The sequence below is a fragment of the Molothrus ater genome, chromosome 30 (genome assembly GCF_012460135.2).
Source record: "Molothrus ater isolate BHLD 08-10-18 breed brown headed cowbird chromosome 30, BPBGC_Mater_1.1, whole genome shotgun sequence".
Taxonomy (NCBI): domain Eukaryota; kingdom Metazoa; phylum Chordata; class Aves; order Passeriformes; family Icteridae; genus Molothrus; species Molothrus ater.
The window spans coordinates 2,193,359-2,453,126 of NC_050507.2; the positions used below are offsets into that span (position 1 = coordinate 2,193,359).

General features: G+C 61.9%; 18 protein-coding genes and 1 long non-coding RNA gene across 27 annotated transcripts in view; 9 read left to right on the top strand and 10 right to left on the bottom strand.

The window, feature by feature from the left end:
* The window catches only part of AGAP2 (ArfGAP with GTPase domain, ankyrin repeat and PH domain 2), a 22,935-nt gene extending 14,264 nt beyond the window's left edge, over positions 1–8,671 (bottom strand). The window contains exon 1 of one of the 4 annotated variants that reach the window (XM_054517738.1): positions 8,501–8,671. In XM_054517738.1, coding sequence (XP_054373713.1) covers positions 8,501–8,666 — 166 coding nt within the window. In that variant the 5' untranslated portion in view covers positions 8,667–8,671. Of the gene's footprint in view, positions 1–2,625; positions 4,442–8,500 lie in introns of those variants that run through there. The other 3 variants (XM_036399922.2, XM_036399919.2, XM_054517737.1) reach the window with 3 other exon arrangements.
* A 3,341-nt stretch (positions 8,672–12,012) lies between these two features.
* LOC129046985 (uridylate-specific endoribonuclease A-like) lies at positions 12,013–17,403 on the bottom strand. Its single transcript, XM_054517685.1, has 6 exons — positions 17,171–17,403; positions 16,062–16,261; positions 15,031–15,147; positions 14,687–14,793; positions 13,110–13,252; positions 12,013–12,112 (listed from the first exon to the last, which is right to left on the bottom strand). Exons 1-6 carry the CDS (start codon positions 17,401–17,403, stop codon positions 12,013–12,015), a joined length of 900 nt encoding a protein of 299 aa, XP_054373660.1.
* Positions 17,404–18,676: 1,273 nt separating this feature from the next.
* Positions 18,677–23,677, top strand: TSPAN31 (tetraspanin 31). Its single transcript, XM_054517743.1, has 6 exons — positions 18,677–19,101; positions 20,075–20,242; positions 20,867–20,947; positions 21,722–21,871; positions 22,817–22,939; positions 23,028–23,677. The coding sequence occupies exons 1-6, from the start codon at positions 18,724–18,726 to the stop codon at positions 23,100–23,102; spliced, it is 975 nt and encodes a 324-aa protein (XP_054373718.1). The 5' UTR covers positions 18,677–18,723; the 3' UTR covers positions 23,103–23,677.
* Positions 23,678–26,471: 2,794 nt separating this feature from the next.
* On the bottom strand, positions 26,472–34,760 carry LOC118697234 (25-hydroxyvitamin D-1 alpha hydroxylase, mitochondrial). Its single transcript, XM_036399770.2, has 9 exons — positions 34,171–34,760; positions 32,787–32,977; positions 30,893–31,089; positions 29,856–30,068; positions 28,766–28,923; positions 28,488–28,696; positions 27,702–27,783; positions 27,350–27,613; positions 26,472–27,272 (listed from the first exon to the last, which is right to left on the bottom strand). Exons 1-9 carry the CDS (start codon positions 34,399–34,401, stop codon positions 27,159–27,161), a joined length of 1,659 nt encoding a protein of 552 aa, XP_036255663.1. The 5' UTR covers positions 34,402–34,760; the 3' UTR covers positions 26,472–27,158.
* A 917-nt stretch (positions 34,761–35,677) lies between these two features.
* METTL1 (methyltransferase 1, tRNA methylguanosine) lies at positions 35,678–41,160 on the bottom strand. 2 transcript variants are annotated; one of them, XM_036399800.1, is made up of 6 exons: positions 41,030–41,160; positions 40,602–40,732; positions 39,806–39,990; positions 38,178–38,291; positions 36,705–36,806; positions 35,678–35,847 (listed from the first exon to the last, which is right to left on the bottom strand). In XM_036399800.1, exons 1-6 carry the CDS (start codon positions 41,134–41,136, stop codon positions 35,722–35,724), a joined length of 765 nt encoding a protein of 254 aa, XP_036255693.1. In that variant the 5' UTR covers positions 41,137–41,160; the 3' UTR covers positions 35,678–35,721. The 2 variants fall into 2 exon arrangements, with proteins under 2 accessions (XP_036255693.1, XP_036255691.1); XM_036399798.2 differs by lacking the exons at positions 35,678–35,847; positions 36,705–36,806 and adding an exon at positions 36,821–37,479.
* A 3,152-nt stretch (positions 41,161–44,312) lies between these two features.
* On the top strand, positions 44,313–46,432 carry EEF1AKMT3 (EEF1A lysine methyltransferase 3). The gene is made up of 3 exons (XM_036399806.1): positions 44,313–44,633; positions 45,154–45,265; positions 45,981–46,432. Exons 1-3 carry the CDS (start codon positions 44,328–44,330, stop codon positions 46,412–46,414), a joined length of 852 nt encoding a protein of 283 aa, XP_036255699.1. The 5' UTR covers positions 44,313–44,327; the 3' UTR covers positions 46,415–46,432.
* Positions 46,433–47,225: 793 nt separating this feature from the next.
* On the top strand, positions 47,226–51,630 carry TSFM (Ts translation elongation factor, mitochondrial). The gene is made up of 6 exons (XM_036399804.2): positions 47,226–47,306; positions 47,775–47,906; positions 49,134–49,262; positions 49,341–49,448; positions 50,254–50,338; positions 51,067–51,630. The coding sequence occupies exons 1-6, from the start codon at positions 47,265–47,267 to the stop codon at positions 51,498–51,500; spliced, it is 930 nt and encodes a 309-aa protein (XP_036255697.1). The 5' UTR covers positions 47,226–47,264; the 3' UTR covers positions 51,501–51,630.
* A 5,499-nt stretch (positions 51,631–57,129) lies between these two features.
* Positions 57,130–106,844, bottom strand: LOC118697246 (natural resistance-associated macrophage protein 2-like). The gene is made up of 17 exons (XM_036399786.2): positions 106,762–106,844; positions 97,739–97,825; positions 93,690–93,838; positions 88,582–88,707; positions 87,004–87,123; positions 83,728–83,834; positions 80,575–80,645; positions 79,518–79,585; positions 78,850–79,005; positions 77,085–77,243; positions 73,674–73,760; positions 72,270–72,389; positions 70,948–71,097; positions 69,822–69,895; positions 68,658–68,811; positions 62,630–62,683; positions 57,130–57,307 (listed from the first exon to the last, which is right to left on the bottom strand). The coding sequence occupies exons 2-17, from the start codon at positions 97,773–97,775 to the stop codon at positions 57,230–57,232; spliced, it is 1,710 nt and encodes a 569-aa protein (XP_036255679.1). The 5' UTR covers positions 97,776–97,825; positions 106,762–106,844; the 3' UTR covers positions 57,130–57,229.
* Positions 106,845–112,572: 5,728 nt separating this feature from the next.
* CSRNP2 (cysteine and serine rich nuclear protein 2) lies at positions 112,573–128,657 on the top strand. The gene is made up of 5 exons (XM_036399793.2): positions 112,573–112,640; positions 117,356–117,575; positions 121,575–121,837; positions 125,137–125,433; positions 127,953–128,657. The coding sequence occupies exons 2-5, from the start codon at positions 117,410–117,412 to the stop codon at positions 128,655–128,657; spliced, it is 1,431 nt and encodes a 476-aa protein (XP_036255686.1). The 5' UTR covers positions 112,573–112,640; positions 117,356–117,409.
* A 1,215-nt stretch (positions 128,658–129,872) lies between these two features.
* On the top strand, positions 129,873–132,046 carry LOC118697252 (uncharacterized). Of its 2 annotated transcripts, none has more exons than XM_054517741.1 (4): positions 129,873–129,978; positions 130,235–130,500; positions 130,550–130,955; positions 131,024–132,046. In XM_054517741.1, exons 1-4 carry the CDS (start codon positions 129,873–129,875, stop codon positions 131,242–131,244), a joined length of 999 nt encoding a protein of 332 aa, XP_054373716.1. In that variant the 3' UTR covers positions 131,245–132,046. The 2 variants fall into 2 exon arrangements, with proteins under 2 accessions (XP_054373716.1, XP_054373717.1); XM_054517742.1 differs by having other exon boundaries at positions 130,235–130,393; positions 130,470–130,955; positions 131,006–132,046.
* A 1,141-nt stretch (positions 132,047–133,187) lies between these two features.
* On the bottom strand, positions 133,188–136,274 carry LOC118697272 (uncharacterized). Its single transcript, XR_004981741.2, has 2 exons — positions 135,414–136,274; positions 133,188–133,349 (listed from the first exon to the last, which is right to left on the bottom strand). It is a non-coding gene; the product is annotated as an uncharacterized LOC118697272 (long non-coding RNA).
* Positions 136,275–136,341: 67 nt separating this feature from the next.
* MARS1 (methionyl-tRNA synthetase 1) lies at positions 136,342–149,856 on the top strand. 2 transcript variants are annotated; one of them, XM_036399782.2, is made up of 21 exons: positions 136,342–136,468; positions 136,621–136,708; positions 137,108–137,186; positions 138,663–138,797; positions 139,609–139,684; positions 139,780–139,934; positions 140,004–140,119; positions 140,574–140,690; positions 142,487–142,690; positions 143,237–143,438; positions 144,087–144,161; positions 144,245–144,415; positions 144,492–144,587; positions 144,671–144,788; positions 145,758–145,971; positions 146,937–147,068; positions 147,160–147,264; positions 148,818–149,001; positions 149,122–149,193; positions 149,397–149,504; positions 149,597–149,856. In XM_036399782.2, exons 1-21 carry the CDS (start codon positions 136,366–136,368, stop codon positions 149,741–149,743), a joined length of 2,697 nt encoding a protein of 898 aa, XP_036255675.1. In that variant the 5' UTR covers positions 136,342–136,365; the 3' UTR covers positions 149,744–149,856. The 2 variants fall into 2 exon arrangements, with proteins under 2 accessions (XP_036255675.1, XP_036255677.1); XM_036399784.2 differs by having other exon boundaries at positions 140,007–140,119.
* Positions 149,817–150,938, bottom strand: DDIT3 (DNA damage inducible transcript 3). Its single transcript, XM_036399814.1, has 4 exons — positions 150,869–150,938; positions 150,689–150,736; positions 150,439–150,590; positions 149,817–150,351 (listed from the first exon to the last, which is right to left on the bottom strand). Exons 3-4 carry the CDS (start codon positions 150,565–150,567, stop codon positions 149,989–149,991), a joined length of 492 nt encoding a protein of 163 aa, XP_036255707.1. The 5' UTR covers positions 150,568–150,590; positions 150,689–150,736; positions 150,869–150,938; the 3' UTR covers positions 149,817–149,988.
* Positions 150,939–151,746: 808 nt separating this feature from the next.
* DCTN2 (dynactin subunit 2) lies at positions 151,747–161,361 on the bottom strand. The gene is made up of 14 exons (XM_036399797.2): positions 161,009–161,361; positions 158,984–159,052; positions 155,582–155,678; positions 155,397–155,458; positions 154,081–154,179; positions 153,779–153,939; positions 153,516–153,663; positions 153,359–153,424; positions 153,195–153,233; positions 153,023–153,100; positions 152,857–152,928; positions 152,672–152,774; positions 152,500–152,591; positions 151,747–152,060 (listed from the first exon to the last, which is right to left on the bottom strand). The coding sequence occupies exons 1-14, from the start codon at positions 161,042–161,044 to the stop codon at positions 151,974–151,976; spliced, it is 1,209 nt and encodes a 402-aa protein (XP_036255690.1). The 5' UTR covers positions 161,045–161,361; the 3' UTR covers positions 151,747–151,973.
* Positions 161,362–162,304: 943 nt separating this feature from the next.
* On the top strand, positions 162,305–196,331 carry KIF5A (kinesin family member 5A). The gene is given in 30 exon segments (XM_036399780.2): positions 162,305–163,073; positions 166,107–166,194; positions 166,841–166,914; positions 167,019–167,123; positions 167,868–167,916; positions 168,621–168,676; positions 168,768–168,855; positions 171,063–171,187; positions 173,569–173,673; positions 175,030–175,178; positions 177,632–177,780; positions 178,505–178,698; positions 179,749–179,817; positions 181,793–181,999; positions 183,644–183,790; positions 185,208–185,396; positions 186,958–187,075; positions 187,545–187,612; positions 188,257–188,366; positions 189,979–190,080; positions 190,747–190,807; positions 190,920–190,991; positions 191,441–191,545; positions 193,329–193,542; positions 194,432–194,540; positions 194,960–194,972; positions 194,974–195,031; positions 195,139–195,166; positions 195,238–195,333; positions 195,955–196,331. Coding segments are annotated over 29 exon segments (3,060 nt in total). The 5' UTR covers positions 162,305–162,944; the 3' UTR covers positions 195,317–195,333; positions 195,955–196,331.
* Positions 196,332–198,691: 2,360 nt separating this feature from the next.
* On the top strand, positions 198,692–208,858 carry PIP4K2C (phosphatidylinositol-5-phosphate 4-kinase type 2 gamma). Its single transcript, XM_036399812.2, has 10 exons — positions 198,692–198,855; positions 200,212–200,309; positions 200,389–200,485; positions 202,482–202,622; positions 204,022–204,168; positions 205,314–205,352; positions 205,546–205,659; positions 206,816–207,062; positions 207,161–207,264; positions 208,246–208,858. The coding sequence occupies exons 2-10, from the start codon at positions 200,245–200,247 to the stop codon at positions 208,324–208,326; spliced, it is 1,035 nt and encodes a 344-aa protein (XP_036255705.1). The 5' UTR covers positions 198,692–198,855; positions 200,212–200,244; the 3' UTR covers positions 208,327–208,858.
* Positions 208,859–209,107: 249 nt separating this feature from the next.
* Positions 209,108–217,817, top strand: DTX3 (deltex E3 ubiquitin ligase 3). Its single transcript, XM_036399801.2, has 5 exons — positions 209,108–209,179; positions 210,158–210,219; positions 213,864–214,510; positions 216,109–216,326; positions 216,987–217,817. Exons 2-5 carry the CDS (start codon positions 210,207–210,209, stop codon positions 217,060–217,062), a joined length of 954 nt encoding a protein of 317 aa, XP_036255694.1. The 5' UTR covers positions 209,108–209,179; positions 210,158–210,206; the 3' UTR covers positions 217,063–217,817.
* Positions 217,818–226,534: 8,717 nt separating this feature from the next.
* On the bottom strand, positions 226,535–243,454 carry TFCP2 (transcription factor CP2). 3 transcript variants are annotated; one of them, XR_004981738.2, is made up of 16 exons: positions 242,163–243,454; positions 238,837–238,988; positions 237,264–237,340; positions 236,955–237,060; positions 236,778–236,884; positions 235,934–236,086; positions 233,859–233,969; positions 232,846–232,934; positions 231,698–231,746; positions 230,897–230,990; positions 230,388–230,478; positions 229,601–229,707; positions 228,494–228,636; positions 227,769–227,820; positions 227,412–227,676; positions 226,535–227,347 (listed from the first exon to the last, which is right to left on the bottom strand). XR_004981738.2 is itself a non-coding variant. In XM_036399789.2 (15 exons), the coding sequence occupies exons 1-15, from the start codon at positions 242,282–242,284 to the stop codon at positions 227,639–227,641; spliced, it is 1,488 nt and encodes a 495-aa protein (XP_036255682.1). In that variant the 5' UTR covers positions 242,285–243,454; the 3' UTR covers positions 226,535–227,638. The 3 variants fall into 3 exon arrangements, 2 of the variants coding, with proteins under 2 accessions (XP_036255682.1, XP_036255681.1); XM_036399789.2 differs by having other exon boundaries at positions 226,535–227,676; positions 231,698–231,743; XM_036399788.2 differs by having other exon boundaries at positions 226,535–227,676.
* A 565-nt stretch (positions 243,455–244,019) lies between these two features.
* POU6F1 (POU class 6 homeobox 1) overlaps positions 244,020–259,768 on the bottom strand; it is a 33,404-nt gene continuing 17,655 nt past the window's right edge. Inside the window, 9 exon segments of the mRNA XM_054517686.1 lie at positions 244,020–246,235; positions 247,837–248,008; positions 250,089–250,218; positions 250,880–251,119; positions 251,272–251,346; positions 251,348–251,398; positions 253,380–253,552; positions 256,581–256,806; positions 257,405–257,499. Coding sequence (XP_054373661.1) covers positions 245,890–246,235; positions 247,837–248,008; positions 250,089–250,218; positions 250,880–251,119; positions 251,272–251,346; positions 251,348–251,398; positions 253,380–253,552; positions 256,581–256,806; positions 257,405–257,499 — 1,508 coding nt within the window. The 3' untranslated portion in view covers positions 244,020–245,889.

A 259,768-nucleotide genomic window follows, 5' to 3' on the forward strand; every position in this document is an offset into this window, starting at 1 on the left:
GAGGGCAGGGGGACGTGGTGGGCACGGGGATGGAGAGCACGGCGTGGCATGGGGACACGATGGGAGCCGCGACGGGCACCGGGTGGCACAAGGACGTGGTGTGGCGTGGGGACACAACGGGTTCCAGGATGTGACAGCTGTGAGGGCACGGTGTGGCATCAGGACGTGGTGTGGCATGGGGACACAACGGGTTCCAGGATGTGACAGCTGTGAGGGCACAGCGTGGCATCAGGACGTGGTGTGGCATGGGGACAGTGGGGGCCACCGGGCCGTGACAGGCACTGGGACACCGGGTGGCACAGGGATGTGGTGTGGCATGGGGACACAACAGACTCCAGGATGTGACAGCCTTGAGGGCACGGTGTGGCATCATGGTGTGGTGTGGCACGGGGACACAATGGGAGCCACCAGGCCGTGACAGGCACCGGGACACAGCGTGGCACAAGGATGTGGCATGAGGACACCACAGGCACCAAGACACAGCACGGCAGGGGGATGTGGGGTGGCACAAGGACAGCCTGGATCCCAGCACACGATGGGCACGGGGACACGATGGACACCAGGACACGGCGTGGCAGCGTGGCACTGGGATATGGTGTGGCATGAGGACAGGACATGGCATGGGGACACAGCGTGGCACTGGGATACGGTGTGGCACAAGGATGTGGCTTGAGGACACGATGGGCACCAGGACACAGCATGGCAGGGGGATGTGGGGTGGCACAAGGATTCCAGCACACGATGGGCATGGGGACACGATGCCAGCGGTGCACGACAGCCTCAGGCCCGAGGATGCAGCGTGGTGTGAGCACAAGGGACACGATGGATGCCAGGACACGGCGTGGCAGCGTGGCACAGGGACATGGCGTGGCACTGGGACACGGTGGCATGAGGACAGGACATGGCACGGCACGAGGACATTGTGTGGCACAAGGACACAGCGTGGCACTGAGACATGGTGTGGCACAAGAACATGGTGTGGCACTGGGACATGGCATGGCACGAGGACAGGACATGGCACGGGGACACAGCACGAGGCTGCGGTGGCACCAGAGCACAGCGTGCGTGGCACAAGGACACGGCGTGGCACAAGCACCTGGCGTGGCACTGGGACATGGTGTGGCATGAGGACAGGACACGGCACAAGGACAGGACATGGCACAAGGACACGGCGTGGCACAAGCACCTGGCGTGGCACAAGGACGTGCCCTGTGCCCCCCACATCTCCCACCTGGCATCCCCAGCCCCTCTGGGCAGCGGTGGCACCACCAAGGGGGAACTGAGGCAGGACACGGTCAGAGGTGCCCCCCCTCCCTTCTGTGCCTCAGTTTGTGCCCCCAGCGCGGAGCCGGGTCCGTGCCAGCCGGGAAAGGGTTAAGGCTGCCGCCTGTCACCCCTCGCATTGTCACCGAGTGCCACCCCCGGCCCTGCAGGTGCTGCCCACGCACCCCGCGGTGCCAAGGTGCGTGAGGCAGACAGGGGATGCCGGGGGGGGGGACAGAAGGACGCGGGGGGGCCGGACAGATGGGGGACAGGATGCACGGGTGTGACGCACGGATGGAGGCGAGGACAGACGGACGGATGGATGGCGGGACAGAACGACGGAGGTGGGGGTCGCGTCTGACCCCCGTGGAGTTCCCCCAGTGGGGAAACTGAGGCACGGGATCCCCACCATGGGGATCCCCCCACGGCCAACACCGGACACCGCCAAAGTGGGGAGGTCACATCAGCCCAGGGCACAAACACGGCACAGCCCGGGGGTCACAGCCCCCCTAAAACCCCACAGACCCCATCTCACAGCCCCCCTGAACCCCACAGCCCAGCCCGGGAGTCACAGCCCCCTATACCCCACAGACCCCCTAAAACCTCACAGCCCCTCTTGTACCTCATAGCCCCCCCTGTACTCCACAGCCCCCCCTGTACCCCACAGCTCCCCGAAAACCCCACAGCCCCCCCTGTACCCCACAGCCCCCCGAGCCCCGCAGCGCAGCCCGGGAGTCACAGCCCCCTATACCCCACAGACCCCCTAAAACCCCACAGCCCCCTCCCCACAGCCCCCCTGAACCCCACAGCCCAGCGCGGGGGTCACAGCCCCCTATACCCCACAGCCCCCCTAAAACCCCACAGACCCCTTCTCACAGACCCCCTGAACCCCACAGCCCAGTCCGGGAGTCACAGCCCCCTATACCCCACAGACCCCCTAAAACCTCACAGCCCCTCTTGAACCTCATAGCTCCCCCTGAACCCCACAGCCCCCCCTGTACCCCACAGCTCCCCTAAAACCCCACAGCCTCCCCTGTACCCCACAGCCCCCCGAGCCCCGCAGCGCAGCCCGGGGGTCACAGCTCCCCCTGAACCCCACAGCCCCCTCTCCACAGCCCCCCTCAACCCACAGCTCAGCCCGGGGGTCAGAGCCCCCTGAACCCCACACCCACCCGTACCCCACAGCCACAGACGGGTCCTGCCGCCCCCCACGGGCCCCGGGGGTCCGGGCGCTTCCTCCGCCCGCCAGGGAAACTGAGGCACAGCCCCGCGGCCTCAGCGGGCACCGCCACCCCTGCCCCGGCTCCCCGAGGGCCGCGGGGACACCGAGCACGGCCGGGGCTGCCCCGGGCCGGTACTCACTGTGCGGGGTGCCCCCGGCCGGCTCGGCGCCGGGGGGAGACCAGGGGGGCGCGGGGTGGGTGGGGGTCGCCGCAGGGCTCTTGGTGAAGATGCCGCTGATGAACTTGAGCATCTTTCGGTCGCGGGTGGAGGCGCGACCCCCCTCGCGTCCCCGCTTGAGCCCGGTCTCGGGGGTGGGGGCGGGCACCAGGACCCCCGGCTGGAGGTCGCTGTAGTCCAGGGTCTTGCTCTTGCCCTTGCTGGGGGACAGCCGGGCCCGGGGGGGCCCCTCGCTCTTGCCCCCCGCCTTGGGGCGCCCCTTCCCCTCTCCCTCGGGCCACGAGAGGCGGCTGCCGGCGCCTTTGCCGGGGGCTTTGCCCGCCCGGGGCTCGGGGGTCCCGCGGCTCCCCCCGCCGCCCGCCGCCGCTTTGGGGGGCTTGGGGCCGGCCAGGCGGAGGCGGCGAGCGCCGGCCGAGGGGTGCGGGGAGCCCGTGGGGGGGTCCAGGGGCGGCGGGGGGGCCCTGGCTCCCTCCGGGGGACCCTCGGGGCCCCCCCAGGTGGCCTGGCTGAGCAGGGGGCGCCGGGGGGTCCCGGCGGGCTGGGGGATGTCCAGGGCGGCCAGAGCGCGGTGCCCCGGCCCCTCCAAGGTGCCCTTGGCCCCCCGGGGGTCGGGTTTGGGGGGCACGGCCGGCAGAGGGGGGGGCAGCAGCGAAGGGTCGGGTTTGGGGGGCACGGCGGGGGGCGCGGGGGGCGGCAACAGCGCCGGGTCGGGTTTGGGGGGCACGGCCGGGGGCGCGGGGGGCGGCAACAGCGCCGGGTCGGGTTTGGGGGGCACGGCGGGGGGCGGGGGGGGCAGCATGGCCGAGTCGGGTTTGGGGGGCACGGCCGGGGGCGAGGCGGGCGAGCGGGGGCGGGGGGCGTCGGGGCCGGGGGGGCCGGGACCGGCCGTACTTATCCGGAGCGCGTCCTGCCGCTGGAAGAGCCGCTCGGGCCGCCGGGCTCGGCCGGGCTCGGGGGTGCGGGGGGCGGCCGCGGCCCCCCCGGGGCCAGGGGCTCCATCGCCACCCCCCCCCGCCTCCTCCGCCTCCCCCGCGGCGCCCACCGACTCGAGCTTGACCAGCGTGAGCGAGATGAGGTAGGTGGTCCTGCGCTGGAGGCCGGTGCTCCTGCTCATGGGTGCGGGCAGGGCCCCCCCGGGCCGCCCCCCCCGGCCCCCCTGGATCCCCGCGCGGCGCCGCGGCCGCCGGTGCCGCCGATGCTCCGGTCCCACCCCCGGCCCTGCCTCCCCGAAGCCTTCGCCGCTCGCCCGCCCCCGGAGGGGTTGGAACCGCCGCCGCCCCCCCCGCCGAGCACCGGCGCCCCCCCGGGATCGGGGCCACCCCCTCGCCGCGCCCCCCAGCCCGGGTCAGCGGCCGGGGGGCATCGCGGGGGAACCCCCCGGGCTGGGGACGGGCAGGGGAGGGCTCGGGGGCTTTTGGGGACGGGCAGGGGAGGGCTCGGGGGCTTTTGGGGGCGGGGGGGGGAGCGGACGGGAGTCAGGGCGGGGGGAGGGGGGTGTGGGGACCCGGGGGTCGGGGGGGGCAGGGAAGGGGGGGGTTACAGGTGCGGGGGGGGGGGATGGGAGGGGAGATGGGGCGTGAGGGACACGGGATGGGGGGGGCAAAGGGGCGGTGGTGGGGAGGGGGCGCGGGGGCTGCGGGGAAGGGGGAAGCGGAGGGAGGGGGGGTTACGGGCCGGGGGGGGTCATGCCCGGGCCCCCCCGGGAGCGGCGCTCACGGCAGCGCCCGACGGGCTCGTCCTTGGCGGCGGCGGCGGCGGCGGAGCGGGCGGGGGCCGGGGCCCGGCGGGGGGGGCCCTGAGCGGCCGGGGGGGGGCCGGGGCCCGGCGGGGGGGGCCCTGAGCGGCCGGGGGGGGCCGGGGCCGCCGCTCTCCGCCATGCGCCGCTCCCAGGGCCGGGCTGGGGCGGGGGCGGGCGGCGGCCCCGCCGCTACCGGGCAGGCGCGAGCGCTCCCGGGCGCCTCCCCCGAGCCCCCGGCACCGGCTCCGGCACCTGCTGGGATGCCGGGACCCCCCCCCGCCCCGACAGCCCCCTGCACCGCCGATCCATCCATCCATCCATCCATCCATCCATCCATCCATCCATCCATCCATCCATCCATCCATCCATCCATCCATCCATCCATCCGTCCGTCCGTCCGTCCACCCCTCCGTCCATCCCGCTCTCCCCGCGCTCCTAAATCCCCTCCTTGCCCTTCCCGGGGCACCAACGCTGGCACGGGAGGGGTCCCGCGGGCTGGGGGGGCGTGGGGGCGGCTTTGAGGTTTTTTGGGGGGTCTTGCGGGGCTCGGGGAAGGCTCATCCACCCCTTTTCTGGCATTTTTTAGCAGCGGCGCAGCATCCCTGCGCATCCCGTTACCACGGCAACGGCGGGGATGGCGCTGGGAGCAGCCGTGGACCCCCCCCAGTGTCACTCTCGTCACTCCCGTGTCCCCCTCGCGGAGCCGGGCCGGGGGTCGCGGCCATTGGGGTCCCCCAGGCCAGCGTGACCCCCCCGGCTCTGCGTGTCACAGCTTGGGGGGCGCACGGGGCTGGGGGCTCAGCGGGACCCCTCGGCGCCCTGTGCCCCCCGGAGGTCGGGCTGGGGTCCGGGCCCTGCTGGGCTCCGTGTGCCCTCCACGCGCGGGGTCCCCGCGACCTGGCACCGCTCCGGGCAGGGGGGGCACCCCCAGAGGTGTCCATGCTGCCACCCCGGGGCTGTGACCGTGGGGCTGGGGGATCTGCCCTCAGCACCCCATGGGGACAGCGCTGCCCCCTCCGGTGCCCCCCGGTGTCCCCAAGCAAGGGCCACCCCTCCCCATCGCTCAGATGTCCCACGCTGTGCGGGGGGGACGACGACACAGGGTCACGGCGGGTCCGACCCCAGCACCAGAGCAGCCCTGTCCCCATCCCTGTCCCTGTCCCTGTCCCTGTCCCCATCCCTGTCCTTATCCCATCCTTGTCCCCACCCCCATCCCTGTCCATGTCCCCATCCCTGTCCCATCCCTGTTCCTGTACCCTCCCTGTCCCCATCCCTGTCCCCATTCGTGTCCCCATCTCTATCCCTATCTTTGTCCCCATCCCTGTCCATGTCCCCATCCCTGTCCTTATCCCATCCTTGTCCCCACCCCCATCCCTGTCCCCATCACTGTCCCCAATCCCTGCCCCCATCTCCGTCCCTGTCCCGTCCCTGTTCCTGTCCCCATCCCTGTCCCCATCCGTGTCCCCATCCCTATCCCTATCTTTGTCCCCATCCCTGTCCGTGTCCCCATCCCTGTCCCCGTCCCTTTGGGGTCCCCAAAGCCGCTGCACCCCCATGGTGGGGCTGGGGGGGTTAAACGGGGGCGGGGCAGAGCCCTGGGCCCCCCCGGGGGTGGGAGGGGGCTCGGGGGGAGCTCTGTGCCCCCCCCGGCGCTCCGTGGGTACCACAGCGGGCGCTTGGCAACGCGGCATCCCCCGGCTTCCCGTTGCCATGGCAACCGCGCGGGAGATGTCAGAGTGGGGGGGGGGAGCACAGGGATGTGGGGGCTCGGAACGGGCAGGGGGCGGCAACGGAGCCCCGCCCCGAGTGACGTCACCGGACACCCCCGCGCGGGGGCGGGGCGATCGGGGGGAGGAGACCCCAAACCCCCGCAGCCCCCCCAGCCGGGGACCCCCCCCCCCCAGCCCAGCAACAAGTGCCCCCCCCGAGGCCCCCCCCAGCAGCACCAGAGCCCCTCCCACACAGCAGCTTCCCCCCTCCCCCAGCAGCCCCTCCGACCCTTCCAGCAGGGCCCCCCCAATTCCCCCAGAGCGCCCAATACCCCCAGAGCCCCCTCAATACCCCCAGAGCTCCCTCAATACCCCCAGAGCCCCCCCAGTCCCCCCAGAGCCCCCCCAATTCCCCCAGAGCCCCCTCAATCCCCCCAGAGCGCCCTCAATACCCCCAGAGCCCCCCCAATTCCCCCAGAGCCCCCAATACCCCCAGAGCCCTCCCAATCCCCCCAGAGTCTCCCAATCACCCCAGAGCCCCCCCAGTCCCCCCAGAGCCTCCTCAATCCCTCCAGGGCCCCCCCAATCCCCCCAGGGCCCCCCCAATCACCCCAGAGCCCCCCAGCCCCCCCAGTCCCCCCAGGGCCCCCCCGCCCCCCCCGGCAGACGCAGACAGGAGGAAGTGGCCCCATGGCCCCGTTCCCACAGCGCAGGGCCCGGAAACCGCCCCAGCACGGAAATGGGGGGGCCCCAACCCCCAGCCGGGCCTGCACCCCCCCCCCCCCGTGCCCCCCAGCTGGGTCCCCATGGGGGCTGGCACTGCCAAACCCCCCCTGCGGCACTGGGGGGGCACCGGAGCATGGAATGGGGGGGGCTCTGCTGGAAGGGGGGCAGGGACCCCCTGAGCTGGGACGGGACCAGAGACCAGCACAGTGTGGGGCTGGGGGACACCAGGGTCACATCTGTCCATGTGTCCATCTGTCCGTCCGTCCATCTGTCCATCCCCCTTCTGTCCATCCATCCATCCATCCATCCATCCATCCATCCATCCATCCATCCATCCATCCATCCGTCCGTCCGTCCGTCCGTCCGTCCATCCGTCCATCCGTCCATCCATCCCTGCATCCACCTGTCCATCTGTCCATCCTTCCACCTGTGTATCTGCATCCACCTGTTTGTCCATCCACCAGTCCACTCATTCATTGTCCATCCATCCCTTCCACCTGCCCTTCTGTCTGTCTGTCCATCCATGCCTCCAGCCAACTCTCTGTCTGTCTGTCCATCCATCCGTCCATCCATCCATCCATCCATCCATCCATCCATCCATCCATCCATCCATCCATCCATCCATCCATCCATCCATAGGATGCCCCTCCACCCCTCTCTCCTCTGTCCATCATCCATCTGTCTGTCCATGTGTCCGTCCCCTGCTACACCCTCCTATCTGTCAATGCCTTGAGCCACCACCTGTCCATCCATCCATCCATCCATCCACCTGTCCTGTGTCCGTCCATCCATCCATCCATCCATCCATCCATCCATCCATCCATCCATCCATCCATCCATCCATCCATCCATCCATCCATCCATCCCTTCCACCTGCCCTGCTGTCCATCTGTCCATCCATGCCTCCAGCCATCTCCCTGTCTGTCTGTCCATCCCTCCATCCCTCCCCCTGCTCCTCCACCCATCTGCCCACGCCTCATCCCTCCACCCACCCACTCCTCCACCCACGGCCTGTCCATCCACTCCACCCACTCTCCATCCACTGTCCATCCATCTGTCCATCCACTCCACCCACTCTCCATCCACTGTCCATCCATCTGTCCATCCACCTGTCCATCCACTCTCCATCCTCCTGTCCATCCATCTGTCCATCCACTCTCCATCCTTTCTCCATCCTGCTGTCCATCCATCTGTCCATCCACTCCACCCACTCTCCATCCTCCTGTCCATCCTCCTGTCCATCCACTCCACCCACTCTCCGTCCACTGTCCATCCACCTGTCCATCCACCCTCCATCCACGCTCCATCCTCCTGTCCATCCATCTGTGCATCCACCCTCCATCCACTCTCCATCCTTTCTCCATCCACTGTCCATCCATCTATCCATCCATCTGTCCATCCTCTCTCCATCCACCTGTCCATCCACTCTCCATCCACTCTCCATCCTCCTGTCCCCCTGCCTGCACCCCTCATGTCCCCTCGGTGTTCCCCCAGTGTCCCTCCATGTTCCCCCGGTGTCCCCAGCCCCGGTGTCCCCGGTACCTCGGAGGGCCCTGAGGGCGCTGCTGTCCCCCTGCCTGTGCCCCTCAGTGTCCCCTCAGTGTCCCCCTGGTGTCCCCCCGGTGTCCCCCCGGTGTCCCCAGCCCCGGTGTCCCCTCGGTACCTCGGAGGGCCCTGAGGGCGCTGCTCAGGCTGGCGCGCAGCCGGGGCTCGGGCACGCTCTCCACGAGCCGCACCAGCCGGTTCAGGTGGCCCTTGGCCCCCTCGTGCCGGGCCACCTCGGCCCGGATGGCGGCCAGAACCTCGCGCCGCTCTCGGGGGGCCCCCATGGCACCCCCGGGACCCCGCTCGGCCCCGGTTTGCGCTCCGTGCTCGCTTCCTGCCGGGGCCGCGGCGCCACCCGCGGGGACACGTCACGGGCACGGCCCGCGCGGGGCTGGCACGGCCCGGCCCCGGTGCACCGGGACAGCCGGGACACGCCGGGACACGCCGGGACACGGGCACGGCCCGGCACGCCCGACGCCACGCCAGGGGCACGGCAGCGACACGCGGGGACACACACACACACACGGGTGGGAGCTGGGGGGACACCCCGAGGACACCACGAGGACACCACGGCTGTGCGGGGACACCCTGGGGGCGAGGGGGACACCCACGGGTGGCTGTGTGCACACGCTGGGGACACACGGGCGCGCTGGGGACATGTGCAGTGACACATGAGCATGCTGGGACATGGGTGCGGTGACACGGACACAGCAGACAGGGACACATACAGCAGTGAAATGCTGGGGACACAGCACAGGGGACACGCGGGGACACACACACACACGGGTGGGAGACCAGGGACACCCCGAGGACACCACGGCTGTGCGGGGACACCCTGGGAGCGCAGGGGGACACCCACGGGGGGCTGTGTGCACACGCTGGGGACACACGGGCATGCTGGGACATACATGTGTGTGGTGACACGGACACAGCCATGACACGCTGGGGACACGTGCAGTGACACATGAGCATGCTGGGACATGGGTACGGTGACACAGACACAGCAGACAGGGACACAGCAGTGAAATGCTGGGGACACACGGGCATGATGGGGACACAGCACAGGGGACACGTGGGGGGACACACACACACACGGGTGGGAGACTGGGGACACCCCGAGGACACCACGGCTGTGCGGGGACACCCTGGGGGCGCAGGGGGACACCCACGGGTGGCTGTGTGCACACGCTGGGGACACACGGGCATGCTGGGACATACATGTGTGTGGTGACACGGATAAGGCCATGATATGCTGGGGACACATGGGTGCAATGGGGACACGTGCAGTGACACATGGGCGTGCTGGGACATGGGTGCAGTGACAGGGACACAGCAGTGACAGGGACACACACAGCAGTGAAATGCTGGGGACACACGGGCGCACTGGGGACATGTGCAGTGACACATGGGCATGCTGGGGGCACAGGTACAGTGACACGGACACAGCAGTGACACGCTGGGGACACATGGGCATGTGGGGACACATGTGACACGGACACAGCAGTGAGACGCTGGGGACACATGGGCATGTGGGGACACATGTGACAGGGACACAGCAGTGACACGCTGGGGACATGCATGGGTATATGGACAGGCTGGGGACGTGTGCAGTGACACACGGGCACACTGGGGACACATGTGCGGTAAGAGGGACACAGCAGTGACAAACTGGGGACATGTATGGGCACACGGACATGCTATGGACACGTGTGTGCTGATGTGGACACAGCGGTGACACGCTGGGGACATGTATGGGCACATGGACAGGCTGGGGACACGTCCAGTGACACACAGGCATGCTGGGGACACGTGTGGTGACAGGGACACAGCAGTGACACACTGGAGACATGTATGGGCACACAGACACACTATGGACACGTGTGCAGTGACACGGACACAGCGGTGACACGCTGGGGACACACGGACACACTGGGGACATGTATGGGCACATGGACAGGCTAAGGACACGTGCAGTGACACACGGACACACTGGAGACATGTGCAGTGACACACGGACACGCCAATGATGTGTGGAGTGACAGGGACATGCTGGGGACATGTGCAGTGACACACAGCACATTGGGGACGTGTATGGTGACACACAGACACATGCAGTGACACACAGACATGCCAACGACATGTGCAGTGACACATGGACACACTGGGGATGTGTGCAGTGACACACGGACACGCTAAGGACACGTGCAGTGACACACAGACATGTGCAGTGACACATGGACATGCTAAGGACACGTGTGCCATCGCATGCACACACAGCCCACCCCCACCCCCAGATGTCCCCCAGGTGTCCCCGTGTCACCCCAGGCACACCCAGGGCCCTTGGGGGTGTCCCCGTGTCCCCCCCCAGCCTTGGGCTCCTGCCTACCCCCCCCAGTGCCCACAGGGGGTCCCAGCACCTGGGAGGGGCTCCCAGTGCCCGGGGCAGTGCCACCACCTGTGGGGGTGACAGCGGCCACTGTGGGGTCCCAGGGGTCACTGTGGGGGTCCCAGGGGTCACTGTGGGTGACAGCAGTCACTGTGGGGGAGACAGTGGTCACTGGGGGACCCCAGTGGTCATTGTGGGGTCCCAGCAGTCCCTGTGGGACCCCAGTGGTCACTATGGGGGTCCCAGTGGTCACTGTGGGGGTCCCAGTGGTCATTGTGGGGTCCCAGGGGTCACTGGGGGATCCCAGTGGTCACTATGGGGGTCCCAGGGGTCACTGTGGGGGTCCCAGGGGTCACTGTGGGTGACAGCAATCACTATGGGGTGACAGCGGTTACTGTGGGGTCCCAGTGGTCACTGGGGGGTGACAACGGTCACTGGGGGGTCCCAGGGTTCATTGTGGGGTCCCAGGGGTCACTGGGGGATCCCAGTGGTCACTGTGGGGTGACAGCAGTCACTGGGGGTCCCAGGGGTCACTGGGGGATCCCAGTGGTCATTGTGGGGTCCCAGGGGTCACTGTGGGGTGACAGCAGTCACTGGGGGATCCCAGTGGTCATTGTGGGGTCCCAGCAGTCCCTGTGGGGTCCCAGTGGTCACTGTGGGCTCTCAGCACCCCCATGGGGACCCAACATCCCCTGGGGGGGTCCCAGCTCTCTTTGGGGGTCCCGGCACCCGGTGTCCCCATCCCCTGCACCCTCCAAGGCAGAGGCGGGAATGGGGGTCAGGGGGGTTTATTGGGGGTCAGGGGGGTTCATTGAGGGGTCAGGGGGGTTAGAGGGGTCAGGGGGGTCCTGGGGGCTTCACTGTGGGGTCAGGGGGGTCAGAGGGGTCAGGGGGGTTCATTGAGGCATCAGGGGGGTTAGGAGGGGATCATGGGGGGTTCATTGAGGGCTCGGGGGTCCTGGGGAGTCCTGTGGGGTTCACTGTGGGGTCAGGGGGGTTCTGTGGGGTTCACAGTGGGGTCAGGGGGGTTCTGTGGGGTTCACAGTGGGGTCGGGGGGGTCCTGGGGGGTTCATTGTGGGGTCGGGGGGGTCCTGGGGGGTTCACTGTGGGGTCAGGGGGGTTCACTGTGGGGTCAGGGGGGTCCTGTGGGGTTCACTGTGGGGTCAGGGGGTCAGGGGGGTTCACTGTGGGGTCGGGGGGGTCCTGGGGGGTTCACTGTGGGGTCAGGGGGGTCCTGGGGGGTTCACTGTGGGGTCAGGGGGTACGCTGAGGCCACCAGGCGCTGCTTGTCCCAGCTGTAGGTCTGGATGGTGGCAGCCTCGCCCCCCAGGCTGATGTGGCACCTGCAAGGACAGGTGAGGGTGAGCCCGGGGCTGGGACCCCCGGGTGGGCACCACAACCACCGGGTGGGTGCCGGGTGTCCCCTGGGGCGGTGCCAGCCCCTGGCCTCAGTGCCAGCCCCCTGGGGCAGTGCCAGCCCCTTCCCCTTGGTGCCAGCTCCCTGGGGCAGTGCCAGCCCCTGCCCTCGGTTCCAGCCCCCTGCCCACAATGCCAGCCCCTACCCACAGTGCCAGCCCCTACCCACAGTGCCAGCCCCTGCCCACAGTGCCAGCCCCCTGGGGCAGTGCCAGCCCCTGCCCACAGTGCCAGCCCCCTGGGGCAGTGCCAGCCCCTACCCACAGTGCCAGCCCCCTGCCCTCGGTGCCAGCCCCTTCCCCTTGGTGCCAGCCCCCCTGGGGCAGTGCCAGCCCCCTCCCCACAGTGCCAGCCCCTCGCCTCGGTGCCAGCCCCCTGGGGCAGTGCCAGCCCCCTGCCCACAGTGCCAGCCCCCTCTTCTCGGTTCCAGCCCCCTCCCCTCTGTGCCAGCCCCCTGGGGCAGTGCCAGCCCCCTACCCACAGTGCCAGCCCCCTGCCCTCGGTGCCAGCCCCTACCCACAGTGCCAGCCCCCTGCCCTCGGTGCCAGCCCCTTCCCCTTGGTGCCAGCCCCCCTGGGGCAGTGCCAGCCCCCTACCCATAGTGCCAGCCCCTGCCCACAGTGCCAGCCCCTCCCCTCCGTGCCAGCCCCCTCCCCTCAGTTCCAGCCCCCTCCCCTCGGTGCCAGCCCCTCCCCTCGGTTCCAGCCCCCTGCCCACGGTTCCAGTCCCCTGGGGCAGTGCCAGCCCCCTCCCCACAGTGCCAGCCCCCTCTCCTCGGTTCCAGCCCCCTCCTCTCTGTGCCAGCCCCCTGGGGCAGTGCCAGCCCCCTGCCCACGGTGCCAGCCCCTGCCCACGGTGCCAGCCCCTGCCCACATTGCCAGCCCCTCCCCTCGGTGCCAGCCCCTGCCCGGTGCCCGCACTCACTGGCGGTCGGGCCGTGCCAGGAAGCAGAGGGTGAACAGCGCCAGGTCGAACTCGGGGCTGGAGCCCACCAGGAGCGACCCCCGCGCTTTGAGGTGCCCGTCCCAGCGGAACCGCAGCGACAGCACGTCCGGGAAGGCCTCCCACTGCCGGGGACAGACAGACAGACACACAGACAGATACACAGACAGATACACAGACAGGGGGACACGGCGGGGACAGACAGACAGACAGACAGATACACAGATACACAGACAGTTACACAGACAGGGGGACACGGCAGGGACAGACAGACAGACAGACAGATACACAGATACACAGACAGTTACACAGACAGGGGGACACGGCAGGGACAGACAGACAGACAGATACACAGACAGATACACAGACAGATACACAGACAGTTACACAGACAGGGGGACACGGCAGGGACAGACAGACAGATACACAGACAGATACACAGACAGATACACAGACAGGGGGACACGGCAGGGACAGACAGACAGACAGACAGGGGAACATGGCAGGGACAGACAGACAGACACACAGACAGACACACAGACACGGCTCCGTGGGTGCCCATCCCGGCAGAGCCACAGCGACAGCACAGCCAGGGGGGTGCCCAGGCCATGGGGGACACAGGGAAGGGCAGGGGGGTGGGCAGGGGGGTGCCCAGGCCATGGGGGGCACAGGGAAGGGCACCGGGGTGCCAGGGGGGTGCCCAGGCCATGGGGGGCACAGGGACACGCAGGTACAGCCATGGGGAGACCGCAGGTGTGGCCTCAGGGGACAGGGACACCGGGGATGCTGCAGGGGACAATCAGTGGGGACAGCCAGTGGGACCCAGGGGACCGCGAGGTTCCGGGGAAATGGGGGGGGTGGGACCTCGGGGCATCGCGGGGGCACAGGAACAGGGACCCTGGGGACATCCCTGGGGACAGAGAGCTTGGCTGGGGACACTGCAGGGGATGGGGGCAGGAGGGAAGGCCAGGGTGCCCCCTCTGTGTCCCCATGTCCTGCTCAGAGGATCCCTCCCTGTGTCCCTTGTCCCCACCCACAGGCCCGTCCCAGGTGCAGCCCAGGTACTGCAGTCGCCCCCATGTCCCCCCATGTCCCCATGTCCCCACTCAGGGGCCTGTCCCAGGTGTAGCCCAGGTACTCCAGTCCATGTCCCTGTGTCCCCCATGTCCCCATGACCCATGTCCTTGTGTCCTTGTGTCCCCGTGTCCCCCCCTGTTCCTGTGCCCCCCATGTCCCTCATGTCCCCATGTCCCACCCCATCCCCTGTCCCACTCATGGGCCCATGCCAGGTGCAGCCCAGGTACTCCAGCTGTCCCCATGTCCCCCCATGTCCCCATATCCCCATGTCCCCATATTCCCATATCCCCATGTCCCTCCATGTCCCCATGTTCCCCATGTCCCCCTGTCCCCACTCACAGGCCCGTCCCAGGAGCAGCCCAGGTACTGCAGCTGTCACCATGTCTCCATGTCCCCATATTCCCGTATCCCCATGTCCCTCCATGTCCCTCCATGTCCCTTCATGTCCCCATGTCCCTCCATGTCCCCCTGTCCCCACTCACAGGCCCGTCCCAGGTGTAGCCCAGGTACTGCAGCCTCCCCGCGCTCTCCAGCGCCTGCAGCTGCACCCAGTTGTGGCACCCGGACACCGCGTCCTTCTTCACCTCCCCTGGGGACACGGGTGACACAGACAGCAGGTGACCACAGCTGCCCCCCAGGGACCCCCCCAAGCCCCAGCACTGCCCCCCAAACCTCCCCAGCTCCACCCCTTGGTGTCCCCCCCATCCCTTTGGTGTCCCCCTGTTCAATCCCTGTCCCCGCTCCCTCCCATCCCCACAGTATCCCCCCCTCCCCAGTGTCCCCCCATGTCCCCCCATGTCCCCCAGTGTCCCCAGTGTCCCCTCACCCACGAACACGTGCTCGAAGCCGCAGGAGTCCAGCACTTTCCCTCCGGAGCGCGAGTAGAGCCCGAACCACATGGAGTGGAGATCGGCCCGGAACGCCTCGGCCGAGGGGTACAGCCCTGGGGACAGCACGGGGACAGCGTGGGGACAGGGGGTACAGCTCTGGGGACAGTGTGGGGACAGCATGGGGACAGCGTGGGGACAGCGTGGGGACAGGGGTTACAGCCCTGGGGACAGTGTGGGGACAGGAGGGTCACTGTGGGGACATCGTGGGGACAGGGGGGACATCATGAGGACAGCGTGGGGACACTGCAGGGACAGGGGAAACACCATGGGGACACCATGGGGATAGGGGCAGCACCGTAGGGACACCATGGGGATAGGGGGAACACTGTGGTGACACCATGGGGACATCGTGGGGACACCATGGGGACACTGTGGGCATAGGGGAACAGCATGGGGACACCACGGGGACAGGGGGGTCACCGTGGGGATAGGGCGTCACCATGGGGACACTGTGGGGACAGGGGAAACACCGTGGGGACACTGTGGGGACACTGTAGGGACAGGGGAAACACTGGAGGGATGCAGTGGGGACAGGGGGAACACATGGGGACATCATGGGGACACCACAGGGACACCATGGGGACAAGGGGAACACTGTAGGGACCCCATGGGGACATTGTGGGACAGGGGGGACACTGGAGGGACACCATGGGGACAGGGGAAACACCATGGGGATGCCGTGGGCGCACTGTAGGACACCATGGGGACACTGTGGAGACAGGGGGGACATCGTGGGGACACCAGGGGGACAAGGGGTCACCATGGGGATAGGGGGGAACAACAGGGGACACCGTGGGGACACCACGGGGTCACCGTGGGGATAGGGGGAACACCATGGGGACATCGTGGGGACAGGGGGACACTGCAGGGACACCGTGGGGACGCGGTGGGGACAGAGGGGACACTGCAGGGACCGAGGGGACACTGCAGGGACCGAGGGGACACCGCAGGGACATCGCGTCCCCACCTTTGTGGAGCACGAAGCGCTCGAGCAGCGCCAGCACCGGCGTGGCCAGCGCGGCCTCCAGGAACCGCTGCTGCTCCCGCAGCTCCTCCGGCGGCTCCGCCTCCGCCCGGCCCGGGCGCTGCTCGTAATTGTCCAGCAGGGCCAGGAGCGCCGAGACCGTGGGGACGGCCAGGAGGGACGGGGACACCCGCGCAAACAGCCTGGGAAAGGGGACAGAGAGTGGGGTAAAACGGGATTAGCGATGGGATGGGATTGGGGTGGGATTGGGGTTGGGGTTGGGGTTGGGGTGGGATTGGGGTTGGGGTGATTGGGATTAGCGTTGGGATGGGATTGGGATTGGGGTCGGATTGGGGTTGGGGGGATTGGGATTAGCGTTGGGATGGGATTGGGATTGGGATGGGATTGCCATTGGGATTGGGTTCAGGATTGGGGTTGGGATGGGATAGAATTGGGGTTGGGATTGGATTGGGATTGGCATGAGGGTTGGGATGAGATTGGGATGGGATTGGGGTGGGGTGAGATGGGATTAGGATTGGGAGGTTTTGGGACTGGGATTAGGGCTGGGATGGGATTAGGGTGGGGTTGGGGTGGGATTGGGGTTGGGTTTGGAGTTGGGGTGGGATTGGATTGGAGTTGGGGTTGGAATGGGGATCAGGATTGGGTTTGGGATGGGGATTGGGGTGAGATTGGGGTGGGATTGGGATGGGATGGGATTGGGATTGGAGTGGGATTGGGATTGGATGGGGATCAGCATTGGGGGGATTTGGATGAAATTGGGATGGGATTGGGATGAAGATGAGGATGGGATTGGGACTGGGACTGGGGTAGGATTGGATTGCAGTTGGAATTGGATGAGATTAGGATTGGGGAGGGATTGGGATTGGGATGGGATGGGATGGGATTGGATTGAGATCGAGATTAGGGTCGGGATGGGATTGGGGTTGGATTGGAGTTGGGGTGGGGATTGGGATGGGATTGGGGTGGGATCAAGCAGGGGTGGGGACAGGTGGGATCAGGGGGTGAGGACAGAGGGGAGGGGGATGAGGGGGAACACGGAGGGCGCCGAGTGCCCCCCACCCTCCAACCCTGTCCTCCCCCCCCGTCCCCACCTGCCCGAGCCCTGCAGGTTCAGCTCCAGCTGGCCCGGCCCGGCCCGGTTCGAGTCCGCGGCGAGCAGCTGCTCCGAGAGCTCCCGGAGCTCCGCGTCCGACACCGCCCGGGGCTCCGGTACCTCCCGGGGTGATCCCGGTACCTCCCGGGGGGGCTCCGGTACCGCCCGGGGCTCAAGAGGGACCCCCCCGGTCCCGGTCACCAGCAGCAGCCACAGCAGCCACGGAGCCATCGCTGCCAGCCCCGGGCCCGCTGTCGCTTTTAGCCGCCCCTATCGCTCCTATCGCTGTCGCGATAACGCGCCAAGGTCGCGACGTGACCTCGCCAGACCCCGGGGGGGCCACCCCGACCCCCCCCCGGGCCGGCTGCACCCCCGGTTCCCCCCGTTGGTGACCCCGAGGGGAGGTTTGGGGACTCGACCCCCCCCCAAAATTTGGCCCCTCCCGGGGTGTGGGGACCCCCAAAGCGCCTCCCCCGCCCCCCCCAGGAGCTGATTAATGATTAATTAATTAATCATTGGGGCGTTAATAAGGGACCAAATGTGGCCCCTCAAGGACTTCCCAGGAGGGCGCGGCCTCGGGGGGGCACGGGGGGGTTTGGGGCACACGAGGCGGGGCAGGGGCTCCCCAGGATCCCCCACAAGGTCCCAGGACCCCCTCCCCATGGCCCCCCAGCCCCTTTATTCCCCCGGAGCTCCCCAGGATCCCCCCAGAGCCCCCCAGGATCCCTCCAGGGGCTTATGAGGGGGTTCCTGGGGGCTCTGGGGGTGTCATAGGGGTTCTGAGGGGGTCTTGGGGGGCTCTGGGGCGATCCTGAGGGGCTATAGGGGGATCCCGGGGGTCTCCAGAGGTTCCTGGGGGGGGGCCTTGGGGGCCGTGAGGGTACTTTGGGGGCCTCTAGGGGATCCTGGGGGTGTCGGGGGGACCCATGGAGGTTCCTGGGGTGCCATGAAGGGTTCCCGGGGGGCTATGGGGGATCCTGGGAGGCCATTGTGAGCTGTGGGGGGGGGGGTTCCTGGGGGCTTCTGGGGGATGCTGGGGACTACGGGGGATTCCGGGGGGGCTCTTGGGGATCCTGAGGGGCTCCAGGGGGTTCCTGGGGGCCATTGGGGGCCGTGGGGGGATCCTGGATGCCATAGGAGGTTCCTGGGGGGGGTCTGGGGGTGTCCTGGAGGGCCATAGAGGGATCCTGGGGTGCCATGGGGGGTTTCTGGGGTGTCCTGGGGGGCTCTGGGGGTGTCCTGGGGGCCGTGGGGGGTCCCTGGGGGGCCATGGTGGGTTCCTGGGGGGCTCTGGGGAGATCCTGGGATGCCGTGGGGGGTGCTGGGAGGCTCTGGGGGTTCCTGGGGGTTCAAGGGGGGATCTGGGGGTCCCTGGGGTGCAATGGGCGGGGGGTTTCCGGGGGGCTCTGGGGTTGGGTGGGGCCGGGAGTTGTGCGGCCAGGGGGGTTCGGGGGGATTCGGGGGAGGGGCGAGATTCTGGGGGCGGGGCAACCGCAAATCGCCCCCGCCCTCTCCCGGGGGGCGCCGCCCCACCTCGGCCGCGCCGTGCGCATGCGCAGTACGGAGAACGCGCGTTGTACTGTGGGCGTGGTCATACCCATATACGGTGTTCTGGGGCGTGGCCTAAACGCGACTAGTAGGCGGGGCCTAAGGGCGGGGCTATGGAGGCGCTGGGCGCGGTGGGCGGGGCGGGGACCCTGCGCAGGCGCAGTGCGGGCGGGCGCGCGGGGCGCGGGGCCGCGGTTTAAAGGGGCCGCGGCGCGGGGAGCCCGGAACTCCCCGGGACCCCCGGGAACCTCCGGGATCCCCGAACTCCCCGTGTCCCCCGGCGCCCCCCGGGACTCCCGGGAACCCCCCGAGCCCGCCATGGTCTGCGGAGGCTTCGCCTGTTCGCGCAACGCGCTCTGCGCCCTCAACGTGGTTTATGTGGTGAGCGGGGGGGCCGTGAGGGGAATGGGGATCCCTCGGGTCTGGGGGAGCCGTGAGGGGTTTGGGGACCCCTCAGCTCTGGGGGCCTATGAGGGGTTTGAGGACCCCTCTGCCCTGAGGGGGCCGTGAAGGGATTGGGGATCCCCTCAGATCTGGGGGGGCGTGAGGGGATTGGGGACCCCTCTGCTCTGTGAAGGGATTGGGGACCCCTCGGGTCTGGGGTGCACTGAGGGGATTGGGGTCCCCTCAGCTCTGTGGGGGGATTGGGGATCCCTCGGGTCTGGGGGGGCCGTGAGGGAATTGGGTACCCCTCTGCTCTGGGGGGGCTCTGACGGGGTTGGGGACCCCTCAGTTCTGGGGGGGCTCTGAGAGGACTGGGGGCCCCTCTGCCCTGGGGAGGTCTGCAGGAGGGGGGGGGCCCCCCTCCCAGTTTGGGGTTCTGGGGGGAAGTTGGGGATCCCCAAAGCTGGGGGGGGCTCCTGGGACCCCCGGCCTGGGGCGGCTCTGGGGCTGCCCCTGTAGGGGTGTCTGGGCAGGGCTGGGGGGCTCAGTCCCGGTTCGGGGGCTCAGTCCCGGTTTGGGGGCCACAGTCCCGGTTTGGGGGCCACAATCCCGGTTTGGAGGGGGCTCAGTCCCGGTTGGGGGGCTCAGTCCCGGTTTGGGGTCACAATCCCGGTTTGGAGGGGGCCCAGTCCCGGTTTGGGGGGGTTCTGGGGGTGCCGATGCCCCCTGACCCGTGCCCCCCCCGTGCCCCCTGACCCGGTGCCCCCCTCCCCGGTGCCCCCTCCCCGGTGCCCCCCGCCCGGTGCCCCCCGACCCGGTGCCCCTTCCCCGGTGCCCCCCTCCCCGGTGCCCCCTGACCCGGTGCCCCTTCCCCGGTGCCCCCTGACCCGTGCCCCCTCCCCGGTGCCCCCTGACCCGGTGCCCCTTCCCCGGTGCCCCCCTGACCCGTGCCCCCTCCCCGGTGCCCCAGCTGGTGGGGGTGCTGCTGGTGGCCGTGGCGGGCTGGGCGCGGGGCCTGGCCGGGGGCTCCAGCCCGCCCCTGCTCGGAGGAGCCTTCGCCGTCGGAGTCTTCCTCCTGCTGATCGCGGCGCTGGGGCTGCTCGGGGCCCTGCGGCACCACCAGGTCCTGCTCTTCTTCGTATCCTTTGGGTGGGGGGAACCTCCGGGGGACCCTCCTGGCACCCCCAGCCCCTCCTGGGGACCCTCCCGGCACCCCCAGCCCCGTGAGCCCCCCCACTCACCTGGGCACCGTGTCCTGCCCTGCTCTGTCCCCTTGGCCCAAAGTCCCCCTCAGTCCCCAGCACCCCCTGGGTGTCCCTGGCACCCCTGGCAGTGTCCCCAGTGCCCCCCTGGATGTCCCTAACCCTGTCCCAAACACCCCTGGATGTCCCTAACCCTGTCCCAAACACCCCTGGATGTCCCTGGCACCCCTGGCACTGTCCCCAACACCCCTGGACGTCCCTGGCACCCCTGGCACTGTCCCCAACACCCCTGGGTGTCCCTGGCACCCCTGGCACTGTCCCCAACACCCCTGGATGTCCCTGGCCCCCTCCCAGGCTGCCCCCCCCCTGTATCCCCAAGCCCCCCCCGATGTCCCCACCCCCCTCCCCTGTGGCACCCCCACCTCCTGCCCCCTTCAGACCCTTCAGGGGGGCTCCAACTGCACCTGGGGACCCCCAAACCTGCAGGGGGTCTGGCTGTGGGGGACCAGGGGGGATTTTGGGGGGTCCCTGTGTGTGTGTGCCCCCCTTGACCCCCCCAGTACGTGCTGATCCTGGGCCTGGTGTTCCTGTGCCAGCTGGGCGTGTCCTGCGCCTGCCTCGCCCTGGGCCCTGAGGCTCAGGTGGGTGCTGGGACCCCCGGGAGCCCCAAAACTCCCCCGGACCCCCCAAAATCCCCTGGGATCCCCAAAACCCCTTGGGATGCCCATCCCCGATTTTGGGGTGCACAAGGACCACCCCCCCGCCCCTCACCCCAAAACCCTTGGGGGGGCGGTGGGATCCTCCCTCCAGCCCTGGGAGAGGCACAGAGGGATTTGGGGGGGCCCTGGGCAGGGGGGGAGCTCCTGGGGGGCACTGATGGGTTTGGGGGGCCCTGTATCAGTGGAGGGGTCCCGTGGGTCTCTGACCATTTTTGGGGTGCCCTGTATCAGTGGGGGGTCCCGTGGGTCTCTGACCATTTTTGGGGTGCCCCATGGCAATGGGGGGCCCTGGGGGTCTCTGACCATTTTTGGGGTGCCCTGTATCAGTGGGGGGGCTCTGGGGGTTTCTGACCATTTTTGGGGTGCCTTCTATCAGTGGGGGGGTCCCGTGGGTCTCTGACCGTTTTCGGGGTGCCCCATGGCAGTGGGAGGGTCCCGGCTGTCTCTGACCATTTTCGGGGTGCCCTGTATCAGTGTGGGGGCCTCTGACCGTTTTCGGGGTGCCCCATGGCATTGGGGGGGTCTCTGACCATTTTCGGGGTGCCCCATGGCAATGGGGGGTCCCGGGTGTCTCTGACCGTTTTCGGGGTGCCCCATGGCGGTGCGGGGTCCCGGGGATCTCTGACCATTTTCGGGGTGCCCTGTATCGGTGTGGGGGTCTCTGACCGTTTTCGGGGTGCCCCCGTTGCCCCCCAGGAGCGGCTGCTGCGCTCGGCCTGGCCCCTGCTGAGCGCGGGGGCGCGGGGGCAGCTGCAGCTCAGGCTGGGCTGCTGCGGGCTGGGGGCGCCCCCCGGGACCCCCCCCCCGGCCCTGGAGCCCCCCTGGGAACCCCCAAACTGCCCCGCTGTGAGTCTGGGGGGGTTTGGGGGGGTTTGGGGGGGGGACTGGGGAGTCAGAGGGGTTTGGGGGGTTCAGGGGTGACAGGGGAGGTGGGGGAGGTTGGGGGGTTTGGGGGTGACTGGGGAGTCGGGAGGGTTTGGGGGGGCAGTTGTGGGGGTTTGGGGGTCACTGGGATGTGGGGGTGAGTGGGGATTCAGGCGGGTTTGGGGGTTTGGGGGTGACTGGGGAGTTGGGAGGGTTTGGGGGGACAGTTGGGGGGGTTTAGGGGTGACTGGGGAGTCAGGGGGGTTTGGGGGTGAGTGGGGAGTCAGCGGGGTTTGGGGGTACTTGGGGGTCACTGGGGGATCGGGGGGGTTTGAGGGGAGAAGTTGGGGGGGTTTGGGGGTGATTGGGGAGTTAGGGGGCATTTGGGGGGGTTTAGAGGTGGTTGGGGCAGTTGGGGGGGTTCAGGGGTGGTTGGGGGAGTTTGGGGGGCAGTTGGGGGGTTTAGGGGTCATTGGGGAGTGGTGGGGGGGGTTCAGGGGTTCAGGGGAGTCAGGGGGTTTGAGGGCCAGTTGGGGGGGTTCAGGGGTGACTGGGAGGTTGAGGGGGGTTTGGGGGGGTTTGGGAGTTGGGGGGATTTGGGGGGAGTTTGGGGGTGACTGGGGAGTTGTGGTTTGGGGGGGCAGTCAAGGGGGGTTCAGGGGCTTTGAGGAGGCTCAGGGGTCATTGGGGAGTTGGGGGGGTTTGGGGGGGCAGTCGGGGGGGTTTGGGGGTCACTGGGGAGTTGGGGGCGTTTGGGGGTGATTGGGGAGTCGGGGGTGTCTGGAGATTCCTCCTGGGGGTATCGGGGGGCTCAGGGCGCTTTGGGGACATCCCTGGGGGAGGTGACTGGGGCAGGGGGGTGTGGGGTTGGGTTTTTGGGGGGAAGCAGAGTTTGGGGACCCCCCTGAGGCTCCCGTGTGCCCCCAGAGGTGCCGGTTCCCCCCGGGGGGGGCGCCCCCGTGCCCCCCCTGCGCCCCCCAGCTGCTGCAGCACTCGGAGCAGGCGCTCAGGATCCTGGGGGGGGTCGGGCTGTTCTTCAGCTTCACCGAGGTACGGGGGGGGCCGGGGGGGGGTCCCAGGGGGTCTCAGGGCCCCGGGGGGGGGTCCAGCAGCCCCCCCCACCCCCCGTTTGTTGCAGGTTTTGGGGGTCTGGCTCGCCCTGCGCTTCCGGAACCAGCGCGACCCCCGCGCCAACCCCGGAGCCTTCCTATAGCGGGGGGGGGGCACAGCCCCTCTGGGGAGGGGTCCCAACCCTGGGGGGGGGGGTCCAGAACCCCCCAGTGCTGACCAGCTGGCCCCCCCCCCCCCCCCCCCCACAGCGGCTGCATGAAGCACTGGGGACAAGGACACCCCCAACCCCCCCCCAATCATGGGGTGACCCCCCCGGCGGGGCTGTGACCCCCCCAGCCCCCCCCAAATCCATCTCAGTCTGAGCTCTCCAAACTGGTTTGTACTGGTCATTCAGCCCCCCCCACCACTGCTGGGGGGGTCAGGGGCACCCCCACACTGGGGAGGGGCACACGGGGCAGGACCCCCCCAAAGCGACCCCCCCCCCCCCATTCCCCACACACTCCCCCCTTGGGGATGGGGGGGCTGAGGGGGGGTCACAACCTCCCTAAATCCAGCAGGGCCCCCCCATCCCAGCACCCCTAAACTGGTCTGGACTGGTTTACACTGGTGACCCCCCCCCAGACCCAATTTGGGGGGCAGGGGGACACCTCCCCCCCCTGCTGTCACCACGGGGGGGTCTCACCGTGTCCCCCCCCCCCAATAAACACACACCACCGACCTGGGCTCGGGCTCATTCTGGGGGACCCCCCCCAGTGACACAGGACATGGGGAGGGGGGGGCACTGCCCAAACCCCTCCATTGACAGGGAAATGGGGAACCCCAAAAAATGCCCCCCCACCTCCCCAAATAACCCCACCCCAAATCCAGTCCTGGTGTCCCTGGGGGGGTTCAGGGTGTCTGGGGGGGGGGGACACCCCTCAGACCCCCCCTACAAGTACCATTGGGGGTTTTTGGGGGGTGTCACCCCACAATTGCAGCACACGGCTCTGGGGGTCCTGGGGGATGGTCAGGGGGGGTATTTTGGGGGGGGGGTCACCCCTCACGCCCCCCTGCAGGTACCGGTGCCCCAGGGCGGGGCTGAGGGTCAGCAGGGACAGGGATAGGGGACAGGGGACAGGGATGGGGACAGGGGACAAGGACAGGGGAGAGGGGACAGGGACAGGGACAGGGATGGGGGACAGGGGACACGGACAGGGGCAGGGGACAGGGATGGGGGACAGGGAACATGGACAGGGACAGGGATGGGGACAGGGGACAGGGATAGGGACAGGTACAGGGGATGGGGGACACGGACGGGACAGGGACAGGGGACAAGGACAGGGAAGAGGGGACAGGGGACAGGGACAGGGGACAGGGGACAGGGACAGGGCAGGACACTCAGGGACACGGGGAGGGCACTGCTGTGACCCCTCCCCAGAGCTCGGGGGGGCCATGGGGAGGTGCCATCCTGTCCCCCCCTGGTGTCCCCGATGGTCACACTCAGAGCGTCCCTGTGCCCCCCAAGTGTCCCCTGGAATGTCCCCAGTGCCAGCCCGTGTGTTCCCATCCGTGTCCCCTCCACTGGTGCCCCCACATGTCCCCCAGTGTCCCCAGTGCCAACCTCTGGGTGCCCCCACCCGCGTCCCCTCGCCTGGTGACCCCATCCGTGCTCTGGCACCCCAAAACTGCCCTGGGACCCCATCCGTGCTCTGGCACCCCAAAACTGCCCTGGGACCCCATCTGTGCTTTGGGACCCCAAAACTGCCCTGGGACCCCCATTCCTGCCCTGGCACCTCATCCCTGTTTTGGGATCCCAAAACTGTTTCAGGACCCCCAGCCCTGACACCCCAAAACTGCTCTGGCACCGCCACCCCACCCCTGGCGCCCCCATCCCATCCCTGCCACCCCAGCCCTGCTCTAGGACCCCAAAACTGCTCTGGGACCCCAAAACTGCTCTGGCGCCCCCACCCCAGCCCTGGCACCCCATCCCCGGTGCCCCGGGGCAGTCCCGGCTCTCACCGGCCGATGTTGGGGTGCCCGAGGTGCCCGAGCAGAGCCGCCCCCCGCAGGTGCTGGGGGGCACCCCGACCCCTCCGTGGGCACCCCGAAACCCCCAGGTGGGCACCCCGAAACCCCCAGGTGGGCAGCACTCGTTCCCTGGTGGGCACCGCCCATTCCCCCGCGGGCACCGCCCGTTCCCCGGTGCCGCAGCGCCCGCGGAGCCGCTCCCGGGAGCCGCCTGTGCCCGGCTTGGCCCCAGGCTCGTCCTGCGCCACCCTGGGGGGGCACGGAGCCAGCGACACCCCCGAGACCCCCCCAACCCTGGCACCCCCCCCCAGCCCCACACCCCTGGTACGGCCCCACAGCGAGCGGCAGCACCCGGGGGACACCAACCCAGAACCCAGCGGGGAGAGCTGGCACCCCCCAGTGCCCCCTCCCCAGCTGCGGGCATCCCAGTGCCCCCCAGGGCATCCCAGTGACCCCCAGTGCCCCCCAGGGCATCCCAGTGCCCCCCCAGTGACCCCCAGTGCACCCCCAGACCCCCCCATGAGAGACCCCCCCCCCCGCAAATTCCCCCTCTCTCCTCTGTGCCCACCCCCGTGACCCCCCCCAAACCCCCCCCCCGTTCGGGTCCCTCTGCCACCCCCACCTGGCACAGGTGGCACTGGCCAGGATGGGCTCAGTGCCCCCGCGGGGTTTGGGGTGCCCAGGTGAGCTCAGGAATGCCCAGGTGACCTCGGGGGGGTGCCCAGGTGAGCTCAGCCCTGCCCAGGTGACCTCAGGGTGGTGCCCAGGTGAGCTCCGGAATGCCCAGGTGAGCTCAGCACTACCCAGGTGACCCCGGGGGGGTGCCCAGGTGAGCTCAGAAATGCCCAGGTGACCCCGGGGGGGTGCCCAGGTGAGCTCTGGAATGCCCAGGTGAGCTCAGCCCTGCCCAGGTGAGCTCAGGGTGGTGCCCAGGTGACCCCGGGGGGGTGCCCAGGTGAGCCCCGTGCCAATCTCCAGCCCAAGGGATCTCCCCCTCCCCCCCCCCGCTCACCTGGGGGAGGGGTGTCCCAGCCCGGGGGGGGCAGGGCAGGGCAGGGGGGGTCACCACGCACGGCTGCCCCAGGGTCCCCACGAGGGTCCAGAGTCCCCTGTGCTGACGTCAGCGCCTCCCCCACCTGCGACATTGCCCCCCCCCACCCCCCCACCGTGGGTGGCACCGACCGGGTTAAACCCCGGGGGGGTCCCGACACCCCCCACCCCCCATCCCTGACCCCCAACACCCCCCGGGGGGGGTCACCCATCCCCCCACCCCCCCATGGGCACTGTGACGTGTCCGGGGGTCCCGGGGGTCCCTCTGTGCCCCCCAAAACCTGCAGGGGGTGTGGCCGTGGGGGGTCCCAGGGGGGGATTTTGGGGGGGTCAGTGTGTGTGTGTGCCCCCCTCACCCCCAGGCACACCTGGGCAGGTCAGGGCACAGGGCGGGGGGGAGAGTGGAGCTGCAAAACCCCAAAATGCCAAAACACCAAAACCCCAAAATGCCAAAAGCCCAAAATCGCTTTATTGGCCAATAAATAAACCCCGACCCCCCTGGGGGGGCAGCACAGGGCTGGGACACCGTGGGGACAAGGCCACCACCAGGGAGTTACCCCCATGGGGTTGGGGACACCATGGGGACAAGGCCACCACCAGGGAGTCACCCCCATGGGGTTGGGGACACCGTGGAGACAAGGCCACCATCCAGGCTGAGGTTCCCACAGGGCTGGGGACACCGTGGGGACAAGGCCAGCACAGGGTGTGTGACGCTGCCAGAGCCAGCAGCGCCATGGGGTAGGGGCTGCTGCCACCATGGCCAATGTCACCGAGGGGTCAGGGCCACCTCTGGGCTGGGGTCACCCACAGGGACAGGGCTGGGATGACACTGGGGACACTGCGGGGTCAAGGCCACCATTGGGGTCGGTGCCATCACTGGTGGTGAAGTCACCGCTGGGGTCAAGGTCTCTGCACTGTCCCTGGTGTCCCCATGTCCCCAGTTGTCCCCATGTCCCCAGTGTCCCCATGTCCCCAGTTGTCCCCATGTATCACCAGAGCCTCTGGTGTCCCCAGTGTCCCTGGTGTCCCCATGTCTCCAGTGTCCCCAATGTCCCTGCTGTCTCCAGAGTCCCTAGTGTCCCCAGTGTCCCCACGTATCTCCAGAGTCCCTGGTGTCCCCGTTGTCCTCGTGTCCCCGTTGTCACCTCTCGAGGAAGCGCAGGCTGATGGGGGCTCCGGGGGCCAGCAGGGTTCGGGTCATGGGGCGCACGCGGCTCCCCCCGGGCTCCGGCCGCACCTCGAAGCGCAACAGGATCTGGGGGAGCAGGGACGGGTGAGTGACACCGTGGGGACACCATGGGGGCACCACGGGGACACCACGGGGACACCCACCTGTGCCAGCGCCATGTGCAGCTGCAGCTCGGCCAGGCGGCGCCCGACGCAGCTGCGCGGGCCGAGGCCGAAGGGCAGGGAGGCAAAGGGGTGCCTGGGGCCAGGGCTGTCCCCGGGGCTGTCCCCGGGGCTGTCCCCAGGGGTGTCCCCGCTGTCCCCAGCGGTGTCCCCGTGGCGCAGCCAGCGCTCCGGGCGGAAGGCGTCGGGCGCGGGGAAGTAGCGGCTGTCGCGGGACGTGGCGTAATGGCACAGGGTGATGAGGGTCTGCGGGGACACGGGGTCAGTGGGGACACCCTGGGGACACCCTGGGGACACCGGGAGCCCCGGGCTGCGGGGTGTCCCCCCGGCTCACCTGGCGTGGCACCAGGTAGTCACCGACGCGGATGTCACACTCGGGGACAACGCGGGCGTTGGCCGGGATGACGGGGTACAGCCTGAGGGGGGGGACAGCTGGGGTCACCTCCCTGTCCCTGTCCCCAGCTCTGACCCCCTGCTGTCCCCACCTTCATCCTCATCCTCGTCTTCATCCCTTCCTTGTCCCATCCTCATCCCTGCCATGTCCTGCTCTTCACCCCCATCCTCATCCTCCTCCTTGTCCCCATTTTGTCCCCAAACCCATCCTGTCCCATCCCCATCCCTATCCTGTCCCTGTCCCCATCTTTATCCACATCCCTGTCCCATTCTCATCCCTGTGTCCCTCACCCCTGGCCACGTCCCCACCCCCATGTCCCCATTTCTGTGTTCCCATCTCTGTGTCCCCATTTCTGTGTCCCCATCTCTGTGTCCCTCCATGTTCCTGTCCCCATATCCCAACCCCTCTCCCCATGTCCCCATTCCCATTGTCCCCATGTCCCTGTCTGTCCCCATTTCTGTGTCCTCATTCCTGCACCCCTCTGTGTTCCTGTCCCCATTTCCATTGCCCCTATTTCTGTGTCCCCATCCCTGTGTCCATGTTCCTGTCCCCACTCCCATTGTCCCCATGTCCCCATCTCCCTCTGTCCCCATCCCTGTGTCCCTCTGTGTTCCTGTCCCCATATCCCAATCCCTCTCCCCATGTCCCCATTCTCATTGTCCCCATGTCCCATCACTGTCCCCATGTCCCCCTGTCCCCATGTCCCCATCCCCATGTCCCTGTCACCTGAGGGTCTCCTTCACCACCGCCCGCAGCAGTGGCAGCCGTCCCAGCGCGGCGGCGGTGGCAGCAGCAGTGGCACGGTCGGCGGTGGCACTGTCACCGCCGGTGACACCGTTGGTGGCAGTGGCCGCGAGCAGCTGGCGGTGCAGGGCCGCCTGCGCCCCCGGGTTCCGGGCCAGCTCGTACAGGCTCCAGGCCAGCGTGCTGGCCACCTGGGGACACGCGGTGGCATCAGCGGGGCCCGCGGTGACAGCAGGGACACCGCGGTGTCACCCCCTCACCGTGTCCACCCCGGCCAGCAGCAGCTCGGTGACGTTCCCGTAGATGCTGCTGACGGGGACGCGCTCCCGGGCCAGCAGGTCGGTGACACACGTGTCCCCCTCGGCCAGCGGCCCCCGCGCTGCCACCTCGGCCACGCGCCGGTCCACGTGTCCCTTGGCTGGGGACAACAACGGCCGTCAGTGCCGTCAGTGCCACCGTGGCCACGCGTTGTCACCAAATCCCTGTCAGTGTCACCAGGGCCACGCTCCATCAGCGCGTCCCTTGGGACATGGCATGGGACTGTCACGGTCATGGGACATCCCTGGGACCCCACGGGGTGTCTCGGTGTCCCTTGGATGTCCCCATGTCCCCTCTGTCCCCTCACCACGGCCCTGGGATGATCCCCTGTGTCCCCCATGTCCCCTCAGCTGAAGGTGAGCAGGAGCGTCCCCATGGCTCTGGGACATCTCCATATCCCTCAGGGATGTCCCTGTGTCCCCACACGATGTCCTGGTGTCCCCATGGAATGGCCCCATGTCCCTGTGTCCCCACACGATGTCCTGGTGTCCCCATGTGATGTCCCTGTGTCCCCACGTGCCCCATGTCCCCTCAGCTGAAGGTGAGCAGGAGTGTCCCCACATCCCCATGGCTGTGGGACATCCCCAAATCCCTCTGGGATGGCCTCGTGTCCCCATACATTGTCCTGGTGTCCCCATGGGAGGTCACGTCAGTGTCCCCTGTGTCCCCGTGTCCCCCATGTCCCCATGGGATGTCCTGGTGTCCCCATGGGAGGTCACAACAGTGTCCCCCGTGTCCCTGTGGGATGGCCCCATGTCCCCATGGCTGTGGGACATCCCCATATCCCTCTGGGATGTCCCCGTGTCCCCATACATTGTCCTGGTGTCCCCATGGGAGGTCACAACAGTGTCCCCCGTGTCCCTGTGTCCCTGTGGGATGGCCCCATGTCCCAATGGCTGTGGGACATCCCCATATCCCTCTGGGATGTCCCAATGTCCCCATACGATTCCTGGTGTCCCCACGGGATGTCCTGGTGTCCCCATGGGAGGTCACCATGGTGTCCCGCTGTCCCCCTGTCCCCGTGTCCCTCACCGAAGGCGAAGAGCTGGTCCCAGGCGTGGCAGAAGGCGTCCCAGGGCGCGGGGATGAGGCGCAGGAGGGGACGTGGCAGTGCCATTGTCACCAGTGTCAGCGCCAGCACCGCCCCCACGCTCTGCAGCACGGCCTCGGTGTCACTGCTGTCCCCAGAGTCCCCAGGGTCCCCCAGGCAGCCCAGGCGGGAGGAGAACAGCACCCAGGAGATGGCTGTGGGACAGGGGGACATGGGGACACTGGGGACATGGGGACACTGTGAAAGGGGGACGTGGGGACACCAGGGACATTGGGACACGGGGGCATGGGACACCGGGACACCAGGGACATGGGACATGGGGATAGCAGGGACATGGGACATGGAGACATGGGGACACTGGGGACATTGGGACACTGGGGACACGGGATGGCCAGAGACACAGGGGATGGGGACATGGGACACTGGGGACACAGGGACACTGAGGACAAGGGGACACGAGACATGAGGGACCCTGGGGACATTGGGACATGGGACACTGGGACACTGGGGACATGGGAGGCCCATAGACACAGAGGATGGGGACATGGGGACCCTGGAGACACTGGGACATGAGGACATTGGGACATGGGGACACTGAGGGGGGATCCGAGAGTCCCTGGGGACACTGGGGGACAGAGGTGCCCTGGAGCCTTGTGGGACATGGGGGAGCCCCACTGGGGACCTGGGGAGCCCTGGGGGTAGGAGGAGACCTGGGGTGCCCATGGGGGGGTACAGGGGGTCTCTGTGGGAGTCACAGCCCTTTGGGGTTCCCCATCCCTGTTTGGGGCTCCCCATCCCCTTCTGGGGTTCCCCATCCCCTTTGGGGTTGCCTCATCCCTTTTGGGGTTCTCCATCCCTTTCAGGGTGCTCCATCCCCCTTTTAGGTTTCCCCATTCCCTTTTGCGGTTCCCCATCCCCTTTTGGGGTTCTCCATTCCCCTTTTGGGGTTCCCCATCCCCTTTTAGGTTTCCCCATCCCCTTTCGGGGTCCCCCATCCCCATTTCGGGGTCCCGCTCACCCTCGAGGCCGAAGCGGTTGAATTCGGTGCCGATGTCGCGCACGAGGCCCCGGGGGTGGCGCCGCCGCAGCCGCCGCAGCCGCGCCACGAGCTCGGCCACGGCCGCCGCCACCGGGGCCGCGAAGGCCTCGGCAGCGCCCGGGCGGAGCAGGGCCCGAGCCAGGACCCGCCGGGAGCCGCGCCACGCCTCGCCCTCCCTGGGGACAGGGACAGCGTCAGGGGGACAGCAGGGACAGAGGGGACAGGGACAGCGTCAGGGGGACAGCGGGGACAGGGACAGCGTCAGGGGGACAGCAGGGACAGAGGGGACAGGGACAGAGTCAGGGGGACAGCGGGGACAGGGACAGCGTCAGGGGGACAGGGAACAGGATGGGGATGTGGAGACAGGGGGACAAGGGGACAGGGGCAGAGTCATGGGGACGGGGGGACAGGATAGGGACAAGGGACACGGCACGGGAGGGGACATGAGGACATGGCACAGGATGAGGACGTGGGGGACAAGGGACATGGCACAGGTGACACCGGCACAGAGGGGACAGCGGGACGTAGGAACACGCGGGAAGAGGGGGACAGGGACATGGAGGATGTGGATGGGGACAAGGGACACAGATGGGGACAGGGGACACAGGACACAGGGGGGACGCAGGGAACACAGTCCCCCCCTGGGGGACCCCCAGGTGACATCAGGGCACGCAGGGACATGGGACACAGGTGACGGGGCATGTGGGGACAGGCAGGGACAGAGATGGGGACAAGGACACAGGGGGACATGGGGACAGGACATGTGTGGGGTCAGGGACACACAGAGGGTGAGGGACAGGGGGAGACTGGGGACTTGAGTGGGGACACAGGGACAAGGGCAGGGGATGGGGACCATGTCAGGGGACACAGGCAGGACACAAATGGGACACGGGGGACACAGGTGGGACACACGAGGGAGACGGGGGATATGAGGGACACAGGGGACACAGGTGGGACACAGGGGACACACGGGTGACACAGAGGACACACAGGTGACACAGGTGGGACACAGGGGACACACGGGGCAGTGCTGGGGCCCCCCGGGTGTGACCGGGGCACCTGTGAGAGCCCCCGGGTCCCGTGCCCGTGCTGGGGACAGCTGGGGGGGGTTGGGGGGGTTTGGGGTCCCTCCCCCGGCCCACGCGGGGCTGGGCCCCCCCCGGGCAGTTACTCACATCCGGGGGGGGGCAGGGGGAGGGGAGGGGGGGAGGGGGGGCTGAATCACGCCTGAGTCACCCCCGGGCCCCCCCCGCACCCCACGAGCCCTTCCCGGAACGGGCGTGGGGGGGGGAGCCCCGGTGGGGGGTACGGACACCCCCAGCCCACGGGGAGCGCGGGGGGCGCTGGGCAACCCCCCCCAAACCCCACAGGGAACCCCCGAACCCCCCAAAATCCCACAGAGAGCCCCCGACCCCCCAAAATCCCACAGGGAGGCCCCGACCCCCCCCAAATCCCACAGGCAGCCCCCGACCCCCCCAAAATCCCACAGAGAGCCCCCGACCCCCCAAAATCCCACAGGCAGCCCCCGACCCCCCCCAAATCCCACAGGCAGCCCCCGACCCCCCCAAAATCCCACAGAGAGCCCCCGACCCCCCAAAATCCCACAGGGAGCCCCCGACCCCCCAAAATCCCACAGGGAGGCCCCGACCCCCCCCAAATCCCACAGGGAACCCCCGACATCCCCAGGGCAGCCCCCGACCCCCAACCCAGCCCAAAGCCCCCCCCGGGCAGCTCCGCCCGAGCGCCCGCCGGGTACAGGGACAAATCCCCAAATCCCCGCTGAGTTTCCCCCAAATTGCTCCAAATTTTTCCCAAACCCACCGCAAATATCCCCCAATTTTCCCCCAAATTTGCCCCAAATCCCGGCACTCACAGGGTCAGGAGCCCCCCCGGTGCCCCCCGCAGCTCCCGGTGCTGCTTCCAGGGGCAGCTGAGGGCGCGCCGGGGCTCGGGGCCCTCCTGCCGCAGCACCTGGGCCACGAGCGCGGGCTCGGCCACGTGAACCGTGAGCACCGGGCCGAAGCGGGCCCGCCACACCGGGCCGAACCGGGCCCGGCCATGGACCTGCGGGGACACGGGGGGGTCACACCGGGCCGAACCGGGCCAGGGAATGAACCGGGTGGGGGACATGGAGGGGTCACACCGGGCCGAACCGGGACCGGCCATGGACCTGCGGGGACACGGGGGGGTCACACCGGGCCGAACCGGGCCCGGCCGTGGACCTGCGGGGACACGGGGGGGTCACACCGGGCCGGACCGGGCCCGGCCGTGGACCTGCGGGGACACGGGGGGGTCACACCGGGCCGGACCGGGCCCGGGAATGAACCGGGTGGGGGACATGGAGGGGTCACACCGGGCCGAACCGGGCCCGGCCATGGACCTGCGGGGACACGGTGGGGTCACACCGGGCCGGGAATGAACCGGGTGGGGGACATGGAGGGGTCACACCGGGCCGAAGCGGGCCCGCCACACCGAGCCGGAACCGGCACCGGGTATGGACCGGGCATAAACCGGGTGGGGGTTCACACTTCACACTGTCCCGAACCGGGACCAGGGCGTTCACAGCGGCCCGAACAGGACCGGGCTGTCACCGTGGGGGGGACACGGGGGGGTCACAGCAGCCCCGCACTGAGCGGGGACCGGCAGCCGGGCGGGGCTGAGGGGGCACCGGGGGCGCACCGGGAGCGGGACAGGAGCAGGGGGAGGTCCTGGCGTCCCTGCGCTCCCGGACCTGCTGTGACCGCCCCGGGGGTGGCCTGGCCTCGGTGCCACTGCCCAGCCGGGGGTGGCCCCGTCCCTGTCCCTCTGTGCCCAGCCGAGGGTGGCCCCGTCCCCGTCCCCGCTGCTCCCCCCCGCTCCCAGCGCCCCCCACCCAGGGCTGCTCTGGCCGTGCCCAGTTCGGGGGTCCCAGCGCCACCCCCGCAAATCCCGGGGGCAGCTCGGGGTGTCCCGACCCCACCCAGCCCCGGGGACAGAGATCCGTGTCCCCTGTCCCCCCGGGTGGGAGGACCGCCGTCCCTCCTGTCCCCTCCGGCACTCGCGGTGACGGCTCAGATGTCCCTCCAGCCAGGACGGTGACACCAGGCTGGTGTCCCCGGCTCCCGCTGGGTCCTCCCATCTCCTCCATACCCCAGGACAGGGGAGCGGGGCCCCCCCGGGCTCCGGAGCAGCGGCAATGGGCCCCCCCCTCCTCCTCCTCCTCCTCCTCCTCCTCCTCCTCCTGCCCCGGGGGTGGCGGAGCCCCCAGCCCCATTTACCTGCATCTCGTGCAGCCTCCGCACGCCCCCCCGGCACAGCAGCTCGAAGATGAAGGCGGCGGAGCTCGGCCCCGGCATCTCGGCCAGGCCCCGGGGCCGGGAGGGCTCCGGGGGGCCCCGGGGCAGCGGGGAGGAGGCGGAGGGGACCGAGGGAGCCCGGGGCAGCCCCGGCTCGGGCGGGGAGCGGGACAGGAGCGCGGCCCGGGCGGGCAGGCGGAGGCCGGGGGACATGGCGGGACACCGGGGCTCGGGGGGCACCGGGGGACACCGGGGAAGGGCAGCGGTGACACCGGGGGAGGCGGGAGGGCGCTGCGGGACCCGGCGGGGACACGGGGGGATTTGGGAGAACCCGGTGGGGACACGGGAGGGCTCGGGGAAACCCGGGGGGACCCAGTGGGGTTCGGGGGGGCCGCGGGGCCGAGCCTCGACTGCGGGGGGCACCCCGGGCCGGGGTTTTATAGCGCCCACGTGCAGCCGGGCAGGCCCCGCCCCCTCCGCGGAAGCCACGCCCACCTGGCATTAACCACGCCCCACGACGCCAAATTGGGATCCGCGCCCCGCCCCAAATGTCCAGGCCAAGCCCCCCAGCTGCTGATTTGCATAGAGGGGCCTTCGAGCCAATCAGCGCGCGGCGGGGGCGGCTCCGTGGCCCCGCCCCCAAGGCGCGCACACGCGAGGGCAGAACCGGGGGCGCGCATGGCCCCGAGACCCCAAACCCTCCCGGTAATCCCCGGCACCCCAAAATCCCCTGAGACACCCCCGGAACCCCAAACCCCAGCGGGTGACAACCCCAAAATCCTCCCGGTGACACCCCCCAGATTCCCCTGTGACACCCCCGGTGACACTCCCAGCCAACTCGGTGACACCCCCAAATCCCCCGGTGACACCCCCAGAACCCCAAATACGGCCGGTGACACCCCCAAAATGCCCCCGGTGGCACCCCCAGCAACCCCGGTGGCACCCTCAGAACCCCAAAACCTCCCCGGTGACACCCCCGGCACCCCAAACCCCCCAAGTGACCCCCCCCAGGGACATCCCTGGCACCCCAAAACCCCCCCGGTGACACCCCCAGCCATCCCGGTGAAACCCCCGGCACCCCAAATTCCCGGTGACACCCTCAGAACCCCAAACCCCCTCGGTAACACCCCCGGCACCCCCGGTGAAATCCCTGGCACCCCAAAACCCCCCCGGCCCCCCAGACCATTCCCCCCCTCCCCCGGGGGTGTTTCGGGGGGTTGGGGGTGCGGGAGGGCGAGGGGACCCCGCCCCCGTCTCTCCAGTGACCCCCGTTCGGTCCCGGGGGGCGCACACGGCTGCCCCCCCCTCCCCCCGGTCCCGGTTCCCGGGAATTCCCGCCCGGCAGCCCCGGGAAGCCCCGGGAAGGCCCCGGGACGCGGGGGGGGCGCGGCACCGCCACCCCCGGGGGTTTCTGCGATGGGGAAACTGAGGCAGGAACCGGCGCCAGGCCGGGCTTGGGGCACCGGGCCCCCCCCCGAGCAGCCTTGGGGACATTTTGTGACTTTATTACAAAAAGGGGGGGGGTCGGGGGGGTCACGGCGCCGCGGGGGGGTCGGGGCGGCGGCGGAACACGGCGGTGCTGGGGGGGCGCCCCGCCCGCCGCGCCCGCTGCCCCTCCTCGGTCACCGCCGGCAGCAGCGGCAGCAGCGGGTCCGCGGCCTGGGGACAGCCAGGGGACAACGGGGGGACAGCGGGACAGCGTCAGGGACACCGGGACAGCGAGGGGACACCGGGGACAACGGGAACAACGGGGGGACAGCGGGACAGCGAGGGGACAGCGAGGGGACAGCAGGACAGAGTCAGGGACACCGGGACAGCGGGGGGACAACGGGGACAACGGGGACAACAGGGGAACAGCGGGACAGCGAGGAGACACCGGGACAGCGTCAGGGACACCGGGGACAACGGGACACCGGGACAGCGAGGGGACAGCGAGGAGACAGTGGGGACAACGGGGGACAGCGGGACAGCATGAGGACAGCGTCAGGGACATTGGGACACCAGGACACCGGACAGCGAGGGGACAGCGGGACAGAGTCAGGGACACCGGGACAGTGGGGGGACAGCGAGGGGACAACGGGGACAACGGGACACCAGGACAGCGAGGAGACAGCGGGACAGCAAAGGGACACCGGGGGGACAGCGGGGACACCGGACGGCGAGGGGACAGCGAGGAGACAGTGGGACAGTGAGGGGACAGTGAGGGGACAGCAGGGGGACATCGTCAGGGCCAGCCCGGGACACCAGGCACATCCCCAGTGAGCCCCGCGCTGCCCCTGTGTGAGGGTCCCGCTGCGCCCCAGTGCCACCCCAAAACCCACGGTCACCCCATAACCCCACGGTCACCCCATAACCCCCAGTGCCCCCCAGTTCCCCCAGTTCCCCCCAGTTCAGTGCCCCCCAGTTCACTCCCCCCAGTTCTCCCAGTGCCTCCCCTGTTCCCCCTAATTCCCCCCACTGGCCCAAATTTCCCCCCATTCCCCCCAGTTCCCCCCAGTTTCCCCAGTTGCCCTCACCAGCTGGGCGGGGGGCAGGGGCTCGAACAGGGGGTGCTCCCCAAAATGCTGCAGCATCCACTGGTGCAGCTCGGGCACGTCCGTCACCGTGTACACCAGGCCCTGCACCCCAAAAACCAGAGTGTACCCCCAAAACCACTGTGATACCCCAAAAACACCGTGTACAACAGGCCCTGCACCCCAAAAATCACTGTGACACCCCAAAAACCACGGTGACACCCCAAAAACCACTGTGACACCCCAAAACCCAGAGTGTACCCCCAAAACCACTGTGATACCCCAAAAACACCGTGTACAACAGGACCTGCACCCCAAAAACCACTGTGACACCCCAAAACCACTGTGACACCCCAAAACCCAGAGTGTACCCCAAAAACACCGAGTACACCAGGCCCTGCACCCCAAAAACCAGAGTGTACCCCAAAAACCACTGTGATACCCCAAAACCAGAGTGTACCCCCAAAACATCCTGTGTACACCAGGCCCTGCACCCCAAAACCCCACAGTGTACCCCAAAAACCACGGTGACACCCCAAAAACCACTGTGACACCCCGAAAACCACGGTGACACCCCAAAAACCACTGTGATACCCCAAAAACCAGAGTGTACCCCCAAAAACACAGTGACACCCCCAAAACACCGGGTACACCAGGCCCTGGGTACCCCAAAACAGTGTACCCCAAAACCGAACACTGTGTACACCAGGCCCTGCACCCCAAAACTGAGTGTACCCCAAAACTGAGTGTACCCCAAAACCACCGTGTACACCAGGCCCTGCACCCCGAAAACAGTGTGTACCCCAAAACCAGAGTGTACCCCAAGCCCTGTGTACCCGAAAACCATAGGGACACCTCTGGGGGGGTTTTGGGGGGCTCAGGGGGACTCAGGAGGTTCTGGGGGGGTTTCAGGGGGGCTCAGGGTTTGGGGGGGCAAGGGGGACTCAGGGGCTTTGAGGGGCTCAGGGGGTTTGGGGCTCAGGAGGTTTCAGGGGGGCTCAGAAGGTTCTGGGGGGCTCAGGGGGTCTCAGGAGGTTTGGGGGGGTTTCAGGGGAGTTTCAGGGTTGGGGGCTCAGAGGGGCCCAGGGGTTTGGGGGGTTTCAGGGGGGTTTCAGGAGGTCTCAGGAGGTTTGGGGGGGGGCTCAGGGAGGTTTCAGGGGGGGCTCAGGGGGTCTCAGGAGGTTTGGGGGGGTTTCAAGGGAGTTTCAGGGTTGGGGGCTCAGGGGGGTCCAGGGGGTTTTGGGGGGTTCAGGGGCACTCAGGGTTGGGGGGGGTCAGGGGTTTCAGGGGGTTTTGGGGGGGGCTCAGGACGTTCGGGGGGGGTTCAGGGGGGTTTCAGGAGGGCTCAGGGTGTCTCAGGGGATTTAGGAGCTCAGGGGGGTTTCAGGGGGTCTCAGGAGGTTCAGGGGGGGGTCTCAGGGGGGTCTCAGGGAGTTTGGGGGGGTCTCAGGGGGTCTCAGGGGTCGGGGGTCTCACCCCAGGCCGCAGCACGAAGCCGTACTCGGCCAGCATGGCCGGGCTGATGATTCTCCACTTGTGCTTGGTGCGCTTGAAATGGGGGTCAGGGAACAGGAAAAACAGCTTGGAGAGCTGGGGGGGCACCAATGGGGGGGTCAGCACCAACGGGGGGCAGCACCCCCTGGCACTGCCCCCCAAAACCCCCAGACCCCCCAAAGCCCCCTGTGAGTGCAGCTCAGGCCAGGGGAATGGGGATGGGGGGGTCCTGTGGGATGGGCAGGGGGGTCCTAAGGGGGTCCAAGGGGTGTTGTGGGGGACCTGTGCCCCAGTGCCACCCCACAGCCCCCAGTGCCACCCCCAGTGCCACCCCACAGCCCCCAGTGCCACCCTGAAACCCTCCCAATGCCACCCCATAACTCCCAGTGCCACCCCAAACCCCCTCAGAAGGGTCCTGGGGGCTGAGGGGTGTCCCTGGAGGGGAGGGGCGTTCAGGGGGGGTTTGGAGGGGGTTCAGGGGGGTTCAGGGGGTCCCAGGGGAAGGAGGGGGGGGGGGCAGGTGTTCCACAGGGCCCCGAGGGTTTGGGGGCTCTCAGGGTGGGTTCAGAGCACACAAAAATCCCAGCACTGTTGGGTTTTTGGGGGCTCTCAGGGTGGGGTTCAGAGCACACAGAAGTCCCAGGGACTGTGGGGTTTTGGGGTGGGGCTCAGAGAACAGAAATTTGTGGGAGTGTTGGGGTTTGGGGCTCTCAGGGTGGGTCAGAGGACACAGAAATTCCCAGCAGTGTTAAGGGGGTTGCTGTGGGTTTGGGGGGGCTCTGAACCCAATTTCTGTGGGTTCAGAGCACACAGAAATTGCAGGAAGCTTTGGGGGGCTTGCTGTGGGTTTGGGGGGATTTCAGAAGACACAGGAATTCCCAGGAGTGTTAAGGGGGTTGCTGTGGATTTTGGGAGGTCTCAAAGGGCACAGAAATTCCCAGCACTGGGGGTTTGTGGCTCTCAGGGTGGGTTCAGAGCACACAGCAATCCCAGCACTGGGGGTTTGTGGTGGGTTCAGGGCACACAGCAATCCCAGCACTGTTGGGTTTGTGGTGGGTTCAGGGCACACAGCAATCCCAGCACTGGGGGTTTGTGGCTCTCAGGATGGTCAGAGCACACAGCAATCCCAGCACTGTTGGGTTTGTGGTGGGTTCAGGGCACACAGCAATCCCAGCACTGTTGGGTTTGTGGTGGGTTCAGGGCACACAGCAATCCCAGCACTGGGGGTTTGTGGTGGGTTCAGAGCACACAGCAATCCCAGCACTGTTGGGTTTGTGGCTCTCAGAGTGGGTTCAGGGCACACAGCAATCCCAGCACTGTTGGTTTGTGGTGGGTTCAGGGCACACAGCAATCCCAGCACTGGGGGTTTGTGGTGGGTTCAGAGCACACAGCAATCCCAGCACTGGGGGTTTGTGGTGGGTTCAGAGCACACAGCAATCCCAGCACTGGGGGTTTGTGGCTCTCAGGGTGGGTTCAGGGCACACAGCAATCCCAGCACTGGGGGTTTGTGGTGGGTTCAGGGCACACAGCAATCCCAGCAGCGCTGGTTTGTGGTGGGTTCAGGGCACACAGCAATCCCAGCAGCGCTGGTTTGTGCCCCCCAGCCCCACCTGGCCCCGCAGGAAGAAGTGGGGCAGGTGTTTCATGGCGTTGCCCCTCACGCAGGCCACGTTGCCGAAGCGGCCGGGCTGGGCCGCCCGCAGCGCCCGGATCCTGGCGCGGGTGAACGCGGCCACCTTCCCCCGCAGCTCCAAACCCAGCGCCAGAGAGCGGGGAAACAGCTCCGAGAGAGCCACTGGGGGCGGGAGAGAGAGGGGAAAACCCGGTGAGAGAGAGAGAGAGAGAGAGAGCCCGGGAACAGCTCGGACAGCGCCACTGCGGGCGGGAGAGAGAGAGGAGAGAGAGAGAGAGAGAAACCCGGTCAGAGAGAGAGAGAAACCGGGGAGAGAAAGAGCCCAGGTGAGAGAGAGACCCGGTCGGAGCCCCGGGAGAGAGTCCCGGTGAGAGAAAGAGAGACCGGGGGAGAGAGACAGAGAAAAACCCGGTCAGAGAGAGAGAGAGACCATGTGAGAGTCCCGGAGGGAGAGGGAGAGAGAGACCAGGTGGGAGACAGGCAGACAGACAGACAGACAGACAGACAAAGAGACAGAGAGAGCCCCGGCGGCACCGCCTGTCCCACCCTGACCCCGCCGTGCCCCCGGCTGTGCCCCCCGTGCCCCCTCAGCAGCCCCCGGTGCCCCCTCACCCACCCCCATGCTGACCCCCGGTACCCCCTCACCCGCAATCCCCGTGCCCACCCCCAGCCCCCCAGGCTCACCCAGCAGCCCCCAGTGCCCCCGTGACCATCCCCAGCCCCCCATGCCCACCCCCGGTGTGCACTCCGTGCCCCCCGGTGCCCGGGCTCACCGAGCAGCCCCCCGTAGCCGCACCCCACATCTGCGAACTCCACGCGGGCCGGGGGGGTCCCGGGGGGGGCTTCGGGCGGGAAAAAACTCGGGAACAGCGAGGCCCAGTCCATGTCCTGAGGGCGGGACGGGCTGCGGGCACCGGGGAACCGTGACTGCCCGGGAACCGGAGCGGGCACCGGGGCTGTCACTGCCCAGGAACCGGAGGGGGCATCGGGGGGGACACAAGGGCAGGGGGACCCAGCCCGGCTGTTCCTGGGGGCGGCCAGGTGATTGCGGTGCCACAGGGGCCATCACGGGGGTCCCGGGGCCCTCACGGCCTGGGGGTCCCGCCGCGGGCGCTGGGGCGGTCCCGGGACCCGGCGCGGGTGTTACCGGGGGAGGTTCCGGGGGGGTTCCGGGGCGGTTCCCGGGGGTCCCCGCACTCACTAGCACAGGGTGTGGTCGGCCAGCGGGTTCGAGTGCGCACGCTGTCGGTAGAAGCGTTTCTGTGGCGGCACCGCCGCCTCCTCCTCCTTCTCCTCGGCCGCTGCCATGCCGGCACCACGCGGCGCGTTACAGTGACGTCACTACGCGGCGCGGGATTGTGACGTCACGCGCGACATGTCAGGGGAGCGAGCCCCGCCTGGAAGTGACAGCGCCCCCTGGTGGCCCAGTACAACCAGTGCTCCCAGTACAACCAGTGCTCCCAGTGCCCCCCCAGTGTCCCCCAGTGCTGCCAGTGCCCCTCCCCAGCGCCCCCAGTGCCCTTCCCAGTGCTCCCAGTGCCCCCAATTCTCCCAGCGCTGCCAGTGCTCCCAGTGCTCCAAGACCCCCCAGTGCCCCTCCCCAGTGCTCCCAGTTCCTCCCAGTGGTCCCAGTGCCCCCTGATGCCCTCCAGTACCCCAAACCCCTCGAGTCCTCTCAAGTTCTTCCAGTGCCCCCTGGTGCCCCCCCCCTCCCCAGTCCCTCCAGTGCTCCCAGGACTCCCAGTCCTCCCAACGCTTCCAGTGTTCCCAGTGTCCCCAACGCTCCCAGTGTTCCTAATCCCCCCAGCGCCCCCAGGGATCCTAGTCCACCCAGTCCCCTCAGTGCTCCCAATTCCCCCCAGTCCCTCCAGTTCCCCCCAGTCCCCCCAGTGCCTCCAGTGCAGTCAGTCCCCAGTGCCCTCAGCCCCTCCCCAGTTCCCCCCAGTTCCCCCAGGGATTGCAGTCCCCCCAGTCCCTCCCCAGTCTCCCCAGTCCCCCCAGCGCTCCCAGTCCCCCCAGTCCCCCCCTCCGCGGGCTCTTCCCGCTCGGGGCCGTTTGGGGAATTCGGCTGCGGCCAGACCGGGGGCGAGTTCCGGGAACCCCCGGGGGTGTCGGGGGGGTTGAGCAATGTGGGGCCGGAGCTGCCCGTCCCTTCCCAGCCGGTCCCTTCCCGTCCATTCCCATCCCGTCCCTTCCCGGCCGGTCCCTTCCCGTCCTGGCCGGTCCCTCTGGGGCTGCCCGGAACGGCTCCGGGCGGGGGTCCCGGCCCGGGGCACGGGGGAACGCGGGGACCGACCCCTCCCCCAGCGCTGTGACCCCCCCGGTCCCTGTGACCCCCCCCCGGGTCGCTCTGACCCCCCCGGTCCCTGTGAGCCCCCCGGGTCGCTCTGACCCCCCCGGTCTCTGTGATCCCCCCGGGTCGCTCTGACCCCCCCGGTCCCTGTGACCCCCCCGGGTCGCTCTGACCCCCCCGGTCCCTGTGACCCCCCCGGGTCGCTCTGACCCCCCCGGTCCCTGTGATCCCCCGGGTCGCTCTGACCCCCCCGGTCCCCGTGACCCCCCCGGGTCGCTCTGCCCCAGCGCTGCCCCCCCGGTGTCCCCCGGGGCCACATTAACCCGGTGACGCAGGCGGTGACGCGGCTGCGCGGGGGGTCCCGGGGGGGACACGGAGGGGACACGGGGGGGACCGGGGGGGTCGGGGCGGGTTGTTCATTACCCCGGAGTCACCCCCTCAGCCCCGGTCACCGGGAGCCCGGAGAGCCCGGCTCGGGTGGCACCGGGGACAGGACTGTGACAACCGCGCTAGTGGCACCGGGGGCGGGTCCGGGACACCTCGCACAGTGGCACCGAGGACACGGCCGTCACACCCGTGCGGTGGCACCAGGGACATCAGGATGAGGGACATGGGGACAGGTACACGATGGGCAAGGCACCAGGGTTGGGGACATGGGGACAAAGGAATGGCAGGGGACAGGGACACCAGGGGAACAGGGACACGGGTGGGACAGGGACACCAGGGGAGCAGGGACACAGACAGCAGGGACATGGGTGTGACAGGGACACCAGGGGAACAGGGACACGGGTGGGACAGGGACACAGGGACAGGGACATGGACAGCAGGGACACGGGGACTGGGGACACAGGTGTGACAGGACACAGACAGCAGGGACATGGGTGTGACAGGGACACCAGGGGAACAGGGGCATGGGGACAGGGACACGGGTGGGACAGGGACACAGACAGCAGGGACACGGACAGCAGGGACATGGACAACAGGGACACGAGTATGACAGGGACACGGTGACTTGGGACATAGATGGGACAGGATCACGGACAGGAGGGACACGGGTGGGATAAGGACATGGACAGCAGGGACACCAGTGTGACAGGGACATGGGAATTGGGGACACAGGTGCGACAGGGACACAGATGTGACAGAGACACAGGGATTGGGGACAGAGATGTGACAGGGACACGGGTGTGACAGGGACATGGACAGTAGGGACACAGGTGGGACAGGGACATGGATGTGACAGGGACATGGGTGTGACAGGGACATGGACAGCAGGAACTGAGGACACTGGCATCAGGGACATCAGGGCCCCAGGGCTGTGGTGATACCAGTGGCACTGGTGGCACTGGGACAGGGACAGGTGGTGGCATTGGGAAGAACCCCTGGAGGGACTGCTGGGGTGACACTGGGGACAGGGATGGAGAGCCAGGGGACACCAGGGGTGGGGCAGGACAGGGGACATGGGGTGTCCAGGGATGGCCTGGGGATGGCAGCCACCAAGGGCAGGGGGGAAGGGGACAGTGGGATGGGACAAGGGACAGTGGGATGGGGCAGGGGACACTGGGGACACCACAGGACGTTGTGATGGAGAAGGGGACAGGGCGACATGGCAGGGGACACCAAGGGACGGGAGGGGACACCGGGATGGGGAAGGGACAGGTCAAGGGACAGCAGGGACCTAGCAGGGGACACGGGGATATGGGATGGGACACGGGGGTGAGGCGGGGGACAGCGGGGGATATCGGGGGACATTGAGGGACACTGAGGGACACCGGAGAACACTGGGGGACACCGGGGGACACCGGGGGACATTGGCGGACACTGGGATGGTGAAGGGGACACCGGGGGATATCGGGGGACATTGGGGGACATTGGGAGACACCGGGGAACACCGGGGGCTATCGGGGGGGACACCGGGGGACATTGGGAGACACCGGGGAAGACCGGGGGATATCGGGGGTCATTGAGGGACGCTGGGGAACACCCGGGGACACCGAGGGATATCGGGGGACATCCAGGGACATTGAGGGACACCGGGATGGGGAAGGGGACAGCGGGGAACACCGACCCCCCCCGCCCGCGGGACCGCGGGGGCCGGGACAGAGCGCGCGCCGTGGGCAGGGCCCCATCACCTACGGGGGGGCGTGGCTTAACTGGATTGACCAATCAGGTTCGGGGGGCTCGACCTGGCCCCGCCCCTTCCACGATGGCGGCGCCCGGGTGCCACGTGGGGACCGGGGGGGGGCGGGAGGAGAAGGAAGAGAACGGGGAAGAGGAAGAGGAAGAGGAAGAGGAAGAGGAAGAGGAAGAGGAAGAGGAAGAGGAAGAGGAAGAGGAAGAGGAGCAAGGAGAAGAAGCAGAAGCGGCGCTGCGGGCCGTGTTCCCCCGGGACCCCGAGCTCTTCTCCGAGTTCTTCCCGGAGCGGCGCCGGTTCCGGCTGTGCGGGCGCGTCCTGCACATCGCCGAGCACCACGGGCCGCGGCTCGGGCCCGCCGGGGCCGTCTGGGAGGCGGTGAGCGGCACCGGGGCCGCGGGGGAAATCCCGGGGCTGTGGGTGACTTCCCGGGGGACAGCGGGTGATGGGGAAGCCGGGGGATCTCGCGGGTACGGGGCTGTCGGGGACACCGGGAGCGGGGAGGTGACATCCCGGGCGTACCGGGAGTGATGGGGTGGCGGGAGATCCCGGGAGGGACACACGGGACATCCCGGGTGTGGCAGGAGGGATGGGCAATGGGGGACCCCGAGAGAACGGGGGTACCGGGGGGTGACACCACGGTGGGCAGCGGGAGCGATGCGTGATTGGGGTGGGGGCTACCGAGTCATGGGGGGAATGGGGAACACCGGAGGGGGCACCGGGAATGGGCACCCTGGGCATCCCGGGCCGTGGTGGCCGCTCGGGGGGCACCGCGGTGGCCGTGGGAGGACCGGGGGGACCCTGGGGGCACAAGAAGAAGCGGTGGGGGGGCTTTGGGATTCGGGGGGTCTCCCATGGGCTGGGTCCCCCCCCCAGTGTCCCCTCTGTGCCCCCCCAGGCCCTGTCCCTGTGCCGGTTCCTGGGCGAGCAGAACCTGGAGCTGGCGGGGCAGCGGGTGCTGGAGCTGGGGGCCGGTACCGGCATCGTGGGCATCTTCGCTGCCATGCTGGGTACGGGGGGCACGCGAGGGGTGGGGGGACACCTGGGGTGGGGGGACACCTGTGGGGGACACCCGTGGGTGGGGGGGATCCCCGTTCCCCCAGCCAGTACAGAACTGGAAACTGGTGTGAGCAGCCCTAGAGTTTATTGGGATCTGGGGGGTCCACGGGTGGTTACCCCCTGTCCCCCCACCTTTGGGTTCGGGGTTTATTGGGGTCGGGGAGGGATTGGGGAGATCCAGTGGGGGTGTTCTTCACTGTGGCTCAGGGTTTTATGGGATATGGGCGGGGGTTTACTGGGATTTTTGGATGGGGTTCCAAAGGGATGTTCCTCACTGTGGCTCAGGGGTTTTACTGTGGTTTTGGGATTGGGGGGTGCCAGGGGGTGTTTCTTACTCTGGCTCAGGGTTTTATGGGATGTGGGGGGATTTATTGGGATTTTGGGGTGGGGGCTCTGAGAGGGTGTTCCTCATTCTGGCTCAGGGTTTTACTGTGATTTTGGGGTGGGGGTCCCACGGGGTGTTCCTCACTCTGTCTCCAGGTTTTACGGGTTGTGGGGGGATTTACTGGGATTTTGGGGTGGGGCTGTTCCTCACTCTGGCTCAGGGTTTTACTGTGATTTTGGGGTGGGGGTCCCAGGGATGACCCACCCACTGACCCACCGTTAATTGTGTTCTGGGGGGGTTACCGGGGGGCTGTACCCTCTGACGGCCGCGCTGCCCTGCAGGGGCCGAGGTGACGCTCACGGACCGGCCGACGGCGCTGCCGCAGCTCCGGGAGAACGCTCGGCTCAACTTCCCGGGGAGCGCGGCGGGGCCGCGGGTGCGGGCGCTGCGCTGGGGCCGCGACCAGCGCCGCTTCCCGCCCAAATTCCACCTCATCCTGGGCTCCGACATCGTGTACGACCCCCGCTCCTTCGCTCCGCTGCTGGGCACCCTGCGGCACCTGCTGGTGCCGCCGGCCCAGGCGCTGCTCAGCGCCCGCCTGCGCGGCGGCGAGGCCGGGGCCGCCCGCTTCTTCCGGCAGCTGCTGCCGCCCTTCTTCGGGGTGCGGCTGCTGCGGCGGGAGCCCGAGCGGGACATCGAGATCTACGCGGTCACCCCAAGGGACGGAGCCCCGGAGCAGGGCAGGCCTGGGCTGGAGTCCCTTACCGGAGATTAAATGGTGCCGAGGGTCGCAGTTCAGGCTCTGTGTGTGATTTGGAGGGGGTTTGGGGAGGGGGACAGGCCGGGAGGACTGGATAGGGTGTGGGGGTCTGTGAGGATCGGGGGTCTGTGAGAGTCGGGGGTCTGTGAGGTTGGGGGTGTGTGTGAGGGGCTGGGGTCTGTGAGGTTGGGGGTTCTGTAAGGGCCAGGGGGGTCTGTGACTCAGGGCAGTCTGAGTGGGTGGGAGGGCGGGGTGTCTGTGAGGCTGGGGGGGTTTGTGAGGGTCTGGGGTCTGTGAGGGCCGGGGGCTTTGTGAGGGCCGGGGATCTGTGGGGGTCGGGGGATCTGTGAGGGCCAGGGGGGGTCGGGGGTCTCTGAGGCTGTGGGGAGTCTGTGAAGATCAGGGGGAGTCTGTGAGGGTCGGGGGGTGTCAGTGAGGGTCAGGGGGCTTTTTGAGGGTCGGGGGTCTTTGAGGCTGGGGCGGCTGTGAAGGTCAGGGGTGGTCTGTGGGGGTTCGTGAGGGTCTAGGGTTTATGAGGGCCGGGGGTCTCTGAGGGTCTGTGAGGGTCGGGGGGGGCGTTGTGAGGGTCTGGGGTCTGTGAGGGCTGGGGGTCTCTGAGGGTCTGGGGTCTGTGAGGGCTGGGGGTCTCTTGGGTGCGGGGGGTGGTTCGGGGGGGGGGGGGCATTTCCAGCCCCCCCCCAATTCCCCTCAGCCAATCCCGCGCCTCCGTGTCGCCTGTGTGACGTCACACACACGCGGCAGCCAATCGTGGCCCCGCGCCCTGACCCTTCCCGGCGCCCGTAGCGCGGAGCCGTCACTGCCCGGTGTGGCGTGACGTCACGCGGCGCGCCACGGGCAGGCCGGGATGCAGCGCGCGGCGCTGGGCGCGCTCGGGGGGGCGGCGCGGGTGAGACCGGGACCCCCGGGACCCCCAGAACCCCAGCCCCCCGGGATCACCGGGAACCCGGGGACCCCCAGCCCTGGGACCGCCGGGACCACCGGGACTCCCCAGCCCTGGGATCACCGGGAACCCCGAGACCCCTAGCACTGGGACCATCGGGACCTCCGGGACCCACGGGAACCCCCAGTCCCCGGACCCCTAGCCCCGAGACCCCTGGGAACCCCAGCCCTGGGACCCCCGGGAACCCCAGCCCCGGGACCCCATGTCCCGGCACCACCGGGAACGCCGGGACCCCCCCAGCCCCGGGACCCCCCAGCCCATCCCCGATCGGCCCCCGCCACCGCTCTGCTCTTCCCCACCCTCCCTCCGGTACCCCCCCCCACCCCCCGCCATACCGGGCCCTCCCCGTACCCATCCCACACCCCTCGGGCCTCCCCCCCCGAGGCCCGTCCGTGACCCCCCCGTGCCCCGCAGGCCCCCCCGGGCCGCTGGCTGAGCGCGGCCCCGCCGGCGCTGCGGGAGCTGCGGGAGCTGCGGGCGCGCACCGGGCAGCCCGTGATGCGCTGCCGGGAGGCGCTGGAGCGGGCGGGGGGCGACCTGCGGCAGGTGCGGCAACAGGGGACACGGGGGGACACCTGGGGGGACACGGGGCCAGGAGGGGGATGGGGAGCAGGGGGGACTCTGGGGGTCGCAGAGGGCCCTTGGGGAAGGGGGGCTATGGCCAGAGGGTCCCTGGGGCAGGGGCTGTTTGGGGCAGGGGGTGCCTGGGGTTCCTGGAGCAGGGGGTCCCCGGGGCAGGGGGTGCCTGGCACAGGGGGGTCTTTGGGGAAAAGGGTCCCTGGGGCAGGCGGTTTTTGGGGCAGGGGGTCCCTGGGGAAGGGGCTCTTTGGGACAGGGGGTCCCAGGGGCAGGGGGTCTTCGGGGAAGGGGTCCCAGGGGCAGAGGGTCCCTGTCACAGGGGGACCCTGGGGAAGGAGGTGCCTGGGACAGGAGATCTTTGGGGAAGGGGCTGTTTGGGGCAGGGGGTCCCCTGGAACAGGGGGTCTTTGGGGCAGGGGGATTTGGGATAAGGAGTCCCTGGGGCAGGGGGGTTTTGGGGCATGGGGGTTTGGGATAAGGAGTCCCTGGGGCAGGGGGGCTTTGGGGCATGGGGGTTTGGGATAAGGAGTCCCTGGGGCAGGGGGGCTTTGGGGCACCAGGACCAGAGGGTGGGAGGGCAGCAGGGTTGGGTCTGGTCTGTGCCCCTCCCTGTGTCCTACCCAGGCTGAGGGGTGGTGATGGGGACATTGGGGTGACCCTGTCAGTGCTGAGGTGGCCCTGTCAGTGCTGGCGTGACCCCTGTTAGTGCTGGGGACACTGGGGCTGACCTTGGCAGTACTGGGGTGACCCTGTCAATGCTGGGGGACACTGGGATGGCCCTGTCAGTGCTGGGGACACTGGGGCTGACCTTGGCAGTACTGGGGTGACCCTGTCAATGATTGTGACATTGGGGTGATCCTGTCAGTTCTGGGGACACTGGGATAACCCTGTTAGTGCTGGGGTGACCCTGTCACTACCAGGGGACATTGGGTGGCCCTGTCAGTGCTGGAGTGACCCTGTCACTACGGGGGGACATTGGGTGACCCTGTCAGTGCTGGGGGACATTGGGGTGACCCTGGCAGTGCTGGGGGACATTGGGTGACCCTGGCAGTGCTGGGGACACTGAGTTGACCCTGTCAGTGCTGCGGGACATTGGGTGTCCCTGTCAGTGCTGGGGTGGCCCTGGCAGTGCTGGGGTGGCCCTGGCAGTGCTGGGGACACTTGAGTTGGCCCTGTCCCCGCCATGTCCCCCAGGCTGAGGCCTGGCTCGAGGCCGAGTCGCGCCGCCGGGGCTGGGCCCGAGCCGCTGCCCCTGGGGCTGCCCGGGCCCGGGAGGGGCTCGTGGGGATCCTGAGCGAGGGCTCGGCCGCTGTCATGGTGGAGGTGAGTGAGGGGGGGTCTGGGGGTCCCTGTGTCCCCCCTGGGGGTCTCTGTGTCCCCAGGGTCACCGTGTCCCCCCAGGTGAACTGCGAGACGGATTTCGTGGCGCGGACCCCCGACTTCCAGCAGCTGGTGGAGATGGCGGCCAGGGGGGTCCTGGGGCACTGCCAGGGGGCCTCGGGCACCAAGGTGGGCAGCCAGGGGGGGCTTTGGGCAGCCAGGGCGTTTGGGGGTCTTGGGGGAGTTGGGGTGGCACAGATGGTGTTGGGTTGTTGGGGGAATATGGGGTGCCGGGTGTGTTAGGGGAAGTTTTGGGGGTGCCAAGGGTGTTGGAGCAGGGTTTGGGGGTTTTTGGGGCAGGGATTAGGGGTGCCAGATGTGTTAGGGGAGAGGTGCCAGGTGTGTTGGGGCAGGGTTTGAGGGTGCCAGGGGTTGGGGAGGTTTTGGGGGTGTTGGAGCAGGGTTTGGGAGTGTTGGGGTAGAATTTAGGGGCAAGGGTTTGGGGGTGTTGGGGTAGAATTTAGGGGCAAGGTTTGGGGGTGTTGGGCAGGGTTTGGGGGTGTTGGGGTAGAATTTAGGGGTGTTTGGGGGTGTTGGGGCAGGGTTTGGGGGTCCCAGGGGGGTTGGGGCAGAGTTTAGGGGTGTTGAGGTTTGTTTTGGGGATGATGGGGCAGGGTTTGGGGGTGCCAGGGCTGTTGGGGCAGGATTTGGGGGTGTTTGGGCAGTGTTTGGGGGTGCCAGGGGCAGGGTTTGGGGGTGCCAGGGCTGTTGGGGCAGGGTTTGGGGCTCTTGTGGCAGGGGTTGGGGGTGTTAGGGGTGATTTTGGGGGTGCAGGGCAGGGTTTGGGGGTGCCAGGGGCAGGGTTTGGGGGTGCCAGGGCTGTTTGGGCAGGGTTTGGGGGTGTTTGGGGTGGTTTTGGGGGTGTTTGGGGGTGCCAGGGGCAGGGTTTGGGGTGCCAGGGCTGTCGGGGTGCCCCTCTGACCCCTCTCCCCAGCTCCTGCTGCCAGAGGAGGAGCTGGCCCAGGTGCGGGCAGCGGACGGGGGGGACCTGCTGAGCGAGCACCTGGCACTGGCCATGGGTGAGTGCCCCCAGTACATCCCAGTTCCCTGCCCAGTACATCCCAGTGTGCCCAGTGCCCCTCCCAGTGTCCCCAATGCCCCTCCCAGTACATCCCAGTGCCCCCTGTGCCTCTCCCCAGTGTCCCCAGTGCCTGCCAGTCCCAGTGCTCCCAGTTCCCCCAGAACCTGATACTCCCAGTGCCCCTCCCAGTGCCCCCAGTGCCTCTCCCAGTACATCCCAGTGCCCCCAATGCCCCTCCCAGTACATCCCAGTGCCCCCTGTGCCTCTCTCCAGTGTCCCCAGTGCCTGCCAGTCCCAGTGCTCCCAGTTCCCCCAGAACCTGATACTCCCAGTGCCCCTCCCAGTGCCCCCAGTGCCTCTCCCAGTACATCCCAGTGCCCCCAATGCCCCCAGTTCCCCCAGAACCTGATACTCCCAGTGCCCCTCCCAGTGTCCCCAGTTTCCCCAGAGCCTGACAGTTCCAGTGCCCTCCCCAGTGTCCCCAGTGCCTCTCCCCAGTACTCCCAGTGCCCCTCCCAGTTTCCCCAGTGCTCCCAGTCCCTGTGCCAGGCCCTCCACCCTGGGCTGTTCCCTGGGGTCCCTGGGCTGGGCTCTGGCTGCTCCAGGACCCTTTTTGTGTGTGTGTGTGTGGGGGGAATCCCTCTCTCTGTGACCTCTCCACGACCTCCCTCCTCCCCATTTTTGGGGGTGCTGACGTTTCCCCCCCTCTGTCCCTGTCCCCCCCAGGCCGCCTGGGCGAGCGTTTGGCTCTGCGCCGGGCCGGGTGGCTCCGTGCCCCTCCCGGGGGCTTTGTGGCCACCTATGCCCACGGCTGGGTGCCCCCCGGGCCCGCCGTGGCCATGGGCACCTATGGGGCGCTGGTGGCTTGCGGGGGGCCGGGCCCGGGGCCCCCCCCGGCCGAGCTGCGCGAGCTGGGGCGCAGGGTGGCCCAGCACGTGGTGGGCATGGCCCCCACCGCCCTGGGGACCCCCGAGGACGAGCTGGGAGGTGACAGCGAGACGCGGCTGCTGGCCCAGGGGACCCTCCTGGAGCCGGGGGTGCCCCTGGGCCGGTACCTGCGGGAAAGGGGGGGGCTCCAGGTCTGGGATTTCCTGCGCTTCCAGTGCGGGGAGGAGCCCCCCCAGGAGCCCCCCCGGGAGGCCTCTGCCCCCCCAGGCTGAGGGATGTGGCTCGGGGGGGGTTCAGGCACTGGGGGGGACACACAGACCCCCCCATGCACCCCAGGCCAGGCTGGGGCAGCGAGAGCCCCCCCAGGTGTGGGGGGGAGGCTGAATAAAGGTGCAGAAGATCCAGGCTGGGTGTTTTGTGGGGGACCCCGAGATCCCCCACCCTGCCCCTCCCCCAGGGAATGCTCCCCAATCCCCCCTGCACCCCCAACCCCCCCCTGTACCCCCGACCTCCCCCAGGGACCCCCCCCTCGCAGGGTTTTAATGGGAAATCCACACAAAAAGGGCTCAGACCCCAAACAGCCCAACCCCAATGGGGGAGCAGCAATGGGGGGCACAGCTGGGGGGCACCCCCATCCCGTCCTGACATCCCCATCCAATCCTGACACCCCCATCCCATCCTGACACCCCCATCCTGACCCTGACACCCCCATCCCATCCTGACACCCCCACCCCACCCTGACACCCCATCCCATCCTGACACCCCCATCCCACCCTGACACCCCATCCCATCCTGACACCCCCACCCCACCCTGACACCCCCATCCTGACCCTGACACCCCCATCCTGACTCTGACACCCCCATCCCATCCTGACACCCCCGGGCTGGGTTTGGGGGGTCACAAGGGACAGGGGGTGTGACAGAAAGGGGAGAGGGACAGGGGACAGGTGGGAGGACATGGGGTGCCCCAGAGGGGGACAGGGGGATAGGTGGGGACATGAGGACACAGGTGGGACATGGGGCAGGTGGGGGGGGACAGGTGGGTGGACATGGGGTGCCCCGTGTGGGGACATGGGACAAGTGTGGATGGGGGACAGAAGGGACAGGGGAGCAGGTGGGGGCACAGGGGGCAGCTGGGGACATGGGGCACGGGGGAGATGGGGCAGGTGAGGACAGGGGAGCAGGTGGGGACATGGGGACAAGGGAACAGGTAGGGGGACAGGGCAGTTGGAGACGAGAACAGGTGGGGACAGGGGGAGGAACGGGGACAGGTGGGGATGTGGGGCAAGTGGGGACAGAGGGGGGGGGACAAGTGGGACATGGGGCAGGTGGGACATGGGGCAGGTGGATGTGGGACAGGGGGGGACAGGGGACAGGTGGGGACAGGTGTCTGGGGAGGATCAGAGGGGGTGGCGGCAGTTGGGGTGAGGAAGCCGAGCACCGACACCCCCCGAGAGACACCGAGGGCAGCTGCTCCGGTTCCCCCCGTCCGTGACGTCACCGGCCGCCTCCCGGGACAAGTAACCGGGAACAGGCCGGGCTGGAACAGCCTATCCTGGATTACTTGAACCGGGCCGCGGCCGCCGCACCCCCCCGGCACCGTCCCGGGCCGCTCCCGCTGACACCGCCGCGCTGTCCCCGTCCCCGCTCCGCTCCGTTCCCCGGCAGCGCATCCGGGAGCGGCGGGAGCGGCGGAGGCGTCCCGGGTGGGGGCGGGGGGGGCATCAACAGGAGGGTGACAGCGACCGGGGGACACGGGGGGGACACGGGGCTGACCCAACCCCCCCCACCTCCACCCCCCCGGTCCCGGGGGTCAGCCCCGCCCCTCCCCCCCCCCCCCCCCGGTACCTGCCGCTCCCGCCGCGTCCGGTGGGGGGGAGGGGCGGGGGGGGGCGGGGGCGCGCGCCCACCGGAGCGCGCGGGGCCGCGGCGGTTTCCAGGCGCCCCCGGGGCGGGGCCGCGGCCGCCGCTGAGGGACGGGCGCGGAGAGGGGCGGGGCGAGGGGGGACTTGAAACGGGCGGAGGGCGCGGATTGGATGGGCGGGGAAAGGGGCGGGGCGCGGTTGTGTTTACCTCGCGCGGGGCGTCTAAAGCCACGCCCCCTGCACGGAAATGGGCGTGGCTTTATCAAACCACGCTCGTGCGTCGTTAGGGGGCGTGGTCTGGGCGGGGCTTTGTTCAGCCGCTTTTCCGCGCTAAATATTGGGATATTAATTTTGTTCAATTAGAAAAAGAATCGCTTTTCCCCCGGGGTTTATGAGCGGGAACCACGAATTCCTCCTGTTGTTTCTTTTTTTATCCCATTTCACCTAATTCACCCCAAATTCCTGACCCAAATTCCTTTTTTTTCGTCGAATTTCCACCTAATTCAGCTCAATTTCCTAAGCCTAACCCCAATTCCTTCTTTTTAATCCCATTTCCACCTAATTCACCCCAAATTCCTGACCCTAACCCAAATTCCTTCTTTTTTCATCGAATTTCCACCTATTTCACCTCAAATTCCTAACTCTAATCCACCTAATTCACCTCAAATCCCTAACCCTAAATGCCTTCTTTTTCATCTCATTTCCTCTTAATTCACCTCAAATTCCTAACTCTAACCCCAATTCCTTCTTTTTTTATCCCATTTCCACCCAATTCACCTCAAATCCCACCCGCTTCATACAAATCCCTTTGGTTCCCCCAAAATTCCTATTTTCCCCCAAATAAATCCCGCCTAGTTCACCACAAAACTCCTCGTCTTTCACCCCAATTTCCTCTTTCTTCAGCCACATTCCTCTGGTTTTCCCTCAGTTTTCCACCGCGGAAATTTTTTTTTTCTTGGGTTTTGGGGTTATTTTAAAGGAAAATCTGTAGAAAAAAGAGAAATCCCCGCCCAGTTCTGGGGTGTTTTAAATTCATTTTCCATTACGGAACCAAACTGGTCCCGGGGCGGCGCCAGCTCCAGTTCCGGGGATAACTGGGACAAACTGGGACAAACTGGGACAAACTGGGAATTGGCCGCCGGGAGCGGCGGCGTCCAGGCGTTCCCTGGCGGAGCGGGCAGCGGGAAACTGGGGCGGACTGGGAGGGACTGGAATGCACTGGGAGCGGCCCGAGGGAAACTGGGGCGGACTGGGAGGGACTGGAATGGACTGGGAGCGGCCAGAGGGAAACTGGAAGGGACTGGAATGCACTGGGAGCGGCCAGCAGGAAACTGGGGCGGACTGGAACCAGACTGGGAGCGGACTGGGGGCGGACTGGAACTGGACAGAACTGCACTGGGAGCGGACTGGGGTAGGACTGGGAGTGCTGGGCTGGGAGAAAACTGGGAGCAGACTGGGACTGGACTGGGAGCGGAGAGGGACCGGACTGGGAGGGGTCCGGGGGCGGACTGGGACAGGGCAGGACTGGACTGGAGCCGTACTGGGACTGCAGTGGGATCGGGCCGAGGCCCCGCCCCCACCAACATCCGGGCACTTCGAGCCGCAGCCCCACCCACCCCCTCTCCATCACCATTGGCTGCTGGTATATGACGTCATTGGTGGGCGCGGTGAAGGCGGGAATGGGGCGGGGGGCGCAGCCCCTTCCAGGGAGTCCCAAAATCGGCCTCATCCCTCATCTGGGCCGCCCCGAGCGGATCCCGGCAGCGCCAGGGGCTGTCCCAGCGCGTCCGTGCTCGGGGGGACGCCGGGCCCAGACCCCAAACCCCCGGTGCTGTGACCCCAAACCCCCGCCATGTGTCGTGACCCCAAACCCCTCCGTGCTGCCACCCCAAATCCCCCCAGTGCCACCAGCCCAGACCCCCTTGTGCCATGACCCCAGCCCCGCCAGGCTGTGACCCCAAATCCACCAGACCCCTCACCCCAGCCCCCCCAGTGCCATGACCCCAAACCCTCCCAGTGGGGCCACCCCAAACCTCCCCAAACCCCTCCTGTGCTGTCCCCCAAACCCCCCAGTGCTGTGACCCCAAATCTACCAGACCCCACACCCCACCCCCCCCAGGGCCGGACCCCAAACCCCCCAGTCCGGCCACCCCAGAGCTCCCAGTGCTGGGGACTGGGACTACCAGACCCCACACCCCACACCCCCCCAAGCGCCGTAACCCCAAACCCCACAGTGCCACCAAACCCCCCCTGTGCTGCCCCCCCAGAGCTGCCACCCCAAACCCCACAGTGCCTCCCCCCAAATCCCCCTGAGCTGTGACCCCAAACACCCCAGACCCCCCACCCCAGGTCCCACAGTGCTGGACCCCAAACCCCCCAGTCCTGCCACCCCAGAGCTCCCAGTGCTGTGACCCCAAAGCCCTCCTGTGCTGCCCCCCAAACCCCCCAGTGCTGTGACCCCAAACCCCCCAGCCCCCCCACCCCACCCCCCCAGTACCGTGACCCCCTCCCGAATGGGGCACTTTTGGATCCCCCCCAAACTCAATCCCAGCAAACCCCAAACGGATCCGGCCCCACCCTGGAGCCGCCCCCGGTGTGTGTGGGATGGGAAACTGGGAATGATGGAATTCCTGGAAAAAGGGGAAATGCCTGGGCAGCCAAAGTTTTCTTTCTAAAACCATTTTTATTTCTCAATTTTTTATTTCTAAATCTGAAAGCCCCAGAGAGGGAAATTCCCGGCAGGAATTCCACTGGGTTTTCCGGGAGCTGCTGCCCTTGGAGCCCCCTGAGAGGCAATTTGGGGTTCTGGAAAACCCCAGAACTGCTGGAAATGCTGGGAACGCCTCTGTCCCCAAAGCCTGAGCCTGGCAGCAAACCCAGCTTTACTTGGGAATTAAACCTGGCTTTCATTTTATTGGGAAATCCCAACTGGAACATTCCCCAATTAGGGAAAAAACCCCAAGGAGCAAAGTCCTGGCTTTACTTGGGAATCAAACCTGGCTTTCATTTTATTGGGAAATCCCAACTGGAACATTCCCCAATTAGGGAAAAAACCCCGAGGAGCAAAGTCCTGCTGGGGTGACCTGAGTGAAAATCTGGGAAATCCCAATGGGATCATCCCGGAGCTGCCATGGGGGGAAATGGGGAAAACTCTGAGGGACCCTGAGCTGTCCCTGGCTGGGGGGGGGGGGGTGTGGGGGTGGCCCGGGTGTCCCCAAGGCTTTCCTGGGTGTCCCCAGAGTTGGTCTGGGTGCCCCTAAGGGTGTCCCAGGTGTCCCCAGGGCTGTCCCAGGTGTCCCCAGGAGTGTCCCAGGTGTCCCCAAGGCTGTCCCGCGTGTCCCCAGGGCTGTCCTGATGTCCCCAAGCCTGCCCCGATGTCCCCAGGGGTGTCCCAGCTGTCCCCAGGGGTGCCCCAGGTGTCCCCAAGGGTGTCCCGGGTGTCCCCAGAGCTGGTCTGGGTGTCCCCAGGAGTGTCACAGGTGTCCCCAAGGGTGTCCCGATGTCCCCAAGCCTGTCCCGATGTCCCCAGGGCTGTCCCGGGTATCTCCAGGGGTGTCCCAGGTGTCCCCAAGCCTGTCCCGGGTGTCCCCAGGGGTGTCCCAGGTGTCCCCAAGGCTGTCCCGATGTCCCCAGGGCTGTCCTGGGTGTCTCCAGGGGTGTCCCAGGTGTCCCCAAGCCTGTCCCGGGTGTCCCCAGAGCTGCTCTGGGTGTCCCCAGGAGTGTCACAGGTGTCCCCAAGGGTGTCCCAATGTCCCCAAGCCTGTCCCGATGTCCCCAGGGCTGTCCCGGGTGTCTCCAGGGGTGTCCCGGGTGTCCCCAAGCCTGTCCCGGCTGTCCCCGGGAGTGTCCCAGGTGTCCCCAAGGCTGTCCCGATGTCCCCAGGGCTGTCCTGGGTGTCTCCAGGGGTGTCCCAGGTGTCCCCAAGGCTGTCCCGGCTGTCCCCAGGAGTGTCCCAGGTGTCCCCAGGGCTGTCCCGGCTGTCCCCAGGGTCCGGCGGCTCCTCCCAGTCCCGCTGTCCCCGCTCCGCTCCCGCCGCTCGCCCGGGGCTCGGGGTCCTGGGGCACGGGGGGGGTCCCGGGGGTCCGTCCCCCACACCGGGGGGTCCTGGGGGTCCTGGGGGTCCGCGGGCTCCGGGGTCACCTGGGCACGGACGGGTCGGAACCGACGTGGCCGAGGAGGAAGAGCTCGGGGCGGGCGGCGAAGCCCAGGCGGCCCTGGGGGGGGAAGGCAACAATTAATGCCGGGGTTTAATTGGGGAAGGCAACAATTAATTAATGCCGGGGGGTTTAATTGAGCCTGGCTTAAGGAAGCCAAAGAGAGCTGAAAGGAGCCCGAGGTGGTTGAAGGAAGCCTGAGGTCAGCCCGGTTTAACAAAGCCCAAGTGAAGCCCAGGTAAGGAAGACGGAATGGAGTCCAGTTTAACAAAGCCACGATTTAATGAGGCCCGAACTGAGCCTGGTTTAACAAAGCCCAAGTTGAGACGAGTTTAATGAAGCTCCAAATGAGGACGGTTTAACAAAGCCTGAATTAAGCCTGGTTTAATGAAGCCGACGTTGAGCCCAATTAATGAGCCTGAACAGGGCAGGCTTTAAACGAAACCAGAGCTGATCCCGGCTTACGGAAGCCCCAGTTGGGCCCAGTTTAACCAAGCCCAGCTTAACCAGGCCCGGGCGGGAGCCGAGGCGGCCCCAGGGTCATTAATTAGCAGAGAGCAGCAGGAACGGCGTTAATTGGGAGCGGATCCCGCTGTTAATTGGGGCAGATCTCGGTCCAGCCCCGCCCAGGGCTCCGAGCGGCGCCTCCCTCTGCATTCCCAATTAACTGAGCGAGCTTAATTAACTTCGGGGCGTGGCTGAGCCTTAATTAGCAATAACTGCACAAGGAAGCCCTTGGGACGGTGCTGAACCGGACTGAGCCACAGGCGAGGCTCTGCGGGGGCAAAAGCAGGAAAAAAGAGGCAAAAGCAGGAAAAAAATCGGGAATTTGGGGTTTTTTGGTGGGTCTGGCCTGGGCAGGGTGGGATGAAGGTGCCGAGCCCCGATCCCACAGAAGGAATTCCCATGGGAAGGGGCGTGAGGGAGCCCTGAGCCAATTCCAGGGGACAGGGACGGGGCACAGCTCACCCTGATCCATTCTGAATTTTCCCTTTTTTCCCCTCTTTTCTGTGTTCCCTGTATTTTTTGCAGGTCTATTTGTGGCTCTGCGTTATGGGCCCATTGCATCCATAACTCATTTCCCCAGTGTTTTTCCATGGCCTTTCCCTGGGCAGAAACACAAAAATCCCAGAGCTCCAAGGCCCAGGAGCAGCTCCTGGAGATTTCATGGGCAGAGCCAAGGGAGGATTCCAAAGGAGAGAGAATTCCATCACTGCCTCTCCTCTAATTGCTGCTTTTGTGAATTATTTCATTTCCTAAACCCTATTAAAATGTCCTCACCCCGGTGGGGGTGGAGTTTTGTGGGCATCTTTCCATTACTGCCCCCGAAGGCCTTGAAGTAAAATCCACTTTTATTTGAAGTCAGAACTAAAACGACCTCGAGTTTCATTCCCAGGTTGGGAAAAAGGGAACAACCCCACAGGGGCTCTGTCCCAGCACCAGCCCCCAAAAAATGACCCAGGAAGCCGAGTTGGAAAAGTCTCCACGTTTTAATGGGGTTTGTACAACCAGGACCAAAGGGGAAAATCCCAAATGAGTGCAGCAGGGAGCAGAGGGGAGGCTGCACTCACAGTCAGTGCTCAGCTGAGCCCTCCCAAGCCACAATTCCCAATCCAGGGGGGTACAGCAGAATTCCAAAGCCCAAATCCACCTCTGGTCCAGCCCCTCGTGCCCCCAGGCCACAAATCCCAGAGCTCGTGGCTGCTGTGGAGTGGGAGTGGGAGTAAAACCCACAAAGGTTCATTCAAGGGTTAAATCCTGGGATAACAACGGGAAAAATGGGAATTGTTGTGTCAGGGGGGGCTGCAGGTTTGGGAAAGGGTGGGAAGGAGGATCTGATCCTGCCCCACATTCAGGGGGAGTTTTCCTGCTGGGCTCTGAGCGTTGGCACCTTCACCCCTGAGCACCAGGGAATGACCCAGAGCTGGTGGGGATGGATGAAACCCCAGCAGATCCCAAATCAGATCCCAAACACTCCCCAGAGCTGGTGGGGATGGATGAAACCCCAGCAGATCCCAAACCAGATCCTAAAGCAGATCCCAAACACTCCCCAGAGCTGGTGGGGATGGATGAAACCCCAGCAGATCCTAAAGCAGATCCCAAACCTTCCCCAGAGCTGGTGGGGATGGATGAAACCCCAGCAGATCCTAAAGCAGATCCTAAAGCAGATCCCAAAGCAGATCCCAAACCTTCCCCAGAGCTGGTGGGGATGGATGAAACCCCAGCAGATCCTAAAGCAGATCCCAAAGCAGATCCCAAACATTCCCCAGAGCTGGTGGGGATGGATGAAACCCCAGCAGATCCTAAAGCAGATCCTAAAGCAGATCCCAAACACTCCCCAGAGTGGTGGGGATGGATGAAACCCCAGCAGATCCCAAAGCAGATCCCAAACATTCCCCAGAGTGGTGGGGATGGATAAAACCCCAGCAGATCCTAAAGCAGATCCCAAATCAGATCCCAAACCTTCCCCAGAGCTGGTGGGGATGGATGAAACCCCAGCAGATCCTAAAGCAGATCCCAAACATTCCCCAGAGCTGGACACTGCAGGGATTTTTATTTCACAGAGAATTCCCTGCCTACAACTGGGAGAGCAGGGAAATGCCAGTGGGCAGTGAGGGATGGATCCATTTTATTATCCCAAATAAACCAGGGATGGAGCCAGGAGTCCCAAATAAACCAGGGATGGAGCCAGGAATCCCAAATAAACCAGAAATGGACTCAGGAATCCCAAATAAACCAGGGCTGGGTTTATTTGGGATTGGAACCCTCTGTGTTTATTTGGGATTGGAACCCTCTGTGTTTATTTGGGATAGGAACCCTCGGGGTTTATTTGGGATTGGAACCCTCGGGGTTTATTTGGGATTGGAACCCCCTGGGTTTATTTGGGATTGGAACCAGGCTGGATCCCCCTGGCTTGGCCCCAGGAGAGCTTTGGGGCCCCATCCTGCAGGTCCATGAAGCACTTTGGGATCTGAGCTCTGCCTCTGCTGCAGCTCCAGCTGCACTGAAAAAGGAATTTCCCCCTAAAGAACCCAAATCTGAGCTTTCCCCACCCAATTTCCATGATTCAGAGATCCAAATCCAGCCCAAGAGGGAGGATGGGACCCCAAAACACCCCTGGGAGATCCAAGGGATGCCCTGGTGCCCCCATCCCACCCCACTCAGGGCACACTCCTGGCCAAGCTCCTTCCCAAACCCATAAAAAGGGGATGAGAGGAGGGGATTCAGTCCAGGACAAGAGGGAGCAGCAAAGAAAGCCCTGGAAAAAGCCCTTGGAGCCTCCACAGCCTGATCTGGAGTTATTTTGGAGAGCTCCAAGAGCATTTCCATGGATCACAGAGAATCAAGTCATAAAATCATAAATAACCATTTGCTGACCCCAAAATCCCACATATGGGGCCACAAAAAGTCAGTAGTGATAATACCAGAATTAATTCATTAAATAATTAATGCTCAGTTTTGCCATGCTCACGGCAGTGGGAAGGGTTTCAAAAGTCAGTAGTGATAATAGAATTAATTAATAAAATAATTAATGCTCAGTTTTCCCATCCTCATGGCAATGGGAAGGGTTTTAAAAGCCAGTAGTGATACCAGAATTAATTAAATAATTTATTATTGAATTAATTAATTAGGTTTTGGTTTTTCCCATGCTCGTGGGAATGGGAAAAGTGTTTCAAAAGCCAGTAGTGATACCAGAATTAATTAATTAAAGAATTAATTAATTAATTAATTAGTTTCCAGTTTTCCCATGCTCGTGGGAATGGGAAGTGTTTTAAAAGCCAGTAGTGCTACCAGAATTAATTAATAAAATAATTAATTATTTAATTAATTAATTAGTTTTCAGTTTTCCCATCCTCGTGGCAACGGGAAGTGTTTTAAAAGCCAGAGGTGATACCAGAATTAATTAAATAATTGATTAATTAATTAATTAATTAGTTTTCAGTTTTTCCATGCTCATGGCAGTGGGAAGGGTTTCAAAAGCCAGTAGTGATACCAGAATTAATTAATTAAATAATTAATTATTTAATTAATTAATTAGTTTTTTGTTTTTCCCATGCTCATGGGAATGGGAAGTGTTTCAAAAGTCAGTAGTGATACCAGAATTAATTAATTAATTAATTAATTAATTAGTTTTCAGTTTTCCCATGCTCGTGGGAATGGGAAGAGTGTTTCAAAAGCCAGTAGTGATACCAGAATTAATTAATTATTAAATTAATTAATTAGTTTTCAGTTTTTCCCATGCTCATGGGAATGGGAAGTGTTTTAAAAGCCAGTAGTGATAATAGAATTAATTAATAAAATAATTAATGCTCAGTTTCCCCATCCTCATGGCAATGGGAAGGGTTTTAAACGCCAGTAGTGATACCAGGATTAATTAATAAAATAATTAATGCTGAGTTTTCCCAAGCTCATGGCAGTGGGAAGCATTTTCCAGTGGAAAGCACCAGATCTGCCATGCCCGGTGCCAGCAGCGTCCCCAAATGCCACCCACAAGGGGATTCAGGGATTTTTGAGCTTATTTAGTCCAGGCCAGTGCCAGAGCAGCGCTCCTGGAGTTCAGGGTTTGTGCTACAGGGGGGCAAAGGCTCTGGGATGAGGAATTTGGGGTTTCAATGGGAATGGGGGGGTCAGGCTGGTTGGGTCCCCCCCAGGTGTGACCCAGGCTGCTCCTGTGTCACCCCCAGGTGTGACCCAGGCTGCTCCTGTGTCACCCCAGGTGTGACCCAGGCTGCTCCTGTCCCCCCAGGTGTGACCCAGGCTGCTCCTGTGTCACCCCCAGGTGTGGCTCAGGCTGCTCCTGTCCCCCCAGGTGTGACCCAGGCTGCTCCTGTGTCACCCCAGGTGTGACCCAGGCTGCTCCTGTGTCACCCCCAGGTGTGACCCAGGCTGCTCCTGTCCCCCAGGTGTGGCTCAGGCTGCTCCTGTGTCACCCCCAGGTGTGACTCCCATCTGGGGGGGGCTCAGGCTGCTCCTGTGCCATCCAGGGGGGCTCAGGTTGCTCCTGTGTCCCCTTGCCCAGGTGTGTCCCCACCCCAGGTGTGACCCAGGCTGCTCCCGTGTCCCCTGCCAGGTGTGGCTCCAATCCAGGGGGGTCACAGTGCTCCTGTCCCCCCAGGTGTGTCCCCCAGGTGTGACTCAGGTTGCTCCTGTGTCCCCCCCCAGCCCAGGTGTGTCCCCCCAGGCGGGTTGGGGGCCCCAGCAGGGCCAGCACTGCCCCGAGGGCTCCGTGTCCTCCTGGCCGTGTCCCCGATGCCCCGAATGTCCCCAAGCGGCTCCGTCCGTGTCCCCAGGGTGGCTCTGGGGGTCCAGGCCCCCCCCCTTTGGCTACTTGGGGGGGTGGGAGGGCGACTGATCCAGGTGCAGGGTCCGGGTGACGCTTACCGTGCTGCCACAGGCCAGGAAGGAGGCGCCCAGGGCCACCAGGCACAGCCAGCTCTGCGGGGACAGGAGGGGACAGTCAGGGACAGCAGGGACAGCAGGGACAGGAGGGACAGGAGGGACTGGAGGGGACAGGAAGGGACAGGAGGGGACAGCAGGGACAGGAGGGGACAGCAGGGACAGCAGGGACAGCAGGGACAGGAGGGGACAGCAGGGACAGGAGGGACAGGAGGGAACAGGAGGGACAGGAGGGACAGGAGGGACAGGAGGGACAGGAGGGGACAGCAGGGACAGGAGGGGACAGGAGGGACAGGAGGGGACAGCAGGGACAGGAGGGACAGGAGGGACAGGAGGGACAGGAGGGACAGGAGGGGACAGCAGGGACAGCAGGGACAGTGAGGGACAGAAGGGGACAGAAGGGACAGCAGGGACAGGAGGGGACAGGAGGGGACAGCAGGGACAGCAGGGACAGGAGGGGACAGGAGGGACAGGAGGGGACAGTGAGGGACAGCAGGGACAGGAGGGGACAGCAGGGACAGGAGGGACAGGAGGGACAGCAGGGACAGGAGGGACAGGAGGGACAGGAGGGGACAGGAGGGGACAGGAGGGGACAGCAGGGACAGGAGGGGACAGCAGGGACAGTGAGGGACAGGAGGGACAGAAAGGGACAGGAGGGGACAGGAGGGACAGGACGGACAGGAGGGGACAGCAGGGACAGGAGGGGACAGCAGGGACAGGAGGGGACAGTGAGGGACAGGAGGGGACAGGCAGGGGAGGGCACTGACAGCAATGAGGGATTTGTGTTTCCAAACCAGCTCTGGCTCTGCTGGGAGATAAAACCAGCACTGGGAGATAAAAGAAACAATGGGAAGGATTCCACTGATGGATGAATGGGAAAAGAGATTTGATTTTATAAATAAACTTAAGGTTTGCTGGTAAATGAAATTAGACATTGAAAGATGAAAGAAACAATGGGGAAGAAAAACCCCTAAATTCCATAAGAATTAAAAATTAAAGGGCAGGGTTGTACATTAGAGGAGAATCTCTGGTATCAGGGGTTCTGGGGAGTCTGAACCTCTCAAACACTTCAGAAATGGGGGGAATCCCCTGAATTCCATAAGAATCCAAAATCAAAAGGGAGGGGTCTACATTAGAGGGACCAGCCCCGAGGTGCCACCCCAGGAGCTGAGGGCAAAGGCTCCGTGCCCAGGGCAGGGTGGGGAGGAGGAGGAGGAGGGGACAGTGCCAGGGGTGACACACAGGTGACACCAGAGCTGAGGGGACAGTGCCAGGGGTCACACACAGGTGACACCAGAGCTGAGGGGACAGTCCCAGGGGTCACACACAGGTGACACCAGAGCTGAGGGGACAGTGCCAGGGGTCACACACAGGTGACAGTGACATGGAACTGAGTGGGGAGGGGACACTCCCAAGGGTCTGGGTGACAAAGGACATTCCCAAGCGTCACACAGAGGTGACAAAGGACAGTCCCAAGGGTCACACACAGGGGACATGGAGATGAAAGGACAGCCCCAAGGGTCACACAGAGGTGACAAGGGACAGCCCCAAAGGTCACACACAGGTGACAGTGACATGGAGCTGAGTGGTGAGGGGACAGTCCCAAGGGTCTGGGTGACAAAGGACAGCCCCAAGGGTCACACACAGGTGACAAGGGACAGCCCCAAGGGTCACACAGAGGTGAGAAGGGACAGCCCCAAGGGTCACACACAGGTGACAACAGAGATGAGCAGGGAGGGGACAGTCCTGAGAATCACACAGAGGTGACAGAGCTGAGGGGACAGCCCCAAGGGTCACACACAGAGGTGACAAAGGACAGCCCCAAGGGTCACACACAGAGGTGACAAAGGACAGCCCCAAGGGTCACACAGAGATGACAAAGGACAGCCCCAAGGGTCACACACAGGTGAGAAGGGAAAGCCCCAAGGGTCACACACAGGTGACAAGGGACAGCCCCAAGGGTCACACACAGGTGACAAAGGACAGCCCCAAGGGTCACACACAGGTGACAAGGGACAGCCCCAAGGGTCACACAGAGGTGACAAAGGACAGTGCCAAGGGTCACACACAGGTGAGAAGGGACAGCCCCAAGGGTCACACAGAGGTAATAAGGGACAGCCCCAAGGGTCACACACAGGTGACAAAGGACAGCCCCAAGGGTCACACACAGGTAATAAGGGACAGCCCCAAGGGTCACACACAGGTGACAAAGGACATTCCCAAGTGTCACACAGAGATGACAAGGGACAGCCCCAAGGGTCACACACAGGTGACAAAGGAGAGCCCCAAGGGTCACACACAGGTGACAAGGGACATTCCCAAGGGTCACAGACAGGTGACAAGGGACATTCCCAAGGGCCAGCCCAGGCCGGGGCAGGTGAGGGGGTCCTGCCCGCTCAGGTGAGGCCGCACCAGGCACCAGCACAGGGCAGTGGAGCTGCAGGAGCTCCAGCCTGAGGGGAGGCCCTGGCAGTGCCCGTGCCAGGCCAGGCAGGGCTGGCACCACCTGGGCAGGTGGGAGCTGTCCCTGCCCGTGCCATTCACATCCTCTGGAAAAACCAAATCCCTTCAGCCAGGATTGTTCTCTGAGGAGCCTCAGAGAAAAGGAAAACAAACCTGATCTCATTCGCTTCTCCTGTGTTTTGCTCATGTGCAATGTGCTTGAACATTGTTTACCCACAGGGGATTGTTTCAGTGGATTCTGGTGTGAATTGTTTTGACTCTTTGGCCAATCAGGGCCAGTGTGGAAAGAGTCAGGAGTTTTCATTATTATCTTTCTAGCCTCCTGTAAGTATCCTTTCTGTATTTTCTATAGATATAAAAATACTATAATATACATAATATCACAATAATATATAAAATATAAAGTTTATAATATATAATATATAATATATTATATATTATATATTATATAATATATAATATATAATATATAAAATATAATATATAATATGTAATAATATTATATATAATATATACTACCATATACATAAAATTTATATATATATGTTAATATAGTATTCTTTAATATAATATTATAAAACAATAAATTAACCTGCTGAACATGGACTCAAATTCATCATTCCTGCCTTTCTTGGGACATTCCCAACAAATACAATAGATGTTACTATAGTATAGTATTTTTAATATATTATAAAATAATTAATTAGCCTGCTGAACATGGACTCAAATTCATCATTCCTGCCTTTCTTGGGACATTCCCAACAAATAAAATAGACAGTATAGTATAGTATAGTATAGTATGGTATTCTACAGTATTTTTTAATATAATATTATAAAATAATGAATTACCCTGCTGAACATGGGGTCAAATTCATCATTCCTGCCTTTCTTGGGACATTCCCAACAAATCCCAACACCTGCCCACACCAGAGGGGTTGGACAAAATTTCAATTCCCTCCTGGGGCTTTCAAAACCCCTCCCAGCCCAACCCATCCTGGGCATTCCCGTGGTCACCTCTGCGCACCCAGACAGCCCCAGAGGGGCCCTGTGCTGCTCCAAAGTCTGATCCCAGCTGAGTGTGGAACCCAGGGAACCACTGGGAATATTCCTCTGTCTGCTCTGGGCTGCCCTGACTTTGACCCTCACTCACGGAGAGTTTCCTAAACTTCAAGCTAGACTGGAACCCACAAAAATGTGAAATAAATTATAGAGAGCGGTGCAGGTGAGAAATTGAGGTTTGGGGATTTTTAGTGGGCAAGATGGAGGGCACAGGGTGGCATCCTGGGCTGCTTCTTCATGGGTTTGGGTGGGATTTTGTAATTGGGCAGAAAAATCTGCACTGGGGGCTCTTTGGGATCAGTTCTTGGGTTAAAAGGGAAAAAATCCAGGTGTCAGCTCTTAATTGGACAGTTTAGTCTTAAAAGAGCTTGTAACGAGAGATTGTTGGCCATTTTGTGCCTTCTAATGAGCTGATAATCACTAATGAGCTGATAATCACTAAGAGATGATAATCAGTAATGAGCTGATAATCACTAATAATAATCACTGATTGAACTTTAGAGCTGAGCTTGCTCAGAGTGCCTGAGGGGCCTGGACAGGCCGTGCTTAATTGAGCTGATAATCACTAATGAGCCGATATTCACTAATGAGCTGATAATCACTAAGAGCTGAAATCACTAATGAGCTGATAATCAATAAGAGCTGAAATCACTAAGAGATTATAATCACTAATGAGCTGAAATCACTAAAAGGGGAAATCACTAATGAGCTGAAATCACTAATGAGATTATAATCACTAATGAGCTGAAATCACTAATGAACTGATAATCACTAATGAGCTGATAATCACTAATGAACTGATAATCACTAATGAGCTGAAATCATTGAGCAGATAATCACTAATGACCTGGAATCACTAATAGGTGAAATCACTAATGAGCTGCAATTAGGAATGAGCTGAAATTGCTAATGAGCTGAAATCACTAATGAACTGATAGTCACAAATGAGCTGATAATCACTAATGAGCTGATAGTCACTAATGAGCTGAGGATCACCAATGAGTTGAAATCATTAATGAGCTGATAATCACTAATGAGCTGATAATCACTAATGAGCTGATAGTCACTAATGAGCTGATAATCACTAATGAGCTGAGGATCACCAATGAGCTGAAATCATTAATGAGCTGATAATCACAAATGAGCTGATAATCTCTAATGAGCTGATAATCACTAATGAGCTGAAGTCACTAATGAGCTGATAGTCACTAATGAGCTGATAGTCACTAATGAGCTGAGGATCACCAATGAGCTGAAATCACTAATGAGCTGATAATCACTAATGAGCTGATAATCACTAATGAGCTGAGGATCACCAATTAGCTGAAATCATTAATGAGCTGATCTCCCTCTAGAGCTGAGCTTGCTCACACTGCAGGAGGGGCCTGGCCAGGCCGTGCTTATCAACCCCTCCTGTTTGGGGCACCCACGGCACCGGGCCCAGGGACACCCCAAAACCACCGGGGTCACCTCCACACCCCCCCCCCACACACAGGTGGAGCCCAGGGAAGGAGAAAGGAGCACAGAACCAAGTAAGGAGTGAGGAAGAGCTGTGTAATCTCCCAAGGAGTGAGTAAAGAGTGAGGAAGAGCTGTGTAATCTCCTAGGGAGTGAGTAAGGAGTGAGGAAGAGCTGTGTAATCTCCTAGGGAGTGAGTAAAGAGTGAGGAAGAGCTGTGTAATCTCCCAAGGAGTGAGTAAGGAGTGAGGAAGAGCTGTGTAATCTCCCAAGGAGTGAGTAAGGAGTGAGGAAGAGCTGTGTAATCTCCCAAGGAGTGAGTAAAGAGTGAGGAAGAGCTGTGTAATCTCCCAAGGAGTGAGTAAGGAGTTGGCAGTGTGGAGTATGGAATAAGGACGACAGGGAGCATCCATATTCTGCCAGGGGGTGCCCAGGGGGTGCCCAGGTGGTGCCCAGGTGGTTCCCAGGGGTGCCCAAGCGGTGCCCGGGCAGTGCCCAGGAGGTGCTCAGGCAGTGCCCAGGGGGTGCCTGGTGGTTCCCAGGCGGTTCCCAGGTGGTGCCCAGGCAGTGCCCAGGGGTGCCCGGGCCGTGCCCAGGTGGTTCCCAGGGGTGCCCAGAAGTGCCCAGGTGGTGCCCAGGTGGTTCCCAGGAGGTGCTCAGGCAGTGCCCAGGTGGTGCCCAGGCGGTTCCCAGGGGTGGCCGGGGCGTGCCCAGGGGTGCCCAGGGGTGCCCAGGTGGTGCCCAAGGGTGCCCAGGTGGTTCCCAGGAGGTGCTCAGGCAGTGCCCAGGTGGTGCCCAGGTGGTTCCCAGGGGTGCCCAGGTGGTGCCCAGTGGTGCCCGGGCGGTGCCCAGGTGGTGCCCAGGCGGTTCCCAGGTGGTTCCCAGGGGTGCCCAGGTGGTGCCCAGTGGTGCCCAGGCGGTTCCCAGGGGTGCCCGGGGCATGCCCAGGGGTGCCCAGAGGTGCCCAGGTGGTTCCCAGATGGTTCCCAGGTGGTTCCCAGATGGTGCCCAGGGGTGCCAGGGGGTGACTCACCAGGTAGGCCACGAAGGCCAGGTAGAGGACGCTGAGCAGGGCGGCGCCGATGTAGAGCGCCAGGCTGTGCAGCGCCATCACGTAGGCCACCACGAAGTACATGTTGATGCTGCAGATGAGCAGGATCAGGAGCCCCCCGGCCACGCGCCAGAACCTGCCCAGGGGGGACACCGGGGTCACGGGGCTGCAGGTGAGGGCAGGGGTGCCCAGGGGTGCCCAGGTGAGGGCAGGGGTGCCCAGGTGTGCCCCAGCATGCCCAGGTGAGGGGAAGGCATGCCCAGGCATGCTCCAGTGAGGGGGCAGGCGTGCCCATGCGTGCCCAGGTGAACCCAGGTGTGCCCAGGTGAGGGGAAGGCATGCCCAGGTGTGCCCAGGCATGCCCAGGTGAGAGACAGGAATGCCCAGGCATGCCCAGGTGTGCCCAGCTGAGGGACAGGAAAGCCCAAGTGTGCCCAGGTGAGGGACAAGAATGCCCAGGTGTAGCCAGGCATGCTCAGGTGTGCCCAGGTGAAGGGGCAGGCATGCCCAGGTGTGCTCAGGCATGCCCAGGTGTGGGAGCAGGTGTGCCCCAGTGTGCCCAGGTGAGGGACAGGAATGCCCAGGTGTGCCCAGGTGTGCCCAGGTGTGGGACAGGAATGCCCAGGCGTGCCCAGGTGTGGGACAGGAATGCCCAGGTGTGCCCAGGCGTGCCCAGGTGAGGGACAAGAATGTCCATGTTTGCTCAGGCGTGCCCAGGTGAGGGACAGGAATGCCCAGGCGTGCCCAGGTGAGGGACAAGAATGTCCATGTTTGCTCAGATGTGCCCAGGTGAGGGACAGGAATGCCCAGGTGTGCCCAGGTGAGGGACAGGAATGCCCAGGCATGCCCAGGTGTGCCCAGGTGAGGGACAGGAATGCCCAGGCATGTCTAGGTGTGCCCAGGTGCCCCCAGGTGTGGGACAGGAATGCCCAGGTGTGCCCAGGCATGCCCAGGTGAGGGACAAGAATGTCCATGTTTGCTCAGGCATGCCCAGGTGAGGGACAGGAATGCCCAGGTGTGCCCAGGTGAGGGACAGGAATGCCCAGGCATGTCTAGGTGTGCCCAGGTGCCCCCAGGTGTGCCCAGGTGAGGGACAGGAATGCCCAGGTGTGCCCAGGCATGCCCAGGTGCCCCTCAGGTACTCACAGGCCGTTGGCGAAGTCGTGCATGACGCTGGGCAGGCTGGTGAAGGTGAGCACCGGGATCAGCGCGAACGGGAGCTGCAGGGCGGGGACAGGGGATGGAGGGGATGGACCTGACCCACCTGGGGCTGGGGCTGGGGCTGGGGCTGGGGCTGGGGGGAGGGACCCCAACAGCCCAGCACTCACCCCAACAGCCCAACACCCACCCCAGCACTCACCCCAACAGCCCAACACCCACCCCAGCACCCACCCCAGCCCACCCATGGGCTCTGCTCACCTGGAGGCTCCTGAAACCCGACCCCACTCACCTGGAGGTTCCTGAGGCTTCTGAACCCCAACCCTGCTCACCTGGAGCCCCTGAACCCCGTCCCTGCTCACCTGGAGGCTCATGAGGTTCGTGAACCCCAACCCCACTCACCTGGAGGGTCCTGAACCCTGACCCCGCTCACCTGGAGGCTCCTGAGGCTTCTGAACCCTGACTTTGCTCACCTGGCACCCCTGAACCCCGACTCTGCTCACCTGGAGGCTCCTGAGGACGTTGAGGAACCCTGACTTTGCTCACCTGGAGGCTCCTGAGGCTCAGGAACCCCTGACCACACTCACCTGGAGCCCCTGAGCCCTGATCCCGCTCACCTGGAGCCCCTGAACCCCAACCATCCCTGCTCACCTGGAGGCTCATGAGGACATTCAGGAACCCCGGCCCCGCTCACCTGGAGGCTCATGAGGACGTTGAGGAACCCCAACTTTGCTCACCTGGAGGCTCATGAGGTTCATGAACCCCTGACTTTGCTCACCTGGAGCCCCTGAACCCTGACCCTGCTCACCTGGGGCCTCCTGAGGCTCAAGAACCCCGATCCTGCTCACCTGGAACCCCTGAACCCCAACTTTGCTCACCTGGAGGCTCCTGAGGACGTTGAGGAACCCTGACCCTGCTCACCTGGAGGCTCATGAGGTTCATGAACCCCAACTTTGCTCACCTGGAGGCTCATGAGGTTCATGAACCCTGATCCCGCTCACCTGGAACCCCTGAACCCCAACTATGCTCACCTGGAGGCTCATGAGGACATTGAGGAACCCCAACTTTGCTCACCTGGAGGCTCATGAGGTTCATGAACCCCAACTTTGCTCACCTGGAGGCTCATGAGGACGTTGAGGAAGTCGTTCATGCCCGTCAGGTGCTCCACGTCCTGGAAGATGGCCACGAACAGCGTGGGGGTGATGGCGATGGAGCGCGTGAGCAGCACCCGCGCAAAGCGCGACCAGCGCAGGTTCAGGAACCCCTGCGGGGAGTAACCGGGGAGTAAGGAGTGAGTAGGGTGTCAGTAAGGTGTGAGTAATACAGGACCAGCACAGGTTCAGGAAGCCCTGCAGCAGAGCAAGGTGTGAGCAAGGTGTGAGTAAGGAGTAAGGTGTGAGTAAGGACTGAGTAGGACAGGACCAGCACAGGTTCAGGAACTCCTGCAGCGGAGTAGGCAGTGAGTAAGGTGTGAGTAAGGTGTGAGTAAGCAGTGAGTAAGGAGTGAGTAGTGCAGGACCAGTGCAGGGACAGTACAGAACCCAGAGTAAGGAGGGACTAAGGAGTGAGGAGGAGCTGCGTTATGTCCTAAGGAGTAAGGAATGAGGAGCATGGAGTACGGAATAAGAACAATAGGGAGCAAGGAGAACAGAACCCAGAGTAAGGAGGGAGTGAGGAGCGAGTAAGGAGTGAGTAGGAGCGCATGAGAAGCGCATGAGGAGTGAGTAGGAGCGTGTGAGGAGCGAGTGAGGAGCGTGTGAGGAGTGAGTGAAGAGTGAGTGAGGAGCGAGTAGGAGTGAGTAAGGAGCGAGTAAGGAGCGAGTAGGAGCGAGTGAGGAGCGAGTAGGAGCGAGTGAGGAGCGAGGAGGAGCGAGTGAGGAGCGAGTGAGGAGCGAGTAGGAGCGCGTGAGGAGCGAGTAAGGAGCGAGTAGGAGCGCGTAAGGAGCGCGTAAGGAGCGAGTAGGAGCGAGTAAGGAGCGAGTAGGGAGCGAGTAGGAGCGAGTGAGGAGCGAGTAGGAGCGAGTAAGGAGCGAGTAGGGAGCGAGTAGGAGCGAGTGAGGAGCGAGTGAGGAGCGAGGAGGAGCGAGTAGGAGCGCGTGAGGAGCGAGTGAGGAGCGAGTAAGGAGCGAGTAGGAGCGCGTAAGGAGCGCGTAAGGAGCGAGTAGGAGCGCGTAAGGAGCGAGTAGGAGCACGTAAGGAGCGCATAAGGAGCGAGTAGGAGCGCGTAAGGAGCGCGTAAGGAGGGAGTGAGGAGCACGTGAGGAGCAAGTAAGGAGCGCGTAAGGAGCGAGTAGGAGCGCGTGAGGAGCGAGTAAGGAGCGCGTAAGGAGCGAGTAAGGAGCGAGTAAGGAGCGCGTAAGGAGCGAGTAAGGAGCGCGTAAGGAGCGCGTAAGGAGCGCGTAAGGAGCGCGTAAGGAGCGAGTAGGAGCGCGTTACCTCCATGACGAACTGGCCCGAGTAGGTGCCCGTCATGGTGGAGCTCTGCCCGGCCGCCAGGATGCCGATGGCCCAGATGTAGAGCGCGGCGGGGCCGAAGTAGCAGCCCAGGACCACGCCCTGCGGGGGAGGAGCAGCTCCGTCAGCCCCGGGGGGGGCAGATACACCCAGGAGTAAAACTGGAGTAAAACTGGGGGAACCCTGGGGGCTCCTCACCCCCACCCTGCTCCTGGGGATCCATTGATGGCGCCGGTCCCAGTGCTCCCAGTTTGCCCAGGAGCCGCAGGGGACACCAGACAGGGGCACTGGGACACCCTGGGGACACCAGACAGGGGCACTGGGGACACCAGACAGGGGCACTGGGGACACCCTGGGGACACCAGACAGGGTCACTGGACTGTCCTGGACATGGTGTCACCCCCCAGGGACACTAGACAGGGTCACTGGGGACACCAGACAGGGGCACTGGGGACACTCTGGGGACACCAGACAGGGTCACTGGGGACACCAGACAGGGGCACTGGGGACACCAGACAGGGGCACTGGGACACCAGACAGGGGCACTGGGACACCAGGGGACCCCAGACAGGGACACTGGGGACACTCTGGGGACACCAGATAGGGTCAATGGGACACCCTGGGGACACCAGACAGGGGCACTGGGGACACCAGACAGGGTCAATGGGACACCCTGGGGACACCAGACAGGGGCACTGGGGACACCAGACAGGGTCACTGGGACACCAGGGGACCCCAGACAGGGTCACTGGGACACCCTGGGGACACCAGACAGGGTCACTGGGGGCACCAGGGGACACCAGACAGGGTCACTTGTGCCCTCTGGGGACTCCAAACAGGGTCACTGGCCTGTCCCCACCCTGGAGACACCAGACAGGGTCACTGTGCCACCCTGGGGACACCAGACAGGGTCACTGTGGCACCCTGGGGACACAAGACAGGGTCATTGGCCTGTCCCCACCCTGGAGACACCAGACAGGGTCACTGTGCCACCTTGAGGACACCAGACACGGTCACTGGACTGTCCTGGACATGGCTGTCACCCCATGGGGACACCAGCCAGGGTCCCGGGGCTGTCCCCAAGCTGTCCCCACAGGGACACCAGCCAGGGTCCCGGGGCTGTCCCCAAGCTGTCCCCACAGGGACACCAGCCAGGGTCCCAGGGCTGTCCCCAAGCTGTCCCCACAGGGACACCAGCCGGGGTCCCAGGGCTGTCCCCAAGCTGTCCCCACAGGGACACCAGCCAGGGTCCTGGGGCTGTCCCCAAGCTGTCACCCCATAGGGACACCAGCCAGGGTCCCGGGGCTGTCCCCAAGCTGTCACCCCATAGGGACACCAGCCAGGGTCCCGGGGCTGTCCCCAAGCTGTCCCCACAGGGACACTCACCCCCTTGTAGATGTCCACCTCCAGGGCGTCGCTGTTGTTGGGGAAGAGCGAGGAGTGGGGGCTGCTGGAGTTGGCACAGACCTGGCTCTGCAGGGGTGGGAATGAGGGACAGGGCTGGCGTGGAAAACCCTTGGAAAACCCTCGGGGACCTCTGGGTGATCTCAGCACGGCCAAGGCCACCACTGACCATGTCCCCAAGTGCCACCTCCACACAGTTGTTAAACCCCCCAAGGAATGGGGACCCACCCTCGGCCTCAGCAGCTTTTCCATGAAGGAATTTTGTTAAAATCCAACCTCAACCTGCCCTGGGAGACTTTTTGTCTCCTCCTGTCACTGGGGAGCAGAGCCTGACCCCACCTGGCTGTGTCCCCTCCTGTCAGGGACTTTGGGGACTCCACCCTTGGCCTGAGCAGCTTTTCCATGAGGGAAATGAAGGAATTTTCCCTAAAATCCATCCTAAATCTGCCCTGGGAGAATTTTTGTTTCATCCTCTCACCTGGGAGCAGAGCCTGACCCCATGTGGCTGCTTCCCCTCCTCTCAGGGACTTGTGGAGACTCCACCCCTGGCCTGAGCAGCTTTAACATGAAGGAAATCAGGGAATTCTCCATAAAATCCAAGCTAAATCTGCCCTGGGAGACTTTTTGTCCCCTCCTGTCACTGGGGAGCAGAGCCTGACCCCACCTGGCTGTGTCCCCTCCTCTCAGGGACTTGTGGAGACTCCACCCTTGGCCTGAGCAGCTTTTCCATGAAGGAAATGAAGGAATTCTCCCTAAAATCCAACCTCAACCTGCCCTGGATTTTTGTTTCCTCGTCTCACTTGGAAGCAGAGCCCAAACCTCACCTGGCTGTGTCCCCTCCTGTCAGGGACTTTGGGGACTCCACCCTGCACCTGAGCAGTTTTTCCATGAGGGAATTTTCCCTAAAATCCAACCTCAACCTGCCCTGGGTGCCTTTTTGTCTCTTCCCATCACCTGGGACAGAGCCTGACCCCACCTGGCTGTGTCCCCTCCTGTTGGGCAGGTGTGGGGAGTGAGAAGACCCCTCTGAGCCCCCTCAGCCTCTCCTGCTGCCCCAAACCTTCCCCACCCCACTCCCAGCTCTGGCCACGCTCCAGCCCCTCAAGGGGCCCAAAACCCACCCAGGATTGGGGTTTGACCTCAGCAGTGCCCAGCACAGTGGGACGGGCACTGCCCTCATCCCTCCACGCTGCTGCAGCTCCCAGTGCATCCCAGTGCATCCCACTGCAGCTCCCAGTGCATCCCAGTGCAGCTCCCAGTGCATCCCAGTGCATCCCAGTGCAGCTCCCAGTGCATCCCACTGCAGCTCCCAGTGCATCCCAGTACATCCCAGTGCAGCTCCCAGTGCAGCTCCCAGTGCATCCCAGTCCATCCCACTGCAGCTCCCAGTGCATCCCAGTCCATCCCAGTGCATCCCAGTCCATCCCACTGCAGCTCCCAGTTCATCCCAGTCCATCCCAGTGCATCCCAGTCCATCCCACTGCAGCTCCCAGTGCATCCCAGTCCATCCCAGTGCATCCCACTGCAGCTCCCAGTGCATCCCAGTCCATCCCACTGCAGCTCCCAGTTCATCCCAGTCCATCCCAGTCCATCCCACTGCAGCTCCCAGTCCCTGCCAGTCCATTCCAGTCCCTGCCAGTCCATTCCAGTTTGTCCCAGTCCGTGCCAGTCCATCTCAGTCCTTCCCAGTCCATGCCAGTTCATGCCAGTCCATCCCAGTTCATGCCAGCCCGTCCCAGTTCATGCCAGTTCATCCCAGTGGATTCCAATCCGTGCCAATCCATGCCAGTCTGTCCCAGTCCATTCCAGTCCCTGCCAGTCCATTCCAGTCTGTCCCAGTCCATTCCAGTCTGTCCCAGTCCGTCCCAGCCAATCCCAGTCCATCCCAGTCCATACCACTGCAGCTCCCAGTCCATCCCAGTCCATGCCTGTCCATCCCAGTCCGTCCCAGTCCATGTCAATCCATGCCAGCCCGTCCCAGTCCATCCCAGTCCATGCCAGTCCATCCTAGTGTTGTCAGTCCGTGCCAGTTCATGCCAGTCCATCCCAGTGGATTCCAGTCAATGCCAGTCCATGCCAGTCCATCCCAGTCCCTGCCAGTCCATACCACTGGATTCCAGTCCATGCCAATCCATACCAGTCTATCCCAGTCCATCTCAATCCATCCCAGTCCATCCCAATGGTCCATCCCAATGGTCCATCCCAGTCCATCTCAGACCCTCCCAGTCCATCCCAGTCCCTGCCAGTCCATCCCAGTGGATTCCAGTCCATGCCAGTCCATCCCAATGGTCCGTCCCAGTCCATCCCAGTCCCTGCCAGTCTATTCCAGGGGATTCCAGTCCATACCAGTCTATCCCAGTCCATCTCAATCCATCCCAGTCTATCCCAGTCCATCCCAATGGTCCATCCCAATGGTCCATCCCAGTCCATCTCAGACCGTCACAGTCCATCCCAGTCCCTGCCAGTCCATCCCAGTGGATTCCAGTCCATGCCAGTCCATCCCAATGGTCTGTCCCAGTCCATCCCAATGGTCCGTCCCAGTCCATCCCAGTCTATCCCAGTCCATCTCAATCCATCCCAGTCCATCCCAGTCCGTCCCAGTCCATCCCAGTCCCTGCCAGTCCATTCCAGGGGATTCCGGTCCATGCCAGTCTATCCCAGTCCATCTCAATCCATCCCAGTCCATCCCAGTCCATCCCAATGGTCTGTCCCAGTCCATCTCAATCCATCCCAGTCCATCCCAGTCCATCCCAGTCCATCCCAATGGTCTGTCCCAGTCCATCTCAATCCATCCCAGTCCATCCCAGTCCATCCCAATGGTCCGTCCCAGTCCATCTCAATCCATCCCAATGGTCCATCCCAGTCCATCCCAGTCCCTCCCAGTCCATCCCAATGGTCTGTCTCAGTCCATCTCAATCCATCCCAGTTCATCCCAGTCCATCCCAATGATCCATCCCGGTCCATCCCAGTCCGTCCCAGTCCATCCCAGTCCATCCCAATGGTCTGTCCCAGTCCGTCCCAGTCCCTCCCAGTCCATCCCAATGGTCCATCCCAGTCCGTCCCAGTCCGTCCCAGTCCATCCCAATGGTCTGTCTCAGTCCATCTCAATCCATCCCAGTCCGTCCCAGTCCATCCCAATGGTCTGTCTCAGTCCATATCAATCCATCCCAGTCCATCCCAATGGTCTGTCCCAGTCCATCCCAGTGGATTCCAGTCCATCCCAGTCCATCCCAATGGTCTGTCCCAGTCCATCTCAATCCATCCCAGTCCATCCCAGTCCCTCCCAGTCCATCCCAATGGTCTGTCCCAGTCCATCTCAATCCATCCCAGTCCATCCCAATGGTCCATCCCGGTCCATCCCAGTCCCTCCCAGTGCCTCCCAGTGCCACCCACCACGTCGGCGTTGCTCTTGTTGAAGAAGGCCTCTGCGAAGACGGTCACCACGAAGATGTTGATGATGAAGGAGACGAAGAGCGCGATGCAGGACTCGATGAAGAAATACTTGTTGGCCTCTCTGACCTCCCTCTTGTCTGCACGGTTCACCTGCCGGGACTGGGGGCACAGGCACGTTTTAGGAAAAATCATTGGGCCAGGATTTTCCTCCTGAGAAGCTGAGAGGCCTCAGAAATGAAATGTAAATAATAATTATCTGTGGCTGTGGGATGCACCAGGGGCATCTGGGATTGGTCTCATGTGGTTGTTTTTAATTAATGGCCAATCACAGCCCGGCTGTTTTGGACTCTCTGGTCAGTCACAGGATTTTATTGTCATTCTTTTCTATTCCTTGCAAGCCTTCTGATGAAATCCTTTCTTCCATTCTTTTAGTGTAGTTTTAATAGATCATTTTCATATCATATATATCATAAAATAATAAATCAGCCTTCTGAACCATGGGGTCAAGATTCTCATCTCTTCCCTCATCCTGGGACCCCTGTGAACACCACCACACTGAGAGCCCCTTAATTTCAAACTGATAACAATTCAGAGAGAGGGGGTTTGGGTTTCCATTTTCCATTTCAGGGAAGGCTCCTGCCTTCTTTAGCAGACACCTGGCTTTCCAAACCAAGACAAACTGTTATTCCTGCTCCCATATTTTTGCCTGAGACCTCCTTAATTTCAAATTAATAATAATTCAGAGGGAGAGGGTTCCCATTTTCAATTTCATGGGAGGCTCCTGCCTTTTTTAGCACACACCTGATTTTCCAAACCAAGACAAACTCTTATTCCTGCTCCTATATTTTTGCCTGAGATCTCCTTAATTTCAGATTTATAATAATTTGGAAGGAGGGGGTTTCATTTTCCATTTCATGGGAGGTTCCTGCCTTCCTCAGCACACACCTGGTTTTCCAAACCAAGACAAACTCTTATTCCTGCTCCTATATTTTTACCTGTGATCTCCTTAATTTCAGATTTATAATAATTTGGAAGGAGGGGGTTTCATTTTCCATTTCATGGGAGGTTCCTGCCTTCCTCAGCACACACCTGGCTTTCCAAACCAAGACAAACTCTTATTCCTGCTCCCATATTTTTGCCTAAGAGCCCCATAATTTCAGATTTATAATAATTTGGAAGGAGGGGTTTCCATTTTCCATTTCATGGGAGGCTCCTGCCTTTTTTAGCACACACCTGATTTTCCAAACCAAGACAAACTGTAATTCCTGCTCCCATATTTTTACCTGAGAGCCCCATAATTTCAGATTTATAATAATTTGGAGGGAGAGGGTTTCCATTTTGAATTTCATGGGAGGTTCCTGCCTTCTTTAGCACACACCTGGCTTTCCAAACCAAGACAAACTCTTATTCCTGCTCCCATATTTTTGCCTGAGACCTCCTTAATTTCAAATTAATAATAATTCAGAGGGAGAGGGTTCCCATTTTCAATTTCATGGGAGGCTCCTGCCTTCTTCAGTAAACACCTGATTTTCCAAACCAAGACAAACTCTTATTCCTGCTCCCATATTTTTGCCTGAGACCTCCTTAATTTCAGATTTATAATAATTCAGAGGGAGGGGGTTCCCATTTTCCATTTCAGGACAGGCTCCTGCCTTCCTCAGCACACACCTGGCTTTTCACACCGAGCCAACACCCCAAGAGTCCCAGGTGTCCCCAGGCCCCTCTGGGGGTGCCTCCTGCCCCCAGGTGGCCCTGGCACGCTCACCTTGACCAGGGCAGAGTGCAGGTACATGTTGTGGGGCATGATGACGGCGCCCACGATGCCCACGGCCTGCTCCAGCTGTGGGGTGCCACAGTCCTGGCAGTAGGGGATGAACAAACCCTGCAGCAGCTTCTCTTGGTTGGGCTTCACCGTGATGTACTGAGACAGGGAAACGGAGTTTTGGGGTCAGGAATGGGGAAACGGGGAGTTTTGGGGTCAGGGAAACAGAAACAGGGAGTTTTGGGGTCAGGAATGGGGAAAAAGGGAGTTTTGGGGTCAGGGAAAAAGGGAGTTTGGGGGTCAGGGATAGGGAAACAGGGAGTTTTGGGGTCAGGAAAACAGAAACAGGGAGTTTTGGGGTCAGGGACAGTGAATTTTGGGATCAGGGAAACAGGGAGTTTTGGGGTCAGGGACAGGGAAATGGAGTTTTGGGGTCAGGGATGGGGAAACAGGCAGCTTTGGGGTCAGGGAATCAGGGAGTTTTGGGGTCAGACTCAGGGAGTTTTGAGGTCACAGACAGTGAATTTTGGGGTCAGGGACGGGGAAATGGGGAGTTTTGGGGTCAGGGACAGGGAAACAGGCAGTTTTAGGGTTAGGGACAGGGAAACAGGCAGTTTTAGGGTTAGGGACAGGGAAACAGGCAGTTTTGGGGTGCTCCAGAGAGGGGGTACCTCATATCCAAAGGTCAGGGCCATGATGGTGATGAGCAGCCCAAAAAATGCCTCGAGCTTCCTCAGGCCTGCAAGGAGGAGAAGTCCCTTTGTCACCAAGGTGAGAAGAGCCCAATCCCAAATCCAATCCCAATCCCAAACCCAATCACCCAATCCAACCCTAATCCCAATTCCGTCCTGATCCCATCTCAATCCCAAACCCAACCCCAATCCCAATCCGGACCCCAACCCCAAACCCATCCCGATCCCAAACCCATCCAGATCTCAATCCCAATCCCATCCCAATCCCACCCCAAACCCATCCCGATCCCAAACCCAATCTCAAACCCAATCCCATCCCCAATCCCAACTCCAATCCCAATCCCAATCCCATCCCAATCCCAAACTCACCCCAATCCCAACCCCAAACCCAGTCTCATCCCCAAACCCAACCCCAATCCCGAACCCAATTCAAGTCCCAAACCCAATCTCAAACCTATCCCAATCTAATCCCATCCCAACCCCAATCCCATTCCCATCCCAATCCCAATTCAAGTTCCAAACCCATCCCAATCCCAAACCAAATCCCACCCCAAACCCACCCCAATCCCATCCCAATCCCACCACAATCCCATCCCCATCCCATTCCCATCCCCATCCCAATCCCACCCCAAACCCATCCCCACCCCACCCCAATCCCACCCCAATCCCATCCCAATCCCCATCCCCATCCCAATCCCCATCCCCACCCCACCCCAATCCCACCCCAATCCCAATCCCCATCCCATCCCAATCCCACCCCAATTCCACCCCAATCCCCATCCCAATCCCCATCCCACCCCAATCCCATCCCATTCCCATCCCAATCCCACCCCCAATCACATCCCCATCCCACCCCAATCCCACCCCAATCCCATCCCCATCCCCATCCCACCCCAATCCCACCCCAATCCCACCCCAATCCCCATCCCACCCCAATTCCACCCCAATCCCCCATCCCCATCCCCATCCCCATCCCACCCCAATCCCATCCCAATCCCAAACCCCAATCCCAATCCCATCCCCCTGCAGAATTCACCGTATTTGTCGAGGAAGAGGAAGACGAAGGTGTCGGCGATGGTGATGAGCACCCCCCCCCAGAGAGGGATCCTGTGGGGTGAGAGCAGGGTCAGAGCCCACCCAGACCCCAAATCCCTTCTCTTTAGGGCCTTTTTGGGGTGCAGCTGCAGGGCTGGGGGTTCCTCCTGGCCTGGGGACCACAGGGAGCTGATGTCAGCTCCCAGCCCTGGCCAGGGATTCCTGTGGGATCTGTCCCTGGGTGTCTCAATAAAACACTGAATTTCTGCTGAATTTCCACACCAAAAGATCCTGGGAGGTTTTAATGAGGCTCTTGGGATTTGTATTTTTTGCCCAAAAATGTTTTGCCCAAAGGAGGAAAGGAAATGAGAGCGAGAATGAAGGTCAGTGATGAAGGGACAGATCAACATTCTGCTCTAAGAAAACAAAATATTCAGAACTGGATTAGACATGCTGGCCAAACTACTGAGCTACTTGTTAATCAGGCTGTTAATCAGGCTGTAAAATATGGCACCAGATTTAAAATATTGCAGCAGATTTAAAATATTGCAGCAAATTTAAAATATTGCAGCAAATGTAAAGCATTGCAGCAGATTTAAAATATTGCAGCAGATTTAAAGCATTGCAGCAGATTTTAAATATTGCATCAAATTTAAATGATTGCACCAAATTTAAATCATTGCACCAAATTTAAATGATTGCACCAAATTTGAAACATTGCACCAGATTTAAAATATTGCATCAAATTTAAATGATTGCACCAAATTTAAATCATTGCACCAAATTTGAAACATTCCACTAAATTTGAAACATTGCACCAAATTTAAATGATTGCACCAAATTTAAATGATTGCACCAAATTTAAATCATTGCATCAAATTTAAATCATTGCACCAAATTTGAAACATTGCACCAAATTTAAATGATTGCACCAAATTTAAATCATTGCACCAGATTTGAAACATTGCACCAAATTTGAAACATTGCACCAAATTTAAATGATTGCACCAAATTTGAAACATTGCACCAAATTTAAATCATTGCACCAAATTTGAAACATTGCAGCAGATTTAAAATATTGCATCAAATTTAAATCATTGCACCAAATTTAAATCATTGCACCAAATTTGAAACATTGCACCAAATTTAAATGATTGCACCAAATTTAAATGATTGCACCAAATTTAAATCATTGCACCAAATTTAAATCATTGCATCAAATTTAAATCATTGCACCAAATTTGAAACATTCCACTAAATTTGAAACATTGCACCAAATTTGAAACATTGCACTAAATTTGAAACATTGCACCAAATTTAAATCATTGCACCAAATTTAAATCATTGCACCAAATTTGAAACATTGCACCAAATTTAAATCATTGCATCAAATTTAAATCATTGCACCAAATTTGAAACATTGCACCAAATTTAAATCATTGCACCAAATTTAAATCATTGCACCAAATTTAAATCATTGCACCAAATTTAAATGATTGCACCAAATTTAAATGATTGCACCAAATTTAAATCATTGCATCAAATTTAAATCATTGCACCAAATTTGAAACATTCCACTAAATTTGAAACATTGCACCAAATTTGAAACATTGCACTAAATTTGAAACATTGCACCAAATTTAAATCATTGCACCAAATTTAAATGATTGCACCAAATTTAAATGATTGCACCAAATTTGAAACATTGCACCAAATTTAAATCATTGCACCAAATTTGAAACATTGCACCAAATTTGAAACATTGCACCAAATTTAAATCATTGCACCAAATTTGAAACATTGCACCAGATTTAAGGTAAAAAAGGTAAAACAAATCAAATCAAAGGTACAATGGTAAAACAAATGAAATCAAAGGTATTATCAAAGGTAAAGCATCAAAACCAAATGGAATCAAAGATACAATCAAAGGTAAAACAAATCAAGTTAAAGGTAAAAGAAATTAAATCAAAGGTATAAACAAAGGTAAAAGAAATAAAATCAAAGATACAACGTTAAAACAAATGAAATCAAATCAAAGACACAAAGAAAGGTAAAAGAAATCAAATCAAAGGTACAAAAAAGGTAAAAGAAATGAAATCAAAGACACAATCAAAGGTCAAACAAACGAAATCAAAGGTACAATGGTAAAACAAATGAAATCAAAGGTAAAATCAAAGCTAAAACAAATGGAATCAAAGATAAAAAGGTCAAACAAATGGAATCAAAGATAAAAAGGTCAAACAAATGGAATCAAAGGTACAAAGAAAGGTAAATCAAATCAAAGGTAAAAGAAATCAAGCCAAAGGTATAAACAAAGGTAAAGAAATCAAATCAGAGACACAATCAAAGACAAAAGATATCAAATCAAAGGTACTATCAAAAGGTAAAAGAAATGAAATCAAAGGCACAAACAAAGGGAAACCAAATGAAATCAAAGGTATAATGGTAAAAGAAATGAAATCAAAGGCACAAACAAAGGGAAACCAAATGAAATCAAAGGTATAATGGTAAAAGAAATGAAATCAAAGGCACAAACAAAGGGAAACCAAATGAAATCAAAGGTATAATGGTAAAAGAAATCAAATCAAAGGTACAAACAAAAGTAAAAGAAATCAAATCAGGGGTACTATCAAAGGTAAACCAAATGAAATCAATGGTAAAACAAAGGAAACCAAAGGTACAACCAAAGGTAAACCAAATCCAATCAAGGGTAAAACAAACAAAATCCAAGTTACAGAGGGAAAAGCAAGGGCAGCCCCGAGGGTGTCCCCAGTGCCCAGAGCTCAGCCAGGGGCTGCTTTGGGGGAATTTCCCAGGAAATGGGGGAAAATGGGGGAAAATGGGGGAAAATGGGGGAAAATGGGGGGAAAATGGGGGGAAAATGGGGGGAAAATGGGGGGAAAATGGGGGAAAATGGGGGGAAAATGGGGGGAAAATGGGGGAAAATGGGGGGAAATGGGGGGAAATGGGGGGAAATGGGGGGAAATGGGGGAAATGGGGGAAATGGGGGAAAATGGGGGAAAATGGGGGAAAATGGGGGAAAATGGGGGAAAATGGGGGGAAATGGGGGGAAATGGGGGGAAATGGGAGGAAATGGGGGGAAATGGGGGGAAATGGGGCCAGGGCTGCCCCTGCCCCCCTGGCCCACACCCACCTGCCCACCGAGAGCAGGTTGATGGCGATGGCAGAGCCGATCACCTCCTGCATGTCCGAGCCAATGATGGCCAACTCCACCATGAGCCACAGCAGGATCCGGGGCACCTGGGGACACACAGGGACATGGAAATAATGGGGAAAATAAATGGGGAAAATGGGGAAAATAAATGGGGAAAAATGGGGAAAATAAATGGGGAAAAATGGGGAAAATAAATGGCGAAAATGGGGAAACACAGGGGGAAAAATGGGGAAAATAAATGGAGAAAAATGGGGAAAATAAATGGGGAAAAATGGGGAAAATAAATGGGGAAAAATGGGGGAAATAAATGGGGGAAAATGGGGGAAATAAATGGGGAAAAATGGGGGAAATAAATGGGGAAAATGGGGAAACACAGGGGGAAAAATGGGGAAAATAAATGGGGAAAAATGGGGAAAATAAATGGGGAAAAATGGGGAAAATAAATGGGGAAAAATGGGGGAAATAAATGGGGAAAAATGGGGAAAAGCCAATGATGGCAGCTCCACCATGAGCCACAGCAGGATCCGGGGCACCTGAGGAACAAACAGGGACATGGAAATAATGGGGGAAATAAATGGGGAAAAATGGGGAAAATGGGGGAAAATAAATGGGGAAAAATGGGGGAAATAAATGGGGAAAAATGGGGAAAATAAATGGGGAAAAATGGGGAAAATAAATGGGGAAAAATGGGGAAAATAAATGGGGAAAAATGGGGAAAATAAATGGGGGAAAATGGGGAAAATAAATGGGGAAGAATGGGGAAAATAAATGGGGAAAATGGGGAAACACGGGGAAAAATGGGGAAAATAAATGGAGAAAAATGGGGAAAAGCCAATGATGGCAGCTCCGCCATGAGCCACAGCAGGATCCGGGGCACCTGGGGACACACAGGGACATGGAAATAATGGGGGAAAATGGGGAAAAATGGGGGAAAATGGGGGAAAAAAACGAGGAAAAAAACCCAGGGAAAAACTGGAAAAAACTGGAAAAAAACCGGGGGAAAGAACTGGGGGAAAACACAGGAAAAAAACAGAAAAGCACGGGGAAAAAAGAGGAAAAAAAGAGGGAAAAAAGAGGGAAAAAAAGAGGGAAAAAAGAGGGGAAAAAAGAGGGGAAAAAAGAGGGGAAAAAAAGGAGGAAAAAAGGAGGAAAAAAAGGAGGAAAAAAAGGGGGGGAAAGGGGGAAAAAGGGGGAAAAATAGGGGGGAAAATCGGGGAAAAAACACAGGGAAAAAGCAGGGAAAAGCAGGGGAAAACGTGGGGGGGGAAGAGGGAAAAAAGAGGAAAAAAATAAGGAAAAAACAGGGAAAACAAGGAAAAAAAAAGGAAAAAAACAGGGAAAAAAACAGGGGAAACCAGGGAAAAACAAGGGGGAAAAAAAGGAAAAAACAGGAAAACAACCAGGGACAAACCAGGGACAAACCAGGGACAAACCAGGGACAAACATCATCCCATGGTGACCCCGCGTGCAGGAACGGGGTCACCGCCCTGCCCTGGGGTGGGAGCACCCAGAGCTGCTCTGGAGGCAAAACCCCAACTCCTGTGGCAATGCCAGGAGGATCCAGGGCCTGCCCAGCTCCTGTGGCAATGCCAGGAGGATCCAGGGCCTGCCCAGCTCCTGTGGCAATGCCAGGGAGGATCCAGGGCCTGCCCAGGGCCTGCCCAGCTCCTGTGGCAATGCCAGGGAGGATCCAGGGCACCCGGGCCTGCCCAGCTGGGAGAGGGAAATGTGGGAGCTGCAGCTGTGGGGAAACCGGGAGTGAGCGTGGGGAGACATTCCAGGGCAGGGCAGGGCCACCTGCCAGGGTGGGAACACCCAAGGGCACAGGGGTGGGACACCCAATGTCCCCAGACACAGGGATGGCATCAAAAATGTCCCCACAGCCACAGGGATGGGACACCCAAACGTACCCAGAGCCACAGGGATGGGAGACCCCGAATGTCCCCACAGTGCACAAGGATGGGAGACCCCAAATGTCCCCAAAGAGACAGGGATGGCATCCCAAATGTCCCCACAGGGATGGGACATCCCCAATGTCCCCAGACACAGGGATGGCTTCCAAAATGTCCTCAGACACAGGGGTGGGAGATCTCCAGTGTCCCCACAGCCAGAGGGATGGGAGACCCCAAATGTCCCCACAGTGCACAAGGATGGGACATGCCAAATGTCCCCAAAGAGACAGGGATGGCATCCCAAATGTCCCCACAGGGATGGGTCATCCCCAATGTCCCCACATCATCATCATCAGATCTTCCTCATGCAAACCCAAGGAATTCCCAAGCAGGGCAGGGAACAAGCAGGAAATGACCCAAAGCAGGGTTTGGCCTGCAGAACTGTGTCCTCACAATTCCTTGGGATTTTCCAGCATTGCTGAGCTGAAATCCCAGGTTTTATTCCTGACTGGGAAATGCCAACATTGGGAAATGCCAACATCCCCCTGCTCCCTCCTCGTGCTGCCCAAGCCAGGGGGGCACCAGGAGAGCCTGAAACCCCCCAGGAGCAGCCAGGAATTCAGGGGTCCCCTGGCACCACCACTGGGGGGGGTCACCTGCCTTCTGCCCCCCACCCCCCAGGACTGCCCCCAGCCCCCCCTGGCACCCTGGGGCAGTGTCACCCACCCACCCTGAGCACCCTGGGCAGTGTCACCCACCCACCCCAGGCCCCCCAAGGACTCAGGGTAATGTCACCCACCCCTCTGAAGAGCTGGGGGAATGTCACCAACCCACCCTGAGGATTCAGGGCAGTGTCACACCCCCATCCCAGCCCCCTCAAGGACCTGGGGCAGTGTCACCCACCCCCCTGAGCACCCTGGGCAGTGTCACCCACCCATCCCAGCCCCCTAAAGACCTGGGGCAGTGTCACCCACCCCCCTGAGGATTGGGGGAGTGTCCCCCACCCACCCCAGCCCTCCTTGGCACCCCTGATGACCTTGGGCAGTGTCACCCACCTCCCCTAAAGACCTGGGGCAGTGTCACCCACCCACCCTGAGCACCTTGGGGCAGTGTCACCCACCCATCCCAGCCCCCTAAAGACCTGGGGCAGTGTCACCCACCCACCCCACACCCCCTTGAGAACCTGGGGGAGTAACACTCACCCTCTCTGAGCACCTGGGGCAGTGTCACCCACCCAGGCCAGCTCCCCTGAGAACCCAGGGCAGTGTCACCCACCCCTCCTGAGGATTGGGGGCATTGTCACCCACCCAGGCCAGCTCCCCTGAGCGCCCAGGGCAGTGTCCCCCATGCCCCTGGCACCCACCTTGTGGTACTGGCGGTGGCACACCTCGGCCAGGTGCAGCCCTGTGACCACGCCCAGCCTCGCCGCCAGCCGCTGCAGCAGCAGCCCGATGATGGTGGCCAGCAGGAGCACCCACAGCAGCTGGGGACACACACGGGGACACAGGGGACATCAGCGGGTGGGGGACACAGGGACACACACAGGGGACATCAGCGGGCGGGGGACACAGGGACACACACGGGGACACACACAGGGGACATCAGTGGGTGGGGGGACACACACAGGGACACACACAGGGACACACACAGGGGACATCAGCGGGTGGGGGACACAGGGACACACACAGGGACACAGGGACAGGGGACATCAGCGGATGGGGGACACACACAGGGACACACACACAGGGACATACACAGGGACACACACAGGGACACAGGGGACATCAGCAGGTGGGGGACACAGGGACACACACAGGGACACACACAGGGGACATCAGCGGGCGGGGGACACAGGGACACACACAGGGACACACACACAGGGGACATCAGCGGGTGGGGGACACACGGGGACACACACAGGGGACATCAGTGGGTGTGGGGACACAGGGGACATCAGTGGGTGGGATGCCATCCCAAATGTCCCCACAGCCATAGGGACGGGACATCCCAAATGTCCCCACAAAGATGGCATCCCAAATGTCCCCAAAGGGATAGAACATCCCAAATGTCCCCACAGCCCTTCCCAGTGCACAGGGATGGGACATTCCCAATGTCCCCACAGGGATGGCACATCCCAAATGTCCCCCCAGCCCCAGGGATGGGACATCCCAAATGGGACATCCCAAATGTCCCCATAGCCACAGGGATGGGACATTTCCAAATGTCCCCACAGACTCAGGGAGGGGAGATCCCAAATGCGAGATCCCAACTGTCCCCACAGGGATGGGAGATCCCCAATGTCCCTACAACTACACGGATGGGAGATCCCCAATGGGACATCCCAAATGGGACATCCCAAATGTCCCCATAGGGATGGGACATCCCAAATGGGACATCCCAAATGGGACATCCCAAATGTCCCCATAGGGATGGGACATTGCCAAATGTCCCCACAGGGATGGGACATCCCAAATGTTCCCACAGGGATGGGACATCCCAAATGGGACATCCCAAATGGGACATCCCAAATGTCCCCACAGCCACAGGGATGGGACATCCCAAATGTCCCCACAGGGATGGGAGATGCCCAATGTCCCCACAGGGATGGGACACTTCCAAATGTCCCCACAGACTCAGGGATGGGACATTTCCAAATGTCCCCACAGGGATGGGACATCCCAAATGTCCCCACAGCCACGGAGATGGGACATCCCAAATGGAAGATCCCAAATGTCCCCACAGGGATGGGAGATCCCAAATGGAAGATCCCAAATGTCCCCACAGCCACAGGGATGGGACATTTCCAAATGCCCCCACAGCCGTGGGAGATCCCAAACATGCCCACAGGGATGGGACACCCCCAAAATCCACTCCACCCTCTCTGGGTGCTCCCAGCCCCCCCAGGGACATTTCTGAGGACATTTCGGGGTCCCCTGCCCACCTTGAAGCCAGCCACAGCCCCTGACTGCAGGTCAGACTCGATGTTGCCCGGGTCCAGGTAGGCGATGCTCATCAGGAACCCCGGCCCCGTGAACGCCCACAGCTTGCGGAAGCTGAAGCAGGAGTGCTGCAGGAGGGACACAAATTAACCCATTAATTAATTCATGAATTCCCTCACTGACACCCCATAGGGGTCTCCTCCAGCCAGGTCTCCCAAGCATTTGGAGATTTCTGTCACATTTGAGACAGTTCAGCTGTTTCAGATGGTTAAAAATCAACGGTGGCAGTGTTGGAAACAGAAAAGTTTTCATAAAAGGCAAAATAACAAAACTCTTTATAGAGAAAAACTGAGCCAGGTGCAAGAGGGAAAAAAGTAACTCCACTGCTAGAAGGGTCTCTTTGAGCCAGGTCTCATCAGCTCTTGGAGATTTATTTCACACCCAAGATAGCTCAGCTGCCTTAGATGGCATAAAATCAGCAGTGGTGGTGTTGGAAACAGGAAATTTTAAATAAAAGGCAAAAAACCAAAACTCTTTACAGAGAAAAACTGAGTTAGGTGCAAGAGGGAAAAAACCCAAACTCCTCTGATGTAAGGGTGTCCTTGAGCTAGGCCTTGTAAGCTTTTGGATATTTATGCACACTTGAGACAGCTCAGCTACTTCAGATGGATAAAATCAGCAGGATGGCTTCTGTGCTGGAAACAGAAAAGTTTTCATAAAAGGCAAAATAACAAAAATCTTTATAGAGAAAAACTGAGTTAGGTGCAAGAGGGAAAAAACCAAACTCCACTGCTGTAAGGGTCTCCTTGAGTCAGGTCTCATCAGCTCTTGGGGATCTGTTTCACACCCAAGATAGCTCAGCTGCCTCAGAAGGCATAAAATCAGCAGGATGGCTTCTGTGGTGGTGTTGGAAACAGAAAAGTTTTCATAAAAGGCAAAATAACAAATCTCTTTATAGAGAAAACTCGAGGTTTTTGCTCCTGGTAAAGCACCCCACAAAAGCAATCAGTTCTTTTGTTCTCTTCTTTTTCTAATGAATTGCTCAGGTGGGACTTTTTGGCTCCTGTGCCATTGGCTCTCCTTAAGTTTGAGGTGAAGTCCCTCAGGTCCTATGAGGTGTCTTCTTTGCTGATTGAGGAAAGAAACTTCTGGGCTTTTTTCCTTTTTAAGAGACCAAGGACAGTTTGGTCACTGCCAACAAGAGGCACAATCCTGTGCCACCCCAGACAGGGGCTCAGCCTGCTCCTAAACCCACCCCAAACTCTGCAGGGCTGCAAAACCAAACCAAGCCCTGATCTCACCCTAAACCCAGCCTGATCCTGAGCCCAGCCTGATCCTGAGCCCAGCCTGATCCTAAACCCAGCCTGCTCCTAAACCCAGCCTGATCCTAAACCCAGCCTGATCCTAAACCCAGCCTGATCCTAAACCCACCCCAAACTCTGCAGGGCTGCAAAACCAAACCATGCCCTGATCTCACCCTAAACCCAGCCTGTTCCTAAACCCAGCCTGATCCTGAGCCCAGCCTGATCCTGAGCCCAGCCTGATCCTAAACCCTGCCTGCTCCTAAACCTAGCCTGCTCCTAAACCTAGCCTGCTCCTAAACCCAGCCTGATCCTAAACCCAGCCTGCTCCTAAACCCAGCCTGATCCTGAGCCCAGCCCAAAGCTGGGATTGCTGGGCCCAGTCTGAGCTGTCCCCAGGCTCTGGGACAGCCAAGGTGACACCCATGGAGCCCCGGGGGGACGCAGGAGCCTCCCCAGGGGCAGGGGACACAGGGGACACAGGGGACACAGGGGACACAGGGGACAGTGTCACGAGCCCAGCCACAGCTGCCACTCCCTGATAAGGGACACAAAGGGCCCAGGTCCCTCCCTGAGCTCTGCCAGGGCCCTTCCCTGCCCTCTGGCTGCTCCAAATCCCCTGGGATCAATCATTAACACAGCTGGGGCCTCACCAATCCCCCAGACCCCGGCAGATCCCTCCCTCCCTCCCCCTGTCCCAGTCATTCCCAGTGCAGCCTGCAAGGGGAACTGGGGCCCGTGGCAGTGACTCAGGGGGCTCTGAGGCTGATTTTCCCAGCAGGAAATGACCCAGCCTAAACCAGGTTTTGACCTAAAAACTGTTTCCTCACAATTCCTTGTGATTTTTCATCATTCCTGAGCTGGCAGGAGCTGAAATCCCCAGGTTTTACCCCTGATTGGGAAATGCCAAGATTGGGAAATTCCAACATCCTCCTGCTGCCTCCTGGTGCTGCCCAAACCAGGGGGGCACCAGGAGAGCCTGAAACCCCCCCAGGAGCACAGAGAGACCCCAAATGTCCCCACAGGGATGGGACAATTCCCAATGTCCCCACAGGGATGGGACATCCCCAGTGTCCCCACAGGGATGGGACAATTCCCAATGTCCCCACAGGGATGGGACACCCCAATGTCCCCACAGGGATGGGACACCCCCAGTGTCCCCACAGGGATGGGACAATTCCCAATGTCCCCACAGGGATGGGACACCCCAATGTCCCCACAGGGATGGGAGATCCCAAATGTCCCCACAGGGATGGGACACCCCCAATGCCCCCACAGCCCCTGTCACTCATCATCATCATCAGATCTTCCTCATGCAATCCCAAGGAATTCCCAAGCAGGGCAGGGAACAAGCAGGAAATGACCCAAACCAGGTTTTGACCTAAAAACTGTTCCCTCACAATTCCTTGGGATTTTTCAGCATTGCTGAAATCCCTGTGAAAGCCCACATTTTATTCCTGACTAGGAAATGCCAACATCCCCCTGCTCCCTCCTTCCCAAGCCAGGGGGGCACCAGGAGAGCCTGAAACCCTTCAGGAGCACAGGGATGGGAGATCCCAAATGTCCCCACAGGGATGGGACACCCCCAGTGCCCCCACAGGGATGGGACAATTCCCAATGTCCCCACAGGGATGGGACACCCTCAATGTCCCCACAGGGATGGGACATCCCCAGTGTCCCTACAGGGATGGGAGATCCCAAATGTCCCCACAGGGATGGGACACCCCCAATGTCCCCACAGGGATGGGACACCCCCAGTGTCCCCACAGGGATGGGAGATCCCCAATGGCCCCACAGGGATGGGACATCCCCAGTGTCCCCACAGGGATGGGAGATCCCAAATGTCCCCACAGGGCTGGGAGATCCCAAATGTCCCCACAGGGATGGGACACCCCCAATGTCCCCACAGGGATGGGACAATTCCCAATGTCCCCACAGGGATGGGACATCCCCAGTGTCCCTACAGGGATGGGACAATTCCCAATGTCCCCACAGGGATGGGACACCCCCAGTGTCCCCACAGGGATGGGAGACCCCAAATGTCCCCACAGGGATGGGACACCCCAATGTCCCCACAGGGATGGGACACCCCCAGTGTCCCCACAGGGATGGGACACCCCCAGTGTCCCCACAGGGATGGGACACCCCAATGTCCCCACAGGGATGGGCCACCCCCAATGTCACTACAGGGATGGGACACCCCCAATGTCCCCACAGGGATGGGACACCCCCAATGTCCCCACAGGGATGGGAGATCCGCAATGTCCCCACAGGGATGGGACACCCCCAATGTCCCCACAGGTATGGGACACCCCCAGTGTCCCCACAGGGATGGGAGATCCGCAATGTCCCCACAGGGATGGGACACCCCAATGTCCCCACAGGGATGGGCCACCCCCAATGTCACTACAGGGATGGGACACCCCCAATGTCCCCACAGGGATGGGACACCCCCAATGTCCCCACAGGGATGGGAGATCCGCAATGTCCCCACAGGGATGGGACACCCCCAATGTCCCCACAGGTATGGGACACCCCCAGTGTCCCCACAGGGATGGGAGATCCGCAATGTCCCCACAGGGATGGGACACCCCAATGTCCCCGCAGGGATGGGACAATTCCCAATGTCCTCACAGGGATGGGACACCCCCAATGTCCCCACAGGGATGGGACACCCCCAATGTCCCCATAGGGATGGGAAATCCGCAATGTCCCCACAGGGATGGGACATCCCAAATGTCCCCACAGTGATGGGACACCCCCAATGTCCCCACAGGGATGGGACACCCCCAATGTCCCCACAGGGATGGGACACCCCCAATGTCCCCACAGGGATGGGACAATTCCCAATGTCCCCACAGGGATGGGACAATTCCCAATGTCCCCACAGGGATGGGACACCCCCAGTGTCCCCACAGGGATGGGCCACCCCATGATGAGCCCCCCACTATGCCAAGGCCTCTTCCTGCTCTGTGGCTGCTCCAAGCAGGAGCCACATCCCTGGGCTCCATCCTCACCACAGCCCCCAAGCACAGCAGACCCCTGCCCCTGTCCCAGTCCTTCCCAGTGCAGGCTGCAAGGGGAACTGGAGCCCTGGAGTGACTCAGGGGCGTCTGAGCTCGGGCTCTCCTCCAGCCAGGTCCCATCAGCTCTTGGGGATCTGTTTCACACCCAAGATAGCTCAGCCACCTCAGAAGGCATAAAATCAGCAGGATGGCTTCTGTGGTGGTGCTGGAAACAGAAAAGTTGTAATAAAAGGCAAAATAACAAAGCTCCTTATAGAGAAAACCTGAGCTGGGTGCAAGAGGTCCCTGGTAAAACACCTCACAAAACCAATTAATTTCTTCATTCTTTTTCTAATAAATTGCTTAAGCAAAACTTTTTGGCTTCTGTCTAATTAGCTATACTTAAGTCCTCCAACTCCTATAAATTGTCTTTTCACCTAATTAAAAAGAGAAACTTCTAAACTTATTTCCTTTTAAAAAAGACAAAAGGTAGTTTTGTCACTCCCACAAGATAAACCCCATTCCTATAACACCCCAGACAGGGGCTCAGCCTCTTCCTTAACCCCATCCCAAATTCTGAAGGGATAGTTTATGAAAAGATAGCTTTATCTATATAAACTATACATAACTGTAAATGCCATTTCCCATCACACTGCAACATAGAACTAGATATATATATATATATATATTTTATATATATATTTTATATGTAACTATAAAAGATAGTTTTGTCCCTCCATCAACAGAAATCACATTCCTCTGGGTGCCTGAGGGTGATTTTTCCAGCAGGGTTCCCCCACTCACCGTCTCATCCTCGGGGATGGGGATCTTGCTGTCGAAGTAGGTGCTGAAGGGCTCCCCCTCCTCAGCCTCGGGGGGCTGCAGGGGGCTCCTGCTGCTGGAGATGGTGCTGAGCACCCCCCCGAGCCCCCCGGGCTCCCCAGAGACATCCTCTGCAGGGACACAGAGAAAGAGATTGAAACCATGGAAAATTCAGGGAGTTAGGAAGGAATTCCGGCTTGGTAAAGCCTGGGAAATGTTCAAGGTTGGCCCTGGGGAATGCCAGGCCTTGTGTTGGCTGGATCAGGTGAAACTGCACCTATGAAGTCACTATATGATAAATAATGTAATTATTAGATAGAATTACTGTTTAAAGTACCATGAGAAACTGTGTTAGGGTTTGAGGGGATCACCAGAAATCTGTGCTTGGATGAAATCAATGTCTACAACAGAACAATCTAAGTTTAAAAATGAATATTTAAATTATATAATGATAGAATATACAACTGTAGCTGTGTCATCAGTGTATGATAAATAATATAATTATTAGATAGAATTACTGTTTGAAGAATCATGAGAAACTGTGTTAGGGGTTTGAGGGGATCACGAGAAATCTGTGCTTGGATGAAATCAATGTCTACAAAAGAACAATCCAAGTTTGATAATGAATATGTAAATTATATAATGATAGAATATAAAACTGTACCTGTGTAATCAGTGTATGATAAATAATATAATTATTAGATAGAATTACTGTTTAAAGTACCATGAGAAACTGTGTTATGGGTTTAGGGGGATCACGAGAAATCCATGCTTGGATGAAATCAATGTCTACAACAGAACAATCCAAGTTTGATAATGAATATTTAGATTATATAATGATAGAATATAAAACATGTTCAGCTCAAAATGTCGGGTCAGATTTGGGTCTGTAGCCCTGACACCCAGAGCTCTTCAATAAAAGCACTGCAGGTGCTGTATGATCATAATCAAAATCAATAGCCATAATCAATAATCAATCATAATCAATCATAATCATAATCAATCAACCTATAATCATTCTGTGATTTTGTGCTCCTGAATGCCAACAGAGGCACAGGAGCAGTGAGACCCTGCAGGGACAGGAGATCTGACAGGAGCCAGCACAGCTGATGCTTAATTTATCACTAATTAAGTGATAAAGAGGTAATTGAATTAAAATACCCCACACTGCTGCACCTCTCAGAATCTCCTCTCCCTCCTGGGTCCAGGCTGGGATTTATTTATTCCAGGGAATTTTAAAAATCCCATCCTGGGGGCTGGTCTGGAGTGGTGGAGGAGCAGCGTCCCCAAAATGATTAATGACTAATTAATGATTAATCTGGACGAGCCAGATCCCAGAGAGGTCTGGGGCTGCTCCTGCAGCTCCATCCCAGCCTCTCCTGCTGGATCCCAGGGAAATCCAACACTGGAAACAAGGGGCAGGGAGGGATGGGCCAGCAGGGGCAGCCTGAGAGCGCCAGGGGCTCCAAAGGTGAGGGGTGAGGAGAGGGAGCGGGGCCACCCTGCAGGCTCCCACACCCTGGGAGATCCTGCCACATCCCCAGATCCCAGATCCCCAGATCCCACATCCCCAGATCCCCAGATCCCACATCCCCAGATCCCCAGATTCCACATCCCCAGATCCCCAGATTCCACATCCCCACATTCCCATATTCCACATTCTCACATCCCCATATTCCACATCCCCACATTCCACATCCCCACATTCCCATATTCCACATTCTCACATCCCCATATTCCCATATTCCACATCCCTAGATTCCCATATTCCACATCCCCACATTCCCATATTCCACATCCCCACATCCCCAGATCCCACATCCCCACATTCCCATATTCCACATTCTCACATCCCCACATTCCACATTCCCACATCCCCATATTCCACATCCCCATATTCCACATTCCCACATCCCCACATTCCCATATTCCACATCCCCACATTCCCATATTCCCACCCTCTGCCCCAACACCAGCAGCAAAATCTCCATCCTGTGCTCTCTCCCAGCCCTACACAATCCCATATTCTCTCCCAATCCCACACAACTCCACACTCTCTCCCAATCCTATACTCAACCCCACATTCTCTCCCAGTCCCTCACAATCCCACAGAACCCCACACTCTTTCCCAATCCTATACAATCCCACACTCTCTCCTAACCCCATACTCGATCCCATACTCTCCCCAATGCCACACTCTCCCCACACAATCCCCACTCACTCCCAACCCCACACAATTCCACATTCTCTCCCAATCCTATACTCAACCCCACACTGTCTCCTAACCCTACACAACTCCACACCCTCTCCCAATCCTATAAAACCCCACACAGCCCCACACTCTCTCCCAGTCCCTCACAGCCCCACACTCTCTCCTAATCCTATACAATCCCACAGAACCCCACACTCTCTCCCAGTCCCACACAAACTCACACTCTTCTCCAGCTCTATACAATCCCACACTGGATCCCATATCCTCTCCCAGTCCCATCCCTGATCCCATTCTCCCCAAACCCCACATTGCCCCACAGAGCCCCACTCACAGCCCTCATCCCCACTCACAGCCCCACTCACAGCCCCACTCACAGCCCCCCATCCCCACATCCCCACTCACAGCCCCCCCCAGCCCCACTCACAGCCCCCCATCCCCACTCACAGCCCCACTCACTGCCCCCAGCCCCACTCACTGCTCCCAGCCCCACTCACAGCCCCACTCACAGCCCCCCATCCCCACTCACAGCCCCCCAGCCCCCCCAGCCCCACTCACAGCCCCCAGCCCCACTCACAGCCCCACTCACAGCCCCACTCACAGCCCCACTCACAGCCCCACTCACAGCCCCACTCACAGCCCCCAGCCCCACTCACAGCCCCACTCACAGCCCCACTCACAGCCCCCCAGCCCCCCCAGCCCCACTCACAGCCCCCCAGCCCCCCCAGCCCCACTCACTGCCGCTGTCCCCGGGCACCATCCCCGCCCCTCCCGCAGCCGCCGCGCTCTGGGCCGGGCCGGGCCGGGCAGGGCAGCCCAGAGCGGCCATTGCATCACCGGCCCCTCCTCCTCCTCCTCCTCCCCCGGCCTCCCGAGCCCGGCCAGGGCCTCCTCGGACAGGGGAACCCTGCTGGGAACTGCCCAGGTGTGCTGGGAACTGCCCAGGTGTGCAGGGAGCACTGTCAGAGCTGCCCAGGTGTGCTGGGAGCTGCCCAGGTGTGCTGGGAACTGCCCAGGTGTGCAGGGAGCCCGGTCAGAGCTGCCCAGGTGTGCAGGGAGCACTGTCAGAGCTGCCCAGGTGTGCAGGGAGCCCTCTGAGAGCTGCCCAGGTGTGCAGGGAGCACTGTCAGAGCTGCCCAGGTGTGCAGGGAGCCCTCTGAGAGCTGCCCAGGTGTGCAGGGAGCCCTGCCAGAGCTGCCCAGGTGTGCTGGGAACTGCCCAGGTGTGCAGGGAGCCCTCTCAGAGCTGCCCAGGTGTGCAGGGAGCTCTGCCAGAGCTCTCCCCCAGGACATCCCTGCCCAGGCTGGGCTGGTTCAGCTGGGCTGGGTGAGCCCAGGGCGCTGCAGGGGCTCAGCCCAGCACCCCGAAAGGAAGGGAGGGATGAAGGGAACACCCCAAAAAGCCCAGGGATGGGTGAAGGAAAGGGAAGGGAGGGATGAGAGCTCAGCCCAGCACCCCAAGAAGCACAAAAAGCAGGGATGGGGCTGAAGGGAGCACCCCAAGAAGCACAGGGATGGGTGAAGGAAAGGGAAGGGAGGGATGAGAGCTCAGCCCAGCACCCCAAGAAGCACAAAAAGCAGGGATGGGGCTGAAGGGAGCGCCCCAAGAAGCACAAAAAGCAGGGATGGGGCTGAAGGGAGCACCCCAAGAAGCACAAAAAGCAGGGATGGGGCTGAAGGGAGCACCCCAAGAAGCACAAAAAGCAGGGATGGGGCTGAAGGGAGCACTCCAAGAAGCACAAAAAGCAGGGATGGGGCTGAAGGGAGCACCCCAAAAAGCCCAGGGGTGGCTGAGGAAGGGGCTGCCCCCGTGCCAGGCTCACCGTAGGACGTTTTCCTCTCCATGTCTGAGGTGCCCATGGGGGAGGCCTTGCCCTGCTCTGGGAGCTGCTTCACTCTGGACACATTGGCTGGGGAAAAAAAAGGGGAAAAATCCTGTCAGGGTGAGTCAGAAACCTGGATGGTAAAAATTCTTCACTTTCTGTGCTGAAAGGCACAGGCTCACAAAAAACCCCACTGCATTTGGCCTGGGGCTGGGAAGGACTTCCAAAATTAATTAATACCACTAAGATTACAAGTGTATTGTTGGTTAAAAGTGTGGAATATCACAAAGTAGAAAACTTAAGAGTTTTAATGTGTAGTAATAAATATGGAAAGTTTTAATGCAGAAACAAATTGTTCTTCTTTACCTTCTTCTTCCTAAGCTTAAGCAGTAATTTGTAATTAAAAAAGTCCACAGTGCAGGCTTGGAGAAATTAGTTATTCAGTTCAAAAAGGAAATAATTTAAGTATCATTCCTTAATTAAATAATTTAACCTTAAAAGACCTCACAACAAAAGATAGTTAACCATTTTGCTAATGGTTATAATAATTAATAAAAGACCACCAGGATGGAGAATCAGAGCTGGCAGGAGGGAGGGGGCAGAGGCAGATTCAGTTCCCAGGCTCTGCCAGGCCTGAGAAACCCAGGGAGGGACCCAGAGCCAGACCTGAGGGGCCAGCAGGGAGCAGAGAGGGGATTTGGGCTGGGAGGGAAGGCAGGAAGGAAAGAAAGGAAAAGAGAGAGAGAGAGAGAGAGAGAGAGAGGGGGAAAGGAGGAAAGAAAGAAGGAAAGAAGGAGAAGAAAGGAGGGAAGAAAGGAGGGAAGGAAGAGAAGAAAGGAAATAGTGAAGGGGAAGGAAGGGAAGAAATAATGAAAGAAGGAAAAGAAAGGAAATAATGAAGGGAAAGAAAGAAAAGAAAGAAAAGAAAGAAGGAAAGAAGGAGAAGAAAGAAAAGAAAGAAGGAAAGAAGGAGAAGAAAGGAAACAAAGAAGGGAAGAAATAATGAAAGAAGGAGAAGAAAGGAAATAATGAAGGGAAGGAAAGAAGGAGAAGAAAGGGGAGAAAGAAGGGAAGAAAGAAGGGAAGAAAGAGAAGAAAGGAAATAGTGAAGGGGAAGGGAGGGAAGAAAGGGAAGAAATAATGAAAGAAGGAGAAGAAAGGAAATAATGAAGGGAAAGAAAGAAAAGAAAGAAGGAAAGAAGGAGAAGAAGGAGAAGAAGGAGAAGAAGGAGAAGAAGGAGAAGAAGGAGAAGAAGGAGAAGAAGGGAAAGAAGGGAAAGAAGGGAAAGAAGGGAAAGAAGGGAAAGAAAGAAGGGAAAAATAATGAAAGAAGGAGAAGAAAGGAAATAATGAAGGGAAGGAAAGAAGGAGAAGAAAGGGGAGAAAGAAGGGAAGAAAGAAGGGAAGAAGGAAAGAATGAAAGAAGGAGAAGAAAGGAAAGAAAGAAGGGAAGGAAGGAAAGAAAGAAGGGAAGGAGAAGAGAAAAGAGAAGAGAAAAGAGAAGAGAAAAGAGAAGAGAAAAGAGAAGAGAAAAGAGAAGAGAAGAGAGAAGAGAAAAGAGAAGAGAAAAGAGAAGAGAAAAGAGAAGAGAAAAGAGAAGAGAAGAGGATTCCCCCTGCTCTGCCCAGGGGCAGCTGGAGCCGATTGTGAAACCCATGCAGGAAACGAGTGGGGAATTCCCCGGGTGTGCAAACCACGTCCCACCCCCTCCCTGCCCCCCCAAACCCTCCCGGGCCCCCCAAGCCCTCCCAGCCCCCGGGCAGTGGGTTAAGGGCAGGTTTAACTCCTTCAGCACCGGGGTTTTTATTTAAAAAAAAAAAATTAAATTTAATTTAAATAAATTTAAATTAAAGCCACACAGGAATGAGGCAGGACCTGGAATGGGGCTGGGAGAGATCCAGGAGCTCAAACCCCCAGGACAAACCAACAAAGCACCAAATCCTCTGTCAAATCCCGTCAGATTTGAAAGGGAGATTTCCATAAAGCAAGGGAATATATTGGTTCAGGGAGGATGCAAAAGGAAATCATCAGCCAGGTACTCAGCTAAAGTGAACTCCAGCTCTGACCACTCACTCGTATTTTTCCTTCTTTTCTAAGCAGCAAACCTCACAGCTTCCATTAAAAAAAACCCCAAAAACAAACGAAAAAAAAAACCCCAAAATTCAAAAAACAAACAACACACAAAAACCACAAAAAAGACCAAAAAAAAAAAAAACCAACAACAGAAAAAAAAAAACAAAAAAGACCAAAAAACCCCAAAACCAAAACAAACAAAAAACCCAAAAACCAAACAAACAAAAAAAAAAAAAAAACAAAACAAAAAAAACCACAAAAAAACCCAACAAACAAAAAAACAAAAACCAAAGAAACCACAAAAAAAAAAAAAAACCCCAGAAAAGTTTACCAAAAATCCAACTTTTCCCCAAAAGGTGATCCAGGAGGAATGAATGACCTTAGCGCAGAGCTGCAGCCCAGGATGATGAGCTTCACCCAGGAGGGAGATTTTGGGGGAAATGTTCGTTGTGGAGCCAGCTCAGTATCTGCCCCCAGGCTGGGAGGGGCAGGACGGGGCCCCTTTATCTGCCCCAGCAGCTGCGGGCTGGGGGCTGCCCCCGCCCCAGGGAACGGCCCCAATTCACCCCCACAGAGGAGCCGGGCACGGGCAGCCCTGGCCAGGAGGGAATCCTTAAAATCCAGCCCTAAAATCCATCCTAAATCTGCCCTGGGTGCCCTTTTGTCCCCTCCTGTCACTTGGAAGCAGAGCCTGACCCCACCTGGCTGTGTCCCCTCCTCTCAGGGACTTGTGAGGATTCCACCCCTGGCCTGAGCAGCTTTTCCATGAGGGAAATGAAGGAATTCTCCCTAAAATTCATCCTAAATCTGCCCTGGGAGAATTTTTGTTTCATCCTCTCACCTGGGAGCAGAGCCTGACCCCATGTGGCTGCTTCCCCTCCTCTCAGGGACTTGTGGAGACTCCACCCCTGGCCTGAGCTGCTTTTCCATGAGGGAATTCTCCCTAAAATCCAAGCTAAATCTGCCCTGGGTGCCCTTTTGTCCCCTCCTGTCACTTGGAAGCAGAGCCTGACCCCACCTGGCTGTGTCCCCTCCTCTCAGGGACTTGTGGAGACTCCATCTTGGCCTGAACAGCTTTTCCATGAGGGAAATGAAGGAATTTTCCCTAAAATCCAAACTAAACCTGCCCTGGGAGAATTTTATCTCCTCCTGTAGCCTGGGAGCAGAGCCTGACCCCACCTGGCTGTGTCCCCTCCTCTCAGGGACCTGTGGAGACTCCACCCCAGAGTGAGCAGCTTTTCCATGAAGGAAATCAGGGAATTCTCCCTAAAATCCAAACTAAACCTACCCTGGGAGAATTTTATCTCCTCCTGTAGCCTGGAAGCAGAGCCTGACCCCACCTGGCTGTGTCCCCTCCTGTCAGGGACCTGTGGGGAGCTGAGCCCTCTCAGCCAAGCTCCAGCCCTGGGGACCCAAAGCTGAGCCCAGGATTCGGGCTCTGCCCTCAGCTGTGCCCAGCACAGGGGGGTGGGCACTGCCCCCGTGCCAGTGCCCACCTGGGCTCACATCCAGCCCTGGGCTCTCTCCCACTCCCACCCAGCAGCTTCCCTGGCCCTGGGCTCAACCCCCAGGCTGGGCCTGGCATCATCACAGGGGAACATTCCCTGTGCCCACCCAGCCCTGAGCAGGGCACCATGAGGTCCCTGTGCCCACCCAGCCCTGAGCAGGGCACCACGAGGTCCCTGTGCCCACCCAGCCCTCAGCAGGGCACCACGAGGTCCCTGTGCCCACCCAGGCCTGGGCAGGGCACCACGAGGTCCCTGTGCCCCCTCCATGGCTGCTGCCGCTGTCCCCACGTGTGCAGCCAGCAGTGAACAAAGGGCTTCTTGTTCTGCCCCCACCCTGCTGTGCCACGAGTTCTTCCACAGCCCTGGGCTCATCCTGGGCTCATCCTGATCCTGTTCCTCTCTACAGCCCTGGGCTCATCCTGCCCCTTCCCACAGCCCTGGGCTCATCCTGGGCTCATCCTGATCCTGTTCCTGTTCCTCCTCATCCTGGGCTCATCCTGCTCCTTTCAAGAACCCTGGGCTCATCCTGGGCTCATCCTGCTCCTTTCAAGAACCCTGGGCTCATGCTGTTCCTCTCAACAGCCCTGGGCTCATCCTGGGCTCATCCTGCTCCTGGCTCCTCCTCAACCTAAGCTCATCCTGCTCCTTCCACAGTCCTGGGCTCATCCTGCTCCTGCTCCTTCCAACAGTCCAGGGCTCATCCTGCTCCTGCTCACCCAGGGCTCATCCTGCTCCTTCCAACACCCCTGGGCTCATCCTGGGCTCATCCTGCTCCTGTTCCTGTTCCTCCTCAAACTGAGCTCATCCTGCTCCTTCCAACACCCCTGGGCTCATCCTGCCCCTGCTCATCCTCATCCTGGACTCATCCTGCTCCTTCCAAGAACCCCGGGCTCATCCTGCTCCTTCCACAGCCCTGGGCTCATCCTGTTCCTGCTCATCCTGCTCCTTTCAAGAACCCTGGGCTCATCCTGCTCCTCCTCATCCTGGGCTCATCCTGCTCCTTCCACAGCCCTGGGCTCATCCTGCTCCTTCCAACACCCCTGGGCTCATCCTGTTCCTGCTCATCCTGCTCCTTTCAAGAACCCTGGGCTCATCCTGCTCCTTCCACAGCCCTGGGCTCATCCTGCTCCTGTTCCTCCCGACCCTGGACCCATCCTGCTCCTGCTCCTGCTCCTCCTGCCCAGCCTGGCCCCGTGCTGGGAGCAGTTCCTGCCATTGAGCTCAGCCCTTTGATGTGGGCTCTGAGCAGGGCTGGTTCCTGCAGACCCTGACGGACCCTCCTGGGCTGGTTTGGGGCTGACAGCTTGGTTTGATCCCTGCACAGACAGACACCCTGCAGGCTGGGAGCCCCTCACTGGGAGCACTGGGAGCACTGGGAGCTCCTCACTGGTGATACTGGTGACACTGGGAGCCCCTCACTGGGAGCACTGGGAGCCCCTCACTGGTGACACTGGGAGCACTGGGAGCTCCTCACTGGTGACACTGGGAGCACTGGGAGCTCCTCACTGGTGATACTGGTGACACTGGGAGCCCCTCACTGGGAGCACTGGGAGCTCCTCACTGGGAGCCCCTCACTGGGAGCCCCTCACTGGGAGCACTGGGAGCACTGGGAGCCCCTCACTGGGAGCACTGGGAGCCCCTCACTGGGAGCCCCTCACTGGGAGCACTGGGAGCACTGGGAGCCCCTCACTGGGAGCACTGGGAGCCCCTCACTGGGAGCACTGGGAGCACTGGGAGCCCCTCACTGGGAGCACTGGGAGCACTGGGAGCCCCTCACTGGGAGCACTGGGAGCCCCTCACTGGTGGCACTGGGAGCTCCTCACTGGTGATACTGGGAGCACTGGGAGCCCCTCACTGGTGGCACTGGGAGCTCCTCACTGGTGATACTGGGAGCACTGGGAGCCCCTCACTGGTGGCACTGGGAGCACTGGGAGCCCCTGACTGGTGGCACTGGGAGCCCCTGACTGGTGGCACTGGGAGCACTGGGAGCCCCTCACTGGTGGCACTGAGAGCCCCTCACTGGTGGCACTGGGAGCCCCTGACTGGTGGCACTGGGAGTCCCTCACTGGGAGCACTGGGAGCCCCTCACTGGTGATACTGGGAGCCCCTGACTGGTGGCACTGGGAGCACTGAGAGCTCTTCACTGGGAGCCCCTCACTGGTGGCACTGGGAGCCCCTGACTGGTGGCACTGGGAGCACTGGAGCCCCTCACAGGTGGCACTGGGACCCCCGGGAGCCCCTCACTGGTGGCACTGGTGGCACTGGGAGCCTCTCACTGGTGGCACTGGTGGCACTGGGAGCCCTGAGCTGCTCCCTGAGCCTCGGGCCAGCCCTTTCGGGTGAGGTCCCGCTGGGAGCCGTGGGCAGGGCCCAGGTGGGCACTGGGCAGCCCAGCCCAGGTGAGCTGGGTGGTGGCAGCTGCTGCTGCAATCTGGGCCTGGCTGATCCCAGAGGGATTTCCCAACCCTCCTGCCCCAATTCCAGCTGCTGACCCTCCCACACAGCCCTGCTGGGTCAAGCACCTGGGAAAGCTCATCCTGTGCACAGAGCTGTGGGGTCACCCTGGGGACAGCACGGGGGGATCAGCCCTTGGGACCATTCCTGTGGGATTACCCCTGTGGGATATTCCATTCCTGTGGGATATTCCATCCCTGTGGGATCATCTCTATGGGATCCACACCTATAGGATCCCATCCCTGCAGGATCCATCTCTGTGGTATCATCCCTATGGGATCTATCCCTATAGGATCCCATCCCTGTGGGATCCCATCCCTGTGGGACTCCATCCCTGTGGGATCATTCCTGTGGGATCATCTCTATGGGATCCACACCTATAGTATCCCATCCCTGTGGGATTCCATCCCTGTGGGATCTCATCCCTGCAGGATCCATCTCTGTGGGATCATCCCTATGGGATCCATCCCTATAGGATCCCATCCCTGTGGAATTACCCCTGTGGGATCCATCTCTGTGGGATCCCATCCTTATGTGCTCCATCTCTGTGGGATCACCCCCATAGGATCCAATCCCTGTGGGATCATCCATGCAAGATCCACCCCTCCTCTCACCACGAGGGTGACCCGGTTACTCCACACCCCGAAACCAACAGCACCTGCAGGGAGGAGCAGCTCTCCTCCCGCCCTGCTCAGCCCCCAGACTCAGGAGCCATCCCTGTAGGACCCATCCTTGCAGGATCCCATCCCTGTAGGATCCATCCTTGCAGGATCCCATCCCTGTAGGATCCCATCCCTGCAGAATCCATCCCTGAGGGATCCCATCCCTGCAGGGATCATCCCTGTGGGACCCATCCTTGCAGAATCCATCCCTGAGGGATCCCATCCCTGTAGGACCCCATCTCTTTGGGATCCTATCCCTGCAGGGATCATCCCTATGGGATCCCATCCCTATGGGCTCCATCCCTGCAGAATCCATCTCTTTGGGATCCCATCCCTGCAGGATCACCCCTGTGGGCTCCATCCCTGCAGGATCCATCCCTTTGGGATCCATCCCTGCAGGATCACCCTGTGGGCTCCCTCCCTGCCCCACTCCTGCCCAGGACAGGATCAGATGAAGGCAGGGCTGACCTGGGCTCTGCTCCTGGCTCACCTGGACATGGCCCCTGCCCACCCCGGGCAGGCTGGACCAGCTCGGGCCCTGCCCAGCCCTGCCCGCATCCCACGCTCCGGGGCTGGCATCTGCCCTGGGCACAGCAGGGCATGGGGGCACTGAGCCTGCCCTGGGCATGGGCACTGAGCCTGCCCTGGGCACAGCAGGGCATGGGCACTGAGCCTGTCCTGGGCACAGCAGGGCAGGGGCACTGAGCCTGTCCTGGGCACAGCAGGGCAGGGGCACTGAGCCTGCCCTGGGCATGGACACTGAGCCTGCCCTGGGCACAGCAGGCACTGAGCCTGCCCTGGGCCCTGGGCAGGGCATGGACACTGAGCCTGCCCTGGGCACAGCAGGGCAGGGGCACTGAGCCTGTCCTGGGCACAGCAGGGCAGGGGCACTGAGCCTGCCCTGGGCATGGACACTGAGCCTGCCCTGGGCATGGGCACTGAGCCTGCCCTGGGCACAGCAGGGCATGGACACTGAGCCTGCCCTAGGCATGGGCACTGAGCCTGCCCTGGGCACAGCAGGGCAGGGGCACTGAGCCTGCCCTGGGCATGGGCACTGAGCCTGCCCTGGGCACAGCAGGCACTGAGCCTGTCCTGGGCACAGCAGGGCATGGACACTGAGCCTGTCCTGGGCACAGCAGGGCACCGGGCTGGGATCTGCCCTGCTGACCCCGGGGTGCCCTGGTGCCCTCCTCTCACCACGAGGGTGACCCGGTTACTCCACACCCCGAAACCAACAGCACCTGCAGGGAGGAGCAGCTCTCCTCCCGCCCTGCTCAGCCCCCAGATATTTAAGAGCCAGCCCCCAAATATTTAGGAGCCGGCCCCCAGATTTAGGAGCCCCCAGATTCAGCAGCCAGCTCCAGATTTAGGAGCCCTCAAATTCAGGAGCCAGCCCCAAATTCAGGAGCCGGTCCCTAGACTTAGGATCCAGGCCCCAGATTTAGCAGCCAGCCCTCAAATTTAGGATCCAGCCCCAGATTAAGTAGCCAGCCCCCAGATTTAGGATCCAGGCCCCATATTTAGGAGTCAGTCCCCAGATTTAGGAGCCAGGCCCCAGACATTTAGGAGCCACCTCTCAGATTTAGGATGCACTCCTCAGATTTAGGAGCCAGCCCCAGATTTAGGATCAGCCCCATATTCAGGGTCCAGCCCTGTTCCTCCCAGCGTGGGACGGGGCAGCTGACGCACACCTGAGCGTTTCCATCGCCCGGGCTGAGCCAAACCCACAAAGCCCCGGCGCCGTTATCGCCACCGCTCCCGTTACCGGCACCGCGCGGGGACCGGAGCCCGCCCTGAGCCCACCCGTGGACCTTGCTCGGGGCCAGGCGGGAGCCCGGAGCCCTGCGCGGTGACAGCGACATTGCCGAGCCTGGGGACACCGGGCCTGCGGCACCGGCCGGGCCCATCCTCCGCACCGGCACCGAACCGGAGCTGGCACCGGCACCGAACCGGAGCTGGCACCGGGGACACGGGGACCCCATCTCGGGCACTTGGAGCCCCGGCACTCCCGTCCCGAGGGAGGGACGAGCCTGTGGGAGCCCCGAACCCCGGCGGAGCCGGTGCCGCCACCCCCGGCGGGGACCCCGGGACACCCCAAGGTCACCGGGGGACCCCGAAGCCCCGCGGGCGGTGCCGGGGGGCGACGGGCGGCGGCTCCGTGACCCCGTCCCGACCCCCACCCGGGGGTCCCTCAGCACATCCAGGGCACCCCCGGGCACCGGAGACCCCCGCAAAGCCCCCGGGACCCGCAGGGCCGGAGCCCCCCGGGACTCCCGGGGCCGGAGCCCCCGGTACCGCCCGCCGAGGGTTCCCCCCCATCGCTCACCGGCCCCGGCCGCCCCCGGCCCCGCCGCCGCCGCCGCCACATGCCCGGCCCGAGCCGCGTCCCGGCGCACCGAGCGCGTCACGGGGCGGCACCGGGACCTCGGGGTGGGGCCTGAGCCCGAACGTGGGTGCGGGGCTGGGGACTGAGCCCCGGGACTGCGGGTGGCGGGGATGGGCGGCCCCAGGACGGCAGCCGGGTCCCACTTTGGGCCCCCAGGTCCCACTTTGGGGTCTGAGGTCCCAGAATGGCAGCCAGGGCTCCCAGTCCCAGTGTGGGGTCCCCGGTCCCAGTTTGGGGCACCAGGATGACAAACAGAGCCCCAGTCCCAGTTTGGGTCCCCCAGGTCCCAGTTTGGGGTCTGAGATCCCATTTTGGGGGGCAGGATAGCAGCCAGAGCCCCAGTCCCAGTTTGGGGCTCCAGGTCCCACTTTGGGGTCCCAGGATGGCAGCCAGGGCTTCCAGTCCCACTTTGGGGTCTCAGGTCCCAGTTTGGGGCCCCCAGGTCCCAGTTTGGGGCCCCAGGATGGCAGACAGAGCCCCAGTCCCAGTTTGGGGCTCCAGTTCCCACTTTGGGGTCCCAGGTCCCAGTTTGGGGCCCTAGGATGGCAGCCAGGGCTTCCAGTCCCAGTTTGGGGCCCCCAGGTCCCAGTTTGGGGTCTGAGGTCCCAGAATGGCAGCCAGGGCTCCCAGTCCCAGTGTGGGGTCCCCGGTCCCAGTTTGGGGCACCAGGATGACAAACAGGGTTCCAGGTCCCAGTTTGGGTCCCCCAGGTCCCAGTTTGGGGTCTGAGATCCCAGTTTGGGGGGCAGGATAGCAGCCAGAGCCCCAGTCCCAGTTTGGGGCTCCAGGTCCCACTTTGGGGTCCCAGGATGGCAGCCAGGGCTTCCAGTCCCACTTTGGGGTCTCAGGTCCCAGTTTGGGGCCCCCAGGTGCCAGTTTGGGGCCCCAGGATGGCAGACAGAGCCCCAGTCCTAGTTTGGGGCTCCAGGTCCCACTTTGGGGTCCCAGGTCCCAGTTTGGGGCCCTAGGATGGCAGCCAGGGCTTCCAGTCCCAGTTTGGGGCCCCCAGGTCCCAGTTTGGGGTCTCAGGATGGCAGACAGAACCCCAGTCCCAGTTTGGGGCCCCCAGGTCCCAGTTTGGGGCACCAAGTCCCCCAGTACAGGGACCATGGACCCCCGTGCAGCCCCTGAGCCCCTAAAGGGGGGGTTTGAGCCCCCGTGAGGCCCCAGGAGGGTCCCCAGACCCTCCCCATACCCAGGAGAGGTTTAGGATGGGTACAGGGAAAGGTTCTGCCCCCAGAGGGTGCTGGGCACTGCCCAGGGAACGGGCACAGCCCCGAGGCTGCCAGGAGTGCTTGGACAGCACTCCAGGGATGCCCAGGGTGCGATTTTGGGATGCCCAGGGTGCGATTTTGGGGTGTCTGTGCAGGAGCAGCAATGGGCAGGAGCAGCCTGGCATTATTAATGGTGCTGCTAAATGTCCAAATCCTGGAAAAATGAGAAATCCAGGAGGTGGGAGACTCCACCAGCCCCAGCCCTGACCTGACAGTCAGGAAGAACCCAAAAAATATTCCTGAAAATAGGAATAACCCAACTGGAGGCCTCACTCCTCACCTGGAACCAGGTGGGATTGACCCCACAGGAGCTGGGAAACGACACAAAATCCCCAAATTCCAGGTGGTTTGGGCTGGGAAAATGCCCCAAATCCCCAAAGTGCCCAAATCCTGGCTGGTTTGGGCTGGGAAACTGCACAAAATCCCCAAATTCCAGGTGGTTTGGGCAGGGAAAATGCCACAAACTGCCCCAAAGTGCCCAAAATCCCCAAATCCCCGCTGCTCTGGGCTGGGAATCTGCCCCAAACTGCCCCAAATGCCCAAATCCCAGATGGTTTGGACTGGGAAAATGCCCCAAACTGCCCCAACTGCTCCAAAGAGCCCCAAAATGCCCAAATCCTGGCTGGTTTGGGCTGGGAAATTGCCCAAACTGCCTCAATCTCGGCTGCTCCGCCTGGGATTCTGCCCCAAACTGCCCAAAATCCCCAAATCCTGGCGGGTTTGCGCTGGCAAACTGCCCCAAAATCCCAAAATCCCAGCTGCTCTGGACTGGGAATCTGCCCCCAACTACCCCAAACTGCTCCAAAATGCCCCAAACTGCCCTAAAATCCCCAAATCCCGATGGGTTTGGGCTGGGAATCTGCTCCAAACTGCCCAAACTGTCCCCAAACTGCCCAAATTCCGGTTGGTTTGGGCTTGGAAACTGCCCCAAACTGCCCCAAACTGCCCCAAAGTGCCCAAGTCCCGGCTGGTTTGGGCAGGGAATCTGCCCCAAAGTGCCCCAAAATCCCCAGTTCCCGGCTGTCCCGGGATGCCAGCCCTGGGCTCGGTACTCACCCAGCTCGCAGGCAGGGCTGGGTTTGCCGGGCATCGCTCCCGCTGCCGCCTCCGGATCCTGGGCACTGTTCCGGCTCTGTCCCGGCTCTGTCCCGGCTCTGTCCCGGTACTGTCCCCAAGACTGTCCCGGCTCTGTCCCGGTGCTGTCCCGGTACTGTCCCGGCACTGTCTCGGCTCTGTCCCAGCACTGTCCCGGCTCTGTCCCGGCACTGTCTCGGCTCTGTCCCAGCACTGTCCCAGTACTGTCCCAGCACTGTCCCCAAGACTGTCCCGGCTCTGTCCCGGTACTGTCCCGGTACTGTCCCGGCACTGTCCCGGCTCTGTCCCGGCTCTGTCCCCAAGACTGTCCCGGCTCTGTCCCGGCTCTGTCCCGGCACTGTCCCCAAGACTGTCCCAGCACTGTCCCAGCACTGTCCCAGCTCTGTCCCCAAGACTGTCCCAGCACTGTCCCGGCTCTGTCCCGGCACTGTCCCCAAGACTGTCCCAGCACTGTCCCAGCACTGTCCCGGCTCTGTCCCGGTACTGTTCCGGCTCTGTCTCGGCTCTGTCCCGGCTCTGTCCCGGCACTGTCCCAGCACTGCCCCCAAGACTGTCCCGGCTCTGTCCCGGCACTGTCCCGGCTCTGTCCCAGCACTGTCCCGGCACTGTCCCAGCACTGTCCCCAAGACTGTCCCGGCACTGTCCCGGCACTGTCCCGGCTCTGTCCCAGCACTGTCCCGGCTCTGTCCCGGCACTGTCCCGGCTCTGTCCCAGCTCTATCCCGGCTCTGTCCCGGCACTGTCCCGGCTCTGTCCCGGCTCTGTCCCAGCACTGTCCCGGCTCTGTTCCGGCTCTGTCCCGGCTCTGTCCCGGCTCTGTCCCAGCACTGTCCCAGCTCTGTCCCGGCTCTGTCCCGGCTCTGTCCCAGCACTGTCCCGGCTCTGTTCCGGCTCTGTCCCGGCTCTGTCCCGGCACTGTCCCGGCACTGTCCCGGGTTCTGTCCCCAGCGCTGTCCCCTCCCTATTTAAGCGCTGTCCCCTCCCTGCCCCGAGCAGAGTTCCCGAGGAAGCTGCGAGGCGCCTCAAAGGCTCCCGATCATTAATTAAGTGCTCATTAAGACGCTTTGATGAAGCCACGGAGCCGCTTTGATGCCGCTCACGGGCCGGGCCGGCGGCTCCGCTGATCCGGGCCGGACTCTGCTCGGGCAGCCCCGGGACGTGCGGGCCGGACCGTCCCGGGCCGTGATAAATAACGGGGTGCGATAACGGAACCGCTGAGTCAGCAACACCTGGGCACAGGTGAGGCGGGCACGGGGCTGCCTGAGCCGGGCCACGTCCCGGGGCACCGAGAGCGGCCCCGAGGGTCCCCAGGGTGGCACCTGCGGGTGGCACCTGGGCAGGGAATTCCTGAGCAGCTGCGGGAATTCCTGCGGGGCTTTCCCGAAAATCTTTGGGCAGGGTTTGGTTTGTTTTGGCTCCTGGAAGGAGGAAAATAAACATGACCCACATGGGGCACGGCTGGAAGGTCCTGCCCGGTACCGGGAACCGGGAGAACCGGGAGAACCGGGAGAACCGGGAGAACGGGGGGATCCCGGGGCCAGCACGGGAGCAGCGGCAGCTGTGTGTTAAATGTTGTTTTTAATTTTGGAAAGATTTTTTACTTCATGTTTTTAACTGGGTTTTTAATAGTTTGTTGTATTTTTAAATTTTGTTTGTAATTGGTGTATGGTAGGGGAGATGGTATATTTATTTAAAGTTGTGGTTTTTAGTTTAGGTGTTGATAAGGTTGGTTTTGAAATGAGTTTTGTTGTTTGATTTAATTTTTTAGGGGTATTATGTTTTTATAGGATTTGTTTTTTAAGGTTTCGGATGGTGTTATGGGTTGCAGTATGAGGTATAGGGTAGGTTTTTAATTATTTTGTGGTGGTTTTTATTATAGGGTTTATAATTATAATTATTTAGAAATATATAATTATAAATATTATTTATATTGATATAATATAATTATAAATATTATTTATATTAATATAATATATTTAAATATATATATATATAAATATTATTATAGCGTTTATTACAATAATTAGTATATTGGTGTTTGTTTTAGTGTATTTGGAGTAGTGTGATGTAGTTAATTTGTTAAGGTTTTTTAATATTTGTATTTGGATTATTGTTTATTATATTATAGGGGTTTTATTGTTTAATAAATAAGTGTTTTCCACTTTTCTCCAAGAAAATATTTTCTCCCAAACCAGTTAAAAAAAAAAGCCAATTAAATCTACTTTCCTAAGAAAACTCCTTTAAAAATTCTCTCCAAAGTTTACCCTAAACCAAAATTGGCAAAATTTTCCTGTTGGGAAAGGTTCTGTGAAAAATGTGTATTTTATGCTTGGCTTTTCACAAATATTAAAATGAATGTTATATGTGTCATGTTAGAAAGTGATGCTGTATTAATTCTCTTAAGTAGTGTGTTAAATATAGTCGTAGGCTATAACATAATGTTAAAATAGAAACTATGTATGTGGGATATTCTTTTAAAGAGAGGAATGAGGTACTCCCACCGAGATAGCAGCCACAGGGCACCTGAATCCTTCAGAGAAAGAGAATTTATTGCTCCATTATCAGAAGAAATGAACTTCTTCCTGCCTCACTCAGAGAGGATGATGCCTTTAGGATTCAGGGGAAGAAGCTGACACTGACCAGACAAAATCCTGAATTTATGCATAATGTATGAGGTGTGTGAATATGCAACAGGCTGTTGTTTTTAAGGGTTAATCCTCTGTTAACGTGGGTCTTTTTTTTGGGCTTATTTTGCCCAGAAAGAGGTACCCCAACCGTCCGTAACTCTTTGTTTCTATTGTCTCATATTGTATGAATCCAAGTTGTCCATAGTTTTATTACCCTAATTTTAATACTATTTTTATAACCATTTTATTACCATTAAACGTTTAAAATTTTAAACCCAAGTGATTTGGTTTTTGGCATTGGGCAGGGATTCCCGGCTGTGAGGGTGGGCAGGCCCTGGGATGGATTTCCCTGGAAGCTGCGGCTGCCCCGTCCCTGGCAGTGCCCGAGGCCAGCCTGGACAGGGTTTGGAGCACCCTGGGGCAGAGAGAGGTGTCCCTGCCACGGCAGGGGTGGCACGGGACGATCTTTGAGGTCCTTTTCACCCCAAACCGTGCCTGAGCCCACGACCTCCCTCAGCCCTCCATCTTCCGCACTTCCGGACTCCATTTCCCATCACACCCCGCGCCAGCACGGCCCTGCGGGGAGTCCCCAGGGGACTCGGTTTCCCATGGTGCCTCGCGGCGGCGCAGCGGCGGCGCGGGGCTCACGTGACGCGGGGCGGTATAAAAGCGGCGGCGCAGCGATCGCGGCCCCATTGTTGTCGGCGCGCGCGGCGGGGCGGGAGCGGCCCCGGACCCCCCCGGGAGCGGCCCCGGGGCCCCCCCCGCCAGCGCCCCCCCCCCCCCCCCCCCCCAGGCGGCCCCAAAACCCCCCCCGGGCACCGGTGAGTGCGGGGAAAGGCGGCAGCGGCAGGCCCCGGGGGCTGGAGGGGCGGCCCCGCCTGCGGGGGGCGGGGAGGGCTGTGAGGGATGGGGGGGGGCAGTGAGGGGAGGGGGGTTCCAGGGAATGGGGGGGACTGAAAGGGATCGGGGGAGATGTGAGGGATGGGGGACTGTGAAGGATGGGGGGGCTATGAGGGATTTGGGGTTCCAAGGAATGGAGGGGGGGGTCTGTGAGGGATGGAGGGGCTGTAGGGACTGGGGGGCTGCGAGGAATTTGGGGTTCCAAGGGAATAGGGGGCCGTAGGGGATGGGAGGCTGTGAGGAATTTGGGGTTCCAGGGGATGAGGAGGTCTGTGAGGGAAGGGGGGTTCCAAGGGATGGGGGGGTGTCTTTGAGGGATGGGGGGGGGCTGTGAGGGATTGGGGGTTCCAGGGGATGGGGGGGGGGATGGCTGTGAGGGATTTGGGGTTCCAGGGGATGGGGGGGGCTGTGAAGGATTGGGTGGGCTGTGAGGGATTGGGGGTTCCAAGGGCTGGGGGGGCTCTACGGGATTGGGGGGTTCCAAGGGCTGGGGGGGCTCTACGGGATTGGGGTTCCAAGAGCTGGGGCGGCTGTGAAGGATTGGGTGGGCTGTGAGGGCTGTGAGGGCTCTACGGGATTGGGGGGTTCCAAAGGCTGGGGGGGCTGTGAGGGATTGGGGGGTTCCAAGGGCTGGGGGGGCTGTGAGGGATTGGGGGTTCCAAGGGCTGTGAGGGCTCTACGGGATTGGGGGGTTCCAAGGGCTGGGGGGGCTGTGAGGGCTGGGGGGGCTTGTAGGGGATGTGGGAGGGCTATAGGGGATATGGGGGGGCCTCACACAAGAGCCTGTAGGAGAAGGGAGGCTGTCGAGGGTATGGAGGGGGTGAGGGGGGGTCCTTGTAACCATGGGTCCATGGGAAATGGGGGGGCTGGATGAAATACGGGGCTGCCCCTGCTGGAAACATCTGGGGGTGCCTGGATGGGCTCCTATAGAGAGTGTGGGGGCTCCTTACAGCTCCCCCTGCACTGGGGGCCTGTAGGGGCTGTGTAGGGCCCCCCATTACATTTGGGGGGTTCTGGCAGGTGGGGTCTCCCCTCTGCTGGACCGTGGGGGGGGCACTGGAGGTGCTCAGAGTGGCCTTGGCACCTGTGGGTGGCCTTGGGGACCTCATGGGGGGCACTGGGCTTGTGCTGGGGGCTCCTCGAGAGGCTGCTGGTGATGATGATGATGATGATGATGATGGGGAGGTGACACCTGGGGGGGTCAGATGTCCCCAGAGGTGGGGGAGGGGCTGCTCTGCTGTTGGGCTGAGCCCTCTCCAGGCCTCACCTTCCCCCCCCCCAAGGTGATTTTGGGGGTCCCAGGTGACCCTGGAGCAGGTGAGACACCCTGGGAAGGGCCCCTGCTGCCCCACCCTCACCTGTCCAGGGCTCCTCTCTGCATCCACCTCTTCTGGGGTCTTTTCCACCTTCATCCCCTGATTGCAGCCCCGGGGAGTTTTGTGGCATCACCTTTCCATCCCCCCCAGGTACTGGTGGAGCATCTTTGGGGGTCCCCTTCCCCTCCTGTCCCTCTGGATCCAGGTGTTCATGGACCCCCCTTGATCTCCCAGGTCCAGTCATGGACACAGGGCCCAAGGAGGTTTTTTTGGGGTCACCTTTCTGTCCCCCAAAACCTGGGGACACCTGTCCCTCCTTCCCAGGCTCTTTCAGCCACGAGGTTTCCCAGATCAGCTCCTGTGTTCCAGGAATCCCAAACTCTCCTGATCCCTTCCCTGCTCCTAAAGTAATTCCAGACCATGGGGAAAAAAAGTTATATTTTTAATTTAACTCCTTTTGGTGAGGTTTAATCATTGAAATTCCCCAATTCCTCAGGATTTGAACCCATTTTTTCTTCCTCATTTCAAATTCCTTCCAATTGAAAAATAGGAAAAAATGGAACCTTAATATTTTTCATTTATTTGGGCTTTTTTTTTTCCTTTATTCTGACTCCTCCGAGGTTTCCTTTACATCATAGAAAGGATAATTTGGAATAATTTGGGTTTTTATGTGAGGAATACGAATCCCATCCTGTCAGATCCATCAGGGAAGGATCCTGGCACAGGTGGTGTGGGATCCCACCCAGACTCCAGCTCTGATTTTCTATGGAAATGCAATTTTAGGGAACAATTTGAGGATTTTCAGCAATTTTAGGTGGGGGGGGTGATGTTTTCCACCTCTGCTCCTCCTGGGATTGGGATTGATCAGTTCCTTCCTCTTTCCCCCCCCTCTACCACCAGGATTCCCCACTTTTCCTCCCAAAAAAAAACCCAAAAAACCCCAGAATTTCACCCTGAACTGGTGCATGGGTTGGGAATTTCTGGTTTTCCTTTTGGGACCCCAGCATTCCCTTCTGGAGGGGACGGGGCTGGATCCAGATCTGAGCAATCCCACCCAAAACCCAACTCCCAGAGGGCTCCAGAGCATCCTGGGGGGCTCCCAAATCCATCCTGGAAGTTTCCCAATGGGAATCACATCCAAAAATTCCCTTGCCCAACCTGGAGCTGGAAATTTCCCCAAATATGGCCATGGGTTATTTGGGATTTTTTTTTGGGTGCTTTTTGGGATTAAGGTAGGGCAGGAAAATCCCAGGGAGGCTCATTCCCAATCTGACATCTGTGATGGGTTGGGAATTTTTGGAGCATCTGGTGGTTTTTCTGAATTTTAAGGGGATTTTAGGGAGTGATCAGGATGTTCCAGGGGTGAATCTGGCAGTGCCTTTCCCAAAAAAAACCCAACAAAAAAATCACTTTTCCTTTGGGGTGGATTTCATCCCAAATCAATCCTGTAATCCCGTTTTTCTGGGTGAAAACCAAAACTTTTCCTTTGGTTTTGAGTGAATCTGGCAGTGCCTTTCCCAAAAAAAACCCAACCAAAAAATCACATTTCCTTTGATTTTGGGTGAATTTAATCCCAAATCAATCCCGAGTGGATGAGCTGGGATGGAGGAAGCTGGGGTGAATTTGTGTGGAGATTTTTAGGGAATTTTAGGGGGTGATTGGGATGTTCCGGGGTGAATCTGGCAGTGTCTCCTAAAAAGAAAAAAATAATCCAACCAAAAAAAAACCAAAACCACTTTTCCTTTGGATTTGGGTGAATTCAATCCCAAATCAATCCCAAATGGGAACGCACATAGGGATTCCTGAAGCTGGGGTGAATTTGTGTGGAGATTTTTAGGGAATTTTACGGGGTGATCAGGACGTTCCAGGGGTGAATCTGGCAGTGCCTTTCCAAAAAAAAATACCCAACCAAAAAATCGGGTTTTCTTTTGGTTTTGGGTGAATTCCATCCCAAATCAATCCTGGGTAGAAAAGCTGGGATAGGGGAAGTTGGGGTGAATGTTTGTGTGGAGATCTCCAGGGGATTTTAGGGGATCTGGCAGTGCCTTTCCAAAAAAATACCCAACCAAAAAATCGGGTTTTCTTTTGGTTTTGGGTTAATTCCATCCCAAATCAATCCTGAGTGGAGAAGCTGGGATGGGGGAAGCTGGGGTGAATGTTTGTGTGGAGATCTTTAGGGAATTTAGGGGTGATCAGGATGTTCCAGGGGTGAATCTGGCAGTGCCTTTCCAAAAAAATACCCGACCAAAAAATCAGGTTTTCCTTTGATTTAGGGTGAATTCCATCCCAAATCAATCCTGGGTGGGGAAGCTGGGATAGAGGAAGCTGGGGTCAATGTTTGTGTGGAGATTCCTGGGTGGATGGGCTGGGACAGGGGAAGTTGGGGTGAATGTTTGTGTGGATATTCCCGGGTGGATGGGCTGGGGTCAGTGTTTGTGTGGATATTCCCTCATGGATGGGCTGGGGTCAGTGTTTGTGTGGAGATTCCTGGGTGGAAAAGCTGGGGTCAGTGTTTGTGTGGATATTCCCTCCTGGATGGGCTGGGGTCAGTGTTTGTGTGGAGATTCCCTCATGGATGGGCTGGGGTCAGTGTTTGTGTGGAGATTCCCTCATGGATGGGCTGGGGTCAGTGTTTGTGTGGACATTCCCGGGTGGATGGGCTGGGGTCAATGTTTGTGTGGAGATTCCCTCATGGATGGGCTGGGGTCAGTGTTTGTGTGGAGATTCCCTCATGGATGGGCTGGGGTCAGTGTTTGTGTGGAGATTCCCTCATGGATGGGCTGGGGTCAGTGTTTATGTGGATATTCCCTCATGGATGGGCTGGGGTCGGTGTTTGTGTGGAGATTCCTGGGTGGATGGGCTGGGGTCAGTGTTTGTGTGGAGATTCCCGGGTGGATGGGCTGGGGCAGTGTTTGTGTGGAGATTCCCGGGTGGATGAGCTGGGGTCAGTGTTTGTGTGGAGATTCCTGGGTGGATGGGCTGGGGTCAGTGTTTGTGTGGAGATTCCCTCATGGATGGGCTGGGGTCGGTGTTTGTGTGGAGATTCCCTCATGGATGGGCTGGGGTCAGTGTTTGTGTGGAGATTCCCTCATGGATGGGCTGGCACGGGGAGGGAGCTCCCGTGGGACCGGGAATTCTCCAGGATGGGGAGCGCAGAACCCTCGGAGAATCCCGAGCACGTCCTGCCCATCCCGAGCCTGCGTGACTCATGAAACACGAACACCCAGGGCTGGACCCGCAGCTCCTGGCGCCATCGGGGGACGATGATCCGGGACAGCGGCCCGGGCCCTGACCCGCGCCTGTCCCGCTGCTCTCCGCAGGCCGCTCCGGTCCCGTCCGCTCCCCGCCGGGCTCTCCATGAGAACCGAGCCCCGATGGCCGCGCTCCCGAGCGCCGGGATCAAGCGCAAACCGGAGGATGCGGGACCGGGACCGGGATCGGGATCGGCCGCGTCCAGCGGCGCCGCCTCGGACGACGAGATCGCCACGAGCGACAGCGGCGACAGCTGCGACAGCGGCGGCAGCACCGGGAGCGCCGCCCGTGAGCCGGGGCCGGGCTGTGGGCGGGGCTCGGGAGATTCTTTTTCATTGATTTTTGGGAATTCTGGGGATTTTTAACGGGTTTAAAGAATTTGGGGCGTGGTGGTGGTAGTGGGGGGGGTTTTTTGGACAGTGTAAGGGATGTGGGGGGAATGGTGTGGAATCGATTGGAATTGTGAGGGGATCTTATGCAGCGATTTTGGGGGGAACTTTGGGGTTTTCAGGGGAATTTTACAGAATAGTAATTTGGAGTTTGGGAATTTTTAATTCATTTTGAATTAATTTTTAATAAGTTTTAATTTACTTAAAAATTTAAGGGGATTTACGGATTTTTTTAAAAAAATTGTTGAATTTTGTTTTATTTTTGGTGAGGCTTTAGAATTTGAGAGACAACTGAGATTTTTAAAAAAAATTTCAGGGCGATTTGGAGGAATTTTTTACTTTTTGGAGGCTTAAGGGAATTTCTGGGATTTTTTGAAAATTTCAGGGAAATTCTGAAGAATTTTTTACTTTTTGGGGGCTTGGGGGAATTTCTGGGATTTTTTGAAAGTTTGGGGGATTGTGGCATTTGTGGGGAATTATTTGGGGAATTCGTGGGCCTTGAATTTCCCTTGAATTTTGGGAAACTTCAGAGGAGTTGAGAAGGGATTTTGGGGGAGTTTGTAGGGAACCTGAAGGGAAATTCTGACCATTTGCAGGGGGGAATTATGGGGTAATTTTAAATTTTGGAGGGAAATAGAGGGAAAATGGGTGAATTTTTTATCATTTTGGGGGTGGTTTCGTTCTGACCTGCTCTGTGCCCACAGCCCCATCCATCCTGCAGGGCTTTGCCCAGTGTGAATTTCCTTTGAATTTTGGGAAATTTTTTAGGAGCTTGGGAGGGATTTTGGGGGATTTTTGATGGGGTGATTTTGTAGCAGATTTCTGACCATTTGCATTGGGGAATTACGGGATAATTTTAAATGTTGGAGGGAAATAGAGGGAAAATGGGTGAATTAATGTAAATTTGGTGTTGATTTCATTGTGACCCGCTCTGTGCCCATCCATCCTGCAGGGCTTTGCCCAGTGTGAATTTCCTTGGAATTTTGGGACATTTTTTAGGAGCTGGGGAGGGATTTTGGGGGATTTTTGATGGGGTGATTTTGTAGCAGATTTCTGAGCATTTGCATTGGGGAATTATGGGGTAATTTAAAATTTTGGAGGAAAATAGAGGGAAAATGGGTGAATTAATGTAATTTTGAGGGTGATTTGGTGCTGCCTGCAGCCCCATCCATCCTGTGGCCCTTCACCCAGGTCACTGTCTACTACTTTGCCCAGCATGAATTTCCTTTGAATTTTGGGAAATTTTTTAGGAGCTGGGGAGGGATTTTGGGGGATTTTTGATGGGGTGATTTTGTAGTGGATTTCTGACCATTTGCATTGGGGAATTATGGGGTAATTTAAAATGTTGGAGGAAAATAGATGGAAAATGGGTGAGTTAATGTAATTTTGGGAGTGATTTGGTGCTGCCTGCAGCCCCGTCCATCCTGCAGGGCTTTCACCCAGGTCACTGTCTACTACTTTGCCCAGCATGAATTTCCTTTGAATTTTGGGAAATTTTAGAGGAGCTGGGGAGGGATTTTGAGGGAGTTTTGACGGGGTGATTTTGTAGTGGATTTCTGACCATTTGCATTGGTGAATTACGGGATAATTTAAAATTTTGGAAGGAAATAGATGGAAAATGGGTGAATTAATGTAAATTTGGTGTTGATTTCATTGTGACCTGCTCTGTGCCCATCCATCCTGCAGGGCTTTGCCCAGTGTGAATTTCCTTTGAATTTTGGGAAATTTCTTAGGAGCTGGGGAGGGATTTTGGGGGATTTTTGATGGGGTGATTTTGTAATGGATTTCTGACCATTTGCATTGGTGAATTACGGGATAATTTTAAATGTTGGAGGGAAATAGATGGAAAGTGGGTGAATTAATGTAAATTTGGTGTTGATTTCATTGTGACCCGCTCTGTGCCCATCCATCCTGCAGGGCTTTGCCCAGTGTGAATTTCCTTGGAATTCTGGGAAATTTTAGAGGAGCTGGGGAGGGATTTTGAGGGAGTTTTGACAGGATGATTTTGCAGGGAGCATGGAGCGGATTTCTGAGCATTTGCATTGGGGAATTGTGGGGTAATTTAAAATTTTGGAAGGAAATTGAGGGAAAATGGGTGAATTAATGTAATTTTGAGGGTGATTTGGTGCTGCCTGCAGCCCCATCCATCCTGTGGCCCTTCACCCAGGTCACTGTCTACTACTTTGCCCAGCATGAATTTCCTTTGAATTTTGGGAAATTTTTTAGGAGCTTGGGAAGGATTTTGAGGGAGTTTTGACAGGATGAGTTTGGAGGGAACATGGAGCGGATTTCTGACCATTTGCATTGTGGAATTACGGGATAATTTTAAATGTTGGAGGGAAATAGATGGAAAATGGGTGAATTAATATAATTTTGGTGTTGATTTCATTGTGAGCCGCTCTGTGCCCATCCATCCTGCAGGGCTTTGCCCAGCGTGAATTTCCTTGGAATTTTGGAAAATTTTTTAGGAGCTGGGGAGGGATTTTGAGGGAGTTTTGACAGGATGAGTTTGGAGGGAACGTGGAGCGGATTTCTGACCATTTGCATTGGGGAATTGTGGGGTAATTTAAAATTATGGAAGGAAATTGAGGGAAAATGGGTGAATTAATAATAATAAAAGTAATTTTGAGGGTGATTTGGTGCTGCCTGCAGCCCCATCCATCCTGTGGCCCTTCACCCAGGTCACCTTCTACTACTTTGCCCAGCATGAATTTCCTTTGAATTTTGGGACATTTTTTAGGAGCTGGGGAGGGATTTTGAGGGAGTTTTGACAGGATGAGTTTGGAGGGAACATGGAGCGGATTTCTGACCATTTGCTTTGGGGAATTACGGGATAATTTTAAATGTTGGAAGGAAATAGAGGGAAAATGTGTGAATTTTGTATAATTTTGGGTGTGGTTTCGTTCTGACCCGCTCTGTGCCCACAGCCCCATCCATCCTGCAGGGCTTTGCCCAGCGTGAATTTCCTTTGAATTTTGGGAAATTTTAGAGGAGCTGGGGAGGGATTTTGGGGGATTTTTGATGGGGTGATTTTGTAGTGGATTTCTGACCATTTGCATTGGGCAATTATGGGGTTATTTTAAATTTTGGAAGGAAATAGATGGAAAATGGGTGAATTAATGTAATTTTGGTGTTGATTTCATTGTGCCCCTCTCTGTGCCCATCCATCCTGCAGGGCTTTGCCCAGTGTGAATTTCCTTGGAATTTTGGGACATTTTTTAGGAGCTGGGGAAGGATTTTGAGGGAGTTTTGACAGGATGAGTTTGGAGGGAACATGGAGCGGATTTCTGACCATTTGCATTGTGGAATTACGGGATAATTTTAAATGTTGGAAGGAAATTGAGGGAAAATGGGTGAGTTAATGTAATTTTGAGGGTGATTTGGTGCTGCCTGCAGCCCCATCCATCCTGTGGCCCTTCACCCAGGTCACTGTCTACTACTTTGCCCAGCATGAATTTCCTTTGAATTTTGGGACATTTTTTAGGAGCTGGGGAGGGACTTTGGGGGAGTTTTGATGGGGTGATTTTGTAGCAGATTTCTGACCATTTGCATTGTGGAATTACGGGGTAATTTTAAATGTTGGAGGGAAATAGATGGAAAATGGGTGAATTAATGTAATTTTGGTGCAGATTTCATTGCGCCCCTCTCTGTGCCCTCAGCCCCGTCCATCCTGCAGGGCTTTGCCCAGTGTGAATTTCCTTTGAATTTTGGGAAATTTTTTAGGAGCTGGGGAGGGATTTTGGGGGATTTTTGATGGGGTGATTTTGTAGCAGATTTCTGACCATTTGCATTGTGAAATTACGGGATAATTTTAAATGTTGGAAGGAAATAGATGGAAAATGGGTGAATTAATGTAATTCTGGTGCAGATTTCACTGTGCCCCTCTCTGTGCCCGCAGCCCCGTCCATCCTGCGGCGCTCCCGGGCGCGCCGGGGCGGGAAGCGCGTGCGCTTTGCCCAGGTCACCGTTTACTACTTTGCCCGGCGCCAGGGCTTCACCTGCGTGCCCAGCGCCGGGGGCAGCTCCCTGGGCATGGCCCCGCGGCACCACCGTGCCCGCAGGTACAGCCTCAGCCAGTTCGCCCACCTGCGCCAGGTGAGCCACCGGCAGCACCTGCGGCAGCACCTGCGCCGGGAGAAACTGCGAGCCAGGAGGAGAGAGGTGAGGGGGGAGCCAGGTGGGGAGGGATGGGGATCCAGGTGGGGAATACCTGGGGAGGGAGGGGGGATCCAGGTGGGGAATAGGTGGGGAGGGGAGGGAAGAATCCAGGTGGGGAATAGGTGGGGAGGGAGGGCAGAATCCAGGTGGGGAGGGAGGGGAGATCCAGGTGGGGAATACCTGGGGAGGGAGGGCAGAATCCAGGTGGGGAGGGAGGGGGGATCCAGGTGGGGAATAGGTGGGGAGGGAGGGGGGATCCAGGTGGGGAGGGATGGGGATCCAGGTGGGGAATACATGGGGAGGGCGAGGGATCCAGGTGGGGAATAGGTGGGGAGGGATGGGGGATCCAGGTGGGGAAGAGGTGGGGAGGGGAGGGAAATCCAGGTGGGGAGGGAGGGGAAATCCAGGTGGGGAATAGGTGGGGAGGGAGAGGGATCCAGGTGGGGAATAGGTGGGGAGGAAGGGAAGAATCCAGGTGGGGAATAGGTGGGGAGGGAGGGGGGATCCAGATGGGGAAAAACTGGAGAGAGAGGGAAGAATCCAGGTGGGAAATACCTGGGGAGGGAGGGAGCAAGGGGGAATCCAGGTTGGAAATACTTGGGGAGGGAGGGAAGAATCTAGATGGGAAATAGATGGGGAGGAAGGGAGAATCCAGGTGGGAAATAGGTGTGAGGGAGACGGGAATCCTGATGGGAAATGCCTGGGGAGGGAGGGTGGAATGCAGATGGGAAATAGCTGGGGAGGGGGGGACAGAGCAAGGGGGAATCCAGGTGGGAAATAGCTGGGGAAGGAGAGAAGAATCCAGATGGGAAATAGGTGGGGAGGGAGAGAAGAATCCAGGTGGTAAATACCTGGGGAGAAAGGGAGAGAGGAAGAGAGGGGGAGTCCAGATGGGGAATAGCTGGGATGGAGACTGGAATCCAGGTGGGAAATGCCTGGGGAGGGAGGGAGCAAGGGGGAATCCAGATGGGAAATAGGTGGAGATGGAGGGTGGAATCCAGATGGGAAATAGCTGGGGTGGGGGGGACAGAGCAAGGGGGAATCCAGGTGGGGAAAAACTGGAGAGGGAGGGCAGAATCCAGGTGGGAAATACCTGGGGAGGGAGGGAAGAATCCAGGTGGGAAATAGGTGGAGATGGAGGGTGGAATCCAGGTGGGAAACAGCTGGAGGGGCAGCAGTGGGAGAGGATAATACCTGGAGAGGATTTGGGGTGACAAAGAGAATGTGGGTGGGGAATACCTGGGGGTGGATTTGGGGGAGCCAGGTATTGGGGCTGGGAGGGGGAATCCAGGTGGGAAATACCTGGGGAGGGAGGGGGAATCCAGGTGGGAAATACCTGGGGAGGGAGGGGGAATCCAGGTGGGAAATACCTGGATGGGTTTGGTGGTGGGCAGGTGGGGAAGCCCTTGGGGAGGGATTTGGGGGAGGGAAGTGAAAAATGCCCGGGTGAGGTTGGAAGAGGGGCAAAGTGAGGGGAATCCAGGTGGGAAAAACTTTGGGGGGATCTTAGGAGGAAGATGCAGGGAAAACTCAGTGTGGGAAACACCTGGGTGGCACCTGGGGGTGATCAGGATGTTCTGGGGTGAGTCTGGCAGTGCCTTTCCAAAAGAACCAACCCAACAGAAAAATCACTTTTCCTTTGGTTTAGGGTGAATTCCATCCCAAATCAATCCCGAAATCCTGGGGCTTGGGTGAAAACCAAAGCTTTTCCTTTGTTTTTGGGTGAATCTGGCAGTGCCTTTCTGAAAAAGCCCAACAGAAAAATCATTTTCTTTTGGTTGTACAAACCTTGGGAGGGACAGGGACAAGTTTGGGTGGGGGGAAGGACACCTGGGCCTGGTGACCCCCGTGGTTCCACATCCCCACACGTGTCCCTCTGCCAGCATCCAGGAACACAAAATCACAGAATGATTATAGGTTGATTGATTATGATTATGATTGATTATTGATTATTGATTATTGATTATGATCATACAGCACCTGCAGTGCTTTTCTTGAAGAGCTCTGGGTGTCAGGGCTACAGCCCCAAATCTGACCCACCACGGTTTCCAGCTGAACATGTTTTCTATTCTCTCATGATGTAATTTAAATATTAATTATTAAACTTGCATTGTTCAGTTGTATACATTGATTTCATCCAAGCACAGATCCTCGTGATCCCCCTCAAACCTCTAATATAGTTTCTCATTATTTTCCTTACTATTAAACAATAATTATATATAATATTTACATTATTTATCCTATAGTGATTACACAGGTGCAGTTTCACCTGATCCAGCAAACACAGGGCCTGACATTCCCCAGGGCCTACCCTTAACATTTCCCAGGGTTCACCAAGCCTGATTTCCTTTCTAACTCCCTGAATTTCCTATTTTGGGGAGTTTTGACAGGCTGAATTTGGAGGGAAACTGGAGGGGAATTCTGAGCATTTGCAGGGGAGGAAGTGCAGGGTAATTTTGAATTTTGGAGGGAAATAGAGGGAAAATGGGTGAATTTTGTATAATTTTGGGGGTGATCTTGTTCTGACCCACTCTGTGCCTGCAGCCCTGTCCATCCTAGGTCCAGGTCACCATCTGCTACTTTGTCCAACATAAATTTCCTTGGAATTTTGGGAATTTTTTTAGGAGCTGGGGAGGGATTTTGGGGGATTTTTGATAGGCTGAGTTTGGAAGGAAATCCTGAGCATTTGCAGGGGGGAATTATGGGGTAATAATGGGTAATTTTAAATTTTGGAGGGAAATAGAGGGGAAATGGGTGAATTTAATGTAATTTTGGGGGTGGTTTTGTGGTGGCCAGCCCTGATCTGTGTTGTGCCCACAGCCCTGTCCATCCTGTGGCGCTTTGCCCAGCATTGATTTCCTTTCCTTTTAGAGGAGCTGGGGAGGGATTTTGGGGGAGTTTTGATGGGATGAGTTTGGAAAGAAACAAATTACGAGGTAATTTTAAATTTTGGAGGGAAATAAAAAGAAAATGGGTGAATTTTGTATAATTTTGGAGGTTGTTTTGTACTGACCCATGATGTGCCTGCAGCCCTGTCCATCCTAGGTCCAGGTCACCATCCACTACTTTGCCCAACATAAATTTCCTTTGAATTTTGGGAATTTTTTTAGGAGCTGGGGAGGGATTTTGGGGGAGTTTTGATGGGATGAGTTTGGAAAAGAAACGAATGACGAGGTAATTCTAAATTTTGGAGGGAAATAGAAGGAAAACGGGTGAATTAATGTAATTTTGGTGCCGATTTGGCGCTGACCCACCCTGAAGCCGTTCAGCTCTCCAAACCTTCTCCTCTCCCTCCTTCCCAGCTGACCCAGAACGGGACGGTGCCCTCGGCCGAGGCGGCGGGGCTGACCTTGGCCGACGTGTCGGACGATGACCTGGACGTGGGCCAGGTGGAGGTGGGCGATTATTTCTACCTGCAGCCGCTGCCCACCAAGCGGCGCCGGGCGCTGCTGCGCGCCTCGGGCGTGCGCAGGATCGACGCCGAGGAGCGCCAGGAGCTCCGCGCCCTGCGCCTGTCCCGCGAGCAGTGCGGCTGCCACTGCCGGCTGACCTGCGAGCCCCGCACCTGCGCCTGCAGCCAGGCGGGCATCCAGTGCCAGGTGAGGGCATCCAGTGCCAGGTGAGGGCATCCAGTGCCAGGTGAGGGACATGGGGGGGGCAGGTGAGGGCATCCAGTGCCAGGTGAGACAAGGAGGGGCCAGGTGAGGGCATCCAGTGCCAGGTGAGGGCATCCAGTGCCAGGTGAGAGACACAGAGGGGCCAGAGTGGTCATTGTGTGCCAGGCGGGCATCCAGTGCCAGGTGAGGGACAAGGAGGGGGCCAGGCGGGCATCCAGTGCCAGGTGAGACATGGGGAGGAGCCAGGTGGGCATCCAGTGCCAGGTGAGGGCATCCAGTGCCAGGTGAGGGCATCCAGTGCCAGGTGAGGGACACGGAGGGGCCAGGTGGGGGCATCCAGTGCCAGGTGAGAGACACAGAGGGGCCAGGTGAGGGCATCTAGTGCCAGGTGAGACAAGGAGGGGCCAGGTGGGCATCCAGTGCCTGGTGAGACATGGGGGGGGCAGGGTGGTCATTGTGTGCCAGGTGGGCATCCAGTGCCAGGTGAGACATGGGGGGGCCAGGCGGGCATCCAGTGCCAGGTGAGGGCATCCAGTGCCAGGTGAGGGACATGGAGGGGCCAGGTGAGACATGGGGAGGAGCCAGGTGAGGGCATCCAGTGCCAGGTGAGACATGGGGGGGGCAGGTGAGGGCATCCAGTGCCAGGTGAGGGCATCCAGTGCCAGGTGAGGGACATGAGGGGCCAGGTGAGGGCATCCAGTGCCAGGCGAGGGCATCCAGTGCCAGGTGAGACATGGGGGGGCCAGGTGAGGGCATCCAGTGCCAGGTGAGAGACGTGGAGGGGCCAGGGTGGTCATTGTGTGCCAGGCGGGCATCCAATGCCAGGTGAGAGACACAGAGGGGCCAGGTGAGGGCATCCAGTGCCAGGTGAGAGACATGGGGGGGGCAGGCGGGCATCCAGTGCCAGGTGAGAGACACAGAGGGGCCAGGGTGGTCATTGTGTGCCAGGAGGGCATCCAGTGCCAGGTGAGACACACAGAGGGGCCAGGCTGGTCATTGTGTGCCTCCTGAAGAGTGGGGAGAGGCAGGTGTGCCAGGAGAGGCAGGTGTGCCAGGTGTGCCAGGTGTGCCAGGAGAGCTGCAGGGCAGGGGTTTGGCGTGGGATGAGGGCCAGGCTGCTCCTTGTGTTCTTCTGTTCTGTGCTCCTTGAGGAGTGGGGAGAGCCAGGTGTGCCAGGTGTGCCAGGTGAGGGCATGCAGTGCCAGGTGAGGGCATGCAGTGCCAGGTGAGCTGGGATAAGGGGCCACAGGTGGGCCTCCAGGCACACCCACCCACTGTGCCCTGTGCTTGCTCCTTGGGGGAGCAGAGGGTGCCAGCTGAGGCACCTGGGGCTTGTGGTCCAGCAGCAGCTCCAGGTGTGTTTTGGCCATACCTGGAATGCATAAACTCCTCCCCACCCCAAATTCCTGCTGTCCAGGTGGGATCTGGGATCTCTCTGGGGGGGGATGAAGGGTGGAATCCAGATGGGATCCTGTGGGATCCTGCACCTGTCCACATCCTCCCTATGGAGACACCTGGCTGGGATAACGTCCCACACCGGTGTTTGGGGTGGGATTTGGACCTTGGAGGGCTCCTGCAGGGTCTCACCCCTGTCATTGGTGTGAGCTTCAGGCTGGGAGGGCTCTGCAGGCTCTCACCCCTGTTACTGGGGTGGGATTTGGCCCCTGGAGGGCCCTGCAGGGTCCCACACCTGTCCTTGGGGTGGGATTTGGCCCCTGGAGGGCCCTGCAGGGCCTCACCCTGTCCCTGTCCCCAGCTGGATCACACCTGGTTCCCGTGCGGCTGCTCCCAGGATAAATCCCCACCATCAAGTTTGGGGTGGGATTTGGCCCCTGGAGGGCTCCTGCAGGGTCCCACACCTGTAATTGGGGTGGGATTTGGATCCTGGAGGGCTCTGCAGGGTCTCACCCTGTCCCTGTCCCCAGGTGGATCACACCTGGTTCCCGTGTGGCTGCTCCTGGGACAAAGCCCCACCAGCATGTTTGGGGTGGGATTTGGCCCCTGGAGGGCCCTGCAGGCTCTCACCCCGTCACTGGGGTGGGATTTGGATCCTGGAGGGCCCTGCAGGGCCTCACCCGTGTCACTGGGGTGGGATTTGGATCCTGGAGGGCCCTGCAGGGCCTCACCCGTGTCACTGGGGTGGGATTTGGATCCTGGAGGGCTCCTGCAGGGTCCCAGCTCTGTCATTGGGGTGGGGTTCAGGCTGGGAGGGCCCTGCAGGGTCCCAGCCCTGTCACTGGGGTGGGATTTGGCCCCTGGAGGGCCCTGCAGGGTCTCACCCTGTCCTTGGGGTGGGATTTGGCCCCTGGAGTGCCCTGCAGGCTCTCACCCTGTCATTGGGGTGGGATTTGGATCCTGGAGGGCCCTGCAGGGTCCCACACCTGTCACTGGGGTGGGATTTGGCCCCTGGAGGGCCCTGCAGGGTCCCAGCTCTGTCATTGGGGTGGGATTTGGCCCCTGGAGGGCCCTGCAGGGTGGTCTCACGCTGTCCCTGTCCCCAGGTGGATCGCACCTCGTTCCCGTGCGGCTGCTCCCGGGACGGCTGTGGGAACGTGGCCGGGCGCATCGAGTTCAATCCCCTGCGCGTCCGCACGCACTTCCTGCACACCCTGATGAAGCTGGAGCTGGAGAACCGGCGCCAGGAGGAGGAGGAGGAGGAGGAGGAAGGAGCTGCCGGCCCCAGCTGGCCGCCCCCCCAGCCCCCCGAGACTCAGGACTTCCAGGAGTACCTGGCGGAGAACGAGCGGGCGGTGCTGCACCTGCAGACGGCCGAGGAGCTGGAGAGGCTGAAGGCTGAGGAAGACTCTGGAAGCGGCTCTGGGGGAGAGGGGGGCGGGCTCTGCGTGCTGGGGGAGCACCTGGATGACGCCTGGCAGGTGAAACCTGCCCCGTGCCCCGGGCTCAGCTCCAGCCTCCTGATCCCAGCCCAGTTCCCGCTGGAATCTCCTGTGCTCTGCTACCCCCAGGGGCAGCCGGCCCAGGGCGGCTCCTCCCAGCCCTACCTGCCCCATGCCCCTGGGCTCCTGTGCCAGCTGGAGCCACGGGCAGCTGCCAAGGGTGGCAGTGGGCACGGGGAGCACCCAGCTCCAGCCTCCAGCGCCCCCGGGAAGGAGCTGGGGGTGCCGCCTGTCCCTGCGGCTGCGAGCAAGGAAGGAGCGCCCCAAAATCTCCCAGAGCACCTGGAGCACCCCCACCTGCCCGTATGAGTGGCCTCAGGCCCTCTGGCTCCATTATTTATTCCATGGATTGATTATTTAATTGGTGGGGGCTGCTCTGGACAGAGGATTGACCAGGCCCAGGAGTCCTTTTCTCACCTGGTGGGGGTCACCTGTGCCAGGACTCACCTGAGCTGCAGCCTCTGGGATCCTTCCTGTTCTCCATCCCACCTGGCAGAGATCACCTGAGCCAGGACTCACCTGAGCTGGAGCCTCCTGGATCCCACAGCAGCTCTGTCCCTGTGGCTGCCTCCACTTTCCTTGGTTTTAAGGGAAAATCCGTTTTTCCCTAATTCCTGTTTGTTTAATGAATGTCTCACCTGGGCCACCTCATCCAAGGTGATGCTTCCACTCACCTGCAGCTGGGATGGATTGGGAAACACCTGGAACTGGCACAAGAGACCCAAGACTGGAGTCCCCAAACTCACCTGGAAAAATTCTGGGGGGGTTGAACCAACTTCACCTCCTCGTTGGCTCCTCCATCACCTGGAACTGATCACCTGTACCTGTGGGAACCTTCTGGAACATTCATTGCCGTGAATTGCAGCTGCTGAGGGGATGGAGCTGCCCCTGCAAGAAGCAGGATTTGGGATGTGAGGGTGCAGGAGCGTCCCTGGCCCACTGCAGGTGAGCTCTGGGCATCCAGGTGAGCAATTCCAGCAGGAGCAGAGCCCTGCAGGTGTGCCCAGGTGTCCCATGGATGCAATGTCTGATCCCTGAGCTCTCAGCTGCCTCCTTGTCCATCCATCCATCCATGCAGGTGGCCTCACCTGGCTGTGTTTCCCAAAGAGCTGTTCCTGCCTCTGCAGCCCTCAGGATCCATCCCACGGATCCTGAGGATGGATCCATGCCAGCAGAGCCCTGCAGGTGTGCACAGGTGCCCAGCTCCTGCTCTTCCTGGTGCACCTGAATTCCCTGTGCTGCTCCTCCTCAGGTGCTTCCTGCTCACCTGTGCTCCCTCTGCCTCCGGGCATCTCCACTGGCACCAAACTGGTCAGACTGGGGTGGATTCTCCAGACTCACCTGGTCCCTCCAGCCCTTCCTTGGATGGGATTCATGGGACACCCACCTGTGCTCCAGACCTTCCTGGGCTCTGCCTTGGGGTGAAACTTCTCATTTCTGGGGCTTTTCCCTCTTTTATGGCATCAGCCTGGCCCAGGAGCAATTCCAGCCTGGGAAGAGGCAGGAGAGGGGGAAATTTGGGATATGAGCTGGGGCTGCCCTGCTCTGCTGGCTCTGAGCCCCGGGGCTTTGCTCACCTGGATTCTGGGATCTGCTCACCTGCTTGGGACTGAGCCCCAAAACCTGCATTCTGCTCACCTGGACCCTGCAGACTGTGGGATCTGCTTACCTGGACCTGCTCACCTTGTGGGATCTGCTCACCTGGACCCCACAGACTGTGGGATCTGCTCACCTGGACCCTGCAGACTGGGATCTGCTCACCTGGACCCTGCAGACTGTGGCATCTGCTCACCTGGACCCTGCAGACTGTGGGGTCTGCTCACCTGGATCTGCTCACCTGAGCACGCCCTGGACCTGCTCACCTTGTGGGATCTGTGTCCCTGGACCTGCTCACCTGGACCCTGCAGACTGTGGGGTCTGCTCACCTGAGCACACCCAGGATCTGCTCACCTGCTTGAGACTGAGCCCCAAGACCTGCATTCTGCTCACCTGGACCCTACAGACTGTGGGATCTGCTCACCTGAGCACGCCCTGGATCTGCTCACCTGGACCTGCTCACCTTGTGGGACCTGTGCCTTCAGGACCTGCCCACCTGGACCTGCTCATGGTGGATCTGCTCACCTGGACCTGCTCACCTGAGCACTCCCAGGACCTGCTCACCTTGTGGGACCTGTGCCCTGGACCTGCTCATGTTGTGGGACCTGCTCACCTGGACCTGCTCATGTTGTGGGACCTGCTCACCTGGACCTGCTCACCTGAGCATTCCCAGGACCCGCTCACCTTGTGGGACCTGCTCACCTTGTGGGATCTGTGCCCTGGACCTGCTCACCTGGATCTGCTCATGTGAGCACTCCCTGGACCTGCTCACCTTGTGGGACCTGCTCACCTTGTGGGACCTGTGCCTTCAGGACCTGCCCACCTGGACCTGCTCATGGTGGATCTGCTCACCTGGATCTGCTCACCTGAGCACTCCCAGGACCTGCTCACCTTGTGGGACCTGCTCACCTGGACCTGCTCATCTTGTGGGATCTGCTCACCTGGACCCTACAGACTGTGAGATCTGTTCACCTGAGCATTCCCAGGATCTGCTCACCTGGACCTGCTCACCTTGTGGGACCTGTGCCCCTGGACCTGCTCATGTTGTGGGATCTGCTCACCTTGTGGGATCTGCTCACCTTGTGGGACCTGTGCCTTCAGGACCTGCCCACCTGGATGCTCCCAGACCCCGGGGTCACAGGGACCCAAACCCCCCAATCCAGCTGCTGCCCCCCCCTGTTCTTTTCCTGAATTTTTGATTTCACCATTGGCTTCTCCAGCAGTTTTCCCACACTGGGCTCTGACCCTCACCAGTTTTGGGGGTCCCCTGCTGCTCCTGGGGGTCACCTGTGCCCCATAGGGGGCTTTAAGGGGGCTCAGAGGGGTTTTTAGGGGTGTACAGGGGGTTCAGGGAGGTTCAAAGTGGGGTTTTTAGGGATTATGGAGGCATTGAGGGTTTTTGGGGGTTGAAAGGGGTTCCAAGGGGTTTTTATGGGTTTTTAGGGGTTCAGAGAGGTTTGAGGGGTACTAAAGGGGGTTCAGTTGGGTCTGAAGGGGTTTATAAAGAGAGTTCAAGGGGTTTTTAGGAGATCAAGGGGGTTCAGAGGGGTTGAAGGGGCTTTAAAATGAGTTTGAGGGGATTCAAGGGAGCTCAGTGGGGTTTAAGGGTGTCAAGGGGATTTTTAGGCTTTTGAAGGGAGGTTTAAGGGGGGGTTAAGAAGGGGCTTTAGGGGGGTTCAGAGGGGTCTAAAGGGGCTCAGGTGGGGTTTGAGTTGGTTTTAGGGGCTTTTTTAGGGGCTCAAAAGGGGGATTTCAGTGAGTTCAGAAGATTTAAGGGGGTTTAGAAGGGAATTCAGGGCCCTTGGATGGGTTCAGAGGGGTTTGAGGTGGTTCAGGGTGGTTCAAAGGAGGGGTGTAAGGGGTTCAAAAGGGGGTTCACAGGGGCATTTGGGGGTTCAGAGGGTGCTTTTCAGGGCTTCAGGCAGGGATTTAATGGTGTTCAGAGGTTGTTTAGGGCTTCAGAAGAGATTTCAGGGTGTCTGGCAGAGCCCGAGGGGTTTAAGGGGATCCCAAGGGTTCTGTTTGCTGTTCAGGAGGGCTCCAAGGGCCTTCAGAACATCCCAAGGGGGTCAGGGGGTTCCAAGGGGTTTGGGGGAGTCCAGAGTGGCTTCAGGGGGCTCAGGGGGGATTTGGGGTGGGGAGAGGCCTCAGTGACCCCCAAAGCCCCCAGGGAGCTGGGACTGTCCCCATGGAGGTGCCCCAATCCCACGGGAATGGCCCCAAACCCAGCATTGCCCCCTGAGAGGGGCAGGGGACCCCAAATCCTGCCCTGGATCCCCTGAGCTGGTGCTTCCCAAACCATGGAATTCCCAGATTTATCCCATTGCACCCCAAACCCTGCCAGAATTCCCAGATTTATCCCATTGCACCCTAAACTCCACCAGAATTCCCAGATTTATCCCATTTCACCCCAAACCATGGAATTCCCAGATTTATCCCATTTCACCCCAGAATTCCCAGATTTCTCCCATTGCACCCCAGAATTCCCAGATTTCTCCCATTTCACCCCAAACCATGGAATTCCCAGATTTATCCCATTTCACCCCAGAAATCCCAGATTTCTCCCATTTCACCCCAGATTCTCAGATTTATCCCATTTCACCCCAGAATTCCCAGATTTCTCCCATTTCACCTCAAAGCCCCCAGAATTCCCAGATTTCTCCCATTTCAGCCCAGATTTCCCAGATTTCTCCCATTTCACCCCAAACCATGGAATTCCCAGATTTCTCCCATTTCACCCCAAATCACAGAATTCCCAGATTTTCCCATTTCACCCCAGAATTCCCAGATTTCTCCCATTTCAGCCCAGAATTCCCAGATTTCTCCCATGTTCCCCAGTGCCCCCAGGCTCAGTGGGATCAGGTGGGGTTTCCCTTTTCCCCTGGCTGGATTTGATCCAGTCTGGATTCCATGGATCCGGCCCCTGCTGGTGCTACTGCCCCCCAAAACCCCTGGGGACCCCCAGACCTCCCCCCCAGGGTGCCCAAAGCAGCTTCAGAACTTTTAATGTCATTTTGATTTCTTTCTTAATTTTTTATTCCCCTTTTTCTACTTCTTTTTTTTTTATTCCTTTAATTTTTAATTCCGTTTTCCTTCTCTTTTAAACTTAATTTTAATTTTTTAAAATTTTGCTTTTATTTCCTTTCTCTGTTTTTATTGCCTTTTTATTTCTTTATTGAATTTTTACTTGCACTTCTTTCTTTTTTTAATTCAATTTATTTTCTTTTTTATTTCCCTTTTAACTTCTTTTTTTTTTTTTTTCCTTTTCTTACTAATTCAATTTAATTTCAGTTTTTGGTTTTTAATTTCCATTTTAACTCCACATTTAATGCCACCAAGTGAATCCAAAGCTTCTCCCCACTATTATTCATTTTTCCTGCTTTTCCGCAGTTTCCCGGGACGATGCTGTATTTAAAGAGAATATTTAAGTGGAAAAATAAAAAGTGGTTAAACTTGACCTGGAGTTGTGGTTTAAACAGGGGCAAATTCATAACATTTGGGTTAAACTACTAAAAAATCTGGGCTAAATAGAACAAAATCTGGGTTGAATAATGAAATTTGGGTTAAATGCACTGGGATTTGGGTGAGGTTCACTAAGTTTGGGGGAAATTCACAGAATTTGGGTAAAACCCCAGCCTTGCCCTTGGGTTCCTTCAGACCCCGGCACCGGACTCGGTCCTGAAGGGTTTGGGGTCACCTGGGACCCCCCGGACCCAGCTGGGCCCCGTCCCAACATCCCATTATCCCATCCCAGTGTTCCCATTATCCCAACATCCCATCCCATCCCATCCTTCCCATTATCCCAACATCCCATCCCATCCCATCCCAGTGTTCCCATTATCCCAACATCCCATCCCATCCTTCCCATTATCCCAACATCCCATCCCATCCCATCCCAGTGTTCCCATTATCCCAACATCCCATCCCATCCCATCCTTCCCATTGTTCCCATCCCATCCCATCCCATCCCATCCCAGTGTTCCCATTATCCCAACATCCCATCCCATCCTTCCCATTGTTCCCATTATCCCAACATCCCATCCCAGTGTTCCCATTATCCCAACATCCCATCCCATCCTTCCCATTGTTCCCATCCCATCCCATCCCATCCTTCCCATTATCCCAACATCCCATCCCATCCTTCCCATTGTTCCCATCACTCCCATCCCATCCTTCCCATTATGCCAACATCCCATCCCAGTGTTCCCATTATCCCAGCATCCCATCCCATCCCATCCTTCCCATTGTTCCCATCACTCCCATCCCATCGTTCCCATTGTTCCCATTATCCCAACATCCCATCCCATCCTTCCCATTATCCCATCATCCCATCCCATCCTTCCCATCGTTCCCATCCTTCCCATTATCCCACCACTCCCATCCCATCGTTCCCATTATCCCATCATTCCCATCGTTCCCATTATCCCATTATCCCATCACTCCCATCCTTCCCATCATTCCCATTATCCCATCACTCCCATCCCATCGTTCCCATTATCCCAACATCCCATCCCATTGTTCCCATTATCCCATCCCATCATTCCCATTGTTCCCATCATTCCCATTATCCCATTATGCCATCCCATCATTCCCATTATCCCATAACTCCCATCCCATCATCGCCTCCCATTATCCCATCCCATGGATCTCATCCCATCCCAGTTCCCATCCCATTATCACATGGATCCCATCCCAGTTCCAATCCCAGTTCCCATCCTGTCCCATCGATCCCATTGCATTGCATCCCATTTCCTATCCCAGATCCCATCCCATTATCCCATCCCATTATCCCATCCCAGTTCTGATCCCAGTTCCCATTATCCCATGATCCCATCCCATTTCCACTCCCATTATCCCACTATCCCATTATCCCACTATCCCGATATCCCATCCCCATTATTTCCCTATCCTGTGATCCCGTTATTCCACCACCCTGTTATCCCACTATCCTGTTATCCCATCCCCATTATTTCCCTATCCTGTGATCCCGTTATTCCACCACCCTGTTATCCCACTATCCTGTTATCCCATCCCCATTATTTCCCTATCCTGTGATCCCGTTATTCCACCACCCTGTTATCCCACTATCCCGTTATCCCATCCCCGTTATTTCCCTATCCTGTGATCCCGTTATTCCACCACCCTGTTATCCCACTATCCTGTTATCCCATGCCCGTTATTTCCCTATCCCATTATCCCATCCCCGCTATCCCGATATGCTGTTATCCCATTGTCCCATCCCCGTTCCCATTATCCCTCTATCCCGTTATCCTGCTATCCCATTATCCCGCTAGCCTGTGTCCTGGTTTAGGGCAAATTTGGAGGAGAATTTCCAAAGGGGCCCCTGCAGAGAGCAAACCCACACAGCCCCTCCCCACAACGGGGTCGGGAAGGATTCCTTGGAGAGGAGTGGACAGAACCTGTTTATTTAACAGGCACAGCACCCCCAGCACACAAAATGAACAATACCGGATGGCACCGCTCTGAAAAGGATCACAAATTCAGAAAGTCTCTCTGGGGGTGGTCACTCTGTTCTCAGTCCCTCCGGCGCTGGGGCAGCTGCTGCAGCCACAAGGTGCAGGATCTTGGTGTTTCCCAGGTCCCAGTCTGGAGCAGGTTCGAAATGGTCAGAAAAAGGAAAGGAGAAACAGTCCAGGAAGAAATTTGGACAGTTTAGCTAAACTAGCTAATGAGCAAAAGCAAGCAGAAGCGAAGCAAGCAAGAGCGAGAGAGAGCAAAGCAAAAAGCAAAAAGCAGCAAAAGCAAAAGCTGCAGTCTCTGTGTCCCGCCAGGCTGATAAGAAAACCAAAACAAAACTTTCCCTCTTCAGAGCCAGTCTTAAAGGTACAGAACATAATATCCAACATTAACAGAACACATGAATGGGGATACAGCATCATAACGTCACCCTGGGACAGCCTGTTACCCCACTATCCCGCCATCCCGTAACCCCGCCATCCCGCTATCCCATTATCCCTTTATCCCGTTATCCCTTTATCCTGTTATCCCTCTATCCTGCCATCCCATTACCCTGCCATCCCGTTATCCTGCTATCCTGCCATCCCGCTATCCCGCCGTCTCGCTATCCCGTCCCGCTATCCCGTTACTCCGCTATCCCGTTATCCCGTTATCCCCTTATCCCGTTACTCCGCTATCCCGTTACCCCGCTATCCCGTTATCCCGCTATCCCGTTGTCCCCTTATCCCGTTACCCCGCTATCCCGCTATCCCCGTTATCCCATCCCGGCCATGGCGGCCTCACAGTCGCGTCCCTGTTGCCATGGCAACAGCATCAGCCTTGCTCTCGCGAGACTCTGGTACGTGCGAGAGGGGCGTGTCCGGGGCGGAGCTCCCCGCGCTGACCCCGCCCCCGGCCATGGCGGCTCCTCCCGCCGTGCGGCGCTGGCCCCGCCCCCTCCGCCATGCGGCTCCGGGTCCCGCCGGGCGCTCCCGCCGCCCTCAAGGTGCTCGCGGCCGCCGCCGCCGCCCCCGCGCCCGTGCGCCCGCACCTGGGCGGCCCCGCAGGTGAGACCGGCACGGACATGCCCCCCCCGGGCCGCACGGCCGGGCCCGCCGCCCCCGGGCCTGACCCCGGCCCTGTCCCCGCGTGGGCCTGAGCCTGAGCCTGAGCCCGAGCCCGAGCCCGAGCCCCAGCCTGTCCCGGTCCCTCCCCACAGAGCGGCCTCAGGCCCCCGGGCCGGAGCTGGAGCTGCAGCTGGAGCTGGACAGCGGCACCGTCCTGTTCTCTCCCAACGCCATCTGCCAGTGAGTCCGGGGAGCCCCGGCAGCGCCCCCAGCCCTGCCCCAGAGCACCCCCAGAACCTGCCCCGAGCCCTGCCCCAAAGCCACCCCAGAACATGCCCTGATTCCCCGAACACTGCCCCAAAGCCGCCCAAACCTCCAGAACCTGCTCTGACACCCCCTTTTCCCTGTATGCCCCCATGCATGCCCCAAAGCCCCTCAAACCTCCCTCAAACCCCCAGAACCTGCCCCGACCCCCCCTTATCCCCTGACCCCCCCCAGCCCTGCCCCAAAACCACCCCAAATCTCCCCCAGAACCTGCCCCGACCGCCCCTTATCCCCCTACCCCCCCGTGCATGCCCCAAAGCCACCCCGAGCCTCCCCCAAACCCCTCTGGACCTGCCCCCCTTCCCTCCCCCCCAGGTATTTTTACCTGTGCCGGGGGGAGGAGCCCACCGACCTCACCACGCAGTGGCTGGAATGGGAGGCCACGGAGCTGCAGGTGAGAGACCCCGGTGTGTCCCTGCTGTGTCCTCGATGTGTCCCCGGTGTACCCCTGCTGTGTCCTCGATGTGCCCCCGGTGTGCCCCCGGTGTGCCCCTGCTGTGTCCTCGATGTGCCCCCGGTGTGTCCCCGGTGTGCCCCTGCTGTGTCCTCGATGTGTCCCCACTGTGACCCCAGTGCTCGGCTCCCGGTCCCCCTGATGTGACCCCCGAGGTGTCCCCAAGGTTCTGTGCTGCCCTCTCCCCCCAGTGTGACCCCACTGTTCCCCCGGGGCTCCATGCTCCCTGTCCCCCCCGTGTCCCCTGGTGTGACCCCGCTGTGTCCCCGAGGCTCTGTGCTCCCTGTCCTCCCCGATGTCACCCTACTGTCCCCCGCTGTCCCCCGCTGTCATCCCACTCTGTTGCCCTGGTGTGACCCCACTGTGTCCCCTTATGTGACCCTGCTGTGTCCCTGGTGTGACCCCGCTGTCCCCCCGCAATGTGACCCCATTACGTCCCCGCTGTTCCCCCTAGTGTGACCCCGTTATGTCCCGGCTGTGACCCCATTATGTCCCCACTGTCCCTGATCTGTCCCCCCGGTGTGACCCTGTTATGTCCCCACTGTGTCCCCTGGTGTGACCCTGTTATGGGCCAGCAGCTGTCCCTGCTGTGCCCCTCGATGTGACCCCATTATGTCCCCGCTGTGTCCCACAATGTGACCCCGTTATGTCCCCACGATGTGACCCCATTATGTCCCTGCTGTCCCTGCTGTGTCCCCTGGTGTGACGCTGTTATGTCCCCTCTGTGTCCCTATGATGTGACTCCATCACGTCCTCACTGTGCCCCACAATGTCACCCCATTATGTCCCTTCCATCCCCCGCTGTGTCCCACAATGTGACCCCATTATGTCCCCGCTGTGTCCCACGATGTGACCCCGTTATGTCCCCACAATGTGACCCCATTATGTTCCCGCTGTGTCCCACAATGTGACCCCATTATGTCCCCACGATGTGACCCCCTTATGTCCCCACAATGTGACCCCATTATGTCCCCGCTGTGTCCCACGATGTGACCCCATTATGTCCCCGCTATCCCCGCTGTGTCCCGCAATGTGACCCCGTTATGTCCCCACAATGTGACCCCATTATGTCCCCGCTATCCCCGCTGTGTCCCGCAATGTGACCCCGTTATGTCCCCACAATGTGACCCCATTATGTCCCCGCTATCCCCGCTGTGTCCCGCAATGTGACCCCATTATGTCCCCGCTGTGTCCCACGATGTGACCCCGTTATGTCCCCACAATGTGACCCCAGATGTGACCCCTTATGTCCCCACAATGTGACCCCATTATGTCCCCGCTGTGTCCCACGATGTGACCCCATTATGTCCCCACAATGTGACCCCATTATGTCCCCGCTGTCCCCGCTGTGTCCCGCACTGTGACCCCATTGTGTCCCCACGATGTGACCCCGTTATGTCCCCTGTGTGTCCCCAGCCGGCGGTGGCCGCTGCCCTGTACCTGCGGCTGGTTCAGGGCCGGGCGGGCCCCGAGGCCCTGGGGCTCCTGCAGCCCCTCCTGGCTCACCTGGAGCAGCACCTGGCCCGGAGCGGCACCTCCCACCTGGCCGGGGTGAGTGAGAGCGTGGGGATGGGCTCGCTGCCACCTGCGGGACAGGGGTGGCCCCAGGTGTGTCCCCAGCCCTGTCCCCAGGTGTGCCTGAGGAGGGGAGGGTGGGACACTGCTGACCCCGGGGTGGAAAACGGCCCCAGTGCCTCCCAGTCCCTCCCAGTGCCTCCCAGTCCCTCCCAGTGCTGCCTTCACCTGGCAGCACCTCCCAGTGTCCCCAGTTTGTCCCAGCTGGTCACACTCCCAGTCCCTCCCAGTACTCCCAGTGCCCCAGTTCACTCTCCCAGTGCCTCCCAGTGCCCCAGTTCACTCTCCCAGTGCCCCAGTTCACACTCCCAGTCCCTCCCAGTACTCCCAGTGCCCCTGTTCACTCTCCCAGTGCCCCAGTTCACACTCCCAGTCCCTCCCAGTCCCTCCCAGTGTCCCAGTTCACACTCCCAGTGCCTCCCCATGCCCCCAGTTCACACTCCCAGTCCCTCCCAGTACTCCCAGTTCACACTCCCAGTCCCTCCCAGTCTCCCCAGTTCACACTCCCAGTCCCTCCCAGTGCCCCCAGTTCACACTCCCAGTGCCTCCCTGTGCCCCCAGTTCACACTCCCAGTCCCTCCCAGTCCCTCCCAGTGCCCCAGTTCACATTCCCAGTCCCTCCCAGTTCACACTCCCAGTCCCTCCCAGTCCCTCCCAGTGCCCCAGTTCACATTCCCAGTCCCTCCCAGTGCCCCAGTTCACATTCCCAGTCCCTCCCAGTTCACACTCCCAGTCCCTCCCAGTACTCCCAGTGCCCCCAGTGCCCTCCATGTCCCTGTGTCCCCAGGACGCCGCCTCGGTGGCTGACGTGGTGGTGTGGGGCAGCCTGTTCCCAGTGCTCCAGGACCAGACCAGTCTGCCCAGTAAGAGCGGCCGGGGGGGCTCCGGGGGGCGCGGGGGGGTCCGTGCCGGGCCGGGCTGACCCCCCCACGTCCCCCCCTGTGTCCCCCCTGCCCAGGTGAGCTGCAGGTGCTGCGCTCCTGGTTCGGGGCCGTGTCGGCGTCGGAGCCGTGCCGGGCGGCGGCCGCGCTGCTGCCGGAGGCGCTGCGGGAGCTCCGGGGACACCTGGCCCAGCACCCCCCGCACCTGCCCGGGCCCCCCCGCGAGCCCCAGGTGCGGCCCCGCCCCGGGGGGGAGGGCGGGGCGCAGGTGGGCGCGGCCCCTCTCACCTGGTGCCCGCAGCAGGACGAGGAGAGCCCCGAGCGGGCGCTGACCGACGACGACATCGCGGCCGCCGTGGAGATCTGGGCACGGGGACCCGCGGCGCTGCCGCCGCCCCGGGAGCCACAGACACCTGTGTGAGTGAGGGGGGACAGGTGTGGGACAGGTGTGACACCTGGCACCCAGGGGACACTCACCTGTGTGAGTGAGGGGGGACAGGTGTGGGACAGTTGTGACACCTGGCACCCAGGGAGCACTCACCTGTGAGAGTGAGGGGGGACAGGTGTGACACCTGGCACCCAGGGGACACTCACCTGTGAGAGTGAGGGGGGACAGGTGTGACACCTGGCACCCAGGGGACACTCACCTGTGAGAGTGAGGGGGGCAGGTGTGTGACAGGTGTGCCCAGGGGCCACTCACTCACCTGTGTGAGTGACTGTGTGCCCAGGTGGTGCTCACCTGTGTGCCCAGGGGCACTCACTTGTGGGAGGGAGGGAGGGAGGGAGGGAGTGCCCAGGTGGCCCTCACCTGTCTGAGTGCCCAGGGGTGTGTGGACAGGGGGACGCTGCCCTGACCCCCCCTCCTGGCCAGGTTACCTGTGGCAGGTGAGCGGAACGTGCTGATCACCAGCGCCCTGCCCTACGTCAACAACGTCCCTCACCTGGGCAACATCATCGGCTGCGTGCTCAGCGCCGACACCTTCGCCAGGTGAGCCTGCGGGACCCCGGCTGGGGCTGCACAGGGGGGACAGGTGTGAACACCTGGGGGCTGTGCTGTGTGAACACCTGCACGGGTGGGACAGGTGTGAACACCTGGGGGGCTGTGCTGTGTGAACACCTGCACGGGTGGGACAGGTGTGAACACCTGGGGGCTGTGCTGTGTGAACACCTGCACGGGTGGGACAGGTGTGAACACCTGGGGGCTGTGCTGTCTGCACAGGTGTTACAGGTGTTACAGGTGTTACAGGTGTCCTTGCCAAGGTGTTACAGGTGTCCTTGCCCAGATGTTACAGGTGTTACAGGTGTCCATGCCCAGGTGTTACAGGTGTCCATGCCCAGGTGTTTCAGGTGTCCTTGCCCGGGTGTTACAGGTGTCCTTGCCCAGGTGTTTCAGGTGTCCTTGCCCGGGTGTTACAGGTGTCCTTGCCCAGGTGTTACAGCTGTTACAGGTGTCCTTGCCCAGGTGTTACAGGTGTCCATGCACAGGTGTTACAGGTGTCCTTGCCCAGGTGTTTTAGGTGTCCTTGCCCGGGTGTTACAGGTGTCCTTGCCCAGGTGTTACAGGTGTCCTTGCCCAGGTGTTTTAGGTGTCCTTGCCCGGGTGTTACAGGTGTCCTTGCCCAGGTGTTACAGGTGTCCTTGCAGCTGTCACAGCTGTCCACACACATGCTCATGCTCAGACATTACAGGTGCCTCTGCAGGTGTGACACATGTGCCCTGCAGGTGTCACAGGTGCTCATGCCCAGGTGTCACAGGTGCCCCCACAGCTGTGACAGCTGCCCACACGCAGGTGTGACAGGTACTCACTGCCAGGTGTGCCAGGTCCCCCAGAGGTGTGCCAGGTGCTGAGCCCCAGGTGTGCCAGGTGTGCCCAGTCCTGAGGCCAGGTGTGCCTCGTGCTCTGTGTCCCCTGCTGAGCCCCAGCTGTGCCCATGCTGAGCCCAGGTGTGCCTGGCAGTGAGCTCAGGTGTGCCAGCCGTGCCTGTGCTGAGTAGGTGTGCCCATGCTGAGTGCAGGTGTGCCAGCCATGCCTGTGCTGAGCCCCAGGTGTGCCAGCTGTGCCCACTGTGCCCGTGCTGAGCAGGTGTGCGCAGGTACTGAGCCCAGGTGTGCCCATGCTGAGTGCAGGTGTGCCAGCTGTGCCCATGCTGAGCCCAGCCGTGCCTGCCATGCCCATGCTGAGCGCAGGTGTGCCCAGCACTGAGCGCAGGTGTGCCAGGTGTGCCCGGCACTGAGCCCAGGTGTGTGCAGTTTCTGAGCCCAGGTGTGCCCGGCCCTGAGCACAGATGTGTGCAGGTACTGAGAAGGTGTGCCAGGTGTGCCCGGCACTGAGCCCAGGTGTGCCTGGCACTGAGCCCAGCTGTGCCAGGTGTGCACAGGTTCTGAGCCCAGGTGTGCCAGGTGTGCACAGGTTCTGAGCCCAAGTGTGCCCAGCACTGAGCCCAGGTGTGCCAGGTGTGCGCATGTTCTGAGCCCAGGTGTGCCAGGTGTGCACAGGTTCTGAGCGCAGGTGTGTCAGGTGTGCCTGGCACTGAGCGCAGGTGTGCCCAGTTTCTGAGCCCAGGTGTGCCAGGTGTGCACAGTTTCTGAGGCCAGGTGTGCCCGGCCCTGAGCCCAGTGTGCGCAGTTTCTGAGCCCAGGTGTGCCAGGTGTGCCAGGTGTGCCCGGCCCTGAGCCCAGGTGTGGTGCCAAGTGTGCCCGGCCCTGAGCCCAGGTGTGCCAGGTGTGCCCGGCCCTGAGCCCAGGTGTGCCAGGTGTGCCCATGCTGAGCCCAGCTGTGCGCAGGTACAGCCGGCTGCGGCGCTGGAACACGCTGTTCGTGTGCGGCACGGACGAGTACGGCACGGCCACGGAGACGCGGGCGCTGCAGGAGGGGCTGAGCCCCCGCGAGCTCTGCGACCGCTACCACGCCCTGCACGCCGACATCTACACCTGGTTCCGCATCTCCTTCGACCACTTCGGCCGCACCACCACGCCCCAGCAGACCAGGTGAGAGCCTGGGCACCAGGTGAGCGCCCAAGGGCCAGGTGGGCACCCAGACCAGGTGAGAGCCTAAGGGCCAGGCGAGTGCCTAGGGGCCAGGTGGGCACCCAGACCAGGTGAGGCCCCAAAACAGGTGAGTGCCTCGATCAGGTGAGCCCCCCAGACCAGGTGAGCCCCTGTGGGCCAGGAGAGCTCCTAGACCAGGTGAGCCCCCCAGACCAGGTGCGCCCTTACAGGCCAGGTGAGGCCCCAGACCAGGTGAGCCCCCAGACTGGGTCAGCCTCAGCAGACCAGGTGAGAGCCTAAGGGCCAGGTGAAGCCCAGCAGGGCAGATGAGCCCCTGAGGGCCTGGTGAGCTCCTAGACCAGGTGAGCCCCCAAACCAGGTGAGCCCCCAGACCAGGTGAGCCCTTACAGGCCAGGTGAGGCCCCAGACCAGGTGCCCCATTTTGACCAGGTGCCCCATTTTGACCAGGTGAGCTCCTAAGGACCAGGTGAGCCCCACCTGTCCTGGGGGTACCTGTGCTAACGCGCTCTCCCTTCCCTGGGCCAGGATCGCCCAGGACATCTTCCAGCGGCTGCTGGCCCGGGGCTTCCTGCTGCAGGACACGCTGGAGCAGCTCAGGTGCGAGAGCTGCGGGCGCTACCTGGCCGATCGCTTCGTGGAGGGCACCTGCCCCTTCTGCGCCTACGCCGAGGCCCGCGGGGACCAGTGCGACAGGTGCGGGAAGCTCATCAACGCCGTGGAGCTGCAGGTGCGCGGCAGCCCCGGGACCCCCGCGCCACCTGCGGGACCCCCTCTCGCCTTTGGGGACACTGTGACCTTTGGGGATCCCCCACTCCACTTGTGGGGACCCCCCACTTCCCCTCACCTGTGTGGACATCCTTAACTCACCCTGAGCCCTCACCTCCCCCTTTTGCCCCTTGCCCCACCTGTGAGGACCCCCCATTTCCCCTCACCTGTGTGCACCTCCCTCAATTGCCCTGAGGCCTTCCCTTCCCACTTTAATCCTTGCCCCACCTGTGGGGACCCCCTCACCTTTGGGGACCTCCCTTGCTCGCCCTGGGCCCTCCCCTCCCACTTTTGGTAACACCCCTTGCCCCAGGTGGGGACCCCCCAGCTCCACCTTTGGGGACACCACTCCCTTCACCTTTGGGGACACCATTCCCCTCACCTGTGCGCCCCCACTCCCCTCACCTGTGGGGACCCCCCTCCCCTCACCTGTGTGCCCCCACTCCCCTCACCTGTGGGGACCCCCCTCCCCTCACCTGTAGGCCCCCACTCCCCTCACCTGTGCGCCCCCACTCCCCTCACCTGTGTGCCCCCACTCCCCTCACCTGTGTGCCCCCACTCCCCTCACCTGTGTGCCCCCCCCACACTGGGCCCCCCCGTTTTCCCCCAGAACCCCCAGTGCAAGCTCTGCCGTGGGACCCCGGTGGTGACGCCCACCCAGCACCTGTTCCTGGACCTGCCCAAGGTGAGCAGCACCCGGGGGGGGCAGTGAGGTGGGGCTGGGTCCCCGCAGGGTGCCCAGGTGTCCCACCCGTGTGTCCCCCACAGCTGGAGGGGCAGCTGGAGGCGTGGCTGGAGCGCACCTGGGCCGCAGGTGAGTGGACGGCCAACGCGCGGCACATCACGCGCACCTGGCTGCGCGACGGGCTCAAACCGCGCTGCATCACCCGCGACCTCACCTGGGGCACCCCCGTGCCCCTCGACGGCTTCCGGGACAAGGTGGGTCCCCCCCGGTGCCCCTGCTGGGCCCTCCCTGCCGGGCTCACCTGCTCAGGTATTTCCCGCCCTCCCCCAGGTGTTCTACGTGTGGTTCGACGCTCCCATCGGGTACCTGTCCATCACCGCCACCTACACCGAGCACTGGGAGCGCTGGTGGAAGAACCCCCAGCAGGTGGGAGGAGCCAGGTGATGGTGCAGGTGGGGACAGAGCAGGACACCTGGCTGCCATCTGCACCTGTCCCCGTTCCCTGCCAGGTGGAGCTCTACAACTTCATGGCCAAGGACAACGTCCCCTTCCACAGCGTGGTGTTCCCCTGCTCGCTGCTGGGCGCCGACGACAACTACACCCTGGTGAATCACCTGATCGCCACAGGTACGGCCAGGTGGGGCCACAGGGGTGAGGGGTCCCAGGGGTGAGGGGTCCCCAGGTGTGGGGAGCCCCAGGTGTGAGCAGTCCCCAGGTGTGGGGAGCCCCAGGTGTGGGGAGCCCCAGGTGTGATGGGTCCCCAGGGGAGACCCAGGTGTTGGGGAGACCCAGGTGTTGGGGAGAACCAGCTGGGGTGGGTCCTCAGGTGTTGGGGAGTGTGACGGTGTTTGCAGGGGCCCGAGGATGAGGGAAGAGACGAGGATCTGACTCCATGTTTCAGAAAGCGAATTTATTATTTTATGATATATATTATATTAAAAAAATTATATGTTAAAACTATACTAAAGGAATAGAAGAAAGGATTTCATCAGAAGGCTGGCTAAGAATAGAATAGGAAAGAATTAATAACAAAGGTTTGTGGCTCAGACAGAGAGCCCGAGCCAGCTGGGCTGTGATTGGCCATTAATTAGAAACAACCACATGAGACCAATCCCAGATGCACCTGTTGCACTCCACAGCAGCAGATAACCATTGGTTACATTTTGTTCCTGAGGCCTCTCAGCTTCTCAGGAGGAAAAATCCAAAGGAAAGGATTTTTCAGAAAATATCATGGCTACAGAGGAGCCCTAGCTAGCTGGGAGGGGTCCCCAGGTGTGAGGGGTCCCTAGGGGAGACCCAGGTGTTGGGGAGCCCCAGCTAGGAGGGGTTCTCAGGTGTGGAGGAGCCCCAGTTGGGAGCAGTCCCTGGGTGTGGGGTCCCCAGCTGTGGGGGGTCCTCAGGTGTGAGGGGTCCCCAAGTGTTGGGGATCCGCAGCTGGGAGGGGTCCCCAGGTGCAGAGGAGCCCCAGGTGTTGGGGGTCCCCAGGTGTGAAGGATCCCCAGGTTTGGGGGCTCCCCGCTCCCCCTGCCACCCCTGCCTGGGGCCATCTCCTGCCTGGGAGGGCCCAGCCCCCAGGTGGGTGCTCACCTGTCCCAGAGTACCTGAACTACGAGGACGGGAAGTTCTCCAAGAGCCGGGGCGTGGGCGTGTTCGGGGACATGGCCAAGGACACCGGGATCCCGGCCGACGTCTGGCGCTTCTACCTGCTCTACCTGCGGCCCGAGGGCCAGGACAGCGCCTTCTCCTGGGCCGACCTCATGCTCAAGAACAACTCCGAGCTGCTCAACAACCTGGGCAACTTCATCAACAGGTGAGGGACGCTGCTGGGGAGAGGGCTGGGCCACAGCTCTGCTCACACCTGTCCCCAAACTGTCCCCAGACTGTGCTCACACCTGCCCCCAAGCTCTGCTCACACCTGTCCCCAAGGTGTCCCTGGGCTGTGCTCACACCTGTCCCCAAACTGTCCCTGGGCTGTGCTCACACCTGTCCCCAAGGTGTCCCTGGGCTGTGCTCACACCTGTCCCCATCCCACACCTGTCCCCAGGCTGTGCCCACTCCTGTCCCCAGCCTGTCCCTGGCTGTGCTCACACCTGTCCCCAATCTCTGCTCACACCTGTCCCCAAGCTGTCCCCGGGCTGTGCTCACACCTATCCCCAAGCTCTGCTCACACCTGTCCCCAAACTGTCCCTGGGCTGTGCTCACACCTGTCCCCATCTCACACCTGTCCCCAGGCTGTGCCCACTCCTGTCCCCAGCCTGTCCCTGGCTGTGCTCACACCTGTCCCCAATCTCTGCTCACACCTGTCCCCAAGCTGTCCCTGGGCTGTGCTCACACCTATCCCCACCCGTCCCTGGGCTGTGCTCACACCTGTCCCCAAGCTCTGCTCACACCTGTCCCCAAACTGTCCCTGGGCTGTGCTCACACCTGTCCCCATCCCACACCTGTCCCCAGGCTGTGCCCACTCCTGTCCCCAAACTGTCCCCAAGCTCTGCTCACACCTTTTCCCTAACTGTCCCTGGGCTGTGCTCACACCTGTTCCCACCTGTCCCTGGGCTGTGCTCACACCTGTCCCCAACCTCTCCCCAGGCTGTGCCCACTCCTGTCCCCAAGCTCTGCTCACACCCCTCCCTGGCTGTGCTCACACCTGTCCCCATCCCACACCTGTCCCCACCCATCCCAAGGCTGTGCTCACACCTGTAACCCCTGTCCCTGGCTATGCTCACACCTGTCCCTGGCTGTGCTCACACCTGTCCCCACCTGTGCCCCCTGTGCCAGGGCTGGCATGTTCGTGTGCAAGTTCTTCGGGGGCACCGTGCCGGCCATGGCGCTCACGGCCGAGGACCAGCGGCTGCTGGCGCGGGTCACGCTGGAGATGCGCCAGTACCACCAGCTGATGGAGAGAGTCCGGTGGGTCCTGGGGGTCCCAGAGCCCGGGGGGGGGTTCAGAGCCTGCCCTGCAGGTGCTCAGCCCCACCTGTGCCCCCCTGTGCCCCCCCAGGCTCCGTGACGCGCTCAGGTGCGTGCTCGGCATCTCCCGCCACGGCAACCAATACATCCAGGTGAACGAGCCCTGGAAACGCATCAAGGGCGACGAGAGGGACAGGTGGGGATGGATGGATGGATGGATGGATGGATGGATGGATGGATGGATGGATGATGGATGATGGATGGATGGATGGATGATGGATGGATGGATGATGGATGATGGATGGATGGATGGATGATGGATGGATGGATGGATGATGGATGGATGATGGATGGATGATGGATGGATGGATGGATGGATGATGGATGGATGATGGATGGATGGATGGATGGATGATGGATGGATGGATGGATGGATGATGGATGGATGATGGATGGATGGATGATGGATGATGGATGGATGGATGATGGATGGATGGATGCAGGGATGATGGATGGATGGATGGATGATGGATGGATGATGGATGGATGATGGATGATGGATGGATGATGGATGGATGATGGATAGATGGATGGATGGATGATGGATGATGGATGGATGATGGATGGATGATGGATGGATGATGGATGGATGGATGGATGGATGATGGATAGATGGATGGATGGATGGATGGATGGATGGATGGATGGATGGATGGATGGTGGATGGATGATGGAGGGATGGATGATGGATGGATGATGGATGGATGGATGGATGGATGGATGGATGGATGGATGGATGGATGGATGGATGATGGATGGATGGATGGATGATGGATGGATGGATGATGGATGATGGATGATGGATGATGGATGGATGATGGATGGATGGATGATGGATGGATGGATGATGGATGGATGATGGATGGATGATGGATGGATGGATGGATGGATGGATGATGGATGATGGATGGATGGATGATGGATGGATGGATGATGGATGGATGGATGATGGATGGATGATGGATGGATGATGGATGGATGGATGATGGATGGATGGATGGATGGATGGATGGATGGATGGATGGATGGATGGATGGATGGATGGATGGATGGATGATGAATGATGGATGGATGATGGATGGATGATGGATGGATGGATGATGGATGATGGATGGATGGATGATGGATGGGGCACTTGGGGACAGGGAAGGGGCACAGCTGGGCATTGGGGGCACTGGAGGAGGGCACAGCCACGAAGAGCAACCGGGGGTACCATGGAGGGGTCCCCACTCCTGGCTCTTGTCAGGGTGGGGCTGGCACTGGTGGGGGGCACAGGGCAGGCATGGAGTGAAGCCAGGAGCTGGGGGGACACGGGAAGGTCCCTGGGCACCGGCACTGACCAGGGAGGGGGGCGAGGCTGGGACACAGGGGGCACAAGGGGCACTGAGGTGTCCCCCCAGGCAGCACACAGACACAGGGCCTTGGGGTCACTGAGCAGGGGGGGTCACAGGGGTGTCACCGAGCTGTCCCCACCGCAGGCAGTGCAGTACACGGGGGTCACTGAGCAGGGAGGGTCACAGGGGTGTCACAGAGATGTCACTGAGCAGGGAGGGTGCAAGACACGGGGGTCACCGATCTGGGAGGGTCACAGGGGTGTCACCGAGCTGTCCCCACCCCAGGCAGTGCAGGACACGGGGGTCACCGATCTGGGAGGGTCACAGGGGTGTCACCGAGCTGTCCCCACCGCAGGCAGCGCGCAGGGACGGTGACAGGCGTGGCTGTGAACCTGGCGGCCGCTCTGGCCGCGCTGCTCCAGCCCTTCGTGCCCGGGGTCAGCGCCGCCATCCAGAGCCAGCTCCGCATCCCCCCCGAGCGCTGCGGCCTCGGGCCCGGCCTCACCTGCACCCTGCCCGCCGGGCACCGCGTTGGCACGGTACGGCACGGCCTGGGAGGGCAGCCCGGGCCCCCGGGGAGGGCAGGGCAGGCCCTGCCTGGGGGGGATCCCCAGGTGCTGCCCCCCCAGGTGTGACCCCTCTGTCCCTGCTGGCGCCAGGTGAGCCCCCTGTTCCAGAAGCTGGAGCCTGAGCAGGTGGAAGCCCTGCGGCAGCGCTTCGGGGGCGGGCAGGTGAGTGGGGGCTCAGGTGCCCCCCCCCAAAAAGCTCCCCCATTTTGGGCACCTGCAGCCCCACCCCCCATCCCTCCCCTCCCCATTCCCAGTCCAAAGGTGTTGCTGTAGAGCCCCAGGTAACTCCTGGTGCTGCCCCAGGTGAGCTGCACCCGCCTGGAATAGCAGTGACAGGAGCTTCCCCCCATCTCTTCCTCTTCCAGGCCAAAGAGCCTCCCCCGGCCTCAGCCCCCCCTCCAGCCCCCAACACCTCTGTGGCTCCAGGTGACCCCAAACTGATCCAGGAGCTGACGGAGCAGGTGACCAAGCAGGTGAGGGGGCACAGGGCATGGGGCACACACTGCCATGCCTTTAACCCCCAAATCCTCATCACACCTTCCAATCCTTCCTCCCACCTGTCCAGGGCAACCTGGTGAGGCAGCTGAAGGCTGCCCAGGTGGAGAAGGCCCAGGTGAACGCCCAGGTGGCCAAACTGCTGGAGCTGAAGCAGCAGCTGGCGCTTGCCGAAGGCCGCAGCCCCGAGGTGCCCAAGGGCAAGCGGAAGAAGTAGCCCCAGTACCCAGACTGGGACATCCCGAGGAGCGGCCCCAGTGCCTCCAGTAACCAAACTGGGCCATGCTGGGTGTGGTTGGATGTGTGTAATAAACGACGAGAGCTGTACAACGGCGTGGAGCAGCTGCATCCACTTGTCTGTCCGTAATGTCCATCTGTCCATGGGGCTGCCCCCGCAGTCCGTGGGGCAGCAGAGTCCTTGTCCCGCTGTCGCTGTGCCCGGTGCGTGTCCCGGGGCAGCCGCTACACCTGGCGCAGGTTGACGATGCGGTCGATGAGCGCGGCCCGGGTGCGCTGCACCTCCGCGCTCAGCCGCTGGATCTCGGCGCGGAGCCGCTCGTTGTGCGCCGTCAGCTCCCGCACCCGCCGCTCCCCGTCCCGCTGCCGGGGGGCCCCGGCGCCGCCGCGCCGCTTCCTCCGCGCCCCCCGCGCCTTCTCCTCCTCTTCCTCCTCCGCCTCCTCGGCGGGGCCCGGCCGGGCCGGGGCGCTCCCGCCGGGGGCCGCGGCCGGGGCTTCCTCCGGAGCCGCTCCCTCCGGCCCCAGCAGCTGCAGCAGCTCCTCGGCCAGAGCCAGGTCCAGCCCGCAGCCGCCCGGGCCCGGCTCCTCCTGCGGACAGAGCGGAACCGGGGCCGGTGATGGATGCAGGGGGAACCGCGCCCGCCGCCCCGGGGGCGCTGCCGGCCCCGCGCTCACCTGCTCGGGCCCCCAGGCGGGGGCGGCCCCGGGGGGCTCCGCCGCCAGCACCTCCTGCAGGTCCTGGTACCACCCGTCCAGCTCCCAGCCGGGGGGGCCGCCCGGCCCCCACAACCCCTCGGCCGCCATCGTCACCTCGGGCCCGGCGCGGGCTGCGGGAGGGACGGGAAGGGAGTGAGGGGTGACCCGGGCGGGACCCCCGGTGCCCCGGACACAAAGGGGGGTGTGCATGGCGGGGGTGGCCCCTTACCTGCTCTCAGGTGTGGTGGTCGGCGAGGACGCACTTTCTCCTCGATGCCTGGGGAAGGAGGGCGGGGTGCTCTTAGGACCGGTGACCCCCGAGCGGGGGCTCGCCGGGGCTCGGGGCCCCCGTCCCGTCCCGGGACTGAGCGGAAACCCTCGGCCAGCGCCCCCCGCGCCCTCCCCGCACCTTCCTGGGTGGTCCCGGCTCCCCCCGGCCCCGCTCCGCTCGCTGCCCCCGGTTCATCCTCGTCCGCATCGTCCCGCGCTGCGCCCCGCCCCCCGCGCCGCGCCGCTTTAAGGGCAGCATGACGCAACGCTCGCGCCGGCGACAGCCAATGGGCGCGCGGGAGCCGTGACTGGCAGGAGAGCACCAACCAATAGGAGTGCGGCGGGGGCGGGACGAGCGGCACTGCCCAGCGCGAGGGAGGGGCGCGCGGGGAGTCACGCGGGGATGATGCAATGGCGGGAAATGGGCCACGCCCCCCGGCGGGCACGGGGCGAGGGGCGGGGCTTGTCGGGAATGGGCGGGGTTATGGGAGTGGGCGGGGCCTCGGTGCCACCGGGTCTCGTTCCCCCCGCCGGGATTAACGGGAGGGGGAAAGGGAGGGGGGGTCTCAGCCCCCCCACCCCCTCCCCTTCACCGCGCGTGGGGGGCACCGGGCGAGGGGGACACTGGGGGCTCCGGAGCTGGGAGGGGCTGGGGGCACCCGTGGGGGCAGAACTGGCGCCATTGCGGGGCTCCGGCTGTGGGTGGGGGCTGCAGCACCCGTGAAAGGGCTGGGGGCACACCCGGGACCCCTCTCCTGTCTGTGGGGTCCAGCCGCCCCCAGCCCCTCATCCCTGTGGGGTCCCACAGGTTCCCCCCCCCCGGTGTCCCCCCAGTCCCAGCACTGCCCACCCCCCCCGTGTCCCCCCAATCCCAGCACTGCCCACCCCCCCTCCGTGTCCCCCCCAATCCCAGCACTGCCCACCCCCCCCCCGTGTCCCCCCAATCCCAGCACTGCCCACCCCCAGTTTGGGGGGCCCTGCTCCTGCCCCCCACCACAGACACCGACACACACACACTGGGTGCTGAGCTGTTTATTGGGGTACGGGGGGACCCCACGGTCGGGAGGGAGCAGGGGGGGCAGGGAGGACCCCCAGGGGACTGAGGGGGCAGAGGATGGGGGGGCTGAGCCAGGGTATTTACAAGCAGCAGCTGGGACCTGCGGGGGGGGCACAGGGCCCAGGGGGTCCTGGGGGGGGCACGGGGGGGTCCTCAGAGGAGCCCCGGGGGGGGTCCTGGGGTCTGGTCACTTCTGCAGCCGCTTGATGCGGGCATCGATGTCGGCAAAGTTGTCCTCGACGATGGCCAGGTTGTCCTTCATGGTCTTCTGCACCTGGGGGGGAATGGGGGTGGGGGTGAGTGGGGATGGGGTGGGGATGATGGGGGGCACGTGGGGATGGATGATGGGGCAGGGGGGGATGGGGTGATGGGGTCAGTGGGGATGGGGGCAGTGGGGATGGGGTGATGGGGGCAGTGGGATGGGGGCAGTGGGATGGAGTGATGGGGGCAGTGGGATGGGGTGATGGGGCAGGGGGGGATGGGGTGATGGGGGCAGTGGGGATGGGGGCAGTGGGATGGAGTGATGGGGGCAGGCGGGATGGGGTGATGGGGTCACTGGGGATGGGGTCACTGGAAATGGGGTGATGGGGTCATTGGGGATGGGGTGCTGGGGGCAGTGGGGATGGGGTCACTGGGGATGGGGTGATGGAGTCACTGGGGATGGGGTCACTGGAAATGGGGTGCTGGGGGCAGTGGGGGGCCAGGGGTCCCACCTCAGCCAGCAGCACCGCGTTGTCCTTGAGAGCCCCCGCGATCTCCTGCTGTGTCGTGTCCAGGTGCACCAGCACCTGCCCGAACTGGGTGGCTGGAGATGGACACACCTGAGTGCTGGGGAGGACAGGCAGTGACCCCCACCCAGTGCCCCCCAGCCCCCCCGGCCCCCACCTTGCTCGTGCAGGTCCCTCAGGGTCACCAGGCGCTGCACCACGTCGGGCAGGGCGCTGGCCACGGCGTCCCAGCTCTGCAGCGTCTCGTACAGCTGGTGGATCTGGGGGGCAGCAGGGGGGGTCAGCACAGCCTGGGGGGGCTTTTCTGGATCCCCCCCAGCCTCTGGGCCCCCCAGCCCATACCTTGCTCTGGGTGTCAGCGTCCTGCACCGTGGCCTTGTGCTTGGCGATCTCGTTCACCTTGCCCAGGACGCTCTGGGGTGGGGGAGACAGAAACCCCAAATCCAACAGTGGGCCCCAAACCCAGCAAGGTCTCCCAATTCCAGCAGTGCCCCCCAGCTCCCCTCACCTGCAGCCGAGCCTCCACCTGGTCCAGCACAGCCACGTCCAGAACATTCACCTTGGCCTGCAGCACCTGCACCGTGTCCTGGGGAGGGGGGGCAGGTGAGGGGGGGAACAGCAGCCCCCCCAAAGCGCTGGGGGGAACAGGGGCTCCCCCAAACCCCTCTTGCCCCACTCACCATGAGACTGGAGCCCTTCAGCCCCACCAGCAGTGGGTTCTGTGGGGGGAAACGGTGTCAGTGGGGCCAGATGAAGGATGGGGGTAGGAAAGTGGCAGGAGGGAGGAGGCAGGGCAGCCCCCCCTCCCCTGGGCACCCCCCTGGGCACCCCCCTGGGCACTGACCTGGCTGTCAGGCTCACACCTCATGGCCGCCTCCAGCTGTGCCAGGCGCTTCTCCAGCTCCGACACCTGCGGGGTTTGGGGTGAGGTGCTGGGGCTGCAGTGCAGGGCCGGGTCCCAGGTGTGGTCCCCCCCTGTGGGAGCAGCAGCCCCCGCTCACCTTGGCAGACTGGGCAAACTGGTCCTGCTCCGGCCTCCAGTAGAGCTCGAAGGTGACAGCATCGCCGGCAGGGGCCGTGGCCCGCGCGGGGCCCTTGCCCGGGGTGGCTTTGCTGCACTTGGCCACCTCCAGCTGCTGCAGCAGCCGCCTGGGGACAGCAGGGAGGGGACAGGGTGGGCACGGGGACAGGGCAAGGAGGGGACAAGCTGTCCCAGCCCACGGGGACACTGCCGTGCCCCCCCGGGGTTGTGTCCCCCACTCACTTGGCCAGGGCACCCTCAGGATCAGCGAAGTCGACAGCAGCACCGGGGCCCAGAACCTTCTCCAGGTGGGAGCTGAGCAGCTGCTGCTTCAGCACCTCCACCTGCCTGGCCAGGGCCATGGGCGTCAGCTCCTCCTCTGCCCCCGACTCCTTCACTGAGCTCTGGGGGACACACGGGGGCTGTGTCACCCCCAGGACACACCCTGGGACAGGGGGGGCTCACCTGGGGCAGGTAGGGGCTCACCTGCACACACAGGGGCCGTGTCACCCCCGGGACACACCCTGGGACAGGTGGGGGCTCACCTGGATCTGCTCCACGTCCCGGAGCAGCTCCTGCACCTCGTGCTGCAACCGCTGGAATCGCTGCTGCGGCGTCTCCTTGGCACCAAGACCCTCACCCAGCTGGGGGAGAAATGGGTCGGGGGGCTCAGGAGGGGCCAGGGGGCTCACACAGGGTCAGGGGAGCTCATGGGATGGTGGAGGGGTCATGGTGGTCCAGGGGTCTCAGAGGGCTCAGGGGTCTCAGAGGGCTCAGGGGTCTCACAGGGGCCCCAGAGGTGCTGGCAGCACCTGGCACCAAGCAGAGGGAGCAGGTGAGGCCTGCAGGGACAGGTCAGAGCAGCCTCAAGTGGCACCTAAAGGGGACCTGACGGGGTCAGTGGGGCAGGGCAGGAGCAGCCCAGGAGAGTCCTGAACCCACAGGGAGAGGGGCTGCACTGGAGCTCATCTTCATCCTCATGGAGCTCCTCATCCTCACTCTCAGAGCTCCCCACCTTCATCCTCATGAAGCTCATCTTCACCCCCATGGAACTCCTCATCCTCACCCACATGTAGCTCCTCATCACCACCCCCATGGATCTCCCCATTTTAGCACCCGCAGAGCTCCTCCTCTTCCTCCTCCCCCGGAGCTCTAAAGCTGTGGGGTGGTTCAGGCTGGTGCTGTGCCCCCCATGGAATGTGGGGGTTTCCTGCCCTTTGCCCAAACCCAGCTGCTCCCAGAGCAAACCCGAGCTGGGCCGGTGTGGGGGGTGATGGCCTGGCCTGACAGTGACGAGGCCAGGGGACACAGCTGTCACCCCCTCCCAGCAGGCCAAGAAGGAGCCAGGTGACCCTGAGCCACCTTCTCCCCTTTGGCCCTGGGTGACAGGGACTGCAGCCCACCCTGAGGGTCCTGAGGGAGCAGAGGAACTGGGACAGCCCAGGGAATGGGGGTGTCAGAACTTCAGAGTCAGCGAGGGGACAGGCAGGGCTGGGGGGGGATACAGAGCCCAGCACCAGCACATGGGGGGTACCCAGGAGAGGCCCGGGGGTCCTGGGGACACCCAGCTGAACATGAGCCAGACAGGGTTACCCTGGGACCCCCGTGTCCCCCCCAGATCCACCCTGGGACCCCCAGCTCCACCCAGGACCTGGTGACCAGCGCTGTCCTGAGCACCCTCGGGGGTCTGCGCTGGGGACAGGGGCTCCCAGCACGGCAGACTGGGATGGACTGGGCAGAGACCAGCACGGCACTGGTGGAGCTGGCACACGGCTGGGGGCTGCAGCAGGTGACCCCGGGGGTCCCAGGGGACCTGTGGCACGCAGGGGTGGGGAGGAGGGGGTGCCCCTGGCCCACTCACCATCTCATACTCCCCAGCCTCGTAACCCGTCGTCCGCGTGCGGCCGATGCGGTCAGAGAAATCTGGAGGAGGCAGAGCCAGGTGTGAGCCAGCCCAGCTCGGGGGGCTCGGTGCCCCCTGCCCCCCTGGCCCGTGCCCAGCCCCCCTGGCCCGTGCCCAGCCCTCCTGGCCCGTGCCCAGCTCACCCACACCCTCGGTGCCCAGGCGCTTGTCCCGGAACTTCTCGTAGGCAGCGTTGGGGTTGATGATCAGGTGCTCCACGCTGGTGCTGCTCAGCTCCTCCTGCACACGGAGCCACGTCAGGGACAGGGACAGGGACAGGGAAAGGGACAGGGACTCCCAGACTGCCACCACCTCCCCCAGCACGGACAGGGATGGGGAAAAGGGAGCCCCAGGGCTGCCACCACCCCCAGCACACGGCGTGGGCAGGGCTGGGGGTGCTGCTCCTCCCCAGGACACAGGCCCCCAGGGCAGCCCGGTGAGGGCTCTGCTGGCAGGGATGTGACATGTCCCCAAGGGTCCAGGGCGGGGACATTGCACCCCCCGACTGGCCTGGCCCGGGAGAGGTACCCTCAAGAGTGTTGGAGCCCTGGTGCAGTGTGGGGACATCAGACCCTAGGCTGGCCCAGCATGGTGACACTGGGCCCTGGTGACACTGGGCCCTGGTGACACTAACCCAGTGACACTGGGCCCTGGTGACACTAACCCGGTGACACCAGGCCCTGGTCTGGCCCAGCCCAGCAGGCAGGGCTCCCCAGAGGTGTTGGGACTCTGAGCCCCTGATGTGGCCCAGCTCAGGGATCCCCAAGGTTCAGCCTATCCCAAACTGTGGAACATTCCAGCAGCCCCTGGCCAGCACCAGGACCCACTGCTGGTCCCTCCAGGGTGACCCCTGTCCCCGTGGGACTATCACTGTCCCCCAGCTGCGTTCTGGCAGGACAACCTCCTCCCCAGGGTGACCCCCTGGGGCTGTCACTGCCCTCTGGCTGCCTTTGGGGCTCATCAGGGGGGCAGTGGGGGGCGTAGGCCCCCAGACCCCCAGGCCAGAGGGCCGTGCCCTGTGCCAGGCAGGGTGGGCACAGCCGGTGTGTCCCTCGGCCCCTGCTGCCATCAAGGGTGTCCCCAGCTCAGCAGGGCTCGGGGGGACCCAAAGGAGCCCGTGTGGCCCTGTGCAGCCCCTGGCTCTGGCCCGGGTGGATCAGGGCCCTGGTTGGCTGCGGGCAGTGAGAGCGGCGGGAGCAGCGCTGGCAGCGTTAGGGGGCTGCGGTGGCTGGCAGCGGGTGACGGTGCCTGAGGGACAGTGACAGTGGCTGGGACACGGGCGCTTACCAGCTCCTGGCGTTTCCCAGAGGTGAGAAAGTCAGAGCAAGGTTAGAGAGGGGAGAGAGAGACAAAATCCGCGTTAGAAGGTCCGGCCCGCGCCCACCGCCCCCCGAGGGCTGGGGACCCCAGCGGGACAGGGAACCCCACGGGATGGATGGGGACCCCCGAGGGCTGGGGACCCCCGAGGGCTGGGGACCCCCGAGGGCCAGGGGCAGTGGGACAGACCCCCGAGGGCAGCTGGGGATGGGGGCAGCAGGGCTGTGCCCTGGAGGGGAGCAGGAGGTGACAGAGTTTTGGGGATCACCCCAAACTCCCCTCAGCAGCTCCAGCTCCTGCCTGGGGGAAACGTGAGTGCAGGCAGGTGCTCCCCCCCAGGACCCCAACACTCAGTGGGACCCCCGGGGAGCCTGGGGGGCTCTGTAGGGCCAGGGGCTGCCCCAGCCCAGCAGCTGCCCCTTGCAATGCTGGCAGCAGTGAGGGGGCTCAGCACGGCCCCCCCACACCCAGGCAGTGCCCCAGGGCAATGAGACCCAGCCCGGGGGTCCTGGGGGGTCCCGGGGGGTCCCAAGGCCAGGTGGGCAGTGCAGGCAGCAGGCAGAGGATGCAGAGGGCAAGGCAGAGCGGGGGGCAGTGCAGGGCACCCCAAAACCCCCATGCACATGCAGCAGTGCCCCCCCATGCACCCCAAAGCAGGGCCGAGCTTACTTGTGCAAACTGAGTCCAGGCCAGGCGGGAGCGGGGGGGAAGCGGGGGGAGCCCTGGTCAGTTTGGGGGGCTCCCCGAGGGGGAGGAAGGACCCCCCAACACCCCAGAGCTGGTGAAGGGCTCCCCGAGGCAGGGGGGGCTTAGGACCCCCCCATCTGTCACCTCCCACCACAGTAGGGGCCACCTCATGCCTTTGGGCTCAAACCCCTGTTTCAGCCCATCTTGCTGCTCTGGCCCTCACAGGGGGGGGTCTCTCTGCCCCCCTCAGGATTTGGGGGTACCTGGTGTGTCCCTGCTCCGTGCCAGGGACCTCTGCCAATCTCCTGGACCTCAAAAACACCCATGGCACTGACAGCAGAGGGTGGGTGCTTGCACCCCCTGCACCCCCAAGGCCCAGCACCCCCTCACTGGCTCGGGGGGCACGGAGTCACCCCTCAAGCTGTGACCCCGGAACCCCCATTGTCCTCCCCAGCACACCTGGGGGTCACCCCACACCCTGGGGGTCCTCTCTGCCATGTGGCCTCAAGGACAGAATCCAGTGTCACCCCCCGGCCCTGGGGGTCCTTTGGGCCCCTCAGTGATGGAGCTCTGGGTCACTCCCTGCTCTGGGGTCCCCTGAGCCCCACAAGGATGAGCCCCCCCCCCTGTCACTCCACAGTGACCCCCTGGGACAATGGCCTCAGCCCAGGCTGGGCACCCACAGTACTCAGAGCAGGTTTAGGGGCCCCCCTTGTTCCCCTCAGGGTGGGGTAGGGGGGCTGGCAGCCCCGTTCCTCTTGGGGACAAGGACAGCAAGGACAGGGACAGCCAGCCCGTGTGGGAGGGGGCTGTGTGCTGCTCTCCCCTTCCTGCCCCACAGCACAGGCACGGTGCCACTGCAGGGGATGGGGGCCACACTGCAGGGGACAGTGCCACTGCAGGGGGACACTGGGACTGTGGGGGACACTGTCACCATGGGGAGGGACACTGTCAATGTGGGGGGACATTGGGATTGTGGGGGACACTGTCATTATGGGGGAACACTGTCACTGCAAGGGACACTCACTATGGGGGAACACTGTCACTGTGGGGGGACACTGGGACTGTGGGGTGATGTGTCACTGTGGGGCACACTGGGACTGTGGGGGGACACTGTCACCATGGTGGGGACACTGTCACTGTGGGGGACACTGTCACTGTGGGGGACATTGGAACTGTGGGGGACACTGTCATTTTGGGGGGGGGACACTGTCACTATGGGGTGATGTGTCACTGCAGGGGACACTGTCACCATGGGGGACACTGTCACTGTGGGGGGACACTGGGACTGTGGGGTGATGTGTCACTGTGGGGCACACTGGGACTGTGGGGGGACACTCAGTATGGGAGAACACTGTCACTGCAGGGGGACATTGTCCCTGTGGGGTGCTGTGTCCCCGTGGGGTGCTGTGTCACCGTGCAGGGTGTGCTGCTGCTGGGTGCATGGGGGGCCGGTTCCCTGCCCCAGTGCCAGTCCTGGGGGTCCCGGGGGGTTCTGGGGGTCCAGTCCAGCTGCTGCTCCCCCCCCAGCCGGGCCTTACCGCCTCGAACTCGGCCTGGTCATCCTCGGGCAGGTCACTGGTCTCGTACACGTCGGGCTCGTTCCGGGCCTGTGGCACCAGGGGCTGGGCTGGGACCCCCAGCTCACCCCCACACCTCATCCCCACGGACATCTCTGATGGGCCACATCTCCCTCTGGACACCCCAATGTCCCCACACCCCTTGCTGACTGCCCCCAAACACCCCAATGTCCCCCCAGCACCCCGAGTCACTGCCCCTGTCCCCTGACCTCCCCCAGCTCCCTGTCCCAGCTCCCACAGTCACCCCAAACACACGGGGTGCTCCCACCCCACAGGGATCTGGCTTCACCCCACAGACAGACCCACAGACAGACAGACAGGCCCTCCCTGGCACCCCAAGCCCCCTCCCATTCCTACAGACACCCCAAACGTTGCCAAGCCCCACACCCCACTGAGCCCTCAGCTCACCCCCACATCTTCTCAGAGACCCACAACCTCTCAGATTCCCCAAATCCCCCCGGCTCCCCAGACCCTGTCGGTCATTCCAAGCTCAGACCCCCCAAAACTGACTCAATCCCTGCAGCCCCTCAGACCCCCCAGTGCCCTTGGACCACCTCAGGACCCTTGATTCCCCCAATCCCCTCAGATCCCCCCCAAACCACTCAAAACCTCTGCCCCCCACCAGTGCCTGCAGACCCCTGAATCCCTACAGATTCCCCCGGATCCCCTCATCACCCTGAGACACCCCGCAGCACCCTCAGATCCCCAAATCCCTGCAGATTCCCCTGGATCCCCTCACTATGCTGAGATACCCCACAGCACCCTCAGATCCCCAAATCCCTGCAGATTCCCCCGAATCCTGTCACTATGCTGAGACACCCCACAGCACCCTCAGATCCCCAAATCCCTGCAGATTCCCCTGGATCCCCTCACTATGCTGAGACACCCCACAGCACCCTCAGATCCCCAAGTTCCTGCAGAGTCCCCCCAAATCCCTGCAGATTCCCCTGGATCCCCTCACTATGCTGAGACACCCCACAGCACCCTCAGATCCCCCTGACCCGCTCGGACCCCTCAGACCCTCTCAGAGCCGCCCTTCTCCCACCTCCCCAGTCCCTCCATGTTCCGCGGGTCCCCTCATGTTCCGAGACCCCCTGGCCCCCTCAGACCCCCTCAGGCCCCCCGGCTCTCCCAGACCCCCAGATCCCCGCAGTTCCCTCATTCTCCTCCAGGGTCCTGACTCCCCCGATCCCCTCAGAGCCCTCAGCACCCCCAGGCCCCGATCCCCTCAGAGCCCCCTTGATCCCCCAGGCCCCCAGTCTCCTCAGAACCCTCAGCACCTCTCAGACCCCCTCGATCCTCCCTGATCCCCCCGGCCCTTCCGACCCTCTCAGCACCCCCAGGCCCCTGATCCCCTCACAGCCCCCCTGATTCCCCCAGCCCTCCCGATCTCCTCAGAGCCCTCAGGACCCCTCAGACCCCCGCGATTCCCTCAGAGCCCTCAGCACCCTTCAGACCCCCCCCCGATCCCTCCGGCCCTCCCGACCCCATCAGACCCCTCAGCACCCCCAAGCCCCTGATCCCCTCAGACCCCTCAGCACCCCCAGGCCCCTGATCCCCTCAGACCCCTCAGCATCCCCAGGCCCCTGATCCCCTCAGACCCCTCAACACCCCCAAGCCCCTGATCCCCTCAGACCCCTCAGCACCCCCAGGCCCCTGATCCCCTCAGACCCCTCAGCACCCCCAGGCCCCTGATTCCCTCAGACCCCTCAGCACCCCCAGGCCCCCGATCCCTTCAGACCCCTCTGATCCTCTCAGACCCCCCCGATCCCCTCAGAGCCCTCAGCACCCCTCAGACCCCGCTGATCCCTCCGGCCCTCAAGATCCCTCAGAGCCCTCTGCTCTCCCAGGCCCCTGATTCCCTCACACCCCCCCGATCCCCTCACAGCCCTCAGCACTCCCAGGCCCCCGATCCCTTCACACCCTCCATAGCCTCCCACACCCCGTCAGAGCCCCGGTTCCTCCCCGGCCCGGCCCCTCACTCACGATGCCGGGCAGGTCGGCGTACTTGGGGTCGGCCATGGCGGGGGCGGTACTGGAGGCCGGTGTTGGGGGGTCAGTAATGTGGGGGGAGTCAGTAATGGGGGTCGGTGTTGGGGGTCAGTACAGGGGGGGCCGGTGCCGGGGGGTCCCGGAATGGCCGCGCAGGGCCGGGGCGGGGCCGATCTCGCGAGAGCGGCGCGGGGCGGCGCGAGAGGAGAGAGCGCAGGGGCGGGATAGGGGCGGAGCCTGGCAGGGATGGGGCGGGGCCGGGGCGGGGCCTGGTGGGAATGGGGCGGGGCCTGGTAGCGAATAGGGCGGGGCCTGGCGGGGCAGGGCCGGGGGCGGGGCCTGAGCGAGCAGACGGGGCGGGGGCGGCACTGGGGGGACAATGGGGGGACAATGGGGGGGACAGGGGACACACGGACACGGGGAGCACAATGAGGGGACACACGGACACGGGGGGGACAATGAGGAGACAGGGGACACACGGACACGGGGGTGCGACGGGGGACACACGGACACGGAGGGGGGGACAATGGGGGGGCAGAGGACACACGGACACGGGGGGGACACGGGGGTACAAGGGGGACACAGCGGGGGTGAACAAGGGGCGGGGAACGGGGGGTGGACACGGGGGGTGACACAGAGGGGAACACACGGGTGGGGGCACACGGGGACACGCACGGGGACACACATGGGGGGCACAGGGGGATGGGGGGACACGGTGGGGACACGGGGGACACCCGGGCCGGACTCACGGGTGGGGGCACGCACAGGCCGGGTGGCACTGGGGGGCACCATTGGGGTGTCCTGGGCTGTCCCCCATGGTGGGGCTGCCCTTCTCAGCCGCGGGAGACCCCCGGGCTCAGCTCCGGCCCCCCCGGGCTCAGCTCCGGACCCCCCGGGCACAGCTCCGGCCCCCCCGGGCTCAGCTCCGGACCCCCCCGCCGTGTTTGGGGGTCACCCGCAGGGGGGGCCGGGCAGAGCCCCCGCTGTACCGGGGGGGATGAGTCAGGACCGCGGCCTTCCCGCGGGGGGGCACCGAGCAGGGAGGCCGGGGGGGGCTGGCCCCGCTCCCCCTCCCCGTCCGCGCCCCCGGGTCCCGATCCCCGGCCCGTCCTGCTCCCCCCGCCGTGAATCAGCACTTTGGGGGGGCCCGTGCCCAGCGCGGCGCCCCCCCCTCAGTCCCGGCCACCTTAAGAGCCGCGGGCGGCTCCACCTTAAGGCGGGGGAGGGGGCGCGGGGGGGCGGCCCCCCCCCCCCCCCCCCCCCACCCGCCGGTCCCGGGGCTGCAGTGGCGACAGCAGCGGTCACAGGAGCGGCGACAGCGGCAGCTGCGGAGCGTCAGCCCCGCCCGGCGCCGCCTCCCGCATCCTGCAGCCCCGCGAGCCGCATCCCTGAGCAGCATCCTGCATCCCTGGGTACCACCCGCAGCCCTGGGTACCACCCTGCAGTGCTGAGCGGCATCCTGCATCCCTGAGCAGCATCCTGCATCCCTGGGTACCACCCCTGAGCAACATCCTGCAGTGCTGAGCAGCATCCTGCATCCTTGGGTACCACCCTGCAGTGCTGAGCAGCATCCTGCATCCTTGGGTACCACCCGGGCAGCATCCTGCATCACTGAGCAACATCCTGCATCTCTGAGCAGCATCCTGCATCCTTGGGTACCACCCCCGAGCAGCATCCTGCATCCTTGGGCAGCATCCTGCATCCCTGGGTACCTGCATCCTTGGGCAGCATCCTGCATCTCTGAGGAGCATCCCGAGCCCTTGGGTACCACCCGGCATCCCTGAGCAGCACCCTGCACCCTCGGGTACCGCTCAGCACCCCCGGGTGCCACCGTGCCCGCCGGTGCCAGCTGTCCCTTAGGCTGTGAGCAGCGCCCCGGGTGAGCCCCCCGACCCGAGCCCCCCCGTGTGGAAGCCCCCCGAGCCCCGGCATGGCCGAGCCCAGCTCCGAGTGCAGCATCAAGGTCCTGTGCCGCTTCCGGCCGCTCAACCAGGCCGAGATCCTGCGGGGGGACAAATTCCTGCCCGTGTTCCAGGGGGACGACAGCGTCGTGCTGGGGGTGAGTCACGGGGGGGGACAGGGGCGAGTACCCCCATTTGGGGGGCGCTGTCACTCGGGGGGGGGCAGATCCTGTTCTGGGGAGGGGGGGAAGCGCTGCTGGGTGTGGCCGCTGCCCCCAGGGACTCTCCCCGTGCTCCCCCCCCTCTGCATTTCCGAGGCTCCCGGAGCTCCCAGTTTGCCCAGTGCCGGAGGGGGGCGCTCCCAGTTTGCCCAGTGCCGGGGGATGGCGCTCCCAGTTTGCCCAGTGCCAGGGGATGGCGCTCCCAGTTTGCCCAGTGCCGGGGGATGGCATTCCCAGTTTGCCCAATGCCGGGGGGGGGGGCGCTCCCAGTTTGCCCAGTGCGGGGGGGGCGGGCGGTGTTTACATGGAGCGGACACGCCCTGACCCCCCCCGGGGGGGCCTCAAAGCAACCGCGGGTGGGGGGGGGGGATGCCGCAGGACCCCCCCCCCTCCCCTGCGCTGCGGCCCTGCCCTTTGTTAGGGGCTCATCCGGGGGGGGGATGAGGCCCCCAAAATATCGGCCCCCAAAATATCGGCCCCCAAAATATCGGCACCCAAATTATCGGCACCCCATAACGGCCCCCCCTTGTCCGGGGGGGGGCGTGGGGGGGGGAAGCGACGGTCCTGGGGGGAAAACGGGGTGGGGGCGCGGGGGTGTCCGTGGAGGGGGGGGTCCATAAATAGGGGGGGTCCGTGAGTGCAGGAGGGGTCCGTGGGTGGGGGGGGGGGTCCGTGGATGGGGCATCCGTGGATAGGGGGGGTCCGTGGAGGGAGGGGTCCGTAAATGAGGAGGGGTCCGCGAGTGCAGGGATGTGGATGCGGGGCGGGGGGGGGTCCGTGGGTGCGGGGGGTCCGTGGATGGGGGGTCCGTGGTACGGGGGGGGGGTCCATGCACGGGGGCGTCCGTGGATGCAGGGGGGGTCCTTGGATGGGGGGGGGTTCATGCATGGGGGGTCCGTGGATGCGGGGGTTCCGTGGATGGGGGGTTCATGCATGGGGTGGTCCGTGGATGCGGGGGTTCCGTGGATGGGGGGGGGGGGTTCCGTGGATGGGGGGGGGGTCTTTGGCCGGGAGTTCATGCACGGGGGGTCCCTGGACAGGGGGGGTCCGTGGATGGGGGGGGTCCGCCCGTGGCGGGGCTGTGGCGGTGCCGGCGCAGTGCGGGGGTGCGGGGGGAGCCGCGGGGGCGGCGTTGCGGGCCGGGGCTGTGGGGAAGGGCCGGGGGGCGCTGGGATGGGGGTGCGGGGCAGGGGAGGAAGGGGGTGCGGGGGGTGCGGGGGGTGCGTGACCGGCGGCGGGCGGGGCCGCGGAGCTGCGGCGGCTGCGGGGCCCCGGGGGGGCCGGGGGGAGCGGGGGCGAGGGCTGCTGGCACCGGCCGGCCCCGTGCCCCCGAGCCCCCCGTGTGTCCCCGTGGCCGTCTGTCCTCATGTCCGTGTGTCCCCGTGCCCCTTTGTCCCCGTGGCCGTGTGTCCCCGTGTCCATCTGTCCCCATGTCTGTGTGTCCCCATGGCTGTGTGTCCCCGAGCCCCTTTGTCCCCATGGCCGTGTGTCCCCATGTCCATCTGTCCCCATGTCCGTGTGTCCCCATGGCTGTGTATCCCCGTGCCCCCGAGCCCCCCGTGTGTCCCCGTGGCCGTCTGTCCCCATGTCCGTCTGTCCCCATGTCTGTGTATCCCCGTGGCGCTGTGTCCGTCTGTCCCCGTGTCCGTCTGTCCCCGTGGCCGTGTGTCCCCGTGTCCATCTGTCCTCATGTCTGTGTGTCCCCGTGTCCGTCTGTCCCCATGGCCGTGTTTCCCCATGTCTGTGTGTCCCCGTGTGTTCGTGTGCCCCCGTGTCCGTCTGTCCCCGTGTCCGTGTTTCCCCATGTCTGTGTGTCTCCGTGTCCCTGTGTCCCCCTGTCCGTGTGTCCCCATGTCCCCCCGTCCGTCTGTCCCCGTGTCCCGGCTCAGCACCGGGGCCTGGACAGCTCCCGGGGGAGGGGTGGGGGTGTATAGGGGGTCTCCGTGGGTCTGGGGGTGTCTGGCTGTCTATGGGGGGCTCTAGGGGGGCCTGGGGGGTCCTTGGGGATCTAGGGGGGGTCTGCGGGGTCTGTAGGGGAATAGGGGGGCTCCATGGGGGTCTGTAGGGGAATAGGGGGGGTCTGTAGGGGAATAGGGGGGTCTGTGGGGGTCTGTGGGGGTCTGAGCATTCTGTGGTGGTGTGAGGGGGGCTGGGGGTGGTCTGTGAGGGGGCTGAGGGGTCCTTGGGGCTTTGTGGGGCTGTGAGGGGTCTGTGGGGATCTATGGGGAGTTATGGGGGAGTCTGGAGGGTTCTGGGGGTCTGTGAGGGGCTCAGGGGTCTGTGGGGATCCATGGGGAAGTCTGGAAGGTTCTGGGGGGCTGTGAGAGGGTTTGGAGGGGGGGATCTGTGCGGATATCGGGGGCCGGGGATGTGTGTGGGGGCCGGGTCCCTCAATGGGGGGTTCCGGGTGGGTACCGGGGGTACAGATTGAGACCCCCCCAGGCCCCCCGTCCCTTACCGGGACTCCCTGAGGGGTCCTGAGGCTGTGCCAGCCCCCAGCGCCTCGGGGGGGTCCCTGGGGATGGTGACCCCCGGGCAGGGCGGGGGTCTCGGGCCGGTGCCCCCCGTGTCTGTCCCGGGATTTGTCTGGATGGTGCCCCCCGTGTCTCGGGGGGTCTCTGCCCGGTGTCCCCGTGTCTGTCCCGGGGTCTCTGCCCCATGCCCCCCGTGTCTCGGGGGTCTCTCTGGATGGTGCGGGGGGGTCTCTGGATGGTGCCTCCGTGTCTCGGGGGGTCCCTCTGCCCGGTGCCCCCCGTGCCTCGGGGGTCTCTGCCCGGTGCCCCCCGTGTCTCGGGGGTCTCTGCCCGGTGTCCCCCGTGTCTCGGGGGTCTCTGCCCGGTGCCCCCCGTGTCTCGGGGGGTCTCTGCCCGGTGTCTCCGTGTCTGTCTCGGGGGTCTCTGCTCGGTGCCCCCGTGTCTCGGGGGGTCTCTCTGCCCGGTGACCCCGTGTCTGTCCCTCTGTCCCCCCCAGGGCAAGCCGTACGTGTTCGATCGCGTGTTCCCCCCGAACACCACGCAGGAGCAGGTGTACCACGCGTGTGCCATGCAGATCGTCAAGGGTGAGAGGGCGCGGGGACAGCGGGGACAGAGCGGGGACAGTGGGGACAGAGCGGGGACAGTGGGGACAGAGCAGAGACAGTGGGGACAGAGCGGGGACAGTGGGGACAGAGCGAGGACAGCGGGGACAGAGTGGGGACAGAGCGGGGACAGCGGGGACAGAGCGGGGACAGCGGGGACAGAGCGGGGACATCCTGGGACAGCGCGGGGAGAACCTGGGGACAGCCCGGGTACAGCCTATGGAGCGCCTGGGGACAGCGTGGGGACACCAGGGACAGTCTGGGGACAGAGCGGGGACAACCTGGGGAGAGCCTGGGGTCAGCGTGGGGACACCTCGGGGACAGCGTGAGGAGAGTGTGGGGACACCAGGGACAGCATGGGGACAGCCCTGGGTGGCACAACCCGGGAACAGCATGGGGAGAGCCCGGGACTGCGTGGGGACATCCTGGGTGGGACAGCCCGAGGACAGCTCGGGACAGCCTGGGGACAGCCCCGGGGACAGTGTGGGGCCACCAGGGACAGCGTGGGGACAGCCCTGGGTGGGACAGCGTGGGGACAGCCCCGGAAAAGCCGAGTGTTTGGGGGTCCCGGGGGTGTTCGGGGGTCCCGGGGGTGTTCGGGGGTCCCCAATCCCCTCTCCCCCCCCAGATGTGCTGGCCGGGTACAACGGCACCATCTTCGCCTACGGACAGACATCATCGGGCAAGACCCACACCATGGAGGTGGGGGCACGGGGGGGGGCACTGGGGGGGCACGGGGGGGGTTTTGGGGGGCCCTGGGGGGGCCCTGGCGCCCCCCGGGGTCTCAGCGCCCCCCGCCCCCCCAGGGGAAGCTGCACGACCCGCAGCAGATGGGGATCATCCCCCGCATCGCCCGCGACATCTTCAACCACATCTACGCCATGGACGAGAACCTGGAGTTCCACATCAAGGTGGGCACGGGGGGCACTGGGGGGGGGGCACTGGGAGAGGTTGGGGGGCACCGGGGGGCTCGAGGGCAGCACTGGGAGGGGCTGGGGGGGCACTGGGGACACTGGGGGGAACTGGGAATTGCTGGGGGGGCACCGGGGGGCACTGGGGGCACTGGGGGGGCACTGGGGGGGGCACTGGGGGGGCACTGGGGGCACTGGGGGGGCACTGGGGGGGGCTCATGGGGGGCACTGGGGGCACTGGGGGGGCACTGGGAGGGGCTCATGGGGGGCACTGGGAGGAGCTCAGGGGGGGCACTGGGGGGGCACTGGGGGGGGCTCATGGGGGGCACTGGGGGCACTGGGGGGGCACTGGGAGGGGCTCATGGGGGGCACTGGGAGGAGCTCAGGGGGGGCACTGGGGGGGGCACTGGGAATTACTGGGAGGGACTGGGGGCACTGGGGGGCACTGGAGGCGCTGGGGGCACTGGGGGGCACTGGGGGCACAGGGAGGGGCTCACGGGGGGCGCTGGGAGCACTGAGGGGGCACTGGGGGGGTACTGGGGGGGGCTGGGGGGGCATTGAGGGCACTGGGGGCGGCACTGGGGGCACTGGAGGCACTGGGAGGGCTCATGGGGGGCACTGGGGGCACTGGGGGCACTGGGAGGGGCTCACGGGGGGCACTGGGGGGCACTGGGGGGCACTGGGGGCACTGGGGGGGTCGGCCCGAGCCGGCACCCAACCCCCACCCGCTCCCCTCCCCCCCAGGTGTCCTACTTTGAGATTTACCTGGACAAGATCCGGGACCTGCTGGACAGTGAGTGGGGGGCACTGGGGGCACGGGGGGCACTGGGAAGCTCTTGGGGGGCAGCTGAGGAGCACTGGGAGGGCACTGGGTGGTTACTGGGAGAACTGGGAGGTTACTGGGAGGTTATTGGGAACACTGGGAGTGCTGGGAGGTTACTGGGAGCACTGGGAGGTTATTGGGAGGTTACTGGGATGTTACTGGGATGTTACTGGGGGGGCACTGGAAGCACTGGGAGCAGTGGGTGGTTACTGGGAGGGCACTGGGAGGGCACTGGGAGCACTGGGAGGGCACTGGGAGCACTGGGTGGTTACTGGGAGGGCACTGGGAGGTTACTGCGATGTTACTGGGAGGCCCTGGGATGTTATTGGGAGCACTGGGAGGGCACTGAGATGTTACTGGGAGGGAACTGGGATGTTCCTGGCAGCACTGGGATGTTACTGGGATGTTACTGGGAGCACTGGGATGTTACTGGGATGTTACTGGGATGTTACTGGGAGCACTGGGATGTTACTGGGAGGTTCCTGGGAGGTTACTGGGAGCACTGGGAGCACTGGGATGTTACTGGGAGCACTGGGAGCACTGGGATGTTACTGGGATGTTACTGGGAGGTTACTGGGATGTTACTGGGAGCACTGGGATGTTACTGGGATGTTACTGGGATGTTACTGGGAGGTTACTGGGAGCACTCTGTGACCCCCCGCGTGTCCCCCCAGTGACCAAGACCAACCTGTCGGTGCACGAGGACAAGAACCGGGTCCCCTATGTCAAGGTGAGGGGGGGAGGGGGCTCAGGGGGGGCACTCGGGGGGGGGGGGAGGGGCTGAGCCCCCCCCCGGTCACCGCCCCCCCCTCCCCCCCCAGGGCTGCACCGAGCGCTTCGTGTCCAGCCCCGAGGAGATCCTGGATGTGATCGATGAGGGGAAATCCAACCGGCACGTGGCTGTCACCAGTGAGCGACACCGGGGACACCGGGGGGACACGGGGGATGTGGGGGGACACGGAGAGGGGGACACAGGGATGGAGCTGGGATAGCCATGGCTGTCACCAGTGAGGGACACCGGGGACACCGGGGGGACATGGGGGGACATGGAGAGGGGGACACAGGGATGGAGCTGGGATATCCATGGCTGTCACCAGTGAGCGACACCGGGGACACCGGGGGGACACGGGGGATGTGGGGGGCACGGGGGGCAGCGGGGACAGGGGGGACATGGGGGGACACGGAGAGGGGGACACAAGGATGGAGCTGGGATATCCATGGCTGTCACCAGTGAGGGACACCGGGGACACCGGGGGGACACGGGGGATGTGGGGGGCACGGGGGGCAGGGGGGGCGTGAGGGGACACGGAGAGGGGGACACAGGGATGGAGCTGGGATATCCATGGCTGTCACCAGTGAGGGACACCGGGGGAACTGGGGGACATGGGGGAAGATGGGGGGCATGGGGGGCAGTGGGGACATGGGGGACATGGGGGGACATGGGGGGACATGGAGAGGGGGACATAGGCATCGAACTGGGATATCCATGGCTGTCACCATTGAGCGACACCGGGGACACCGGGGGGACATGGGGGGACATGGGGGATGTGGGGGGCACGGGGGGCAGTGGGGACATCAGGGGACACGGAGAGGGGGACACAGGGATGGAGCTGGGATATCCATGGCTGTCACCAGTGAGGGACACCGGGGACACCGGAGGGACAGGGGGGACATGGGGGGACATGGGGGATGTGGGGGGCACGGGGGGCAGTGGGGACATGGGGGGACACGGAGAGGGGGGACACAGGGATGGAGCTGGGATATCCATGGCTGTCACCAGTGAGCGACACCGGGGACACCGGGGGGACATGGGGGATGTGGGGGGCACGGGGGGACAGGGGTGACATGAGGGGGACAGGGGGGACATGGGGGGACATGGAGAGGGGGACATAGGGATCGAACTGGGATATCCATGGCTGTCACCAGTGAGCGACACCGGGGACACCGGGGGGACACGGGGGGACATGGGGGGACACGGAGAGGGGGACACAGGGATGGAGCTGGGATATCCATGGATGTCAGCAGTGAGCGACACCGGGGACACCAGGGGGACATGGGGGGACATGGGGGGACACGGAGAGGGGGACATAGGGATGGAACTGGGATATCCATGGCTGTCACCAGTGAGCGACACCGGGGACACTGAGGGGGAGCATGGGGGGCAAGGAGGAAGATGGGGGGCATGGGGGGGCGTGGGGGGACACGGGGACATTGGGGGGCATGGAGGGCACGAGGGGGGGACACGGGGGGACACTGGGTGCATGTGCAGCATGGGGGGGCATGGGGGGCATGGGGGGGGACATGGGGGTCAATGGGGACACGGGGACATGGGGGGCACTGGGGTCCTGGGGCCCTTTTTAGGGTGCGGGTGGCACTGCGGGGTCCCGGAGCTCTTTTGGGGTGCTGGGGGGCACTGAGGGGTCCCGGCGCTGTTTCGGGGGGCAGTGCCCGGGCCGGTGCCCGTTTCGGGGTTCAGGGGGGCACCGGGGGGTCCCGGCGCTGTTTTGGGGTGCAGTGCCCGGGCCGGTGCCCGTTTCGGGGTTCAGGGGGGCACCGGGGAGTCCCGGCGTGGTTTCGGGGTGCAGGGGGGCACCGGGGGGTCCCGGCGCTGTTTCGGGGGGCAGTGCCTGGGCCGGTGCCCGTTTCGGGGTGCAGGGCGGCACCGAGGGGTCCCGGGGCTGTTTCGGGGTGCAGGGGGGCACCGAGGGGTCCCGGCGTTGTTTCGGGGTGCAGGGCGGCACCGAGGGGTCCCGGCGCTGTTTTGGGGTTCAGGGCGGCACCGAGGGGTCCCGGCGCTGTTTCGGGGTGCAGGGGGGCACCGGGGGGTCCCGGGGCTGTTTTGGGGTGCAGGGGGGCACCGGGGGGTCCCGGGGCTGTTTTGGGGTGCAGGGGGGCACCGGGGGGTCCCGGCGCTGTTTTGGGGTTCAGGGGGGCACCGAGGGGTCCCGGGGCTGTTTTGGGGTTCAGGGGGGCACCGGGGGGTCCCGGCGCGGTTTCGGGGGGCAGTGTCCGGGCCGGTGCCCGTTTCGGGGTGCAGGGGGGCACCGGGAGGTCCCGGCGCGGTTTCGGGGGGCAGTGCCCGGGCCGGTGCCCACAGCCGCCCCCCCTGCCCGCAGACATGAACGAGCACAGCTCCCGCAGCCACAGCATCTTCCTCATCCACATCAAGCAGGAGAACGTGGAGACCGAGCAGAAACTGAGCGGGAAACTCTACCTGGTGGACCTGGCGGGCAGCGAGAAGGTGCGGGCACCCCAAAAATGGGGGCACCCTAAAGATGGGCACCACCCCAAAGGGGGAGCACCCCAAATGTGGGGACTCAAAAAGTGGGAACACCAGGGGCGGGGGAACCTCAAATGTGGGGACACCAAAGGTGGGGCATCCCAAATGTGGGGGCACCCCAGGGCTGGGAGCACCTCGAAAGTGGGGACCCAAAAAGTGGGGGACCCCAAAAGTGAGGACCCTAAAAGTGGGGGACCCCAAAAATGAGGGCACCGGGGCTGGGGGGACCCCAAATGCGGGGGCACCCCAAAGGTGGGGATACCCCAAAGGTGAGAGCATCCCCAAAGGTGGGGGCACCCCAGGGCTGGGGGCACCCCAGGGCTGGGGGCACCCCAAAAGTGGGGACCCTAAATGTGTGTGGGGGGGGTCCCCGGGGTGGGGGCAGCCAAAGATAGAGGGGATCCCAAAGGTGGGGGGACCCCAGAGCTGTGGGACGGCAGAGCCGGGGGTGCAGGGGGAAGGGGAGGTGGGCATTGGGGGCACTGGGGGCACTGGGGGCACTGGGGGGCACTGGGGGACATTGGGGGGGCACTGGGAGGCACTGTGGGCATTGGGGGGCATTGGGGGGCACTGGGGGGCACTGGGGGGCATTGGGGGGCATTGGGGGGCACTGGGAGGCACTGTGGGCATTGGGGGGCATTGGGGGGCACTGGGGGCACTGGGGGGCACTGGGGGCACTGGAGGGGCACTGGGGGACACTGGGGGACACTGGGGGGTTCTGGGACGGCATTGGGGGGGTACTGGGGGGCACTGGGGGGCACTGGGGGGCACTGGGGGGCATTGGGGGGCATTGGGGGGCACTGGGGGGGCATTGGGGGCACTGGGATGGCACTGGTCAGGCACTGGAGGGCACTGGGGGCACTGGGGGGCATTGGGGGGCACTGGGGGGGCATTAGGGGGACACTGGGGGGCACTGGGGGGCATTGGGGGGCACGGGGGGCACTGGAGGGAATTAGGGGGCACTGGGGGGCATTGGGGGGCATTGGGAGGCACTGGAGGGGCATTGGGGGGCACTGGGGGGCATTGGGGGGCATTGGGGGGGAATTAGGGGGCACTGGGATGGCACTGGGGGCACTGGGGGGCACTGGAGGGAATTAGGGGGCATTGGGGGGCATTGGGGGGCACGGGGGGGCACTGGAGGGAATTGGGGGGCACTGGGGGGCATTGAGGGGCACGGGGGGCACTGGAGGGAATTGGGGGGGAATTAGGGGGCACTGGGGGGCATTGGGGGGCACTGGGGGGCACGGGGGGGCACTGGAGGGAATTAGGGGGCACTGGGGGGCATTGGGGGGCACTGGGGGGGCCCCCTCCACCCAGAGAGCCCCAGCCCTGGATGGTGGGGCCTGGGGGCATTCATGGGGTTTTGGGGGGCATTGGGAGGGTGGGGGTCTGGAGCAGCCTGGGGGGTTTGGGAGGACTTTGGTGCTCTGTGGGACACTGGGAGAGTGGGGGTCTTGGGGACACAGTGGGGTTTTTGGGGCCATTGGGGCCATTTTTGGGGTCAATGGGTTTTTTGGGGCTGTTGGGGTTTGGGGTCATTGGGGTTTTTTGGGGCCATTGGGGTTTGGGGTCATTGGGGTTTTTTGGGGCCATTTTTGGGGCCATTGCGGTTTTTTGAGGTCATTGGGGGTTTTTGAAGCCGCTGGGGTTTGGGACCATTGGGGCCATTTTTGGGGCCATTGTGGTTTAGGAACATTGTGTTTTGGGGCTGTTGGGGTTTGGGGCCATTGGGGTTTGGGGTTTTTGGGGTTTGGGGCCATTGGGGTTTGGTGCTGTTGGGGTTTGGGGCTGTTGGGGTTTGGGGCCGTTGGGGTCATTTTTGGGGCCATGGGATTTGAGGCCAATGGGGTTTTTGGGGTTTTTGGGGGTTTGGGGCTGTTGGGGTTTGGGGCTGTTGGGGTTTGGGGCCGTTGGGGTTTGGGGCTGTTGGGGTTTGGGGCCATTGGGGTTTGGGGCCATTGGGGTCATTTTTGGGGCCATGGGATTTGAGGCCAATGGGGTTTTTGGGGTTTTTGGGGGTTTGGGGCTGTTGGGGTTTGGGGCTGTTGGGGTTTGGAGCCATTGGGGTTTGGGGCCATTGGGGTTTGGGGTTTTTGGGGTTTGGAGCCATTGGGGTTTGTGGCCGTTGGGGTTTGGGGCCGTTGGGGTTTGGGGTTTTTGGGGTTTGGGGTTTTTGGGGTTTCAGGACCGTCAGTCTGGGCTGGGGCTCTCTGGGGGGAGGCTGTCGGGTCTGGGGCTCTCCTGCCTGGTGGCTCCCTTGGTTTGGGGTCTGGGGCCATCCCTGCCAGGGCTCGGGGGGCACAGGGGGGTCCCTGAGCCATCCCCCCCCCCCCCTTTCCCAGGTGAGCAAGACGGGCGCCGAGGGGGCCGTGCTGGACGAGGCCAAGAACATCAACAAATCCCTGTCGGCGCTGGGCAACGTCATCTCTGCGCTGGCCGAGGGCACGGTGAGACCCCCGAGGGTCCCCCAGAACCCCCCGAGGGTCCCCCAGAGCCCCCCGGAGCCCCCCGAGGGTGCCCCAGCCCGGGGGTCCCGGGTGCGCCTTGCCCAGCCCCCCCCCCCCCACCCTGTGCGCCCCCTCGGGGGTCCTGGGAGGGGGAGCCCCCCCTGAGCCCCCCCGTGTGTCCCCAACCCGAGCCCCCGTCCCTCCTGTGTGTCCCTGCCCACCGTGTGTCACTGTGTCCCCACATGTCCCCAACCCGAGCCCCCGTCCCTCCTGTGTGTCCCTGCCCGCCGTGTGTCACTGTGTCCCCACATGTCCCCAACCCGAGCCCCCTGCCCCTCTCTCTGTCCCCTGTGTCCCCCCGCGCCCCCTGACCCCAAATGTCCCCAACTAGAGCCCACTGTCCCCGCCGTGTCCCCAACCTGACCCCCCGTGTGTCCCCCTGAGCCCCCTGTGCCCCTGTGTGTGTCCCTGAGCCCCCTGTCCCCGTGTGTCCCCAACCCGAGCCTGCTGTCCCCCCGTGTCCCCCCGTGTCCCCCCGAGCCCGCTGTCCCCATATGTCCCCAACCCGACTGCCCTGTGTCCCCCCTGAGCCCCCTGTTCCCGTGTGTCCCCAACCCCCCGTGTCCCATTCTCCTGTGTCCCCTTGAGCCCCCCGTCCCCCCGTGTGTCCCCAACCCGAGCCTGCTGTCCCCCGTGTCCCCCTGAGCCCGCTGTCCCCATATGTCCCCAACCGGACCCCCCTGTCCCTCTGTCCCTCGTGTGTCCCCAGCCCGAGTCCCCGGCCCCCGTGTCCCCCGTGTCCCACTCCCTCGTGTCCCCCCGTGTCCCCCTGAGCCCCCTGCCCTCCCTGTGTCCCCCCGAGCCCCTGTCCCCGGTGTGTGTCCCTGAGCCCACTGTCCCCATATGTCCCCAAGCGGAGCCCTCTGTCCCCCCGTGTCCCACTTCCGTGTCCCCCCTGTCCCCCCGTGTCCCTCTGCCCCTCCCGTGTCCCCCAGTATCCCCTGTGTCCCCCCTGTTCCCCCGTATCCCCCCATATCCCCCAGTGTCCCCCTGTCCCCCCGTGTCCCCCCGTGTCCCTCTGCCCCTCCCGTGTCCCCCCATATCCCCCCGCGTCCCCCCTGTTCCCCCTGCTCCCCCCGTGTCCCCCCGTTCCCCCCATATCCCCCCATATCCCCCAGTGTCCCTCTGCCCCTCCCGTGTCCCCCCATATCCCTCCCTGTCCCCCCATATCCCCCCGTTCCCCCCGTATCCCCCCGTTCCCCCTGTTCCCCCATATCCCCCCGTGTCCCCCTGCCCCCCCCGTGTCCCCCTGCCCCCCCGGGGGTCCCGGAGCTGAGGCCGCCCCTCCCCCCGCAGAAGGCCTACGTGCCCTATCGCGACAGCAAGATGACGCGGATCCTGCAGGACTCTCTGGGCGGGAACTGCCGCACCACCATGTTCATCTGCTGCTCCCCGTCCAGCTACAACGACCAGGAGACCAAATCCACGCTCATGTTCGGCCAGAGGTGCGCCCGGGGGGGCCGGGCCCTCCTGAGCCCCCCTGAGCCCCCCGAGCCCCCCTGAGGCCCCCAGAGTCACCCCCGAGCCCCCCTGAACCCTCTGAACCCCCCTGAGCCCCCCAGAGCCACCCTGAGCCCCCTGAGATCCCCTGAACCCTCTGAGCCTCCCCTGAGCCCCCCCGAGACCCCCTGAGCCTCCTGAGCCCTCCCTGAGCCCCCCCTGAGCCTCCTGAGCCCCCTGAGCCCCCTGAGCCCCCCTGAGCCCCCTGAGCCCCCCTGAGACCCCCGAGCCACCCCCGAGCCCCCCCGAGCCCCCCGGGAATGGGGGTGTCCAACCGTACCCCCTACACTGCCCCCCGAGCCCCCCTGAGCCTGAGCCCCCCTGAGCCCCCCTGAACCCTCTGAGCCTCCCCTGAGCCCCCTGAGCCCCCTGAGCCTCCAGAGCCCCCCTGAACCCCCTGAGCCCCCCGAGCCCCTCTGAGCCCCCCGAGCCCCTCTGAGCCTCCTGAGCCCCCCTGAGCCCCCTGAGCCCCCCTGAGCCCCCCTGAACCCCCTGAACCCCCTGAGCCCCCTGAGCCCCCTGAGCCCCTCCTGAGCCCCCTCTGAGCCCCCCGGGTGCCCCCACGGAGCCCCCGCCCCCCGCTCCGTGCCCAGAGCACCCCGAGACCCCCCCAGGGCACCCACAGAGTGCAGTGCACCCCGACAGCGCCCGCCGCACCCCAATTCACACAGCGCACCCCAACTGCGCCCAGTGCACCCCGACAGCGCCCGCCGCACCCCAAATTCACACAGCGCACCCCGACTGCTCCCAGCGCACCCCAACTGCTCCCAGCGCACCCCGACAGCGCCTGCCGCACCCCAATTCACACAGCGCACCCCAACTGCGCCCAGTGCACCCCGACAGCGCCTGCCGCACCCCAAATTCACACAGCGCACCCCAACTGCTCCCAGTGCACCCCGAGTGCCCCCTGTTTACCCTAATTGCCCCCAGTGCACCCCCAAATCACCCAGTGCACCAAAACAGTGCCTGCCGCACCCCAAATTCACACAGTGCACCCCAACTTCACCCATGGAGCCCCAGCCACACCCCAATTGCTCCCAGTGCACCCCAACGGCACCTGCTGCACCCCCACTGCTTCCAGTGCACCCCGAGTGCCCCCAGTGCACCCCAAAATCACCCAGTGCACCCAAACAGCGCCTGCTGCACCCCAAATTCACTCAGTGCACCCCAAGTTCCCCCATGGAGTCCCAGCCACACCTCAATTGCCCCCAGTGCACCCCCAGTGCCCCCAGCGCACCCCAACTTAACCCAGTGCACCCCAACTGCTCCCAGTGCACCCCAACTTCACCCATGGTGTCCCAGCCACACCTCGGCTGCCCCCAGCGCACCCCAACTGTCCCCAGTGCCCCCCAAATGCCCCCGGTGTGCCCCAAGTGCCCCCAGTGCACCCCAAGTGTCCCCAGTGCGCCCCAATTTCCCCCAGTGGACCCCAATTGCTCCCAGTGCACCCCAACTTCATCCATGGTGTCCCAGCCACACCCCAGCTGCCGCCAGTGCACCCCAACAGCGCCTGCTGCCCCCCAAGTGCTCCCACTGCACCCCAAGTTCCCTCTGCACCCCAACTGCCCCCAGTGCACCCCAATTGCTCTCAGCGAACCCCCGGGGGCTGCGCTGGGGTCCCCAGAACTGGGAGGGGAGGGGAGGTGACCCCCCTGGAGTGAGGGGGGAGAGGGGGTGCCAGTTTCGGGGTGCCCATTTCCGTGTGCCCATTTCGGGGTGCCCGTTTCGGGGTGCCAGTGCTGGGGTGCCAGTTTGGGGGTGCCAGTTTCGGGGTTCCAGTTTGGGGGTGCCCATTTCGGGTTGCCAGTTTGGGGGTGCCCATTTCGGGGTGCCCGTTTCGGGTTGCCAGTTTCGGGGTGCCAGTTTGGGGGTTCCAGTTTGGGGGTGCCCATTTCGGGTTGCCAGTTTCGGGGTTCCAGTTTCGGGGTGCCAGTTTGGGGGTGCCAGTTTCGGGGTGCCAGTTTGGGGGTGCCCGTTTCGGGGTGCCAGTTTCGGGGTTCCAGTTTGGGGGTGCCCATTTCGGGGTTCCAGTTTGGGGGTGCCCATTTCGGGGTGCCCATTTCGGGGTGCCCATTTCGGGGTGCCAGTTTCGGAGTTCCAGTTTGGGGGTGCCAGTTTCGGGGTGCCCATTTCGGGGTGCCCGTTTCGGGGTGCCCATTTCGGGATGCCAGTTTCGGGGTGCCAGTTTGGGGGTGCCAGTTTCGGGGTGCCCATTTCGGGGTGCCCGTTTCGGGGTTCCAATTTGGGGGTGCCCATTTCGGGGTGCCAGTTTCAGGGTGCCCATTTCGGGGTGCCCGTTTGGGGGCGCCCGTTTGGGGGTGCCCATTTCGGGTTGCCAGTTTGGGGGTGCCAGTTTCGGGGTGCCAGTTTCAGGGTGCCCATTTCGGGGTGCCCGCAGGGCCAAGACCATCAAGAACACGGCCTCGGTGAACCTGGAGCTCACGGCCGAGCAGTGGAAGAAGAAATTCGAGAAGGAGAAGGAGAAGAACAAAGCGCTGAGAGAGAGCCTGGCCCGGCTGGAGGCGGAGCTGAGCCGCTGGAGGAGCGGTGAGGGCACCCCGAGATTGGGGGCACCCCGAGATTGGGGGCACCCCGAGACTGGGGGGGACCCCGGGGCACCCCAGCATCCCTCAGCCCCGCTGGGGAAACTGAGGCACGGTCTGTGCCCTGGGGGGGGCACGGGAGGGGCATTCGGAGATGGGGGGGACCCCAACTGTGGGGAGGGACCCCAAGTCTGGGAAGGGACCCCAAATCTTAGGAGGGACCCCAGCCGAGGGGAGGGGACCCCAACTGTGGGGAGGGGACCCCAAGGCCCCCAGCCTCCAGTGGAGACCCCGAGGCCGTGTCCATCCCCAGGGAGGCTGAGCTGGGCGAGGACCCCTGGGGCACCCCAAAATCGGGGTACACCCACCCCTGGAGCACCCCAAAATCGGGGTACACCCACCCCTGGGGCACCCCAAAATCGGGGGTACCCCCACCCCTGGGCCACCCCAAAATCGGGGTACCCCCACCCCGGGGACACCCCAAAATCGGGGGTACACCCACCCCTGGGGCACCCCAAAATCGGGGGTACCCCCACTTCTGGACCACCCCAAAATCGGGGGTGCCCCCACCCCTGGAGCACCCCAAAATCGTGGGTACCCCCACCCCTGGAGCACCCCAAAATCGGGGCGCCCCCACCCCTGGGCCACCCCAAAATCGGGATTACCCTCACCCTGGGACACCCCAAAATCGGGGCGCCCCCAGCCCCTCTGAGGCCGCGCCCCCCCAGGCGAGGCCGTGCCCGAGACGGAGCAGCTGAGCGAGGCCGAGGCGGGGCCGGGGCCGGGCGAGGGCCCGGGGGGCGCCCCCGAGGAGCCCCCCCTGAACGACAACAGCTCCTCCATCGTCATCCACATCTCGGACGAGGAGCGCCACAAGTACGAGGAGGAGATCCGCAAGCTCTACAAGCAGCTGGACGACAAGGTGGGGACCCCCGGCCCAGAGGGGACCCCCGGAGCCCCCCAGAGCCCCCCCGGACCTGCCAGGGACCCCCAGCAGCCCCGAGAGCCCCAGGACCCCCGGGGATATCCCAGTCTGCCCAGCAGCCCCCGGAGCCTCAGCGTGGCGGGACTGGGACCCCTGGCAGCTCCCAGTGCCCCCCTGGCAGCTCCCAGTGCCCCCCAGTTCCCCCCAGTGCCCCCCAGTTCCTCCTGGCAGCTCCCAGTGTCCCCCAGTTCCCCCCAGTGCCCCCCAATTCCCCCTGGCACCTCCCAGTGCCCCCCTGGCACCTCCCAGTTCCCCCTGGCAGCTCCCAGTGCCCTCCAGTTGCCCCTGGCAGTTCCCAGTTCTTCCCAGTTCTTCCCAGTTCCCCCCAGTTTCCCCCGGAACCTCCCAGTTCCCCCCAGTGCCCCCAGTCCACCCAGTTCCCCCTGGCACCTCCCAGTTCCCCCAGTTCCCTCCTGGCAGTTCCCAGTTCCCCCCAGCTCCCCCAGTTACCCCAGTGCCCCCCAGTCCCCCCAGCTCCCCCAGTTCTCCTAGTGCTCCCCAGTGTTCCCCATTTCCCCCAGTTCCCCCCAGTTCCCCCAGTTCCCCCCAGTTCCCCGAGTTCTCCCCAGTCCCCCCAGTTCCCCCCAGTTCCCCCAGTTCCCTCCTGGCAGTTCCCAGTTCCCCCAGTTCCCCGAGTTCTCCCTGTTCCCCCCAGTTTCCCCCAGTCCCCCCAGTTCCCCCAGTCCCCCCAGTTCCCCCCGTTCCCCCCAGTCCCCCCAGTTCCCCCAGTTCCCCCAGTTCCCCCAGTTCCCCCATTTCCCCCAGTCCCCCCAGTTCCCCCAGTCCCCCCAGTCCCCCCAGTTCCCCCAGTTCCCCCAGTTCCCCCCAGTTCCCCCCAGTCCCCCCAGTTCCCCCAGTTCCCCCAGTGCCCCCTGTTCCCTCCTGGCAGTTCCCAGTTTCCCCCAGTCCCCCCAGTTCCCCCAGTCCCCCCAGTGCTCCCAGTCCCCCCAGTTCCCCCCGTTCCCCCCTGACCCCCCGTCCCCCCAGGATGATGAGATCAACCAGCAGAGTCAGATCATGGAGAAGCTCAAGCAGCAGATGCTGGACCAGGAGGAGGTGAGGGCCCTGCCCCCCCCCGGGACACCCCCTCTGTCCGACCCCCCCTGGGACCCCAACCCGGCCCCCTGGGCCCCCTCACCCTCAGTGCCTGGGACCCTCCAAACCCTGACCCCCGGGACCCCAGTGTGGCCCCACCAGGACCCCCCAGGCCTCCTCTGGGACCCCCCTGGGACCCCCCGGGACCCCCTGGGACCCCCACTCTGATCCCTGGGACCCCCACTCTGACCCCTGTGCCCCCCACTCTGATCCCTGGGACCCCCCCATGACCCCTGGGCCCTTCTGTGCCCCCTACCATGACCACTGGGACCCCACCATGATCTGTGGGACCCCCACTCTGACCCCTGGGATGTCCCCCATGACCCTTGGGACCCCCACTCTGATCCCTGGGACCTGACCACGACCCCTGGGACCCCTAAACTGATCCTTGGGACCCCCACCATGATTCCTGTGCCACCCACTCTGATCCCTGGCATGCCCACCATGATCCCTGGGACCCCCACTCTGATCCCTGGCATGCACACCATGATCCCTGGGACCCCCACTCTGACCCCTGTGCCCCCCACTCTGATCCCTGGGACCCCCCCATGACCCCTGGGCCCTTCTGTGCCCCCTACCATGACCACTGGGACCCCACCATGATCTGTGGGACCCCCACTCTGACCCCTGGCATGCCCCCCATGACCCCTGGGACCCCCACTCTGATCCCTGGGACCCAACCACGACCCCTGGGACCCCTAAACTGATCCTTGGGACCTCCACCATAATTCCTGTGCCACCCACTCTGATCCCTGGCATGCCCACCATGACCCCTGGTCCCCTCTGTGTCCCCCACCATGACCCCTGGGACCCCACTATGATCTGTGGGACCCCCACTCTGATCCCTGGGACCCCCACTCTGATCCCTGGCATGCCCCCCATGACCCTTGGGACCCCCACTCTGACCCCTGTGCCCCCCACTCTGATCCCTGGCATGCCCACCATGACCCCTGGTCCCTTCTGTGCCCCCTACCATGACCACTGGGACCCCACCATGATCTGTGGGACCCCCACTCTGACCCCTGGCATGCCCCCCATGACCCCTGGGACCCCCACTCTGATCCCTGGGACCTGACCACGACCCCTGGGATCCCTAAACTGATCCTTGGGACCCCCACCATGGTTCCTGTGCCACCCACTCTGATCCCTGGCATGCCCACCATGACCCCTGGTCCCCTCTGTGTCCCCCACCATGACCCCTGGGACCCCACTATGATCTGTGGGACCCCCACTCTGATCCCTGGTATGCCCACCATGACCCTTGGGACCCACACTCTGACCCCTGTGCCCCCCACTCTGATCCCTGGGACCCCCCCATGACCCCTGGGACCCTCACTCTGATCCCTGGGACCCCCCCATGAACCCTGGGACCCCCACTCTGATCCATGGGACCCAACCACGACCCCTGGGACCCCTAAACTGATCCTTGGGACCCCCACCATGATTCCTGTGCCACCCACTCTGATCCTTGGCATGCCCACCATGACCCTTGTGCCCCCCACTCTGACCCCTGTGCCCCCCATGACCCCTGTGCCCCCCACCATGACCCCTGTGCCCCCATGACCCCTGTGCGCCCCACTCTGACCCCTGTGCCCCCCATGACCCCTGTGCCCCCATGACCCCTGTGCCCCCCACCATGACCCATGTTCCCCCCACTCTGCCCCCTGTGTCCCCGTGTCCCCGTGTCCCCGTTCCCCCCACTCTGCCCCCCGTGTCCCCGTGTCCCCGTTCCCCCCATGACCCCTGTTCCCCCCACTCTGCCCCCCGTTCCCCCCACTCTGCCCCCCGTGTCCCCGTTCCCCCCACTCTGCCCCCCGTTCCCCCCGTGTCCCCGTTCCCCCGTGCCCCCCATGACCCATGTGCCCCCCTGACCCCCGTTCCCCCCACTCTGCCCCCCGTGTCCCCGTGTCCCCGTGTCCCCGTGCCCGGTGCTCAGGTGCTGGCGGCGGCGCGGGGCGGGGGCGAGGCCGCCCGCCGGGAGCTGGCGGCGCTGCGGGCCGAGCACGGCGCGGCGCGGGCCGAGGTCACCGAGGTGCTGGCGGCGCTCGAGGAGCTCGCCCGGAGCTACGACCGCAAAGCCCAGGAGGCCGAGGACACCGGGAGACACAACCGGCGGCTGGCGGATGAGCTGGCCCGCACCGAGGTGGGGACACCGGGATGGACACCAGGACACTGGGATGGACACTGGGACACCGGGACAGACACTGGGACACCGGGACGGACACCGGGATGGACACTGGGATGGACACTGGGATGGACACTGGGACACCGGGACAGACACTGGGACACCGGGATGGACACTGGGATGGACACCGGGACAGACACCGGGACACTGGGACACTGGGATGGACACTGGGACACGGGGAGAGACACAGGGACACAGGGACACCGGGACACAGGGACAGACACTGGGACAGACACCGGGACAGACACTGGGACACAGGGACACTGGGACAGACACTGGGACACCGGGATGGACACCGGGACACAGGGACAGACACTGGGACACCAGGACAGACACTGGGACACAGGGACAGACACTGGGACATAGGGACACTGGGACAGACACAGGGACACAGGGACACAGGGACACAGGGACACTGGGACACAGGGACAGACACCGGGACAGACACTGGGACACAGGGACACCGGGATGGACACCGGGATGGACACCGGGATGGACACCAGGACACTGGGACACCGGGACAGACACGGGGACAGACACTGGGACACTGGGACACTGGGACAGACACCAGGACAGACACCAGGACACAGGGATGGACACCGGGATAGACACCGGGACAGACACCGGGACACTGGGACAGACACTGGGACACTGGGACACCAGGACACTGGGACACCGGGACAGACACCGGGACACTGGGACAGCCACTGGGACACTGGGACAGACACAGGGACACAGGGACAGACACAGGGACAGCCACCGGGACAGCCCGCAGGGCCCGGGCCACAGCCCCACTGGCAAAGTCACGTGGAGCCCATCGGGACCCTCGCCCCTGGCACAGCCCCCCCAAAGCCCCCCGGGAGGCCCAAACTGGGACCCCCAGTCCCAAACTGGGACCCCCAGTCCCAAACTGGGACGCTGTGAGCCAGGGAAACCCCAAACCAGGAGCCTCAGGCTGGGGAGCCCCCAAACCCCAAACTGGGCCCCAAAGAGGGGGCACCCCCTCCCCTCAAGGTGCACCCCAAGAAGAGAGGGGTTCCCCCGTGCCTGAAACCAGTGCCCAAACTGGGAGCCCTGTCCCTGAACTGGGGTGCCAGGCTGGGAGCTCCCCTCGGGCGGGGCCTTGGGGTGCTGGGGGTGGTGCCAGGGTGGGGGTTCCAGGGCTCTTGAGGGGCGCTGGGGGTGCTGGGATGGGCGGTACTGGGCAGCACTGGGCGGTACTGGGCAGTACTGGGCGGTACTGGGCAGTACTGGGCAGTACCAGGTGGCACTGGGTGGTACTGGGGTGTGCCAGGGCGTGCTGGGGGTGCCTGGTGTGGGTGCCCGGGCAGCTGGGGCACAGGGGGTGCTGGGTGTGCGGGCACAGGGGGTGCCAGGGCTGTCAGGGGGCACAGGGGGTGCCTGGCACTGTTTAGGTTCTCAGGTGTGGGGGTGCCCGGGAGGTGCCGCAGGATGTCCCGGGTGTGCCCTGGTGGCCCGGGGGTCCCGGGGCGTGGCGGTGCCGCTGTCCCCGGTGCCAGCCCTGTCGCTGTCGCTGTCCCCGGTGCCAGCCCGGCCCTGTCGCTGTCCCCGGTGCCAGCCCTGTCGCTGTCGCTGTCGCAGGCCACCACGCTGTCGCTGGAGTCGGAGCTGTCGCGGGCGCGGGAGCTCGGGGGGCAGCAGCGGCGCCGCGCGGCCGAGGTGCTCAATGGGCTCCTGAGGGACCTGAGCGAGCTCAGCGCCCTCGTGGGCAGCGGCGACATCAAACTGGTGAGGGCACCGGGGGCACGGGGGGCACCGGGGGCACGGGGGCACCGGGGGTACGGGGGGCATGGGGGGCACCGGGGGCACGAGGGGCACCGGGGGCACGGGGGGACCGGGGGTACGGGGGCAGCGGGGGGCACGGTGGGCACAGGGGGGACGGGGAGCGTGAGGGGCACGGGGGGCATGGGGCGGGAGTGGGGGCTCTTTGCCATGTGGGATGTGCCCCTGCCGTGCCCTCCCCACGTGTGGGATGTCCCTGCCATGCCTGTGCCCACACTGTGCCCGTGCCATGCAGTGCCACAGCAAAGCCGTGCCATGTCACACCCAGCTGTGCCGTGCCCACCCTGTGTCACTTCCGTGCCCATCCCGTGTCCATTCTGTGCCCATCCCGTGCCACCATTCCCCTGTGAGTGTCACACCCACCCCGTGCCAGGCTGTGCAGCCTGTGCCATGCTGTGCCCACACCATGCCCACACCATGCCCATGCCATGCCCATGCCACACGTGGGTGTGGGATGTGTCTGTGCCACACTGTGCCAGGGACATGCCTGCACCATTCAGTGCCATGCCGTGCCACACCCGTGTGCTGGCTGTGCCTGTGCCATGCTGTACCTGTGCCATGCCATGCTGTGCTGTGCCATACCCACACTGTGCCATTCCTGTGCCATGCCCATGCCATGCCGTACACATGCTGTGCCATGCCGTGCCGTGCTGTGCCGTACCCACACTGTGCCATTCCTGTGCCACTCCTGTGCCATCGCTGTGCCGTGCCATGCCATGCCATACCATGCCCATGCTATGCCATTCCTGTGCTGTGCCATACACTGTGCCATTCCTGTGCCACTCCTGTGCCATCCCTGTGCCGTGCCATGCCATGCCATGCCGTGCCGTACCATGCCATACCATACCCACACTGTGCCATTCCTGTGCCATGCCATGCCCTGCTGTGCCATACCCATGCTGTGCCATTCCTGTGCCACTCCTGTGCCATTCCTGTGCCATGCCATACCATACCCACGCTGTGCCATTCCTGTGCCATGCCATGCCCTGCTGTGCCGTACCATACCCACACTGTGCCATGCCATACCATACCTACTCTGTGCCATTCCTGTGCCCGCTGCCATGCCCTGCCTTGCCGTGCCATGCCGTGCCATGCCCTGCTGTGCCATACCCACACTGTGCCACTCCTGTGCCATACCGTGCCATGCCCCGCCGTGCCATGCTGTGCCATACCTACTCTGTGCCACTCCTGTGCCCGCTGCCCTGCCATGCCGTGCCATGCCGTGCCATACCCACACTGTGCCACTCCTGTGCCCACTGCCCTGCTGTGCCATACCCAACGCCGTGCCCTTCCTGTGCCATTCCTGTGCCCTGCCGTGCCGTGCCATACCCACACTGTGCCCTGCTGTGCCACGCGGTGCCAGCCGGTGGAGGTGAGCGGGGCCATCGAGGAGGAGTTCGCCGTTGCCCGGCTCTACATCAGCAAGATCAAGTCGGAGGTGAAGTCGGTGGTGAAGCGCTGCCGGCAGCTGGAGAACCTGCAGGTGGAGTGCCACCGCAAGCTGGAGGTGACGGGCCGAGAGCTGTCCTCGTGCCAGCTCCTCATCTCCCAGGTGTGCCAGGGCGGGCAGGGCACAGCCAGGGCGCCGCGGCTCTGGGGGCACAGGGTTTAGCGTCCTGGGATTTGGTGACACAGGCTTTAGTGGCTCCAGGGTTTGGTGTCCCCAGAGTTTGGTGGCACAGGCTTTAGTGGCTCCAGGGTTTGGTGGCCCCAGGGTTTGGTGACACAGGGTTTAGTGACTCCAGGACCTGGTGGCACAGGGTTTTGTGTCCCCAGAGTTTGGTGGCACAAGGTTTAGTGGCTCCAGGGTTTTGTGTCCCCAGGTTTTGGTGGCACAAGGTTTAGTGGCTCCAGGGTTTGGTGGCTCAGGGTTTTGTGTCCCTGGGATTTGGTGACATCAGGGTTTGGCAGCTCCAGGGTTTGGCAGCTCCAGGGTTTGGCAGCTCCAGGGTTTGGCAGCTGAAAGCTTTGGTGGCCCCAGGGTTTGGTGGCCTGGGGTTCTGTGACCCAGATTTTGGTGGCACAAGGTTTAGTGGCTCCAGGGTTTGGTGGCTCAGGGTTTTGTGTCCCTGGGATTTGGCAACACCACAGTTTGGTGGCTCTGAGGTTTGGCAGTTGAAAGCTTTGGTGTCCCCAGAATTTGATGGCCTGGGGGTTCTGTGACACAGCTGTTGATGGCCTCGGGGTTTGGTGGTCTGGGAGTTCTGTGACCCAGGTTTTGGTGGCTTGGGGTTTGGTGGCCCCAGGTTTTGGTGGCTTGGGGTTTGGTCATCCTGGATTTCTCAGCCCTGGGTCTGGTGGCACCAGAATTTATTAATCCAAGGTTTGGTGGCCCAGGCTTTGGTAACCTGGGGATTTGGTGACCCAGGGTTTGATGATCTGGGGGTTTGGTGGCCCAGGATTTGGTGACCCAGGGTTTGGTGACCCCAGACTTTGGTGACCCAGGGTTTGGTGACCCCAGACTTTGGTGGCCCAGGATTTGTTGACCTGGGGGTTTGGTGGCCCAGGGTTTGATGATCTGGGGGTTTGGTGACCTGGGGATTTGGTGGCCCAGGATTTGGTGGCCCAGGGTTTGATGATCTGGGGGTTTGGTGACCTGGGGTTTTGGTGGCCCAGGATTTGGTGACCTGGGGGTTTGACTCCCCTGAGGTGGGTGCTCGGTGGCTCTGGCTGTGCCAGTGGGGGTGGCCCTGGCGGTTTTGGGGGGACGTTCCCACGGCTGTCGGGGTCAGGGGGCCCTGGGGGTGTCGGGGGGCACTGGGGGTGGTCCTGGGGCTGGGGGCTGCCCGGGCGGTGCCCCCGCGGGTGTCGGGGGGTGGTGCGGGGTGGACACCGGGAGCGGGGTGGGCACAGGGAGCGGGTGAGCACCGGGAACGGGATGGGCACAGGGAGCGGGTGGGCACAGGGAGCGGGATGGGCACCGGGAGTGGGATGGGCACTGGGAGCGGGATGGGCACTGGGAGCGGGGTGGACACACCGGGAGCGGGGTGGACGCACCGGGAGCGGGGTGGGCACCGGGAGCGGGGTGGACGCACCGGGAGCGGGGCGCCCGCGCGGGCCGGGGGTGCCGGTGCCCCCGGGCGGAGGCTGAGGCGGTGCCGGTGCCGCTGCAGCACGAGGCCAAGATCCGCTCGCTGACCGAGTACGCGCAGAGCCTGGAGCTGCGCAAGCGGCACCTGGAGGAGGCGCACGACGCGCTCGGGGAGGAGCTGGCGAGGCTGCAGGCGCAGGGTGGGGGCGCGGGGGGCTCGGGGGGGGCTTGGGGACGCTGCGGGGGGCACGGGGGGGCTTGGGGACACTGCGGGGGGCACGGGGGGAGCGAGGGGCGCGGGGGGTTCGGGAGTCGGGGGCACGAAGGGAGCGGGGTCTGGCTCGGCTGCAGGAGCGGGGCGGGGGGAGCGGGAGGGCAGGGGGAGTTTGGGGGGGCTGGGGGCTCGAGGGGCTCGAGGGAATGGAGGGAGAATGGGGTGGCACAGGGGGCTCAGGGGGGATGGGGGCACAGGGGTGGGGGGACACGGGGGCTGGGGGATTATGGGGGGTCTGGGGGTCCTGGAGGGGATTGGGGGGCTGGGGAGCGCACAGGGGGCTCGGGGGATGGGGGGCACAGGGATGGGGGGGACACAGGGGGCTGGGGGGGCTGGGGAGCGCACAGAGGGGCTCGGGCAGGGCTGAGGGGTCCCTGCCCTGCCCGGCCCTGCAGAGGCTGCACAGGGGGCAGCTCGGAAGCAGCGCGAGCAGGATGAGACCCAGGACACGGACGAGGTCAAGGTGAGGGGGGCAGGGGGGGCACAGCAGCTCTGGGGGGCTCAGGGACCCTGAAGGGTGTGGGGGTCGGGCAGGGGGGACGGCTGGGGGTTCTTCCAGTGTGTGAGATGTGCTCGAGGTGGGTGAGGGTCCCTGGGGTGCTGGGGGGGGCTGGGGAGGTGGGGGTCTCTGCAAGGCTGGGTGTGGGGTGTGGGGGTCCCCGGGAGACGGCAGCTCCAAGGATTCTCTGGGAATGTGGGTGCGCTGAGGGTGCCAGGAGAGGTTGGGGTGTGGGGTCCCCGTGGATGGAGGGTGTGCGGGTCCCCGGGAGGTGCTGGGTGTGGGGTCTCTGCGGGGTGTGGGGTCCCTGGGTGGTGTTAGGGTGTGGGGTCCCTGTGGATGTAGGGGTGTGTGGGTCCCCGGGGGCTGTTGAGGTGTGCGGTTCCTGGAGGGTGTTGGGGTCTCCGAGAGGTTTTGGGGTGTGTGGGGTCTCTGCAGGATGTTGGGGTGTGGGTCTCCAGGGGGTGTTGGGCTGTGTGGGTCCCTGGGAGTGCCGTGGTGGGAGGTGCTGGAGTGCCCAGGGAATGTTGGGGTGCCCGGGGTGCCTGGGGGTGCTCAGGGAATGTTGGGGTGCCCGGGGTGCCCGAGCTGAGGCCCCGTGGGCGCAGGCGGCGCTGGAGCTGCAGCTCGAGAGCCAGCGCGAGGCCCAGCACAAGCAGCTGGCGCGGCTGCGGGACGAGGTCAACGAGCGGCAGAAAACCATCGACGAGCTGAGGGAGTGAGTGAGCCCGGCCCGAGCCTGAGCCCAGCCCTGAGCCCTGAACCTACACTGATGTGAACCTGACCCCAAAGCCTGACCCCAAAGCCTGACCCCAAAGCTGACCCCAAAATCTGAGCCCAAAACCTGAGCCCAAAGCTGATCCCAAACCTGACTCCCCCCTTTGAAACCCAGGCCAGACCCTTTCCCTGACCCCAAACCCTGACCTCCATCCATCATCCATCCATCATCCACCCATCCATCCATCCATCCATCCATCCATCCATCATCCATCCATCCATCATCCATCCATCCATCCATCCATCCATCCATCCATCCATCCATCATCCATCCATCATCCATCCATCCATCATCCATCCATCCATCATCCATCATCCATCCATCCATCATCCATCCATCCATCCATCCATCCATCCATCCATCCATCCATCATCCATCCATCCATCATCCATCCATCCATCCATCCATCATCCATCCATCCATCCATCATCTCTCCATCCATCCATCCATCCATCCATCCATCCATCCATCCATCCATCCATCCATCATCTCTCCATCCATCCATCATCCATGGATCCATCCCTCCATCCATCCATCCATCCATCATCCATCCATCCATCCATCCATCCATCCATCCATCCATCCATCCATCATCCATCCATCATCCATCCATCCATCCATCCATCATCCATCCATCATCCATCCATCATCCATCCATCCATCATCCATCCATCATCCATCCATCATCCATCCATCATCCATCCATCATCCATCATCCATCATCCATCCATCATCCATCCATCATCCATCCATCATCCATCCATCATCCATCCATCCATCCATCATCCATCCATCCATCCATCCATCCATCCATCCATCCATCCATCCATCCATCATCTCTCCATCCATCCATCCATCCATCATCCATCCATCCATCCATCCATCCATCCATCCATCCATCCACCCATCCACCCATCCATCCATCATCCATCATCCATCCATCCATCCATCCATCCATCCATCCATCCATCCATATCATCCATCCATCCATCCATCCATCCATCCATCCATCCATCCATCCATCCATCCATCCATCCATCATCCATCCATCCATCCATCCATCATCCATCATCTCTCCATCCATCCATCATCCATCCATCCATCCATCCATCATCCATCCATCCATCATCCATCCATCCATCCATCCATCCATCCATCATCCATCCATCCATCCATCCATCCATCATCCATCCATCCATCCATCCATCCATCCATCCATCCATCCATCCATCCATCCATCCATCCATCCATCCCTCTATTCCCTGAATGCCGTCCATCCATCCTCAGCCCCCTTGACCTCATGTCCATCAGTCTGTCCATCCCCTGACCCTGTGTCTGTCCATCCATGGCTCCCTGTCCATGCCCCCATCTGTCCCCTGCTCCCCCCACCCGTGTGTCCATCCTTCCATGCAGCCCTGACCCCCTGACCCCGACTCTTGTCCTGTCCATCCATCCTTCCCTCATCCCTCCGTCTGCTCCCGTGTCCTCCCGTCCATCCATCCCTGTCCCCATGTCTGTCTGTGCCTGACCCGTGTCCGTGTGTCCGTCACAGCCAGAACCAGAAGCTGGAGCTGGAGCTGGAGCGGCTGCGGGCAGAGCACGAGGCGCTGCGGGCGGAGGAGCGCGCCAAGGCAGCGCGGCTGCAGGAGCTGACGTGAGACCCCCGGGACCCCGACCCGGGGCCTCTGGGGCTCCCCTCGAGACCCCAACCCAACCCCCGGGGCTCCCCTGGGGCTCCCCTCGAGACCCCAACCCAACCCCCGGGGCTCCCCTGGGAACCCCAACCCAACCCAACCCAACCCCCGGGGCTCCCCTGGGAACCCCAACCCAACTCCTGGGTCTCCCCACATTCTCCTGGGGACTCTGACCCAATCCCTGGGATTCCACTGGGGACCCCAACCCAACCCTGGGATTCCCTGGGGACCCCAATCCCAGAACCCACCCAGGACTCACCACAGGACCCCAAGCCCACCCCCACGACCCTGCTGACACCCCAAGAACCCCAAACCCCAGGGCCCCCAGGACCCATCCTTGGGACCCTAAACCGGACGCCCAGAGCCCCCCAGGACCCCCAGACATCCCCCAACCTTCAAGTGCCCCCCCCCAACTTTGGGGTTCTCCCCAGCCTTGGGGTGACCACCCCAACCTTGGAAGGACAGCTCCGTTCTTCGGGTGCCCCCCTCAAGCTTGAAGTGACCCTCCCAACTTTGGGGTGCCCTCCCCTCCTTGTACTGACCCCTCCGATCCTGGGTGGCCCCCCCAAACCCAGGGGTGCCCCCCTTGGTCTGAGCCCCCCTAATTTTGGGCTGCTGCCCCCCAGGCTCCTCTACGAGCGCCACGAGCAGTCCAAGCAGGACCTCAAGGGGCTGGAGGAGACCGTGGTAGGTGGGGAGGGGTCCTGGGGGGCTCAGAGGAGCCAGGGGGGGCTCAGAGGAGCCAGGGGGGGGCTGGGGGTCCCCGTGAACCCGCTCACCCCCCGCCGCCCCCCCCCAGGCCCGTGAACTCCAGACCCTCCACAACCTGCGCAAGCTGTTTGTTCAAGACGTCACGACTCGAGTCAAGAAAGTGAGGGGGGAAAAGGGGAAAAATGGGCAAAAATGGGGGGGGGGAAAGAGGGAAAAAGGGGCGAAAAGAGGGGGGAAGGGGGGGAAAGGGGAAAAAAGGGGGAAATAGGGGAAAAAGGGGGGGAAATAAGGGAAAGGGGGGAATGGGAGAAAAGGGGGAAATGGGGGGAAAGAAGGAGCAAAAGGGGGGTTGAGGGGGAAAAATGGGGGGCTGAAAGTGGGGTATGGGGGGAGTGTGGGGCAGAGATAGGGGAGGGGTCCAGGGAAGGGAAGGGAAGGGAAGGGAAGGGAAGGGAAGGGAAGGGAAGGGAAGGGAAGGGAAGGGAAGGGAAGGGAAGGGAAGGGAAGGGAAGGGAAGGGAAGGGAAGGGAAGGGAAGGGAAGGGAAGGGAAGGGAAGGGAAGGTTTCCCAGTGGGGATCTGATTCCGGCGGGGGTCCTGGTGCCCCCAGAGCGCAGAGCTGGAACCCGAGGACAGTGGGGGGCTCCACTCCCAGAAGCAGAAGATTTCCTTTCTTGAGAACAACCTGGAGCAGCTTACAAAGGTTCACAAACAGGTGCGCGGGGGGGGCACGGGGGGGGCGCGGGGGTGCCCACAGAGGGTGCCCCCCCCCCAGTTCTGCAGCCTCCCCTCGCTCTCCTGGCTCCCCCAGCGCCCCTTCCCCTCCTGCCCCTGTCCCTGAGTGCCCCCCCCCAGGCTGGGACCCCTCCCTCATTCCCTGAGCCCCCAGCCCCCCCTCACTGCCCCCCAGCACAGCCCCACTGCTGCATGGGGGCACTGCGGGGGGACACAGCCCGGGACAACGCAGGGACAGCCCGGGACAGCCCGGGACAGCCTGGGACAGCCCGGGATAGCCCGGGACAGCCCGGGACAGCTCGGGACACTGCGGGGAGGGCTGGGACCCCCCACGTGCCGCTGGGGGCACAGAATCCCCCACCCAGGCACCGTTAGGGGCTCTGAGCCCCCCGAGGCCCTGCTGGGACCGGGGTATGCGGGGCACCGGAGCTGCCCCCGCCGCTGCGGGGCCGGGCCGGGCTGGGCTGAGCCGCTGCCAGCGCCGCTGCCGGAACCGGAGCGGGGCCAAGCCGGTGTGTGCCGGTGTCAGTGTTGGTGTCAGTGCCGGTGTGTGCCAGTGTGAGTGCCGGTGTCAGTGCCGGTGTCAGTGTTGGTGTCAGTGCCGGGTGTGTGCCGGTGTGTGCCAGTGTGTGCCGGTGTGTGCCAGTGTGTGCCGGTGTGAGTGCCGGTGTCAGTGCTGGTGTGAGTGCCGGTGTGTGCCGGTGTCAGTGCCGGTGTCAGTGTCGGTGTCAGTGCTGGTGTCAGTGTCGGTGTGTGCCGGTGTGTGCCGGTGTGAGTGCCGGTGTGAGTGCCGGTGTCAGTGCTGGTGTGAGTGCCGGTGTGTGCCGGTGTCAATGTCGGTGTGTGCCGGTGTCAGTGCCGGTGTCAGTGCCGGTGTGTGCTGGTGTGTGCCGGTGTGAGTGCCGGTGTGAGTGCCGGTGTCAGCGTCGGTGTCAATGTCGGTGTGTGCCGGTGTGTGCCGGTGTGTGCCAGTGTCAGTGCCGGTGTGTGCCAGTGTGTTCCAGTGTGAGTGCCGGTGTGTGCCAGTGTCAGTGCCGGTGTCAGTGTTGGTGTGTGCCGGTGTCAGTGCCGGTGTCAGTGCCGGTGTCAGTGCCGGTGTCAGTGCCGGTGTGTGCCGGTGTCAATGCCGGTGTGTGCCGGTGTCAATGTCGGTGTGTGCCGGTGTCAATGCCAGTGTCAGTGCCGGTGTCAATGCCAGTGTCAGCGTCGATGTGTGTTGGTGTGTGCCAGTGTCAATGTCAGTGTGTGCTGGTGTGTGCCGGTGTCAATGCTGGTGTCAATGTCCGTGCGTGCAGCTGCCGGGGCCGGTACCGGCGGCTGTGGATGGGTGTGGATGTGCCGCTGTGTGCGGCTGTCAGTGCCAGTGCCGGTGTATGCGGGTGTGCCTGGCAGCCGGTACCGGCAGCTGTGGCTGTACCGGTGCTGGTACCGGTATGTGTGGGTGCCAGTGCCGGTACCGGCAGCTGTGATTGGGTGTGGATGTGCCGGTGCCGGTACCGGCGGCTGTGGAGGGATGAGGATGTGCCGCTGTGTGCGGGTGTCGGTGGCGGTGCCGGGGCAGGTGCAGGTGATGCTGGGAGTGGGTCCCACTCCCGGTGGGGTCCCGGTACCGGTGCCGGTACTGACGTCTCACTGAACCGGTCCGTGACAATGCAGACCTGCGCTGTGAGCCCCAGGGCAGGGACAGGGCAGGTTCGGGTTTCACAGCCGGTGCTGCAGGGATCTGGTCCCGGTGCCGGTGCCGGTACTGACGTGTCGCACAGCTGGTCCGTGACAATGCAGACCTGCGCTGTGAGCTTCCGAAGCTGGAGAAGCGGCTGCGTGCTACGGCTGGGCGAGTGCAGGCCCTGGAAGGGGCGCTGAGGGCGGCCAAGGAGGGGGCGCGCCTGGACAAGCGCCGGTACCAGCAGGAGGTGGAGCGGATCCGAGAGGCCGTGCGGGCCCGGGGGGCGCGGCGAGGGCCCGGAGCCCACATCGGTACGGGGGGAACCGGGGGGAACCGGGAACCGGGGGGACCCGGGGGGAACAGGAACCGGGGGGACGGGGGGGCACGGAGCCCACATCTGTACGGGGGGAACCGGGAACCGGGGGGAACCGGGGGGAACGGGGGGGAACCGGGGGGCACGGAGCCCACATCGGTACGGAGGGCACCAGGATCGGGATGCGGGGTGGGCACAGGTACAGGGGCGCAGGGTGGGCATGGCGGGGTGTGGGGGGTGTGGGGATGCAGGGTGGGCATGGGGGGCACAGGGGGTGCAGAGTGGGCACAGGTACAGGGGTGCAGGGTGGGCACAGGGGGTGCAGGGTGGGCACAGGGGGTGCAGAGTGGGCACAGGTACAGGGGTGCAGGGTGGGCACAGGGGGTGCAGGGTGGGCACAGGGGGTGCAGAGTGGGTACAGGTACAGGGGTGCAGGGTGGGCACGGGGGGTGCAGAGTGGGCACAGGTACAGGGGTGCAGGGTGGGCACGGGGGGTGCAGAGTGGGCACAGGTACGGGTGCAGGGTGGGCATGGGGGGCGCGGGGGGGGGTGCGGGCACGTGGAGGGTGCAAGGGGGTGCCCAGGGTGCCGGGTGGGCACGGGGGGTGCACAGCATGGACTGGAACTGGGGCCTGGGGTGCGGGGTGGGCACAGAAGATCCCGGGTGGGCACGGGGGGTGCATGAGATGTGGGGGGTGCGGGGTGGGCGCGGGGGGCGCAGGGTGGGCACCCAGCCCGGCACACTCTGGGCTTTGGGGGGGGTACCGGGGCTGACACCCCCTGCACAAGGGCGGAGGGCCCGGCCCAGGGGGTGCCTCAGACTCTGGGGGTGTCCTCTGGGGGTGCCGGGTGCCAGCAGCGCCCCTGAGCCCCCCGTGCCCCCCCAGCCAAGCCGGTGCGGCCGGGGCAGGCGCCATCGCCCACCGGGCTGAGCTACACCAACAGCCTGTTCCAGGGGTACCCCGGGGGGGGCGCCCTGCCCGGCCCCCACGGCCTGTGAGTGCGGGGGGGCTGGGGAGGGGAGGGAGGCACTGGGGGGGCAGGGGTGGGGGGTCCTGGGGGGTGGGCAGGGGGGTCCTGGGGAGGGAGGCTCGGAGGGGACAGGAGGAATGGGAGGGTCTGGGGGCGGCAGGAGGGGTGCGGGGGGGTCCTGGAGCAGGGCTGGTGTGGTCTGGGGGTGCAGGGGGGGGTCCTGGGGGATGACAGGGGGGGTGCAGGGGTAGGGGGTGGGAGAGGGCGGGGGGTCCTGGGGGAAGGGAGGCACTGGGGGTACAGGGGGGGGTGGGAGGGTCCCAGGGGGTTCCGGGGGGGGGTGCAGGGGTGGGGGGGTCCTGGTGTGCTCTGCGGGGGCACGGGGGGATTATTTGGGGGGGTCAGGCACGGGGGTCTCAGGGTCTCTGTCCGCCCCTCCCCAGCTTTGCCAGCGGCCCCCCCCATGCTCCCCAGCACCCCCCCGGACCCCTACCAGCAGCTCAACGTGGATAACGGTGAGGGGGGGCCCTGGGGGTGTCCCCAGTGTCGGGGTGCTGCCATGGGGGGGGGGTGTGGGGGTGTCCCCAGACGCCCCCCCTGGAGCTGCTGCTCTTCCTTGCAGGGAACGTGACAGACATCAATGACAACAGGTGAGGGGGGGGCGCGGCTGGGGGGGGGTTCTGGGGCTGGGGGGGCCCGGCTGACACCCCGTGCCCCCCAGGAGTGACCTGTCCTGCGCCTGCGAGGCCGAGGAGGCGGCCAAGCTCTTCCCCCTGCGCCAGGAGACGGCGGCCAGTTAATGCCCCCCCACCCCCAGGTACGGCCCCACGGCTGTGGGACCCCCCCAAACTCATCCCTCACACCCCCGGGTGTGGGACCCCCCCAAACTCATCCCTCACACCCCCGGGTGTGGGACCCCCCCAAACTCATCCCTCACACCCCCGGCTGTGGGACCCCCCCAAACTCATCCCTCACACCCCCGGGTGTGGGACCCCCCCCCTTCCTCACCTCACACCCCCCTCCCCGGGTGTGGGACTCCCCCAAATTCATTCCACAGCCCCAGATGAGGGACCCCTCCCACAGCCCCCCGGGTGTGGGACCTCGCCCCCCCCCCCTTTCTCAGGGACCCCCGGGGACCCCCCCATCCTTGGAGTGACCCCAACCCCTCCAAGCCCCCCCATTCCTTGGGTGCCCCCCCAGCCCCCCCTGCCCCTGGATGCCCCAATTCCCCCCCCCTCACTCTTCCCAGCCCCCCGCCCATCCCTGGGCTCCTCTCCGACCCCTGCACTCTCCGGGGTCCCCCCCACCCCAAGTTCCCCCCCCCATCCCTGGGGTCCCCTCTGAGCCCTGTAGGCTCCGGGCTCCGCCCCCCCGTCCTTGGGGGACCCCCGGGTGCCTCTGCCCCCCCCGACCCGCGTGTCCCGTGTCCCCCCCGCAGGTGCTGCAGACCCGGCTCCGCTCGCATGTCCCGGTGTCACCGGTGTCACCCGTGTCCTGTGCTCGTGCCACGCTCGCTCCGTGCGGGGGGAGGGGGCCGCCCCCCCCCCCCCCAGGACCCCCCGGGACCCCCGACGGGGGCGGGGCCGATGGGGGCGGGGCCGGGGCTGCCTTAACCCGGGAATGTCGCCCCCGGCCCGGCCCCACAATGGGGGGGCAGCGCAGCCCCCCCCCCCCCGCACCCCCCCGGGTCCCCTCGCTTGGCATCTCGGCTGTGCCCCCCCCCCACGGGGGGGTCCCCGCGCCCCCCGCCCCCCCCAGCGCTGCATGTCCCGCCCAGCGCGGCCGGAGCGCAATAAAGGGAGAGGCTGAGAGAAACTGGGGGGCTCCGAGAGAGACTGGGGGGCTCCTGAGGGGCTCTGAGAGAGACTGGGGGGGCTCTGAGAGAAACTGGGGGGGTCTGAGAGAGACTGGGGAGGTTTGAGAGAGACTGGGGGGCTCCTGGGGGGCTCTGAGAGAGACTGGGGGGCTCGGGGGAGTCCGGGGGGGTCTGGGGGGCTGAGACAGCCTGGGGGGCTTGGGGGGTACGGGGGGGTTCTGAGACAGCCTGGGGGGGTCCGGGGGGGGCTCTGGGGGATCTCTGAGAGAGCCTGGGGGGCCTGGGGGGTCCGGGGGGGGCCGTGTCACAGTGGGAGCGTTTGGGGGAGTGGGGTCACACACGGGATTTGGGGAGGGGGTCACGCTGGGGGAAGGGGGGCACACTGCGGATTTGGGGGCGCAGGGTTACACAGGGGGGATTTGGGGGCACTGGGGTCACACCGGGGGCATTGAGAGGAGTGGGGCACACTGGGAGTGTTTGGGGGAGCAGGGTCACACTGGGGGCGCTGGGGACAGTGGGGTCACACAGGGGATTTGGGGAGGGGGCTCACACGGGTGGCACTGGGGTCACTCGGGGGGTGTTTGGGGGCACTGGGGTCACTCGGGGGGATTTTGGGGCGCTCGTTCCACAGCTGGGGTCACAGCGGGCATTGGGGGCAGCGGGGAGGACACAGGGGCTGGGGAGGGGGAGTGGGACCCCACCTGCACGGGGCACTCTGCAGGTGCCACACCTGTCCCCGTGGGGTCACACCTGTCCCCGTGGGGTCACACCTGTCCCTATAGCTGTCACATGTGTCCCTATAGCTATCACTCCTGTCCCTATGGGGTCACACCTGTCCCTATAGCTGTCACACCTGTCCCCACAGGTGTCACTGTGTCCCTATGGTGGTCACACCTCTCCCCTACAAGTGTCACACGAGTCTCCTAAAGTATCACACGTGTCCCCGCAGGTGTCCCACCTGTCCCCGCAGGTGTCACACCTGTCCCAGTGGTGATCACACGAATCCCCTGCAGGTGTCACACCTGTCCCTATAGCTGTCACACCTGTCGCTGTAGGGAACAGGTTTCCCATACTCCATACAGGGATCACACCTGTCCCCCACAGGTGTCACACATGTCCCTATGATGATCACACATGTCCCCATGGGGATCGGGTGCCCCCTATTGGTTCCCCCGTGCCCACAGGGACAGCCGGTGTCACCTGTGCGGTCACACACCTGTCCCCATGGGGTCACACCTGTGCCCTGCAGGATCACAAATGTCCTCTATGGCGATCACAGGTGTCCCCTGTCAGTGTCATATGAGTCCCCTGAGGGACCACACCTGTGTTGTGCAGGTGTCACACGTGTCCCCACAGGTGTCACACATGTCCCTGTCACGAGTCCATGTCATGTGTTCCCTCCAGGTGTCACACGTGTGTCGTGCAGGTGTCACACCTGTCCCTCTCACCTGTCCCTGTCATGTGTCCCCTGCAGGTGTCACACCTGTCTCCATCACATGTCCCTGTCACGTGTCCCTGTCACCTGTTCCTGCCATCTGTCCCTGTCACGTGTTCCCTCCAGTTGTCACACCTTTCGGTGTCACGTGTCCTGTCACACCTGTCCTGTCACGTGTCCCCTGCAGGTGTAACATGTGTCCCTGTCCCTGTCCCTGTCACATGTCCCTGGTGGGGTGTCACACCTGTCCCTGTCACGTGTCACACCTGTCCCCTTCACATGTTCCTGTCACTCATCCCCTGCAGGTATCACACCTGTCAGTGTCACACGTGTCCCTGTCACCTGTCCCCTTCAGGTGTCACACATGGCCCTGTCACGTGTCCCTGTCACGTGTCCCTGTCACGTGTCCCTGTTACCTGTTCCTGCCATCTGTCCCTGTCACGTGTCCCGGGCAGGTATCACACCTGTCCCTGTCACGTGTCCCCTGCAGATATCACACCTGTCGGTGTCACACGTGTCCCTGTCACGTGTCCCTGTCACATGTCCCTGTCACGTGTCCCCGGGGGGGGTCACACCTGTCCCTGTCACGTGTCCCTGTAACGTGTCCCCGGGGGGGGGGTCACACCTGTCCCTGTCACGTGTCCCTGTGACGTGTCCCTGTCACGTGTCCCCCGGGGGGGGGGGGTGTCACACCTGTCCCTGTCACGTGTCCCTGTCACGTGTCCCGGTGGCTGCAGGGCGCCCCCTGTCGGTTTCCTCCGCTCCCGCCCTCGGCCCGTGGCGCCCCCTGGCGGCCCCCGGGTCCAGCCCCGCCCCGCTCCTGGCGCCGCTTCCGGGTTCCGGTGCCGCGCCGGGGCCGGGCGGAAGCGGCGGTGGAAGCGCCGGAAGCGGCGGCGGAAGCGGCAGCGGCGGCCATGGCGGCGGCGGCGGCGGCGGCGGCGGGTCCCTGTCCCGGCCCCGGCCCCGGGCCCGGCCCCGGCGCCGCCCGCACCAAGAAGAAGCAGAAGCGCTTCGTGCCGCAGCGGGTGAAGCTGCCGCGGGCCGCGGACCCGCTGCTGGCCGTGCTGGCCTGGGGGGTCACGCACCAGGTCAGCACCGGCACCCCCGGGACCCCGCGGCTCTTCCCCCCGTACCCCCGTGTCCCCTCCCCGCCTGTAGGGACCCCGCGGCCCTTGGGAGCCCCGGTGCCGGTCCCAGTCCCCTCCCGGGATATCCGTGCCCGGCCCTCCGGGACCCCCGCGTGTGTTCCCGGCAGCCCCGCAGCCCCCGCCTGTCCCTTCCCTGGGACCGTCATTTCCCCGGAGCCCTCGGTGTCCCCTGCCCCGGATCCCCATTGCCCTGCACCCCTCGGCTCTATCCCCCGGGATCCCCATTGTCCCCGGGATCCCCATTGCCCCCATGCCGTGTCCCTGTCCCTCGGGATCCTCATTGCCCCCATGCCGTGTCCCCATGCGGTGTCCCCATCCCGTGTCCCTGTCCCATGTCCCCATCTGCCTGCTCCATCCCCCGGGATCCCCATTGCCCCCGGGATCCTCATTGCCCCCCATGCCGTGTCCCTGTCCCTCGGGATCCCCATTGCCCCCATGCCGTGTCCCCATTCTGTGTCCCCATCCCTTGGCCCCATCCCTCAGCTCCATCTCCCCAGGATCCCGTGTCCCCATCCCCCAGGATCTCCATTGTCCCCATCCCGTGTCCCCATCCCGTGTCCCCGTCCCGTGTCCCTGTCCCTCAGGATCCCCATTGCCCCCATGCCGTGTCCCTGTCCCTCGGCTCCATCCCCCGGGATCCCCATTGCCCCCACTTTTTCTGCTCCATCCCCCGGGATCCCCATGTTCCCATCCCGTGTCCCCATCCCCCGGGATCCCCACTGTCCCCGTCCCTCGGCTCCATCCCCTGGGATCCCACCTGTGGGGTCACACCTGTCCCCTGCAGAAGTCCCATCCCTCGGTTCCATCCCCCAGGATCCCGTGTCCCCATCCTTCGGCTCCATCCTGTGTCCCCATCCCCCGGGATCCCCACTGCCCCCATCCCCACACTTGGGGGGTCCCTGGGGGTTCTCCCCGGCCCTGGGGGTGCCCGGGGGTGTTTCCCGGGGGTGCCCAGGGGTATTTCCCGGGGGGTCCTTGGGGGCGTTTCCTGGGGGTCCCGGGGGTCCCTGGGGGTGTTTCCCGGGGGTGTTTCCCGTGGGTCCCTGGGGGTGTTTCCCGTGGGTCCCTGGGGGTGTTTCCCAGGGGTCTCGGGGGTCCCTGGGGGTGTTTCCCGGGGGTCCCTGGGGGTATTTCCCGTGGGTCCCTGGGGGTGTTTCCCAGGGGTCTCGGGGGTCCCTGGGGGTGTTTCCCGGGGGTCCCGGGGGTCCCTGGGGGTGTTTCCTGGGGGTCCCTGGGGGTGTTTCCCGGGGGTTCCACCTTTGCCCTCCCGGGGGTCCCACCTTGCCCCCCCCCCAGATCAACGAGCTGAGCCAGGTGCCGCTGCCCGTGATGCTCCTGCCCGACGATTTCAAAGCCAGCTCCAAAATCAAGGTCAACAACCACCTGTTCAACAGGTGAGCGGCACAGGGGGGACATGGGGGGTGTCCTGCAGCGGGGGACACCCCAAAACTGACGTCAGCCCCCCCACCTCAGGGAGAACCTGCCCAGCCATTTCAAGTTCAAGGAGTACTGCCCGCAGGTGTTCCGCAACCTGCGCGAGCGCTTCGGCCTCGACGACCACGACTACCAGGTGGGCTGGGGCTGGGGGAGCCAGGGCTGGCGGTGGCTGTCACCTGTGTCACCTGTGTCACCTGTGTCACCTGTGTCATGGCTATGTCACCTGTGTCACCTGTGTCACCTGTGTCACCTGTGTGACCTGTGCCATGGCTGTGCCACCTGTGTCACCTGTGTCACCTGTGTGACCTGTGTCATGGCTGTGCCACCTGCGTCACCTGTGTCACCTGTGCCATGGCTATGTCACCTGTGTCACCTGTGTCACCTGTGTCACCTGTGTCATCTGTGCCACCTGTGTCATCTGTGCCATGGCTAAGTTACCTGTGTCACCTGTGTCACCTGTGTCACCTGTCCCATGGCTGTGCCACCTGTGTCACCTGTGTCACCTGTGTCATAGCTATGTCCCCTGTGTCACCTGTGTCACCTGTGTGACCTGTGTCATGGCTGTGCCACCTGCGTCACCTGTGTCACCTGTGCCATGGCTATGTCACCTATGTCATCTGTGTCACCTATGTCATCTGTGCTACCTGTGTCATCTGTGCCATGGCTAAGTTACCTGTGTCACCTGTGTCACCTGTGTCACCTGTGTCACCTGTCCCATGCTATGTCACCTGTGTCACCTGTGTCATGGCTATGTCCCCTGTGTCACCTGTGTCACCTGTGTCACCTGTGTCATGGCTGTGTCACCTGCGTCACCTGCGTCACCTGCGTCACCTGTGTCACCTGTCCCATGGCTATGTCACCTGTGTCACCTGTGTCACCTGTGTCATCTGTGTCACCTGTGTCATGGCTATGTCACCTGTGTCACCTGTGTCATCTGTGTCATCTGTGCCATGCTATGTCACCTGTGTCACCTGTGTCACCTGTGTCACCTGTGTCACCTGTGTCACTTGTGTCACCTGTGTCACCTGTGTCATCTGTGCCATGGCTATATCACCTGTGTCACCTGTGCCATCTGTGCCACCTGTGTCACCTGTCCCATGCTATGTTACCTGCGTCACCTGCATCACCTGTGTCACCTGTGTCACCTGTGTCATCTGTGCCATGGCTATATCACCTGTGTCACCTGTGCCACCTGTGTCACCTGTGTCACCTGCATCACCTGTGTCACCTGTGTCACCTGTGCCACCTGTCCCATGGCTGTGCCACCTGTGTCACCTGTGCCACCTGTGTCACCTGTGTCACTTGTGTCACCTGTCCCCTGCCTATGCCACCTGTCCCCTGGCTGTGTCACCTGTGTCACCTGTGTCACCTGTACCATCTGTGCCACCTGTGTCACCTGTGTCACCTGTCCCCTGGCTGTGTCACCTGTGTCACCTGTGCCATCTGTTCCACCTGTGTCACCTGTCCCCTGGCCGTGTCCCCTGCAGTTGTCACACCTGTCCCTGTCACAGGTGTCCCTGGCACAGAGCCTCCTGCGGGGGTGGCCGTGTCACCTGTGTCCCTGGGGGTGTCACTTGTGTCCCTGGAGGTGTCACCTGTGTCCTCGGGGGTGTCACCTGTGTCCCTTGGCCGTGTGCCCCCCAGGTGTCCCTCCAGGCGCAGAGCCACCTGCAGGGGTGGCTGTGTCACCTGTGTCCCTCCAGGATGGCTGTGTCACTGGTGTCCCCAGGTGTGTCACCTGTGTGACTGTGTCACCTGTGTCCCCGGGGGTGTCATCTGTGTCACTGGGTGGCTGTGTCACTGGTGTCCCCATGCCATGTCCCCAGGTGTCCCTGGCATGGAGTCCCCTGCAGAGGCAGCTGTGTCACCTGTGTGGCTGTGTCCCCTATGTCCCCATGCTGTGTCCCCAGCGGTGTCCCCTGTGTCCCCAGGTGTCCCTGGCATGGAGCTCCCCGCAGGTGTGGCTGTGTCACCTGTGTCCCCGGGGTGGCTGTGTTACTGGTGTCCCTGTGTGGCTGTGTCACCTGTGTGGCTGTGTCATTGATGTCCCCAGCGGTGTCCCCTGTGTCCCCAGCGGTGTCCCCTGTGTCCCCATGCTGTGTCCCCAGCGGTGTCCCCTGTGTCCCCAGGTGTCCCTGGCACGCAGTCCCCCGCGCTGGGTGGGCAGTGGGCGCCGCCTGCTGCTCTCGGCCGACCGGACGCTGGTGCTGAAGGAGCTGTCGAGCGAGGACGTGGCCGACGTGCACGGGCTGCTGGCACATTACCACCAGGTGTGGCAGAGAGTGGGCATGGGGGGCACAGGGTGGGCACAGGGGGCACGGGCTGCTGGCACATTACCACCAGGTATGGCACAGAGTGGGCACGGGCTGCTGGCACATTACCACCAGGTATGGCACAGGGTGGGCACGGGCTGCTGGCACATTACCACCAGGTATGGGCACAGGGGGCACAGGGTGGGCATGGGCTGCTGGCACATTACCACCAGGTATGGGCACGGGGTGGGCACGGGCTGCTGGCACACTGGTGCCAGGTATGGGGGGGCACTGGGGTTTCCGGGGGTGTCACCAGGGTGTCACCTATGCCCCCGGGAGCAGCTGTGTCACCTGTGTCCCTGGGGATGGCTGTGCCCCTGGTGTCTCTGGCTGGCTGTGTCCCTGTGTCCCCCATGTCCCTGCTGTGTCCCTGCTGTCTCTGGCTATGTCCCCGGTGTCCCTGTGTGGCTGTGTCCCTTGTGTCCCCATGTCACTGGCTATGTCCCCATGTCCCTGCTATGTCCCCATGTCCCTGCTGTCCCCTCTGTCCCTGCTGTGTCCCCATGTCCCTGGTGTCCCCATGTCCCTGCTGTGTCCCTGCTGTCTCTGGCTATGTCTCCATGTCCCCGGTGTCCCTGTGTGGCTGTGTCCCTTGTGTCCCCATGTCCCTGGCTGCGTCCCCATGTCCCTGCTGTGTCCCCATGTCCCCAGCTGTATCCCCATGTCCCTGCTGTCCCCTCTGTCCCCAGCTGTGTCCCCATGTCCCTGCTGTGTCCCCATGTCCCTGCTGTGTCCCTGCTGTGTCCCCATGTCCCTGCTGTCCCCATGTCCCCGCAGTATGTGGTGCAGTGCCACGGGCAGACACTGCTGTGTCCCTGGTTGTGTCCCCATGTCCCTGCTGTGTCCCCATGTCCTTGCTGTCCCCATGTCCCCAGCTGTGTCCCCATGTCCCTGCTGTGTCCCCATGTCCTTGCTGTCCCCATGTCCCCATGTCCTTGCTGTCCCCATGTCCCCAGCTGTGTCCCCATCTCCCTGCTGTCCCTCTGTCCCTGCTGTCCCCATGTCCCTGGCTGTGTCCCCATGTCCCTGCTGTGTCCCCATGTCCCTGCTGTGTCCCTGCTGTGTCCCCATGTCCCTACTGTCTCCATGTCCCTGCAGTATGTGGTGCAGTGCCACGGGCAGACGCTGCTGTGTCCCCATGTCCCCATGTCCCTGCTGTGTCCCCATGTCCCTGCTGTCCCCATGTCCCTGCTGTGTCCCCATGTCCCTGCTGTGTCCCTGCTGTCCCCATGTCCCCGCAGTACGTGGTGCAGTGCCACGGGCAGACGCTGCTGTGTCCCTGCTGTGTCCCCATGTCCCTGCTGTCCCCATGTCCCTGCTGTGTCCCCATGTCCCTGCTGTCCCCATGTCCCCGCAGTACGTGGTGCAGTGCCACGGGCAGACGCTGCTGCCGCGGTTCCTGGGCATGTACCGGGTGAGCGTGGACAGCGAGGACACCTACCTGCTGGTCATGAGGAACCTCTTCAGCCACCGCCTGCCTGTGCACAGGAAGTACGACCTCAAGGTACTGGGGTGTCCCCGAGCCCCCCGAGTGCTCCTGTGGGGCAGCCTCGCCCCTGGAGGAGCATTGGGGGGTGGCACGGTCGGGATGGATGGAGGTGGGAGATCTCTGAAGCCAGGGCGTGGAATTTGGGGTTTATTGCAAAGGAACAAGTGCAGGGAGCTGCTGGGAGCTGCCAGGCACAGCTGGAGCAGGACTGAGAGAAGAGAGGGGTAGAGAGGATGAGAGAGAGGATGAGAGAGAGGATGAGAGGATAAGAGAAAGAGTAAAAGACAGGATGAGACAGTGAGGTTCCCATTACAATAAAATAAATCTTCTGGTTATCGAATTTGGGGTTCATTGCAAAGGGCCAAGTGCAGGGACCCTGCTGGGAGCTGCCAGGCACAGCTGGAGCAGGAATGAGAGAGGGAGAGAGGGGTAAAGAGAGAGAAGGCAAAAGCGTGGTAAAGAGATGAGAGAGTGAGGAAGAGTAAAGAGAGAGTAGAAGAGGACGAGGTTCCCGTTACAATAAATTCTCTTCTGGTCGTGGAATTTGGGGTTTATTGCAAAGGGCCTGGGGGCAGGGCCCTGCTGGGAGCTGCCAGACACAGCTGGAGCAGGATTGAGAGAGGGAGAGAGGGGGAGAGAGGATGAGAGGGTGAGAGAGCAAAAGGGCAAGAGAGTAAAAGGGGTAAGAGGGGTAAGAGCGTAAAAGTGTAAGAGAGCAAAGTTCCTGTTCCAATACAATAAATTTTCTGCTGTGTTGAATATTCTGATTCTCACTCACCAGTCTAGTACAATATACAAATCCTACAGCATTTACATACAGCCTATAAGAATCATTACATTACCACACTGTGCTACATTTTAAACCCTAAAATCTCCTCTTTGGGCCCTTCTGCCAAGCCAGCAGGGTCTGCTCTGCCCCTTGGGCCTGTCTGCAAGCAGAGGGTGTTGTTCCACCAAAAGGGGATCACCTTCAGCCAGCCACACCATTGTTTTCCTGTTGTTCAGTAACTGAGGGATCTCAAAGCTTGCTTTCATTTCAATCTCACTTAGAGTTCCCATATTCTCCAAATCTTCTGCCAGACAATCATATTTATAGGGCTTTCCTGTTTCACCTTCCCTGACGCCCCCAAATCCCCTCCTGTCACCTCTGCTCCCTGCAGGGCTCCCTCGTGGACCGAGAGGCCAGTGACAAGGAGAAGGTACTGCAGGGGGGATGCTGTGAGCCCTCCAGATTTGGGGGGGCTCTCCAGGCCTCGTTTTCCCTCCTCCCCAATAATGACAGCTCAAGAGCTGCCCCTCTCCCCCCTGTGACCCCAGGGAGGGTCCCACAGCCCCGGGGTGTCCCCTCCAGCTCAGGGGTGTCCGGGGGGGCTCCCCCCTGTCCCTCCCCAGGGCAAGGAGCTGCCCACCCTGAAGGACGTGGATTTCCTCAACAAGAACGAGAAGGTGTTCGTGGAGGAGGAGCAGCAGCGCGAGTTCATGGACAAGCTCAAGCGGGACGTGGAGGTGGGAACGGGGGGGCTGCACCCCCAGGGGGCTGAGGGGTTTGAGGGGGGCTCCCTCCCCACCCCGAGTGACCCTTTGGCCTCCCAGTGTCCAGGCTCTGAGGGTTTGGGGGGGCTCTCTTGCATTCCCCCACCCCAAATGCCCCTTTAGTTGTCCCCTCAGTCCTGAGAGTCCAAGGGGGTTTTGGGGACCGTGTCCAGCATCTGATGGCTGTGGGGCTGGCAGTGCCCAGGCTCTGAGGGTTTGGGGGCTCTCCCTGTGACCATGGGGGTGATGGGGGTGTCCCTCACCCCTATTGACCCCTTGGTTGTCCCCCCAGTCCTGAGAGTCCAAGGGGGTTTTTGGGGACCATGGCTGTGGGGGTGGCAGTGCCCAGGCTCTGGGGGTTTGGGGGCTCTCCCTGTGGCTATAGGGGGGTCCCCCACCCCTTATGACCCCTTGGTTGTCCCCCCAGCCCCGAGAGTCCAGGGGATTTTTGGACTGTGGGGGTCTCTTTCTCAGCATCCAGGCTCTGAGGGTTTGGGGGCTCTCCCCATGGCTATGGGGGTGTCCCCTACCCCTAATGACCCCTTGGTTGTCCCCTCAGCCCTGAGAATTTGGGGGTTTTGGGGACCATGTCCAGTATCTGATGGCTGTGGGGGTGACAGGGCCCAAACTGTGAGGGTTTGGGGGCTCTCCCCATGGCTATGGGGTATCCCCCACCCCTAATGCCCCCTTGGTTGTCCCCCCAGTCCTGAGAGTCCAAGGGGGTTTTGGGGACCATGTCCAGCATCTGATGGCTGTGGGGGTGACAGGGCCCAGGCTCTGAGGGTTTGGGGGCTCTCCCTGTGACCATGGGGGTGTCCCCTACCCCTAATGACCCCTTGGTTGTCCCCTCAGCCCTGAGAATTGGGGGGTTTTGGGGAATTGAAGGGGTCTCTTTCTCAGTGCCCAGATTGTGAGGGTTTGGGGGCTCTCCCTATGGCCATGGGGGTATCCCCCACCCCTAATGCCCCCTTTAGTTGTCCCCCCAGTCCTGAGAGTCCAAGGGGGTTTTGGGGACCATGTCCAGTATCTGATGGCTGTGGGGGTGACAGTGCCCAGGCTCTGGGGGTTTTGGGGTGACCCGCCCAGGGTTTTGGGGTGGCCTCCCCCAGTTGCCGCCGTGTCCCCGCAGTTCCTGGTGCAGCAGAAGCTGATGGACTACAGCCTGCTGCTGGGCATCCACGAGGTGGAGCGGGGCGAGCAGGAGGAGGAGGAGGAGCTGGAGGAAGAGGAGCTCGGGGGGGGCGACGAGGGGGGGCTGGGGGGCCCCTATGGCACCTCCCCGGAGGGCCTGGGGGGGCTCCTCAACTCCTACCGGGCCCTGGGCCCCGGCGAGTTCGACCCCGGCGTGGACGTGTACGCCCTGCGCGGGGCCGAGGGTGAGACGGGGGGACTGGGGGGTCCTGGGGGGCTTGGGGGGGCCCTGGGGGGGTTTGGGGGTGCAGGGAGCGCTGAGCCCCCCGGCTGTGCCCCCCAGGAGCCCCCCGGCGCGAGGTTTATTTCATGGGGCTCATCGATGTCCTCACCCAGTACGACGCCCGCAAGAAGGCGGCGCACGCGGCCAAGACCGTCAAACACGGGGTGAGGAAATGGGGGCACCCCGAAACTGGGGGACACCCCGAAATGGGGGGCACCAAAAACACGGGGTGAGGAAATGGGGGCGCCCCGAAACTGGGGGTCACCCCGAAATGGGGGGCAGCAAAAACACGGGGTGAGGAAATGGGGGCATCCTGAAATGGGGGTGTACCAAAAACACGGGGTGAGGAAATGGGGGCACCCCGAAATGGGGGGCACCCTGAAATGGGGGGCAGCAAAAACACGGGGTGAGGAAATGGGGGCAGCCTGAAATGGGGGGCACCAAAAACACGGGGTGAGGAAATGGGGGCACCCCAAAACTGGGGGGCACCCCGAAATGGGGGGCACCAAAAACATGGGGTGAGGAAATGGGGGCACCCCAAAATGGGGGGGCACCTTAAACACGGGGTGAGGAAATGGGGGCACCTTGAAATGGGGGTGTACCAAAACCACGGGGTGAGGAAATGGGGGCACCCCGAAATGGGGGGGCACCTCAAACACGGGGTGAGGAAATGGGGGCACCCCGAAACTGGGGGGCACCTCAAACACGGGGTGAGGAAATGGGGTCACCCCGAAACTGGGGGGGGGGACAGACTGAGGGGGCACCATGAACTTGGGGAGGGGACTCTGAACTGGGGTGAGGGGCACCCCAAACTGGGGGGCATCTCAAACTGGGAGGAGGGCACTTCCCAACTGGGGGGTGGGCACCCCGAATTGGGGGTGGCATTTCCCAGTGGGGGCTGGCAGGGCTGGCTCCCCCTTGGTTTTTTGGGGAGGGGATTTGTTGGGGTGGGGACAGGGAGGGGTTTTGGGGGGGGGGGGGCCCTGGCAGGGTCTGGGGGGGCTGGGGGGGCTGGAGGGGAGGGGGCTGTGGGGGGGTTGGCGCTGGGGAGGCTGGGGGGGGTCAGGTGAGGGGTTGGGTTGTGGGGGGGTCGTTCCCAGGGTCAGGCTCTGTTCCTGGGGGGCTCTGAGCCGCTGCCCCCCCAGGCCGGAGCCGAGATCTCCACGGTGCACCCCGAGCAATACGCCAAGCGCTTCCTCGACTTCATCACCAACATCTTCGCCTGAGGGGGGGGCACAGCCTCCCCCCCGCGGGACCAAAACCCCCCCAGGGGCTGCTGCCCCCCCCCACCCCCACAGCGACCCCCCCCCCCCCGCAGTGGGGTTCCACTGCTCAAGTGCCTTAACTTTATCTAAGGGGGTCCGGGGGGGGGCTCTGGCCCCAGCACTGGGGGGGTCTGGGGTGCCCCCCGCCCTGCACAAGGGGCTCTGGGACCCTTCTGCCCCCTCCCAAAGCTGGGAGGGGTCAAACACTACTTGCCCCAGGGGGAGGGGGTGAAAGGGGCCCCCCACTCATGACTGGGGGTGCAGCCCCCACCCCTGTTCCAAATGGGGCTGGGGGCCACTCCCTGCCCCCCGCCATGTGGGACCTGGGGGGCTCCGGCTCTCCCCCCTTTAATGCAATTCCCGGGGGGGCGGGGCCTGCTGGGCTGACCCCCCTGTCCCCCATTTGTGGGGGGGCCGTGTGTCGTGTCCCCCCCACCCCATTTATGGGGCTCCTTCCCCCGCTCTGTTCTGAGAAATAAATTATTGAACCGGCCCTGCGTGTGCCCCGTTCGCTGGGCCCCTCGGACCCCCCTGCGCCCCTCAAACCCCGGGACCCCCGAATTCCCGGCTCCATCGCCCCGCCCCCGCCGCTCAGGCTCCGCCCCCGCCCGGCTCAGACCCCGCTGTTCTGGCCCCGCCCCCAGGCGCGTTGCCATGGCGACGCCCTCCCCGCCAGCCCCGCGCGCCGTTGCCATGGCCCCGCCCCTCCCCCGTTGCCATGGCGGCCCCGCCCCGCGCGGTCACGTGAGGCGGCCGCGCGCAGGGCGCCCCCCGCCGCCGGACGCGCCCGCGATGCTGCGCCCGCCCGGGCCCGGTGCGTGCGGGACCCCCGGGACCCCCCGGAACAGCCCCGGCACCCCCCGGCACCGCCCCCGGCACCCCGCACCCCGCTCGGCCCGCGGCCCCCGCCTCGCGCCCGCTGCCGCCCGCACCGCAGCGACCCCCCCCGGGCTCCTCCCCGGGCCTGTCCGGACCCTCCGGGCTCCTCCCCGGGCCTGTCCGCTCCCCTCGGGCCTCACCGGGACCTTCCCCGGGCGTGTCCGTTCCTATCGGGACCCCCGGGCCTGTCCGTTCCTACCGGGCCTCACCGGGCCCCTCCCCGGGCCTGTCCGGACCCCCCGCGCCCCTCCCCGGGCCTGTCCGCTCCCCTCGGGCCTCACCGGGACCCCCGAGCCCCTCCCCGGGCCTGTCCGGACCCCCCGGGCCTTATCGGGACCCCCCGGGCCTGATCGGGACTCACGGGCCCCCCCTCGCGTCTCACCGGGACCCCCGGGCCCCTCCCCGGGCCTGTCCTGTCCCCGCCGGGCCCGTCCGTCCGCCCGGGCCTCCTCAGAACCCCCCGGGCCTCCTCGGGACCCCCCCCGGGCCTGTCCCCCCCATTTCGAGCCCCATCCCCCACCCTGCCCCCCCCCCCCCCCGCATGGAGCCCTCGGGGATGGGGGGATGGGGACACCGGGGGACACCGGGGGACACCGGGGGACACCGGCGCGTTCCGCCCCCGATCCGCGGCCCCTCCCCACGGGCCGTGGTTGGGCAAACACCCCCGGGCCGCTCCGGGGGCCTGGATGGGTCTGGGGGCCGGGGGGACCCCAGGAGCTGCTGCCCCCCCTCCCCCAGGAAGGGCCGTGGGGGCTGGGGGTCCCCTGGGGACACGGGGGTGACGATGCCGTTGTTATTGTGGGGTCACCTGGGCGGGGAGGGGACCCGGCGGGGGTTGAGCCCCCCCCAGATTGGGTCTGGGGGTGGTGGGGGCTGTCTGTGACCCCCCCGTGTCCCCCCCGTGTCCCCCCAGCCCCGGGCTCGTGGCTCTGCTGATCCTCCGTGCTCCGCTCGTGTCCCCCATGGGCTCACCAGGTGGGTGTGGGGGACCCCCCCAGGGCTGGGGGACCCCCCCGGGGCTGGGCCCCCCCCTCGTGCACGGCCCTTGGCTTTGGGGACCCCCTTTGGACCGTTCGGGGACCCCCTTTGGACCCTTCAGGCTGTGGGACCCCCTGGCTCTGGAGACCCCCTTGGACCTCCCCCTTCATCCATGGGACCCCCGGGTTCTGGGGACCCCCTCGGGCACCCCCCGGGTTCTGGGGACCCCCCTCGGGTTCTGGGCACCCCCTCGTGGACCCCACGGGATGGGGGGGGGGTCCTGGGGACACCCCAACCTTTGCCAGTCCCCCCAGGGGTCGGGGCTGGTGGCACCCCCGGGGTGTCCCAGATTTGGGGACAGGACAGGTTTAACCCTTGCCTGGGTGAGTGTCCCCCCCCCGGGTTTGGGGGCACTGTGCCCCCTCAGGACCCCCCCAGGTGCCATGGCCGGGTTCTGGGGGGGTCCCTAAGTGCCCAGAGGGTTTGGGGGGGTCATGTTTGGATTTTGCTGGGTTTTAGGGTGACCCACAGTGCCCAGGCTCTGCGTCTTGGAGTCCCCATTCTCAGGGTCAGGGGATTTTGGGGGTCCCTGCCCAGGTTCAAAGGGGTTTTGGGGTTCCATGCTCAGTCTCTGGCAGTTTTGGGGATCCATATCCAGTCTAAGAGGATTTTGGGGGTCCATGCCCAGGCTCTGAAAGGATTTTGGGGGTCCATGCCCAAGCTTTGAGAGGTTTGAGGCTCCCTGCCCAGTCTCAGAGGTTTTTGGGGGTCCATGCCCTGGGTCTGTGAGGTTTTTGGGGGTCCATGCCCAAGCTCTGAGAGGTTTTTGGGGGTCCATGCTCTGGGTCTGTGAGGTTTTTGGGGATCCATGCCCAGTCTCAGAAGTTTTGGGGGTCCATGCTCAGTCTCTGGCAGTTTTGGGGATCCATATCCAGTCTCAGAGGATTTTGGGGGGTCCATGCCCAGGCTCTGAAAGGTTTTTGGGGGGTCTGTGCCCAAGCTCAGAGAGATTTTGGGGGTCCATGCCCAATGTCAGAGGGGTTTGGGGAGGTCCATGTGCAGTGTCTGAAATTTGGGGGTCCATGCCCAGACTCTGGCAGTTTTTGGGGTTCCTGCCCAGGCTCTGAGAGGTTTTTGGGGGATCCATGTCCAGTCTCAGGGGATTTTGGGGGGATCCATGCCCAGCCTCAGAAGTTTTGGGGGTCCATGCTCAGTCTCTGGCAGTTTTGGGGATCCATATCCAGTCTCAGAGGATTTTGGGGGTCCATGCCCAGTGTCAGCGGGGTTTGGGGGGGTCCATGCCCAGTCTTAGGAAGCTTTTGGGGGTCCATGCCCAAACTCTGACAGATTTTGGGGGTTCCATGCTCAGTCTCTGGCAGTTCTGGGGGTCCATGCCCAGTCTCAGATGATTTTGGGGGTCCATGCCCAGGCTCTGAGAGGTTTTGGGGGGGTCCATGCTCAGTCTCTGGCAGTTTTCGGGGTCCATATCCTGTCTCAGAGGATTTTGGGGTTCCATGCCCAGGCTCAGAGGATTTTGGGGTTCCATGCCCTGGGTCTGTGAGGTTTTGGGGGTCCATGCCCAGTCTCAGCCTTTGAAGATCTCATGCCCAGATTTTGGGGTTCAAAGGGTCCCATGAGCAGCATTTGATGGTTTTGGGGTGTCCCCACCGTGTTTGTCCTGTCAAGGATTTTGGGGTGTTGGGGGCCACCAGGCCATGGTGCCAGGGGGGGTCCAGTCCCTGGGGTTTTGGGGTGCCCATACCCAGTCCCTGGGGTTTTGGGGTGCCCATACCCAGTCCCTGGGGGTTTTGGGGTGCCCCAGTGTTGTTGATGCTATCAGGGATGTTGGGGTGCTGGGGGTCCACCAAGAGCCGGGTGATGGTGGCTCAGGAGGTTTTGGGGAGTCCATTTCCATCCTCTGCTGGTTTGGGGTGTCCGTGGGTGTTTTGGGGTGTCCATGGGTGTTTTGAGGTGTCCGTGCCCAGCCCCTGGGGTTTTGGGGTCCTGTGCTCAGCCCCTGGGGTTTTGGGGGTCCTCTGCTCAGTCCCTGGTATTTGGGGTGCCCGTGCCCAGTCCCAGGCAGTTTTGGGGTGTCCTGCAGTGTCTTGGTGCTGTTGAGGATGTTGGGGTGCAGGGGTCCCAGCAGGAGTGGGGTGCCAGTGCCAGCAGGGTCCTGTCCCTGGGGATGTGCCCAGCCCCTGCTGTTTTGGGGTGTCCCTGCTCAGTCCCAGGTGTTTTGGGGTGTCCATGGCTGTTTTGGGGTGTCCCTGCTCAGTCCCAGGTGTTTTGGGGTGTCCATGGCTGTTTTGGGGTCTTTGCTCAGTTCCGAGGTGCTTTGGGGTGTCCGTGGCTGTTTTGGGGTGTCCCTGCTCAGTCCCAGGTGCTTTGGGGTCTCCATGGGTGTTTGGGGTCCATGCCCAGTCCCTGATGTTTCAGGATGTCCGTGCTCAATCCCTGAGTGTTTTGGGGTGCCCATGGGTCTTTCAGGGTGTCCATGGGTGTTTCAGGGTGTCCATGGGTGTTTTGGGGTGTCCGTGCTCAGTTCCGAGGTGTTTTGGGGTGTCCATGGCTGTTTTGGGGTCTTTGCTCAGTTCTGAGGTGTTTTGAGGTGTCCATGGGTGTTTCGGGGTGCCCATGGGTGTTTCGGGGGTCCGTGCCCACTCCCGGGTGTTTTGGGGTGTCCCGGGGTGTTTCGGGGTGCCCCGTGTGCCCGGCCCTGATGCCCCCCGGCTGTCCCGCAGTGTCCTTCGTGCTCTCGAGGATGTCGGGGTGTGGGGTGACGATGCCAGCAGGGTCCTGTCCCTGGGGATGTGCCCCAGCTCTGGCTGTTTCGGGGTGCCCGTGCCCGTTTCGGGGCGCCCCGTGTGCCCGGCCCTGATGCCCCCCAGCTGTCCCGCAGTGTCCTTGGTGCTCTCGAGGATGTCGGGGTGTGGGGCCCAGCAGGAGTGGGGTGACAATGCCTGGGGATGTGCCCAGCTCTGGGTGTTTCGGGGTGCCCGTGGGTGTTTCGGGGTGCCCGTGCCCGTTTCGGGGTGCCCATGGCTGTTTCGGGGTGCCCGTGGGTGTTTCGGGGTGTCCCTGGCTGTTTCGGGGTGTCCCAGGGTGTTTCGGGGTGCCCTGTGTGCCTGGCCCTGATGCCCCCTGGCTGTCCCGCAGTGTCCTTGATGCTGTCAAGGATGTCGGGGTGTGGGGCCCAGCAGGAGTGGGGTGACAATGCCTGGGGATGTGCCCAGCTCTGGCTGTTTCGGGATGCCCGTGCTCAATCCCTGGGTGTTTCGGGGTGCCCGTGCCCGTTTCGGGGTGTCCCTGGCTGTTTCGGGGTGCCCATGCCCGTTTCGCGGCGCCCCGTGTGCCCGGCCCTGATGCCCCCCGGCTGTCCCGCAGTGTCCTTCGTGCTCTCGAGGATGTCGGGATGTGGGGTGCCAGTGCCAGCAGGGTCCTGTCCCCGGGGATGTGCCCAGCTCTGGGTGTTTTGGGGTGCCTGTGCCCGTTTCGGGGTGCCCGTGGCTGTTTCGGGGTGCCCGTGGCTGTTTCGGGGTGTCCCTGGCTGTTTCGGGGTGCCCGTGCCCGTTTCAGGGTGCCCGTGCCCGTTTCGGGGCGCCCCGTGCGCCCGGCCCTGATGCCCCCCGGCTGTCCCGCAGTGTCCTTCGTGCTCTCGAGGATGTCGGGCTGCGGTGCCCCCGGTGCCAAGAGCCGGGTGACGGTGCCCAAGCGCGTGTGGGAGTTCGTGACGCGGGAGCGCGCGGCGCGCCTGGCGCTGCTGGCGCAGGAGGCGCGGGTGCGGATCCTGGTGGACGGCGAGACCCCCGAGCTCTACGTGCTGCAGCTCTGCGCGACCCCCCCGGGCGGCGCGGGGCTCTGCCCGGCCCGCAAGGCGCTCAAGGCGCTGCTCAAGGAGACCGAGAAGGAGCTGAAGAAGCGCAGCCAGCGGCACGGGGAGGTGCTGGGGGCCCGCCCGGAGCCCCCCGCGGGCGCCGCGGGCTCTCCCGGCGCGGGCCCGGCGCGGGACGAGGAGCCGGAGCGGCAGTGCCCGATCTGCCTGGGCGAGATGCGGGGCCCGCGCACGCTCGAGCGCTGCCGCCACTCGTTCTGCGGGGAATGCATCGCGCGGGCGCTGCAGGTGCGCTCCGCCTGCCCCGTCTGCGGCCGCTTCTACGGGCAGCTGGTGGGCAACCAGCCCCCCGACGGCCGCATGCTGGTGACCCGCGACGCCGCGCTGCCCCTGCCCGGCTACGAGGCCTTCGGCACCATCATCATCCAGTACGTCTTCCCGCCCGGCGTGCAGGGGGTGAGTGCCTGCAGGGGGAGGCGTTTCCCGTCCTGATGGGCGATCCCAAATCCCCTTGGGAGGCCCCGGCCCAGCCCTAAGCTCCCAGCGCCCCCGTGGGTGTCCCCAGTGCCCCGATGGGTGTCCCCAGTGCCCCGGGTTCGGCTCTGTGCCCCTGGTTGTCCCCAAATCCCTGCTGGGTGTCCCCAGTGCCCCGACGGGTGCCCCCAATGCCCTTGGTTCAGCTCTGTATCCCCAAATCCCTTTGGGTGTTGCTGACAGCCCCGGTGTCCCCAGATGCCCCCATGTCCCTAACAGCCCTGGGTGCCCCCAATGCCCCTGGGTACCCCAAACCCTGCTGGGTGCCCCCAGTGCCCCTGGGTACCCCAAACCCCGCTGGGTGCCCCCAGCCCTGATCCCCATCCCCCCCTCATTCCTTCTGTCCCCCCATCCCTTGCCCCCCACAGCCCGGGCGGGTGAAGCATCCCCAGCCCTTCCCCTGTCCCCACATCCCCCTGTCCCCCTGTCCCTCTGTCCTCCTGTCCCCCTGTCCCCCTGTCCCCCTGTCCTCCCATCCCCCTGTCCCCCTGTCCTTCTGTCCCCTGTGCCCCCATCCCCCTGTCCTCCTGTCCCCCCATCCCCCTGTCCTCCTGTCCCCTGTCCCCCTGTCCCCCTGTCCCCCTGTCCTCCTGTCCCCACATCCCCCTGTCCCCCTGTCCCCCTGTCCTCCTGTCCCCTGTCCCCTTGTCCCCCTGTCCCCCTGTCCCCTGTCCCTCTGTCCTTACCTGCTGTGTGTCCCCTCCATCCCCACGGGTGTGGTACCTGGGCACCACGTGGGCACCTGTCCTGTGTGCTCCCCACCACTCCTCCCCCACACCTGTGCCCCCTGTACCTGAGCCTGGGGCTGCACCACCCCAGGACCAGACAGAGCCTGGCATCTGTGCCCCTGTGCCCCCGTCACTGCCCCCTTGTGCCCCCATCACTGCCCCCTTGTGCCCCCATCACTGTCCCCCCTTACCTGTGCCCCTCTCAGTGCCCCCTCACCTGTGCCCCCATCACTGTCCCCCCTTACCTGTGCCCCTCTCAGTGCCCCCCTGTGCCCCCATCACTGCCCCCCTTTACCTGTGCCCCTCTCAGTGCCTCCCTTACCTGTGCCCCCCCCAGCTGTAACCTGAACCAGGGGTGTGATACCGGTGCCCCCCCTCACCTGTCCCCCACTCTGTGCAGGGGTGCTGTACCTGGGCACCACGTGGGCACTGACACCTGTGCCCCTGCCCCTGTCCCCTCACGTGTCCCTGGCACCATGTGGGCACTGACACCTGTGGCCCTGTCACTCCCCTGCCCCTCTCACCTGTCTCCCACCCTGTGCAGGTGGAGCCCCCAAATCTGGGGGTGCAGTTCCTGGGCACCACAATGGCACTGACACCTGTGCCCCTGCCACTGTCCCCTCACCTGTCCCCCACCCCATGCAGGTGTGTGGTACCCTGGCACCACGTGGGCACTGACACCTCTGCCCCTGTCCCTGGCACCACGTGGGCACTGACACCTCTGCCCCTGTCCCTGGCACCACGTGGGCACTGGCACCCGTGCCCCTGTCCCTCACCTGTCCCCCTGTGCAGGTGGAGCACCCGAACCCGGGCGTGCGGTACCCGGGCACCACGCGCGTGGCGTACCTGCCCGACTGCCCCGAGGGCAACAAGGTGCTGGGGCTGTTCCGCAAGGCCTTCGCCCAGCGCCTCACCTTCACCGTGGGCACCTCGCTGACCACGGGCCGTGCCAACGTCATCACCTGGAACGACATCCACCACAAGACCAACTGCACCGGCGGGCCCCAGCTGTGCGGGGGGCACGGGGGGCACGGGGGGCACGGGGGGCACCGGGGGGAGGGGGATGGCACCCACCATGAGACTGACCCAGCCCGGCTGTGCCAGGGGAATGAGGGGCGCCTGGGGGGCTGGTGGGCACCTGTGCATGTGAGGGACACCTGGGAGGGCACCTGGGGGGGCTGATGGGCACCTGTGCATGTGGGGGACACCTGGGAGAACACCTGGGGGGCTGGTGGGCACCTGTGCACATGGGGGGCTGGTGGGCACCTGTGCACATGGGGGGCAGGAGGGCATGAGGAGGGCACCTGGGGAGTTGGGGACAGCACCCACCACGAGACTGACCCACCCCGGCTGTGCCAGGGGGGTATGGGGCACCTGGGGGGCTGGTGGGCACCTGTGCACATGGGGGGCACCTGGGAGGGCACCCAGGGCTTGGGGAACAGCATCCACCAAATCCAGCACCAGCTGTGGGAGGGGGCACTGGGGGGCACCTGGGCTGTGGGGGAGGCAGGATGGTGAGGGGAGGGCACCCCAGGAAGGGAGGATGGTGAGGGGAGGGCACCCCGGGAAGGGAGGATGGTGAGGGGAGGGCACCCCGGGAAGGGAGGATGGTGAGGGGTGGGCACCCCCGGGTGGGGGGCATGGCCTGACTCGCTCCCCTGTGCCCCCAGGTTCGGGTACCCCGACCCCACGTACCTCGCCCGGGTGCAGGAGGAGCTGCGGGCCAAGGGCATCACCGAGGACTGAGCGGGGGGGCAGGGACCCCTCCCGGGCTGGGGGAGCCCCCCAGGATCACCCCGGGCTGCGAGGACCCCCCCGGGGCCCCCCTGGGCCTCGGGACCCCCGGGCAGGGGGACCCCCATACCAGGGCACCCCCCGGGGCAGGAGGAACCCCCGGGGCAGAGGGATCCCCCCATAAAACGGGACCCCCATGCAGGGGGATCCCCCATAAAACGGGACCCCCATGCAGGGGGATCCCCCATAAAACGGGACCCCCATGCAGGGGGATCCCCCATATAACGGGACCCCCATGCAGGGGGATCCCCCATAAAATGGGACCCCCCATGCAAGAGGATCCCCCCTTCAACGGGACCCCCATGCAGGGGGATCCCCCCATAAAATGGGACCCCCCCGGGGCAGGAGGAGCCCCCCCCCCGGACAGGGGGATCTCCCATTCAATGGGACCCCCATGTGGGGGGATCCCCCACCCTACGGGACCACCCCTGAGTTGGGGCCCCCCCAGCCCCCCTGGCTGGGAGTGGGGGGCACGAGGAGGGGCCCAGACCCCCCCGGGGGGATTGGTGCCACCCAGCCCCCGCAGCACGGACAGACAGACGGACCCCTGTACATAGCCCTGCCCCCAGGACGGACAGACAGACAGGGGGATCCCTGCCCCCCGCCCCCCCAAGCCCCGCGGGGGTCCCACCCTCGGGGGGGGTTTATTTATTTTTTATTTCCCCCCCAGGTCTGTAACTTTGATCCAATAAAAATATGCAATGGAATCGGGGGGCTCCCCCCATTCTTGGGGCAGTGAGGGGGGCACAGTGAGCCTGGGGGGTGGGCGGGGGGACACGGGGGCACAGGGCTGGGGACACCGGCATGGGCACAAGAGATGTGACTTGGGACGGGACACGGGGATGTTGGGGTGAGGACACTGGGGTGGGGGTGTCAGGGTGACAATGGGATGGACATGGGGACACTGGCCTGGGACAGCGGGATGGAGACGTTGGGGTGGGGACAGGGCATGGGACAGAGTGAGGGCACACGGGGGCTGTGTGGGTGGGATTTTGGGGTGGGATTTTGGGGTGTGGGCACTGGGCTGGGTCCTGAGCTCAGGGGGGATTTGGGATGGGATGACACAGAATCATGGAGTGCACTGCGTTAGGAGGGACCCTAAAACCCCAAAACCCATCTGTTCCACCCCTGCCCTGGCAGGGCCACCGCCCCAAGGACGCCTCCCTCTGTCCCAGGTGCTCCAGCCTGGCCTTGGGCACTGCCAGGGATCCAGGGGCTGCCTCAGCTGCTCCGGGAAATCCATGCCAGGGCCTCGCCACCCTCCCAGGGAACAATTCCTGCCCAATGTCCCATCCATCCCTGCCCTCTGGAAGCCATTCCCTGTGTCCTGTCCCTCCATCCCTTGTCCCCAGCCCCTCTCCAGCTCTCCTGGAGCCCCTTCGGGCCCTGGCAGGGGCTCTGAGCTCTCCCTGCAGTGAGGTGAGCACCCCCAGCTCTCCCAGCCTGGCTCCAGAGGGGCTCCAGCCCTGGAGCAGCTCCGGGGCCCCCTCTGGGCTCTCTCCTCATCCTCCCTGTGCGGGAGCCCAGGGCTGGGGCAGCTCTGCAGGTGGGCTCTGACCTGGGCACAGGGGCAGGGGAGCAGAGCCCCCCTCCCTCCCTCCCTCTGCCCTCGCTGGGGCTCAGCCCAGGCTCGAGGGTCTCTGGGTCCTGTCCAGCTCCCACCCCAGGCACCCCCAGCTCCTTCTCCCGGGGTTGCTCCATCTCCTCATCCCCCTGAGCCCACCCCGGGGCAGCTCCTGCCCTTGGCCCCATTGAACCTCAGCAGATTCCCAGAGGACGCTGCCCCAGCTCGGCCGCGTCCTCCAGGGCTGTCCCCAACCTCAGCTCGGTGTCACCTGCCCAGGTGCCCTCGGTCCCTGTGCCCGTGTCACGGGGGAGGTGACACATTCGGGGACACCGGTCCCAGTGTGGGCCCCGAGGGCACCGCTGAGCCCCTGCCCACGGCGCCCTGGCTGTGACTGTGCAGCCAATTCTGCACCCACCTCCGTCCAGTCCTGATGGAGCAGAATGTGAGAAACGCCAATCACTTGTTTCTAAAATTTTAGAAGTTTAATAGTAATAAATTGGTTATAAAAACAGTAATAAAATTAGAGTAATAATAATTTGGACAATTAAGATTAGGACAACATGAGACAATAAAAACAAAGAGTTACAGACAGTCTGGGTGCCTCTTTCTGGGCAAAATAAACCTGAAAAAGGACTCAGGTTAACAGAGGATTAACCCTTAAAAGCAACAGCCTGTTGCATATTCATACATCTCATACATGATGCATCAATTCAGGATTCTGTCTGGGCAGTGTCAGCTTCTTCCTCTGAATCCTGACAGCGTCATCCTGAGTGAGTGAGGTGGGAAGAAGTTCGTTTCTCCTGATAATGGGGCAATAAATTCTCTTTCTCTGAAAGATTCAGGTGTCCTGTGGCTGCTATCTCGGTGGGAGTACCTCATTCTTTTCTTTAAAAAAGTATCTTACATAGCATAGTTTCTATTTTAACATTATGTTGTAACCTGAAACTATATTTAACACTACTTAAGAAAATTATTACAGCATCACTTTCTAACATAACACATACAATATTCATTTTAATATTTGCAAAAAGCCACACATTTTTCACAAGAAGAAATCCAAGAGCAGAGCAGGTCACTCAGTGAGGGATGACGAGGAAGCAGGGCCCTCCTAAGCCCAAGGTCCGGGCTCTGGAGGTTTCTCTGGAGCAGTTCCCCGGGTAAAATCCAGGATCCAGGCTCTGGAAGGTTCTCTGGAAGTTTCCAGAACTCTGTCACCGTGCCCCAGCTCCCTGTGAGTGACGCCAATGGAAGCAGCAGAACAGGCACTGCCTCAGGTGAGTCTCCACCCTGGCACCATGGGGACCATCCTTACTCCTCCCCGCTGACCTCGGCTGTGGAGGACGGTCCAAGACCTTGGGCAGAGTCCAAAGTCTCACACAGATTTTAGGAAATGTCCCCTGTCCCAGCAGCATGGGCCACTCTGTGCTGTTGGGAGCAGCTGCCCCCGCTCCAGAGAGAGGGGACACCCCAGAGGACACCCCAGAGGTCACCTGTGGTGTCACCTGCATGACACAGACAGGGCTGGAGGGACTGGGACCTCGGCTGGTGCTCACAGAAGTGTCTCAGGTATTTAATTTCCCTCTGTCAGAGCTGGGGCAGTTCTCTTCTGTTCTTTGGGCAGTTTTCTTCATCTCTCCCACAACCAATCCTCCCTCCAGGAGATACCTCCTCTTAATGGACCATTAATTATTAATTATCTCCTGTTCATAGGCCATTAATTATTAATTACCTTCTGTTCATGGGCCAGGGAGGGTCCCTGCATGGCTGATAAAATTCCATCATCCAATTGGGAGATGTGAGCCCAGAGGGAGGAGCCAAGCATTCCTACCTGGATCTAATCTGAGGTTTCAAACATTCCTACCTGGATCTAATCTGAGATTTCAACCATTCCTACCTGGATACAATCTGAGGTTTCAAACATTCCTACCTGGACACAATCTGAGATTTCAAACATTCCTGCCTGGACACAATCTGAGATTTCAAATATTCCTGCCTGGATACAATCTGAGGTTTCAAATATTCCTACCTGGATATAATCTGAGGTTTCAAACATTCCTACCTGGACACAATCTGAGGTTTCAAACATTCATACCTGGATGCAATCTGAGGTTTCAAACATTCCTACCTGGACACAATCTGAGGTTTCAAACATTCATACCTGGATACAATCTGAGATTTCAAACATTCCCACCTGGATACAATCTGAGGTTTGGGACACCCCAGCAGCCTTTTCCCCCTGCATTCCCAGAGGAGCAGCTTTCTCCTCCATTGCATTCCCAGAATGTTCTGGGAAGTTCTGGGGTGGTGCTGCCCCCCTGCACTGGCCAGACTGTCACAGGTGTCACCTGAGCCAGGGCCTGCCACACCTGGATCCCACCCTGGCTTTGTTTCAATCAAATCCTTGGGTTTCATTGTATTTTTTCCTGTTTTTTTTTTTACCTGAAACACCCGATGGGCTGAGGTTGGTATTGCCTGGAGCTTCCATCTCCAGCAGCCCTGGAGCTTCAGAGGAAACTCCCCCCTTGTGCAGGATCCCTGCTCCAGCAGAACCACAGCTGGCAGTGCAGTAGGGCTGAGCCACCATGGGATGGGGCTGTGCCAAGGATATTCTGGGATTCACATTCTCTGACCTCAGAGAAAGAAAAACCTGTTCTTATCTCATTTACTGCCCCTGTGTTGTTCACAAGTGGGGTGCATCGTGGAAGATTGTTTACCTGAAGGGAATTGGTAATTGGATTCTGGTTATTTGATCAATTATTCTGGCCCATTTGATTAATTGATCAATTGAATCCATGCGTGTGAGTTGGGACTGTCACTGACAGGCGCGAGATTCTGTGCAGTGGAGTTGAGTGCTTGGCAGATTCAGTGTAATATAATATAGAATTTATTGTATATAATTAAGTATTTAATTATATATAAAATATAATTAAATAACTATATATATTTAATATATATTATATATAATTAAATATAATATATATTTAATATCTATATTATATATATAATTAAATAATTATGTATAATATAATAGTGAGTATAATTAAGTAATTAATTAGCCTTCTGATAAGATGGAGTCTTCCTCATGATCTTTCTCCCCTTTGTTGGGGTTGCCTGGATTTCTGACACCGCTGGCTGGGGGTGACCCTGCAGTGAGGATGAGGATGAGGATGAGGATGAGGATGAGGATGAAGATGAGGATGAGGATGGGCAGCTCCAGCTGGGAGGTCTGGGCACAGCAGCCCTCGTGTCCTGGGAGAGATCCAGGACAGACACACAGACAGCCAGGACTGACGGACCTCAATGCACACCTGGGACAGCCGGGGGCTGAGGAGATGGAACTCCAGATGTGTGTGAAATGTGGGCACAGCTGGAACGTGGGGGAACCTGGGCAGGGGTGGGGGGTGCAGAAAATGGGTGAGGGCGAGGTTTGGGATAAGGGATGGTGTGGATGGAGTAAAATAAAGAGTAAATACAAGGTTTGGGATGAGGGATGGTGTGGGTGGTGCAGAATAAAGGGTAAATGCAAAGTTTGGGATAAGAAATTACATGGATGGTGTAAAGGGTGAGTGCAAGGTTTGGGATAAGGAATGTGGGTGGTTTAGAATAAAATGTAAATGCAAGGTGTGGGATAAGGGATGGTGTGGATGGAATAAAAGAAAGGGTAAATGCAAGGTGTGGGATAAGGGATGGTGTGGATGGTGGAAAGATGAGTGCAAGGTGTGATATAAGGGATGGTGTGGATGGTGTAAAATGAGGGTAAATGCAAATGCCAAGGTTTGGGATAAGGGATGGTGTGGCTGGCTGTCCTAGGGGGACATTCTGATGCTGTATCCCCATTCCTGTGTTCTGTTCATGCTGGATATCATGTTCTGTGCCTTCCAGACTGGCTCTGCAGAGTGAATGTTTTGTTTTGGTTTTGCTCTCAGCCGCTCCCCCACGGCTGGTGGGACACACAGACAGGGCAGTACCTGGTGCTGCTTTTGCTTTTTGCTTTGCTTTTCCCTTTGCTCTTGCTTCGGCTTTGCTCCTGCTTTGCTCTTGCTTTTTGCTCCTGCTCATTAGTTAGTTTAGCTAAGCAGTCCAAATTTTCCCTGGACTGTTTCTCCTTTCCCTTTTTTGGACCCACTCAAACCTGCTCCGGACTGGGACCTGGGAAACACCGAGAGTTTGCACCTTGTGGCTGCAGCAGCTGCCCCCAGTGTCAGAGGGACTGGTAACAGAGCGACCACCCCCAGGAGAGACTTTCTGAATTTGTGATCCTTTTCAGAATGGTGTCACCTGGTATTGCTCATTTTGTGTGTTGGGGGTGTTTTGCCTGTTAAATAAACAGGTTCTTTCCACTCCTCTCTGAGGAATCCTTCCTGACCCAGCTGTGGGGAGGGGCCGTGTGAGTTTGCTCTCTGGAGGGGCCCCTTTGGAGGTTTTCTCCCAAATTTGCCCTAAACCAGGACAATGGTGCAGAATAAACGACCAGTGCAAGGTTTGGGATAAGGAATGGTGTGGATGGAGTAAAATAAAGGGCAAATGCAAGGTGTGAGATAAGGAGTGGTGTGGATGGAGTAAAGGGTGAGTACAAGGTTTAGGATAAGGGATTATGTGGACAGTGTAGAATAAAGGGTGAGTGCAAGCTGTGGGATAAGGAATGGTGTGGATGGTGCAGAATAAAGAACCAGTGCAAGGTTTGGGATAAGGAGTGATGTGGATGGAGTAAAGGGTGAGTACAAGGTTTAGGATAAGGGATTATGTGGACAGTGTAGAATAAAGAGTAAATGCAAGGTGTGGGATAAGGAAGAATGTGGACAGTGTAGAATAAAGGATGAGTGCAAGGTTTGGGATAAGGAATGGTGTGGATGGTGCAGAAAAAAGGATGAGTGGAAGGCTTAGGATATGGAATGATGTGGACAGTGTAGAATAAAGAGTAAATGTAAGGTTTGGGTTAAGGGGTGGTGTGGATGGTGTAAAGGGTGAGTGCAAGGTTTAGGATAAGGAATGACATAGATGGTGCAGAAAAAAGAGTAAATGCAAGGTGTGAGATAAGGAATGGTGTGGATGGTGTAAAGATTAGTGCAAAGTTTGGGATAAGCAATGGTGTGGATGGTGCAAGAATAAAGAACCACACCAGTACACATCCATGGTGTGGATGGTGTAAAGGGTGAGTGCAAGGTTTGGGATAAGAAGTTACATGGATGGTGTAAAGGGTGAGTACAAGGTTTAGGATATGGAATGATGTGGACAGAGTAGAATAAAGGGTGAGTGCAAGGTGTGGGATAAGGAATGGTGCAGAAAAAAGGGTGAGTGCAAGGTGTGGGGTAATGAACGGTGCAGAAAAAAGGGTGAGTGCAAGGTTTAGGGTAAGGAATGATGGGGACAGAGTAGAATAAAGGGTGAGTGCGTGGTTTGGGATAAGGAATGGTGTGGATGGTGCAGAATAAAGAACCAGTGCAAGGTTTGGGATAAGGAATGGTGTGGATGGTGTAAAGGGTGAGTGCAAGGGATAAGGAGAGGTGTGGGTGGTGTAGAATAAAGGGCGAGTGCAAGGTTTGGGATAAGGATGTGGGTGGTTTAGAATAAAAGGTAAATGCAAGGTGTGAGATAAGGGATGGTGTGGATGGTGCAGAATAAAGGGTAAATGCAAGGTTTGGGATAAGAAATTTAATGGATGGTGTTAAGATGAGTGCCAGGCTTAGGATAAGGAATTAATGTGGACAGTGTAGAATAAAGAGTGAGTGCAAACTGTGGGATAAGGAATGGTGTGGATGGAGTAAAATAAAGGGTGAGTGCAAGCTGTGGGAGAAGGAACGGTGCAGAATAAAGGGTGAGTGTAAGCTGTGGAAGAAAAAATGGTGTGGATGGTGCAGAAAAAAAGGTCAAATGCACTTTGGTGTGGATGGTGTAGAATAAAGGGTGAGTGCAAGGAGTGGGCTAAGGAATGACACGGATGGAGTGCAGTAAGGGAAGGGGAAGGGCTGGCGGTGGCCAGGACAGGGTTAATTCCTGCAGCAGCTGCGAGGGGCAGCGCCAGCACCCCGAGTCCTCACCCTTGGTGCTGTGTGTGCTGAAACCCTCGGGGTCTGGGGGGCAGAACTGAGGAGACACCTTGGAGGCACTGCCCAAGGACAGGGAATGAGAGGAGCAAAGGAAAGGGAATGGAAGGAGCAAAGGAAAGGGAATGAGAGGAGCAAAGGAAAGGGAAGGAAAGGAGCAAAGGAAAGGGAAGGAACAAAGGAAAGGGAAGGAAAGGAGCAAAGGAAAGGGAATGGAAGGATCCAAGGAAAGGGAAGGAAAAGAGCAAAGGAAAGGGAATGAGAGGAGCAAAGGAAAGGGAATGAGAGGAGCAAAGGAAAAGGAAGGAAAGGAGCAAAGGAAAGGGAAGGAAAGGAACAAAGGAAAGGGAAGGAAAGGAACAAAGGAAAGGGAAGGAAAGGAGCAAAGGAAAGGGAATGGAAGGAGCAAAGGAAAGGGAAGGAAAGGATCCAAGGAAAGGGAATGGAAGGAGCAAAGGGGAATTAAAGCATCAAAGACCCCCCGTCTCCCCCCCTCACCTTCTCCAGGTGAAAGCCCAGGTACAACCTGCAAATGAGGGCACCCCCTCCTCCAGGTGTGCCCCACCTGAGGCAGCACCAACCCTGGGGTGCTCCAGCTCTGACACCCCTGGGGCACGGGGGCTTGGGGATGAATGTGGGGGGATTTGGGGATGAATGTGGGGGGATTTGGGGATGAATGTGGGGGGATTTGGGGGCATTTGGGGAAGAAATGGGGGGATTTGGGAATGAATTTGGGGGGATTTGGGGGCATTTGGGGATGAATTTGGGGATGAATTTGAGGTAATTTGGGGATGAATTTGGGAGGATTTGGGGATGAATTTGAGGTAATTTGGGGATGAATTTGGGGGGATTTGGGGATGAATTTGAGGTAATTTGGGGATGAATTTGGGGTAATTTGGGGATGAATTTGGGGGGATTTGGGGATGAATTTGGGGGGATTTGGGGATGAATTTGAGGTAATTTGGGGATGAATTTTGGGGAATTTGGGGATGAATTTTTGGTAATTTGGGGATGAATTTTGGGGAATTTGGGGATGAATTTGAGGTAATTTGGGGATGAATTTCGGGGAATTTGGGAATGAATTTGGGGGGATTTGGGGCGATCTGTGGATGATTTTTGGGTAATTTTGGGTGGTGAGGGGGTAATTTAGGGGAGAAGATTCAGGGATATTTCAAGGTGATTTTGGGGCTATCCTGAGGCGATTTGGCAGAATTTTGGAGGTGATTTTGGGGTGGTTTGGGGGTGATTTTGGGGTGGTTTGGGGCTGATTTTGGCCATTTCTTGGGAGTGGTTTTGAGTGATTTTTGTGTGGTCTTGGGGGATTTTTGGAGGTGATTTTGGGGTGGTTTGGGGGTGATTTTGGGGATTTCTTTGGGAGTGGTGTTGAGTGATTTTTGTGTGGTCCCGGGGATGGTTTTGGGGAGATGTTTGGGGTGATTCTGGAGGTGCTACTCAGTGCTGGGGTGGTGCTGCCCCCCTGCACTGGCCAGACTGTCACAGGTGTCACCTGAGCCAGGACCTGCCACACCTGGACCCCACCCTGGCTTTATTTCAATCAAATCCTTGGGTTTTATTGTCTTTTTTCCTGTTTGTTTTTGCCTGAAACACCCGATGGGCTGAGGTTGGTATTACCTGGAGCATCCAGGTGTGAGGGATCTGGGGATCAACCTCCCACCCCAGGGCAGATCCCTCACCTGGGCACCTGCCCAGAGCCGCTTCAATCACTTCACATCTCCAGCAGAAAAAGCCAAATCTTTGCTTTTCTCCCCAAATCTTTGCTTTTCTCCCCAAAAATACCCAGCAATCTCCCCTCCCCCCCCCCCCCCCCCCCCCCCCCGAGTTATTCCTTTCTCTCCCAATTTTCCATAATTAAATCTGGATCTGGAATTCTTGATGACCTTATGAGATCACTTCACACCTGCACCCACCTGGAGGCAACACCTGTCCCCAGGTGGGTGCACACCTGGTGCCCCAGAGCTGCAGCACTGGAGCATCCTGTCCATGCCAGGAGTCACCTGTGGGCAGGGCTGCCAGGTGACCACACCTGGGGGGGTCTCCAGGTGTTCCCTGGGAGGGGGGTGACCACACCTGGGGGTCTCCAGGTGTTCCTTTTGAGGGAGGGTGGCCAGGTGACCACACCTGGGGGGGGTCTCCAAAGCATTTCCAGGTGTTCCTTTCAAGGGTGGTGGCCAGGTAACAACACCTGGGGGTCTCCAAAGGGTTTCCAGGTGTTCCCTGCAAGGGGAGGTGGCCAGGTGACCACACCTGGGGGCTCTCCAGGTGTTCCTTTTGACGGGGGATGGCCGGGTAACAACACCTGGGAGGTCTCCAAAGGGTTTCCAGGTGCTCCTTTTGAGGGTGGTGGCCAGGTAACAACACCTGAGGGTCTCCAGAGGCTTTCCAGGTGTTCCTTTTGAGGGTGGTGGCCAGGTGACCACACCTGAGGGTCTCCAAAGGCTTTCCAGGTGTTCCTTTTGAGGGAGGGTGGCCAGGTGAGCACACCTGGGGACTCTCCAGAAGGTGTCCAGGTGCTCCTTTTGACAGTGGATGGCCAGGTAACAACACCTGGGGGTCTCCAGAGGCTTTCCAGGTGTTCCTTTTGAGGGTGGTGGCCAGGTGACCACACCTGCGGGGGTCTCCAAAGGCTTTCCAGGTGTTCCTTTTGATGGGGGATGGCCAGGTAACCACACCTGGGGGGTCTCCAAAGGGTTTCCAGGTGTTCCTTTCAAGGGGGGTGGCCAGGTGACCACACCTGGGGGCTCTCCAGAAGGTGTCCAGGTGCTCTTTTCAAGGAGGGTGGCCAGGTGACCACACCTGGGGGTTCCCAAATCTCTGCTGTGTCCTCATGCTGGGAGTGGAGGGTGTCCAGGTGTGCTGAGAGGCTGCAGGTGCTCCTCACCTGTCCCTCACCTGGCCCCTATTTCAGGATGATGTGGTAGCTGTCGTTGGTTTCGGCTGCAAAGGAAGCCCAGGACAGGTGAGGGAAGGTGGGAGGGGCTGGTGTGATCCAGGTGTGGCCCAAACACAGAGCCCAGGTACTCACACACCTTTCAGGGTGTCCAGGACGAAGCAGGATTCATCCTGGAAGTTCTGGATCATCTGGAAAAAGCCCCAAACAGCACCAATTTAGGGCTTTTTTTTTGGGGAAGAATTCGGGTTCCAAAGGGCGGGAGGTGCCCAGGTGGGAGCTCAGGTGGGAGCTTTGGCAGCACCCACCAGAAATATTTCATTCATTTATTTGGGCCCTTCCCAGCACCTGCCCAGGTGATGCTGCCCCCAGAGTGACCCCAGGTGTGCCCTGGGGCAGGGGGGCATAGGCTGGCACTGCCAGGTGTGCTTGTGGGGCAGGTGGGAGTTACCTGGTTGCTGCCAGGTGTGCCCTGGGGCAGGGGGCATTACCTTGGGCAGGTAGGGGTTCCCTGGGGCAGGTGGGCATTACCTGGGGCAGGTAGGGGTTCCCTGGGGCAGGTGGGCATTACCTGGGGCAGGGGGGGCATTACCTGGGGCAGGTGTGGTTACCTGGGGCAGGTGTGGTTACCTGGGGCAGGTGAGGTTACCTGGGGCAGGGGGACATTCCCTGGGGCAGGTGAGGTTACCTGGGGCAGGTGGGCATTCCCTGGGGCAGGGGGGCATTCCCTGGGGCAGGTGTGGTTACCTGGGGCAGGTGAGGTTACCTGGGGCAGGTGGGCATTGCCTGGGGCAGGTGAGGTTACCTGGGGCAGGTAGGGGTTCCCTGGGGCAGGTGGGCATTCCCTGGGGCAGGTGAGGTTACCTGGTCGCTGACCAGCACGTGGATGCCCGTGGGGCCCTGTTTGTAGATGTGCTGGATGTGCTGGGCGGGCACCCGGAACAGCTGCGCCAGCTTCTCTGCCAGCTCGGCCGCCGTCAGCTCCTCCAGGTACACGGCGTGGTACACTGCGGGCACAGCTGCCAGGTGAGCCCAGGTGTGCCCAGGTGTGCCAGCACAGCCACAGCCACACCTGCCAGGTGAGCCCAGGTGTGCCCAGGTGTGCCAGCACAGCCACACCTGCCAGGTGTGCCCAGTGTGCCAGCACAGCCACACCTGCCAGGTGAGCCCAGGTGTGCCCAGGTGTGCCAGCACAGCCACACCTGCCAGGTGTGCCCAGGTGTGCCAGCATAGCACAGCCACACCTGCCAGGTGTGCCACCATGGCCACCGCTCTGCTCCTAACAGGGACCTGCCTGTCCCCTGTGTCCCTTCTGTCCTGTCTGTCACCCACACCAGCTGTGCCAGCTCCTCCAGGTACAGGGCGTGGTACACTGCGGGCACAGCACACCTGACACCTGCCCAGGTGTGCCAGCACAGCCACCTGGGCTGGGCACAGCTCTGCTCAGGACAGGGGCCTGCCTGTCACCTGTCACAGGTGCCTGGTGCTGTGACCTGCCTGGCACCATGTCCTGCCTGGCACCTGTGCCCTGTCACCTGTGCCCTGCCTGGCACTCATGACCTGGTTGTCACTCCTGTCCTTTCACGGACAGGGGTGTCATGTCACCTGTGCCATGTCACCCCTGTCCTGTCACCTGTGTCCTCCCTGTCACCGTGTCCTGCCTGGCCCCACAACCCCCCAGTGTCCCTGGGCAGCAGTACCTGCACTGTCCAGGTGAGTTTGTCCCCAGCAGGACGGGAATGCTGGGAACCAGCCACTCCCCCACCTCCAGGTGAGTTCCAGCCCCTCCCAGCCCCTCCCACCCCCCCAGGTGAGTTCTGCCCCCCAGGTGAGTCCAAGCCCCCCAGGTGAGCTCCCACCCCTCCAGGTGTGTTCCCAGCTCCCCCAGGTGAGTTCCCACCCCTCCAGGTGTGCTCCCAGCTCCCCCAGGTGAGTTCCCACCCCCCAGGTGTCTCCCCTGCCCCCACTCACCAAAGAAGGTGCCGCTGCCTCCATCACCGTCCTCGTGCTCGTGCTGGGGCTCCCTCACCTGCTGCGACTCCTGGCACACGTAGATGGTCAGGCGGGGCCGCACCATCCTGGGACAGGTGAGGGTCACCTGGGGCTGCCCCTGCCCAGCCCCTCCCCCTGGGCCAGGTGTCCCCAGGGGGGGCTGGATGAGCCCATCCCACCCCCCTGAGCTCCAGGTGTCCCCTCGGTGGCCCTGGCCAGCCTTCCCTGCAATTCCCACCTGAGGAGCTCCCCTGTCCCTCTCAGGTGTCTCATTATGCTCCTCTGGAATTCCCACCTGGCAATTCCCACCTGGGCCCTCTGTCCCTCTCAGCCTCCCAAAATGCTCCAGGTGTGTCCAACCCCTGATTTTTTCAGGCACGGTGTGAGGAACATCCACCCCCTTTGGGAACCTTCTGGGCAGGTCCCAGGTGGAGACAGCACCTGGAGCAGCAGGAGCTCCTGGCCTGGGGCCTCAAACTCAAAGAATCCCTAATTTCCAATTCCCAATTCGTAATTCCTAATCTCTAATTTCCAATTCCCAATCCCTAATCCCTAATTCCCAATTCCCATCCCTTAATTCCTAATCCCCAATTCTTAATTCCTAATCCCTAATCCCCAATTCCTCTCTCCAACCTGAACCTCTTTCCCCAAAGTTCCTCTGAATTCCTCACTCAGATGGGAAAAAGCTGGGCCAGGTGAGTCCCAGCCCCCCCAGATGACCCCACCCCCCCCCAGGTGAGTCCTGACCCCCCCAGGTGAGCCCCACCTGCCCTTGAGGGCGTTGAAGAGCCGGATGCCGTCGGCGGGGCCGCAGATCTGGATCACGTCCTCCCGTGTCAGCTTCAGCAGGTCTGCCCCTGGGAAAAGCCCCAAATTCACCCAGAGTCACCCCAAAATTCACCCCCAAATTAATCCAAAAATTCACCCCAGAGTCACCCCAAATTCACCCAGATTGACCCCAAAATTCACCCCAAAATTCACCCCAAATTCGTCTCAAATTCACCCCAGAGTCACTCCAGATTCACCCTAAAATTCACCCCAAATTTGCCCTAAATTCACCCAGATTCACCCCAAAATTCACCCAAATTCACCCAGAGTCACCCTAGATTTACCCCAGATTCACCTCAAAATCACCCTAAATTCACCCCAAATGTTGAGGTGACCTGGCCCAGGTGAGATGGGGTGACCTGGCCCAGGTGAGGGGAAGTGACCCAGACCAGGTGAGGTGACCCTGTCCAGCTGAGGTGACCCAGGCCAGGTGAGGGCAGAACTCACCTGAGAAGTTCCTGAAGAGCCGTGAGAAGGTGGAGAAGCGGTTGCGGTGCAGCCACTGCTGAGCCTCCTGCGGGCTCCAGGTGGGCAGCAGCGTCTGGGGAGACACAGGTGCTGCCAGGTGACCTGCCTGGCCAGCTCAGGGGCACAGGTGAGCTCAGGGTGGGCCAGCATGGGTGGGCAATGAACCCCTGAGCAGGGGGGATGAGGTGATGACCTCAGAGGTGACCTGGAAATGCGGAAGTGCTGTGGCACAGGTGAGCTCAGGTGAACTCAGGGTGGGCCAGCACAGGTGGGAATTGAGCCCCTGAGCAGGTGGGACCTGGACATGCCTCCAGGTGACGTGGAAATGTTTCTACTGAGGTACAGGTGAGCTCAGGTAAGCATAGGTGGAAGGAGGTGAGGTCCTCAGGTGACCTGGAAATGTCTCCAGGTGATGTGGAAGCGTTTCTTCCCACAGGGCCCACCTGTCCCTCACCTGGGTGTGGAACAGAGCCCACCTGTGCCTCACCTGGATGTAGGACACAGGTGAGCTCAGGGTGGGCCAGCACAGGTGGGAAATGAACCCCTGAGCAGGGGGGATGAGATGAGGACCTCAGAAGTGACCTGGAAATGCCTCCAGGTGATGGGGAAGCGTTTCTGCTCAGGCTCAGGTGAGCTCAGGTGAGCTCAGGGTGGGCTGGCACAGGTGGGAATTCCCCCCCAGGTGGGGACAGTGGGGTCTCCCAGGTGTCTGCAGGTGACCCCAGGGTCCCCTGTGGAAGCCCCAGGTGTACCTGGGCAGGTACCTGGGCAGGTACTTACATCAGCCAGGGGCGCCGGGGGGTCGGGCTGGTGGCTTGGGGACCCGCTGCTGGGGACAGAGGGACACGGGTCACTGGGACAGGGGGACACTGGGGACACGGGGACAGAGGGACACTGGGGACACTGGGACAGGGGGACAGAGGGACACAGGGACAGAGGGACACAGGGACAGAGGGACACTGGGGACACTGGGACACGGGGACAGAGGGACACTGGGGACATGGGGACAGAGGGACACTGGGGACACGGGGACAGAGGGACATGGGTCACTGGGACAGGGGGACAGAGGGACACTGGGGACACTGGGACAGAGGGACACTGGGGACACGGGGACAGAGGGACAGAGGGACAGGAGGCACTGGGGACACAGGTCATTGGGGACACTGGGACAGGGGGACACGGGGACAGAGGGACACAGGTCACTGGGACAGGCGGACAGAGGGACACGGGGACAGAGGGATACTGGGGACACGGGGACAGAGGGACACGGGGACAGAGGGACAGGGGTCACTGGGGACACTGGGACAGAGGGACACTGGGGATGCTGGGACAGGGGGACAGAGGGACACGGGTCATTGGGGATACTGGGACAGGGGGACACTGTGATGGCACTGGGGTCACTGGTGTGGCACAGGGGTGATAATGGGATGGCACTGGGGCTACTGGGATGACAGAGAGATGATACAGGGATGTCACTGGGGTGTCACTGGTGTCACTGGGATGGCACTGGGATGGCACCGGTGTCACTGGGGTGTCACTGGTGCCACCCTCGCCCCAGTCTGACCCACCCCCAGCTCCCAGCACTCCCAGTTCCAGCACTCCCACTCCCAATTCCCAGCACTCCCAGTGCTCCCAGTCTGGCACTCCCAAGCACTCCCAGCATTCCCAGTTCCAGCATTCCCAGCACTCCCAGCACTCTCAGCATTCCCAGCACTCCCAGTTCCAGTGCTCCCACCATTCCCAGTTCCAGCATTCCCAGCATTCCCAGCACTCCCAGCACTCCCAGCATTCCCAGCGCTCCCACCATTCCCAGTTCCAGCGCTCCCACCATTCCCAGTTCCAGCATTCCCAGCACTCCCAGCATTCCCAGCACTCCCAGCATTCCCAGCATTCCCAGCACTCCCAGCATTCCCAGTCCCAGCGCTCACCCGTCCCCGATGGAGAAGCTGCTGTGGGAGCTGTTGAAGCCGGGCGAGGGCGCGTTGGGCACGTAGGTGACCTCGGGCCAGGGCGAGCACTGCGGGCACGCCAGGTGAGCCCAGGGGCACCTGGGACTGCACCTGCACCTGCACACACCTGGGCTACACCTGTACACACCTGGGATACACCTGTACACACCTGAACACACCTGGGACTGCACCTGAACACACCTGGGACTGCACCTGCACACACCTGAACACACCTGGGCTACACCTGTACACACCTGCACACACCTGGGATACACCTGAACACACCTGGGACTGCACCTGCACACACACCTGAACACACCTGGGACTGCACCTGCACACACCTGGGACTGCACCTGTACACACCTGCACACACCTGGGACTGCACCTGCACACACCTGAACACACCTGGGCTACACCTGTACACACCTGAACACACCTGGGACTGCACCTGCACACACACCTAGGACTGCACCTGCTCACAGCTGCACTGCACACACACATCTGCACACACCTGGACCTGCACACACCTGGACCTGCACACACACATCCAAATCCCCCACACACACCCACATACACCTGGAACCATGCACACACCTGGCCCTGCACACACCTGGGACTGCACCTGCTCACAGCTGCAATGCACACACACATCTGCACACACCTGGAGCCACACACAGCTCCAACCCCACACATCTGGCCTTGCACACACCTTGCCTTACACACACCTTCAACCTCACACACCTGGACTCGCACACACCTGGCCCTGCACACACCTGGACTCACACAAACCTGGCCTTGCACACACCTGCCCAGCTCAGGTCAATAATGTCCCCAAAGCCCTTCTGCAGGTGCAAATCACCTCCTCTGCCCCAGTTCTGCCTGGCAGGTAGGAACACCTTGAGCCGAGCTCTGGCATGAGCAGCACAGCCCGGCTCCCTGCAGTCAGGTGGGGCAGGTGGGGCAGGTGGGGCAGGTGGGGCAGGTGGGCTCACCTCGGTCAGGATGGTGGTCTCGTAGGAGGGCTGGTACTTCTCCTTCTCGTGCGGCGTTCGCTTCTCCATCTTCTCCCGGTCGGTTTTCTGCTTCCGGTCGGCTCCTTTGGGCTGCCAGGGACACCCACAGGTGGCACAGGTGTGGGGGACACCCACAGGTGACACAGGTGTGGGGACACCCACAGGTGGTACAGGTGTGGGGACACCCGCAGGTGGCACAGGTGGTACAGGTGTGGGGCACACCCACAGGTGACACATGTGTGGGGGACACATACAGGTGACACAGGTGTGGGGGACACCCACAGGTGGCACAGGTGACACAGGTGTGGGGCACACCCACAGGTGACACATGTGTGGGGACACCCACAGGTGGCACAGGTGTGGGGGACACATACAGGTGACACAGGTGGGGGGGACACATACAGGTGACACAGGTGTGGGGACATCCACAGGTGACACAGGTGACACAGGTGTGGGGGACACCCACAGGTGGCACAGGTGGTACAGGTGTGGGCACACCCAGAGGTGGCACAGGTGTGGGGGACACTCACAGGTGGCACAGGTGGTACAGGTGTGGGGACACCCACAGGTGGCTCAGGTGGCACAGGTGACTCAGCCCTCCTGGTGCTTGGCACAGGGAAAAGGGAGTCTGGGGAGAAGCTTGTCCTGAGGGCGTCTGCAGGGACGGGGTGTGACCACCTGGAGACACCTGAACACACCTGGAGACACCTGAACACACCTGTAACCCCCTGAACACACCTGTAACTACCTGGAGACATCTGTAATCACCTGGAGATACCTGAAACCATCTGAATACTCCTGTAGCCACTTTGTACACACCTATAACCCCCTGAGTACATCTGAATCCTCTCTGCAGACACCTGTAACCCCCTGAACACACCTGTAAAACCTAGAGACATCTGTAACCCCCTGAATACACCTGTAACTACCTGAATACACCTGTAACCATCTGGAAATACCTGTAGCCACCTGGAGATATCTGTAACTCCCTGAACACACCTGTAACAACCTGGAGACTCCTGTAACTCCCTGAACAAACCTGTAATCACCTGGAGACACCTATAACCACCTGAATACACCTGTAACTACCCAAACACACCTGTAGCTGCATTGTACACACCTATAACTCTGAGTACATCTGTAACCTCTCTGCAGACACCTGTAACCACCTGAACACACCTGTAACTCAAATCCCACTGGAAGTACAGTGTGGAACCTCCACAGGTATCCAGGTGTTCCCTTTGGTAGATCCCTGCAGAAATTCCCTTGAACTCGGCTGTACCTGCACTCACAGGTGAAGGAATTTGGCCCAGGTGGACCAGGGGAGGGCAGAGCAGGACCCCAAACCCCGTTGACCCCCCCAAGGTGAACAGGTGAGAAAAGAGGAGTCAAGGTGAGATTTTGGGGGTGTTGCAGGTGGGATGGAGTCACGGGCACCCCAAGGTGTGACCAGAGCGGGAACAACCCCTCCCTTACCTGCAGCACCTGCATCACCTGCATCACCGGCATCATCTGCACCGCCTGCATCACCTGCACCGCCTGCACCGCTTGCAGCACCTGCATCGTCTGCACCGCCTGCACCGCCTGCATCACCTGCACCACCTGCATCACCTGCACCACCTGCATCACCTGCATCACCTGCACCACCTGCATCACCTGCACTCCCTGCATCACCTGCAGCACCTACAACACCTGCACCACCTGCATCACCCACACCACCTGCACCACCTGCAACATCTGCACCACCTGCGTCACCTGCAGCACCTGCACCACCTACATCACCTGAACCCTGCACCACCAGCATCACTTGCATCACCTGCGTCACCTACACCACCTGCACCACCTGCAGTACCTGCGTCACCTGCAGCACCTGCAGCACCTACATCACCTGCAGCACCTACACCACCTACATCACCTGTACCCTGCATCACCTGCACCACCTGCATCACCTGCATCACTGGCTGGGGCGGTTATTCCTGAAGGTGGGAGGTTTCAGAGGCACCGGTACAAAGCGGGACAGAGCCCCAGGTGGGCCCAGGTGGGAGCTCAGGTACCTTGAAGACCTTGATCTGGCAGCTGGCGGAGTGCAGGTGCTCGGTGTACTCGCCGCTCTCGTTCTCCCGGAAGGTGTCGATCTGCACGCGGAAGGGAACGCCCTTCTCGCCGCCGTGCTTGCGCAGCGTGAACTCCGTGCTGATGCAGTGCACCTGCGGACAGGTGAGCCTCCTGTGCGGCTGCCAGCGAGGGACAGAGCCCAGCTGGGCCTCACCTGTGGGACAGAGCCCACCTGGATATAGGACAGAGCCCAGCTGGGCCTCACCTGGGTGTGGGACAGAGCCCACCTGGCTGTGAGACAGAGCCCACCAGGATATAGGACAGAGCCCAGCTGGGCCCCACCTGGCTGTGGGACAGGGCCCAGCTGGGCCTCACCTGGCTGTGGGACAGAGCCCACCTGTGCCTTACCTGGGTGTGGGACAGAGCCCACCTGTCCCTTACCTGGATGCAGGACAGAGCCCACCTGGATGTGAGGCACTGCCCACCTGTCCCTCACCTGGATAAGGGACAGAGCCCACCTGACCCTCACCTGGATGTGATGCAGTGCCCACCTCGATGTGAGGCACTGCCCACCTGCCCCTCACCTGGATAAGGGACAGATCCCACCTGTCTGTCACCTGGATGTGAGGCAGTGTGCCCACCTGTCCCTCACCTGGATGCAGGTCAGTGCCCACCTGTTCTCACCTGGGTGTGGAACAGAGCCCACCCTCACCTGGATGTGGGACATAGCCCACCTGTCCTCACCTGGATGTGAGGCAGTGTGCCCACATGTACCTCACCTGGATGCAGGACAGAGCCCACCTGTCCTCACCTGGATGCAGGTCAGTGCCCACCTGTCCTCACCTGGATGAAGACCGAGGTCCTCTTGGAGGGGTCCCACAGGAACTCCACGGTGTTGAGCTGTGTGGGGTTCGCGCGGGGGTCGATGATCCCCACGGACATCGGGATATCTGCAGGGGAGGGGGGGACAGGTGAGGCCCACCTGGGACCTGCCAGCTGCCCCAGCCAGGTGAGACTCACCTATGTCCAGGATCCTGTCGCCAGGCCTGTTCCACCTCCAGCCCTCCAGCTGCTGGTGCTCCGTGTACTGCAGCCGCCGGTCGTGGAAAACCACCCGGAAGATGCTCTGGGGAAGGGGGAACATCACCTGGAGCTGCCCTGCCACACCTGGCCAGGTGTGCAGCCCCTCCCTGTGCCAAAAAGGGGCAAAGGGAACCACCCTCCTCCCCCGAACAGGTGAATCTCCCAGCACACCCAGCTGCAGGGCCCTGGAGGTCACCTGGCTGGCATGGGCACACCTGGCCAGGGGTACCTGAGCTCTCTGCTCACCTTGACCAGCTTCCCGTTGATCTCAGGCAGCTCCCCGAGTTTCCTGTTGTCCAACATCCGGATCTCGTAGGACTGACCTGGGGGCAGGAGGGCACCTGAGCGTTTCTGTCACCTGTACCTGTCACCTGAGCTCCTCGTTCATTTGGGGTCCCACCAACCCAGACCTTCCAGTGGTACCTGAAAGCAGCAGGTATACCTGAACCTGTAACTGCCATCCTGCAGAGCTGCCCAGCACTGACCTGTACAGAGACACCTTACACACACCTGGAACCCTCTGCATACACCTCACACACACCTGTAACCACCCTGCACACACCTGTACAGATCCACCTTACACACACCTGGAACCCTCTGCATACACCTTACACACACCTGTACGGATACACCTCACACACACCTGTAACCCTCTGCACACACCTGTACAGATCCACCTTACACACACCTGTATGAATACACCTCACACACACCTGTAACCACCCTGCACACACCTGTACAGAGACACCTTACACACACCTGGAACCCTCTGCATACACCTCACACACACCTGGAATCCTCTGCATACACCTCATACACACCTGTACAGAGACACCTTACACACACCTGTATGGATACACCTCACACACACCTGTAACCACCCTGCACACACTTGTACAGATCCACCTTACACACACCTGTAATCCTCTGCACACACGTGTACAGATACACCCTCCACACACCTGTATCCACCCTGCACACACCTGTAACCACCTTGTACACCTGTAACCACCTTGCATACACCTGTAATCTTCTGCACACGCCTGTACAGTTACACCTTACACACACCTGTAATCCTCTGCACACATGTCTGCACACACGTGTACAGATATACCCTCCACACACCTGTATCCACGCTCCATACACCTATACAGATAAACCTTACACACACCTGTATGGATACACCTCACACACACCTGTAACCACCCTGCACACACCTGTACAGATCCACCTTACACACACCTGTAACCACCCTGCACACACCTGTACAGAGACACCTCACACACACCTGTAATCCTCTGTATACACCTTACACACACCTGTAATCCTCTGCACACATGTCTGCACACACGTGTACAGATATACCCTCCACACACCTGTATCCACCCTCCATACACCTATACAGATAAACCTTACACACACCTGTATCCACCCTGCACACACCTGTACAGATACACCTTACACACACCTGTAACCACCTTGCACACCTGTAACCACCTTGCACACACCTGTAATCCTCTGCACACGCCTGTACAGTTACACCTTACACACACCCTGCACACACCTGTACAGATACACCTAACACACCCCCTGCACACCTGGACACACCCCTGTTACCACCCTCCAGTACCCCCCAGGTGACTCCTGCTCCACCTGGGCCAAGCACATCCAGGTGCAGGCACTGCCCCCTCCCATTTCCCAACAGGACCACCCCAAAACTCAGCAATTCCCGGGGGCAAACAACAAAACAACACCTTCCACAGGCAGAACCCCCAGCCATCCTGCTCCAAGGCACCTGTGCAGGACAGGTGTGGCTCACCTTGGTTGAGGTAGGTGAGGGTCTCGTCGTGCAGCTTGACGGCGGGCGAGGTGGCGGCGCACAGCACGTACTGGAAGGGCAGCAGCTTGTCCTGGCTCTCGGGGGGCAGGCTGGACTCCTCCTGCTTGAAGATGGGCAGGGCCAGGACGTCGCTGTGGACAGGGGAGAGAGTCACCTGAGACAGGTGAGCTGGGGGGCAGGGGTGCCTTCAATCCAACCCTGGTACCTGGAGGATGAGCCCCACCTGGAACCTGGCTCTGCCTCCAGACCCTGTATGAACCCAGGGCTCCAGGTGTGCCCTGAACATCTGGCTTCAGGGGCTCACCTGTGGCCATCTGAGTACACCTGTCAGCATGGGAGAGAGTCACCTGAGACAGGTGAGCTGGGAAAGGGGGCTCAGGGATTCCTTCAATCCAACCCTGGTACCTGGAGGATGAGCCCCACCTGGCTCTGCCTCTGTACCCTGCCTGGCCTCAGGGGCTCACCTGAGGCACACCTGTCACCTGTGGCCATCTGAGTACACCTGTCACCTGTGGCACCTGAATACACCTGTCAGCACGGGAGAGAGTCACCTGAGACAGGTGAGCTGGGAGGGGGGGGTCAGGGATGCCTTCAATCCAACCTTGGTACCTGGAGGATGAGCCCCACCTGGAACCTGGCTCTGCCTCCAGACCCTGTATGAACCCAGGGCTCCAGGTGTGCCCTGAACATCTGGCTTCAGGGGCTCACCTGTGGCACCTGAATACACCTGTCACCTGTGGCCATCTGAGTACACCTGTCAGCACGGGAGAGAGTCACCTGAGACAGGTGAGCTGGGGGTCAGGGATGCCTTCAATCCAACCCTGGTACCTGGAGGATGAGCCCCACCTGGAAGCTGGCTCTGTCCCCAGACCCTGCATGAGCCCAGGGCTCCAGGTGTGCCCTGAACATCTGGCTTCAGGGGCTCACCTGAGGCACACCTGTCACCTGTGGCCATCTGAGTACACCTGTCAACACCTGGGTACACCTGTGAGCACTCCTGATCCTGACTCTGGCCACTACAACAACCACAATTCCAGCTGTAACTCCAGCCCTGCTCCTTCCCTACTCCAACCACAGCTCCGGCCCAATGGCATCCTGAATCCATCCCAATGGCATCCTGAATCCAACCTGAATCCATCCCTACTGCACCCCAAATCCATCCTGAATCCAACCTGAATCCATCCCTACTGCACCCCAAACCCATCCTGAATCCATCACTACTGCACCCCAAATCCATCCCAAATCCATCCTGAATCCATCCCTACTGCACCCCAAACCCAACCTGAATCCATCCCTACTGCACCCCAAATCCATCCTGAATCCATCCCTACTGCACCCCAAATCCATCCTGAATCCAACCTGAATCCATCCCTACTGCACCCCAAACCCATCCTGAATCCATCCCTACTGCACCCCAAATCCATCCCAAACCCATCCTGAATCCATCCCTACTGTACCCCAAATCCATCCTGAATCCAACCTGAATCCATCACTACTGCACCCCAAATCCATCTGTACTGCACCCCAAACCCATCCTGAATCCATCCCTACTGCATCCCAAATCCATTCCAATGGCATCCCAAATCCATCCCTACTGCACCCCAAATCCATCCCGAACCCATCCTGAATCCATCCCTACTGCACCCCAAATCCAACCTGAATCCATCCCTACTGCATCCCAAATCCATCCCAATGGCATCCCAAATCCATCCCAAACCCATCCTGAATCCATCCCAATGGCATCCTGAATCCAACCTGAATCCATCACTACTGCACCCCAAATCCATCGCAACGGCATCCCAAATCTATCCCTATTGCACCCCAAATCCATCCCGAATCCATCCTGAATCCATCTTTACTTCATCCCAAATCCATCCCAAATCTATCCCTACTGCACCTCAAATCCATCCCAAATCCATCCTGAATCCATCCCAACAGCATCCCAGCTCCATCCCAAATCCATCTCAATGGCATCCCAGCTCCAAATCCATCCCAAATCCATCCCAAATCCATCCCAAATCCATCCCGAACCCATCCCAGTCTCAAAAACAGCTCCGTGCATTGCTTCAGCCATAATTCCAATTACAACTCCAACCCAACTCCATCCCTACTCTATCCCTACTCCATCCCAGCTCCTTCCCAACTCTATCCCTACTCAATCCCTACTCCATCCCAACTCCTTCCCAACTCCATCCCTACTCCAGCCCCAACTCTGGCACAGGTCAGGGTTCCCGCACCCCTGGCACCCCCTGCCATGCTGGGGACCCCCGGAGATTTTGGGGACCCCTGGGGATTTTGGGATCCCCCAGAGATTCTGGGATCCCCTCAGAGGTTCTGGGGACCCCTGGAGATTCTGGGATCCCCCTTGAGATTCTGGGGACCCCGGAGATTTTGGGGTTTCCCTTGAGGGTTCTGGGGACCCCCAGAGATTCTGGGATTCCCCTGAAAATTCTGGGGACCCCAGGAGATTTTAGGGACCCCTGGGGATTTTGGGATCCCCCAGAGATTCTGGGGACCCCCAGAGATTTTGGAGTCCCCACTGGGGATTTTGAGATCCCTCATGGAGATCCTGGGGAACCGCCAGGATTCTGGGGACCCCCAGAGATTTTGGGGCTTCCCTTGGGGGTTCAGGGGACACCCTGAGATTTTGGGGTTTCCCATGGGGATTTTGGGGATCCATGGAGATTTTGGGGATCCCGAGGGATTTTGGGGTTTCCGTTGGGGATTCTGGGGATCCATGAAAATTCTGGGGTGCCTCTGGAGATTCTGGGGATCCCCGGAGATTTTGGGGCTTCCCTTGGGGATTGTGGGGACCAATGGAGATTTTAGGGTTTCCCTTGGCGATTCTGGGGACCCCTGGATATTTTGGGGCTTCCCTTGGGGATCCATGGAGATTTTGGGGTTTCCCTTGGGGATTTTGGGGACCTTCAGAGATTTTGGGGTTTCCCTTGGGGATTTTGGGGATCCATGGAGATTCTGGGGGTCCCCTGGTTATTTTAGGGTTTCCCTTGGGGATTTTGGGGACCCTTGGACATTTCAGGGCTTCCCTTGGGGATTTTGGGGACCCCCTGAGATTTTGGGGTTTCCCTTGGGGATCCATGGAGATTTTGGGGTGCCTCTGGACATTCCAGGGTCCCCTTCTTCTTTGGGTACCGCTGCTGAGGTGACACCTCCAACCTCCAGCTCCTTTTGAGGCTCCCCACTCCCTGCAGGGCCCCTGCCTTCCCCGGGATCTTTCGGGGTGCCCTGTTTCGGGGTGCCCTGTGAGTTCTGGGGTGCCCTGTGGGTTTTGGGGTCCCCGGTACCTCATGCTGTAGGCACCAGCGCCGAGCTCCTGCCCGATGCCCGAGAGGCTGGCGTCGAAATCCTGCACCAGCCCCGACTCGATCACCTCGTCCGCCAGCGGCAGCTTCAGCGCCCACGCCATGGCCCCAGGCACCCCGAAAACGGCCAGCGGGTCACCCCCAAAAACGGGGGGTCCTCAGGGTCACCCCAAAAATGGGGGGGGGGTCAGGGGTACTCAAAAATGGGGGTGTCTCGGGGATACAGCAAAAGCAAGGTTTGGGGCACTCTCAAACGCGTGGGTTCTTGGGGTCACCCTGAAAAGGGTCTTGCAGGGGTCACCCCCAAAACCAGGGGGCCTTGGGGTCACCCCCAAACCGATGGGCCTCGGGGTCACCCCAAAACGGGGTCTTCAGTGTCACCCCAAAAATGGGGTTCCTCAGTGTGACCCCAAGCCAGGAACTCCTCAGGGCACCCCAACACTTCCCCCTGATTTCTGGGGGTACCAAAGCTCCCCAAACCTCTTGAGGACCCTCTCCTGCAGTGACCAATTTGGGGACCCCCAAACCCCACTATCACAGATGAATGAACCCCAAAACTCAGCAACAACCCCCCTCAAAGGGAACACCTTGGGGGCACCCCAAAACCCCTGAGAGGCAACACCCCCGGGGCGCCCCGAGTTCTACAGAGCAACCCCAAGGGCTGCAGCCAAGGGGACCCCAAAATCCTGCACTCCCCTCTAAGGGCTGGGACCCCAAAATCCTGCACTGCCCTACAGGGGCTGCACTCAAAGGGACCCCCCAAAATCCTGCACTTGCTTGCAACCAAGGGGACCCCAAAATCCTGCACTCCCCTCTAAGGGCTGCACCCAAAGGGACCCCAAAATCCTGCACTCCCCTCTAAGGGCTGCACCCAAGGGAACCCCCCCAAAATCCTGCTCTGCCCTGCACCCAAGGGGACCCCAAAACCTTGCACTGCCCTCAAGGGGCTGCACCCAAAGGGACCCCAAAAATCCTGCACTGCCCTGCAGGGGCTGCACCCAAGGAGATCCCCCAAAATCCTGCACTGCTCTCCAAGGGCTGCACCCCCGGGGACCCCCTCAAAATCCTGCACTCCACTCTAAGGGCTGCACTCAAGGGGACCCCAAAATCCTGCACTGCCCTCTAAGGGCTGCACACGTGGGGACCCCAAAATCCTGCACTCCCCTCTAAGTGCTCACCCACGGGGACCCCAAAATACTGCACTGCCCTGCAGGGGCTGCACCCACGGGGAACCCCCCAGTCCAGGCCAGGACCCCCCAGTCTGCGTCGGGACCCCCCAAACCGAGCCGGGACCCCCCAGTCCGGGCCGGGATCCCCCAATCCGGGCCAGGACCCCCCAAACCGGGCCCGCCCCTCCGCTCCGGGCCGGGACCCCCCGCTCCGGGCCGGGACCCCTCCCCAGTCCGACCGGGACACCCCAGTCCAGTCCGGGCCCGCCCCCCCCGCTCCGGGCCGGGACCCCCGAACGCGCCGCTCCGCCAAGATGGAGGCGGCGGCCCCACCCCCGCCGCTGGGAGGGCGGCCCCGCCCCTCCGGCCCGCTCAGCCAATGGGACTGGGTCTTGCCGCGTGACGGGCGGTCACAACAACCAATAGAGAGCTGCGCGCCGGGCAGGCCGCTCAGGGATTGGCTGGGGGCGTGGCCGCGGCGGCGTGCGGCGCTGGGCTCTGTGAGGCGCTGGGCTCTGTGAAGCGCTGGGCTGTGCGCGGCGCCTCCCGCGGGGCCGCGGGTTCGAGTCCCGCTGCCGCCTCTGCCCGGCCACGGACGGGGGGAGCGAGGAGGAGGAAGGACGGACCCCCCCCGCGCCCCCCCAAATCCCGAAAAAAGGGGAAAGGAAAAGAAAAAAGAAAAATACTGTTTATTTCACACCACTACATCAAGTGCATCAGTCTGCCGCGGCCCCAGCGGGCGCCCCGTGTCCCCCCCAGTCGCTCAGGCCAGGGGGAGCTGGGGAAGGGGCGCTGCCTCTGCTTTGGGGTTCACGCCCCCCAAACCCGGCGGAGATGTCCCCAAAATCCACCCACGGGACGTCCCCAAGGTGGGGGATCACCTCCAGAAGCCCCTCACGAGGTGGGGGACCCGCAACGTGGGGGTGACATAAATTTGGGGTCACCCCCGGTGAGCCGTAACATCGCCTCAGAAACACAGGAAAAAGGGCAAAACCCAGGAAAATGGAAATCGCTGATTTTGGGTGGGTGGGTGACTGACACTCGGGGTGGGGGTCTGTCACCATGTGTGTCACAGGTGGGGTCGTGTGTGAGAGGAGGGGGCACACACAGGCACAGGTGGGCACAGGTACAGACACAGGGACAGAGGGACAAAATCCATGGCCAAAGGGGCAAATCCATGGCCAAAGGGGCAAATCCGTGGCCAAAGGGACAAAATCCATGGCCAAAGGGACAAATCCATGGCCAAAGTGCTGACGGCTGGAGGTCAGGGGCTGTGACTGGTGGGGCACACAGAGGGATTCCCAGTGCTCCAAATTCAGGGTGCTGAGGGCACAGGGGGTGGGCACGGGCACGGGCACAGCAGGGGTGGCTAAAGGGACAAAATCAGTGACCAAAGGGACAAAATCAGTGTCCGAAGGGCTGATGGCAGGTGGTCAGGGGGCAACTGCCACTGGGAACTGGGATGTTCCCAGTACTCCCAGTTCAGAGCGTGTGGAAGACGTTGAATGTTGGACACAGGTCTGGGCTGGTGGACACAGGTGAGGGCCTGGACACAGGTACAGGTGTGCTGGACACAGGTATGGGCATGGTGGACACAGGGACAGGTGTGGTGCTGGAACCAGGTGACAAAAGGACAGGTGTGATAATGGAACAGGTGACACAGGGACAGGTGTGGTGATGGAACAGGTGACACAGGGACAGGTGTGCTGGACACAGGTATGGGCATGGTGGAGGCAGAGGGACAGGTGTGCTGGTGGAACCAGGTGACACAGGTACAGGTGTGATAATGGAACAGGTGACACAGGGACAGGTGCAGTGACAGAACCAGGTGGCAGAGGGACAGAACAGTGCCCAAAGTGCTGCTGGCAGGAGCTGGGGGGGAGCTGAGGGCGCTCCCAGCGCTCCCTGTTTAGGGCATGTGGGGTCGCTGAGGGGCAGAGTGAGGATGGACACAGGTCTGGGCACGGTGGACATGGGTACAGGTGTGATGGGCACAGGAGTGGTGGACACAGGCACAGGAGTGGTGGACACGGGTAAAGGTGTGATGGACACAGGCACAGGAGTGGTGGACACGGGTAAATGTGTGGTGGACACAGATCTGGGCTGGTGGACACAGGCACAGGTGTGCTGGACACAGGTGGATACAGGTACAGGTGTGGTGCTGGAACCAGGTGACACAGGGACAGGTGTGGTGCCAGAACCGGGTGGCAGAGGGACAGAACAGGGCCCAAAGTGCTGCTGGCAGGAGCCCGGGCGGACCCAGGGGTGCTCCCAGCGCCCCCAGCTCGGGGCACCGCTATTTGCTGAGGGGGCAGAGTGGGCATGGACACGCGTACAGGCATGGTGGACAGAGGGACAGGTGTGGTGACAGAACCGGGTGGCAGAGGGACAGAACAGGGCCCAAAGTGCTGCTGGCGGGAGCCGGGGCGGAGCCGGGGGCGCTCCCAGCGCTCCCAGCCCGGCGCCCCGGGCGCTGCTGAGGCGGTGCCGGTGACGGTGCCGGTGTTGGCGGCGGGGCAGAGCCGGGCCGGGCGCTGCCCTCAGGGCACATGGAACACGTTCAGCTTGCTGGTGTTCTTGAGGGTCTGGCGGCGGTTGCAGAACCACACCCGCACCACCTCTCGCTCGTAGCGCAGCTCCTGCGCGATGCGCGTTATCTCCGCGCCCGTGGGCAGCGCGTTGCGCTCGAAGTGCGCGTTGAGCGCCTCCAGCGCCTGCGGGGTGAAGGAGGTGCGGCGCTTGCGCTTCTTGCCCGGCTCTCCCCCCACGAACTCCAGCAGGTGCTGCTGCCCCTCGCGCTGCCGCTGCTCCGCCTCCCGCAGCCACTTCTCCAGCACCGGCTTCAGCTTCTGCGCGCTCTTGGGCGTGATGTCCAGCTTCTCGAACCTGCGGGGACATGGGGACACTCAGGGGACACTCAGGGGACACTCAGTGTGATGTCCAGCTTCTCGAACCTGCGGGGACACGGGGACACTCAGGGGACACTCAGGGGACACTCAGTGTGATGTCCAGCTTCTCGAACCTGCGGGGACACGGGGACACTCAGGGGACACTCAGGGGACACTCAGTGTGATGTCCAGCTTCTCGAACCTGCGGGGACACTCAGGGGACACTCAGGGGACACTCAGGGGACACTCAGTGTGATGTCCAGCTTCTCGAACCTGCGGGGACACGGGGACACTCAGGGGACACTCAGGGGACACTCAGGGGACACTCAGTGTGATGTCCAGCTTCTCGAACCTGCGGGGACACGGGGACACTCAGGGGACACTCAGGGGACACTCAGGGGACACTCAGTGTGATGTCCAGCTTCTCGAACCTGCGGGGACATGGGGGACATTCAGGGGACACTCAGTTGATGTCCAGCTTCTTGAACCTAAGGGGACACAGGGGACATGGGGACACTCAGGGGACACTCAGGGGACACTCAGTGTGATGTCCAGCTTCTTGAACCTGCAGGGACAGGGGACACAGGGGACATTCAGGGGACACTCAGGGGACACTCAGCGTGATGTTCAGCTTCTCGAACCTGGGGATACAGGGGAGACACAGGGGACACTCAGAGGGGACACAGGAGACACTTGGGCATGATGTCCAGCTTCTCGAACCTGTGGGGACAGGGGACACAGAGGGGACACTCAGGGGACACTCAGGGGACACAGAGGGGATGTCCAGCTTCTCGAACCTGCAGGGACAGTGGGGACACAGGGGATACTCAGTGTGATGTCCACCTTCTCGAACCTGGGGACACAGGGGACACTCAGGGGACACTCAGAGGGTACATGGGGACACTCAGGGGGGACACTCAGGGGACACTGGGCAGGGATGTCTTGGGGCTGACATCCAGCTTGTCAAACCTGAGGGGATCTGGAGGCCACGGGAGACCCTCAGGGATGGGGGACAAGGCTGGGACTGGGGGTGACAGTGAGGGGAGAGCAACGCCCAGCACCCTCCTTTCCCTTCCCTTTCTTGTTTCCTCCTTGGCCCATTCCCTTCCCCTTTCTCTCACTTTCCTCCTTTGTTCACTCCCTTCCCTTTCTCACTTTCCCCCTTTGCCCATTTCCTTCCTTTTCTCATTTCCTCCTTGGCACATTCCCTTCTTTTTCTCTCAGTTTCCTCCTTTGCCCATTTCCTTCCCTTTCTCTCAGTTTCCTCCTTTGCCCATTTTCCTTTTTCTCCACTTCCCCTCTCTCCCCCTCTCTTCCCTTTCCCAATTTCCTTTTCCCCTCTTTCCCCATTCTCAGCTTTTCCTCCTTTCCCAGACTTTTCCTCCTTCTCTCCAATTTCCTCCCGTTTTCCTCCCATCCTCCACCTCTCCCTTCCCCCAGTTTTCCATCTTTTCCCCTTTCCTCCACCTGTCCCTGCCCCTGGGCCTGCCCCATGTGACCGTCCTGTCCCCTCACCTGCAGATGGCCCTGTCCCTGTCCCTGTCCCCCAGGTGCCATTACCTGCAGATGGCCCTGTCCCTGTCCCCCAGGTGCCATTACCTGCAGATGGCAGACTGGCTGTAGGCGGGGCCCTCGGTGGCTGTCAGGGCCTGCCCCACCTGGGTCTGGGTCAGCCCCAGCGAGAGGCGCCGCAGTTTGAAGTTCTTGGCGAATTCCCGGATTTCCTCCAGGTTGATCCCGTCCTCCTCCGTGCTGGGCGGGGCAGGGGGCTCTGGGGGGCACGGGGGGGGTGAGCCCTGGGGCCGGGGACCCCAGAGCCTGCAGTGCCCCCATATCCCAGAGCCTGCAGTGCCCCCAGATCCCAGAGCCTGCAGTGCCCAGGGACCCAGAGCCTGCAGTGCCCAGAGCCTGCAGTGCCCAGGGGAACCTGCCCAGGGACCCAGAGCCTGCAGTGCCCCCATATCCCAGAGCCCACCGTTCCCGGGGACCCCAGAGCCTGCAGTGCCCCCAGATCCCAGAGCCTGTGGTGCCCAGGGACCCAGAGCCCACTGTGCCCAGGGACAGGGCTTGCTGTGCCCAGGGACCCCAGAGCCTGCAGTGCCCCCATATCCCAGAGCCCACCGTGCCCGGGTCCCCAGAGCCTGCAGTGCCCCCAGATCCCAGAGCCTGTTGTGCCCAGGGACCCAGAGACCCAGAGGCTGCAGTGCCCATGAACCCAGAGCCCACCGTGCCCAGGGACCCAGAGCCTGCAGTGCCCCCATATCCCAGAACCCACTGTGCCCGGGGGACCCAGAGCCTGCAGTGCCCATGAACCCAGAGCCTGCTGTGCCCAGGGACCCAGAGCCCACTGTGCCCAGGAGAACCTGCCCAGGGATCCCAGAGCCCCCTGTGCCCAAGGGACCCCAGCCCCTGTTATCCCTTTTCCCCTGGACCCAGCACTCCCTCCTCCCAGTGGTTCCCTGACTCTCATAATCCCAGAAAACCCCAGTCCCTGTTATCCCCTTTCCCATTTCCCTGTTATCCCTCTTCCTATTTCCCCATTATCCCCTTTCCCAGTCCCTGTTATTCCTCTTCCCAGTTCCCCTTATTCCTCTGCCCAGGAACCCCAGATCCTTTATCCCAGACCCCATTATCCCTTTTTCCCACAGTCCCTCTTATCTCTGCCCAGGGATCCCAGACTTTGTTATTTCTCTTCCCAACACTTTCCAGAGGAAAGTCCCTGTTAATCCCAGAGAACCCCAGTCCCTGTTTGTTACCCCTCTTCCCAGTTCCCGTTATTCCTCTGCCCAGGGATCCCAAACCCCTCAGCCCAGACCCCCGTTATCCCTTTTCCCACACTCCCTCTTATCTCCTCCCCCAGTTCTTCTTATCTCCTCCCACACTTTGTTATTTCTCTTCCCAGGATCCCACACTCTGATATCTCTCTTCCCAACACTTTCCAGACCCCACTATTACCAAGGGACCCCAGACCCCATTATCCCTCCTCTCATCCCATTATCCCTCCTTCCAAGGACCCCAGACCCCATTATCCCTCTCCCCACACGATCCCAGTTCCTGCCATGCCCCTTCCCACTATTCCCCCTGAGCCCACCCGCCCTGTGCCAGCCATGCCAGCCCCTGCCATCCCTGTCCCCCCAGTGCTCCCATTGCTCCCAGTACTCCCAGTACCCCCTTTGCTCCCAGTGCTCCCTGTCCCCCCAGTGCTCCCAGTGCCCCATTGCTCCCAGTACTCCCAGTATCCCCTTTGCTCCCAGTGCTCCCTGTCCTCCCAGCGCTCCCAGTTCTCCCAGTGCTCCCAGTGCCCCCTGTCCCCCCAATTCCGCCAGTGCTCCCAGTGCCCCCAGTGCTCCCTGTATCCTCAGTGCTTACAGTGCTCCCAGTGCTCCCAGTCCCCCCAGTCTCCCCCACTGCCCCCGGTGCTCCCAGTCCCCTCAGTCCCCCCAATGTCCCCCCAGTGCCCCCAATGCCCCTAGCACTCACTGTCCCCCCAGTGCCCCCAGTGCTCCCAGTCCCCTCAGTCCCCCCAGTCCCCCCAGTCCCCCTCAGTCCCCCCAGTGCCCCCAGTGCTCCCAGTCCCCCCAGCACTCAGTGTCCCCCTAGTGCTCCCAGTGCCCCCAGTCCCCCCAGTGCCCCCGGTGCCCCCAGCACTCACTGTCCCCCCAGTGCCCCCAGTGCTCCCAGTCCCCCTCAGTCCCCCCAGTGCTCCCAGTCCCCCCAGTGCCCCCAGCACTCAGTGTCCCCCCAGTGCTCCCAGTGTCCCCGGTGCCCCCAGCACTCACTGTCCCCCCAGTGCCCCCATTGCTCCCAGTGCCCCCAGTCCCCCCAGTGCCCCCGGTGCCCCCAGCACTCACTGGCCACCAGCTGGCTCACGGTTGGGGTCTCGGAGCCCGGGACGGGCCCCGGCGATGGCGGCACCGACACCTTGGGCACAGCCGGGGGGCTCGGCCCCACCCCCGCCGGGGCCGGCTGGATGGGCTGAACCTGGGGGGGGCGACATGGGGGGGGCTGGGAGGGACCCAGGGGTGACGGGGGGGGGGGGGAACCTTGGGGGGCTGGGGGGGACCTGGGGGTGACATGGGGGGGGGACTGGGGGTCACCTGAGGGGACCACGGGTGACATGGGGGGGACCAGAGGTCACCTGGAGGGACCGGGGTGACATGGGGGGGGCCTGGGGGGAACTGGGGGGACCCGGGGGACCCAGGGGTCACCTATGGGGGGGGGGGGTTGGGGGACGTGGGGGTGACCGGGGGGGGGGGGACCGGGGGGGGCCTGGGGGTAACTTGAGGAGGACCCGAAAGTGACTTTGGGGTCACCTGGGGGGACCTGAGGGGGACCTGGGGAGAGGGGGGATGACCGGGGCGGGATCCGGAGGTGACCTGGGGGTGACGTGGGGGTGACCGGAGGGCCTGGGGGGGACCCAGGGGTGACCTGGGGGGGGACCCTGACTCGGGGGGCTCAGGGAGCTCAGGGGTGACTCAGAGCGAGTCGGGGGTCTCGGGGTGACTCGGGGGGGGCTCAGGGGGTCTCGGGGTGACTCGGGGGGTTCAGGGTGACTCGGAGGGTCTCGGGGTGAGTCGGGAGCACTCAGGGGGTCTCGGGGTGACTCGGGGGGGGCTCAGGGGGTCTCGGGGTGCGGCCTCACCTCGCTCTTGATGGGGGGCTCAGCTGGGCCGTTTTTCTTGCCGGGGGCGGGCGCGGGGGGGGCGGTGGCCAGCGCGGCGCCCGTGGCCAGCGTGGCCCCCAGCGTGGCGATCACCTGGCCCTGCGCGTTCAGCAGCAGCTGCGGGGTCACCGCTGTCACCTGCAGGCTGGGCGGGGCCGGCGCGGGGGCGGCCGCGGCCACCCCGGGGGGGGCCACGACCCACGGCAGGGTCCCGATCACCTGGGGGGGGGGGACACAGCGCTGGGGGACCCCAAAACCCCCGCCCCGAGGGGGGGGACACGGCCCCGGGAGCAGCTGGGACCCCCCCCCCCCAGGTGTGGCAGCCCCGGGGGGGGCACGGGCAGGGGACCCCCCCCCCCCCCCCGCGGTACCTGGCCCTGCGTGGTGCTCAGGAGCTGCCCCGGGATCCCCTGGACGCTGGGGAGGGGGGTGGCGATGACGGGGGGGGGCGCTGAGGGACCCCAGGATCTGCGGCTGCGTCCCCAGAGCCGCCGTGAGCTGCGGGATGGAAACGGGGTCAGAGCTGGGATAGCGGGGACACCGGGACCCCCGGGGGGCGTCCCCCCCTCCCCGTGGCCGCTGGAGTCCCTGGGGGTCCCTAAATCCATAAATGCCCAAATCCTCAAATCCATAAATCCCTAAATCCCTAAATCCATCTGCTGGGAGCTGCCCAAAGCAGAGTTACAGCTTGGGATGGGGAAACTGAGGCAGGGACTGAGTTCAGAGGAATGGAGGCTGAAATCCTGCCCGGGGAAACTGAGGCAGGGACTGAGTTCAGGGAAACTGAGGCAGGGATCCTCTCTAGGGACACTGAGGTCACAATCTGCCATGTGGAAACAGAGTGGGATCCTGCCAGGGGAAACTGAGGCAGGGATCCTATCCTGGGAAACTGAGGCAGGGATCTCATTCTTAGAAATGGGGGCTCAGATCCTGCCTGGGGAAACTGAGGCATGGATTCTTCACGGGGAAACTGAGGCATGGATTGTGTTCAGGGAAACTGAGGCAGGGATCCTGTACAGGGACACTGAGATCACAAACTGCCATGTGGAAACAGAGGGGGATCCTGCCTGGGGAAACTGAGGCAGGGATCTTGTTCTGGGCCCCAGGGCTGGAATCCTGCCTGGGGAAACTGAGGCTGGGTTCCTACACAGGGAAAGTGAGGCAGGGATCCTATCCTGGGAAACTGAGGCAGGGATCTCAGTCTTGGAAATGGGGGCTCAGATCCTGCCTGGGGAAACTGAGGCAGGGATCTTGCATGTAAAACCAGGCTGGGATCCTGCCTGGGGAAACTGAGGCAGGGATCCTGCCTGGGGAAACTGAGGCAGGGATTCTGCACAGGGAAACTGAGGCAGGGATCCTGCCTGGGGAAACTGAGGCAGGGATTCTGCACGGGGAAACTGAGGCAGGGCTTATGTTCAGGGAAACTGAGGCAGGGATCCTGCTCTGGAACATGGGGGCTGGAATCCTCCTTGGGGAAACTGAGGCAGGGTTCCTGCACAGGGAAACTGAGGCAGGGATCCTGTTCTTGGGAAACTGAGGCCGGGATCCCGCACAGGGAAACTGAGGCAGGGATCCTCTCCAGGGACACTGAGGTTACCATCTGCCATGGGGAAACTGAGGCAGGGATCTCGTTCTGGGCCCCAGGGCTGGAATCCTGCCTGGGGAAACTGAGGCAGGGATCCCACTGGGGGAACTGAGGCTGGGATCTTATACTGGGAAACTGAGGCAAGGATCTCACCTGGAAAAGGGACTGGGATCTTATACTGGGGAAACTGAGGCAGAGATTCTGTTCTGGGACATGGTGGTTGGAACCCTGCCTGGGGAAACTGAGGCCGGGATCCTGCACAGGGAAACTGAGGCAGGGATCCTGTTCTTGGGAAACTGAGGCCGGGATCCCGCACAGGGAAACTGAGGCAGGGATCCTGTTCTTGGGAAACTGAGGCCGGGATCCTGCACAGGGAAACTGAGGCAGGGATCCTGCACAGGGAAACTGAGGCAGGGATCCTGTTCTTGGGAAACTGAGGCCGGGATCCCGCACAGGGAAACTGAGGCAGGGATCCTGTTCTTGGGAAACTGAGGCAGGGATCCTGCACAGGGAAACTGAGGCAGGGATCCTGTTCTTGGGAAACTGAGGCTGAGATTCTGCACAGGGAAACTGAGGCAGGGATCCTGCCTGGGGAAACTGAGGCAGGGATCCTGCTTGGGGAAACTGAGGCAGGGATCCTGCACAGGGAAACTGAGGCAGGGATCTCGTTCTGAGAGTCGGGGCTGGGATCCTGCCTGGGGAAACTGAGGCAGGGATCCTGTTCTTGGGGAAACTGAGGCAGGGATCCTGTTCTTGGGAAACTGAGGCTGAGATCTCGTTCTGGGCCTCGGGGCTGGGATCCTGCCTGGGGAAACTGAGGCACGGACCGGGCCCCGCCATTCCCGGGGCTCCCCGCGGCCCCTGAGCCCGGCCTGGGCTGGGCTCGCTCCTTACTATGCCGGGGTTAAAGGCCAGTCCGGCGATCTGGGGCTGGACGGACACCGGGGGCTCCTTTGGGGGGGTGGGCGCCGGGGGGGGCTGGGGCAGCAGCGGGGGCTGCCCCGGGGGCGGCCGCGGCGCCGGGACCGCCGGGACGGCCGGGACGGCGGGGCTGAGCACGGCGGCGGCTGCGGAGAGACGGAGACACCGTCAGTGGCCGGCGGCGGCACCGCCACAACGCGCCCGTGTCCCCCCCCCACGTCCCCGGGTGTCCCCTCCCTCCCGGGGGTCTCACCTACAGCCGGGGCTGCTGCCCGGGCAGCCCGAAATGTCCCCGACACACCTGGCACAGGTGCAGGGTCCCTAAAGCCACCCCGAGCTGGGGACGATCCCTCCCCGTCCCCACCTGAAGGGCGCCACCCTCGCCTGCTGCGGGGGGGTAACAGCTGGAGCCCCAAATCTGCACCTGGAGCTGCACCTGGAACCCCAAATCTGCACCTGGAACCCCAAATCTGCACCTGGAGCCGCACCTGGAACCCCAAATCTGCACCTGGAACCCCAAATCTGCACCTGGAGCTACACCTGGAGCCCCAAATCTGCACCTGGAGCCCCAAATCTGCATCTGGAGCTGCACCTGGAACCCCAAATCTGCACCTGGAGCTGCACCTGGAACCCCAAATCTGCACCTGGAGCTGCACCTGGAGCCCCAAATCTGCACCTGGAACCCCAAATCTGCACCTGGAGCTACACCTGGAACCCCAAATCTGCACCTGGAGCCCCAAATCTGCACCTGGAGCTACACCTGGAACCCCAAATCGGCACCTGGAGCACCAAATCTGCACCTGGAGCCGCACCTGGAACCCCAAATCTGCACCTGGAGCTACACCTGGAGCCCCAAATCTGCATCTGGAGCTGCATGTGGAGCCCCAAATCTGTCCCTGCAATACCAAATCTGCCCCTGCAATACCAAATCTGCACTTGGAACGACACCTGTAGCCTCAAATCTGCAGCTGAAACCCCAAATCTGCACCTTGAGCTCCAAATCTACACCAGGTGCGACACCTGGAGCCCCAAATCTACCTGGACCTCACCTGTTGCAAGCACGTGCCACACCTGGAGGCCCAAATCTACACCAGGTGCCACAGGTGGAGCCTCAAAGCTGCACCTTCCACACTCAAATCCCCCAAGCCCATTCAACTCCTGCAGCCACACCTGGAGCCCTAAATTTACACCAGGTATCACTTCTAGAGCCCCAAATCTACCCCAGGTGCCACTTCTAGAGCCCCAAATCTACACCAGGTGCCTCACCTGGAGCTTCAAAGCTACACCTTGATACTCAAATCCCCCAAATCCAAGCCCATTGGGCTCCTGAATCTGCATCCACACCTGGAGGCCCAAAGCTACACCAGGTGCCACAGGTGGAGCCCCAAGTCTGCATCAGGTGCCACAGGTGGAGCCTCAAAGCTGCACCTTCCACACTCAAATCCTGCAAGCCCAAGCCCATTGGCTCCTGCAGCCACACCTGGAGCCCCAAATCTGCACCTTTTATACTCAAATCCTCCAAATCCAAGCCCATTTCAGAGCCCTCCTGGGGCCACTCCTGGAACCCCAAATCTACACCAGGTGCCACAGGTGGAGCCCCAAAGCTGCACCTTCCATACTCAAATCCCACAAGTCCAAGCCCATTCAACTCCTGCAGCCACACCTGGAGCCCCAAATCTACCCGGACCTCACCTGTTGCAAGCACGTGTCATACCTGGAGCCCTAAACCAGGTACCATATGTGGAGCCCCAAAATCTACATCTGGTGTCACATCTGGAAATCTACACCAGGTGCCACTTCTAGAGCCCCAAATCTACACCAGGTGCCACAGGTGGAGCCTCAAAGCTGCACCTCTGATACTCAAATCCCCCAAGCCCATGCTGCTCCTGCAGCCACACCTGGAGCCCTAAATTTACACCAGGTATCACTTCTAGAGCCCCAAATCTACACTAGATGCCACACCTGAAGAGCAAATCTCCATCAGGTGCCACTTCTAAAGCCCGAAATCTACACCAGGTGCCTCACCTGGAGCCCCAAAGCTACACCTTGATACTCAAATCCCCCAAATCCAAGCCCACTGGGCTCCTTAAGCTTCATCCACACCTGGACCCCCAAATCTACAGCAGGTGTCACACCTGGAGTCTCAAATCTACACCAGGTGCCACATGTGGAGCCCCAAATCTACACCAGATGCCACAGGTGGAGCCCCAAAGCTGCACCTTCCATACTCAAATCCCCCAAGCCCAAGCCCATTGGCTCCTGCAGCCGCACCTGGAGCCCCAAATCTACCTGGACCTCACCTGTTGGAAGCACGTGCCACACCTGGAGCCCTAAACCAGGTACCATATGTGGGGCCCTAAAATCTACATCAGGTGTCACATCTGGAGCCTCAAAGCTGCACCTTCCATACTCAAATCGCCCAAGCCCATTCAGCTCCTGCAGCCACACCTGGAGCCCTAAATTTACACCAGGTGCCACTTCTAGAGCCCCAAATCTACACCAGGTGCCACACCTGGAACCTCAAATCTACACCAGGTGCCTCACCTAGAGCCCAAAATCTACACCAGGTGCCACACCTGGAACCTCAAATCTACACCTTGATACTCAAATCCTCCAAATCCAAGCCCATTGGGCTCCTTAAGCTTCATCCACACCTGGAGTCTCAAAGCTACTCCAGGTGCCACACCTGGACCCCCAAATCTACAGCAGGTGTCACACCTGGAGTCTCAAATCTACACCAGGTGCCACATGTGGAGCCCCAAGTCTGCATCAGGTGCCACAGGTGGAGCCTCAAAGCTGCATCTTCCACACTCAAATCCTGCAAGTCCAAGCCCATCGGCTCCTGCAGCTGCACCTGGAGCCCCAAATCTACACCAGGTGCCACTTCTAGAGCCCCAAATCTACACCAGGTGCCACACCTGGAGCCCCAAATCTACACCAGGTGCCACACCTGGAACCTCAAATCTACACCTTGATACTCAAATCCTCCAAATCCAAGCCCACTGGGCTCCTTAAGCTGCATCCACACCTGGAGCCACAAATCGACCCCAGGTTTCACACCTGGAGCCCCAAATCGACCCCAGGTTTCACCTGGAGCCCCAGCTCTGCCCTCTGCTCTCCTCTCAGCTCCCCGGTGCCGGTGCCGGCGGGCGGGGCGGGGTTACCTGCGGTTACCTGTGAGATTGGCTACGGGCGGTTTGAAAATCGCCCCCGCAGGTGCCGCCGGCGTCAGTCCCGGGAGCGCGGCGAGCGTTGCTGTGGGAATTGTCACCAGGGCCAGCGCCTGCTGGCCTGTCACCTGACCTGCAATACTGATGGGGATAAGAAGAGGTTGAGTAACTGTCCCTGCCGGAACCATTACTCCTGTCACACCTGTGGCTAAGCTTTCCTGAGCCAACACCTGCGGAGATAAATGAGATTTGAAAGAGAAACACAAATCAACGCCCTGCTCAGCATCAGGGAAACCCCCGCGGGGCCCCCCCGCCCCGCCTGGGACACCCCTCTGGGGAGGGGGCAAAGGGGGAACTGCCCGGGGAATCCCTCTGGGGGGGGGGCAAAGGGGGAGCCCCCCTGAACTGGGAACCCCTGGGGGAACCGGGGGGGGGCTCCCTGGTGAACCCCTGGGGGCTGGGGAAGGTAAAGGGGGAGCCCCCCTGAACTGGGAACCCCTCTCCGTGGGGAGATGGGGGGAGCTCTGTGAACTGGGGGGGCACTGGGGGGCTGTGGAGGAGCCCCTCTGGAGGGGATTAAGGGGTCCCCCCATTACTGCTGACCCCGCTCTGTGGGGATGGGGGGGGCAGAGAGGGGATCCCCTTTACCTCGGGGACCCCCTGGCTCAGAACCCCTTCTCCATAGGGACACAAGGGGCACCCGGGGCCTCCCTTCCCCCCCGGGTCTGCGCGGGGGGACAAAAGGGCTCCCCCTTACCTGGCCACCCCCTGTCTGCGGCCCCCTCCCCCGGGGTCCCCCCTGGCCCCGCAGCCCCGGGGGACAGTTACCTGTGGCGTGGCCTGCACGGCCAGGTGTGTCACGCCGGGCTGGCTCGGGGCGGGGCTCGAGGCCACCGGCGTGGGCGATGCTGCTTTGGCTTTCCCTGGGGGAGAACAGGTGCGGGTGAGAGGGAGACGCCCAAACTCTGCACAGCCTCCCCCAGGTGTCCTCAGGTGCGCTCAGAGCCCGGGGAGGGGACGCAGGAGGGGCAGGGACCCGGGCCAGCCGCAGTGTGACCAGGGCGGTGACAGCCACCATCCCCCGGGGGTGGCTTCCTCCTGCCCCGGCAGGAGAGAGGATGGGACAGGGGACAGGGGACAGGCGCGTGTCCTGCCGGATTTGGGGCGCTGGCCAGCAAGCAGCGAGGAATAAAGCGGGATCTCCCCAAAACGAGAGCGGCCGGGGGAGGACCCACAGCCCAGGTGACACAAGCCAGACACGGCCTTGGCTCCCAGGGATGGAACCGGGAATGATCCCGGAGGGAGAGACCCGGGGGGAACGATCCAGGGAAGGAGAGACGCGAGGAAACTGCCGGGAACGATCCCGGGATGGGAGAGACACGGGGGCCACGGGGAATGATCCCAGGAATGGGAGACCCGGGGGGAACCGGGAATGATCCCAGGAGGAAAAGACCCGGGGGAACCGGGAACGATCCTGGGGAGGAGAGACCCAGGGGGAACCGGGAACGATCCCGAGAGAGACCCGGGGGGAACGATCCAGGGAAGGAGAGACACGGGGAAACTGCCGGGAACGATCCCAGGAACGAGAGACACGGGGGGAACCGGGAATGATCCCAGGAATGGGAGACCCGGGGGGAACCGGGAACGATCCCGGGAATGGGAGAGACCCGGGGGGAACCGGGAATGATACCGGGAATGGGAGAGACCCGGGGGGAACCGGGAATGATACCGGGAATGGGAGAGACCCGGGGGGAACTGGGAGTGATACCGGGAGGGAGAGACTCGGGGGGAACCGGGAACGATCCCAGGAATGGGAGACCCGGGGGGAACCGGGAATGATACCGGGAGGGAAAGACGCGGGAGGAACTGCTGGGAACGATCCCGGGAATAGGAGAGACCTGGGGGGAACCGGGAACAATCCCGGGAAGGAGAGACCCGAGAGGCACCGGGAATGATGCCGGGAATGGGAGACCCGGCGGGAACCGGGAACGATCCCGGGAGGGAGAGACCCGGGTGAGACATAAACTTAAAAGAATTTAGAGATTTTAGAGGAGCTAAGATTTTAGTTAGAGATAAGCTTAATTGGAGCTAATTAAAATAAATGGGTAGGCCTTGATGAAGTTAAGAGTTCGTAGTTAACTAATAATTGATTGCTTGTCAGCACAATGTTTGGTTAGCTGGGTTTCTAATGAAGAATATAGAAACTGATAAATGGCTTTTAGGAAAATAATACAATTGTAGGGCTCTTCTGTTCTGAAACCAATTGAAGACGGGAATGGGAGTTCTACCAAGGGTTCATTTGTCAGATTTGCATTGAAAAGGTAGAAAGGTCAGAATGAGGAAGACTTCATTTACTTCCTCATTTTGGGACCCCTTCCCATGAAAGGGACCCCATTTCAAGGGACAAACTGCACATGCTTAATGGCTTTTGAACTAATTACCATGCTTAATGGCTTTTGAACTAATTACCATAGGAAGCCGGGAATGGGCTGTACCAAAGTTATGAATATGCATTTGTATTTTGGGTATTCAATACTTGTATTGAATTGATATCTATGGATATCAAAATCCATAAATCAATATCCATGTTGGGAATGGGATGTACCAAAGTTATCAACATGTGTTTGTATTTTGGGTATTCAATACTTGTATTGAATTGATATCTATGGATATCAAAATCCATAGATTTTGGATATCAAAATCCAGTGATCAATATCCATATTGGGAATGGGATGTACCAAAGTTATGAATATGTATTTACATTTTGGGTATTCAATATTTGTATAGAGAAAAGGACTCTGCAATCACCTGTAAATTGCAGTGTGTATTTGGGAGCTATCCCACAATAAACATCCACTTTCTAACTCCAAATTCTTAGAGATTTTTTGGATATTGGTGCTAGATCAATATCCATGTTGGGAATGGGATGTACCAAAGTTATCAATATGTGTTTGTATTTTGGGTATTCCATACTTGTATGAACAAAAGGACTCTGCAATCACCTGTAAATTGCAGTGTGTATTTGGGAGCTATCCCACAATAAACATCCACTTTCCAACCCTAAACTGTCAGAGAGTTTTTGTCCATCACAGTTGGATATCGGTACTAGATCAAAATCCATATTTGTAATAAATCATGGGGAACTGCTGGTAACGATCCCGGGAGGGAGAGACCCGGGGGGAACGATCCAGG

Excerpts from the sequence above, each read along its gene's own strand:
- EEF1AKMT3 (XM_036399806.1), top strand. The coding sequence starts at position 44,328 with ATGGCGGCGCCCGGGTGCCACGTGGGGACCGGGGGGGGGCGGGAGGAG. Across the intron at positions 44,634-45,153 it reads CCGGGGCCGTCTGGGAGGCG|GCCCTGTCCCTGTGCCGGTT; the intron begins GTGAGCGGCACC and ends GTGCCCCCCCAG. Across the intron at positions 45,266-45,980 it reads CATCTTCGCTGCCATGCTGG|GGGCCGAGGTGACGCTCACG; the intron begins GTACGGGGGGCA and ends GCTGCCCTGCAG.
- DTX3 (XM_036399801.2), top strand. Across the intron at positions 214,511-216,108 it reads TCCCGCCCGGCGTGCAGGGG|GTGGAGCACCCGAACCCGGG; the intron begins GTGAGTGCCTGC and ends CCCCCTGTGCAG. Across the intron at positions 216,327-216,986 it reads TGCACCGGCGGGCCCCAGCT|GTTCGGGTACCCCGACCCCA; the intron begins GTGCGGGGGGCA and ends CTGTGCCCCCAG.
- LOC118697246 (XM_036399786.2), bottom strand. The coding sequence starts at position 97,775 with ATGGGCACCTCAGACATGGAGAGGAAAACGTCCTACG. Across the intron at positions 80,646-83,727 it reads AACCTGCTCTCGGTGGGCAG|GATCCCTCTCTGGGGGGGGG; the intron begins GTGGGTGTGGGC and ends CTCACCCCACAG. Across the intron at positions 79,586-80,574 it reads CCTCTTCCTCGACAAATACG|GCCTGAGGAAGCTCGAGGCA; the intron begins GTGAATTCTGCA and ends TCCTCCTTGCAG.
- LOC129046985 (XM_054517685.1), bottom strand. The coding sequence starts at position 17,403 with ATGGCTCCGTGGCTGCTGTGGCTGCTGCTGGTGACCGGGACCGGGGGG. Across the intron at positions 16,262-17,170 it reads AACCTGCAGGGCTCGGGCAG|GCTGTTTGCGCGGGTGTCCC; the intron begins GTGGGGACGGGG and ends CCCCTTTCCCAG. Across the intron at positions 13,253-14,686 it reads GCTACACCTGGGACGGGCCT|TGGGAGGCCTTCCCGGACGT; the intron begins GTGAGTGGGGAC and ends TGTCCCCGGCAG.
- METTL1 (XM_036399798.2), bottom strand. The coding sequence starts at position 41,136 with ATGGCAGCGGCCGAGGAGAAGGAGGAGGAGGCGGCGGTGCCGCCACAG. Across the intron at positions 40,733-41,029 it reads GCCGACCACACCCTGTGCTA|CCCGTCCCGCCCTCAGGACA; the intron begins GTGAGTGCGGGG and ends CGGTGCCCGCAG. Across the intron at positions 39,991-40,601 it reads CGGCTACGGGGGGCTGCTCG|TGGCTCTCTCGGAGCTGTTT; the intron begins GTGAGCCCGGGC and ends TCCCGCCCCCAG.
- CSRNP2 (XM_036399793.2), top strand. The coding sequence starts at position 117,410 with ATGGCCGCGCTCCCGAGCGCCGGGATCAAGCGCAAACCGGAGGATGCG. Across the intron at positions 121,838-125,136 it reads TGCGAGCCAGGAGGAGAGAG|CTGACCCAGAACGGGACGGT; the intron begins GTGAGGGGGGAG and ends CCTCCTTCCCAG. Across the intron at positions 125,434-127,952 it reads AGGCGGGCATCCAGTGCCAG|GTGGATCGCACCTCGTTCCC; the intron begins GTGAGGGCATCC and ends CCCTGTCCCCAG.
- TSFM (XM_036399804.2), top strand. The coding sequence starts at position 47,265 with ATGCAGCGCGCGGCGCTGGGCGCGCTCGGGGGGGCGGCGCGG. Across the intron at positions 47,907-49,133 it reads CGGGGGGCGACCTGCGGCAG|GCTGAGGCCTGGCTCGAGGC; the intron begins GTGCGGCAACAG and ends CATGTCCCCCAG. Across the intron at positions 49,263-49,340 it reads CGGCCGCTGTCATGGTGGAG|GTGAACTGCGAGACGGATTT; the intron begins GTGAGTGAGGGG and ends GTGTCCCCCCAG.
- LOC118697252 (XM_054517741.1), top strand. The coding sequence starts at position 129,873 with ATGAGCTGGGGCTGCCCTGCTCTGCTGGCTCTGAGCCCCGGGGCTTTG. Across the intron at positions 129,979-130,234 it reads TGAGCCCCAAAACCTGCATT|CTGCTCACCTGGACCCTGCA; the intron begins CTGCTCACCTGG and ends GTGTCCCTGGAC. Across the intron at positions 130,956-131,023 it reads GCTCACCTGGACCTGCTCAC|CTTGTGGGACCTGTGCCTTC; the intron begins CTTGTGGGACCT and ends GGATCTGCTCAC.
- MARS1 (XM_036399782.2), top strand. The coding sequence starts at position 136,366 with ATGCGGCTCCGGGTCCCGCCGGGCGCTCCCGCCGCCCTCAAGGTGCTC. Across the intron at positions 137,187-138,662 it reads GGGAGGCCACGGAGCTGCAG|CCGGCGGTGGCCGCTGCCCT; the intron begins GTGAGAGACCCC and ends GTGTGTCCCCAG. Across the intron at positions 143,439-144,086 it reads TCAACGCCGTGGAGCTGCAG|AACCCCCAGTGCAAGCTCTG; the intron begins GTGCGCGGCAGC and ends GTTTTCCCCCAG.
- PIP4K2C (XM_036399812.2), top strand. The coding sequence starts at position 200,245 with ATGCTCCTGCCCGACGATTTCAAAGCCAGCTCCAAAATCAAGGTCAAC. Across the intron at positions 205,353-205,545 it reads AGGCCAGTGACAAGGAGAAG|GGCAAGGAGCTGCCCACCCT; the intron begins GTACTGCAGGGG and ends GTCCCTCCCCAG. Across the intron at positions 207,063-207,160 it reads CGCCCTGCGCGGGGCCGAGG|GAGCCCCCCGGCGCGAGGTT; the intron begins GTGAGACGGGGG and ends TGTGCCCCCCAG.
- TFCP2 (XM_036399788.2), bottom strand. The coding sequence starts at position 242,284 with ATGGCGTGGGCGCTGAAGCTGCCGCTGGCGGACGAGGTGATCGAGTCG. Across the intron at positions 229,708-230,387 it reads TTCAACGCCCTCAAGGGCAG|GATGGTGCGGCCCCGCCTGA; the intron begins GTGGGGCTCACC and ends CACCTGTCCCAG. Across the intron at positions 227,677-227,768 it reads CGTCCTGGACACCCTGAAAG|CCGAAACCAACGACAGCTAC; the intron begins GTGTGTGAGTAC and ends CTTCCTTTGCAG.
- LOC118697234 (XM_036399770.2), bottom strand. The coding sequence starts at position 34,401 with ATGTCCCCCGGCCTCCGCCTGCCCGCCCGGGCCGCGCTCCTGTCCCGC. Across the intron at positions 27,784-28,487 it reads GTGGTGAAGGAGACCCTCAG|GCTGTACCCCGTCATCCCGG; the intron begins GTGACAGGGACA and ends CCCCCCCCTCAG. Across the intron at positions 27,273-27,349 it reads TGCACATGGCGCTGGCACAG|ATCCTGTTGCGCTTCGAGGT; the intron begins GTGGGTGTCCCC and ends CTGCTCCCCCAG.
- TSPAN31 (XM_054517743.1), top strand. The coding sequence starts at position 18,724 with ATGCGCAGTACGGAGAACGCGCGTTGTACTGTGGGCGTGGTCATACCC. Across the intron at positions 20,243-20,866 it reads ACCAGGTCCTGCTCTTCTTC|TACGTGCTGATCCTGGGCCT; the intron begins GTATCCTTTGGG and ends TGACCCCCCCAG. Across the intron at positions 21,872-22,816 it reads AACCCCCAAACTGCCCCGCT|AGGTGCCGGTTCCCCCCGGG; the intron begins GTGAGTCTGGGG and ends GTGTGCCCCCAG.
- DDIT3 (XM_036399814.1), bottom strand. The coding sequence starts at position 150,567 with ATGGCGGCCGAGGGGTTGTGGGGGCCGGGCGGCCCCCCCGGCTGGGAG. Across the intron at positions 150,352-150,438 it reads CCGCCTGGGGGCCCGAGCAG|GAGGAGCCGGGCCCGGGCGG; the intron begins GTGAGCGCGGGG and ends CTCTGTCCGCAG.
- DCTN2 (XM_036399797.2), bottom strand. The coding sequence starts at position 161,044 with ATGGCCGACCCCAAGTACGCCGACCTGCCCGGCATC. Across the intron at positions 155,679-158,983 it reads ACCAGGCCGAGTTCGAGGCG|GAGGAGCTGAGCAGCACCAG; the intron begins GTAAGGCCCGGC and ends CTCCGTGTGCAG. Across the intron at positions 153,940-154,080 it reads GGGACGTGGAGCAGATCCAG|AGCTCAGTGAAGGAGTCGGG; the intron begins GTGAGCCCCCAC and ends TGTGTCCCCCAG.